This window comes from Alosa sapidissima, chromosome 18, assembly GCF_018492685.1.
Source record: "Alosa sapidissima isolate fAloSap1 chromosome 18, fAloSap1.pri, whole genome shotgun sequence".
NCBI classification, from domain to species: Eukaryota; Metazoa; Chordata; class Actinopteri; order Clupeiformes; family Clupeidae; genus Alosa; species Alosa sapidissima.
The window spans coordinates 15,401,852-15,690,209 of NC_055974.1; the positions used below are offsets into that span (position 1 = coordinate 15,401,852).

Here is a 288,358-nt window from a genome sequence, read left to right on the forward strand (position 1 = left end):
AAGTCAAATGTAAAAAATACCTAATAGCTTTCTTCCTGTGTGCAAGATTTGTTTATCGTGACAATGCATTTCAGGCATGCAGCCTGAAATGCACACGCGTTGTCACGACTACATAAACAAATGGTTATGCACATATGCACAGTCTTGGGTGACGTTAAAGTTGTTAGCCTAGGCTATAAGGTCGTCTCGTTCAACTGGATGAGGATTTCCTCACCAATTAACATCGATGCTGCATATCAGTGACAGAGGCACTGTAGTTTCAAAGACTGTTGCAGTTCATTTCACGACTTTCCGTCAATGGTAAGACAAGAATTCTATTTCAATAGGCTATGCTTGCTTGGGCCTCTTGTGTTAATGTGTGCTGTGTGTGACCTGCGTGCGTGCACGCTCATCTGATTCTGTAGACAATGTGTTGTGTGTTCCATTTAATGGGCTAAAAAGACAGGCTATCCACAAACGTGAACGTTTAATCACTAGCATGGGAATAACTGAGGCATCATCTGCGTCGGGCTCGGGTCGGGTTCGGACATAAAAATGAAAATGCCTGTCAGGTTCGGTTCGGGTTCGGACGCAACTCTGTCGGACGCGGGCCGGGTTCGGACAGAAATTTGCGTGTACACAACCGCTTGGAGCTCCAGTGGAATTTTAATTTCATGACGAGAATTCTCGATTTAACAGTTCATGTGCCGTTGAAACGGCGTACATAGTAGGCCTGTAACGATGCACCAACCTCACGATTCGGTTGGTATCACGATTTTTGACCCACGGTTCAATACGAACCTCGATTTTTCTTTTTTTGGGGGGGGGGGGGTCTAGGCGTTTTATTAAATAACATTTTAACCAGAGGATTAGATTGTAATATAGTATAATATATCTATTATTTTATATCCTGATATAAAAAGATTTTACTGAATGTCTGATATTTATGACCGCACACTGTATGCAGATTAACCTATACCCTAGGCCTACTATTTTTATTACAACTCTACCGCTTTAATTCAGCTGTCTGGTTGAAGCCTGGAAATATTGTACACAAAGTAGCAGAGCATAGTTAGCTAGCTTATCATAGTCAACTGATTGGACGGTTCAGTTTCCCCATGTGTGTTTAAGTTTCAAGGTAATAGGCTACTTGTTCTCCTTGGGACAGGCCCTTTTGGGAAACGTACTGAGATGATCAGTCAACTTGAATGCAAGAGTTTTACAAATATGTGCAGCATGCTAATGATGCTAAGCGGATTTAATAGTAATTTAGCTAGTCGTCTAATATGCGTCCTTGCTTTCACGATTGTGAATGTTTTATTTGGATTGTGTTTGCCGAGCTGCACGTGTTCATTGAGCAGGAGGGAGAGTGAGAGGGAGGGAGACACCCTGTACTATAATAAGTGCGTAAAACTTGCACATATAGCAAAAGGTGTGCACACATGGACGGATTATCAGCCAGTGGGCCCCTAGGCACAGATGTGAAAAGGGCCCCCCTGGCCACTTCAAAAGGTTGGTAACTCAGCTTAGTTAGGGTGGTCTGGGGGCATGCTCCCCCAGAAGACATTTTAAAAAATAAGCCCTTAAATATAGACTTTTGGTGAGGTTTTTGGAAAGAAGCATTAACCCTTTGAGACCTTGAATTTGTCGTTGTATCTACAGTATCCATCCATACATACATTTTTGTTTATTTTTCAGGACTGTCTGGGATTTGTACCCATCTTGCATAGCTATGTCTCTTATGTCAGCCTTTATCAAAGGGAAACCATTTGTGTTTTTATGTCACCAGGAAGCATGTCAGTAAAAATAACTTTTCATATTTAGGTGGGAAAGATTGGAATCTTGAAATATAATAATCTTGATGGTGGGATATGCTATGGCTCACCAATTTACGAGATATATGTACTGAGTGAGACAAATAGTTTATTTATTAAGCTAATTGCTTTATTCACTTGAGTAGTCTATTGTCACTGAACCATTGGACCAAGAATGTGCATGCCAAGACCAACTTTTTATTTTCTGTTTTTATAAGGACAGCAAGTTCATTATTTTGGGCTGCTATTGGGCAATTCCAGAATTACAGAAAATTCCAGGCATTACAGAAAATTGACTTTTTGTCACATCCATAACGCCAGTGAAATGCCTTGGCATTTGTATGATGTGAATGATAACATTCATTTTTTGTGCATTTTTTTCTCATTTACATTCTTCAGCCAAAAATAGCAAATGCTCAAATTTCCTGTAATCATTCACATCATACCATCACATTTTATTGGCGTTATGGATGTTACAAAACATGTAGTTTTCCATGGAAATGCCCTATTACATTATGATGGTTGGCAGCTCATTGTCTGCAGCAGTCCTGTATTTTTAGAAAAAAATGTATGTGTAGCATACTCGCTCAAATTGATAACACTCATTGATAATAAACTAATTTTCATTCATTGTTGACATGGTCCATGGAAGCTCAGACGGGTGTCTGATTGAACACGCCGCTAAAAAGCACAAACGAGTGCGTAAGTTGCAGCCGTGACTACAGGGAAAGTGCAGGCAGCCACGAGAGTGATTGGTCGTATAAAATGAACGTTGCTGATGTCTGGGTTAGGCTACACAAAGCTACAACAACACAATCATTATGTTTTCTTAATGACCGACAGTTTAGTTTATAAATAAAACACACTGTTAAAGTGCCATAGGCTGGTTTACTAAATGACAGACAGTTGAATGTCTAAATAATAATAATTTTGGTGCAGTTTTGAAATCTTAAACGTGTAACCCCACATAAGCGCACAAGCATAACGTGGTTGCAGGGAGGGGATGCCCTATTTTGGAATTTTACCCAGATACAACACACTATTTTTTTTTTTTTTATTTGATGTCGGTGGCTATTTTTATTTTATTTATTTGGCTGGTGAGTGGTGCGCTAGTTCTGAACCCTGCGAGAAATCCTCTGGTATCCTTGCGCCTCTAATAATTATGCAGATACCTTGACATCCCTAGTAATATTTCTGCGTGAGATGCAAGGTGTGCATGTGAGTGTGTGAACTTGTTGAATTGCGTGTGTCTCACGCCCTTTGCGTGAGACTTGAGAACCCTGGCAACGAGAGGTATGAAGTTATTATTTATTTATTTTTGGACAACATAGACTACCGGTAAGTAAAGCGGGGGATGTGTGTTGCTTATACAGCCGCGTAAGCTGCAAAGCACTGCGTGAAACACTAGAAAGGGTGTTTCGCGGTTCTGCCTTTTCACACCGCGACACCGTATCGAGTGTCGCGATTTCGGTTTCGAATCGCATTTTGTTACAGCCCTAGTAAATAGGTGACCCATCAGGCCAGCACTAGAACTCCGAGCATGGTATTTCAGGCAGTAAATGTTCCCGTTAAGAACCAAACCAGATTTTGTTCAAATCTACACACCTATGGCTACTGAAAAATGTAAGGTTCATTTAGCAAATGTTATTTTGAAGTGTTAAACATTGTTGTTTTAGAATTTCTGAACAAAAGTGGTGATAATTGGCGGTGTTACGATAGATAACTAACGTTAGCATAGTTGGCTAACCGGTGCTAATGTCTCATCAGAAAAGCATAGGGCTGTGCACAGTAGTGTAACATTTATCATAAATTACTAAAGTTGAAGTCGCTATGCAATGTATGTTTCCGTTTATTTGCAATACTGTATGTTCCTTACATGATGTGACCTGGTGTCGTTGTAATATGCATGCAAGTCTATCTAGCACAGCTAGCTACAGTGGGGAGTGCTTCGACTTGGCCAGCTTCACTCGCGGTCCGCGCCTGGGGTCACGCAACTTTAATTTGTATTTTCCCGCTGCAACAACCCAAACAACCGGTAGATGGCTCAAGTGAGCAGGGTGTCTCGTAAAAAGAAATGCAGCCTGGAAAACCCTACAGACTTCACTACAGACTTTAGCAGACTGGTTTAGAAATAATTTAATAGCCAGAAATATGCCTGCCCTGCCCTAATAAAGAAATATTTGGTTAACGGCGAGTGAATCCCGTTTGCAGCCGTAGAAGAAACGCAGGACAAATTAAACATTTTGGTTTTCTCTGAGTGCAACGATGATAGACAGACATCATTTGGACAAAATATAGAGCATATTAACCTCCGTTGCTCAGCCAAATGCCTTCCTGTTACGTCCTGTTATCAAGGAGTTACAGGCAATAAACGATTTTTGATGTTTACTTCATTAGTGTTTATTTTTTTGATTATTAAAGAGTGTTTTTCATTTAAAGGCTTGACTTTGTGCTTATTCAGTAGAGCATTTAGTGCTCTCCCTAATCCCAGACGTTCACATTGCATGTTTGTTTGTAATGGATGCAACCGCGAGATACGCTTGTCATAGGCGCCGATACCGGTTTTGTTCAGAGCTATACATGCAACTGTATTTGACAAAGGACAGATGTATGTTGCTAGTGACAAAATATTAACTTTCAGTTTTTTTATTGTAAATTACGTTTAATTAAAAAGTGTTTCATTCGTCCCGGTTCTCCCCTATGCTCTGACTCATAGGCGCAGATACCGGAAAACATCGAGCACCCACATGTGCCAGCTTACAGTCCCGGCTAAATTTACATTCATTTAAAATCAAACATCGCAGTTAATGTTAAATTCAGCATCTCTCATAATGTGATTGGCTATGTTGCTGTCAATCCCCTACTCCATATACTAACCACCAATGAGAGCGTCTCTCGTATGAAAATTCCTGTCACTTCCCACCTGAAGAATTAAAGCAAGGCTTTGTCGGGTCTTCAGCCCCGAATGTTTAAAATGTATATAGCCCTGAATATCATTTTAAAAGTAGTCTGACAAAGGGCAATTCCATGCAAAGGTCATCCTTACCATGGAAAAAAAAGCTGCAAATCATATCAAAGCTGATTTATATCAATGTAAAGTGTGATGACCAAATTGTGCCCCTTTCTTACGTGGATGTGACGTTATGGATGTTACATAATGTGAATTTACAAGACTGGGGACTTTATTATACCTCAAAGCCGATAAAACGTCTGTTCTGGTGGCATGTCAGTTTCAACGCATTTCAACTTAGTGTTTACAATTGACATTTCAAAGATTATTAGGATGATCAAAACCTCAGGGAGGCCTTGCCTAACCATTAGCAAAACAAACATAATATTAAAATACCTCCAGTGATTAGCCTAGCCATAGCCTATTTTCAAGTGGCCTAATAACGAAAATCTGAGCGATTATCTTCCTGTAACTGTCATACTGTTGTTGTACAGTAACTGGATTATCGTGTTAGCTGGTGAAGATGGCTGACTTTGCAGCTGGAGTTAACATAGCAACCTCCTTCTGTTGCAGATCTGTTCAGCCTGCCGTTCACATCTGCATAACACAGTTTAATTTTAAATGTGACACGATATGACCTGAAGTGTCAGATCCTCTGTAGCTAATACCCACAGAGTAACATGAGTAAGGGCAGCAATAAACTAGATGTACCACATAGCGGTACAAAATATGACCGCGCCTCAGTCCTCCATATTCTCTTTGCAAAAATAAATCACGCTTGTCAATTTGTCTCCATCTCCTACTCCTGCAACTCATGTGCATGTAAATGAGTGTGTGCTGTGAGTTTGCTTTTGTTTATAAGAGTGTGTCTGTGTGTGTGTGTGTGTGTCTGTGTGTGTGAATGTGCGTATGCGTGGCTGTGTTTGTGTGTTTGTGTGTATGTCTGTGTGTTTGCATGCGCACATGCGTATGCGTAGCTGTGTTTGTGTGTTTATGTGTCTGCATTCATGTGGGTGGGTGTTTGTGCATGTGTGTGTTTGTGTCTGCATTCTTGTGGGTGGGTGTTTGTGCGTGTGTGTGTGCACTTGCTTGCCTGTCTGTATGTGTGTGTGTGTGTGTGTGTGTGTGTGTGCTTGCCTGTCTGTATGTGTGTGTGTGTGTGTGTGTGTGTGTGTGCATGTACTTTATGTGTGCAAATCACAAATGAGTGGGTATGGGTTAGGTTGATGCGGGCTCTTGAGACTAACATACCATAAATATTTTGTTATCTTGGGTGCAACGGTTGAGGTAGGGCTAGTTATTTAGGGGAGTGGCCACCAAGTTTCATGTTCCCTGGTGTTTCAGTAACCCGGGAATCACTGACCAAAATTGATGACTGTAAAAGAAAAAAAGAAATTTCTATATATAAATATAAATGTTATATTTTAAATGACTTGTTGTCCTGATTCTTCCTGTGGATCTTAGTGGGCACTGAGGAAGCAATAATTTCATCGCTAGTTTTTCATGATTACTATTTCAATTGTTTCATATCAAAATTCACTACTTAAGTATGTGTTTTATGTAGATTGTCGAGGACTGGTTCAGACACGTCACATCCATAACGTGAAACACTTTTTGTGTTCATTCAAGTCTCCTTCATGCTACATATATCATAGTTTCGCCAGTTTCCTTCACAATTCACAGAGTTTGTAGAAAACCTGTAATCTCTCACAAAAGTGTGTCCATTTCATGTCACATCTATAACGCTCATAAAATGCCTTGTATTCTTAGGATGAAATTGATTATATGAAATTTGAGGATTTCTCAGTATTCAGAGGACAGAGGTTACATTAAAAGTTATGCAAATTAATTCACTGATACTAATTTTGCCCCCACTCTAAGGCATTTTGTTTACCAATATGAGTCCAATTGTCACATCCATAACGCTGGAACTGCCCCAAAGCTTATTGTTTGTGTCGCAGCTAAACACTGGTACCTCATAGAACGTCTATAACATAGCCTAGGTGGTCGCAACTCACAAAAGTAAAGCAGATAGAAAGAACTCACGCAAATCTAGCCTACAACACGCAGACAGCTTTATGCGCAGTGGAGAGAGAGTGCGCGCACAGGTGCTTTATGATTGTTGGCTTCTGATGGCATCTTGCTAATTCACTGAACTGCATTAGGTGACACAAATGGTATTGCCTTTATCTTATATTCTTATATTCTCTTGTCTGAGCGACTACTAGGCCTATGGTTTTGAAAAGTCAGATGTTCCCTGACAAAGACATTTCGAAAATTAAGAATGTTTATTGACTTGAAAAATACGCTAATTTTTGCAAACTCCCTACATTCAACCCTTGAAGACATCGCGGTCTGGTGGGCTATGTATATCGTTTCTCGTACCATTTAATTTCTCGGAATTTAGGTCTACTATGCCTACAATAACGTCATCACCAAATACATCTTTTATTTTTAGTTGATCAACCACAAAGAGTAGAATAGGCCTACTGTGCACAGTGCACTGACGACTGTAGCAGCCCAAGGTAACGAGTTGTTGTAGATGAAGGGCAACCACTTGTTTCAGATAGCCTGGACAACATGTTACCTGGGTGTTGCCTACGTTATTAATTGATGGTAGCCTACAATAGTTAATTGTATCGCGTAACACATTAGTTGGCTCAAAGAGTAGGGAATCAGGATGGAGAGAGTCACGCGTGTGTTGCTTTTGCGGGATTGAATCCAGTTTTTTGCTAGTTTTCAAAACACATATTTTTTTAAATGTCTTTTGTCCGAGTGGCTGTAATGTAGCCGAGCACTAATGGCATATGAAAAGCGACTTCAAACCGCCTAAAACAGCTTGTTTGTGAATGTCTGACAACTGCTGCAGCGCATGCACACGCAAGGAAACCAGTAGGTGGAGAAACCAGAAGGCACACAACACCGGAACGATTTAAGGCTATTTTGCATAGGCTACTCAATGGTGCTATTTCACACGCATTATAGCGACCCCCACTCACCGGGGTTAGGTGGAAGGTGTTAATAGACGATTGGCGTAGCCTACAGTGGACTAGGGCTGTCAAAATTGCTCAAAAATGACGTTCGAATATCCCCTCTAAAATAAACACATGTATTCAAATATATTGGAATATCTAGGCCATATTATTTGTGCATTATGTCAGTGACGCGCATCATGTCATCTGTTTTTAACTTTTTGTATGGTTATTGCTTGACAGGGGGGGGTCCCAAGCAGCTTTCAGCCATAAGGCTACTTTGAGAACATTTTCCTAATTCACCCGACACAGTTTCAACATTTTGAATATCAATTTCGGCATAGCCTATAAGCAGTTTAATTAAATGTAATGTTCGTTGTAAACAAACGGGCTACTTGGTGAGGCTTGGCCTCACAGATGCGCTCGTGCCTTAAATGGCAATACAAATCTTCACGATATAGGCCTATTAACTGACTGCCCGATTCACGTTGACTGGGGGGCAGGGGGGGCCATCAGACATTTGTTCCCAAGTGTCTATGAATTGTTAATCCGGTCCTGCCCCCAACGAACACAACTTACCACCTCTGACAGCTTAAAAGAAGTCTAGAGGACTCCTAACTCACTAAGACCTACTTACTGTAGGCTGCGCAAACCACAGACCTTTTTTTTTGGGCAAGCCTGCATTCGAGGCAGGCCTTCTGTTGAAGAAATGTATATAAATCCTGCGCTAATAGTAATCCTCCTACCCCCCCGCTACCACAGCTGTGGATAGTGTGGCATGCTCACGCTTTATGTCTCCTTCTTGCAAACTAGTCCTATAGCCCAACCATTTAAGTCTTCAAAAAATAACAACTTGCCAGATATGACTTCATATCTTTGCGCTTCATTCAGCATTTTGTTCTTCCACTGGAAATTACTCTTCTACATTTGCTGCCTGCTGCATACTTTCTGTTTGTATTGTTTAGAAAACGTTTGACGTCTTGAGTTAATGCATTAAACATTGTTTGCTGGTAACCAGCCACAAATAGCCTACAGATTCTTGCGTGCGTACATTCTCTATTCTCTCCAAAATGTTCCCGCTCTATAGGCTGGCCAAGTGCGCAATTCTGCGGCATAAAGGAGATGTATTTGTTTATTGTACAGAAAAATAAAAATAACCTGTCAAGCAGTCAATTGACTACATTGCAGTCAAGTAGGGCAAATTAATATATACGAAACCAAAATGTGGGTCATAGTTGTCTAAGCCTCTGCTGTGAGGCCAAACCCATGAACAAAGACTCATTGATATCTGCAATAGTTTTTTTTTTTTTTTTTTTTTTTTTTTTTTGGCGAGACCATCTGGACAAAGTCATCAACAGAGTCATAGCACTGAAGGGAGGGGCAACTGGCATGTGATCTCCCCACAGGCCAATGGATGTACAAGTTTTCTCCTGTGCCTACGATATTTAATCCAGTGTTTTGTCAAGTTGCAAAATGCTATTCGTTTTAACGAATTGTTATGATGGTATGAAGTACTTTTTGTATAGGCTACTATCTTAATTGCTTTATACTCAATACTTGATGGCTATTGCATCTGTCTATTGAAAGTGAGAATGTGACGAGTGATCTACTGTATAGGCTTCATAAAATAAAATAAACAGATTGCTAATGGCCTACAAGCTAATCTGGGGTGCGTTTCCCGTACAACTACGGAGGTTAGCTTTTTACTAACAGGATGCATCGTTCAACTAACCAACATGTAAGTTACGACTGTTTCCCAAAACTGTCGTACTTACATAATACTTTGTAAGTTTGGATCATGATAGTTTCCAAACTTCAGTAGTCTGGACTAAGGTGGTTAATGACATTTAGTAGCACGTGAACGGGCACCTGCACATAATTCTGTGGCGCATTGCGTTAAGGCCGGCAGATGACAGCCACTGTTGCGCAGCAGTTATCAGTCCCCTGTCCAAGAGTTCGAATCTTGGTTAAGATTGACAACAATATTCACATCGTTGTTTACCTAAGTTTATCTTTTGTGCAGATCATATTATCAAAATCAGAATCAGCCTTCTTGGCCTGGTTTGCGTAAACTAACAAGGACCCCCCCCCCCCCCCCCCCACGAAAATCAAAGGCTACATATTCTCAACTGACTCGTCAAAAAGTGCGCACCACCTTATTATTATCTGCAGGTGTGTGACTTTTACTTACGTGCACATGGCTGCAAATTTACTTAATTTATGTATTTTCTGCCTTGGGCATTTTAAAATATGGATGTATGGTGGTGAGAAGTGTAAATATCAATTAGAAACCTAAATATATTTATAATTATTAATTTGCAAACAAATAACTGGCGTCAGTGACTTCTTTGACATGAAGATCCCCAGAACTATGCCTCTACTAGCATTCTACCACAGGTCGAGAGGTGTAGTACACAACTTTACGATAGTGGTTGTGAACGTTCGTTGCTACTATGGTTTTGGGAAACACTAACGTAGTGTAACGATGCATTGGACTATATAAGTTCCAAATATGAATGTAATTCTGTGGCATAAAGCAGATGTATTTGTTTATTGTACAGAAAAATAAAAATGACATGTCAAGCAGTCAATTGACTACATTGCAGTCAAGAAGTAGGGCAAATTAATTTACGAAACCAAAACGTGGGTCAGTTGTCTAAGCCTCTATAGCGTCGCTATGTTTTCCATCAATAGACGACGTTGTGGCAACTGCAAACTGCTTTACACTCGTCGAGAACGTTTACAATGTCAAAACAGCTTGTTACATCGGGATAGTTGCAGCAGATCTAACTCCGTTTTGCTACTTTGTAAACTGACATTGAAATTAGACGCATGAAAATAGATTATTGACGTAATGTTTTACAACCCTGTCAGTCAAAACGATGGACAATGAGAACGTCTAGTGCAACCTCAAAAAAGAGCCAAAAGCGCAATCTCTGAAAATGAGTGTTGTGTGAAACAGCAGATGATTAATGTTAATAAAATGGTGTTTAATAAATTGTTCAGATCTGACATGGTGGACCAGAACGAGTTAATTAAGTGATTCAAGTTACTGATTATTATGCTGTTTATTATGTAGAATGGGAAAAGAACTTGAATTTGGGACACTGGTGGTTAAGTCCGGACAGTGCCAAGTAGAATTCGGGACAGCTTCGGGACACTGAGAAAAAAAGTTAATTTCGAGCCCTGACGTCACCAAACAAACACACATACTCCCCAATTAAAGCAGAAAGCTGAACAGATTGCTCCAGAGACAGATGCTCGAGCAAGTAATCCAGGCTAGCCAATGTTTCAGAATTCCTGAGTCTACCCCGTAGCCTGGTCTCATCAGGTGCAGACACCCCATCGTCATCCTGCACAGCCAGACTGCTAGACACATAACCCCTCACTGTATCTGCCATCAGCACTGGGTTTGCAGTCTGCTGCTGAGCACTCCCTCCCCCTACGTAGAGACGTTTCATTTTAACCTGGGAGGAGGACAGCTTCTCCTTAGCCATCTCAACAGCCACAACCAGCCGATGCCGGAAACCGTTGACATAATTCACCAGATACTGTGGAGGTTCAGACACAGTTACAGAGTCACAAAGCACATCCAGGGGCCCACGCACATTATGCCCGAACACCAACTGATTAGGGCTAAAATCAGTGCTTTCTTGAACAACCTGTCTAGCCGCTAACAACAACCAAGGTAAGCCTTCCTCCCATTCCTGCTGAAGCTGAACACAATAGCTGCGCAACATCGCCTTCAAGATCTGATGAAACCTCTCCAGGGCCCCTTGACTTTGTGCGTGATACGCAGAAGCCTGGTTATGTTTCACTCGGAGCTGCTTCAACACCTGAGAAAACATGCGTGATGGAAAAATTGGAGCCGCGATCACTCTGTATGTTTTTTGGAATCCCAAAAATGGAAATAAATTGTATAAGTGCCTTAACCACTGACCTGGTAGAAATAACACTGAGTGGATACGCAGAAGGGTATCTAGTGCATTGACACATCATGGTTAACATGTACTTGCACTCCGACTTGGACAGAGGCAAGGGACCAACACAATCATGAATCATGAGATGTTCAAAAGGCTGGGCTAACACAGGAATAGGAGCGAGGGGAGCTGGCTTAATGACCTGATTAGGCTTCCCTGTAACCTGACATGTGTGACATGGTTTGATATACTTAGATTCATCCCGTTTCAACTTTGGCCAAAAGAAATACCTGAGAATGTACTCCTAAGTTTTCATGATACCAAGATGTCCTAGTTGATCATGTGATGTACTCAGTACTTCTTGACGAAACTTACATGGTAACACAATCTGGAAAACAGGATCCCCCACAAAATTCTCTCCAAGCAGAGCCCATTTCCTCACCAACAGCTCACCTTGCAAAACATATCCCTTGACAGCACTCTTACCATCAACCGCCGACAGCACTTGATCAAACCGCTCACCAAGGGTAGAATCGGCACGCTGCTCTGCTGCTAATTCACTGCGTGAGACAGACAGGAGAGACTCTGGCACAGACACAGCAAAATCCACATCCTCGTTAACACAATCCTGCTTTGGCTTTGAGTCAGCCTGCACACGACTCATAGCACGGGTAACTGCACACTCACATCAGGAAAATTCTGTGAGTTGGCATCAAGCATGTTCAAAACGGGAGAAGCGGTTACAATGGGAGATGGTAACTCAGCCCAAACGCGACTTCCTGCCAAACAATTGCCCAAAAGGATATGCACCCCTTCGATAGGCAGTGCCAGTCGGACACCCATAGACACTTCACCCTGAAGAAAGCCACAGTCAAGTACAAACTTGTGTACAGGAACAGACAACACATTCAGACCCATGCCACCCATCAAAATCATGTCCCCTGTATCAGGACACTGAGAAAATGGCAACACAGAGCTTACCACAAATGAATCAAATGAGCCCGTATCTCGTAAAATTTTGACTGCTACCCTCGTATCACTTCCCACTAGTGACACGTAACCATCAGACAGAAATGCTGAGAAGTCTGGCCGCTCACAGACACCATCAAAAACTTGCTCCTGCTGACAAGGAAAAACAGAGGGGAACACAGGCCGAACACAAGAAACATCAGCATCTAGAGTGTTAATAGATGTAGTTCCAACTGGAACAGCTAAGGCATTAGGTTTTACTTGTCCAAAAACATGATTCCTAGCAGATAACTTAACTGGCCACTCAGCTTTCCAATGTCCCCTACCTTTACAGTAGTTACATATTTTGCTTGAATCAAATGGTGGTGGACCATTAGCAGCACTGTTGAAGTTACCCTGATGAGACTTCATACCTCCATCCCAACGCTTACCTGGCTGGAATTTATGGAAGCCATCACCATTACCATTGTGGGCTCTGCGCACGCTCACGATGTGTCAACACATACTCGTCAACGAGGGAGGCAGCCTCAGCAGCAGTCTTCACCTTGTGTTCACTCAAATAAGTTGCTATGTGACTTGGAACTGAGTTTTTAAATTGCTCCAAAAGAATTAAGTCACACAGTGCCTCATGTGTGTTGACATCAAGAGAAGAACACCACCGGTTAAAGTGCGTTGTTAAATCCCTGGCGAATTCCATTTGCGTCTGCCTACTTGTTTTCTCCCAAGTTCTAAATTTCAAACGATAGGCTTCAGGCACTAACTCGAATGCTTTTAACACCGCTGACTTAACAGATGCATAAACACGACTTTCAGCAACAGTGAGAGCAGAATATGCTTCCTGAGCTCTCCCAGTCAACATACACTGCAATAGCAACGTGCGCTCAGAATCGGACCAACGCCGGTCATCTGCTACACGCTCAAACAGAGTGAAAAAAGTACCTGGGTCACGTTCAGAAAACGGCGGAACTAAGCACAAATTAGTTCAAATATCAAAAGTACGTGCTGAAGTATCACGTCCACCATTACCAAGCTGATACACACTGCGCTCCAGTTCTAGCCTTCTCACCTCTTGCTGTCTCATTTCAAGTTCCATTTCCAACAATTGTCTACGTTGCTCAAACGTTAAACCGGTGTTTTCTGCAGATGGACTCACAGGCACACTCGTAGCAGCAGCCTCTAACGCACCAGAGACAGATTGCACTAACGTTTCAACTTTAAGGACTCCTGTTTCAAACAGCTTCTCTTTTAAGATAAGTTTCATGTTATCTTTCATACGCTTATCACCGACATCAATTTCATAATGCGTTGCTAATTCAACTATTTCCTCACGTGAAAGCAACTCTAACAACGCCACAGACTGAGTTCTCAGAAACTCCTGCACAGATGCCATAATTAACATCAACAAAAATATACAGACCTGCCCAAACTTGAAGACTAATACAAAACACGGAACACACGCTGAAATTAATGATAAAGGCCTAGCAAACCGACTGCAACTAAAGCTCCAATAGCTCGTCTACAGTCAAATATCACAGTCCTGTCCCTCTACCTAACCAGAAAAAATAACTACCGGTAACTTACCCTTAGCTCTTCAGGCGCTCGGCGGTGGGTCCTAACACCAAATACCCCCCCCCCCCCCCCCCCCCCCCCGCAGCCTCGGCTGTGCTCCCGAGTAATAACTCAAACCACCGATAACGCCACATCACAGCCACCCCTCAGGACTAACTCCAAAGGGAATTCGCCCCTACACCTGACAGGGACCAGACAGTGATGAAGAGTAACTGCACACAAGCCCTGGAACCCAGTTACAAACAGATAGGCCTATCGCCAAACAACTAGCAATACCAAATGCTACATAATACCAGATAATATAACAACCAGATGGTAGCCTTCCAGATAATATACAGACTAAGCATACCAGATAACAGTAACCAGATAACAATAACATTACAGAAAACTTTTACTTACCCTCTCGATAAAGTCTCCCCAAACAAACCAGCTACGCGTGTATACCCGAACAACGCTACAGCTGACCAGCTACTACTACGTGATGACGTCACACAGCCTACTCATTCATAAATTTAGGAACCACCAGAGCCTTAGAAAAACTATGACAAACGATCAAACAGGCCGAGTTCTACTCTACGAGCCCCCACTTTGTCACGATCTGGCTCAAGACCATGGCAAATATGGAGACAACTCGAGGGGTTAGCGTTAATAAGATAATTAATTATTTACAAAAAAGGCCTTTACAAAAAAGAAAGTAACAAAACAAAAGCAGAAGACGCCTCAGCCATCACTTGGGCCTGCTGCAGTCAAGCCACCCAGACAGCTCACAGGTGAAGTGAGCGGGGAAGAGGGAAGAGATCGGACACTCCCACAGGCTAGCCTATAAAGCATAGGTTCTCAAAGTGCGGCCCGTTCTCAATGGCGGCCCGTGGAAACATTTCTGGCGGCCCGCGATAACATCTGTAAAACTGTACTGTGTGCTTTGAAAAGAATGAATCTCCGTTTAGTGGCCGTCAGGTTTTCCTGTGGTGCTTTGGTAGCTGGAATTGGCCCTGAATAAGGCCTATGCTGATAATAAGCAAGGCCCACTGAGACTGTTTGTTCTAAATAAGCTTGTACTTGAAATGGACTGCACACAGGACTGTTATATCCCACATTTGTCTGTTGAGGGTAGAGATTGTGTGTGCAAAAGATTTTCACAAGTATTGCCAGGTTTAGCCTCAGTTATGAATTAAAATGTGTTTAATGCAATAAATATAAACTCTATAAAATCTCCCCCCCCCCCCCCCCCCCCCCACCCCCACCCCCACCCCCACGGCTGCCCTCAGTTCAATGTTGGGTTCCTGATTTGGCCCTCATCATTAAAACCTTTGAGAACCCCTGCTATAAAGGTACACCCGGGCCCAGGTGTAACAATCAGGAAGCCTGTAAGACACACAAGACAAGATAGGGACACCTAGTGCCCCGGTGGACCCCTGCAGTAAGACAGGCCAATGGCCATGGCACAGGCACCCATGGTAGAGGGGCCGTGACAATAAACATACAGCCTTAACTAAAAATAGCTGTTAGGCTTATCATTTTGATCTGTAAATTTTGATCTGACTAAATTCTGCTCACTGCACATGTATTAAAGGCTAATGTATATTAATATAATATTAAATATTAAATATAGCCTCAAGCGGCAATGGTGGGCCTGAGCACCTGCGGGCCGCAACCCGTGACATTTCGGAATCCAACAAAGCACCGACGTGGTCCGTTTGTGAAATGTACATATTTGATGTGTGTACTATTTGTTTTTGTATTTTATTTTCTGGCACATTTGCTTGCTTGGCCAGGTGGGGGCGCAATGCAAGGCAGGCCCATTGGGTGTCATCATAATCATAATATATATGAACCTGAGAAATTTCAGACCATTCATTTTGAGCAAAGAACATTTCTGATGGCCAGATGGTGGCGCTATGTTAGGCATGGAAATTACACATGTGAATATCATCAAAACTAGATGTACCGCATAGCGGTACAAAATATGACTGCCGCTCAGTCCTGTACATCCGTTCCGCGAAAATAAATCACACTTTTGTGTATGCTTGTTTGGCATGCCTGAGTGTGTGTGTGTGCGGCTGCACAGAAAGTAGCCTACTGGTGCTGAAAAGGTGAATAGATTGTAGAATAGCCAAAGAAGATGTAGCATTGTTATAAAACCTTTAAAATCTCTAAACAATCACAAGTAGGGCAGTTCATCACTAGCCTAGAAATCTAGACGCGCCCCTAGCGGCCGCAAATTACATTTGCTGCCAGGGCTAGTCTAGCAACTCTTTTTTTTTTTTTTTTTTTTTTTTTTTTTTTTTATATATATATATATATATATATTTATTTATTTATTTATTTATTTATTTATTTATTTATTTATGTATTTATAAACAAAAACATCTCTGTCAGTTCCATGCCGTTTTCAACAGCTATCAAAAACAAAGGTAATTTTTGGATGGATGGATTTTTTGTGAATTTCTTCTTCTACATAAGATTTTAGTCATCTTTAGTTCATGTAATACTTTATTGTCAATGCACAAATTAAGTAACAGTAGTCTGAAACGTTATTGTTAATGCACAAATTAAGTAACAGTAGTCTGAAACGAAATGCTGTTTTACATCTAACTAGTGGTGCAAATAACTGACATGTCCAAATGGGCCTTGATGAAATGTGTCGCTAGACTGTTCATACACATTTTAACGGGCCAAAGTTGAAGAGCTGTTGTCCGTTATTGTTCGTGCAAATATAGGCTGATTCATGTTCCCTTGCATTGTGTAACTGAGGTCCATGGCTAGTCTGGCTTTCACCAAACCAAGCTCAATCTTTTAAGAAATCAAAAAATAAATAGCGGGCAGATCAGGCTGGGTTCACCCAGCCTAGTCCATAGGCACCCGATATTGTTTAATTTACCGATTTGAGATATCCACGCCCTGGCTATTCTAAATGCAAAAATGCATCAGGGAGTTATGACAAAACTGTAACTACCAAACTAGATCCTAATAGAAAGCTGTTAGCTTCCCTAAGCTACAGGTAGGCTTATAAGGTAGGCCTATTTACAACATAAATTGTCAATAGGCTATGCTGGCGACACAAATAAAATCTCCTTTGGAAACCAATGGCTTACGCCTTACAGTATCAAGCGGACTTAAACTGCCATATCGTGGCAAAGTTGTAATAATTCACGCAGCTCCATGAGTCAAGGAAAGCGCGAATGAAGTAGCCACTTCTAAATGGGACCCACTACACAGTAGCTTAAGTTGTGTTGCTAAAGCAGCCATAATGAAATGAAGGTGTCATTGTTTGGATACTTCACACACACGTGCTTTTTAATTTCACAGACTACAACTACCAAGCTGGAATCAAAGCACATCGATTCCCCTCTCACACCCTGCACGCACTTAAAACAAAATAAACAGGCGTCTCAGTCTCACGCATGTATAGGCAAAACTGTATTAGACCGGTGTAACGTTGGTAAATCTTCCATTGCACAGAATGATTTTTGTAGCACGTGCAACAAATGACAGTCGAAAGATACAATTACAGTGCTGCTATCAATTTGCTTGGTATAACCGCATTTATAGTTTTCTACAAATGCAATCAATCAAATTGGCCTCCATCACTCAACCAACGCTAACGGTAACATTACCTAGGTCCCCGGGGCCGAAACAAAATTTTTCCGTAAAAGTCTAGTGGGGCTACATACCCACCAAATTGCATGTGCCCCGGTGGTTCGGTGTCCGGAGAGAAAAAAAAAAAAAACTTTGACAATCCCTATATGACCGCTTCGCTAGCGGCGGTCATAATAATGATATTTAATTAAAATTTTGTAAATAAATTCCAAAAACTATTCTGACTTTGGCCAGCTGATGGTGACAGGCATATTGGGTGTTTGGATGTCATATACACCTAATCTGATTAATTTGATGCATCTGATTGTGATATCCAACAGACTTGGAAAAAACACATTCCTTCTCTTGCCAATTGGTGGCGCTATGCAAGGAATGTTAATAGGACATATGAATATCATAATCATCATATCTAATTTTGTGTAAAATTTCAGATCAACCAGTCAAAGTATTGAACATTTTTGGCACATTTCCTGATTGGCCAGATGGTGGCGCTATGCTAGGCATGTGAATGTCACCACAATCGTGATATCCAATATTTTGTGAAGTTTCAGATCAATCCATCAAAGCCTTGAACATTTTTGCCACATTTCCTGCTTGGCCAGATGGTGGCACTATGCTAGGCATGTGAATTACACATGTGAATATCGTCACAATAATGATATCTAATATTTTGGAAAGTTTCAGATCAATCAATAAAGGCATTACCAATTTCTGGCACATGTTTCTGCTTGGCCAGGTGGTAGCGCTATAATGCACTGTGATTCAATGCACTGTGATTTATGACATTTCCTGTTTATGTGGTAAAATATTAAAATCATATCAAATATATTACAACATATCAAAAATCCCTTCACAATTTAACATCAGCGACATCTTGGCATAATGTTTGCTTGGCACATTTCAAATGAATCTGACAAACCGTCTAGGAGGAGTATGTTCAAATTGATCATGTGACATCAGTATAATTGCCATTCTTTCTGTTGCCAGTTGGTGGCGCTATGCCAAACATGCATTATGGGCATGTGAATATTATCATTAACATGGTCTTCAATGACCTGTGAAATTTAAAACATTTCAAGCCATGCATGGTGAATTATGATACATTTATTGTTTATGTGGAAGAGTATTCAAATTAATAATTTCGCCATTTCGTCAAATTACAACATCAAAAAAAAGCTTAACAATTTATAATCAGGAACATCTCGGGGTCATGTATACCAAGTTTGACATGAATCGGATCAACCGTCTAGGAGGAGTATGTTAAAATTGATCATGTCCACAACTCACAAAATCTCAATTACCTCACTGCCTGTAGGCGTGGCTAATGGCATGTTAATACAAAAGTTGTTTGTTTTTGGGAGTTACACCCACCAAATTTGGTGTGTGTATCTAAAACTATATGCCAACCACAAGTCACAGTGACCTAAGGGGGTGCTATGGAGTTCCTGGGCCATGCCCAGTGCCTAAATCAGGGGTCTCAAACACCCGGCCCGCGTCCGTCCCAATTCCGGCCCGCGACGTATGTCAAAATAATAATGTAATCCGGCCCTTGAGACGTTTTAATTGCGACAAACAACGATACTGATTAAAATAGACGATAGTTCCAAGTACGGTGACGCATCTCATTTGTATTCTGCTCCACTATGTGCTAGACATCCAGAGCTTCATTCAAACCCAAAATCGCTGCGCAAAGTTTTCAGGAAATACTTGTATTACACGCGAGAAACACAAAGACGCGCATTTGTAATGACTCGGAAGCGATGCAGGCCATAGTGTTGCATAAATTGAAGCAGAAATTAAGCAGAAATAGGCCTACACCAAATGTTGAAAAATGTTTACGTGTGATGAAGTCTTAGGTAGGCTATGTTATTCACCTATTTTAAATCTGAAGGAGAATATCCTTTAGGAGATTATGATCAATCGTCTATTGAATGGAGGTGCGTCTGCGTGTATACGACGGTGTCCACTAAGCATACCATGCTTATTTCGACCCTCTGCCCAACATAGCTTGGAGGTTGCAGTGGTAATCGTGATGATGGTGTCCGTAATGGACGTGGTACAGACAGCAGGGCTAGTAGAAACAGGGCTCTAAAGAACTACAAAGTCACCCGCAATATGATGCGAACTTCTGGGTACTCAGATTACCCGCGATAGGAACTGATTTGACCAGAATACTTTATTGTAGGCCTTGTGGTTTAGAAACCATATACATCTTAGGTGTTTTCCTGTTAATTTGTTATGTGGGTAATATGAAAAAAGGAAAGTAAACCTGCTCAAATATGTTCATCCAGTATTTACTGAAAGGTGCATAATTTGAGGTGCTTGCCATCCAGTGGCAAATTAGATGGGTAAATGTACCCCCTTTATAAACTTTTGTTTTACTCAAAGATTTTTACATTTACAGTAGGACTTTATCTCTGACCACTTTCAAGCCATGGCCTTTTGAAATTTTAATATAAAAATCCAATGGTGTTGCTTTCTTAACCCTGACGCCTATAGTTTGCCAGGTTTAAAAAAGTTATGAGGAAAATATTTTTATTTGGTGTGAAACACACACATACCTGTTTTTATGCTTTTCATTTGTTTTATAATTTGCATTAATATCTATGTTATTATTTTATTTATAAGCTAAGGTTGCAAGCACAGGTGTCTAAAACTAGATAAAAACACTTGCACTTTCTGTTTGCAGTGGTTTCTGTTTTGTGTGGTATTTGAAAAAAAGAACATAGCATTTTCAGAAATAGCCGGCCCTCCAATCAGATGACGTTGGCAGAATTGGCCCCCAGCTCATTTGAGTTTGAGACCCCTGGCCTAAATGGTTGATCCGATTCATGTCAAAGTTGGTATATGATGCCAAGAGGCTGCTGATTCTAAATTGCAAAGCTTTTTTATTATGTTGTAATTTGATGAAATGGCGAAACTATGCATTTTAATACCCTTCCACATAAACAATAAATGTGTCATAGTTCACCATGCATTGCTTGAAATGTTTTAAATTTCACAGGTCTTTGAATACCATGGTAATGATGATATTCACATGCCCATAATGCATATTTGGCATAGCCCCACGACCTGGCAACAGAAAGAATGGCAATTACACTGATGTCACATGATCAATTTTAACATACTCCTCCTAGACAGTTTGTCAGATTCATGTGAAATTTGGCAAATATGATGCCAAGATGTCGCTGATGTTAAATTGCGAAGGGATTTTTTATTTGTTGTAATATGTCATGATTTGAATAACTCACCATATAAACAGGAAATGTGTCAGTCACAGTACATTGAATGAATGATCTGAAACTTCTCAGGTTAACAGATATTATAATTATGATGATATCCAGACACCCAATGGGCCTGCCTGGTATAGCGCCACCATCTAGCCAAGCAGGAAAATGTGCCAGAAATTGGCAATGCCATTATTGTTTGTTCTGAAACTTTACAAAATATTGGATTTCATGATTGTGATGATATTCACATGTGTAATTCACATGCCTAGCATAGCGCCACCATCAGGAAATGTGCCAAAAATGTTCAATATTTTGACTAATGCATCACATTAATCAGATTAGGTGTATATGACATCCAAACACCCAATATGCCTGTCTGGTGTAGCACCACCAGCTGGCCAAGGTCAGAATAGTTTTTGGAATTTATTAACAAAATATTAGATAATATAAATCTGATATCCACATCCCCAACCTGGTCTTTTATTTTGGATGTGTCAGATTCATGTAAACTTACTGTGTCCTGACTTCTCACATCTACACTGGAACACACACACACACACACACACACACATACACTGAGAATCACACACACACACACACAGAGAGAGAGAGAGACACACACACACACACACACACACACAGAGAGAGACAGACAGACACACACACACACATCACATATGTACATTTCACAAATGCACCACGTCGGTGCTTTGTTTGCTTCCGAAATGTCACAAGTTGCGACCCGCAGGTGCTCGGGCCCCACCATTGCCGCTTGCGGCTATATTTTTGTTATTTAATTCATAGGCAACAATTATGTTTAAAGGTAGCCTTCTGCTTTTTCAGAAGGGGCGGCAATGTGGTTATCACAGAACAAAGACCTTTTTATTATTCTTTCTATTCTAGCCACTCATAAATCACTTATAAATTAGCCAAGAAATAAATTACTGTATATGAAGAGCCTTTCATTAGGAATCTAGATAGTTAGGCCTATTCAATTATGCATAATGCCCCACGTTGATTATGGGAGAACATTTTTACATCGTGTTTGTTAAAAATGACTATCGACATATCGGTTATCAGTTTTTGGAAAAACTCATATCAAAATCGGTAGGTTATCAGCCTTCAAAATCCCATATTGGTCAGGCTCTATAGGAGATGGAGACAAATTGACATACGCACGCATGCACACCCACACACACACACACACACGCAAGCACACAGGCACACAGGCACACAGGCAGACACACAACCATACACAAAAATTGCAAGAGAAGGGGGTGGAGTAAGAGAGAGACAAATTGACAGGTGTGACAAGCGGGAGAGGATGTACAGGACTGAGAGGCGGTCATATTTTGTACCGCTATGCGTATTCCATGTGACAGAGCAACTGAAAGACCTGCCCGAAAATACTTCTTTCTTATCATAAACACTTCACCTGTGCATGCTATCGTAACACCCCCAATTATCACCATCATCGGAAATTCTAAAACAACTATGTTTTTTTAACACTTCACAATAACATTTGCTAAATGAACCTTACATTTTTCAGTAGCCATAGGTGTGTAGATTTGAACAAAATCCGGTTTGGTTCTTAACAGGAGCATTTACTGCCTGAAATATCCGATTTTGTTTACCATGCTCGGAATTATAATGCTGGCCTTATGGGTCGCCTATTTACGCCGTTTCAATGGCACATGAACGGTTAGACCGAGAATTCTCGTCATGAAATAAAAATTCCACTGGAGCTCCAAACGGATGTGTACACGCAGCCTTATAACACTGTTCACAGCTCTTTGAGTCACGGTAAAATGTCATTTTAGGTACATGGCTAATTTAGATACACCTATGGTGTGGGTGCTTGCGTTTCTTTAGGAATCCGCCGTCTTGGTTTGTATAGAAATGGATATTAAGTGACACATACACGAAAGACGGCGGACATACGGAACTGACGGTAATAGGGGGAGTTCCGATACATGATCTAATTTGATGCGGCCATAACACAATCCTTGTTGAGTTCCCATTGATATCTGGTGCATGATGGGAAATAATTTAAAGGAATCTAGTTGCAGTCTTGTATAGTGGCCACACAAGATTTCTAGTCGTTGCGAAATCATAGTCTGTAATCTGACTAAAATCTGTGACTTTGTCTTTAGATGTGGGAGGGTTTTATGGCCTACTGTAGACTTGTAGACAAAAATCTTTTCAAAGTCTTCTGACAGTCAGTTTTCATCATAGTGTTCTCATATTTGCATTGCCAAATTTTATACCAAACCAAACAGTGGAGTTAAAAGCAATTGTGTGTTCTCAGTATTCATGGGTCTCATCAGGTCCCTTTTCACAGGTGTATAAAATCAAGCACCTAGATTATGAATGCAGACTGCATGGTGATGATTAATACACCTGTGGAAAGGGACCTGATGAAACCCATGAATAACTGGTAGTATGATAGCATGCAGTTCACAAATTATCCTTGTTATTGTAGTCAGGACGGTAATGACCCTGGAGGAGTGCCTTGCTCAGTTTGTCCTCGGAGGGCTTGTAAATCCTGTCTGACCTGCACGGCCTCTTTCTGTCTGGACCATGTGAAGCAGCACTACACAGCTCCAGCACTGCAAAAACACAATCTGGTGGAGGCCACTAAAGATCTAGAGGTAAGGCACTGGCAGCAGCACAACAGAGAGGAAGATTCAGGGGCAATGGCATGGCTCGCCATGGCTGTTATTCAGCTATAGGCACAGGCTATCACAGCCATGCCAATATCTGCCATAAATGCCATGGTCACAAGTGGCATATTACTTTTATACAACAGTTCTACAACCAATCCAGTTTAAAGACAGCACATTGTGTTTTATATTTTTATTTTTGTTTGTTCATCCTCCGCCCACAAAAAAAATGACAACCTTACCTTGCCTTCTCCCGTTTCCAAGCAAAGCAACCCTTCACTCGAGAGCCAAGTTCAGTGAGCGAGGCTATGATGTGCTTGTGCACACAGTCATTTGTATAGCTTTCTTACATGTGATACATGTCATGTTAAGTTGAACTGTCACCCTACATGTGTGTTTGATTTGATATCGCTCACTGAGTGAATGGAAATGTTTTGTGTCACACATCAATGCAAAGTGTGGAGCGATTGCTAGCTGTAAAGCACCACAGTGGGGATGTCCTGAGATATTGGCACTCTTAATGACTCATGGAATGTCTCTCCTCCGATCAGTAATTGATTGACTGGACCAAACTTGTAAAAAATATCTGTCTTCCCCAAATACAAATCTACGGTAGCCTGGCGAGCCAGACCCACATTAAAATGTAGGGTCTGGGCATTCACCGTTCGCAGTGCTCAGTCCGAGGGGCGGGATAATCAGTTGTCTTTCAAATTCCCTCTGCACGCAATAGGACGCAATAGGATATTTGTTTTCAAGTAGCAGGGAATTTAAGCCAAACCGTTGCAACTCTGCCATCAATCATTATGTTAAGCCCACCAAACGACTATACACGATTTCAATGCCTGATTAAGTTTCCATTTCTGGAGCTCATAAGCCAACGGAGAGTTGCTAGACTAGCCCTGGCAGCAAATGTAATTTGCTGCCGCTAGGGGCGCGTCTAGATTTCTAGGCTAATCCTACGGCTCTGACTTAAAAAATTTGGTTAGTCCTTAGCCAGCCTCAGACCATTCTCAATTGGCTCATCTCAAAAATGCAACGTTTCATTCAGTCATATAAATCATTCAAGCCTAGTAATCGTCATGAAAACAAAACATCAGCTTAATATTTTTCAGGTGTTTAACAGTAAAAGACGCACTGTTCTTAGCAGTGATGCTGACAGCAGTGAGAACATTGCATCCTCTACAGTCACTCTGTTTGGAACATTTCGCCGTTCAGGTTACAAGATTGATAAGATTCAGTTAATGCGTATGGATCATCTAAAAGTTTGGGACAACCAAAACAGCAGTGCAATGTATTTAGAGTGTTGTGAGCAAATCCTTGCAAAGGTTGCCATAACTGTGTTTTTCACAAATCACAACATAAGCTCATTGGTGTATTTTTTTTTTTTTTTTTTTCTTTCCCTTTTTCGCGTTGGGTAGTGAAGTTATAATGCGCATAAGGTATGTTCACCTAGTTTGAGCCAGATCTGGCTGCTCTAAAGGTATTTCTGTCCCTCCCAAACTGTTAAAATAGTGAGTTTAGTAGCCAGAATTGTGAACTGTGACTGAAATCGCTCCAAAAACTTACATATTATTATTTATATTATGGTGTAAGGCCGGCATGAGCTATAACGCTATTCTTAAACTTTTTGGGTACAAAAAAATATTTAACTATGTGATCTTGTGGCTTCTATGTGGGGATGTGAAATATGACTATTTACTGTACTTTTATTACCAGAGATCTCAGATGAAGAAATATGGATTGACTGCACAGGAAGGTAAGTTTTATGGCAACAACATTTGGCTTTGTAATGTGTAGAATAGTTGAGCATACATATACAGTATGTTACAGAGCCTGCGAGTTGTCAATGCAAGAACAAAATATATTCATTCATAAAATAAAATATTTAATGTTGGAAACATTTTCACTGGCCACAAGGTCCATTCTTCATTAAATCTGGTACAAATCATCTTCAGACCAAGCCTCACGAAACATTGAAGCAAAAAAAGCAGTCTTTTTTTGTGCAATTAATATTAGCATTTCCCACCATTTAAGAATTCAGAGGCTGTTTAAGTTCTGGTTTTTAGTGGACAATTCGGTTGTAACATTTCAATAGCAATCACCAACACCACCCTAACTTATGAAGAAGTCTTTTATAGCTATTGCACATCTGAAATCTCTCCACGATTAAGACAAATAAGGTTTTGTTTTTCGCCAGATAATGCACAGTCCTATTGCATGGCATGCATGCCACAACATTTTCAGCACTATTGCTACACCAGTAGGCTACGGACGAGAAAGGGCCAGTGAGCTAAAGCAATTGTTTTTCAGTCCTTGAACAATCATGCATGAACCATATGGGACTAACACGGAATAGCCTCAGAACTTTTGCATAGATCTGCTTCCATTGGGTACACCAGACGAGCAAGCTTTTTTTTTATTATTACTGTCTATGCGTGCAAACAGCATGTATGGGCTCTGCTTCCATTGTTGTTTAAAGATTGAATGGGAAAGGGATTCGGAGCCAAAGGCTAAAAATTGTAAGGTACAATTTGTAAGGTATCACCAATATCAAGTTAATGTTACAGATGTATGGTCTATACCTTATTTTGGGTGGGCCCCCAAAACATGTCCGTGGTATATAGCATCTGGCCTGCACAGGGGTACGTCACCGTCAAACTATAACTTCCTTAATTTCCCCCTTTCAAACTCTATGGTGAGTCTTAACAGTACACATGTAATACCTTTTTTGTCCACTGGTAGTTGTTTTGCTGCTGTTTCACATTTGCCAATAAAAACTGAATGAAATGTAGGCCTACCTGCAAACAATGTAATATAGGCCTATGCTGACTGCATCAGTGCTCAAAGTTTTCTAAAAGTTTATCAATTATCAAATTAATTGTTAATAGGCCTCATTTCTATTCAAGTCATATTTATGGGACTTTCTGGGATAATTATTTCTATTTTGTATTCACCAGTGTGGGGATTTCAATTTTACTCAGTTTTTAAACTAAGTTAGGCGTTAGTTGTTGTGGTAAACAGTTCGCGAAAAAAAAAATGCCCAACTTCAATTTGATCATATTACATTCTGTGTCTCTATCTCCCTACCCATTCATCTCGGTGGAATACTTCACAAACCTCTCAACACATGACAAACCATATATCAGAATAAACAGCAGACCTTACGGAACACAAAGGTGTAAAGCATTCCCTTGTACAGTTAGCCATTCCAGAGTAATCCAGTTTTTAAATGTGTCTATATGCATGTCTCCTACTTTGGGGTTTAGGTTTTACAATGTGTTTAAATTGTTCAATACATGATTTCATTACAGGCCAAATACAAAATAAATGTTAGAAATATTGCCTAGATATCTGTAAACAAGCATTCATATATGCATATATGTTATGTTATATGTATGAGGCTGTGTACATCCTGCATGGAATGTAACAATGATATGTGTGAAAAAAGAATATCCTTATAGGACAATAAAGACTCTATACTACTAAATATTAAAATCAGAGGATATACAGCTGACTAAGAGTTTGTCAAAGTAGCCTTAAAGGGGAAATCCGTCCATTTTTAACCCCAAAATCATTTTCCTTGGTCACCCCGTGTTGAGGGAAGCAAAAAAACCCGAAAAAAAGTTTATTCGACCAAGCTGGAGATCAGCCCTGGCTGCCAGCGCTTCGAAATTAGCTATAACACTGGCTATGGGGGCAAGCGATTTAACCGCGTTTGGGGCCTCAACACACTCAGAAAACCATTCCAAGACCTATGGAACACAAGTTGCTTCCTTACAAGACACCACAGTGCTCGTTTAACTCAAATAGTGTGGCAAAACATTATAAACTTTGTGTTTTTGCGTGGAGTCACTCACCTCAGATTAGGCTACCCCGTTGACATATCCAGCCCATTGCAGAGTCGACGCGCTCCCAGCCATAGCCACTGAAGAACATGAGTTCTACTTTGCATCTTGGCTAGTCTAACTTTTCGTGCGCCCTTGAATTTGATAGAAGCGACTAGCAAGTGACAAACTTAAGGTAAAGCAACGTGAAAACGTTGATGGGAGGTGTAATTTTTATGCTGCATTAGCCACGAGATTCTATGGTTTGCACCAGTAATGTTTCTCGATGTTGCGGTGTATGTTGTAGACAAACATTAACATGGTCATTCCCAACAGTGCGGCTAAATTGTTTTTGCACTCGCACGCCATCATTTTTACTTGAAAAGTGAAATAGGCGCACTGTAGAGCCCTGCAGAAAGCCTCTCTTTTTAGTTGCTGTTTGTCTATATTCCCTACTTTTCGGTGGTGTTTGACCTGTTCTATCCCTATGAACCTCAGAGTTGAGAGTGGGTGTACTAATTGGTTAAAATGAACAGCCAAGGGACTCTTCATTTTTGTTTCTGATGTTGCTTCTGTGTTCACTTATCCTTGTCTTCAGAGCCCGGCGTGGTTTTCCTACATAGGCACAGATGTATCTTCAGACCATAGATAATAAATAAGTATTGAGTATAAGTCGCATTAGTCAAAAAATGCGTCATGAACAGGAAAAAAACATATATAAGTCGCATTTATTTAGAAATGTATTTCACAAAATCCAAAAACGGAGACTATGTAATTGGACTATTGAGGCCAAAAAGATTAATGTTAATGAAAACGAAGGAGGAGTGAAGGCAGCCAAGAAGAGGGCCGGATAAGCCTAATTGTAAAGCAAAAGATTCACTAAAAGAAAATGCCATGTGGTACACCAAAATTTAGCTAAAATGTGGAATACAATGCAATCAAGCATTTTGGGCGATGTGGAGTCACAAGCTGGCAGCAGATTAAATGCTTAGGAGAGAGAAAAAAACGGTTTTAAAAGGACGTGACCAAAGCGCAAGCCAGGCTATCGGCCTATAGGCCCGACAGTAATTGTAAAGCAATTTACAAAAGATTCACTGAACAAAAATGTTGATGTGGTACATGAAAATGTAGCTAAAAATGTGGAGAATGCAATGCAATCAAGCATTTTGGGCGATGTGGAGTGACAAGCCGGCAGCAGATTAAATGCCCACGAGAGAGAAAAAGATGCGTTTTAAAAAGACCGTACAGACCGGTTTTAATAGGACGTGCAGACCAAAGCTGCAGCAAGCAGGTGATGCTTAGAAATTTATTTCACAAAATACAAGACCAAGAACAGACAGATGTAACTGGACACATAGAGGCCAAAGATATTGAGAATTCTACAGGGAATGTTAATGAAGATGAAGGAGTGAATAGCAAGCCGAAGGCTGCTGACGAGTGCCCGCGCTAATTGTGAAGCAATTTACAAAAGATTCACTAAACAAAAATGCTGATGTGGTACATGAAAATTTAGCTAAAAATGTGGAGAATGCAATGCAATCAAGCATTTTGGACGATATTTTGGCACAAACTGGTAGCAGAACAATTGCTCGGCTGGCCACCTCCGAGAGAGCGCGAGAAAAAAACATGCGCATTTAAAACCAGGGCCTAAATTTCAGCGCAGGATTGCGGGTATTACGCATAAGTTATTAAGTCTTGAGCATAATAATACAAGTTCCACAACTCTATCATAATGAGAGAAATTCCCACACATGTTACAGTGCTCTCTGATAACATTAATCTAATAATGGAGCAGCCTGAATGCGGGACTGTTGACTGGACCGACCAACTCTGACTTCAATTGAACCCGATGCAGAGACACACACGCGCGCATGGACCACTTTGCGGTTGTCTCTCTCTCTTCCTCTCTCATCGCTGAAGTCAAATTATAGCCTAGGAGGTGCTTCTACATCAATCGCGATCGACAGGAAAGGAAACCAAACCTTTAGCGATCAGGAACCGTCAGGAATTTTGTAAACACAGAAGCATGACAGCTTATAACGCGAGAGAACATGGATGTGTTCTGTATTTGAGGAACGTTATAACAGAGAGGGTTAAAGCGGAGCGAGAGGCACAAACGTTCGACAATTTCCGCGTTCGATTATTGCAAGGGGGAGGGGGGAAAATCCCCCTTTATGCAGACCAGAGTAAACCCTCGCTGCACTAATGTCAATGGAGACTTGTGGAATTTTACCAATAAATTGGTCATTATGTCTTTCTGGATTTGTTGAGGGTTTTTTGGAAAATTTTGTCATAATCTGTAAGTGTTTGGGATCATTTCAAGCCTAAAAGTGTAATTTTTTTTTAGCGTTCGGATTTCTAATAAAATAACTTAATATCAGACCATGCTGCTGCCAGTTTACTGTCCGGTTGTTAGCATGCTAGCTAGCCTCTTAGCTAAGGTAACATTTTAAACGGAGAAGTGTAATTTCTTTGAAATGACAACTAGCTGAATAACATTACTGACATTAGTTAAAGTGGATAGTTTATACTCAAGTGAATTTGGAACAGTATATTAAGTTTAAGCGAAGTCCTTCAACTACTAGTCACTTGTTAGCGCATAGCTGTATTGCCATAGCTACTCCCATCCACTTGTATAGCATTTTAAGCTAGCGTTAGCTAGCTAGCTAGCTAGCTAGCTCAGTTCACCTGACTAATTAAATTATTCATATCATGTCCTAAAGAATGATTAATTGGTATCATACATGATTTATAGACAATAATACTGTGAACACAATTATGTTTATCTGTTCTTATTGCTTATTAAGAGAGAAAGTTTATTTAGTGACGTAAGGTGACACTCCCAATTATGCAGACCGGAACTGTCCCGTTTTGCTCCCATAGTAACGAATTACGTTGCTCTATCTTGCTAGTAATCAAGGATCTTTGGTTATAATCGATTGCGGACGTGAACAGACAGATAGACACATAGGCCTACTTTCACTTTCTAGTGTGCATATTCAGTACGTGAAAGATAATTAGTAGCAAAACGGCGATCAAATATTAGCCTACATGGCAGTGAGTTTTGTTTTCAAATGTTTTCATGCATGTCTAGATAACGGGTGAGGAATGTTTAGGAGACAGACTATCGTAAATCTTCAAATTATCGCTGGGGTCTTTTTATTAGGCTGCGCAAAGCACAGCACCTTCATTTGGGGCATGGCTTACTGTTTGATTATATTGCTAAATATCGGGACTGATGACCACTGAAATCTGTGGGGTATTTGATGGTTCACTATTAAGTTTCATGTAAGGGTGTTGGGATTTCCATCCGCTTATTGCAAGATAAGGCATCCGCTTTCATTTATTCATGGAACGTGTGTTGTGCTAAATGGAAACCTTATTCAGCCTACATTTACCGTAGTTATTTTTTAATCATGCATGATTTACTTTTTTATAAAATTCGTAGGCTGATTCCTGGCAGCAACAATTGTGTTTAAATGTAGGTTACTGCTTCAGCCTCTGGCAAGCTCAGAAGGGGGCGGCATGCAACTGATGGCTTGAGAGCAATTGAGGGCAATGTTGGAGACGTGTAAGACAATGACTTTTCATTGGCAACAATATTAAACCAACCAACAATATAAAATATTAAGAAGAGCTCTTTTATGAGTTAAATTGAAACAAAATTATTATTGGCCTTTATTTGTCCAAATCTGAGGCCCAAACAGAATGTAATTTGAGGATTTAGTATGCACGTGTGTTTCAGGCATAGTGCAACCACTAATCTCTGACTGAAAGTGCACAGAACTTGTGCATTTGAGAGCGCTCTCTCGCGGCTAGACAGTAATGTTTCATGTAGGGTTCATGTCAGTTAATATGAATTAACATTTAAAAACATGTTCGATTATATAAACATGTATTCATATATAAGTCACACCTGACTATAAGTCGCAGGGCCAGCCAAACTATGAAAAAAAAGTGTGACTTATAGTCCGGAAAATACGGTACTCACTTTAGATTGGAGGGCTGCAAAACAACTAGAAGCACGTAATACATATGTTAGTAACCCATCTCACTTTCTTATACACCCAGTGGTGTTTTCCCCCGGAAGCCTAGGGAAGCCAGGCTTCCCCTATCTCATCTGACAATTACCGTTATTGTAAATAAAAGTTTATTTAATCGTTTTTTGGTTTTGTTTATTCTTCTGTGCTGCGCTGTCATCTGTCCCGTTTTCAATTAGTATTTTACAATGAGGGAAACAGTGCCCCCATAAATAGCATGTAGTGAATGTGGTGAACTCCCATCATCTTCAAGTGACACCCAGCCTGAGTTGGAATTACTAAGCTGGGTGAAAAAGAAGGATGCTCAACCTGTCAAATTGGTTATAGCAAAGGAGGCTTCTATAAGACTACAGGTGAAGCAGTGCTTCACCAAAAAAAAGTAAAAAACAAAACACAAAATAAATCTTACAAAAATCCCAAATTTGGTCCTTTGAAGCAGAAATAGTCACTAACACAAGCTGTTTTCCTGAAATATAAATTGTGTAACTCATTCACATAATTTGTTTTACATTCATTTTGTAAGGTACATCGGATTATTTTCTGTGAAGGGGAGAACATCAAATTAAATCTGACGGCAGACCATAGCCTACATTGCTGTGACATTGTGTTAGATAGGCTACATAGGCTACGTAGGCTATACTTGTGGTGGCCAATTATGCAGTTTTGGTGGAGAGAGGGAGATGGAGAGAGACTGAAGTCCTTAGTACAGTTGACATGGGTTGTAGGCTACAGTATGTTGTGCCCCTCTTGACCCCCCCACCCATAAATAAGCATCCGTTTTTCTGTCTCATCGGGCTTCCTCTTAAATTTTCCCCATGCCTCACCACTCTATACACCATTTACTATGATTTATTTGTTATTTTGGGTTTTTGACAACTATACTGGCTCAAGGCTTCCATGAAAGGAATACGCCACCCCTAGGTGAAATTGGGTCACTCCCCGCAGTCCCTAGAGTTGGATGAGTGAGCCAAAGCGTTTTATAGCCGACCCAGCCATTGTCCTAATCTAGAAACGGCCGGTTAGCTTTAATTTAGCGTAGTCGCTGTAATCCGGAGATTCCAGCTAGCATGTCGTTGCAAAAGTGAATCAAAGAACTCAAGATTTTTTATAATTATTTCTCGTAACCTCTACATTCACATCGAGTACAAATATCAATGCAAATTAACACGAAGGGATTTACTAGACCAATTTAGATTTGGAACTATTTTCAGGCATAGCACCGGCAAAGCACCGCTGCCAGGCGCAAAGACATCACGCAGCATCTGTAAACCCTCAACTTCCGGCAATACACCAGCGTGACTACCAAGTTCTCTACTACTAGGCTGACACTGACAGGTGGGCTTTCTCTAAGAGTTCTAATGGCGATGAATATGGAAGATTACACAATAGACGAAGATGATTACTTCGACTACCAAGATCCAAGACCCTACCTTTTCGAACCTTTTCGAGTTCACTGAAGAGGAGTTGCGAGCTTTGGATCTGGGAAGAGAGGACGTTGCGACTAGTCAAGGCAAGTCGGATGAGAGAACGAGAGCAAACACGAACTGGTGGTGTGAGTGTGGAGTGTGCCAACCCATGCCGACTAAAATGGAGTGTTTATGCTGTGCAGAGTGGGATAAAATACTGCCATCGATGGTAGGCAACGCTCCCGAAGAGGAGCGTGACCGGACTTGTCACTGCTACTGACGACTTCTCAGCAATGATCCATCCTGCAGTCCTCAGTTTTTTTTCCACACTCCACACTCACACCACCAGTTCATGTTTGCTCTCTCATCCGACTCGCCTTGACTAGTCGCAACGTCCTCTCTTTCCAGATCCAAAGCTCGCAACTCCTCTTCAGTAGCCTGACGAGCCAGACCCACATTAAAATGTAGGGTCTGGGCACTCACCGTTCGCAGTGCTGAGTCCGAGGGGCAGAATAATCAGTTGTCTTTCAAATTTCCTCTGCACGCAATAGGACAGCGCTGCCGCACTAAGGCAAAAGGTCGTAACTTTGATTTTGGCAAAAATGTGTTTTTGTCATTATTAGGACAATAAACATAAGTTTTATCATGTAGACAAAAATCAAGTTTCATGTTTTGCAGTGCTTGCTTTTTGTTAGATTGATGGCTTTGAAACGTAGCCTAGCCTAAATGCCAAGATCAAGGAATGACATTATGCTGGTGCATTAAAGATAGGCTAGGCTATCAAGATTAGTCTAACTTAAAAGCCTAAACTCAACAACATAGGCTATTCAGTAACAAGCGGTGCATTAGAGTAGAGTAGCCTAGGATATCTTAATTCACATCACAGCCCGTAATACAAGGCTACATGTCAACTGGATTTTTTTTTTTTTTTTTATCATATTATGCTAGCTCTCGCCTGCAAATGATAGTCATTGACTGAAAACTACGCGAGTTTGGTTGGAGCCGCAACGATACACCTTCCACACACACACCAGCAGCAGGAATGTAGTAATTTAGAGCCTTTTGTTGAACCCTTGTTAAAATCCATACCAACCCAGATAGCAAAAGGGCGTTGAATCAACCTCCGCCGCTTCAAACAAACGTGGATTCAACGCCCCTTTGCTATCTGGGAAACAACCAACGAGAAAGCAAATACATTAAATCTGCCACGAGTTTTTAAAACTTGCTGCCGGCTAGTCAAAACTCCCAAGTTGTTACAGGCTGTCAATTCTATCAATGCAAGCCTAAAGTTTAGTATAGCTGCGGGTTAGTGGGGAAATTAAAGCTAGTCCCAAAGCAGGCAGCTTTACATTGCAGTAATATAAAATGACCAAATAAAGGCAACCAATCACATCCTAATCTACCTAATTTGTGTGGGAGAACTTTGTTTTATCATCTGCATTTGGTTAAGTTTCCATTCTATTCAGGAAAATGTATAGGCCTACAGTGCTGGCTAATCATAATAAGACCTACACACATCATGTATTCCTGATTCCATGATAATAATGCAAATACTCCAAGTAAAATCCCAAGAAATATTAATTCCTATGTTTTCACTTTTAGGCAGACATTAAGATGCTACAGTGGGATGATTCTGAAATATTTTTGCTGTTCTAGGCTGGTTATCGAAATAAATAAGCCATTGAGTCTAAATTAGTGCCTCATATCCAAACAGAAAAATATGCTTTATATATTAAAACATCAAAACACTCTCATTCTTAATTCTGACATATCAATGACTGTCTGTGTGGTAGAATGAGTTTGAAATACAGAAAAAAATGAAAAAACTATCATTTTCATATGATGATGAAATGTGAAGCCATTTTATCATAGTGAGTCCAATAGGGTTAATATTGCTTACATTTTAAGTGAAAGTTATCATAACATTGTGCTATAAAATAGAAGTTAAGGTATTTTGCCTTAGTATGACCGATTGTCATTTTGTGGGCAATACTAAGGCAGAATACAGTAACTTCCAAAAAAGAGTCAAGGGTCAAATTTGAGTTAATTTTTTTTGTAGATAGATTAATACAGGTATTCACTACAAAATGTGAAAATTACAATATTATACCTATTACTCAATTGTCAGGACATTAAGATAACTTTAAAGTCATTTTTCTCAGTTTCACACTCTGGTGAGTTAAGGTCTTTTGCCTTAGTAGGGCAGCGCGGGAGCGCTATGAGTCCCATGCGTTTCCCACCAGCGGAGCTAGTTGGCTAGTTCAAACGTTTGCCAACTTAATAAAAGCTTAACTCGTGTCACACTGTTCGCCAGCAGCAACATCCATCTTATTTGTTTTCAAGTAGCAGGGAATTCAAGCCAAACCGTTGCAACTCTGCCATCAATCATTATGTTAAGCCCACCTAACGACTCTATACACGATTTCATTGGCCTGATTGAGGTTCGATTTCTGGAGCTCACAAGCCAACGGAGAGTTGCTAGACTATCCCTGGCAGCAAATGTAATTTGCTAGGGGCGCGTCTAGATTTCTAGGCTACCTCTTCAGTGAACTCCGGTTCGAAAAGGTGGGGTCTTGGATCTTGATAGTCGAAGTCATCATCTTCGTCTATCGTGTAATCTTCCATATTCATCGCCATTAGAACTCTTAGGGAAAGCCCACCTGTCAGTCTAGTAGCAGAGAACCTGGTAGTCACGCTGGTGAATTGCCGGAAGTTGAGTGTTTACAGATGCTGCGTGATGTCTTTGCACCAGGCAGCGGTGAGGTGCGCAGTTTTGAAAACGAACGTTAATGGACATGTTTGAGTAGCCTACAGTATGCCTGCTGGCAGCCACTCTGACTAGTCAAAGGCGATTCAAAACTAGTCAGAAAGGTCGAGACAGGACCAATCGTCAAAATTTCGGTGTCCACCACTCTAGTTCATCCAAAACAAACCAGAAAAGGGACTCAAAGTGCTAAATACCGGAATTTTCCTTTAACTGAATTACACAGTGAATACAATGTGTTTTGAGTATCTTATAAACTACTTGTAAGTAATCTATTAGTGTTATTTGATGGCTACTGAATGTATAACTAACTATTTAGTAATTTAGTATTAATGCTATCTAATGATCATAAAGAGTTAACTCACATTTAGTAATACCTTGTAAATTATTTTTTAATGCACTTTATTATAAGACCTTACCTAATAAAGCTCTATTTATGTACAGAATATGCTGTAAAATTGCATGTGTTTTTCTCTACAGGAGTAAAGAGGAGTGAATCAGTGTAAGTATAAGGATTACCTACAGTATGCACAGAAACATTTAATTTCATGTCATGCATAACAATGCAAAAGTTAATGATTTTAACTCTTCACATTAATCGTCTGTCTTTTAATGTTTATATAATCATCAAAAATGATGATACATCTTAGAGCTTACTTTTAAGCTTCATCAACATTTTAAGGTTTAATGCAGAAAATCCAGTTAAACTGTCTTCACATTTCCCAGGGAGACTATTGTGAATATGGCTTCTCTACTGTCAAAGGGATCACCAGAGATATACACACTTATCACAGAAAAGACATGTGTAGATCACGATGAACATATAAAGAGGTGGACATTTGGGAAGAAAGACAACAGCAAAAAGATGGTCACCATCCTATTGGTCGGGGAAACAAGAACTGGGAAAACCACTCTCATCAACAGCTTGATCAATTACATCCTGGGGGTGAAGAAGGAAAACTATGTCTGGTTTGAGATTTCTGGGCTTTATGAGGAGGACCAGACGGTATCTAAAACAACTGACATCACTCTTTATGAGATCTATTCGAAAGCATCCCCCATTTCCTGGTCCATCATTGACACCCCTGGATATGGACACACTCGAGGGTTACACTATGACAAGATGATCGCTGAGAGGCTTCACACTTTGCTCAAATCTTATAATGGAATCAGCTCGATTGATGCAATAGGCCTGGTAGTAACTGCATCCCAAAATTGCCTTCATGACCGACAGATCTACATCTTTGATACAATTCAGTCCTTACTTGGCATGGATGTTAAGAACAATATAGTAGTATTCATCACACATGCTGATGACCGGATTCATCAAAATGTTTTCAAGGCCATAGAGGAAGCAGGAGTTCATGTTGCCAAAACAGACAATATGCCTGTCCATTTTCTGTATGACAACTTTCGGTCTAAAAAACAGGAAGCAAGTGAGAATCTCTACGCTGCAAAGTGGGAAATGGGACGGAAAAGCACAGAAAAATTAACTGACTTTTTGATCAACGTTGAAAAACAAAATCTGAAAATGACTCAAGATGTTCTGGAAGGTCGTCTACTGCTTAGAACCTCTGTCAGGGACTTGGAGAATCTGACTGAACAGAAAGAAAAGGAACTGGCCTTGGCCTTGAAAATTAAGTTTGTGGTTAATCAAACTAGCAAAGAAATGGTCCCCATCACCGATAGAAAATGGAATGCAAAAGAAGCAACATGTTGCAAAGTATGTAAGGAGAACTGTCACCATCCAGGCTGCTGGTGGGCTGCAGACCTTAAGTGGTGTAGTGTCATGACAAATAGCATGTGCACCAAATGTCCAGGAAAATGTCCCACTACAGACCATGTCAAAGGAACGAAATGGTATGTTGAAAGAACAACAGAAGTCCCAATGACCTATATGGAACTGCAGCAGTATGAAAGTCAGCATGGAAAAAAGGTTGACTTAAAACCAGATGATGTAACACAACTGGCTAAAATAACAAAATTAGAAACAGAACTGGAGGAAGCAAAGCATGAAAAGGAAAAACTACTTAATGATGCTTATCAGGCTATTATTGACCTGGAAAAAATAGCTTTGAAAAGCAACACACTTTCTACTCAGGTCCATTTGGATTTCCTCATTGAAAAGATGCGAGAAATAGGAAACACTGAGAGGATTAAGAAACTTCAGGGGATGAAGGATGGTGATGATGCTAGACAAAATGCCCTATCATATATGAGAAGGGTTGAACAGAAAGAAGGAAAAAAGTGATAATTCCGTAATTTAATTTGTTAGTAGATTGAGTGATTTACCCTCTTATTCATTATATTGGCAAGGGGCACTGATATGGCGCCAATACCACACTCGGGTCTACATGCCCACTGGGACCTGGGTTTGAGTCCAACCCAGGTAATTTCCCTATCCCACCCCATCTCTCTCTCTCCCAGTCATTTCCTGTCACTCTCTTCACTGTCCTATGAGATTAAAGGCATAAAAGCCTCCCCTCTTCTACTCACCTTGGTGAAATACGTGTGTATTTTCATGGCAACATGAAAACACGCTGGACCCCTGTTACTCCCCATTTAAAGATGGCTATCTATCTCCGGGGCTTTCAGCAAGTCCGACCACATGCTGCCATCCCTCTACTTCAAAAATATAAACGACGGCTGAGGCAGGACGTTACGGCTTTGAATGAGGTCAGACGGTAGCCTGACAAGCCAGACCCACATCAAGATGTAGGGTCTGGGAACTTGCCATTCGCAGTGCTCAATCCGAGGGGCGGGATAAACGATTGCCTTTCAAATTCCCTCTGCATGCAATAGGATAGCGCTACAACTCATGAGTCCCATGCGTTTTCCCACCAGCAGAGCTAGTTGGCTAGTCAAACTTTAGCCAACTTAAAAAAAGCTTAACTCGTGTTGCACTGTTCACCAGCAGCAGCATCCATCTTGTTTGTTTTCAAGTAGCAGGGAATTCACGTGGAACCATCGCAACTCTGCCATCATTATGTTAAGCCCGCACACCGACTCTATACACGATGTGATTGGCCTGATCGAAGTTTAATTTTTCCAGCTCGCAAGCCAAGCGTTGCTAGACTACCCTTGCTACAAATGACATTTGCTGCCGCTAGGGTGCGTCTAGATTTCTAGGCTAGTTAGACGGTGAACCGACCAATCAAAGGCCATGCTGCAGAACGTGCTAACTGACGTAGACTGGGACATGTTCAGGATGAGCTCTAACATTTTGTAGCTGACCAATGATATCGTCCCTATGGTAACCTTTAAGGTGTACCCAAATTCAAAACCATGGGTTGATGGATCAATCCGGGAGGCTCTAAATGTATGAACTGGATACAGCAATGGACTTTCATCTGATGTCATTGTACAAAGTGGTGTCCTACCAACTCCGAAAAGTGGTGAAAACCGCAAAGAGGTGTTACAGAGATGTAGTGGAGGCACATTTATGCAAGCACTGCAGCAGAAGTGCCTGACAGGGACTGAAGATAACAGAGCACAGAGGACGCTCACTCGCCTCGGTGAATGATTTGAACTTATTCTATGGACTCTTTGAGGTCAGTGACGAACACAACAATTCCAACGCTGTTAGTACTGCAGTCAGTTTTAACAACGGTTTAACAGTAACATGCTATCTGACCAATGATCAGTCACACTCCGTTTCTGAGCATGACCTGAGAAGTGCGCTTAAAGAAGTGAACAGTTGGAAGGTTGCTGGCCCAGACAGCATTCCTGGGCAGTTGTTAAAATCATGTGCTGATCAGCTTGAACCAGTGTGTACAACCATCTTCAATTTATCCCTAGCTCACTCTGTAGTCCCTGGGGCTGTATTACAGAAACGTCCTATCTTAAGTCTTAAAGGAGCATTTCACCGCTGGGAAGATGAATGTGTATTTAAATTGGGTAATTTATGTAGTAGAAATGTGGAGTATCATTGAAAGCAATGGAGGCTAGATAATTACTGCTTGCAGTTATATTTGGTATAGTTTTTTTTTTCCAGTAAGATAATTTTTACTCAATTTAATGGCAGACTCTATTATGCATTATCAAGATACATTTGCTTAATGCACTCCCAACCAAATTTGCTTGTTTTAAGTATGCTTAGATTTGTAATTGGTTTTGGAGGGCTAGTTTTGCAGTACAATGCCTACACATCAGCTAAATGTAGCTGTCAGATATGTTTGACTTCCATCCATGAAGTAGCCACTCAAGCCCAGGTGTATTAAGAAATTACCACCTGTTTCGGATGTTAATGCTGCCTTCATGCCATATCGGATATTCAGAAATTCTGACCTCCGACTGAGATTGCATAAATCTTAGGTAATGTCATGTATGAAAACTAGTATTACCAAGCGATACGATAATGAATGTCAGGTCGAGTGCAGCTGGTTTAAGGGTCAGAGGTAATGGGTGGGCTACAGTGGGCGTTGCTTTCAAATGGCCACTTCAGTCGCGCATTACGCAGTGTGAAGCTGCGTGAAGCTTTAGTACTACTTTCAGCCACTATGCATCGCTCTGCCACTGTACATCGCTCTGTCAGTAGCCTGCAGGCCGCCCCTTCTGAAAAAGCAGGAGGCTACCGTTAAACATAATTGTTGCCGAGAGGAATCCGTGCCTGGGTAGATGACAAATAGCAGAATTCAGACTGTCCATGTGTCACACACTTATAAAAAATGGCAATTGTTAAGAATTGATATGGAAATGTTGTAGGTCTGGTAGGTTCAAGTTCTGTCATATTAAATTTATTGGATTTGTATTTCACTTTTGACTTAAAATAATCATCCAAACATAAAAAATGTCATATGGTGTGACTGTCCACCATGTGTGCGAACTTCCTAAAAAGAGTGTATATCCATAAAAAGTATAATTACTTTAAAGTTTTACCATGCATATAAAATAATTGGATGTTTTTTACAACCACAGAAAGTTTTGATGTTTATGCATGCTGTCCAACTAAGTTATAATCAAATATATTTTGTCCATAAAATGGTTGTCATATGGCGTGACACTATATTGTATATTTTGACTGGGCATTCATTTGGACATTATTATTGTGAAGAGGACCCTGCTTAATCAGGAAGTAACAATAGAATGTCAGGAGTAATTGGCATGGTCAAGAGGTGAGTTCTGCTTTTTAGATTTTTATATAAAAAGCTTTGAATTGGACATCATCAATCGTGGCCAAATTTTAGTGTCTTATGGTGTGACATCATTTGCCTAAAAAGTAGCTATTTTCCACAAATATTCTTCATGAATTCTTAAAAAGCACTGCTGCCATGTGGTCAGTTGCATGCTAAATAATAGTTAGCTGTATTTAACTGTCTAGAAAATTAGCTTAACTGTTAAAATGTCATATAGTGTGACGCTGCATCATATGGTGTGACAGCTTTTTTCAAGTCACACTATATGACATTTCTGTCACACCCTATGACCAAATTGCATTTTTACATAAAAGTTCTTGTAAAAACATGTTTGAAATTCAGATATTATATGTTTTTTTGTTAAATCTGTGATTATTGGGAAAAAATGTATCTGTACAATTCATATTTCTCATACTTTTTTCTTTTATGTTACCATGCCATGTAAGTTTAAAAAATAAATACTAAACTTTCATCTATTTTGCTGTTACACGCATACACCATTCATACAGTGACTTCAAAATTCATTGTTAATGATTTTATTGTCATTAAAAACCCTGTTTTGCTCTGACACATGGTGGAGTGGTGCAGTTCATCATATGGCGTGACACCATGTCATTTGGTGTGACATTAAATAATGTCACAAAAAAGACTTTATAATTGAAAAATCATTAAAACATCAATAGCACACAAAGGAAATGGTATCTGCAAGAACCTCACGAATTTTGAGTGAGTTCTTACAAGAAATATCAGAATTAAGCTAAAATATCTGGTTACACTTAGGAGCATTCTCCACCTTGACAAAATAACTTGTTAAATTTTAGGTTTTTCTTCTAAATATTCACATGGAAATGTTGCAAATCAAAGCAAACGTGATTAAAATGTACAGTGACATAAATTAAAGTAGAAAAAAGTATCTAATTTTCATTTTATTTCAAATTATTTTCACGTCACACCATATGACAATTTTAGGCACTAACATGACAAATTGACATATAAATATATATTTCACTTTTTAAAAAAAAAAAAAATGTATATTAGTCAAGTTTAGAGATACAGCAACACATATAAACACTTTTTAGGGATGATATTTGAAGTTTTTTTAAATTCCTTTTTTCAGGCTTATTTGTCATCCACCCGCCTACAAATTCAATAACAAAATAAATCATGCATAATTAAACATTACCTCGATTTAGGCTACTTGGGTATGGCTTAAGGCTTGACTACACGGTGGTAACGAAAATCGAAATCTGCTTTTGATGGCCTACCGGTGCCACAAAACGAAAAAATATCTTAATTTGCTGTCTACGTTATTGTCAGTGTTGGGGGTAACGCAACTATGCAAATCAAAACAGTGTCTTGTGTGATAATTGAGCCAGTACTAACTGTTCAGAATTAATCTGTAGCCTTGGGTAGGCTTCTGCAGAAAACAATGTTGTTGGCGATTTAATACTATCTAGCTACGTTTTTAACAGGCTACGCAATAGAGGCTTAGACAACTATGACCCACGTTTTGGTTTTGTAGATGAATTTGCCCTACTTCTTGACTACAATGTAGTCAATTGACTGCTTGACATGTCATTTTTATTTTTCTGTACAATAAACAAATACATCTGCTTTATGCCGCAGAATTACATTCATATTTGGCTGACTTCTGCAGACGCGCAAAAAAACCCAGATTCGAACTCTTGGACAGGGGACTGATAACTGCTGCCAACGGTGGCTGTCATCAGCCGGCTTTAACGCACTGCGCCACAGACCATGACACAGACCATTTTCCAATTCAAAAGGGAAAGCACTGCTCATTGCAAAATGCAGAATGCAGAACCTTTCAAGGTAAACAGGCCTATAACTTGACTAAAACCGGCCTATAACTTGACTAAAACCGTGCAAAACTGGAGGTACACCTGTTATCTGAGCAGTCTCATGTATGTCCTCATTTTGCGAATTCGAGGACGATATGAGCCTGTTGCATTTCGTTAGATGTCCGAGTCACGCATAATGTTTGAAAACCACTGGCAATAATTTAACACACGACAGTTGGATACTTCATCATGTTCCCATGCCTACATTTTGGTGAGAAGCATAGAGATCGTTAAAAACAAGTATGGCTCTCCGTTTGGGACATCGAAAACTTATATTTTTAATAGGGTAGACTACCGTCAGAGATGCTGACTTGCAAAGGCCTCGGGATAACACGTTATCTCCACTATCATCAGTCAATGCCCCCTTGATCAAAGTGGGGAATGAAAGAAAAAGTTTGAGAACCACTGGCTTAAAAAGTTACCTGCAGTCCAGAACACACAGAATGTTGCAACAGAAAGTTGCCTTTATACTGTAATCGACTACTATTTGTTCCAACAGCATTTAAACAAAGCCTTTATAAAAGTGAAAAAAAAATATATTCCATAAGAAGTCAAATAAAATACTGTTACTGTAGTAACTGTACCACATTATCCCAAGCTTCAAAGAGCTCCCCACGTCTGTGACAGGCAGACGTGACACCGCTAAATTCTCAGCTTGTTTATACCCCACACTGAACGCGTAAGACCGCTAGGCCCATCACTGTGAGGTGCGGTAGCCTAGGCTACTCTCTGGGATTTAAGTCAAGCAATATAACCATACAAATGTGGCCTGCTCACTCATTGTTTCAAAAGGAGTGATTTCGGCTTGGTCTGAACTGGCCATTGTAGGCTACGTAAAAATAAACAAGTAGGCCTATCCCCCATCCAATGATATCGGCAAATGTTTGTTTTCCAAAGTAAGAATTTCACTTCACCATGCACCTTCGACAATGAATAGCTCATTACACTTTACGCTCATTATATGTTACTGTTAAACTGGTATCATTACAAACATTATTCTGTGTCCTAAAACTGGCATATTTTATGGCATTGTGTCATGTAAGTTCGTTGCAAAATCTAGAGAAATGTGTGAGGTGGTCAGCGGGGGACAATTGAGACACACATTGGATTGTGTTATTACTTGAACATTCCACACTATCCACAGCTGTGGTATCAGGGGCAGGAGGATTACTGTTAGCGCAGGCTTTATATAAAATTCTTCAACAGAAGGCCTGCCTCGAATGCAGGCTTGCCCAAAATAAAGGCCTGTGGTTTGCGCAGCCTACAGTAAGTAGGTTAAATAACAGACCCGCCACAATGTGCGGTATGGTGATTTTTTACGAGCAAGATGTTTTTGGTGCCCTACGCGCACTGCATGTTAAATAACAATGATCATCAGTAATATTCAACCATTATTTTGTGTAAATCGGCTATGCATTGGGTTAGACACCAGGGGCCATATTCACAAAGCCTTTTATCTTACCACTAGGAGTAGGCTACTCCTAAATAGCAATAAAAGATTTTAGCTAAGCTTTTAGCTTTAGCGGAGCGCTCTAGAATCTTTGACTAAGAGTGAGTGAGTGAGTCTTCGTTGCTATGGATGACGTTATTACTCATGCACGAGCTTGACTGAAGTGACCACCTTGATTGGCTGATGATTGTAACACGGGAATGATTCCAAACACCTCCCTTACGATGATGAGTGACAGGTGACAGGTCTGAGAATGTGTGCGCTACACAAGGTGTGTACACAAGGACGGAAGATGATGAATAACTGAATAAAAAGGCTAAATTAATCAAGAGTAAGGCAAAACAAATAGCCTAGTAGCCTAATGAAACATACGGATTGATGTAGTATCTTTGTAACATTATTAAATTAATCTGTTACTATGCCTACGTTTGCAAAAGAGAACATTTTAATTTGATTCACAATAATGTTACATTTAATTTACATGTTGACAATGAGTAGCCTAGTTTTAGTTGTTGTTGGTGGCGTTATTGCATGTTAGTTATGCCTACAATGCAAAATTGCTTCCTCACGATTGGAAGCTCCTGTAGCCGCATAGGATTTCAAAACATGGCGAAATGCCACAAAAAACGTTTTGTGAATAGGTCTGTGAGTTAGGAGTCCTCTCGACTTCTTTTAAGCTGTCACAGAGATGGGAAGGTGTGATTTGTTGGGGGCAGGGCCGGATTAACTGGGCACAAATGTCTGATGGCGCCCCCTGCCCCCCAGCCAACGTAAATCGGGCGGTCAGTTAATAGGCCTATATTGTGAAAAATGTTCTTGCCATCTAAGGCACGAGCGCATCTGCCTCACCAAGTAGCCCGTTTCTTTACAACTAACATTACATTTAATTAAACTGCTTGTAGGCTATGCCGAAAATAGTTTTCAACATTTTGAATATTAGTGTCGGGTGAATTAGGAAATGTTCTCAAAGTAGCCTTATGGCTGAAAGCTGCTTGGGATCCCCCCCTGCTAAGCAATATAACCATACAAACGCGCAACCTGCACTCATTGTTTCAAAAGGAGTAATTTCGGCTTTGTCGGAACCTGAAGAGCTGTGGACGGCAGGGCAGGGCAGGGCAGGGCATGCCCAATGAAAATAAATTAACGCAACACAACACAGACCCCGCTTCTCTCGCGTCAGTCACTGAAATGAACGCAACACAGAACCCGCTTCTCTCGCGGCAGTCACTGACAGTAGCCTAGAATAAATGCATGGGGAAAAACACTTTCCCATGACAAAGACATTGTAAAACACTGAAAGTTAATATTTTACCATAGTGCACATTTTATCAATAGTTTGAATGTCGTGTGTTTCTGCTCATTGACAAATAGCGTTCAGCACAATGATTCATGCCCAATTAATTCCCCAGTGTTCGCCTTTGTTACACTAGTTTGATTTCGTGATGTAGCCTATGATAAACACCATATGGCCAAATATATGAATCAGCTAATGTTGGGCTATACAATTTCCCCTCTTAAAGACAAACTGGTGTAGCTTATCTACAATTAAAATGCACCGACGGTAGCCTAGGCACCAGGCTATCGCATGATTTCATGCACTTAAGTGAAAAGGGCCTCGCATCTGTCAAGTTCGCACAGGGCCTCGCACCCCCTTGTGACGGCCCTGCAGCTCCTCCTAAGACAGCGGGGAAAAAGTTAAAATATGCGATAAACCCGGGAAAAGTTGACAGGTTTGTTTCGGTCCCGGTGATTATTTGTGAAATTGTGCAAACGACAGCCTTTCCAAGGCTTTTCAAGGAAGGAGTCATAGCATGCAAGCTCCCAAATTGAGTACAGAAGGGATCAATAAATTGTTGGGACTGGGGAGGGTCATGCGTTTTTTCTCATTCACTTTGGAGGGTCATAGAAAAATGTCTTGCTGGCGAGGGAGGGTCACGTCTTTTTTGACCAACGCTCCCAAAACTCCTCCGGTAGCCCCTTAAATAAATAATGAACAGTCCCTTAATAATCAAAAAAATAAACCGCTAATGAAGTAAAAAATTGTTTATCGCCTCTAACGCTGTGAACAGGACATAACAGGAAAGCATTTGGCTGAGCAACGGAGGTTAATATGCTCTATATTTTGTCCAAATGATGTCTGTCTATCATTGTTGCACTCGGAGAAAAACGGAATGTTTCATTTGTCCTGCATTTCTTCTACGGCTGCAAACGGGATTCACTCAGTTAACCAAATATTTCTTTATTAGGGCGGGGCAGGCATATTTCTGGCTATTAAATTATTTCTAAACCAGTCTGCTAAAGTCTGTAGTGAAGTCTGTGTAGGGTTTTCCAGGCTCCATTTCTTTTTACAAGACACCCTGCTCACAAGAGACATCTGCCGGTTGTTGCAGCGTCGTTGCAGCGTCACTGGAAAAATACAAATTAAAGTCGGGTGATACCGCGTGATCCCGCACATGGACCGCAAGGGAAGCTGGCCAAATCGAAGCAATGCCCATTGTATGTTGTCATTGAAAATGCCGTTTGGCCAGTGAAAACACAGGCCCAATCCCAAAGTCTTGACTCACAGACTTTGTTGCACATTCGCGTCCCAATGTCGTCCCAATGTCGCATTTCAAAGGGCGTAAGGTTTTAGTACACACTTACCGATCCCTTTCCGTGAGTCTGCATCAGTGCAGACATCACCAAAGGGAATTACCCACAGTTCAAAGCATTGTGACGTTTACTGCGGTGACCATATGGAAATCCGGAAATTACAAAGCTAAACAACAGCATGACCACGGAACAGAACAGGCAAGTATCACCAACATCTTTGTTATAAAAGAGTGCGGCGCAGGACATGTTTTGAAAGCTCTATGCGGGAGCGGGCAGGATTAGAGAGGTGCGTTTGCGGGTGCGGGACAAAAAGATTGATTCACTGCACTCCCGCAAATTAAATATATGCGTAAAATAATTATTATTAAAGAAATTATTAAAGTACTGTATAGAATTATAGATGAGCTGGATATTGTATAGTCAGCATTAAAAAACGGAGTTTAAGCAGCCTAACTGATGGATATTGTCATTTAGGCCAAAGTCCTTTTAGGCAAGTCCCTCTACTCGGCGGCCATATACCAACGTTTTATGGGCACTCATCAGGCACAGTCTTTGGGTCGAACTGCGCATGCGCAAGGCTTCACGACACCAATCTTGCTCCAGCGGCGAGATCACAACACATGATTGGCACGATGTCTTCACAACACACCATATGATTGGCTCAATGTATTCACATGTCGACGGTTTGCCGAGGAAGGGGTGGGATATGTGTAGACAACGGCCATATTGGCGTGACAAACTAGCCCCATGCATTTCTATGGAGTATTTTTTGAGTGCTGTGTCTCCTCATTAGAAAGTTTCTGTTTAGGCCTACGTGGGTTCAATTCTTTTCTAATGCACCTTTGTTGAAACTCGAAATTGATAGCATGACGGAGGAAGAGGACACAACTAGGCTACTTCAGATGTTTGTGCCTTTTTAAAGAACGGTTGCCAGCTAGCTAGCTGTGTTCCAGTAGCTCCTTTTGTGAGACAGAAGGCAAGAGACTAGACCTGTTGACGATTACAAACTGACAGTTATATAATGTTGAAGAGACCATTTCTGTCAGATTGTGCAACATTTCTTTTCTTTTCAAGTTATTGTTTGCCATTCTCCATTTCTGTCTATGTAAATTACGTTGAACTGAAATGCGCTATATGAATAAAACTGCCTCGTCTTGCTTCATTCAGCTCAGATTCTAGTCATGCCCAATACTCGTTCTGCAATATATTTGCTTTAATGTTTTTCACTTCACATGTAACCCTGTACCTATTATGTCCCTTCCAATCACTTTGCATTCTCATAAATGGTTATATATATATATATATATATATATATATATATTACATAGTATGCAGTGTCTCTTGATACAGTATGTACCATATTATTATAATGTGCTGTACATACAGTAGCTTAACATACATTTGTAAAATAGTATTATTGATCTGTCTGATATGATTGATTTGTATATAATTTATGTTGAACTATGGCAACTGTGAAACAATATTTGTTTCTAGTGTTTAGTGACAGCCAAAGAAATAAAATGTGTCATCATTAAAGAACGTGTGTGTGTGTGTGTGTGTGTGGGGGGGGGGGGGGTTGTTGTTAACCTTTAAGCTGCCAAACTACAGCCACAGTAATATAACACCATTTAAGGTACAGTGCAGCGACTACAGCTAGGAATTACCATGGCATCGGTCAATACTAGTACTAGAGGATAGGAGGGCCTGCATTTTACATACTAATCAAAGTATGGTAGGAGGAGAAATGGAGAGGAAGGAGGGAAGAGAGTGGTAAGTGCGTATTAGGTCAGTGTGGTTGTCAGAAGCACTAGGAGAGGAGGTATTCTTGGAAGAGTTAGGTTTTCAAGAGGCACCCTCTGTTTTACTTGTTTTTCCTATTATTATTGGGGGCCTAGCAGCGAAGCTGCGAAGGCACCCATTGAGTTACTAGCTTTTCCTATTATTATTCTGCCATTGGAGCAAAGATCCTTGATTACTAGCAAAATAGAGCAACGTAATTCGTTACTATGGGAGCAAAACGGGACAGTTCCGGTCTGCATAAGTGGGAGTGTCACCTTACGTCACTAAATAAACTTTCTCTCTTAACCCTTTAGCCGCCAGGTTTTAAAAAATATAAATTGGATTTTTACATCAAAATTTCAAAAGGCCATGGCTTGCAAGTGGTCAGAGATAAAGTCCTACTGTAAATGTGAAAATCATTGAGTATGACCAGAAGTTTATGAAGGGGGTAAATTTACTCATCTAATTTGCATATTTTGACGTCACTGGATGGCAACCACCGTGAATTATGTACATTTCAGTAAATACTAGATGTTGAACATATTTGAGCAGTTTTACTTTCTTTTTTTGTGATTTCACAGACATAACAAATGAACAGGAAAACAGTCACATGTAAACCAACAATAGTAAACTATTACTATAATCACAAACCCTATGCTACTGTACAATAAAGTAGCCTGGTCAAATCAGTTCCATATCGCGGGTGACTTTGAAGTTCTTCAGAGCCCTATTTTTACAACCCCTGCTGTCTATACCACGTCCATTACGGACACTATCATCACTACTGTCACTGGCACCTCCAGCTATGTTGGGCAGAGGGTCGAAATAAGCATGGTATGCTTAGTGGACACTGTCGAAAAAGACGCACCTCCATTCACAGACGCTCCGTGACTATCAGTCAATAGACGATCGATCATATTCTCCAAAAGGCAGATATTCTCCTTCAGAATCAGAATAGGTGAATAACAGACCCAAGACTTCATCACACGTGAATTTTTTTTTCAACATTTGGTGTATTTCTGCTTCAATTTGTGCAAAACTAAGGCCCGCATCGCTTCCGCGTTATGGAGGAAATGCACGTCGTCTTCGTGTGTTTCTCGCGTGTTTACACGAACTTCCTGAAAACTTTGAAAAAAAAGGTTGAGCTTGAATCGAAGCTCTGGGTGTCTGCCAACTAGTGGTCAAGAGTACAAATTAGATTTTACACTGTACTCGCGTCTATCGTCTGTTTTATTCAGTAATGACGCTTGTCGCAATATTGCGACATGGGCGGTTAGAGGGTTAATAAGCAATAAGAACAGATAAACATAATTGTGTTCACAGTATTATTGTCCATAAGCATGTATGATACCAATGAATCATTCTTTAGGACATGATATGAATAATTGTGAACCGAATTGTGAACCGAGCTAGCTAGCTAGCTAATGCTAGCTTAAAATGCTATACAAGTAGATGGGAGTAGCTATGGCAATAGACCTATGCGCTAACAAGTGACTAGTAGTTGAAGGACTTCGCTTAAACTTAATATACTGTTGCAAATTCACTTGAGTATAAACTATCCACTTTAACTAATGTCAGTAATGCTATTCAGCTAGTTGTCATTTCAAAGAAATTACACTTCTCCGTTTAAAATGTTACCTTAGCTAAGAGGCTAGCTAGCATGCTAACAACCGGACAGTAACTGGCAGCAGCATGGTCTGATATTAAGTTATTTTATTACAAATCCGAACACTAAAAAATTACACTTTTAGGCTTGAAATGATCCCAAACACTTACAGATTATGACAATTTTTTTCCAAAAAACCCTCAACAAATCCAAAAAGACATAATGACACAAGTCTCCATTGACATTAGTGCAGCGAGGGTTTACTCTGGTCTGCATAAAGGAGGATTCCCCCCCCCCCCCCCCCCTTGCAATAATCGAACGTGGAAATTGTCTAACGTTTGCGGATCTCTAAACCCAGTGGTCTAGCGCCACCAACGGGTCAGAATTTGGCCGAAAATGTAACTGCTGGGTCGAAAGTTATGAAATTCAGCGGTCACAAATTTCATCCGATTTTCACGAAACTTGGTGAAGATTATCGTCAGACCGAGCCGCACAAACGATACTTGCCAGATTTTTCAATTTCAAGTTTGATTGCCCATGAATCAAATATGGCGACGAAGCGGCCAAACAGGAAGTAGACTAACATCTCGGTGACGCTTTGAGTGATACCATTAGTCAGGACACTGTCCCAATCACTCAGAGTAATTTTTATGCATATACATTGGACACACTAGCGCCATCACCACCACCTTGATTCCTTTCTCTGATTTTCACAACTGAGGTAGCTTCTGAATCCTTGGACCATCCCGAATTCATCGACCCCAAACGCGCCACTTTCCGCCATATTGGATTTAGTACAAACTCTACGAAAAGTTTCAGCGGTTACAAATTTCATTTGTTGTGTGTTTACCAATTGTTGTGTGTTTACCAACAAGTTTTTCTTGTGTGTTTACCAATACACATTTTCACTATGTGAATATGACTTGCCACGTGTAGAATTGTCAGTGGCTCAGTGGGATAATGCCTTGTATTGGTGTTTCTTAGGTTGAGAGTTCGAATCCCCGCTAGAGCTTTATGATCAAGCTGCACATGCTATTGGTCATTTAAGATTCACATCACTGAACAGCACCTGAATGACATCAGGCAATCAACATTCACACTCATTAGTTACCAAGAATTGCTGAGACACAGTATGGCATTAAGGGGAACTTCTTTGTTAACCATTTTTCCTTCATAATTAACTCTGCCACATTTATATTTCTTCCAGAGTATTATTAAAAATGTTACATTTACAAGTATGCAAATTCATTTGTTTACAGGAAATTAGGTTTTACTGTATTGTTTTGTTATAAAGATATGTAAGGCATTCTGGGCCATGTAATAGACAAAAAGGGGTCGGCAGCGTTTAACTTCATTTCCATACGTATTAATATGAATAGGTGTTTCTGTAAACCTAGGGACAATAAATAGCCATCTCTGTTACAGAGCCGTTTCAAGGAATTTGGGGGCCCCAAGCAAAATGGAAATGGACATGGAGGCCCCCACCCACCCACCGCACGCAAAGCCTACAGGAACCACAGCATAGCCATACAGTTTAAATTCACCCACACTTTATATAAATAAAAAATGTTGACAGTGCAAATACTGCTGTTGCATATATATGCTGTGCATTAGTTTTAAACATTTTGAACATTTGCAAAAACACCACCGTACCATAAAATCCAATGTCAGCTTCTTCCTCATGAATGGAGGATGAAGTTGATGGTGTAATAATTGAAGTAATTGAAAAAAATCTGAGATTACCTGTGAAGTACGTTTGACCATTTCAATGTTAGCATATTGGAAATGGTCATTAACAGCTCAGCGAGAGAAATTCACTCTACCTTCATCAGTGGAGGTATCCTTAGGAAGAGCCTGAGGGCTGAGAAATTTAAGCAAAGCACCTTGAGGGAGAAAGAAAAGATATGTTAGCATTTCCATATTTGGATATTTAGAAGGGATGCAGCTGCTTTCACAACTACCAATGCTTGATCGCTAATCGCTTTGGCGCCCCCAAGGTTCTGCGCCCCTATGCGCTGCATATAGCGCATACCCACTTTTTGCGCCACTGCCTATGCCAACATTTGCAAAGAGGAGAATCTTTTAATTTGATTCACAATGAAACGTTACATTTAATGTACATGTAAACAATGAGTAGGCTAGTTTTTGTTGTTGGTGGTGGTGTTACTGCATCCCTTAGTTATGCCTACAATGCAAAATTGTTCCCTCGTGATTGTTAGACGGATTTCAAAACATCGCAACGTGAAATGCCACCACAAAACATTGTTTGTGAATCGGTCTTATTCAGAGTCCTCGCTTAAGTTGTCACAGACTCAGGCGCTACTTTTAGGGCTAAAATCCTTCCTGAATTACTTTTATTAAAAAGGAGTCCTAAAGTTATGAGTGACGAAGTTACGAGTACAAGCATCTCATATCAAATGACCATGGCATTACACTAAGCAACATAAATCCCATAACGTTACAGCAACATCTCCTCCCTATGACATAGCTAGCTAGCTTCTAGCCACACAAGAAATGAATGATGTTAAATCTCCGCTTAGCATTCTAATAACAGAAGGAGCAGATTTGTGTGGACCACTACAACATGACTCATTATGTCTGTAACTCTATAAAACACTTACTTTCATAAAGGAAGCACACCATCCAGCACATACACATGGAAACCGATATTTTATGTACTTGGCCACGAAGCTCTGTTCTAGAATCTTTGCTCTGAAGTCTGTCCCCGTTGCTAGGCAACATCAAATAAACAAAATGATAGTCTGATAACGAACCGCATTCACCCCGCAAGGCAATAGTTGAATAGAGCTTTTGACTTGTTTGGCCACGCTAATGTTGTAAAATCCAACGAACCGCATTCACCCCGCATGTCAATAGTTGAATAGCCCTCTCCTCGAGCTTTTCAGATATTGCCACTGCTCCAACACTGAAAGGCACTGTTAGAATGCTTGGATCAAGCAAGGTTCAGCATAGCGTATGCCACTGTCTGCTCACGTTGCTGACCGGACCAGGGCAAGCACACTTTCGCAGTTCCCGCCGGAAATGCAGTCTAGTTATGTCTGTAACTCTATAAAACACTTACTTTCATAAAGGAAGCACACTATCCAGCACATACACATGGAAACCGATATTTTAGGTACTTGGCCACAAACTCAAAACGTGTCTCTCTGAAGCTCTGTTCTAGAATATTTGCCATGAAGTCTGTTCCAGTTGCTAGGCAACATCAAATAAACAAAATGAGAGTCTTTTCAAGGTATTAAAAGTGTACGTGTGATTACGAATGGATGTGTGTGGTTTGCAATTAGAATAAACAAGAAATAACATTTCCAATAATTTCCCATGATAAATTACATAATATTTGTTGCACCTTCCTTACTTGTGAAGCTCACACCGTATTTCAAGTACACTAGTGAAATGTAATAAAACGTTGCCACCTAGCGTTCAGATGTAGGCTATTTAACATTAACGTGACATTGCTTGCTTATTCTTTTGTCAACTCCATGCTTTTAGGGAAACAATCTTTTTATCATAGTTCCCTCTTCAATGAGAGATTACCAGCTCGTTTTTGTAACAGAGATAGCTGTTTATTGTCCCTAGGTTTACAGAAACACCTATTCATATTAATAATAGCCTATGGAGTGCTGCCGACCACTGTTCATTACGGCCCAGAATGCCTTGCATGTCTTTACAACAAAACAACACAGTAAAACCTAAATGCCCGTAAACATATGCATTTGCATACTTGTAACATTTTTAATAATACTCTCCAATCATGATATTTAACAATACCGTGAATACCGTGAATGTGAAAATAACTGTACTACGTCAGCAATAAATAGCTAATGTTCTCCTTACCATTTCAGTTCGTAAGTCCATACTATCCCATGGCAGAGCAAGGATTTTATGATTGGGCAAGGTTGCCCGGAGACATTGTGGCTGCCCAGAGACATTGTTCCATACTGAGAAGGCATTGTGATAGATGTACCCGAACAACTGCAAATGTGGAAAGTGATAGTTACCAAATATGGGTGGGTGTTTTGCCAAATGGTGGAAACTTTTGGAATGTTTTCTTTTTTTTTTTTAGCTTATGCACCCTCACATTGGAGTCCCGAGTTCAAACAAAAAATTTGGTATCGATATGTGACAGTGTTCCTGAGATATGGACGACTTCCTGTTTCGGAGCTTTGCTGCCAATTTCGTTTGGCTGTGACGGGCAAACGCTTTCGAAAATCAAAAATCCTTCTGGTAACTTTTGTGAGGCTTGGTCCAAGGATAATGTACGTCAAGTTTCGTGGCGTTCGGACCAAATTTGTGACCTGTGAAAATTTAGTTCCGCCATCTTCGCGACCAACTTACACCGGTACTGACCGGACATTTTATTGTTGTTACATATTAACAGAGTGTGAATAGCTCAGCTGTGTAATCACTCTGAATAAGGTATGCTGTTTGCATCAATGTACAGTTAGAAGTGGATGCTATTCGTACCCAGGTGTTTATAGTACTGCATGCTATTTACACCCTGGTGCATGAACTAGCTAATTGTTGCAATCAAAACTTCCGTTTGAGAAACGATTTCTTATTCAAATTGCGCGCCTTCTCTCCAGAGACGTTGGTACACATGCACACTCACTCCGCCAAAACACATCACACTGGAATCAAACAGCACTATTAAAAAGCAAAAGAGCTTGATCAGCTGGAGACTTCGCTCACTGCCATGCACAACTGAAAGGCTGAGGAAGTCATTTGTCCCCAGGGTCATTGAACTGTTCAATGCTTCACTAAAGGGAAGAGGATAGATAGACTTCTCTGCTTAGTCTGTCTGACTCTCCACCCTCTCCATGTTTGAGTACTGACTGCCCACCACTGCTTTACTACTGTTTTACTACCATTTTACTAATGTACACAGCCTAATGTTTTCATTACTGTTTTACTGCTACACTGTTTTTCATGCTATATTAGCACACATGATCAATGGCTTCTGCTACAATACTGAATGGCTGTAACCCTATACCTCAACCTATTCTTGCACTGACATAGTTTTTAATAGTTTTTTATATTACCTTGTCTACATTATACTTTACTCTCCTATTTGTCCATATTATTTATGCTGGTCTCTAGACCTTATTATTGCACTGTTGCACTAATGTTGACTAATGACTACTTTTTGCACCTTCACCATGACACTCACTCTCTTGAGCACCTTACCATACACACAGAACTACAGGACTGTTGGACTACTTTTGCACCTTCACCATGACACTCACTCTCTTGAGCACCTCACCATGCACACAGAACTACAGGCCGGCCCTGTCACTACAAGCGTCTCATGCTTGATCACCCTCAAGCACACTGGATTTTTTACATTTAATTTATATAGTATATTTAGTATTTAGCTTTGTTAGTTTTTCTTATCTCCTACTGTCTCTATTGTACAATGGAGTTTTGTTATATGTTTATACTTATACTTACCATTTCTGCTGTAAGTGCATGTTGTGTGTGATGTCTGTATGCTACTGAGACCCCCTGAATTTCCCCTTGGAGATCAATAAAGTATCTATCTATCTATCTATCTATCTATCTATCTTTCTTTTGGCCACGTTATATTCAAATTTGACTATACAATACTCAGTGCTATACAGTGTATTATACAGTCTCTGCTCTGTTTCTATGGAAAATCCAAAAATCAACGTTGTTCTATTAAGTGTCGTTAAACAATTAAAAAGCATTCAACAGGTTGAAGCGGAGCTTTGATACCAGCGTTATCGATTAGTTTCAGTTTCTCTCGCGCAGACGACTGCATTGAATGAACGCTCATAGCCTACCACCACTTTATTGTATGGCTCCATGTTTAATGACATCGATAGCAGAAACTTTTGTTTTCTTTTTTGTCGGTCCGCGGTATCTTGATCAACTGCGCAGCAAATTATCAGCACCGGGCCTAATTTTACTCCACGACTCCGCGCACCAGCAGTCTCCACGTTGCGGACCCACATCAAAACAAAACGATTTCGTGATTGGTGGAGAAATCCTATTTTCTGATTGGCCGATAGGTTAGTAATTGAACAGCAGCTCTCTGAACTGAATGAGCGCACAGACAGCAACGTTGTGTGACACGTTTGTAAAATATAGCCCTTAAGACATTTCTGTGCGGGCAAGTTAATCATTTTTCGGAGTGAGAAATGCCATGTGTGGCGTGTGAGTGTGTGAAGTCATTGAAATGCGTATGTCTCACGCTCAATGCGTGAGACTTGAGGTCTGGTCTACAGTGTCTGGTCAACGTCAACGATAAGTACAGTAAGTTAGGCTAACGTAAACGTTAGCTATTTGCTGTTGTCATATACTTTACGTGATACTTGAGAGTCTGAATCAGAATTACCTTAGCTCTCAGTAAGTTACAGTTTATTATAGTCATGTGATTTACATAAAGTAGTAAACAACAGTAATGTTAAACGTGTCAACAAGTTAGATTCTACCCCACAAGCCACAATTGGGAACGTTCAAGTTAGCGTTAGCACATCTACAAACCTATTAATGTTAGTAGCTAACATGCTAAGCATGCGTTAGCAATAGCCACTGCTTTTTTTGAGCTGACAAGCGTTAAAAATGCGTGGAAATGCGTTAAAAACGTAATCAGCCAAATTGACTCACTTCTTAAGACCCTTGGTATGGTATGGTGTTACAATGATGTGGAGTCAAAATGTAAATTGTTAGTAACGTTATGGTTTTAATGTAGACCAACCGCGATTTTGCAATGAAGTGAATGGAGTCATTTTAGGTACTACTTTCACGAGGTCTGTAGTTCTGTCAAAATTGATCTTATCTTTGAACAGACTACATGGTTATCTTCCTTAGACTTCGTAGATGTAGTTACTACAATTTGGAGGCGAAATTCGAAGTGTAAATATGGTTTTAATGTGTAAACAGGACAACCGCGATGTTGCGAGCTAGAAAAAAGGAAGTGAATGAATGAATAGTTACTGCTTTTCTGAGGGCTGGCGTTCTCATAAAATCGACGTAATCTTTGAAAAGACTACCTGGTTATCTTCCTTAGACTTCGTAGATGTAGTTACTACAATTTGGACTCGAAATTCGAAGTGCAAATATGGTTTAAATGTGTAAACAAGACGCCTGATGTTTAAAATGTTAATGAATGGGCACAATATTATTGTGTACAGTAATGGGCTATCAGTAGTATGTAAACAGTTCATGTGTTATGTGATTTACATAAACTAGTAAACAACAGAAATGTTAAAAGCTGGTATTGTGTTTCCTGAATTCTTATATTCAGGCATTCAAATAAAATGTAATTAAATAGCATATACTCTATCAGTGTATGATGCTTGCATGAGGGAAACATCCCAAAACAACGGCACCCATATAATTGCTGTTGTTTTGAGAAGTATTTCTCATGCAAGCATCATGCAACAATGCAAAAACAATGAAACTATTGTAGGCCTAATTATATTTTACATTAGTAAAGCAGTACTCTGATGTGCATGCTTTCACAAACTTTTGTGAACAATCTTAGCACTTTAAACATTGACTGTTTTGAAGTGCATGTATAGCAATATAGTATAAAAATAATAATAATTGTGATATCATTACAATTTGATGGGGGGTGGGAGGAGGGGGTGGGTTCATGTAGGTGGGCCCTATGACCCCAAAGTATGCCTTGACTGGGCCTCAGGTCAAAGAAGTTTGAGAAAGGCTGATGTAGATGACAAAGCAGCAAGGAGGCGTCGTGTGATCATTTAAACAAGTTTTATGACAAAGTCGATGAGGGTGGGAAAAATCGTACATTTCTGTGCAAACTTTGCCCGCACTTCAGTCACATTCAGTCACATTGTCTTTTAAGAAAATGCAGTCCATTTTTCGGTTCCAGCAGCCAACAACCTCAGAAATGACCCTTCAGGCCTCTCAGGAGGCGCTGGCCTTCTAACCTAGTGACCACCATAGCAACCAGCATGATTGCCCTAGCAACCAGCATAGCAACCACAATATTTATGCGTTTTAGCTTATTGGATGTTGCGTTAATGCAGATAACTTTTGATCCGTATGCCGATTTTCATAAATGAGATACCGTTGGAATCCTTGGATGAGGCCGAGTTCCATGCCCCTGATCAAACCCACTCTTGCAGTTCCTCGGAACCGCAATTCTAGTTTATTATTCCTTTTCACCCACTTTTTGTACGAACCACCGTTTCCTCGGAAGTTCCTCGGAACCGCAATTCTAGTTATTGTTGCATTTATGCACTGTATCATCAATTATATGTATTCTCCTGAACTACAGTATCTTTCAATTACCAATGAGGAGACCCAAGGTCTATCTAGGACCAGGGAGCAGGATCGGAGCACACCAAGCTTGTAGTGAATTTTATTAGTACAAAACATTTCGACGCCCATGCGTCTTCTTCAGGTTTGACTTCTACTGGGCGTCGAAACGTTAGTCACAACGTTTAAGGTACGATAAGTAAGATAAATAAACCTAAGGGGCCCTATTTTGGCGATCAGATATAGATGGTCAGAGGCATAAAGTTTATAGACATTACAGGCGTGGCCAGTCCACAATCACTAATGGCGTGATTTTGTGACCAGGTTTTTCTTGGTCAGTGACGTAAGGATTTTTAGAGTGTGTAAGATAGCGAATTTTGTATCATGCACCAGACCACACCTTATGTCATTAATTGCCACACCCCTGGGTGCAAGGTTGATTAGAAGAGGAGCGCATGTCGAAAGCAATCTTATTTTATTGAATCTAAGATAAGAATAAGCCTTGCTTTACGCCTTGTGCCACCTTGCACCAAGTGCACAATAAGGTGGACCAGAGGACCACACAGAGGACCACAGGCTCAGTCCCTGCTTCAGTCATTGCAAGCGCACCTGATTGATTAATCACCCACTATGTGGATACTGTTTTCTAGAATTTATTTAGATTGTTTTATTTTGTATAATTTGTATTTTAGTATATTCTTTATCTTCTACAGTCCTTATTGATTAGTTGTGTTTTTTTTATATTATATACTTTTAATTACTTTTTCTGCTGTTAGTGAATGTGTGTGTGTATGTTGTCTGTATGCTACTGTGACCTTGAATTTCCCCTAGGGATTAATAAAGTATCTATCTATCTATCTTATAAATCTCTTTATTCAGTGATGTATCTTCTCAACAAGAGGAGGTTGCATGGAGCAGTGTTAACTGTTAACATTGTGTTGGTCAAAAACATTATCTAACTGATTTTTAAGTGTCACGAGAGTGATATTTCTCATTGAAGGATTTCATATTAACACATGGAGAAAGGTGGTGGGTTGGTCTAACAGACTCTGAGAAGGAGGGCACCTGGTTCTGGGTGGACAACACACCCTTTACTAAAGAGGGGTGAGAAAATATTTCTCTTTAGACTCTGTTTTATACGGTTGCCAAAACTTCAAACATTGTTTTATTATACAGGCTGCAGGTTGTAGTATATGGCAAAGCTAGACATATAAATATTCATTATTTACATTTAACACTCTTAACGTAATATTTCAGTGGCTTGCTTTTTAAATTTAGTTACATATCCACATAGATTCCCAATTTTTGTTGTTGAATCTGATGCCTTGCATTTATCGCCTGACTGACATGTCTTGCAGGTCTGTGCCGTGGGCACACAAGCAGCCAGATAACCACTTAGGCCCAGGGGGAGATCCAGTGAATGGCGAGGACTGTGGTTTACTGCAGTCGTCTGGGCTGAATGACGTGGCGTGCCGTAAAACGTTTAAAAGCACCTGTCAGAGTCAGAGCTGGTGTGATACTGGCACTCGCCATATCTTTGAGAAATAAACCAAAATATTGAGAATCACATGATTGTACATTCAGTAAATGGGTACTGTATACTCTTGTAGGCTAATAAGCCTGAGCTTTTATGCTGGAGAGGTCAAGATGAAGATGCCCGAGAAGCTTTAATACACAGTAACAAGTCAAGTCAAGTTTATTCATGTAGCGCATTTCATACACATCCAGTTGTGTGAACATCCAGTTGTATGTCCTCAACACCTTCAAAGTTTATTGCAGGAGTCACCCAGTATGTTTATCAGAAGGGTTGACCTTTGCACATACAGTGTTTTCAGACACTGGGACCTGGTGACCTTCTCAAACAGGGCCGGCCAGAGGCATAAGCGAACTAAGCGGCTGCTTGGGGCCCCCAATCGAGTTTCTTTTTTTTTTTTTTTTACATAATAAATAACGTAAACAAGTGACATCAATGAATGAATAAATGAAAATGGAAGGTAAGCGTTAGTTCTGTCAGGAAGACTTAATTGGTCACACATCATTCATTACTTCCGTCCAAACACCTGTCTGCATCAGTCTTTATAATGACATGACTTTGCACCTGCATGTTGATTTCAGGTGCCGATTTTCGATGTTCCGTATCCATGCATGGGTAGCTAGTCATTCACTTCAAAACTTTAACTTGTGATTCAGTCACAGATCTTACCTTACGTTCGCTTTCAACTGTTTTGGATGCATCACCAAAGTCTCGGGGTTCCATTAATGTAGGAGGATATATCTCTCGTAGCCTAAACGTCAGAGAGTAGGTAGGGCGAATTGTTGCCACTTGTTTGGGTTGAACGCTTGGTCTTATCAACGGAAAGAAACAGCTTTTGAAGGTTTCTCTTTTTTACCCTAGTCTCGTTAAGATCCTAGTTGCTTAATGATATTTACATTCCTATCGCTAACAATGCAATTGGTCGCTAAACCTTTATCTGGTACGTGGAGACATCACCAATGAGACTACAGATGCCATAGTAAACACCACGGACTTTAACAACTTCGATTCAGGTACAAATGAGGATCGGATAATATGGATAATAAATTGAAGTCAATAATATTTAATCATTATACAACATACATTGCATTTGTGATTGTGTGGTCTGCTCTATTCACAGCTGTTTGTAAGAGCATACTTTCTGTGGCGGGACCAAAAGTCAAAAAAGCTCTGAAATCTGGTAAGCACTTGTTGTATTGATCTTTGGATAAATTGGCTTCATCTTAATAGCAGCACGTTGCACTTGCTTGATCACATAAGAGAGAGGTAACAGGAGATCTGCTGGTGTCCCTGAATCCACCATTGCTCTTGGAGGAAAAATAGTAATTAAGAAAGAAATGGAAATATACATCCAAATATGGAATAAAGAAAAATTCCGAACTGCTGGATGACTTGCTGGATAGATATTCACCTTGTATGAATCCTGTCTGTGCCTGCCACTGACCTAAGTACTCATATAGATACCTACCAAATATAGCATGGAACCCAGAGCAATGAAATTGAATGAGAGAAGTAACAATACAATGAGATCCTTGACAATTAGTTTACCTTTATGCAGCTCAGGTCAACAGAGGTAAGATCTTCACATCACAGCCTGGCAAGTTCCCCTGCAAGGCCATCATGCATGTGTGTGGAGAAAATGACCCAGAGTTGGTTCAGGATCTGACCAGGGACATCCTCCTCCATTGTGAGAGCAAAGGATACCAATCAGTTGCCATTCCTGCTATATGTGCTGGTGAGGATAGGAACAGTCTGCTAGACTATTTGTATTTGAATATTTGTTTACATTTGCTGAGTTGGTTGAGTAATAGAATGTGAGTGCAGAATGTCTTTCAACTATTTCACTATTTCTATTATACTAATTCCAAAGACATTGGCATAACTTATACTTCCTCTGCTGAGCTAATGGAAGCATTGGGCTGTGTGTGTGTGTGTGTGTGTGTGTGTGTGTGTGTCTGTGTGTCTGTGTATGTGGCAACATTTAAAAAAACTGATTAAAGCAGAATGGGTTGTTAATATAAGTCTTTAGTTACATTATTGTGCAGCTATGATATATCACTTTGGTCCATCTTACTCTACTCTGGGTCCATAATACACCGGCAACAACTAGAGGAATAAAACTAAAGCAGAAGCTCTGTGTTTACTGAGATGTCATCGCTTGTCTGTCTCTGCAGCTGCGGGAGTGGACCCATGTATAGTGGCAGATGCAATCTTCAGTGGGATAGTGGCCGCAGTATCCAGTTGCTCCTTCCAGCACCTTGTAACTGTCCGCCTCGTTCTGTTCAGCATGCCGGTCTTCCAGCAGTTTCAAGCCGCTGCTGACACCATGTTTTGGACACCCATTAGACTAAAAAGTGATTTCTCAAGTCAATGAATTGTCATGTAATGAGTCAGTGGAAGACTATCCTTCCCACTTGTGTGTTCTCACCAACCTGAAACACGATGTATTTCACATACATAAAAAGCAAGGCACTGGTCGCACTTTGTTCTGTAACATTCAGTCAGTATCAAAAATTTTTAAATTTCATGACTTCCTTTGATAATGCTAAGTCTAGTCTAGTTCAGTAACATGTTATACACACTTCCAGCATGTGATGATACAGAATCCTTATCATCTTGTGTATCTCTACAGCCACTACTCCACTAAGAGCATCCACAGCTCCAGCTCAAACGACTCAACCTGGGTCACTGTACCCAGACCTGAGCTCCCTACTGCCTTCATCCCTCATCCCAGCTGTCCCTCCTTCAGCCACCTTTATAATCTTAGGCACATCTGTGCAGGATGTGTCCAGTGTCTGTGCTGGTCTGCAGCAGGCCTACACATCCCACTGCTCCCAGCAAACCCTGGCCCCAGAGGAGCTGGCTGGGCTCTCCCATGCAGAGCTGCAGGATCTGGTCGGCAGAGTGAACAGCCTCGGGGTGCAGCTGGAGCCGTCTGGGCCTGGCAGTGGGGCAGGGGTGGTGGTGAGGGGGCTGAATGAGGGGGTGAATGAGGTGATGTACGTCATGCAGGGGGCATTACGCCGACAGGTGGTGGAGAGGGACCAGAGGGAGCTGTTCAACAATGTGGTGTGGTGCATCATGGGACAGCGAGGAGATTGGGAGAGGTTCCCTAAAGAGGCCAATCAGAAGCTGGAGAAGGGTGTCACTGGAGGGGTGATGGATGCTCATGGATGCTGTTGGAATGTAGATCTCCGGAGGAAGCAGGCGACTGCTGTGGGTTCAGGTTATGTGACCCTAGTCAAGCGACTACAAAACCTGCCAGGTATTTAGATAATGATTTAGTAATGATTTAACCATTATCAACAATGAATAATTACTAAAAATCTGACCATATCCTTTGGCATATTTTAAAGAGTCATCAGTCACTGTGACAAGAGGAAGAGTGCTGTGTGTGCTTTTAATCATGTCTTAGTGCAGCATTTGACACTGTTGATCACAATATTTTACTACACAGACTAGAACACTGGGTTGGATTTACAGGCATAGTTATCAGCTGGCTAAAATCATATCTACAAGAAAGGAGCTTCTTTGTTGCCATCGGAAACTGTACCTCAACACCAACGTCCTTGACCTGTGGTGTTCCCCAGGGGTCGATCTTGGGGCCACTATTATTCAACCTCTATATGCTCCCACTTGGACAAATCATTCAAAATAATTTGATTTCATATCATAGCTATGCAGATGACACACAAATTTACTTAGCTCTATCACCAAACAACTATGGTCCTCTTGAATCTATGTGTCAGTGTATAGAACAAATCAACACCTGGATGTCTCAAAATTTTCTTCAGCTGAACAAAGAAAAAACTGAAGTAATTATATTTGGTAAAAATGAGGAAAGACTTAGGGTTGCCACTCTCCTTGACACAAAAGGGTTGAAGGCAAAGGATACTGTTAAAAACCTTGGTGTATTAATTGACAGTGATCTAAATTTCAACAGCCACATGAAAGCGATAACTAAATCAGCTTTTTACCACCTCAAAAATATTGTCAAACTCAGAGGGCTGATGTCAAAACATGACTTAGAAAAACTCATTCATGCATTTATCTCCAGCAGGGTTGATTACTGCAATGGACTGTTCACAGGCCTTCCTAAAAAGACTATTAAACAGCTTCAGGTGATACAAAATGCAGCAGCTAGGACTCTAACAAAAACTAAAAGAACTGACCACATTACTCCAATTCTTAAGTCCTTGCACTGGCTTCCAGTAAGTCACAGAATTGACTTTAAAGCACTATTGCTTGTTTATAAATCAGTAAATGGAGCAGGACCTAAATACTTGTCAGACATGCTTCAGCAGTACACACCTTCTCGTCCTCTCAGGTCCCAGGTGAAAAACCTGCTAGTAAAACCTACAGTTAGAACTAAACATGGTGAAGCAGCTTTTAGCTGCTATGCGGCTCAGCTGTGGAACCAACTTTCGGATGACATTAAAAAGGCCCCAACTGTAGCCAGTTTTAAATCTAGACTTAAGACCAAACTGTTCTCAGACGCTTTCTGCTAACTGTGCCGAGTTACAAATTCTGAATCTGCCTCGATAATTATTCTACTTTGTCTTTTATTACTTTTTTTACTACTTTTGCCTTTGTTTTTGCTTACTAATTATTCTTTATTTTTAAATGATTTTACCTTGTGTTTTATGTTTTCCTTTTATTATGATCTTTACCTTTTAACTATTCTTTGACTATATTGCCCTTCTATGCTTTTATTTGTTATTATCGTTTGGTTTTGTTTATGTAAAGCACATTGAATGACCTCTGTGTATGAAATGTGCTATATAAATAAACTTGACTTGACTTGACTTGACATGTAGTTCTTCAAATCAGAGAAAAACATGACTAATCGGTGGAGGATTTTAGAGATGATCTATGCTTGTTGCAGATTTTAAAGTCCCTCTGTACTGGGATAGTCTGGTTCCCACTGAGGCCCTACAGGTGATCCCACTCATCCCCCTCTGTGCCGAGTTTGAGCGTGTGAAGGCAGATTTCAGGACCTGCATGAGAACAATACTCAAGGTACTCTACCTCACAGGAGGACTTCTATCCTATAAATACAACTTCTATCTACGGTAATTGTTTCACATATTACTCTCGATGTAGTAACTAACCTTGATGTATCTGTGTGTGTTTTGTGTAGCCTCATTCGATTATGGTCATATTAATCATGCTGTGTGTTTATTCTATGTCTGCCCTCTCAGATTGAGCGTGTGCAGAACGTGCACCTGCGTCGGGCGTTTGAGGTTCAGCGGCAGCAGCTGGAGGATAAGAACGGTGCACCTGTAGGGGCCGGGGAGAAGATGCTCTACCACGGCACCACAACCCAGGCCTGCCAGTCCATCATGAAGACCGGCTTCAACCGTGGCTTTGCAGGCCAGAATGGTATGTTCTTATCTCTTTGCTGTGTGCCTACTCAGTTAGCAAAGCATCTTTCAAGTGAAGTATGAATGAAATGACGTGTCGGATAAATCATCAAATTATTCTTGTTTTGCACGCCAGAACAGTACAGAAAATGAAATGTACAATTTGTAAAAACACTCACTTGGTGAACAGGTGTATTCCTATTTAATGTAGGCTATGCCTTTTAGTGTACACTGTATGCTTCTTAGATATAGGCCTATATGTACATCACTGCAAAAGTTGCAAGTGCTGATCAGTAGGTGGGAATACATGATTCTGATTAAACGATAGAAGGATAGAAGTCCTCCTGTGAGGTAGAGTACCTTGGGCAGCCATGGCCCACTGGTTAGTACTCTGGACTTGTAACCGCAGGGTTGCCGGTTCGAGCCCCGACCAGTGGGCCGTGACTGAAGTGCCCTTGAGCAAGGCACCTAACCCCTCACTGCTCCCAGAGCGCCGCCGTTGAAGCAGGCAGCTCACTGCGCCGGGATTAGTGTGTGCTTCACCTCACTGTGTGTTCACTGTGTGCTGTTTGTGTTTCACTAATTCACCGATTGGGTTAAATGCAGAGACCAAATTTCCCTCACGGGATCAAAAAAGTATATATACTTATACTATACTTATACTATTCTGAATTAAAAACAAAAAAAAATCACTTTTTCTCACTTACTCTTACACTCAATTTGTTTGTTTTTTCCTTTTCTTTGTATCTGGCTGTGTTTGTAAGTGTCTCTCCACTGTCTTCCATTCTCATCTTTCTCATCTATTCATATTTTCCCTTTTTTTCAGCCACTGTATATGGTCTAGGAACCTACTTTGCTGTGAGTGCAAGCTACTCAGCCAACCCCTTGTGCTCCCGGCCAGAAGCAGACGGCACTCAGTGTATGTTTGTCGCTCGAGTTCTGGCAGGTTTCTACACGTTGGGTAAGAGCCTCATGAGGGTTCCCCCACCTGTCTCTCCTCAACAGCCTGACATCCGCTTCGACAGCCTTGTGGATAACCAGCAGAACCCCAGCATGTTTGTGGTGTTCCACGACAGCCAAGCCTACCCAGACTATCTCATCACATTCAAATGAGTGTGGAACACATATTGTACATGTCCCTCCCTTCACACTAAATTTGAATGACACTGTTTTTTTTTTGTTTGTTTTTTTTAATTCAGCAACATTTTAAAGTAATCAACAAAGATGGACATTTAAAGCTGATTGGATACATTTTTAAACAAATACTGGTTAGATATGACTGAAAGATGTTGCTACTAAAATTATGCAACAAGGATCAAAAGTTAAAAAACGTAATGTTTTATAAATCACCTAAGATTGTATTAATTTAAAGGAACTATATGCAACATCCCTGGAAGTGTGGGCTTATGTCCATGACAATACCCTTCCTTGCTTTGCCTTGCTGTTTTCTGTACAGTGACTCACCGGTGCCTCTTGTTGTACAAAGTGGCTCAATGCGAGTACACAGCTGAGCTTGCTGGTTAGCATGCTACTTCATTATCTGTGCAACAGCTTACACATTATAAAAAAAGGTTATTTCTTCACTTCATGCTACTATTTCTACATAATTGTGTTATGTTATGTATCATTTCGTCATGTTTTATGTTACAATTCTTACATAATTGTCTGTAAAGATAATACAGTGCTGCTTGAAAGTTTGTGAACCGTCAGACATGGTCATTTGTTTTTTTACAAAAAACAAAAATCAAAATAACCTTATTTAATGCACATTTAAACCCCAATTTGTAAGGCTGGCTTTTCAAATAATAGATAGAAACAAAATAAAGTTATATAGTTTCATTATATATTCACAAAAGTGGTTTAGTTCACAAAAACTCTAGCCTGACGAGCCAGACCCACATTAAAATGTAGGGTCTGGACACTCACCGTTCGCAGTGCTCAGTCCGAGGGCCGGGATAATCAGTTGTCTTTCAAATTCCCTCTGCACGCAATAGGACAGCAGCAGCGCTATGAGTCCCATGCGTTTCCCACCAGCGGAGCTAGTTGGCTAGTTCAAACGTTTGCCTACTTAATAAAAGCTTAACTCGTGTCACACTGTTTGCCAGCAGCAACATCCATCTTATTTGTTTTCAAGTAGCAGGGAATTCAAGCCAAACCGTTGCAACTCTGCCATCAATCATTATGTTAAGCCCACCTAACGACTCTATACACGATTTCATTGGCCTGATTAAGTTTCGATTTCTGGAGCTCACAAGCCAACGGAGAGTTGCTAGACTAGCCCTGGCAGCAAATGTAATTTGCGGCCGCTAGGGGCGCGTCTAGATTTCTAGGCTACAAAAACTCTGCAAAAGTATGTGAAATGTAGTTAATTTCTTGTAGCACCTCCTTTTGCAAACAAACGTCTTCTGTTCCCATTAACCAGTGTCTCACATCTGGTTCTGCATTTTTTGCCTACTCCTCCTTGCAGAACTCAGCCAGTTGAGATACATTTGTGGGACAACTGGCATGTACTGCCCACTTCAGATCTAGCCAAAACAATTCTAGTGAATTATCTGAACTTTGACTAGGCCAATTCAGAATATGAATTGTCTTTATCTTAAGCCATTCCTTGGTAATTTTGCTTGAATGGTTGTAGGGTCATTATCCTGTTGTAAAATCTATTTCCTCCCTAGCTTCATCTCCGTCACTGACATGAGGTTCAGATCAAGAATTTGCTGATAGACCTGAGAATTCATGGTTTCCTGGATGATATGATATTGTCCAGGCATAACAACAAATCCACATTTCCACCACCATGCTTCACGCTTCATGCTGTTGAGAGTGGGGGTCTTTTCTTAAAGTGTTAGCTTTCCTCTAAACATGATGATTTGGATTGTGACAGATAATTCTATTTTGGATACACCTGTCCAGAGAATAGACTTCCACAAGGGCTCTGAAAGTTGAATCGGGAGAGCAGAGCCAGAGGCTTCCTTCTAGCAACCCTCTCATGAAAGTCGTGTCTGTTCCAGTTTCGTCTAATTGTAGATGCATGTAAATTTATTCCAGATGCTGCCATCAAGGTCTGTAACTCTTCAGAGGTGATGTGTGGGTTGGTTTTTATCCAATTTATTATCTTTCTGATGCATCTTGGTCATACTTTTGATGCATCCACTTCTAGGAAATGTTGCTGTGATGCTGAATGCCCTCAATTTGCAAATAATTTGTCTTAAATGGAGTTTGTGGATACTGTACTGATTCCAGTTTCATTTACTACGGTCTTTTAGAGAGGGTCTTGCAGCTTTCCCCAGACTGATGGGCTGTCACTACTTTCTTCTTTATGTTCTCGGATTATACCTTTCTCCTTGTCATTGTTGATCCCTGTGGGTATGTCTTGGCACTACAGTGGTTTAGTGGATTTCCTCTCTCTTTTAATCATGGCTGCTGAAACCCTTTACAAAGGAAGTCTGTTTGATAAGTAGGCATTCTTATTTAAAAACTGATGATGATAAAATAAGAAAATCCTGATAAAACGACATAAAACTCCAAACTGTTCAATGGGTTCGCGTACTTTCAAGCAGCACTGTATTGATCTTTAGCTTTTGAACTAACTGTTATGTGAAATAGAGCTGCATTCGCATTCTTTATGTACAAATGCTTGTCTTTAAAAAGAAAAATACATTATTACATCAACATTCAGATTTACTATATTTCTGTAACCATTTAGCTTTAAAATGCAATACATATGTATTAGCAATATGTATTAGCATAGCAATACATATGTCATAGACATTATACTCCAATTAGAGTGAATATTTATCTAAGTCTGTAATCATGTGTGTTAAAAACTTTTGCCAAGAAAATATCACATTATTGCAAGTCAACATGTGATGGTATTATGAAGAAAGAAACAAACCAGTGTTGGTTTAGTTGTAAAGCCATAGCTATTCGGATTTATCAGTTCAATGGTGCTGTACAAGCTGAATATATTACAAAACCACTGTGGATCTTCAGTGGTTCAGAATTCCTGATCAGAATTCCTAACCTTAACCCTACATATTTTTAATATCTTATATCAATGCTAGAAGTTGCCTGGAAGGTCAGCCTTGCAGCAATAAGCACATTGAAGTGGACCCACAGCACGTAGGATGGAAGGGAAGGGAGCCTGCTTGGTTGGTCAAGTGGAGCTATGTGCATAGGGAAGCCGAGGGTTCTTGAATGGACACACCATTAATGAGATCTGGCTCAAAATGCAAGAGCATAATGCAAGAGGTCAGGATGTTAGATTGATTTGAGTTTCCTCTGGTTCCTGTCAGCCTCTCCCAAGAGGTGTTCTCCTATTTACTCATGCATTAGAGCGTTTGCACACCATAGTACATTTTAGTACACCATAGTAATACTGTACACCTAGGAGTACTGAAAATATTTAGTAAATCAAGATATGCAGGTGTCATTGTAACATAATCACTGCAGGACAGGTCCCAGCCATTCAGACCTCTCAAATCACAGACATGTTTAAAAGGCCTATGAGCAGAATTTGAATGGTCTTGAATGCATCATAACATCTGCGATAGCATTCTTCCAGTGACTTATGTGGCATAATACAGCACCTCTTGAGGTACAAAGTGGTACAATAAGAGAGGTTGTGGGTCTTGCTGGTTAGCATGCTAACTTCACTGTATATCTGGGCCACACTGAGGACAGGTGATATGACCTTACATCAAAACAGTTATTTATTTACATTTAAAAAAAAAAATATATATATATGTATATATTTTGAAAATAAAATTCTAACCTGTTCCTTATAGGAGCTAGCTGAGGGATTACTTTTGATGTAGATGGAGGTAGACTGTGACACTCCTGTAGCCTATAAGTCTCTGCCATCTTTATTAAGAATTGGAATTCAATCTCAAGTTTAAGTTCAGGTCAAGGATAATCAGAGTAGTCTATTCCAGTGCAAACCATAATTGAAGTCCATTACTGTCTTTGTCTAGTTTGATGAAATGTTTGAATGAATGTGGAGTTAAATTTGATGCTGATATAAAATATTTGACACATATAAGTTAGAAATTAGTATGTTTAGTACAAAACTGGTAAGATATGAAAGACTTTGCTATTAGAATAATTTACCAAAGATTAAAAGGTAAAATAGTCATATAGTGCTGATAGTTATACTGTGGTATACGCAGGATAATGGTCTCCAAGGCTGGTGATTATCAGGATATTTTACCACCTCAAAGTGCATTACCTTCTGACCATTGTATTATGAGTCAAATGTGATCATTGTAATTACACAAATAACAGGGTTGTGTCCATGTTATCCACAAAAGTGAGTCTGTATGGAACATTTTGTATCCTATAAAGAAATCACACATACACACACACACACACACACACACACACACACACACACACACACACTGTTTAGAAACACTGGTGGGTTTTTGTCTGTTTACTGATGTAGAGAAGGTTGAACATCTGTGCAGTAGAGGATGAACAGGAAGGATACAGCTGCTCAGCCTCCAGAGTAAAAGGCACAGAGTCTCAGTGTCAATAAAACACACACACACACACACACACACACTGTTTATTTAAAAACACTGGTGGGTTTTTGTCTGTTTACTGATGTAGAGAAGGTTGAACATCTGTGCAGTAGAGGATGAACAGGAAGGATACAGCTGCTCAGCCTCCAGAGTAAAAGGCACAGAGTCTCAGTGTCAATAAACACACACACACACATACACATACACATGTATACACACCCATATACACACACACACTTACATACACACACACACACACACACACACACACACACACTCACACATAAACACACATGAACTTTGCTGAGAGCATGAAAACAAATGACAATGTGTTTCAAAAACGTTGTATTTGTGTGAGCGTGTTCTAGAGAGTTCTTCTACAGTATGTGTGTGGGTGTGTCTGTCTGTCTGAGTCTGTAATGTGAATGGTTGGTTGGCACAGCAATATTTTTGATATAATGCCTCTTCATCAGGCAGCCATCAGAGGTGTTTCCAGACATAAAGGTAGGCTGCACTGCCATGAGAGCAGAATCCCTCACCTTTCACCTCAACACAAATGCTTAGCCTTCTGTGTCAATGACGCATTCAGCTGATGGGAACTCTGAATCAGGCAACTCACAGAATAGGGAACTGAAGACTGGACAAATTTACACTTGGTTAAACAATCTCACTTGACTTTTTTGGTCACTGTCACTTTTTTTGTAGTATATTTTTTCCCCCGGGGCTTTTACATTTATGTGGATACGAGAGTTGAAAGTGAAGGGTAGCAAGCGGGAATATAGAGATGGGGTGGGACCTGGAAATGACTGTGGGTCTGAACCAAAGGTGGACCCACGGACCCTTGGACCCATAGGTGGTCAGGATACTGACCATTACATGCCACTGCTACACCCTGGTAACCGTCCCTTTAACAGAATGTTGGGGTTTGCTGTTGAGCATATGTTGCAGACACATATTTCCAAGTGTAGAACAAAAGCAAAATGTGAAACAGAGTGTGTTTTTACTAAAGTGTGTATTTTATATTAATAATGTACTAATAATAATAATTGTTTAAGCACTTATGTGTTATGGTTTATATAATGTTGTTTTATTTTAATTGGGCTGTTAATTAATTTGACATTATTGTTTATTATTGATATTCTCCTTAATGTAGTCTTAGCATGTCATTGTTTTTATATTATTGATTGAATTGACATTATTGTTTTATTATTGCCTTTCCCCTTTTTTACATTGCTTTTTATTAGGCTATTGCTTGAATTGATATTATTGTGTACTACAACTATTCTCCTTACTATATTTGACCTACATTTTAATCTATTCCCTGTTCAATTTTAAATATTATTATGTTGTTTTGTATTTATGTGTCGCTTTGGACAAAGGCGTCTGCTAAATCCATAACCATAACCATAATAATGTACTAAACAAATTGGCCAAACAGTTATTGTCCACAGTTATTGTTCTCATGGGGTCACGCTATTTCATTTTGCACAGTCTCTCAGAGAGCATTAAGGTGCATCGGAGCGGAGAGAGGTCCACACACTTTTCTTTTCATTTTGCATAGTGTATAAAGAGGAAGTTTCTTGGATGGGTAGATCAGTAAATCACACCGCTTCAGCCTTCATGCACCACCATCGTGCTGGAAACACTTACCAGAGAATGGCCATCGACGCCGTGTACTCCAATGTGAACCTAAAGGCAAAGAAAAAGTCCAAGTCTGCATTTGGTGGAGGTGAGTGTGTGTGAGAGACATGCCATTTTTGGTTTGTTGTGACTGTTTGTATTTGCATATGTGAGTATGTGTGTGTGGCTGTTCGTGTGTCTGTTTGTGTGTCCGCGTGTGCCCGAGTGTGAGTGAGTGTGTATGTGTATGTGTGTGTGTGTGTGTGTGTGTGTAGGTATGTGTGTGTGTATGTGTCTGTCTGTTGTACCTTCTTTGATGTAAGTGTCATAGGTCTTTTTATTCCCTTCCCAAGCAGACGATGACAGTGATGATGTTGACTACACATTAATAGACTTCACCAACTCAGGGAACAAGCAGAGAAGGCCAAACGGTGAGTGTGAACTGCAGCATAGTAGATACAAATACCTTCTTTTTTATGCCACGCACTTTCTGGATTTCCGACAGACTGTCACCCGTGTTGTAGCAGCTGTTGTTTCAGGGTTCGTGTTTACACAGACCTGGTTGGGTGTTGCACCTAGTGAATGGGCACGTTAAGATGCTGAAGGGTTTGTGTCAAAGTTGGATAAAGAGTCACCCTGTTGGGCATAAACAAGATACTTAATGTCAGAGTAAACACAAAAGTAACAGAATATAACAAGATGCCGTTACATTGACACTTCACCAGAAATATATTGCTGTCTGAAGAGCCTTTTATGGCATATAGTTGATTATTCAATGTGGTTTCTGTCCATAATTAGTAGTGGAAAAGGTGCATGTGGTGACGTCTCTGTTATTGTGCCTTGGAGCTAGTGGATCTTGGACTGCTCTGCCATCTGGTGGTGTTGTTCTATTGAAGAAGGTGCCCACTGAACCATTCAGTGAAATGTTATGAAGAAGTTTCTAGAATGTTGTTTTCAGTATGGTGTGGTGCATACTGATGTGCTATAACCAGAGGTGGGAAGTAAATAAGTACAAATACTTAAGTAAGTAGCATTTTCAGGTACCTGTACTTTACTGGAGTATTTATTTTTCCAACAACGTTTTAGAACTCTCTTCAAAACTCATGTTATACTTTTGTCTGAATGCATTTGAGCAGTGCCGGTTCAAACCTCCATATGGGACTCTAAGCAAAAACCTGCTAAGGGGCCATCCTACCTGAACTCTGAGGGCCAAAAACCTGCTAAGGGGCCATCCTACCTGAACTCTGAGGGCCAAAATTGAACCATTTTTTTTACAGTATCATCAGTCGGGTAAACTTGTGTTCGTTCCATGGTTTGATGTCAACATACATCTCTCCAGTGCGTGTTGCTGGCCTAGCCTAGACCTACCTAATGGAACGTTTTTGAACGCAGGCGACAGAAATGCAGCATCTCCGCTTTGCGTTGGGCCGTTTTACCATCTAGAACATGTATTAACTTTGTATAGTCGAACGGCGTGTCGTCCATTATGCCTTACATACACCATTAGGCCACAGTCCGCTTCTTTTAACAGAAACAACTGGTAAAATAGTCCTTCCAAAAGGCTTGGATACTTTTTACTTTTATACTTTAAGTACATTTCCGTACATTTAAGATTACTTTCTTAATTTTACGTGAGTGAAGAAGTTGAATCACTACTTATACTTTTACTAGTCTTTTTTACAGATGTATCTGTATGTCTACTTGAGTATGGCAAGTGTGTGCTTTTACCATCTCTGGCTATAATGCATAGGATAAGTTATTGGGTAAGATTACTTGTATGTGACAATGAGAGGTATGGTCTTTGTCTGCAACAAATAGCATGATGAATAACATCATCTCCTGTGTATGTCTGCGTATGAAAAAGGATGGGACTTTATAGGACTCCTGTTCTTTTCTTTGCATTAGCTGTGGACAGTGAAGCTGTCACATACTCTGCAGTCAAAATCCCCCAACCAGGTGTCAGCAAAGAACCAATCCACAGAGATGGTGAGTGACAGCTGTGTTAAGCCTGGACACATAATTTTCTGTAAATGGGAACTCTGTAAATATCTCCAAACTACTCACTCTCATTTTATGGTTTTTTTTTTTTTTTTTACATTTCTGGCTAAAAGGGGCAGAGGGTGATGATGTAATCTACTACAAGATCACCCAGCCACATAGAGGTTTGCTTGAGAGGTTTACTTCCTGTTTAAGGCCAGTTTGCCAGCTGAAGTACTTTGCTTTCTTTTAGTGTTATTCTGCCATCAACAGGTCATTCTATTACTCTTATTCTCTCTCTCATTCTCTGACTGTGTGTGTGTGTGTGTGTGTGGTTTTGGGTGTGTTTGTGTTGAATTTAACCTTCTGTTTTTTTCGCAAAAAATCCAGCTACAGCACATGAATATTGCTTGCATGTTGTCCTTCCCTAAGTCAAAGACTGCCACTACTCTCTATCTCTCTCTCTTATCTGTAGATGGTCTTTCTAGCCAGTCTTCAGCACAGCACAATGAACCGCTTCCAACACAAAGTGGACATACACCTGCGGCCTTCCTGGCCCAGAGTGACCCATTCCCCATGACAATGATGCTGAGGGAGACCCAGCAAAGGTTCTTTCAGAGACCCACGTTTCTGCTGTTTCTATGCGTTCTCTTTTTCACACTGACGGTAATTCTGGGAGTGCTCTGTAAGTATCACAAAGTAGCAGCTGACTGCCACACAATATACACATTTCCATCCATAGCTAATGATGCCATTTAAGAATGAATGTATTGATGCTGTGTGTTGTGTTTGTGTCCCTACAGATTTATTGGAGGAAAATGCCCATGCAGGTATTTATTATAAAATAAATTATAGAAATGCACTGTCTGGCTAGATAGATACAGCAGATAGATACTTGTTTTATTCATCCCCAGAGGCACTGTAAATTGTGGTTTTGCAATAGTAATGCACACATGTACATGTAACAATGCTGACCAACATGTTTTTCTTCCTTTCTGTATCATCACACTGGTTTCATAAAGATTCCATGGGCAAATATGAATCTCTCCAGTCTGTGCACAGGGTAGTCCAGAACAAATACACTGTGTGCAAAATTATTAGGCAAGTTGTATTCCTGAGGATTTATTGTATCGTTGAACAAATACAGTTTTCCCAGTCAATCAAAAATGTTAATACACCTCAAATCTGAATATTTAACAGAGAAAAAGTGAGTTTTGGCTTCATCAGGAAAATATCTATGTGTGCAGAATTATTAGGCAACTATTAGTGTGCAGAATTGTTATGCAACTAAATGAAAAGCTAAAATGTTCCCATCTCACTTGTTTATTTTCATTTCTCAGAGTAAGAATAATACATAAATAACTCAGTATGTACAAATACACACAAAAAATATTCAGTGACCAATATAGCCACCCTTCTTTTCAATAACAGTCATGAGCCTTCCATCCATGGAGTCTTTTGTTTTCTTATCTGTTGATGATCAACTTTTTGCGCAGCATCAACCACAGCCTCCCAAATGTTGTTCAGAGAGGTGTATTGTCTTCCCTCACTGTAAATCTCACGTTTAAGAAGTTCCCACAGGTTCTCAATGGGGTTTAGGTCAAGTGAAGAAGGGGACCACGTCATTATTCTGTCATCTTTAAGGCCTTTGCTGGCTAGCCATGCAGTGGAGTACTTGGATGCATGTGATGGAGCATTGTCCTGCATAAAAATCATGGCTTTCTTGAAGGATATAGACTTTTTCCTGTACCACTGCTTGAAGAAAGTATCTTCTAAAAACTGGCAGTAGTTTTGGGAGTTGATTTTAAGTCCATTTTCAACTCTAAAAGGTCCAACTAGCTCATCCTTAATAATAGCAGCCCATACCAGTACCCCACCTCCACCTTGCTGGCGTCCGACTCGGAAGTGGAGCTCTGTGCCCATTAGTGATCCAGCCACGGGCCCATCCATCTGGTCCATCAAGAGTCACTCTCATTTCATCTGTCCATAAAACCTTTGAAAAATCTGTCTTCAGATATTTCTTGGCCCAGGCTTGACGTTTCAACTTATGAGTCTTGTTAAGTGGTGGTCGTGTTTTAGCCTTTCTTACCTGGGCCATGTCTCTGAGCACTGAACACCTTGTACTTCTGGACACTCCAGGGAGGTTGCATTTCTGGAATATGGCAGCACTGGAGGTTAATGGGTTCCTGGTAACTTCACGTTTAATTCTTCTCAAGTCTCTAGCAGTTAATCTGCGCCTTTTTTCCTCCACACGTTTCTTGCGACCCTGTTGACTATTTGCAACGAAACGTTTGATTGTTCGGTGATCACGCCTCAGTATCTTTGCTACTTCAAGAGTGCTGCATCCCTCTGAAAGGCATTTTACTATTTTTGACTTTTCAGAGTCTGTTAAATCTCTTTTTTGTCTGAGGTAAAGAAGCTGCCTAATAATTATGCACACCTTGCTATAGGGTGTTGATCACTATAGACCACTCCCTCCCTCATTGCACAAATACACATCACCTGATAATGCTTAAATCCAATTAGCATTCAAGTTTATATAGCTTGGAGTTGGAAAATATGCATGAAAATGGCAATTACATTACATTACATTACATTACATTACATTACATTACATTTGGCTGACGCTTTTTAACCAAAGCGACTAACAACATGGTAAACAGTAAGTTTTAGAACAATTCTCACAATTTTAGGACAGTTTAAAAAAACATTAGAGTACAGTAAGAATAAGTGCGTCGGTGAGTGCTGTTTTTAACAGTTAATTGTCAGTTTAAAACGGCTGGTGAGTAGCAACGGCTGGCAATAAGGTCAAAATACTCACTTGCCTAATAATTTTGCACACAGTGTACTCCCAGAGTCGTAGGGATCCGTCAGGTCAGTCCTTGTCCCTCTAGAAATGTAAACAATATTTAACACATACCAAAAAATAGACAATGGAGTGTCAGGTATAGATGGTTTACTTTGGTGATAGTAATGCCTCGTTAATTGCATTTAATTCAATTAGTACTATAGGCTCTTTGGCTTATCAATTATTATGAATACTGTAGCGCAGAGCAATCATTAAGGTTTTGGCAAAAATAAATGTTGTTAGTAATTTTTTGGTTGACCACTCCGAGGGCAGTGGAACACTTGGGCACGTGCAACTTAGTGGGCATAGCACCATTAGGCTGATAAGGAATAGAAGCTTTTGGTCCCCACTATGGGATGCATCTAGTTTAAGTCTTTCCCTCACAAAATGAAAGCTGTAGTTAGAACTTTGCCTTTGTGGTGAAAAACTAAACCAAATTGCAGTTACTAATTTGATACTCAAACTTAAAAAGGATCCACAAACACAATTTAACAAAACAGGTGCCCAAACAAAATGTCAACACTTTCTCTGAAACTCATTTGTTATGTCTTAACTGAAAAGACTCTTACAGTTAAAACTTTCCCCACAACAGAGGCTCTCGAGAGTCTGAAGGTTCTCAACATCAGCCATGGAAAACTGTCTGGAGAGAAAGTATCCTTGCTGAGACAAATCGATGGTAAGGCAGTAGTGAAATTTCAGCACAAAAGCAGCACTGAGATTCAAGATCACAATTGATATACTGTATACTCAGGATTAGGTAAGCAGTTCTGCTTATGTACCCTAACAAAATTTGTAAAATGAAAACACCAGTGATCAGGCAAAACACATTTTGTAAGGTGCAATGGTTCTCTACTTGCGGTGGCTAGCGGTGGTCATAATAAGATTATCTTTATTCAAACGCTTACATACCCATAGTTCTTAAATGAGAACTTAAGCCCTGTTAAAAAATTGAAGGAATCGGTGCTACCTAATGCGAGTTAGCCTGCTAGCAACTAATGCAGCAAAGCAGCTAAGTTATGCTATGGGGGCATCACTTAAACTTTGACTTAGTGCATCTTTACAGACTCCTCAGCATGTCTTTACAAGTGCTGTGCAACATGAACATGGTCCTTACTGTAATTGCGAAGAAACAGTATAAATCCAGTGTTTGTACAGGCAGTCACATACCTCTGTTTCTGTCACTTTCTGTACCCTAAAGTCCATATGAAAGTCACATTTTCCCATTTCCACAGAAACCAGATTGTGAAGTTTCCAAAAAAAAATATATAATTGAGCATTGCAATGGTTATGTATTAAAAGAGCTCTAAGCGATGTTGGGTAACGTTACTTCTGTTGACGTTCAAACGTAACATCGCTTAGAGCACCTTTAATAGTCATAACTGTAACAACATGGAAACGGTCCAAATGAGAGCTGAGCAGGCACAGCACTAATGTTACTGAATGGAGGATGAAGGACCAAAGATTACCTTAGGATAAATAAATAAATGCAGAAAGAAATTATGAGATGTATGAATAAATAAATGTATCCTCCTGCTATTGCCAACATCCACCACAACACAAAAAAGAACTAAAGATTAATAGATATATTTCTCCTAGTATATAATATATACCAAGTATAACAATGTACAAGAATAATAATAATGATAAAAAAACAAAAAAAAAACAATTTGTAATGTCGGCCACATGATGGATTTGCCCATTTGTGTCCACTGTTGTGTTTTATTGGAAAGGGTTTTATTCTGTCATCCATACATACATTGATGTTTCTCTTCTCCACCCTTTGTGGAACTGACAGAGCTCGATGGAGAGAAGACATCCATTCAAAGTCAACTGAATGGTGAGCCTGAGATAGGACAACACACCATTTAGGATCTGAACAGATTTTCAAAATATAAGGGATCTAGATCAATGATGCCTACACTAAGAATACACTTTGAGAACAACACCCCGAGATTTCTTTTTCATATTATTTGATCTTATTTCATATATACAGTCTAATATATAATTGTATTATTTTGCATCAATTCATATTATTCTATTATTTTGAACAACAAAGTATGTTAGATTACAGATCTTGTCAACTCATTAAGTGATGAAATTGTGGCAGCTGCACTTACATGCTTCTCTTTTGACAGCTGTAAACAAGAGTTTGCAATTTGAGATGGACACAAATAGAAAACTTTCTTTGGAAAAAAAGACAAGAGAGTGGAATCTTACAAGTAAGTGTCAAAACTCAGTTTACAGGATTCCACAAGTACATTTGCTGTGCAAAATTGCGTATTTCAATGTTTATAGTTTTTGTTGTTGTTTTTCTTGTATTCAACAGTGGATATCTATCCGTTTATGTTTTTGTCACTCTTAGCCAACAACTTGTGAAAGCTGCAGCAATATACCCATCATTGTCTCTCTTTTCACAGGTGTGACCAGGGATTTGGAAAAGGAGAAACAACAAAACAAACAGCTTACAAGTGACAAAGAAACAAAAGAAAAAAAACTCTCAGGTGAGTGGCATGACCCAGTTTGCTTGATTGGAGCTTTTTGGAAAAAGATGGAGTTTGATTGTTCCACACATTTGTACATCTTTTCCAAACAGATTTGAGGACTGAAAAAGAGAATGCAGAGAGATTGAGAGATCAATATAACACTTCACTCTCTGGTGAGGAAAAGCTGACACATAAGAGATGCTTCTGTTCCTTTTGGTTCTGATACATATTCCCACCAGGTTAACATGTGTCATGTTTTAACAAATGTAAAAATGGTTAAACAGGTAGAGGAATTCATAGATTGGATTGGTTAACTAGACAATACACTATATTTACTAGTGTTAACTACTTATACACAGAGATAGACATAGTCAATATAACTGTTGGTGATAGAAATAGATATACAGTATGGATACCCATTGCATTGTATATGCATTTGTTTTTTGTTTGTCATTGTTGAACAGATACACAGAAGAGACTTGATGAGCAGAAGATAAGCAATGCTTTTCTCTCCCACATCAAGGACAGTATTGAGGTAGAGCTGAAAAGTAAGGGACATTTTCCTACACAATTAGTCCTTTTAATTAGTTTGCCCCAAGAACCATGTTTCCCACAGATGTAAGACTGAACTTTTGACTTTTTAGATTTTCAGAAAATGTCCATTACATTAACCTACTGCATGTTCACTTACAGTATAGTATGTGGATTATATTTGTACAGAATATCGAGAAACATTTCATAAAACCAGAGATGATGAACAAAAAAAGATGTTGAACAGCGTGCTACAAGGTTAGTCATTATGCTGCCTTTAGTGGATAGCCTAGAACATGTGCCCACATAAAATGATGTGGAAGGAGAAACAATTCACCACAGTTCCATGCTTGAGGCACTATTACCATGTTCTGAGATAAAACGAATGACAATCCATTACCATAATATCCCGTCTATTAACCAAGGTTTACACATTCATTTTGCAGTTCTCACTATTATGCTAATCGATAAGGACTTTTTTTTGTGTGAATTAATTGGAATCAGTCAATACCGTAAACCTAAGAGTAGCAGGTCCACAAAAAGTGACGGATAGTTTGACAGCAGTGACCACATGAATTGTAGTTTTATTTGTGACACAATAAAGAAATGTTCAATACATGGGAGCGGTCAATATGTATTTTGTATTTTTAATTGGCATAAAACACTGTTATGCAGTTTAATACACAGTGCATCTATAAGCGGGAAATTACTGTACCTGTACATGTTGTGACAGTGATTTCAGTTCTGCTTCGTAACTGAAGTTCATGAAGTGCCTGCTGTGTGTGTCATTATAAGTATATGTATAGTATAGTATATTGTATATACTATTTATATATAGTGTATATAGTATAAGTATAGTATTATATAGACATGTTCTGTTTCTTCACTTAACAGCTTTAGAGATGGGCTGTGCCCTTGGATGGAAAAACTTCACAGGAAAGTGCTACTTCTTCTCCTCTGAAAGTGATACCTGGAATCAGAGCAGAGATGCCTGCCAGGCCAAGGGGGGACATTTGGTTGTCATAGACTCAGAAGGGGAATGGGTAAGACAATATAACTGATGGATCATTTGAATTTCCCTGTGTATATGTCCTTGCATGTAGTCCTACTGGAATACACACTGAACCAGACTTATCTTGCTTTAGGAATTACTTATGAAAAAGAGACCAGGAGTTACAAAGACCTCTTACTGGATCGGCCTAACTGATGCAGAGGAGGAGGCGACATGGTGCTGGGTGGACAACACAGTCCTTGGTGAAAGGTAAAGATGTATTGTATGTACAGTATATCTTTGTGTGTGTATGTTTAATAACTGGGTGATGTTTCTTTTGAATTAATCTTGCATTAATTACGATAAAAAAGAGCGGTAACACTTTGGTAAGGGTACATGAATTATCATGGATTCATATATGAATTAATACCTGATTTATGCATTACTTCATTCCTTAATATATTATGAACATCGGAGACCCTGAAATGACTGTTTGCACAGCAAATTAGGAGTAAAGTAAGTGGAGGTAACTCCTGTTCCTCACTGATCGTGGTTCCTGATGTCTGTTCAAAGGATATTTTCCCAAGTATAGAGTGTCCTAGTGACGCCACTTCCATTTGCCTCCATGGGACCTATCTTTCAAAACATTTTGAACGCCAGTCTATGGCGAAAAAGAAATGATTTTATGGTCCCAGTTGACTTGTGCCTTGAATTACCCATATGATGTTTGTCAATTTTAAAGACAATTTTTCATGTAAAGACATTTGCAGTTTGTTTCGTAACTATTGAATTACAACATTGTGAAAGATCGTAATTCCAACGACTACAAACCCATCAGTTGCGCTAGTGACGTTAACGTTAGCTCATTCACAGCCACACTAGATTGTACAAGCATACCAGCAACAGGTCTTAATTGGGCTTTCCTTGCCGATGAAAATACCATGAGTCAGAGGATTAAACATGACATAGCAGGCAGCAAGATGCAACCGTTAACTAGCATAACAGCTAATCTTATAGTTTCATTACGTTGGTGACGTAGCCTACATCGTTCGAGACGAGAGATGTAGTCCACTGAGCGGATTCGCACAAAACCAACATAACTTTTGATATACATTTGACAACATATCTTTTAAATTCACACACATCATATGTGAAATTTGTGGCACAATTCAAACTGGACCAAAAAATAATTGTTATCTCTCCATTAACTCCCGTTCATATTTTTTTGAAAGACAGGTCCCTTGTAGCGGAAGTAAAACGGAAGTCACTGGGACACTCTATAGATGTCTCCAGAATAAGTCCCGCCTCCATACAAAGTAAAAAAAGGTGGTGGGCAGATTGGCCTACACACTTCTGTTATCTAGTTTCCACTGGATTTTTTGATTTTCGGTGCCGTTTAAGTACTTAACCAGCTTAAGTGCCCACCAGATTTTTCTACTTTGTCACCTACAGAGTTTGACAGGTACGATCTTTCAAAACGCCATGTTATTTCCCATAGACATTTGATGACCGAAGGTTGGATGGATACGGAAGTTAGGACTTATTCTGGAGAGGTCTATTAATAGCTCAGGCTACTTCGGCCAATCGGTTACGTTTGCTAAGCAATAGGCCTAAGCAAAGCCTAGTTCAGACCTACAATAAAACCAATATCTAAAATAGGCACTGCATTCTACGTTTTTTATTCTAACTTAAAATAGCTTTATGGATTATTATTTTTACTAATTAGATCTACATTTACGTGTTAAAATTAGTTATATGGTGCAGCCTCTGAAGAATTATTCTTGCGAGTAGGCCTAGCATATTTTAACGTGCGTTTTTTGATTGTCATTATTATGCGATCACGTTCATTTTGAGAGCACTGATATACAGTAGCCCATGTTTACATTTACAGGTCATTTGTGTTCCACCTGTCATATGCGCCCCATACTTGTACTGGGTTGATGCCACCGAAAAATCTCACAGGCACACCTTAATTATAATTTCTGGCTACGCCCTTATTTTGTTTGTTTTAATTAGCCTAGTTGCCTGCTGTAGTGTTAGTGGTCACCTTGCTATTTTAAAGTTGTATATAGCTTAGTTGACTTTACATTCTCCTATGTGGGCCTAACACTTCAGCCATTTGGAATAGAAGAACACACCAGAATAGGCCTGTTTAGTAGGCCTAAACAGGATTTGATGGCTGCATTCCTATACTTATAAAATGCAATTCAATGCGGAAGTAATCTAAGTATTCAGAATACGTTACTCAGATTGAGTAACGTAACGGAATACGTTACAGATTACATTTTTGGGCATGTATTCTGTATTCTGTAACGGAATACGTTTTGAAAGTAACCCTCCCAACACCGATTATGAATCATCAGGAATTTACATGAGTTCAAAGTCTCTCATTCAAGACCTCATGCATAAACAACACATCAACTAAAGCATTATGTACGGTGGGTACATCATTATGATTTATGATTTCTTAAGCATGATCATCATGATTACAAGCATTTAAGGTTAATTACTCATGAGTTCATCATGTTTGTGGCCCCTCAACTAAAGTTGGCAGGTGTTTAGAGAACTGCACAAGTTGTGTTCAAATCAGAATTTGAGAAGTGATGACCACATTTTTGGCAGAAAAAGAAATCATCATGATCAATTTTTAAAAATCATAAATCATAATGATGTGATCACCATACTTAATGCTTTAGTTAATGTGTTGTTTATGTATGAGGTCACACATGACAGATTATAAACTCATGTAAATTCCCAATGATTCATGAGATATTAAGGAATGAAGTAATACATAAATCATGAATTAATTCATGCATAAACTCATGATAATTCATGTACCCTTTCCGTAAAATGTTACCAAAAGAGCAATAGAAAATTGACTCTGAGTAAGCACATATTACGCTTACCGTGTTTACTTTGTCACCCGTAAGCTAGTCAATGGACAGATATTTCTCACCGCAAATAGGTTATGCAATTAATTCAGATGAATTAATCACATAGTTTGTAGTTGAAAGTGTTTGTGTGTGTGTGTGTGTGTGTGTTTATGATGCCATATTTTTCTGTAGCTACAGACACTGGATGAACAAAGAGCCTGATAACTGGACAGACAAGAAGAAGAAACCAGAGGGAGAAGACTGTGCCAGAACAAATGACATGGAAGGAAGCTGGATGGATGCATTCTGTGACAAGAAGTATCATTATATTTGTGAAGCTACAGCTGCTGTGAAGCCATGAATCAAGTATTATATTGTCAAGTTCTATATTTTCCTGTCATTTTTTCAACAGTTTATTACAAAATGATGTATGTATCAGATAATAAAAGCTTACTTTATCTTGTCTATAGCAGGTAACTTGACAGAACCATGCACATATAAAAAATGAAACTTTATGCTTTAGAAGTCACATTAAAGCTGTGAGGTCATTCCCTGCTGCCAAATGCAGTTTAAATACAGACTTCTGTGTCTACCAGTTCTGTGATGATGTTATGATTGATCTCTCCAAATGCTAAATAAAGACAAGTGTGCGTCAGTGTGGGCTCCCTCATCGTTTTTTTTTTTTTAGTTTCTTTTTGGGCTTTTTTAGAGAGAGAGAGAGAGAGAGAGAGAACTGATCAGAATGGACCCTGGGTCTCTGTGGGTGATCGAACACAAATGCGCCATAGTTTATGTCACAGATTGTGTCACAGATTGTGTCTCGTATCAAATTACCTCCCACTATTTGGGGTAACATCCCCAAGCAAAGGATCAGATGAGAAGTGTTTACCCGAGTTGTCTCTAGTCAGTACAAGGGCGTAGGCTTGGTCTGAGCTTTGGTGGGGACACTGCCCATGTATCATATTTTTTCTGTTTTCATTCATTTCAGCAAACGTTTATAGCATTACTTAGTTAAAAGCATGGCTTTCCTTTCCTTAGTAACTGTTGTCATGGTACACAAATCTGCTAGCTGACCTTGCTGGTATTTGGTTGATTCCAATGTCCATTTAATAGGCTATACACATAGCACTGTCAACTAAATTTGTACCAAAAAACAAAGTTTCTAGCATTTCCATGCCTTGAACTAGCACATAATATTATGACTTACACTTTGTTTCTTGAAATAGTTTCTGATGTTCTCCACCTTTCTTTTCTTGCCTGACAAGCAAAGATTAGAGATCAGGGGCCTATTGCACAAAACTAGGATAAGGGATTAAAGGATCAAGGATATCTTGGTTATCCTGGCTCAATTTATCCGTGATCCAGTTGCACAAAAGCGGGATAGGGGGCAGCAGGATATGTTATGGTATAAATCACCATGGCGATTTATTCTGTGAAGTTCCAGGATCTATTTAATCTCATCCCTTATCTCAGTCAGCAGTCACCACAAACAGAAACCATTAGTTATTCCACTGCCCACTACACATTGTTATCACATATAACTAGACCCACTGTCATTATTTAAACGTTTGTGATCATTAATTAACTTTTACATACTCGCCATTCCCGACCTATCATGCAACAATGTTACGTCACGGGAGTGCCTAACCATTTCGCGTGTGGTGGTCGCGGCACTAGTTGCAATATTCTCCTAAACAGAAGTGTTGCTGTTTGTTCTGTTGTGAAAGGGCTATCGCTACCTACTTCACACCGTAGAAGAAGCAATGAAGCCGCTCTAGTTGCCATGGTGAATCAGTGAATCTGTGATCGGTGGGAGGGTCTATTTGAGGGAGCCGTGAGCGCGCACTTATCCAGGATAGGTTTCACCTGGCTTGATGAATCTGTGTCTGCTCATCCTGGCTTGCTCGTTGTGCAACCAATTAAGCCTGTACGCTCTTGTTTTGGATTCATTGAGCGCAGCCAAAGTCCTTTTAGGCAAGTCCCTCCACTCGGCGGCCATATACCAACGTTTTATGGGCACTCATCGGGCACAGTCTTTGGGTCGAACTGCGCGTGCGCAAGGCTTCACGACACCAATCTTGCTCCAGCGGCGAGATCACAACAGATGATTGGCACGATGTCTTCACAACACATCATATGATTGGCTCAATGTATTCACATCACACCACATGATTGGCTCAATGTATTCACATGTCGACGTTTTGCCGAGGAAGGGGTGGGATATGTGTAGACAACGGCCATATTGGCGTGACAAACTAGCCCCATGCATTTCTATGGAGTATTTTTTGAGTGCTGTGTCTCCACATTAGAAAGTCTCTGGCGCAGCTCAGTAACTTATCCCGGATGTCTTAATTCTGCTTTTGTGCACAGGCCCCAGATCTTGCAGCCAAGTGTGCCAAAACTTTGAATTGACAGCATACAGGGAGCTAAGCCAATCAAAAAACAGACCTGTCTCAAAGACGTATTTTGGGAGGCGGTAGGCCTACTGAAGTGGGAAATTATTTAACCCTTTTAATCGTCATTTGACATTGGTGTGCACACATCCTTCCGTCCCCACACAAATCTATGCCCATGAGTCAGTACACCAAATAAGAAAGGCCTATAGATAGAAATAATGAGCATAAAATATGTATTTTTGTAGTATGTTGCCTTGGTAAATATCCATCTAGTATAGGCAATGCTAAAGTCACTGTTACAAACATTTTTTTTTATACTCCTTCGTGTAGTCTGATGTGAAATGGGTCTTAAATGCCCCCTTTTTGTGGACACTCTGCCTCCACCCACGCTCCTGTTCCTAGATACACTGAACTGATTAATTAAAGGATAATTCCGGTATTTAGCACTTTTGAGTATTGAGTCCCTTTTCTGGTTTGTTTTTGATGAACTAGAGTGGTGGACACCGAAATTTTGATGATGGGTCCGGTCTCGACTTTCTGAAAAAGTCGAGAAGTCTATCTCTCTAGAAGTCTATCTCTTTCTAGAAGTCTATCTCTCCTCTTCCCTTAACCCTTTAGCCGCCAGGGTTTAAAAAATATAAATTGGATTTTTACATCAAAATTTCAAAAGGCCATGGCTTGCAAGTGGTCAGAGATAAAGTCCTACTGTAAATGTGAAAATCATTGAGTATGACCAGAAGTTTATGAAGGGGGTAGATTTACTCATCTAATTTGCATATTATGACGTCACTGGATGGCAACCACCGTGAATTATGCACATTTCAGTAAATACTAGATGTTGAACATATTTGAGCAGTTTTACTTTCTTTTTTTTGTGATTTCACCGACATAACAAATGAACAGGAACACAGTCACATGTAAACCAACAATAGTAAACTATTACTATAATCACAAACCCTATGCTACTATACAATAAAGTAGCCTGGTCAAATCAGTTCCATATCGCGGGTGACTTTGAAGTTCTTCAGAGCCCTATTTTTACAACCCCTGCTGTCTATACCACGTCCATTACGGACACTATCATCACTATTGTCACTGGCACCTCCATCCTGTGCAATCATTCGTATTTGATGACACATTTTAAAATCAGACATCTGTAAAGAGCACAAACAGAAGAAATACATACTTATCCAAACTTCGTTCTAATGTAATGTCATAATTCTGGTACTATCTGTTGCTACTGCCAGTCATCATGCCAGTCATCTGGTATTTTATTGTTGAATTTTACTGAAAATAGATTACATTTCAACTGGAATTAAAAGTAATGGTCTCAAACTATGTCTCCGACTCTGAAATCCAGCACGTACAGTACAGAACTCTGCTTGGCCAAGTGTGCCAAGAACAACTGAGCTGCTCCACTGCCTTAACTTACTATAATACACTGGATGAAATGAAATATGTGGTAACCCATTTATCATCCCCACTATCCATCTATCCAGGTTATGCACAGTGTAGACCTGTGATCTGGGATGAAACACTCTGCTACAATTTAAGAAAAAGTACAGACTCCTCATTTCAAAGCATGACATCGGCAATTATCACTTGATGACAAACCTTTTTCATAGCCAACTTTCGCTGTTGGTGATTTAAATATAACATTCATTCAGTTTTTTCTTTTGGGGAAATAGGTTTATGAATGTGCCATTTCGCATGTGTGTTACTAGTACTACCAAAGACTGTCTAATGAGGAGACACAGCACTCAAAAAATCCTCCATAGAAATGCATGGGGTTAATTTGTAGCGCCAATATGGCAGTTGTATACACATATGCCACCCCTTCCGCGGCAAAACGTCGAAATGTGAATACATTGAGCCAAGCATGTGTTGTGAATACATTGAGCCAATCATGTGGTGTATTGTGAAGACATCGTGCCAATCATGTGTTGTGATCTCGCGCTGGAGCAAGATTGGTGTCGTGAAGCCTTATGCACGTGCATTTCTGCCAAAATAGATGCCCGATAAGTGCCCAAAAAGCATTGCAATATGGCCGCCGAGTGGAGGGACTTTCCTAAAAGGACTTTGATACTACTAGTAGTTCTTTGTTTGTTTTTTAGGAGGTGCCAGTGAACAAAGAGAACAACATGCAAATGACATCCATATCTGAATGTGCTTCGCTAACAGTTACCCCATAACATAGAAATGCCTCTACCATAGCATAAAATAATAGACTTCCATGACAGTACTCAAGGTCATGTGGTCAAAGGTCATCATAGATAGATAGATAGATACTTTATTGATCCCCAGGGGAAATTCAAGGTCTCAGTAGCATACAGACATCACACACACATTCACTAACAGCAGAAAAAAGTAATTAAAAGTATATAATATAGAAAAACACAACTAAGCAATAAGGACAGTAGAAGATAAAGAATATACTAAATATACTAAAATACAAATTATACTAAATAACACTTAATCTAAATCAATTCTAAAAACAGTATCCACATAGTGGGTGATTAATCAAGAGGCACTTGTAATGACTGAGGCAGGGACTGAGACTGTGATTCTCTGTGCATAGTAAGGTAAGGTAAGGTGCTCTGTGTGAGTGAGTGTCATGGTGATGGTGCAAATGAGTAAGTCCAACAGTGCAAGAACAATGTCTAGAGACCAGCATACAATAAATATGGACATATCAGCGAGTAGGCAAGGTAATATAAAAAAACTATAGAAAAAACTATATCTATCTATCTATCTATCTATATATATATATATATAACTATATTAAGAAAAGGTATAAGTGTGGCCACAATTCGGCTGTGGCATGGAGGGAGGGGTTATGCATATGTGCTAATATAGCATGCAAACAGTGAGGCAGTGAAGACAGTGGTAAAAAGTGGCTAGTGGACAGACAGTATCCAAACATGGAGGGGGTGAAGAGGCAGACAGACTATGCTGAGAAGTCTATCTCTCCTCTTCCCTTAACCCTTTAGCCGCCAGGGTTTAAAAAATATAAATTGGATTTTTACATCAAAATTTCAAAAGGCCATGGCTTGCAAGTGGTCAGAGATAAAGTCCTACTGTAAATGTGAAAATCATTGAGTATGACCAGAAGTTTATGAAGGGGGTAGATTTACTCATCTAATTTGCATATTATGACGTCACTTGTTGGCAACCACCGTGAATTAGGCACATTTCAGTAAATACTAGATGTTGAACATATTTGAGCAGTTTTACTTTTTTTCGTGATTTCACCTACATAACAAATGAACAGGAACACAGTCACATGTAAACCAACAATAGTAAACTATTACTATAATCACAAACCCTATGCTACTATACAATAAAGTAGCCTGGTCAAATCAGTTCCATATCGCGGGTGACTTTGAAGTTCTTCAGAGCCCTATTTTTACAACCCCTGCTGTCTATACCACGTCCATTACGGACACTATCATCACTATTGTCACTGGCACCTCCAGCTATGTTGGGCAGAGGGTCGAAATAAGCATGGTATGCTTAGTGAACACTGTCTTCAATTTGTGCAAAACTAAGGCCCGCATCGCTTCCGCGTTATGGAGGAAATGCACGTCTTCTTCGTGTATTTCTCGCGTGTTTTCGCGAGCTTCCTGAAAAATTCCTGAATTCAGTAATGACGCTTGTCGCAATATTGCGACATGGGCGCTTAGAGGGTTAAGTGAAGCATTGAACAGTTCAATGGCCCTGGGGACAAATGACTTCCTCAGTCTGTCTGTTGTGCAAGGCAGTGAGCGAAGTCTCCAGCTGATCAGGTTCTTCTGCTTTACAAAAGTGCTGTGGAGTGGATGACACTCATTGTCCAAGATGTTGATCAGTTTGTTCAGGGTCCTTTTGTCAGATATTGAAGTGATGCACTCCAGTTCAGCTCCCACTACAGAGCCAGCTTTCCTTACCAGCCTGTCAAGTCGCCCCGCATCCTTCTTCTTTGTGCTTCCTCCCCAGCATACCACTGCATAGAAGAGGACGCTGGCAACAACAGACTGGTAGAACATCCTGAGGAGCTTGCTGCACACATTGAAGGAGGGCAGCCTCCTCAGGAAGTACAGCCTGCTCTGCCCTTTCTTGTAGAGTGCGTCAGTGTTGGCTGACCAGTCCAGTTTATTGTCCAGGTGGAGACCCAGATACTTGTAGGTGCTTACCACCTCCACATTGACCCCATCAATGAAGACTGGTAGCAGAGTGGGCTTAGACCTGCGGAAATCCACCACCATCTCCTTGGTCTTTGAAGTGTTGAGTTGAAGGTGATTGAGTTTGCACCATTGCACAAAGTCCTCCACCAGGCTCCTGTACTACTCCTGCTCATTTCTGATACACACCACAATTGCAGTATCGTCAGAAAACTTCTGCATGTGGCATGACTCTGTGTTGTAGCAGTCAGATGTGTACAGGGTGAACAGGACTGGAGAGAGCACAGTTCCCTGTGGCGCTCCGGTGCTGCTGATCACATTGTCAGAGAGACAGTTCTTCAGTCTGACAAACTATGGTCGCTCAGTCAGGTAATCTGTAATCCAGGTTACCAGGTGAGCGTCCACACCCATCTGCAAGAGCTTGTCTCCCAGTCTGAGGGGTTGGATGGTGTTAAAAGCACTTGAGAAATCAAAGAACATGACTCTCACAGCACTTTTCCCCTTGTCTTGGTGAGAATGTGTCCTGTGTAGAAGATAAGTGATGGCATCGTCCACGCCCACTTTCTCCTGGTATGCAAACTGTAACATCTAGTGCATGGCATACCTGGGGTCTGAGCATACCTAAGAACAGTCGCTCCATTGTCTTCATCACATGTGATGTTAGAGCGACAGGTCTGTAGTCATTAAGCTCACTAGGGTGTGGCTTCTTAGGGACGGTGGTGAGACATGATGTCTTCCACAGTGTTGGAACTTGTCCGAGGCGTAGACTCAAGTTGAAGATGTGCTTCAGTGGCTCCCCCAGTTCAGCAGCACAGGCCTTGAGTAGCCTTGGCCACAGTCTGTCAGGCCCCGCTGCCTTATCGGGGTGAAGTTTCTTTAGTTGAGCTCTTACTTGATCTGCTGTGATGATGGGGGGTGTTAGGGGAGGGGAGGGGGAGGGGTGCATTTGGGATCAGTAAACGTCCCAGATTGCACAGAACTTCGTGAACATACACAGGTAACTCTTCAGCGTTTGCTTTTGCATTTGTCAGCGTCTGCTCTATCGTTTGCTGTCGTGTCTCCACTATTCACTCCCACTTAGTATTTAATTAACCACCTGTGCCTTGGAGGTGCACGTTTCTCGTGTTACGTTGCGGACTGAACACAATGGGAGGAGATTTGATTGATTGCTTCAGCCGATTCCTCTCCGCTAACCTGACTGAAAGTGAAATCACCACTGTTTTCTCTTTTTCCCCATGCAGCTTCCCATTATTCTTCCCATTATTCCCAAACTATAACCTAAATAGAGTTTGACTTCACAGTATTTTGAAGGAAGCAACCAGTTCTGTATGCATTATTGTAACAGATGGGCTAGGGTATTGATAAAGTGGTTGATTAGCACGCTACACATGCACACACACATACATGCACACACATGACATGCACAAACACGCACACGCACACGCACACAAACACATAAACACACATACACACACACACCCTCACACACATGCACCCACACATACAAACACACCTACATACACAAACACACACACACACACAAACACACACACACACAAAAACACACACACACAAACACACACACAAAAAAACTGACATGCAGGCACACACACTCAATAAACACACAAAGAAGCACACATATACACAAAAACAACCACACACTCTGCACACACTCAATTACAAACACAAAAAAGGAAAAAAAGTAGGAAATTAACACTTGTCATGGTTATAGGTAGTATATTTAAAAGAGAAAAAAATGACAGATTTGAAATACTCTAAATACAATCCCTCAAAGTATTTTGTTACAAACTACATTAGATTTGTTCCAATCCTGCAAAATAGAAATGACAAAATACACTAAAATAATTAAATACATATTTAAAATGCATATAATTAAAATACTGCCCATGTCTAAGCCTGGCCATGAATGTGCACAGACAGAGAGAGGGGGCAGGAGGATGAAATTATCTAATGAATAAAAAAAAAAACATACAAAGTGCTGCTATGGGCTACATCTGGATTTTGTAAAACCCTACCACATGTTTCTTTGTGACATCATAATACTGAGCTAACATTCTATTCACATATTTTAGATCACTTCCCAGAGATCAGCCAAAGCTTATCATTTGTGAGCATACTCCTCACAAGGTGGTGGTAAGACATTCAAAATATCAGAAGTGCAGCTGTTGAATTATGTTATTATGGTCTGAGTGTTACTAGCCTATTCATTCCAGAGAGCTGGCCTGTTTGTCAATCTTTGGTTGCAGTAGCTTACATCATCTATAAATCGTCATCGCATCACATTATCTTCAAGGATGCTACTACGAAAGTGACTGAACTTTGGGAATTAACAACAGGAGAGGAGAGAGGGGGAGTGGTAGGGGAGTCTGCTTGTCTAGGTGGAGGGGATTTGAAAGGGAGGTAGGCTGCTAGGTAGGCTGCTTCGAAATTGAACACGACTTTGCTATAGGCTATTTGAACTACACTTATTTCACTGAGAGACCAAGTGTCCTGGCTTTCTAGATTTTCTTTGGTGTTTTCTGGAAAGACAAGTATATATGGTATATATGTGGGAACACCTCAAAGATGTCGTCTCATCACAAGAAGGAGCACATCCCAAAACATGTATTTGTGTATAACCACGATGTAGGTGAGTTTTTCTTTAAATGGTTGGCCTTTTTGGTTATAGTTTGTCAGAATTAGCCTAATGTTAGACGACAGCAATATGCTACTGCAAAACTTAGAGTGATGTCAACATACAGTCGCCCTATAAGCTTTTTGCAGACAGTATGCTACATTACAATAACACATGCTTCTGTGTAGGTTTGGCCTTCCTCACCTAATTCAATTGTCTTTATTATATGAAAAATAGAAGAGATCCCTTTGCACAGCCAACTTAAAAAGGTGCTGGTGGATTGCAGGTTTTAAAGTTCATATATAAAAAGAGGTGGCCACCGCACACTGTTATATTTCTTAGTGATTTTTATTGAGCAACGCGTTTCGCCAGTTGCTTCATCAGGCTCAATTCAAAACTAAGCAAGTGAGATAAAATAAGGTCCCATCCCAACAGGTGATAGGCCACTGATACATCACATGACTCAAGTCATCACATCAATTAGTCACATAGTCCATTGACTCAGGTCATCAATTAGTCAATTAGTAAATCTATCACACAGCTCAACTAGTCATCTTCCCTACTAGAGGCAATCCAGAAATCTTTTTCTATTACTAGTCAAATATTTCACAATCAACATTTCACAATTTTAGTATCACATTCTGATATTAGAGTCCATTACATTGTTTACAGTATTTAAATGTCCATATTTGTGTACATATCCACAATCACATGAATCCACAAAAACGCCAATGTTCACAGCAAATACATATTCAATAAACAGTTACACTTTTAAGCAACATTTAGACAATTCATTACAGTTAACCTTTCTATTAAAAATGTGCCCAAAATGTGTTCCATACACAAATGTCAGAATTCATATACTGGTTAACTTTCAATTAAAAATGTAGTATATTTTAAAGTGCTTCAGTGCTTTCAAGTACAATTACACCATACAAAATAATAGTAATTTCCCATCTTCATAGCAGAGTACAAGTTACCAATAGACCTTCCTATAAAACTCCACCTATTAATTAAAGTGCAAGTGCTTGATTACTCATATTTTCTGTCAGTGTTAAGGTTCAAATTTTCAAAAGACCACAACTTTACAAAAACATACTTAGATCTAGTAGTTCATTCAAACCAGCAGGCTCTACAGTATTTAATTCATGGATCCAAAATGCTTCCCTTCTTAGGAGTTGATTAGTCAGATTGCCCTCCCTCGGATGAGGCTTAACTCTTTCAATACCCATGAATTTCAGAGTGGAAGGCGATCCATGATTTTTTTCTTTATAATGTCGAGCAATTGCATAGTCCATATTTCCATTTCTAATTGCGGCTTTATGTTCAGCAATTCTTAATTTGAGATTCTGTTTTGTTTGACCCACATACATTCAACCACATGGACATTTTAACACATACACTACATGTGTGGACAAGCAATTAATAAATTCTTTTATATGGTATTTTTTGCCTGAATGTGGGTGGTAGAATATTTTAGTATCACTAGTATTCGAACAATGAGCACACTTTCCACATCTGTAATTTCCATAAACAGTTTGGGTAAGCCAATTTGTCTGCATAGGTTCTCTGTACATAGAACTCACAACCATATCCCTCACGTTTTTGCTTCTTTTAAAACAGAATTGTGGTTTTACCGACGACAAATGATTTAAATTGGGATCACAATCCAGTAAGGCCCAATGTTTGTTTATTATTCGCTTGACCTGTCTAGAGACTGTGGAGTGCTCAGACACAAATGTAAGCCTACTATTGTTTTGAACCCCCTTATTGGAAGGGTTTAACACTTCTCTGTCTCTTTTACTCACTTTATCCAGAGATTGGCTAATGCATTTGTCATTGTACCCCCTTTGTCTGAATCGTTGTGCCATTTCTTGGGCTTTATTTTGGTAGTTGTCTTCATTACTGCATATTCTATACGGATTGGGATAAATGCAGAGACCAAATTTCCCTCACGGGATCAAAAGAGTATATATACTTATACTACTTATACTATATACAGTTTCTGGGTGTCCACATCTCTAAGGACCTCTCTTGGACCATCAACACCTCTACCCTGATCAAGAAGGCTCAACAGCGTCTCTTCTTTCTGAGGAGACTAAAGAAAGTCCACCTGTCTCCTCAGATCCTGGTGAACTTCTACCGCTGCACCATCGAGAACATCCTCACCAGCTGTGTCACAGTTTGGTATGGCAACTGCTCTGCTTGCGACCAAAAAGCACTGCAGAGGGTGGCGAAAACATCGAGGCCATCCAGGGCAAGTGATGATTGCGTAAGGCACGCAGCATCATTAGAGATTGTTCTCACCACTCCCCTCCAGGAGGTGTTACAGGTCTATCCGCACCCGAACCTGCAGATTCAGAGGAAGCTTCTTTCCTGCGGCTGTCACCCTTCTGAACTCTAGCTCTGCACCCCGGTGACAACCAACCAAGCCCCCCACCGCCCCTGCCAGATGTCTTCTTGCTTGTGCTTGTTGCGGTGTCCACAACCATGGCAACCTTGACAGGGACATTTGCACTACCCTATCCTATCATAGTGTTCTATCTATTTATTTAAAAATGTACATACTGTAATTGCACTTACATATAGCCATTTTCTACTGCTCTTCATACTATTCATCATCATTCATAATTTTACTCTTTCTGGACTACAATGATACTGTTACCAGTTACCACAATGCACATAGCTGTGCATTCTGTACATATACATCTATATTTTTCTGAATGTCTGTATTTATTCTGTTTTCTTATATTATATTATGTTAATACACTGCATCTATATTATTCTTACTACTATTATAATGTTACTGCTCCTACATTGCACATATATGTATGTTGTTCATACATTGTTCATAATTAAAAGGCAAATCTATTCTGCTCTTATAAGGTAGCTGCTAATACACTGGACATATTTATATTTCATTTATATTACTCTAAACCACCTTCCGTAAATCAACTGTATATTACTATCTACACTGCACTATATTTCTTGACATGTCTATGCACCATGCCTATACTTTGTATATCACATTGCACTTTTCTGCGCTTCTGGTAGATACATTTTGTTGTCTTTGTACTTGTACTCTGCACAATGACAATAAAGTTGAACCTAATCTAATCTAAAAAATCATTAGCCCTATTTGCTGACTTATTTTTGCAGACAGACTGCTACATTACAATAACACATATGATACTGTGTAGGTTAGGCCTTCCTCATCTATCAATTGTCTTTAATTTACTGTTTTTGGAGAAATTACAATTAGTTGAAGATGAAGAGAGAACACATACACATGTACAGTACGTGTAAGACAGTGTATTTGAAAATGATTCCCTGTACCCCTATTGCAGGTATTGTTATGACAACAAAAAAAAGCCATGGAGAGAAAATATATGCATTCAGAATAAGTCATCCAAGGCCTTTAAAAAATCCAGAAATCAATAGCTAAATTAAATACACTGTCTGCAATTGTTGTGAAAGCCTGTTGATAATTTACTTCATATGTATGTGTTGTATAGCTCGGTCCAAGCTTGAAGCAAGAACTGGAGCAATTAGCCAATTTCACAAGATATTGCCACCGTAAAAAACAATTTCTGCTGAAATATCAAACATATCGCTATGTGGTCTGCTGTGAACAAACATTTCTTTTTCAAAACAACTTTGTTGAGGTTTAGGTTTGAATATGTAGAAAGTCACAGGATGATGCTTTACCCTCCCAAGGCATCATCAACATCATTAACCTCAGTTAAATGAACCTGGAAACTGTGAAATAAGCTTAGATGAATTTGACACAAAGTTTGTTGAATCGTGGACTGCAACCTTAATATTCTCTTTGAGCAATATTCTATATTTCACTGTGAAGTTACACTAATCAGAAAATAAATAATGAATACTGTATTTATCCTTGTTTTTTTGTTGTTGACTCTAGCAGCAGGCCCTGACGATGTCATACATGACACATGTGACATTAACATCGATCTAGAAAGTGGAAACAACGAATCTGTTCCCATAGGTGAGTTTTGATTTTGATTGGGGTTTGAAATTTATATTCCAGTGCTTCATTTACATTATAGGTCTACTACTGCTTGGCCTACTCACAGTATACCCAGCAAACACATGACATTGCAGCAACATTGTCAGAAAGTGGTCATTTGATTACCGTGACATTACCTCATGGTCATGTCTTTTCAGCGATGGAGCAATGTTGTACAGAGTTGTTGTCATTTGGTACCACAAGTAACATGGCAGTGACATGGTAGCCTGGTCACCTATAATGTAGCCAGCTGTTAGTCTACCATGAATAACATTACCACAAAGTCGTGTTAGGTTCAGCTGGCACCGTGAATAATGGGCCAATCCCAAAATCCAGACTCAAGAACTCACAGACTTTGATGCGTGTTCTCGCGAAATTCGTAAGGGCTTAGGTCCCAATGTCAAAGGGCGTGAGGGTTTGAGTACACACTTACCGAGCCCTTTCCGTGAGTCTGCATCGGTGCAGACTTCACCAAAGGGAATTACCCACAGTTCAAAACGTTGTGACATTTACTGGTGACCATAGGGAAATCCGGAAATTACAAATGTAAATAACAGCACAACACACGTGCATGGTGCACGTGTCAGCAACGTCTTTGTTATTAAACATCATGAAGTGCTGTCCCAATCCCATTTATACCTATCTGAGCCCATGTGGCCTCACACACTCACTCCCTCAGCACCTGAGATCAATTAAGTCTGTGAGTCTTTAGTCCTTAGTCCTCAGGGCCCATGCTATGGTCACGTGCAAAAGTGTTCCTTTAGTGCCATGATTAAAATTGCCACGATGTCCCTACCTGCTCACCTATTACGTAGCCACATTAAATTAGCCTATATCTGTCTAATTAAGGCTACGTGAGCTTGCATAAATTACCATGGACAACTTTATATCAGTTTGAAAAACAAGTAAATCTATTCACTCAATGTATAAAATCTTGTAGCCTACTGTGCTTCACTGGCATCCGTGTACCTTCCGGTCGCCCCTGAATGACAGCTGAGTTTTGTTCAACAACAAACATTTTAAACTGCTGTTGAGTGAGCGTTCCCAGAATTCTGTGTGTGTATGTGTCATTGTGAATGAATAATGTGCAATTGTCGGTTATTTTAGTTATATTTGTCATTATATTTCTATCTCATGTTGCAGGCATCAAACATTTTCAGGTGTGAGCTTGATTACTAATTGTGAAACAAGCTGTACATGTTGAGCGTTGTTGTGGCGCGAAGCTAATCATTGTTCTATCTGCTCTGCACTGACTTGTTGAGCATAACTACAATCAATGAGTGCACTCTGGAGAATATGAAGTCTTCAAGTTAGGCTGAATATGTACTTGTACATTGTGAAAATAAAGATGGGCATGACCTTAATAAATATAAAAATAAAAATATAGCTGCAAGCGAGCACGCCCGGGCCCGCAACCCGTGACATTTCGGAATCCAACAATGCACCAACGTGATGCGTTTGGGAAATGTACATATTTGATGCGTGTGCTATTCGTTTTTGCATTTTATTTTCTGGCACATTTACTTGCTTGGCCAGGTGGGGGCACAATGCAAAGCATGCCCATTGGGTGTCATCATAATCATAATATATATTAACCTGAGAAATTTCAGACCATTCATTTTAAGCAAAGAGCATTTCTGATACACTGTTTGGTTGGCCAGATGGTGGCGCTATGTCAGGCATGGAAATTACACATGTGAATATCATCGAAACAATGATATTTAATTAATATTTTGTTAATAAATTCCAAAAACTATTCTGACTTTGGCCAGCTGGTGGCGCTAAGCCAGACAGGCATATTGGGTGTTTGGATTTCATACACATAATCTGATTAATCTAATGCATCTGATTGTGATATACAACCATCCATCCAAGTGGAAAGAACACATTCCTTCTCTTGCCAATTGGTGGCGCTATGCAAGGCATGGTAAAGACATATGAATATCATCATCATCATGATATCTAATTTTGTGTAAAATTTCAGACCAATCAGTCAAAGAATTGAGCATTTTTGGCACATTTCCTGATTGGCCAGATGGTGGAACTATGCTAGGCATTTCAATCCCATATGTGAATGTCATCACAATCATGATATGCACTATTTTGTAAAGTTTCAGATCAATCCGTCAAAGCCTTGAACATTTTTGGCACATTTCCTGCTTAGCAAGATGGTGGCGCTCTGCTAGGCATGTGAATTACACATGTGAATATCATCACAATAATGATATCCAATATTTTAAGTTTCAGATCAATCACGTAAGGCGTAAGGCTTGCGCCCTTCAGTGCTCGGGCCCTAATTATGAAAGCTATAGATGACGCTCAGAGGATGTTATAGTAATGTCATTGACATCACCAGAAGGTCCTCTGCATATAATTTTAGGTCACAGGAATGGACCAGAAATGTACCTACCACGTCATCCAACTACGTTGCGGCGACCTATGCGGTAGCCTATGTGCTCACAATGTTGCTACAATGTAACTGTGTTAGCTGGGTAGGCCTTTTAGTTATATTGGCTACACAACTATTAAATCAGCTTTAAATCAAAATTAATTTCAAATGTAAACATGAAAATATTGGAATGGGATATGATATGACTGAGGGTTTTTTTCCCCACTCAGCTGATACTGTTGTGAGCCATTCTTCTGTTTGACTGCACTATCTTTTCTGGGCGGCCAGGGCCGGACCGAGGCAGTCCCACGGAGGTGGCAGCTGGTGCAGAGACGAACGCCGGTGCCTGTGTCAAACTGAGCTATACCACTGTGCTGCATTGTGTGGTTGTTCTCATGTTGACAGTGGCTGTTGCCTTGGCAGTCCTCTGTGAGTATGAATTTTGGAATGAGATTTGGTTATCCAAATGTGGGACTTGAATTGTCTGAACTGAAGCATCCCAACCAATAATCACCTGGGAAACTTTCTGAACTGTCTCATTAGTGGGTTTGATCCAGCAAGACCACAGCAAAAGCCATGCTGTGGTATTGTTCTTCTTAAGTTTTCTTATTATTAGTGGGTTTGATCCAGCAAGACCACGGCATGGCTTCGCCCACTATTGTTCTTGTTGAGCAAGCCCACTATTGTTCTTCTTAAGTTTTCTTATTATTATATCTTCCTATTCACCCACTTTTCTTATTATTAGTGGGTTTGATCCAGCAAGCCCACTATTGTTCTTCTTAAGTTTTCTTATTTATTAGTGGGTTTGATCCAGCAAGCCCACTATTGTTCTTCTTAAGTTTTCTTATTATTAGTGGGTTTGATCCAGCAAGACCACGGCATGGCTTCGCCCACTATTGTTCTTGTTGAGCAAGCCCACTATTGTTCTTCTTAAGTTTACTTATTAGTGGGTTTGATCCAGCAAGCCCACAGCAAGCTGGCTTCCTATTCACCCACTTTTTGTACTCACTACTCCTCCTAGACCGTTTGAGCTATCGACGCGGTTCAAACTCCAAAAATTCAGTCCCGAACCGGTGTAGTGCGCGTGTTACTTTCGTGTCGCTGGTCCTTGTCGTTTTCGCGTTATTCCCATTTTTCGGCATTTTTTGGGCCCATTGAAATGAATGGCGGAATGCTGGGCCTCTATGACATCACAGTACCTCATTACTTGGACCTGGTAGAGCTCTGCTGCTAGAGTTGATTACTTGCACCTGGCAGAGTTCTAAGCCATCTGGCAATGTCTAATGGGCTGGGCTGGGCTGTCTGTGTATATGAAGGTGTGTGCATGTAACCTTTGACCTGTATGTCCGATTTTCATGAATGAGGTACTGTTGGAATCCTCGAATGAAGCCCAGTTCAATGCCTTGCCAGCACCAAGTGTAAAGGTCATGTAAAAAAAGTCTACATCTTTTTTTGAAGTCTCACGCTCTGCCATCTTTTTTTTTTAAAGTGAATCCATGTTCATACAGGTCATTTAAAAATATATATATTTTCCAAATCCATTCAGCCCAGTTCAATGCCTTGCCAGCACCAAATCATGTAAAATCACTTTTTTTTAAAGTGAATCCATGTTCATTACAGGTCATTTAAAAAAAATAATAATTCCCAATCCATTAAGCCCCGTTCAATGCCCAGCTAGCTCCATTCAAACTTAGTCATGTAAACAGTTGTATAGATTATAATATTGTGAAATACACATTCACACAGATTTTACGCACATTCACGCAACACTACTATTCAAGTTAAGTTACTTATCATTGCCCGGCAAGAAGTCCACAATCAATTCAATTGTCTTGCCACGATCTGTGGAGCTTACAGACAATGTTAAATTACTATCGGTTCTGTATGCTTTTCAAAGCCGACCTAACGATGAGTCCCTTCATGACGGTGTGTTGCAATGCATTCTGGGTGCTGTGCTGTGATTCGATGCTTGAACTAAACGTAGTAAAAATAAATCGCTATCAAGGCTCCAAATAGCAACACACTTACACCGTAGCATAATGAGGGTATCTACATGTAAACCGAAGCATTGAGAACTGTGTAAGTCTACAGCAGGGCTCTCAAGTTTTGAAGTTTGCAAGGAGTGAGACTTTGTTTCTCAGGGGGAGGGGGCGTGGCACTGTGCTAATGCCACGCCCCCTCCCCCTGATCGAAGTACATGAAAGTCCTACGTCTGCTTGAACTACTCGTGGCGCCACGCCCCCTCCCCCCGATCAACAGAGACCCACCCTCCCCATGTCCCATAGACCCAGCTTCATGAGAGAGCACAAATTCCATTATTTCAAACACACTGTGAGGAAAGTTGCACCCACAGTTAATGCAGGGAGGAAGTGGAACCCAGAGCAGGCAGTTAAGCAAGCTCAATCAGCATTGAAGCATAGGGATATAATGGGCCATGTGCATGTGCTGTGTAAGATCAGATTTATGTTAGGTGCTACATATGATGTGCTCCCATCTCCCAAGAATTTAAGTCAATGGTTTGGTGAGGATGATAAATGCATACTTTGCTCATGTGTGGGCAGTCTCCACCATATCCTATCAGGGTGCAAGGTAAGTCTCACCCAGGGGCGGTATACGTGGCGTCATAACCAGGTATTGAAATGTGTGGCAGCGGCAATAGAGGATAAAAGGAGAGAAGTCAATTCATTAGCAGCTAGTAAAGGGGTAAGGCAAATTAACTTTGTACGTCAGGGGGATAAACCTTGTTCCGCGAAGGCCAGGTGTAAAACCGGCCAGTTGAAAAATGGGGCGGGCTGGGAAATGAAGGTTGATCTTGGCCAGCAGATTTACCACAGAGGGATTGTTTCTGATTTCGCACCTGAAAGTGTTGATAGTGTATTACTGTTCTATAATACTGTATGTGACATAGTGGTAAGTCTGATAGCAACAGGCTAATAAGCCCAGGATCCCAGTCCCAACCCACTGACTAGCGCGACTCTGGGCATCGGTAAGCTTCATAGGCAAAGATGGAACAGTATGTGCGCTCTGCTCTAAGATCTTTGGAGAGAGATGGTAGTGTTTGAGAACATATACCATGTTGGGTGGGGAGACTTCTGTGATGAAAATATACTTAAATTTGATTAAGATAGTGGTAAGTGATGTAGCGGTGCTACCCTAATATTTAGGCTGCAGTAGATCACCATGTTAAGCGTTCACCATACTGCAATTAAGTATATATACTAGGGGTGGGCGATATGGACAAAAAATAATATCTCAATATTTTTTGTGATTTTGACGATAACGATAATTAGTCGATATCCTTTAAAAGAAATTTGTAAAAGTCTGAGTTACTTTACAGCTCATTATTTATGAATAGCATCATTACAATAATAACCAATAACCTATCCTGTGATTTTTTAACCAAATCAACCAATGCATTGTCACTCTATGACACATTTCCAATTCTGCCCCCACTTAATGTGACAATGACATGGTCTAGCCAGCTACATTAGAGAAGATGAATGAACAGTTTCCCAAGAGAAAGTATGAAGCTGAAGTTCATTTCAAACCTTTACATAGGATTCACTGTAAAACTAAGCAGACCAACAGAGTACATCTCAGTTATTTCCTTCGATATTTTGTTTAAGAGCAATCATGTAGGTTAGCATTCCAAGTTACAGAATAGAAACTAATGCGTTAGCTTATGGCTAATGTATATAAGAAATCCCTTAGAGATGCTAACGGTTAGCATAATTGGTAAACGTAGATACTTAGAGCTATCTTCAGTCCATTTACAAAAGAGTTCCATGAGAATAGTTCTTTTGTTTACAACTGACTATTAAAATACTAAAAGGTAAATGTCTCATCAATGCTACTTGAACAGAAGTATCCGCATAAAATCCCAAGTAGGCTAATCTAGCTGCACAAAATAAACATTAGGCGTGTGTGTGACAACTTTGTGACCCACTAGTGATCACGTGACACTTGCTCTGCTGCAGCCAGGGGCTTCTCCAGCATACACCTCCTGGGAATGTATGAGTCTTCAATGCGTGATTGAGTGTTTTTTCCCCATAAGTAATTTAAATACTCGATAATGTCAATTTGCACATAGTTAAAACAACAATCACGATATTATCGCAGACGATATATATCGCCCACCCCTAATATATACTCTTTTGATTATGCCTCATTTGCCAATAGAATATGAATTGTTACATGTGGAATTGCTTGTTGATGAGTGTAAGTAATGATAGCAAAATAAACTCATTCTGCTCGATCAACTATGCAATATTTTTTTTTCAGAGACACTGTTGAAGTACTTTGGAGCACATCTCTACCTCTACCTAACTCTACTTCATCAAGTGTCTGCCTCCATGGCTGATGACAACAGAAGGTGAGGTTTTCTTGATGGCAAATGGTTTCATAGCCTGTTAATATGACATGACACATTTAACATAGTTTTTTTTTTTTTCATTTATTTATGTATTTATTTAATCATTGCAGGTTCGTCCACTGCAGAGTTGCAGATGCCTGAAAGCCAGGAACGAAGTAGGAATCTATTTTTTGGGATATTTTATTTTTGATTATTAATGTTTGTCTATTTTGGTTTTATTTTGTAGTTGAAGATTGCTCATTTAATGCACATTTGCGGATTTGTTCTGCAAATTTGTTGAAAAACAATTCATTAAACTGATGTACTTGTTTACAACAAATACAAATGCTGTTGTATTTTGTTATTTGTCAATTCAACTTCAGTAAACCAACCTTAGTGCTTCACTTTGAATATGAATGTTTCAAATAAATCTGTGATTTTAGTACCCTCTAAGATTAAAAGGTGACAGCAACAACTATATTAATACATTGGTTTACCAAGCACATGGGGCCAGAAGTCTAGAGCGGAGCCCCAAAACATTTTTGGCATGTGAGCAAGGATGGATTACTGAATGAGCCTACCGAGCCCAAGAGGTCAAGGGACCCTGAACCCCAAGTAGTTGTGTGAAGTCACTAACTATATAAGTCAAAATGCAAAAGGCTATGAATCTGAACAAATTTAGGTACTGCCCTTCTCCAGCTGACCATCCCAAAAATGCACCAGAATACAGGAAATCACATCAACAAATAATGCCAACTATTTAACTAGCTACATCTGATGATGCAAAGTTAGCTTATCAAGCTAGTTAGGCTTTATTTTGGTTTGGTTATCATGGTTTCGGGGTTTACAGGGAGGGAAGCATCTATCATGGTTTCGGGGTTTACAGGGAGGGAAGCATCTATGACCTACGCCATCTAGGGTAACGGAGTAAACTACGGTAAATAATTCCCATCTCCTTCGATTCCCGCATGTGAACGGAGAAGTCCAGTCCAATGTTCTAGCCGAGTTATAGAAGCTCAGCTAATCTGCATGTAACCGTACTGTGTGTATCAGTGTGTGATTGCACAAGTAAAATGTACTGTGCCTATCAGAAAACAATCATGTCAGCAGAGGGCAGTGTAGTGTTGTACAAATGTGTTGAAGCACATAAATTCACTTACCATTCACACCATGGCAAGTAGGTGCATTGTATCAAGTGGTAAATGAGTCCTTTTTGTTTCACTTGATAAGTACTTGATCATGTATGGTAGCATTGGAGGATTTGTACTATTTCATAAAGACATAATTTAAAACACAAAACAAAAGGAAATATGTCCTTCTGATGGAAGTAAATCTAATTCTCCTTTCTAATAGAAGGAATTAGACTGATTCTCTTTTTCTGTTTGTGTGTGTGTGTGTGTGTGTGTGTGTGTGTTGTGCGTGTCGTGTGTGTGTGTTTGTGTGTTTGTGTGTGTGTGAGTGTTTGTATTAACATTTGCTAAATGAATAAATGTGAACGTACATGACTATGGGATGCTTAGCATGGACAATGAAGAGGAACAGGTATGATGCATCCCTTTTTCAGACAAGTACAATATTGGTTTTGGTGTCAGATGTTTTGAGACCAACCATATATACTGAATGCGTAAAAAATGTCACAAAAGTCAATATGCATTGCCTATACTTTTTTAGGACATCTTACACATATAACCATATTAAACAAAAAGTGCACCCTTAGCATAACATCGAGAGCTTTAACTTAAAGGTTGTATCAGCGATTTCAGGCCCAAAAATAAATGATCACATTCATCTAATCTTTCCTAACGATCCGCTAGCTGTCTGCCCCATAAGAAGGCCGTCAAGATCTGTACACAAAACCAATTGCTAATTGGCAACCCACTCAAAAGCAAAATAAAGTGTTTCAACCAATAACCGACGAGATGCGTGTTTAGGAGAGTTTTAATTGCATGGGAGGGAGGGGAAGGGAGTAGCGAACTAGCTCTCTGTTTTGTTTGAACATCAACAGAAGTGATGTATCCCCGCTATCGCTGATACAACCTTTAACACATTTGCACATTTAGGCCCCTAATTTGCACCCTGGCGCATGGCATAAAACTCATTTTCAACCCAGCGCAAAGTTTATTTTCTTATTTTGCATGTCTATTTTTTAAACAATGCGCCCAGGGATGTGGTAATTAACAACCTAGGGAGTGGCCTAGCGCATTGTCTGAAAATTGCTATTGTACACCACCTAAAACGCATTATGCCACTGACCAACAGAAACCTGGTCAGAAGTCTATGGCGAATTGTTTATGTTATTTTAAAAGTGCATTGGCGGGTGCACAATGCACCATCCTTCTATCCTCCATGAACGCGCACCAGCGCACATCCATGCAAAACATTAGAAATTACACGATTAGGCTACAATGGGAAACATAATTAGAATAAAGATATTACAAAACACATCTCACAATGTATTGGCAAATTGGTAATGATGGTTAAAAGTGATTAGGAGAGAGCAAAGCTCAAGACTCACTATCACGAGATATAAGCAACGCCTCTGCAGGATAAACGTTGTTTTATTCAGTCATTCGAAAAATATTAGGGTAAGTGTTGCGTTTTTAGCTTTTTTTTTTTAAATTACGAAACTAAACATTCTAACACACCTTATATGTGATTTTGGGAACTCTGTGATGAATGGAAATTAAATATATGACGATCGAAAACTCATAAAAACGCACAATCTGGACATTTTTTATCATAACTCGGCACGTCAGGTCAAAACCAGGCCATTTTCGTGGGTCTATCACTAGGTGGCAGTCTCGCCAGGTCTCGCTGATCCCTTCCCGGAAAGTTTACACAAGTAAGTAACAGGCAACACTTCATATTTCATGAAAGACGTTATATCTCCATTTCTAGAAAAAACCCCAGCGATTTTGATAAACTAGCCACTGTTTATCTTGGGATTTCTCAGGAACAGAGGCGTGTAGAAATACACGGTTTGCACCCACCGAGAGCTTAAAGTCTCACCTTTTAATCGAGCCATTGTATGTGTTCATAACTATAACACAGAATATGCTGTGGCTGTACAAAAATCATCAACAATGGTCTAGATTGCTGGCACTCTAGGACAAAGCTCCCGAAAACAGCTTGGCATTCAATGAGTTAAACTAACCAATTTATTAGTCTAACCAACTTTGCACGTATATTTTAAAATGCAAATGCCAATATGAAAATGTCCTCTGTGGTCATGTGTCAACAACGTTTTATTGTTGTTTACACAAAACACACATGGGTTCAGGGGCGGACTGGGACAAAAAAAAATAAAAAATCAGCCCTGGCATTGTGGACCAGACCGGCCCACAACATTCGATAACCTTTTCAGTCTTTGTGTGCTTTTCCTTCATTTCTGTACACTGTCCCTAACCGCCCTACATAAAAACTGCCCAACACATTTTTCCAGGGCCAAAAAGTAGCCTTAGGCTAGCCTATACTCACCCCACAAACAATATAGTCTAATGAAATTAGTATGCTGCCTGCTGACTTAAAATGGTGGTTTTAAAAAAGTGTTCTCACTGTCGCCACCACCACCATTGCCATTAGCCACGGGAGCTGATGAAGGCCCTGCCGTGGCAAACATGTCTGTATTTTTGCCACATTTGGCAGCGTTTGCTTGAAGAGCAAGTTTCTTTTTTTCTAGCAGTTTCTCTGTGCCTCCTTTGCGTTTTCTCTCCATCCAAGAAGATCCTAACAGGTAACGTTACGTTCATCCTACGTTACACTGCACACACCGGGTCACTGAGCCAAAGGGAGGAGGTGTTTCATGATATGATCGGGACAGCCCAGTGTCAATCGGACTGTCCCTGCATGGGTTACTTCCCTATCACCTTCACAAACATCCTCTTCTGAGAATCTTGCTGTTTATTTATGCTATCAGGCATGGGACTAACTAAACTAAATTTACTAAATAATGTGTTTACTATTAGCCAAAATCTGAGTATATCCTAACTGTATGACATATTTAACTATTCTGATAGTTTAGATAATCATGTGAAGGCAGACAGTTAATCTGAGACTGAGCTTATTCTGGGGAAAAGTATTCCTCCTGCTTGTTCTGTTAGAATTGTCCATTTGTGTCCACCAAAATCCTATAAGCAAGTCCCTCCATTCAGCAGCCATCTTGCAACACACAATGGCAGTTATCAGGCAGCTATTTTCCTATTCAAGTGAATGGGGAGGCATACAGGAACGGGTAGGATATGTGTAGAGACTACTGCCATATTGGCATTACGAACTAACCCCATGCTTTTCTATGGATGATTCTTTGAGTGCTGTGTGTCCTCATTAGAGAGTCTCTGTCCACTTCTTTGACACACACACACACACACACACACACACACACACACACACACACACACACATCACGGACATAAGGTGCAATTAAAATATTGCAAACCTTCATTTTGTCTTTTCCCATTTTGAATGACAGTTTACATAATCAGAGGCAAAATCACATATGGAAAGTTTCAGTGCATACAATGTACATACAATGCACACAATCAACTTGATATTGATCAACATAATATTTGAGGTTTAGAAAGATATGGTTCCTATTTCCAGAACTGATCATCGATAGGGTCTTTTCCACCCGCAGGAGGAGCTGTGCAGCACAGGCTCTCCCCCAACTTGAAGCGCGGTGGATTTTTTATATTTCTCACATCACATTGTATTATCTATGTATGTTGCACCTATGTCAAACACCTATTAGGTGGACAGTGCCGTTTAAGAGAATGCCAACCACACTTCAACCAAACTAGGCTAGTTGATTGGCAGATCTAGCGTCAACTAGACACAGTCTATTTAAGGGCGTTTCGCCTCTTTGATTGTTTGCACTGATGGTCTGAATGGGACCGAAAACGTTTTGCACTTTGGGAGTACTTTGTACTTTTCACAGGCTGGATTAAAAATTGCATCGGCAACATTGGTGTGTGAGTTCTTTCTAGACTGAAGGACTGATACTCTATTGGAACTAACGCACCCACCAGGCCTGGAGTCGTTGGCGCGGTACCCTGTTTGCCCCATACCAGAACTGATGGAGACAACATGCTGTCTATAAAAGGCACAAACAAACAAATAGTCTACTCTGTACCTAGTAAAGATTTTCTTAGAGTTTTGGGTAGACTAGCATATCAGATAAAACCCCTGGTAGTGTTCTCAACTAATGTAGGAGTAGTGGTTTGACAACTTTCACACACACAGTATGACACAGTTAGGCCCATGTCTATCCAATATCTACAGGAAATGTTTAAAGAGAAGTGGCTGAGCCATTGTCTGCTCTAAAAAACGCCAGTTCCATTTGAGGAACTTCCATCACTTCTGCTGACCTGTGAGCATATGAGAGAGGGATGGTAGGGCAACTTTCACATAAATGCAAATCATTTTCTTTGACAGCTGAACTTCCTATGCTAAAGAAGCAGGAGAAAACAACAGATCACAGTCACCTCTAGACAAGAAAACAAAACCCTCTCAAATTCAGTCCATCGAAGTAGACCCACCACAGCTAACTCTAAACCAGGTGAGCTATATCTGTATGTGCATACAGCCTTTCAAACATTTGTATAAGGTAGTGTGAGAAATAGATTTTTATAGATTATGCATCATATGGGTTATAAGATGACTCTAACCATACTTAACATCTTCCTTTCTTTTTCTGCTCATATTTTTGTAGTTGTAGTTGTTTTTCATTTAATCTTTATACCTGTCTACTTGAGCAGGAACATTAGCTTCTGCTTCTGAAAAAAAATGTATTGCCTTTGAAGTGTATATAACACAATCATCTACCATGGTACCATAACAAATCTTACTTCCCCTTGATATTGATAGTGTTTTGTCAGCTACAGTAGTTCTGCTCATTTGGATTGTCTCATAGTAGGTTGAAATATATATTGGATTGGATTGTAAGTTGAAACATGTACTTCTCTAAAATACAACAAATGACATGTTTGACATTTGGCAATCCTAGACAATAGATGCACCACTCACAATACCACAATAAAGAGGAAGAAACTCATGGGCAGGTGGTCTTATATTATGTTATTGTCATACTTGAAATTTCTTTGGATTCAATTTCAGTAAATGGTGATCACTGTTTCTCTTTGATTCAGTCAATTGTCGCAAGTTCCCAGACAGTTTGATCATGAACATATATGGTTTGATCTTATCACCAGTGCTGGTAGTTGGTAGCTCGTAATTCACACTCAGCCTAACTCTGAGCTTGTGAGTACTTAATTACCCCACCTTTTAAGAAGTAACTGTAAGAACTGTGTCCATGAGCAATAGAAGAGATAGGCAATACAACGTTGATTTGAAACTTCCCATTTGCATTTTTGGTTGATATCAGGCATGGAGACAGATGAGGTGACATACTCTGACATCACCATCATCAAAACAGAAAATGCCAACCAGAACGGAAACCACAGTGGTGAGCAATCATCTGTATTAACCCTTAAAGGTGTAGGTTTTTGAACATTCTAAGTTCCGCAACAATTGAAGGTTCTAAAATTCTATGTTGAATTCAATGAACCCAGATATTCTTTAGAATGTTCATTTCCCAACATTCCCGTCACACCGGTGTGACGGTACTCCTTTAAGGGTTAAAGGCAGCAGTTTGATAATGGAAACAGGGGTCTTATAAAGTTTACTATTCTAATTCTATACTAATATGTTTAAGTATTGCAGAATTTCTGAGAGGAAACATACCCTGTATGACCTATTTGTGTGACCTTTATTTTGCTACATCAAAGTGTAGAACAAAAATTGCTTTACTAAAATTACCAGTGATGGTATTCTCAACTCTCTGTTGACATTCTCTATGCATAACTGAACTGAAGATGAAGAGGGAGCAAATGTCATCTACTCGCAAGTCAATGTGCTGAAAAATGGTATGTATTAAACATAACACATACCCTGACACACATGCATTAAACATACAACACATGCTGTATGAGAATTAACGCCAAATGTGGATTTGAAAAAAAATAAAAAAATGTTTGTCCTTTTGAGTCCCAGCGAATGATCTGGACCCTGCATCTGACTCTGGTGACTTTTCTGAGCCGGCCAAACACGATCCTTCTAACTCCTCAGCAAAGTCATATTCAGAGAAAGAGAGCCCTGCATGCACATCTCCTAGAAGCACAGCACTGCTACTGTCTATTTGTGTTGTCCTGTTGGCCGTTGCTGTTACAATGGGAGGACTCTGTGAGTATGAAAATCAAATCATGGGGGCAGCCGTGGCCTACTGGTTAGCGCTTCGGACTTGTAACTGGAGGGTTGCCGATTCGAACCCCGACTAGTAGGCACGGCTTAAGTGCCCTTGAGCAAGGCACCTAACCCCTCACTACTCCCCGAGCGCCGCTGTTGTTGCAGGCAGCTCACTAAATGCAGAGACCAAATTGGATAAAAAGAGTATATATACTTACACTTAAGTCTTTAACTTTTTAGCCTTAGCATAGAAATATGAACAATTTAACAAATCAAATGTAACAATTGAAACAAAAACAAAAACATTAAATGAGTTTATCAGTGTGCATGGATGATATTGCCAATTAGTATGGTGCTGATCCTGTTCTTTTTGTAGATATTATGAAAGAGGAGAAGTACTCAGGTGAGTGAGTGTGAAAATGAGACACTAAGAGTTAGTAGGTATGTGGGCAAGTGGAGGAGAGAGAATAGAGTGAATGTGGAATAATGAGGTGGACATCCCGGTTCCAGAGAGTAAAAGTCTGCCATATTCTTTCTACCTGTGCACTTAACACAGGTGATATCACTAATTATCTGATCTACCTGGCAGCTAATTAGGATGAGCTGGTTTACTTAATGGTTGGATCAAATACTTGGCAGGACTTTTACTTTCTGAACCCGGGATGTCCACCTCTTGTACCAACACAGGATCACATAATAGATAGACTTGATATTAAATTATATTAAGCTACAAATACAATGTTTTCATGTACAAGCTGAGTAGACATTAACAACCATCTGGTCTGATTTCTGCAACAGGTATGAAACAAAATTTGGAAACACTAAATGTGCAATATAAAAATATTAGCAATGAGAAAAGGGATGTGGAGACACGACACGACAGTTATGGCACCAAGTGTAGAATTGTCTGGAAAACAATGCCCTTTGCCCTTTCCAACTTTTACATAACCGTATTGGACAGCCGTAGACACATTGAAAGAATAGGGTTGAGGCAGATGTGTTCAGTTGGTTGCAGTATGCAATATCACCCTTAGATGGCACTAAATCCTAACTAAACTTCAACTAACTTTGATTCTAACCCCATATAACTTTTCTAACATATTTCCCTTTAGTGATACAAGTACAACAGACAATTTGACACATCCCTTGTACTTTAACAGGTGTTAAAGAGCAGTTAGACACACTGAGGATGGAGCACACTAATGTGACTTTGGCTTTGAATGCTACTCAGGCTGACATGTCAGGTGGGGAAGAATACACAAGCACTACATTTCTATAGACATGTATATCATGGATTATTATCTTAAAAGATCATCTGAAAATTAAATTAGATAACTATGAATTAGATAATTTACCATCACTAAAATGTTTATTTTAGTGATGGTATATTGTATATTCACATAGGCCTACTGTAGCTGTATCAAACACTAATGATCAACCACCTATCAGATTTTCTACTGACCCTTACTAATGTGAAACTAACACTTATCAATCATAAACCCAGCACTAAGAATCATTCTCTCTCTCTCTCTCTCTCTCTCTCTCTCATGCCTGACTTCAGCTGAATTGTCATTTAGTCATTTATGTTTCCCTTTTGGGTTCTTTAGCCTAAAGCAAGAACAAACCTCTGGGAAGTTGCTGCTATTAGAATACTGAATATTTTTCATGCACATGGATTCATTCATCATGGCCATCTTGTTAATGCAACACTGTTGATTTATTTTTCTTAACAGAAACTGAAAGGATGTTAGCTGATCAGAAAAACAAAAATGATAATCTCACCAAGGAAATCACAAAACTAACAACTGAGCTTCAAGGTTAGATTTATTCTGTTTAATGTCAAGCTTTCTGTTTCTGATGCATGTAGTGGATGAATGAGCATTGATCTTTCTCTATTAGTATTTGCCAATGTAACAAGAGGATACTTAATATAACGACCTTTCTTTCTGTTAAAATGACAATATATAAAAGAATTAAGACAAACAATATATGAGTTTTGATGGTCATCATTTAGTGCATAATGAACAAATATACAAATTATTTTAAAAGGAGTGAGGAGGTGTGCAGAGGACTGGGAGTACCACGATGGATCATTTTACCACTTCTCCTCTGATAAGAAGAACTGGACAGATAGCAAAGATGCCTGTGTGACCATGGGGGGACACCTGGTCATCATAAACAGTGCAACAGAAATGGTATGAAAAATCACTTCCTCAAAAATGTTTTATGTCTCACTATGCGACTTTGATAACCGTTACATAGAAATTAAATATCTTCATTTAGCTGTAGAAATCAGTTGAGTAATGTGTAGTGTTTCTTCTGAGTGACTTCCTTGGTTGTGACCTGACCTACTAGTACTTGTGCATAACAAGGTGTAAGTTGCTTTGGATGAAATGAATAAATGTTCATGTAAATGGTGTTGCGTGGTATTCAATTAGCATAATATTTTGGCCAGTTCATTGAAATACCATTTGTTTGTGCAGGTCAGTATTAATGCTATTGCAGTGCGCAATCTGCACATTGAATATTAAACAAATTAGAGTCCCATGTCATGTAGAAAACATGAGGTTTATTGAAAATTTACATTAAGCAATTCCTTTTCTTCCATTGATGACATGGCTAAGGATAAAACGTTACCTCCACAAGAAGGTCATGTTTTCAGTTTGGTTTCACTGTTTGTCTGTCTGTTTGTATGCAGGATTACACCAAAAATACTGACACAATTTTTCATGACACTTGGTGGAAAAGACTAGCATAGCATGGCCAAAAGACAAGAACATAACATTTTGGATCAGATCCCCCTCCGGGGTCAACAAATAGCTTTCTCTACTGTTACATCATACGGCATTGGCATACATGCCTGGCTCTCTGGTGTTCTCATGGCATGCACGAGTGGCTTAAAGCAGAGACTTTGGGTGCAGATTATATTGCTACTTGCATGCGTACTCTCTACTTGGTGCTCAGTACTCCAGCTCGTGCCTCGTTCAAAGCTTGACGTCATGAAGGATGTCACATTTGTTAAACTGCTACCAGAGTAATAAGGAACGAGGGGAGAGGACCCTTACACGTGGGTTAGTGCTAGATCAGCTCCATCAGACAGACAATGGGTCAGGTGTTCCATAGTACACAGGTGTGATTAGTGCCTTTGCTGTGAGGCAACAGATGATGTGAGGGGCTTCGATCTAACCATGTCCTTAACGCCTACAGTCTCTGCCTCATGCAAATCTCCAGTAAAACGGCTATTTTAAGTTACAGTTTTTCTTGATTTCTTTGACCTGCTTAAAGAAACTGGGATCCACTTGGTCTTTATGAACACCTTCTTTGTACAGCAGAAGTAAACTCTTGCGAATGTGTTCACGTTTTCATTGGGTTCACACAGTTCTCACACCCTTTTGCAAAGCAGGTCAAAGCAATTGAGAAAAACTGTAAAAAAGTTCAACTTCTCACATGGTGGTTTCCTAGAAGAAAATTGCCTAAATTATGTCGTCATATTACAGTTACAATTCATAATTGCAGGTCAAAACTGCAATGTTTGGAACTATTTGTAATTTGACATCATCTGTGCCTTTTGGTATTTGGATTTGGCAACACCCCTGATCTAAATGCACACCCACGCAAACCTAAAAAGCCACTTGCAGTTTATGCTGCTGTACTGACTACCCTGGTGGCAGAAGCTTTTCCAGACTATGACACTCAAGCAAAAATCTTTGAAGTTTTTAGGTGTTTTGTGACTGGATTGGGCTCATCACTCCAGCTCAAAATCTATGAGCATGGAACTTTGACACTGGAGGCTGCTCTTAAAGTTGCAACACAGTGTGAAAGAGGTCAGCTAGTTCTTAGCATAGCCTCTCCCTCTTCAGTCATGCCAGTGACTATTGATCACACCACCTCATCCAGTCTTGCTTCAGCACTTTTGCTGAATTAACAGCTGCTATTGCTGAGCTTGAAGCCTTATGTCACTTTCAAGACATCAGATGACAGATTGGATCAACTTTCACAGCAGTTCTTTAGCCATCGTCAGGAGGTGTCAGGGATTCTGCATCCACAACATCACGCATGTGCAACTGCTGATTACACCACCTGACACACCAGTCACAACCAATCAGTTGATGTCCACCTTCAGCGCTGCTGATTGGACTGCTGTGTTCCATCCTGCACATCACCAAACGTCCCACATCCTGAGATGACCACTCTCTTCCTCGATGCCATTCTCCAGGATGATGGGATGGCCTCCTGTGATGATGCCTACAGTACTTCCATTGTCTTAGCCACTCTCCCTCCTACTACTGTACATGTGTGAGTGTGCCCATGGCCACACTCCTTTCATTGCCCACTACACATCCCCAAAGGCCTACCACACTGATTCTCCTAGCCACTCTTTCTTGGGTGCATCTGTAGTGTCTCACCCTGTAGATTGCTTCTCCCATGCTACTCATAATACATAACCCTATTAGCCCCCACTCACTTTCCCCTCACTTCAAACAAACTACATGCTCAGATGTAACACTGTAATATGTTGTAGAACTGTAATGTGTTGATGACATGTTGGACAGACTGTCAGGAGCTTGTACCAGTTCCACATGATGCCAATGGGCCTTTCCAATGCCCTTTCAGTGCTTGATGGAACTTGTTCTGCATGGATTACATTGGAGCATTCAGCTTGATTTATTTAGACATCATAGTCTTTGGTGAGAACTTCAAACATCACCCACCAGGGGCGTCGGACTGGGGGTAAAACCACTACTGATTATATAGGCCCAAGGGGAGAGAGGGTCCTTGAAAAGTCTGGAATTGTCATGAGCTCTCTCTCTGCCTGGTAACACGTGCTGATTGAAGTCTGATGACCTCCACCTGTTCCTGCTCTGCTCTGCCTCACCCTCGTTACCTACCAGCTGCACTGCATTCACCACTCATCATGCCCTCTATATAAAGCCTTGCTTTTCAGTCCACACTTGTCAGATCGTCTGCAACCAGCACCAGTTACCTGCCTGTTTTTGAAAACGCCTCTGACTCTTTGCCTGTGATCCCGGACCCGCTCGACTACTTCTGTGTTCTCCAGCCCCGGTAATCTTGACCTGCCTTCCGTCCCTCTTCTACGAATACCGCCTAGTCCTTGACTGTACTGCTGCTTCGTTTCAATTGCTGTTGTGTGTGTGTTTCCCCCAGGACTTCCCGGATCATCCAGCTCCTGCCATCGCTGTTCGGCTACTGGGGGAACACACACACGCAGACTCTTGGAACTCCTGTACCCCCCCCGGAACCCCTGAAACCCCCAACCCTTAAATAAACTTTTGAACGTGACGCTTTTGTGGTCCTCGTCCTGTTTGGTGTCTGACAGGAATATATTTTATTTTACCTGGGTTGAGGAACATGAGGGCCCAGGACTGCCTATTCGGGGGCCCAGGATCTAAAACTACAATCCTCTAAATGTCACCTTTCTCCTTCTTCAGTCACAATCCTTGGTCATAGGGTTTCCAGAAGTGATGTCGAGCCTGACCCAACAAACACAAAAAAGGTCTAAGATCTCTATGATTGGTGCATAGTGCATCGTGATGGTGACAACATATAAATGCTGATGCTATGTCTTGAAAGGAGCATGCCTATGTTTCCACAGCCCTATGTTTCCACAGCTCTATGTTCCCACAGCTCTATGTTCCCAGACACTAACCCTAACCTAGAAATGTGGGAACATTGGGCTGTGAGAACACAGAGCTGACACGGTCTCGCAGGCCTCCTCATGAGCCCGTTGAAAGTCTTAGCCCCTCAATACATTCATCAATGATTCTGCACAGCAGTGCATCACACCCTCTCACAAACACCTGCCACCTCTGTCCAATCTCGAAGGGTTTCTACCATGTTGCCAGCCACACCAACAATTTCTCAACAACCCCCTGTACATCCAACCACACCAGTACCCTATCAACTCCCTCATCACAACCCTACTGATTATTCAGCCCCTGTTGCAATCATCCATGCCCAATCCCTACGTTTGCCTGTTCATCATTTATACAAGCCAATGCTACATGTGCTGTTGGTTTTTCATGCTCTGTGTTGATCTTGTTTTTTTTTTTTTGTTTTTTTGGCCGCTCACCTGCCTTAAAAGGGCCTGGGAGTATTATGTAGCACTGAAAATGTGCAAGGACTTTCGTTTTGATATGGTTTATACACTTTGGGCAAAATTGGCCCATTCACACTTGAATCCCTTTTCAGCTATGCGCATTCTCGCTTCTGTCACACCCACAGCAGGTTCGATATCAAGGTGGCCTTATGAAAGACGCATGATTTATTTTAAATTGAACCAGACTGATCCACCACCATGTTTATTTAGATTGATATGAAAACATGTTGTCGACGAAATATTTTAATGCAAATTTGTGTCTTTAATAATATTGTTAAGAGACACATGGATTATGAAGATAGCCTACAAGTTTGAACTGAAGATGAACAACAGGCTATCACACATTATGTATAATGCAGTCCCCACTTTTACTTTTATTTCAATGAAATCAAGTGTGGGGTCCACTGATTATAGGTTACTTTTTATATATAATTTTTAATCTAGAAGTAGGATAATCTGACATGCTGAAACAACCACTCTGTGTTATTATTGAGTTGTTACGTAACTTATTAAAATTATATTTCTCACATTAGGAATTCCTCAAGGACGAGATAAACAGCAACACAAAAAAATTCTGGATTGGTCTAACTCAGGATCCTCCAGAGGGCAGATGGCATTGGTTGGATAATACAACCTTCCCAAACATGTTGGTACAATCCAGACATTTATCCTGGTCTTTAAAGGTGCTCTAAGCGATGCTGGGTAACGTCACTTCTGTTGACTTTCAAACAAAACAGAGAGCTAGCTCGCTACTTCCTCCTGTGTTTTTTCCTGCGATTGAAACTCTCCTAAACGCGCATCTCGTCTGTGATTTGCTGGAACAGTTTGTTATGTTTTTATGGGCTAGGTTTGCCCAGGTTGTTTTTGTTGCCGTTTTTGGAGCATTTTTTTACAGTGTATTCAGGACACAGACAGCTAGCGGTTGGTTAGGTGATGTTTGCAGTAAGTGACATAAAATGTTTTAGCTTAAAAAACACGTGGCATCGCTTAGAGCATCTTTAATCAATAGAATGAATAGCTTTCATTAGTTACATTTATGCAGACGAAACAAAGAACAGAAGTGTTGTCCATAACGCTGTATGGCTATGTTCACATTACAAGCCTCATTCTTGAAATCAGATTTTTTTGCTCAAATTTATCTTGACAGTTCACATTTAGAATTTTAAATTACCTGTATTTAACTCTACTGAGAAGGCATCTATGTTCCAAATTGATATGCTTTGGAGTTGGTCAGATGTTGCATCACAACAACTAGATTATCAATTAAAATCGAAGTTAAATCCTTAAAGTTGCTAATTTTGCTAATTGCAAAAAAGTAGCTAATCTATGTATTGACGTACATTTCACTCCAGAGGATGGGAAACAGCTCATGTCAGCTGTATCTCACAAGATCTAAGGCAACTAAATTGTGCCATTTCAACAGGGTTCATAGGGAGAGCTGATGCAACAGGATACTATACCTTTCGGGAAAGAAGCATGCATAGATTAATTCTGTAATTTGTGGTGCATTGCCAGCTAATATATCCAATCAAGAACCAAATGTGCAAATGAATTAAATCTGATTAGAAAAGATCAGATTCAGATCAGATCTGTGTCACATCAAGGAAAAAATAACATATGAGTAATTTCAGCCTGGTAATGTGAATATAGCCTGACTGAATAGTGACCATCACAAGGTTTTAATCTGAATGATGCCATCCTCCTACTTTTCTCTAAACCATTATAACAACAAAGTCATGTGACAGACCTTTGGAGGCTAGACCCATGGGCTGTGGCAGTTAGCGTATCTGGGGTCATGCCTCTTCCTCTTGCCTGGAACACTTCATTTCGTTCCAAGTGACGTCACCAAGAGATGGTGATGGTCATTGTTGGTGTCATAACACATAACTTAGACCTCACTCTGACGTTACCACGGTCTTACTCTGGATGAGTAATAACATAAATGTTACAAGAAAAGGTGGATTCCCCCTCACTAATCCCAAAGCCCTAACCAGTAGGCCACGACTGCCCCAACGCAAATTGCTTAACTAACTATAACAAAAATTGCTTGCTTGTCCACTCAAGCCATGGCAGAGTTTGGTAAAGGGATGCCTTCTAGTTGACAAAGTGCCCATGTGGTCATCCTGGGTGTGGGATCATGGTGACCGTGTGTGGGATCATACTACAGTACATGGAATGGAATGAAACATTCTCCCCGGCTCCATAGACATGTTGGCAACCTTCTGCTGAATATTCTCAGAGAGGGCTGTGTAAGCCAGCCAGATCTGCCTGTGTCAACATAGTCATATCCATGCTAATGCCATGGGTCCGCTGAGAGTGAGTAATCAGGGCAGTATCTATCAAGTTCTTGGTGTCCTGGTCCACTCTCTGAGTCAAATCAGAATAGTGAGATGATTAATTTTGGTTGGTCGGTTTCATCATATTGCCTCTGTGGGCACCTTGGGTCAGTGGTCACCATGAGTGGTCCAAGAAAGGTTAAAGTTGCCGTTTCCCTATCTATTGGTGTCATATCAGTTTAACCTCTAGTGGGTATTGTGCTACACCTGGCCGAAAGAGACGGACGCAACTCTGTCATGTCAGCCTACTGAAGCCTTACTTTGAGCGTAAATGCGTGATTGCCGAACATTAATTGTCTACTGCAACTGTTAATACTGTTTTGTGCTCTGCCCCTAGCCTTTTGGTGGCAGCAACGGGTGAAGGCAGTGCTGAGTGTCCCTCCAATTGTCCTGCAGCGTCCGCCCTTCCCCATTCAGTGGTGGCAGCGCTGGATGAGGTGGACGTGAGCGAGCCCGATAATGCGGTCTTATTAGGAAGACTTAAAAATACGGAATCGTTGGCTAATTTCCCGCTAATTTTGAGTCATCTAACCCCAGACCAGGCACCTGAGTTGGGAACTCTTATAAAAGAATTCCCAACATTGGGTGCACATGTCCAAAAACAAACTCATGACATAGACGTTGGGGATTCTTTCCCCATTCGCCAGCACTGTTAGAGAGTCTCGGGTGAGAGGCAGAAACTTTTGGAGACAGAAGTGCAATATTTATTAAATGATTGCTGATTGCTGAACAATCGTTTTCTAGCTGGGCTTCGCCTTGCCTGCTAGCTGAACTTGCACCGACTACCGAAAATTGAACAGTATCACTAAACCAGATTCATTCCCCTTGCCGTGCATTGAAGATTGCGTGGATCAAGTGGGGTCAGCTAAATTTGTCAGTAAATTTGATTTAAGTATAAGTATATATACTTTTTTGATCCCGTGAGGGAAATTTGGTCTCTGCATTCAACCCAATCGGTGAATTAGTGAAACACAAACAGCACACAGTGAACACACAGTGAGGTGAAGCACACACTAATCCCGGCGCAGTGAGCTGCCTGCATCAACAGCGGCGCTCGGGGAGCAGTGAGGGGTTAGGTGCCTTGCTCAAGGGCACTTCAGCCTCGGCAACCCTCCGGTTACAAGTCCAGAGTGCTAACCAGTGGGCCACGGTTTGTTGAAGGGATATTGGCAAATTCCCTTAACAAAGCGCGTGTGGGAGGTTTCAGCGTTCATTACACCGAGTGGCCTGTATGCGTACAACGTCATGAGCTTTGGGTTACGTAACGCTCCCGGTACGTTTCAACGCCTACAAAAAAGCTGCCATCTTTGAGATCCGGTATCTGGCAATTTTTCCTATGGTGAATTATCGCACCTGTTAAACTCAAGGGAAAAAAGTCTGAAATAAAGTAAAGGGAAAAAAGTCTGAAATAAAGACGTTTTGCTGAGCACACTTTTGTCCTCTTCCTTCGAGTGGGTACTGTGATCTATGGTACGTTAAGATGGCAAACTTAAGATTTTTGCTACCCCACAGCTAAATTGCTAACTAGCTAACTTAACTTAATGGCTAGTTACATTGCAAGTTAGCTCTGGGGTAGCAAAAATCAAAGTGTGCCATCATCTCGTACTGGAGATCACAGTATCAACTCGAAGGCAGAGGACAAAAGTGTCAATGTGGAAACACCTACAAGTATCTGGGCTTACACCTGGACAATAAACTGAACTGGTCAACCAATACTAAAGCACTCTACAAGAAAGGGCAGAGCAGCCTGTACTTTCTGAGGAGGCTGCGGTCCTTCAATGTCTGCAGTAAGTTGTTTTACCAGTTTGTTGTTGCCAGCGTCCTCTTCTATGCTGTGGTATGCTGGGGAGGAAGCACAAAGAAGAAGGATGCTGGGCGACTAGACAGGCTGGTAAGGAAAGCTGGCTCTGTCATTAGAGCCGAAGTGGAGTGCATCACTTCAATATCAGACAAAAGGACCCTGAACAAACTGATCAACATCTTGGACAATGAAGGTCATCCACTCCACAGCACTATTACAAAGCAGAAGAGCTTGATCAGCTGGACACTTCGCTCACTGCACATATGCATATCCCCTCCTTCCCTTCCACCAGGCTTGTGCAAAATTCCAGAATTGAATTGAAACTGGCTCTTAAATTCCAATTCAATTCTTGAATTTCACTTGCATTTCAATTGAAGTAACAAACAGGAAGCAGAATTGCAATTTGAATTGTGCACAACCCTGCCTCCGACAGCCTGGATTGTGGCCGTACTTAATACTTTTTATTTAATACTTGACCAATGGCTGTAACCCTATTACTTACAACCTATTCTTGCACTGATAAAGTTTTTATATTACTTGTCTACATTATTCTCTTATATGTCCATATTTACTAGCCTAGAAATCTAGACGCGCCCCTAGCGGCAGCAAATTACATTTGCTGGCAGGGCTAGTCTAGCAACTCTCCGTTGGCTTGTGAGCTCCAGAAATCAAAACTCAATCAGGCCAATGAAATCGTGTATAGAGTCGTTAGGTGGGCTTAACATAATGATTGATGGCAGAGTTGCAACGGTTTGGCTTGAATTCCCTGCTACTTCAAAACAAATAAGATGGATGTTGCTGTTGGCGAACAGTGTGACACGAGTTAAGCTTTTATTAAGTTGGCAAACTAGCCAACTAGCTCCGCTGGTGGGAAACGCATGGGACTCATAGCGGTGCCGCTGTCCTATTGCGTGCAGAGAGAATTTGAAAGACAACTGATTATCCCGCCCCTCGGACTGAGAACTGCGAACGGTGAGTGCCCAGACCCTACATTTTAATGTGGGTCTGGCTCACAAGCCAACGGAGAGTTGCTAGACTAGCCCTGGCAGCAAATTTAATTTACTTTCTAATTCACTTTCTATCTATCTGAAAGTGTGTAGAGTAAAACATTTGCATTTCCGATTTCGTTGTCCCCACAAGACTTTAACAGGTATTTTAAACTTCTCAGATCATGTTGCCTCAGTCGCCCGATCATGCCGTTTCGCACTCTACAACATACGGAAAATCAGGACTTACTTGACTCAAGATGCTACCCAACTTCTGGTTCAGGCAATAGTCATCTCACGACTCGACTACTGCAATGCCCTCCTGACAGGTCTCCCAGCCTGCGCAGTGAAACCACTTCAGATGATCCAGAACGCGGCGGCGCGCCTGGTCTACAACCAACCCAAAAGGGCACATGTTACCCCGCTGCTCATCCAGCTACACTGGCTACCTATGGCGGCCCGCATCAAATTCAAGGCTCTAACGCTTGCCTACAAAGTAGTCTCCGGTTCTGCTCCCACCTACTTGAATGCCCTCATACAGACATACGCTACCTCCAGACCGCTGCGCTCCTCAGACGAACGACGTCTAGCTCTACCACCGGTACGCTCAAGCCAATCCAAACTTTTTTCATCTGTCGTTCCTCGTTGGTGGAACACACTGCCAGTTCCTACAAGGGCAGGGACATCCTTCTCCATTTTCAAAAAACTCCTGAAGACCCAGCTCTTTAGAGAACATCTCCTCTCATAGCAACACTTACAACAAGTCTTACTGATCCTAGCACTCACCAGCCGTCTTAAACTGACAAGTAACTGTTAAAAACAGCACTCACTGATGCACTTATTCTTACTGTACTTTAATGTTTTTAAATTGTCCTAAAATTGTTGAGAATTGTTCTAAAACTTAAACTGTTTACCATGTTGTTAGTCGCTTTGGCTAAAAAAGCGTCAGCCAAATGTAAAGTAATGTAATGTAATGTAATTTTCTCATAGGAAAAATCTCAAGATACCGTATCTCCTTATCACTCTCAAAAAGGATGTGTGGAAATAACACATTGATGTGTTTAGGTAAGGACAACACAGTTTGTGTTGTTTCCATATGTGCAAAGATGTAGCCAAACTTCAGAGGTCTATTTGTGCTTTTCTTACTGATGTGTGATAATGTAGCCTCGTGGTGCAGGAGAAGCAGACAGGTTTAGGTGTAAAATTGGCGGATATAATCCGAAAACACCCGTGAAAAGTAACCACTATTAATTACAAAAAAACAAAGATGCATAGACTAGATAAAATACAAAAAAAAAAAAACGCAGTCACACATTGGACTATAACTAGATGTACCGCAGAGCGGTACAAAATATGACCGCCACCCAGTCCAGCACATTTTTTCCACAAAAATAAATCACGCTGACAGGCCTATATGATTCTAACTGTCTCACTAAATTGCATTATCCACACTCAATTCTCACTGGTATCTGCTAGACAACAAGTATCAAAACATGATTAGTTCATAGATTTCACATGTAAAATTCATTTTACACAACCCCACCCCCATCTTGCCTGTTCATAATTCTGAGAAATTCTTGAAATGTGTGCGTGTACACGTTTATGTGTGTGGGTGTGTGTGCGTGCTTGTGTGTTTGCCTGCGTATGTGTGTTTGTGCATGTGCATGCATGCGTACATATGTCTACTGTGTGAGTATGTGTCATACGTATGATTTACTGTGAATGTATGTGTGTGCGTGTGTATCTGTTTATGCACATGTGTGCACATGGAATGGGTTAACATGACCCCTGGAGGCAAACATACGGAAAAAATTGGTCATCCTAGGCCCTAGGGTTCTCAAGATATTCACAGAAAACTATGTCTTCCCTACCCTCCTTTCGGGGGGTCCAGTAGAGCGGGGGGGGGGGGGCTACAGATCAAAACGAAAAACGATGGTTCCATGCTATCCATGTGGGATTACATGCCCACCAAGTTTCGTGTGTCAGTGTCCCTGGAATCCTTGTTGGTGTACGGTCACTAAATGTACACATAAATTATTTTATTGTAAGGCCCCCCCCATGAATGAAAGTTCATAAAACTTGGCATGCATTCGGAGGGTGTCATAATGATCCTACACTTTTCGTGCAGTTTTGACCATGTCAGCCAGAGATATTGTGATGAAAACACCTAATTTTTTGCTTTTTAATTTTTAACTAGGTGGCGCTATACATGAAATAAGTGGTAATGGGATGGGTTGACATGCCCCCTTAAGACCAACATACAAAAAAAAGGTGGACCTCCTAGGCCCTACGGTTCTCGAGATATTCACAGAAAACTGTCTCCGGCCACCTACAGGCCAGTTGGTGTATAGTAACATAAATTAATTTATTGTGTGGCCCCCCATTAACGGAATTCCACGAAACTCGGCGTGTATTCAGAGGGTGTCATAATGATCCTACACTTCCAATTTCGTGCAGTTTTGACTATGTTAGGTCACAGATACCTGCGATTACAACACCTCATTTTTACTTTTTTGTGTTTAACTAGGTGGCGCTATACATGAAATGAGTGGTTATGGAATGGGTTAACATGGCCCCTTGAGATCAACATACAAAAAAAAATGGTCCTCCTAAACCTTACGGTTCTCGAGATATTCACAGAAAACTGTGTCTGCCCTACGCTCCTTTCGGGGGGTGCAGTCCAGTCCTAACCACTCACAGCAGTGTCAGGTACACACAACATGTGCAATTTTAGAGGCCCTTACCTTCTCCCTCCACAGGGATTTAAAGTGATCAGGTGACCTCCCCTAATTGAAAAAAACAGGCCTACTCCTTATTAGGCTAATCAGCCAATTTGGGTACCCAGGGGCACATGCCCCTTCTTGCGCCTCCAGCGCAACTACACAAACTAAATCAAAGAACCTGCAGTTGAAATCATAACACTGGCAGAAAAATAACAGTAACAGAATTAGCCCATTTCACAAGATGGGGCCGCTGTGTAAATCAACTTCCTGTGGAAGAGCACTGTCCCATAGACAGCAAAAGAAAAGTCCACAGGAAAGACAGAAACAGGACACATTTTACCCTGCCAATTAAGGTATCATTAACATCAGTGAGGCCGGACACCTGGACACTGTGAAATTGGTCTATCTGTGCACTCTGCCAAAGGAACATACCACCTACAATGAAAAAACATGCCAAAAACATAATTAACTATAAACATAGTGTCAGTGTGGGTCACTCTGTCACATGATGAATATGCATTAATGGGAGGGCAAGGGAAAAGTGGGAGTATCGCGCAAACACATGGGAGGACAAGTGCTTATAGCGATTGATTAGGTATCCGCCATATGTATGAAAACAGCGCACGCCTATTTTGTGGTTAAAATCTTCCTCCTGTTAAAAGCAGGTGTAATCCAAATTGGGGCTAAATGCGTCTATTACAGAAACTTTCAGAGACAGCTGAATCAGTATTCAGAGCATCAGTTGTCTTCATTGTATGTCAGAAGCAACCTTAACTTTTGTTTGCCTTTCTAATATTGTATTTTCACTTTCATGACATCCACTTTCCAATCTGCTAGACTAGTCATAGCCCTAGTCTACATGTAGTAAATTGTTTAAGGTTTTTTTTAAGTGGATTAGTAGAACTACTAGGCCTACTCGGTACATCGCTTCTTGTTGACATCTTATTATCATGTATGATCGCTAAACTTGGATTCTTTTTATTGTCGCAATCGGTTAACTCCATTCAACTGTGCTTTGGGTTTAGCTGTGAGCACTTTTAATATAATAAAAGTGTATATAGTGCGGCCTCTCTCCTACTTTACTCAGCTGTGAGCACGCGATTTGCGGGAACGGGCTGTGACGAGCGCGGTATACATAATTAAGTGACAGCTTAGTAAATTCCATGCAACATGGCAAAGCACAGTGTTTGCTTTCTGCACACAGAAAAAACTTGTTAGTAGCGCTTTCTTTGAAAATCCGGCCCTCAGTATTGCACATGTTACATAGGCGACAAGGAGAAATAACCACATACAGGGGTTAAGGGATACCTTATTCCAACAGAGGAATTCATTGTATGAAATTAGTTGCATAGATGCTCCACTCGCAGACACAGAGGGGAAATAAAGAATAGCCCATATGGTAAAGACTATGCAAAGGGGAAATACTGGACCATACAATTCTGTTATGGGTGGGTTCATACATACATTCCCCTCAAACGCTCACTTACAAGAGTGGTGCTAATTAAATTAAATTAGCCTAGAAACGGCATTCTTGTATGCGAATGTATGAGGTACAGAGGAATAGACAGACGTGTTTCAACTAAAATTCACTTCTCAATACAGTATAGTATCCTTCTCACCTGAACCACAAGGACTACGGAGAATAGGCACAGGTGTTATCCATTAACCTATCTGTATTTTTTAAAAAGACAAAAAAAAAAAACACAGGACAAACCTGACTCTGATAACTTTTCATCTGAGACCTTTTCGTCTGACTCCGCTTTTCCTGAGACCTGATGCCTTTTTATCTGATGTCTGACAGCTGAGAATGTCCTAAAATGTATACTGTACCCTAGTCACTAGTAACAATAAAGCAACAAAACCAGTTAGCAATCCTCAAAGAATACAAGGTGCCTGCACAATACTTTGGCGGATTACTGGCTTCTCAAAATGCACAAAATACGAGAAAGGCAAAGAGTAAGGGGCATGACCCCCAGATTTGCTATGGGCTCAGCCTCCAGAGGTCAGTCACATGGCTTGTTATAATGTTATAATGATCACGAGTTAGATAGGAGGATGGCATTATTTAGAGTAAAACCCTGGTGACGGGCAGAGTGAGGTCAAGATACATCTGGGATATGGAATATGATGTGATTTTCATTATCTAATTCTAATCACAGACCATGGTTTTCATTGATCATATCTATGTGTTCTGTTTACTCTTCATCCAGGTTTTGGGGTGACCACCAGCCCAATAACTGGCCAGGATATGACCCAGTTAATTTGGAAGACTGTGGCATGATTAAGAAAGGAACATGTTATGATGCTGCATGTAGTTTCCCAATTCCCAGGATCTGTGAGAGCAAAAGCTGTAGGGCCTGAGTTTAAACGAATATTACCACATTTATTTACTGACTTAGATTAAAGAAGCACTATGCAACAATTTTAGCAAAAATTACCTTACTTATGCAGGTGGTTCTACAACACTTTGGGGCAGCTGTGGCCCACTGGTTAGCACTCTGGACTTGTAACCGGAGGGTTGCCGGTTCGAGCCCCGACCAGTGGGCCGCGGCTGAAGTGCCCTTGAGCAAGGCACCTAACCCCTCACTGCTCCCAGAGCGCCGCCGTTGTAGCAGGCAGCTCACTGCACCGGGATTAGTGTGTGCTTCACCTCACTGTGTGTTCACTGTGTGCTGTTTGTGTTTCACTAATTCACCGATTGGGTTAAATGCAGAGACCAAATTTCCCCTCACGGGATCAAAAAAGTATACATACACTTATACTTACTTATACTTTCCGGGTCGTTTGGTGGGTGCTTCGTCTCCCCCTATCGCTTCTCAGCGGAAAAAAGGAATATGCAACTTTCTGTTCCCGGTCCGAAGAAAACCGGATGTGACTTAGCGGAAGTATCCAATCGCGCTTCGGAAATTTTGTCAGATTGTAGTTTCGAAGAAGACTGCAAAACGGACGCCGACTTGGCTTTGTTGCTGTTGAAATTGTAAGCAGCCTACCCTTGGGTGAACTTCGTTTTTGTAATTTGGTTTGATAGTCTCTTGAACAATGTGTTTGCTCGACCGTTTTATTGTGAGCCCTGTAAGTGTTTAGCTTGGTTTCTTGATAGCTCGCTAGTTAGTAGGGGTTTAGAGAGTCCAGAATGAATTTAATCAAGCCAGTACCTTTCCGGAAATGTTGCTGCCGCAGCTGGCATCTTTAGGGTAAAGTCCGTAACGTAAGTGTAATGTTGTTTGGAACTGTAGAAGATGTATAAAAATAGCGTTTTGTAGCGGCAAAATGACATGCCCTTGTCACTTCCAGGCTAACGAGTTTTGACTAAAAACGGTAAAATGGAACTTTCTCAAAACACATTCGAATGACATGATTTTGATGTCAAATCATGTACTCCCAATCATCCGTAAATTAATCTAAAGTGCATTTTACTCCGGATAATTCCTTTAAGGATCAGTACAAGGTATAATACTTTAACACCTCTGTACCGAAAGTGTAGCAGGTAACTCTTTCGTGTTTCCCCTGATAGAGGGAGAGCAGCTTCACAGAAGATAACTTCTGACGGCAAATTTGAGGAAAAGTTGGTAAACCACCCTTCTTACCTAATTTGAGGGTGCTGATTCTGAATATTTTGTTTACCAAGCCAAATTCTGAGTTCTAAGCCACATAATCAGCATTTTAACATAAAATTGCGATTTTCTTTGCTTATTGTTCCCTAAATTGGGTTGATTTCAAAAGTAAATCACTAAAGCCAAATAAAAGTGTTCTCTAAATACATGTTTGAGCATTAAAGAAACCATACTATAGTTTATTAATGTATTTAATGGGAACATGATTACAGTTAACATGTAATAAAATCGGAAATTCTAATCAAAACACAACCATATTTTTATTGCTAGCATAGTGAGTCACTCATGTGGTGTTTAATGCATTTCATCACAATAACAAGTTGCACAGATAACCTTCAACTCAGAATATATCCCACAGTATGGGGTTCACTCTTTATTACGACATCCCGTTATTACGACAACCCTCTATTACGACATACCGTTATTACGACATGCCTCTATTTAGACATGCCCCTACTCCGATTTTTTTTAGTACCGCTATTCCGTCATTAGTCTACCAATCCTCATTTTCAATTTATCTCTGCAGTTCCTGTACCCTATCAAATTCCAACATCCTAGATGCATGTGTAGCAAAGTGTTTGGTTGCAGTATATAAACTACCAGAGCAGGCTATTTAAGTAAATGAACATAGAGGCTGTCCTAGTCAATAAATAGTTTATTTGTTTTTAGTCCTTGTCTTATCGTTTTTTTTAGAAAGTTTCTTATTTTCTTTAAAAGGGGAGAGCGTACATGATACACATAACAATAACAAAGGAAAATACATACAACCAAAATAAAGACAAAATACCATGAAAAGACAAATGCCCCCAACTCTTAAGTAATATGGGCCCACACCCACCCACTACATCTCAGTCAGACCGCAACCTCTATAGAATCAAACTGGGAAGAGATGGACTAAGCTATAATTCACACAAAGTTACTTCGAAATACACACCATTCCACCTAAGGAAGTAATTTCATCACACGAGGATACACAGAGATTGTCAACCCACACTAACAAGTGCTCACACAAAGCAGGCTACTACACAGGTTTGGCTGACTAGGTGAAGTTCAGTAGGCCGCAGGCCATAGATGGACAAAGAGAGGAGAAAGGGGCAAAATATGAAAAATTAAGAAAAACTTAAACAAACAGACAAAGCGCCTGTCCGTATGAAGACGCACGCGCACACCCGTACACACAGACAAACGATATCAACAACCCCAAACTAAAGGAAAAAACATGACTGGCTACGATACTAAAACTCAAACAAAACACGGAGAAAACAGTGGTCAGAACCCCTTGCCCACAATTCGAAGGCCTGTAGGGGGAAAACATGTTTAGTTTTAAAAGGCTTCAATAAACCATCACGCTATAATAAGTCACCGTGACACTTGCACATCACGGACAACATGTATACATAGGCCTACCATAAAAACTCAATGACCGGTCATCACAAGAGGTGAGCCGAGGTAGGAGGGGGGACAGGCTTTCGGCATTCTCTAGTGAAACAAACTAATGTTAACAAACAGTCATGATCTTTACTATGTCGGAGCTCGCTGCAGCATTGAGTTATTATAAACAAGGGAGACACCATTACCTTGCACAGCTGGCGATGAACGCTAACACTACTGGCTGCCACCCAGAGTTTGTCTGAATTGATTCACTAAAAAAAACCAACAAGCATGCATGACTTAAAAATGCCAGCAACATGGTCCCTTCGTAGTTGATAACCACATGCAGCATAACAATAGCTAGGGATGTGACGCTCGAAGCTGACGTTTCAAAACAGTGTCGAGCTTCCGAAACGCAAGTGTTTCAAACAGTGTTTCGAAGTGTGGTTCAAAACGCCCATGTCACGTGACCATGGCTTAGTGAGGCTTCGTGGTGTTTCAATTTGGTTTGGACAGGTGGCACACTTGCCGCGCGAGCCAATTGACCGATCCCAAGCCCCGCCCCCTTTTGCTATGTCACAATGAGGACTTCGGAGGACCTCGGTCAACCTCGGTCAATTTTGAATTTTCTAGTGGCCATTCGGTATGACAATACGCCAGTTATGCGAATGCTATAATGCTTCTTTTGCGAGTAGCTTAAGTAACTAAATAACTAAAGAGCTCAAAAAGGTTCAAAGATAAGCCTGGGATACTTGTAGAAGTGACATCCGATATCCTGACCGTGTGAAACGTTAACACACATAGGCCTAACTTTGCATAACTTTGGATAGGCTGCTACTTTTCAGTAAAGAAATCTGAGTGTGTACGAAAATGTTCCCTTTATTTGTGTTCATAACTAGGCTACACACAAAAACATAACTAAATCTGGTTTCCACTGATGAAACGACAACATAAGCCTACGCAAAAAATTATACCTACCTTGCAGGAACTGAACTCGCATATTCATACGATTGGAAGACGCGCAAAAGAATACACCTTCAATCACGTATCGCCTTACACACAACAAGAATACTTTCAGCTTTGCTACCTTGCCATGTTTAACTTGGGATAGAAGACTGTTCACAGAAATAAGCTAATGATCATTTTTTCAACAAACGCAATAATAGCCTATACTGCGATGCATTATTGATGGCTGAACGAGAGATAGCCAATGTCTTCTAAAGATCGAATCATGTGCAGATTCAAAACTATGCAGTCTCGAAATCGCCCATATTAGACAAAGGCTACTACATTGCCCACGTTTAAATTAATTATAGCATAAGCGGGCAAGTCTAGTGCAAGACAAATCACGTCTGCAAACTGCAGATATGTCAAACGTGATGGGTTTGAACTCGGAGTGGTTTTCTTTTCAATACACTTGTATCATGTTTATTTGAACTCTTCCTTCTAAAGCAGCCATTCAAAATAATAAGTAGGCTATCGGCCTACCGAAGAGAAGCTATCTCTCCACCTCCCCAACATGAGCTGCTTGGCTATAGTCACTCTCCCAAGTTGCGTGGGAACTTGGATCTGCTACACTTGGTCCCGTCTTCTATTAATCCTCGAAATATGGTTAGATTTTGTTATGGACACGTCAACACCATATTTTTGCACAGACCTGTTTATTGAATCAGTCACATCTGCAGCAAATAAGGTAAACTACCTGCTCGTGATAACGTGCTAATTGTTTATCCCCAGTTAACATGCATCCCATTAAGATCCACGACACCGGATTTGTTTGTCCTCAATTTGTGGTGTTCCACCTCGTTGATAACAGCAGACATTGTGAATGTGTCCATCTGCATACTGAAGGCCTTTCTGGCCTCTGTTTTTTGAATATATCAAGATTACTTGACGCCCAGAAATCCAGCATACACTGTTGCACTCGGCTAAATGGGGGTGCTGCGTCCCCATGTTGAACACGCGTTCTCGCACACTTTCCTGCAAACTTGTCCGACTTAGCAACAGTAACTATGGGACTGACAATGGGAGGAGGGGCTTGGGATCGGTCAATTACCCGAGTAAACACCTGTTTGATCTAAATTACAAAGTCCCAGAATGCTTAAAAGTCATTCAAACACATCCTATCTTTGTGGTTTTTTTGTGAGGAGAGAGATTTTAAGAGATATAGCGACATAGAGACATATAGAGATATAGCGATTTATAGTGCATTCTTGTGATTGATAGGTTAGTGATATAGATTAATTGACAGGCTAGAGACAGACAGTAAGCGATAGTTTAGATAGATATAGTCTAGTGACGTTAATATTTAGATAGTAGCAGAAGTAAAAAAAATATATGACGGATGCCTTTATTTCAAGAACAGCTGACCCTTTGAAATACTGGCAGGAGAGGAGAGTGGTTTATCCAAACCTAACTGTGATGGCAAAAAAATATTTGTGCATGCCAGCAACAAGTGTGCCTTGTGAAAGATTTTTTTCCAAGGCTGGGGAGGTTTATTCAAAAACAAGAAACAGATTAAATGCCAAGATGGCAGAACAACTGTTATTCCTAAATAAAAATGTATGTTGACATACAAAAAATGTGTTGTTTATTTTTCCCATGTTGTACCTGATTAGTCTAACCTGCTTCACATGTATCCTTTATTTCCCTACAACATGTTCCCAAAAAAAACCCTGGGCCATAAGCATAGCCTACATTTTAAAACCATTGTAGCATTTTCCTCTCCAGCATATTCCAAAGGATAATGTACTATGAAACTGAAATAACAAAACATCTAACTGGCAGATATAAAAATGTTCTAATTACTGAACGCATATACTAGTCTGAAATTTCTAAGCACCAGCAGGGAGTCGAACACCGGCCGCTCCGGCCGAATGCAAGTGTGTTAACCACTGAACCACGTGGCTGTGGACGAAATCTTGCATTCCATGTTGGCTATTTATATTCTTCGTCTGAAGCAGTTGTGCTTCACAGTCAAAATGTGATGTTAGCAAAACTGGCCACTAGATGTCACCATGGAGTTACGTGTGTCGGATTGTTTCGAAACCTCGACACATTCCGGCGCAATTGCTTCGAACGTTTCGTTGTTTCACAAAGCCTCGTTCTGCCCATCCCTAACAATAGCCTTTACATACCGCTCAACGAACGATGTACCGCTAACAATTCCAGCCTTCCGACGCCGGCAACACGTTACAAACAAAGGACACCGGAAGACGTGTTTTTTTTAAACAGGAAGACATTTGTTGCTCATTATCAGTCCCGCCCCCATATGCACACAATCTAGCCTGACGTAGTCATACTCAATTCTAGTCAGAATTTGAGTCTGATACTGCTCTATAGAGTGGTGAAGTCCCGCCCCTTCTTCTTCCGGTCCATGGGACCTATCTTTCAAAAAATTATGAACGGGAGTTAATGGAGAGATAACAATTATTTTTTGGTCCAGTTTGAATTGTGCCACAAATTTCACATATGATGTGTGTGAATTTAAAAGATAATTTTTCACGTCAAGAAAGTACTGTTGTTCGATAGACTTCAAAAGTTATGTTGGTTTTGTGCGAATCCACTCAGTGGACTACATCTCTTGTCTCGAACGATGTACGTCACCAACGTAATGAAACGATAAGAGCTGTTATGCTAGTTAACGGTTGCATCTTGCTGCCTGCTATGTCACTTAACAGTATGTAATATACAGTCTATGGACGAATACAACTTACCTGTGTTTAATCCTCTGACTCATGGTATTTTCTTCGGCAAGGAAAGCCCAATTAAGACCGGTCCGTGTAACGCTTTGCAGTGCTATGTTCTATTTGCAGAATTCACATGAAAAAATATAAAAATAGGCTTAAAAATCCGTTATCCATTCTTTAGGACGGCACAGTAAATGGGTTATTGTTGCTTATTTTGATTTTCAATTGAGCACAGTTACGGTTTTCTGTTCAGAAGTTAAAAATTGAAATGATGCGTCAATTTTCTAATTTTCCTTTTTTGCCCTTGTGATTGGACTGAACCACGAACACCGGGGGGAGAACACCATCTAGCTGGGCCAGGCTAGATGGTGGAAGGGAGCGCCGCCTGAAGTTGTTTGTGATTTTGACTCATTACTTTAGAGATTAATGACAAACTTTTTGGGAGAAGGCACGTTAAACATAACTTTCAGCCTATGTTGAACATATCTACAGTAGCCTATATTTGAATACCATAGCCATGCCATAGCAAATAATTCCCCAAAGCAGAATGTCATCGACGTCAGTCTTGGCTATACCGGGCTATACAGGCTACCCCGAGCACTGTTTGACATGGTATTTTTGCTTATTTAACGCTTTACGCTAGACTAGGTTTCATTAGGCTAAACGAAGACACAACGGTGAGCCTAATTTATCCGTTTATCCATTTATTAATTTCAACAGCAAATAGCCTACATTGGCCTGTAGGCTACTAGGGCTCACGTAGGCCTACTCATAAGTGTCAGGACGCAGCAATGTCTCCCTCTGCATCTGATGTTCTGATCTCGAGCTGACATTATCAATCGCTTGGCACCTTGATGCAAGCGGAACAGTGTTTGATAGCCCTCCATCTCTACATCTATTTTTTACAGTCTATGCTCTACATCCGCTGATAAAATGTGATCACCAACACCGCGCGCCGCGTGGTTCAGCCCAACAAAAACAGTAAAAAAAAAAAAGGGGCCAAAATCCAATATTAACTGAATTTTACTTTTGTTTCCAATCCAGTTTCTGTTTTCTTTATCTTGCGTGACTAATGACACATTTAGAAAATAGCAGCAATTATCTATTTGCTGACCAGTTAAAACAAATTGAAAATTGGATTATTGAACACATTTTTTATTTGGACCCGATGGATGGAACAAATAGAACAAAGCACTGCAAAGCGTTACACGGACCAAGACCTGTTGCTGGTATGCTTGTACAATCTAGTATGGCTGTGAATGAGCTAACGTCACTAGCACGACTGATGGGTTTGTAGTCGTTGGAATTACGATCTTTCACAATGTTGTAATTCAATAGTTACGAAACAAACTGCAAATGTCTTTACATGAAAAATTGTCTTTAAAATTGACAAACATCATATGGGTAATTCAAGGCACAAGTCAACCGGGACCAGAAAATAATCTCTTTTTCGCCATAGACTGCCGTTCAATTTTTTTTGAAAGATGGAGGCAAACGGAAGGGGCGGGACTTCACCACTCTATTGAGCTGTGATTATAGGGCGTGTTTCAAACGAACCAGGGAAAAAAATGCCTCTGCACTCAATTGGATAGACCTACAACCAATCAGAGCAACGGAGTGTGTGACGTATGTTAAGCGACGCATAGTTGATGTCAACAGAACTTAACTGCACGCTGGAAGAAGTAGAAGAAGATGATGAGTGTGAGCGATTTTCGCAGGTGTTGTAAAAAGGATACACGGAGTTCTTCAACACACGAACGTCATTTTTGAGAGAAACAGTAAAGGTGAATGCATATACGATCAAGTTATCCGTTTAGGATTACAGCTCCACAACACGGCAAACAAATCGCATCGCATTTGTCGGTCCTGTCAGAACTTTATAACACGGTTGGAACGCGACATGCCCGTGTTGGGCAAAAATGGACAGACGACGAAGGAGAGCAGCCTGAAGAACCGTGTTCATCTGAGGCATCAGAGAAAAGAGACCGGTAGCCTACTCCTTCCAAGACGCCCCGGACTCTGAAGAAGTTCTGCCCCAATCCGTCAACTCCAACCGGTACAAAAACGCGAAGAAGCATTACAGAGGTAAGCTTGTTAATACATTTCTACTTCTTATGATATGACTATCAGAATAACCTCGATTGCCACGTTTCACATGAGTTAATAGTGAGTCGTGATTATTGTCCAATGTGATAAACACTGCATTCCCACACCTCATTTCCGTGAAATCTATCTATGATTAAATCATCTAGTCATATTTTGACATGCCTAGTATTCTGGAAGCCAGCCCGAATTTCAGTGTAGTGTGAGCAAATGTTACCAGGATAAACTTGTACCTGATGTGTAAGTTGGCCTCTGTCACTTTGTCAATATGTAGAAACGTCATTTTGTAATGGACTAGCATGTTATCCAACCCCTACTTCTGTGCTCTGCACCTTTGTGGGGGGTGGGCAGTGTTTCTCTGACCTGCTCAGCAATTGCATCTGGTGTCACCATATTTAACAGTCTGTATTTTCCAATGTATTGTCAATGCACGTTAAACTTATTAGGCTATACTGTAATTCTTCACACTGATGTTTCAGGTTGTCACCCATTTTCCATCCACTTGACCTCCACCTGGAACACCTAAACAATTTTCTCAAATCATTTATGAGAGGATTGGGACCAAAACATGTCAGAAATGTCAGCAGCCAGAATCAGTAGGTCCATTGGCATCGTCAAAGAGCTAATGGACAAAACGGACACAGAGCTGGAGCTGACAAGGCCGGCTGGCATTCATCATGTGGCCCGAGAACAGGAGGACGTTTTAACACGTTTTCAGGGAGACACAACTTTCCCAACAAAAATCACCCAGGCAGGCAGTATCATGCAATCCCGAATTTCAAGAGAAACTTCTTGGCAAAGCTGAATTACCAGGAGATGTGGATGAAGTCCAAAATAATGGACTGGCAAAATGTGCCTATTTAAATAATGAAGTAAATGTGAACTGTAAATGGTGATGGTAATTGGTAATTTGTAAATATTGTTTTCATAAATGACAATGTAAATAATTGTTTTCATATAATAGTTTAGTAGTATCCACATTCTTGAAACTAATTTTGTGTGTTTTCTTATTGGTTGTATGTTCAAAGTTCAGCGTATATCTTCAAACATTACCTATTATGTGTAGATATTAAAAATCTTTATTGACATGTCTTATTGTTTGTCTTTTAAATGCAAAAACATCACCAACCAGTAGAGAAGTATAAACCATTTTAATTTTATTCAAAAATATTAATGTAACAGAGGTAAAAAAAAGGCATTTGCACAACAAGACCCTGAAGCTGAAGCTACAAATTTGAGCCTGAATTTGAAGCTAGTCTAAGATCTTCAACATTGACAAGCCTGATTCCAAGTTACTTGGTGATGATTGGTTACTTTGATGATGAGGATGATAAGATACAGTGTAATCCATGTCAACCTGAACACGGTCATCCTGAACAACACTGTCATCAAACAAATTAGTTTGACTCTGTTCGATGTCATCAAAAACCTCATGCATAATTCATAGTATCTCTTTTGCATGTTCCAGTTTGTATGTAGGGAAATTATGGATAATGAAGTCCAGGTCAAATATCTGTGTGCACTGTTCTAAAACCGATCAATGAGTTAGCCTGCACTGGTTTTGGAGATTGTGTCGACTGTGTAAAGTGGTATGTTTGTATGGTCCTGAAGTAAACTACTCCTGTAAGTTTGTAACAGTTCCCTGATCAAAAGTGTGCCTTCAGGTGTGACTATTCTGTGTTTGTGGTGTGATGAAACCTCCCCTTGAAAGTGTTCATATTTGGGGATTAGCTCCCCACAACCTTCAGGTTCACAAGAACAAACAGAATGGCAGTGAGTGCAGCACAGATGTCCTAGATCAACAGATGTGGTGTGTTCCTCAAAATGGCAGTACAAAGCTTTCCGCAGACAACTAGTGACTCCATTATAAAGTACCGTCTTAACTGCTGGGTCAAGCTTTGTACTAACATCCCTCACAATCCAGTGTAGGCACTCCAGTGTATGGCCAGGTACTTTAATCAGACCCAGTCTGATGTTTGTTCTGTTTGGGCTCAGAGCCAAAATGATTGGATTGTCCATCTGAAGCTGTTTCATAACCCTGGCTCTGGATTCCCGATCAGCAGAAGCGGTCAATGCCAGCACAGGTGTATCTGAAATATATAGCAGTACAAAAAGCAACCAATAAGTAACAGTAAAAATAAGAAATTATGAGTAGTATCATTTATTAACGTGGTGAATTACACTAAGTGTTGAAAACATCGAAGACTGAACATGCAGGAAGTCTGTTTTGTACATACTTAGCAGCTTTAACTAAGGATCTAAGGTTAGCGCCCAACTTGGCGAAGCTGTCGCGAAATGGCGTCTGCCCTTTTGCAGCCTGACCACTGATAGAAACTAGATGTACCGCATAGCGGTACAAAATATGACCGCCGCTCAGTCCTGTACATCCATTCCGCGAAAATAAATCACACTTCAATTTGTCTCCATCTTTTACTCCATCCCCCACTCTTGAAACTTTTGTGTATGCTTGTTTGGCATGCCTGAGTGTGTGTGTGCGGCTGCACAGAAAGTAGCCTACTTGTGCTGAAAAGGTGAATAGATTGTAGAATAGCCAAAGAAGATGTAGCATTGTTATAAAACCTTTAAAATCTCTAAACAATCACAAGTAGGGCAGGTCATCACAGTTCATCCATTGAAACTGGATTGATGAAAGGTCACTTACACCTGTAGGCTACATTGTATTTGGGAAAAGCAAAAGGTATCAGCATAATGTTATTTATTTATTTATTTATTTTTTATGTATTTATAAACAAAAACATCTCTGTCAGTTCCATGCCGTTTTCAACAGCTATCAAAAACAAAGGTCATTTTTGGATGGATGGATTTTTTGTGAATATTTCTTCTTCTACATAAGATTTTAGTCATCTTTAGTTCATGTAATACTTTATTGTCAATGCACAAATTAAGTAACAGTAGTCTGAAACGTTATTGTTAATGCACAAATTAAGTAACAGTAGTCTGAAATGAAATGCTGTTTTACATCTAACCAGTGGTGCAAATAACTGACATGTCCAAATGGGCCTTGATGAAATGCGTCGCTAGACTGTTCATACACATTTTAACGGGCCAAAGTTGAAGAGCTTTTGTCCGTTATTGTTCGTGCAAATATAGGCTGATTCATGTTCCCTTGCATTGTGTAACTGAGGTCCATGGCTAGTCTGGCTTTCATCAGACCAAGCTCAATCTTTTAAGAAATCAAAAAATAAATAGCGGGCAGATCAGGCTGGGTTCACCCAGCCTAGTCCATAGGCACCCGATATTGTTTAATTTTCAGATTGAGATATACACGCTCTGGCTATTCTAAATGCAAAAATGCATTAGGGAGTTATGACAAAACTGTAACTAACAAACTAGATCCTAATAGAAAGCGGTTAGCTTCCCTAAGCTACAGGTAGGATTATAAGGTAGGCCTATTTACAACATACATTGTCAATAGGCTATGCTGGCGACACAAATAAAATCTCCTTTGGAAACCAATGGCTTACGACTTACAGTATCAAGCGGACTTAAACTGCCATATCGTGGCGAAAAGTTGTAATAACATTCACGCAGTTCCATGAGTCAAGGAAAGCGCGAATGAAGTAGCCACTTCTAAATGGGACCCACTACACAGTAGCTTAAGGTGTGTTGCTAAAGCAGCCATAATGAAATGAAGGTGTCATTGTTTGGATACTTCACACACACGTGCTTTTTAATTTCACAGACTACAACTACCAAGCTGGAATCAAAGCACATCGATTCCCCTCTCACACCCTGCACGCACTTAAAACAAAATAAACAGGCGTCTCAGTCTCACGCATGTATAGGCAAAACTGTATCAGACCGGTGTAACGTTGGTAAATCTTCCATTGCACAGAATGATTTTGTAGCACGTGCAATAAATGACAGTCGAAAGATACAAACAGTGCTGCTATCAATTTGCTTGGTATAACCGCATTTATAGTTTTCTACAAATGCAATCAATCAAATGGGCCTCCATCACTCAACCAACGCTAACGGTAACATTACCTAGGTCCTTATTGATATTACAAGATTAACGTACCTGCAGTTAAAACCAAGCATGTCCGATAAACATCCTCACTTCATCCTCACTTACACTTCATGTGAACATCGTCCTGTCCTTATTAGATGTTCGCTGCGGTAAATTACAGTCCTTGTAGGAAGTGTCCATTATTTTTTCAACCCACTTTTAACTTCCAAAGGGGGGGGGGGGGGCAAATCACAAATGAGTGATTATGAGCCAGGTTGATGTGGGCCCTTGAGACCAACATACCATAAAAGATTCACAGAGAACTGTGTCTGCCCTACCCTCCTTTCGGGGGGTCCAGTCCAGCGGGGGGGCTGCAGATCAAAACGAAAAACGATGGTTCCATGCTATCCATGTGGGGTTACATGCCCACCAAGTTTTGTGTACCCTGGTCTTTCAGTGTCCCAGGAATCCTTGTTGGTGTACGTCACTAAATGTACACATAAATTATTTTATTGTAAGGCCCCCCATGAACGAAAGTACACAAAACTTGGCATGCATTCAGAGGGTGTCATAATGATCCTACACTTTTAATTTCGTGCAGTTTTGACCTTGTCAGCCAGAGATATTGAGATGAAAACACCTAATTTTTTGCTTTTTAATTTTTAACTAGGTGGCGCTATACATGAAATAAGTGGTAATGGGATGGGTTGACATGCCCCCTTAAGACCAACATACAAAAAAAAGGTGGACCTCCTCGGCCCTACGGTTCTCAAGATATTCACAGAAAACTGTCTCCGGCCACCTACAGGCCAGTTGGTGTATAGTAACATAAATTAATTTATTGTGTGGCCCCCCATGAACGGAATTCCACAAAACTTGGCGTGCATACAGAGGGTGTCATAATGATCCTACACTTCCAATTTCGTGCAGTTTTGACTATGTTAGGTCACAGATACCTTCAATTACACCACCTCATTTTTACTTTTTTGTGTTTAACTAGGTGGCGCTATACATGAAATGAGTGGTTATGGAATGGGTTGACATGGCCCCTTGAGATCAACATACAAAAAAAAAATGGTCCTCCTAAACCCTACGGTTTTCGAGATATTCACAGAAAACTGTGTCTGCCCTACCCTCCTTTCGGGGGGTCCAATTCAGCGGGGGGGCTACAGATCAAAACGAAAAACGATGGTTCCATGCTATCCATGTGGGGTTACATGTCCACCAAGTTTCGTGTACCCCGGTCTTTAAGTGTCCCGGGAATCATTGACGGAAATTTGGGCATGCGAAAAAGAAAAAAAAAAAAAAAAAAAAAAAAAAAAAAAAAAATCGGACTAAACCTATATGACCGCCGCTTCGCTGCGCGGCGGTCATAATAAAACAGTAACCTACATTAGAATGTTTTAACAGCTAGTTCGCTACAATCACACTAATGATTGTACCAAGTCTGAGTTAGCGAACGTACAACGATACCTATGTTTACAACATGGGATTCATATCACGACATTGGGAGTTATTTACTAAGTCAGACAGTTAGATTCTCTTACCATTTGTGAGTTAGATGAACTTCGTCCACGACGATACCCATTACGTTGGCTTGAAAAACATCGGAGCCTAGCATGTCCCTCCACTTGTTGTTCAGCAGCCAGGATTCCGGGCTTCAAAAAAGGATCTGGCAACGACCGCTGGCTATATCCACCTCGTCGTGCACACCGGGTTGAATCGCCGTGATGCCGATTTCAGTTGATTCGGCAAAAACATATTTGTTATCAACAAATGCCTTAATCCCGTTACTCTGTTCCTCTTACTCGCTGTCGATATCTTCTAGAACAGACCTGATAGCAGAATCTACACATCTCAATTCCAGTGGTGGAATGTAACGAAGTACAAATACTTCGTTACTGTACTTAAGTAAATTTTCCACGTATTTGTACTTTACTTAAGTAAAATTTATAGTGCATACTTTTGACTTTTACTTCGTTACATTTTACAGCAATTATCTGTACTTTTACTCCGCTACATTTCTACAACACCATCGTTCCTTTTTACGATACATTTTATGATCAGTTTTTTTTTTCAAACACGTTTGTTTACCGAGGGGTTGCTAACAAAGATTCTGGAGCGCTACGTGCATTCTTAGAAACATAAGCTTCTAGGCTAGACCAGGCAAAGCGTGAGCTTGTAGCCATCTGCATTCGGTAGGCTATATTCACCAGACCCATGGCTACACTGTACATGCAACTGTGTTCTGTGCCTTTCTCTGTCTGTTATCTGCAGCGTTAGGGCCTCCTCTCCGATGAGATTGCTATCCGCGGATCAGCGAAGTTACAGGCTATGCCCATGCTTCTGTCACACGTCTGATCATTTGCGGCAAATGAATGGTAGACTATTAATGAACCGGTGGCCGGAAAAAACGTAACATTTTCCAGATTAGGAAATATTCCTTAATTTTGTGTGATTAAATAAAGATGCATAGCCTACAATTGGGGGGTAGTAACGTGAGCGCTCATTCAATGTCTATGCGTCTGCGCAAGTGAAACTGAACTTAATCATAAAGACACCTTTCTCAGCAACTTTTCTGTTCAATCAGCATAATTGGTATTACGATCCACCCGACGTTTCCCTTGTCTACCCCGTTAAACTTCAGGCTCTCGTGTTTTGCTGAATGATATTACTCAGCAGATCACCCTAGTAGATAACCAGAATTACAGTCTCTAGCATTGTAGGTCAGAATGTAAACTGGGCCACAGATGGTAAGCACAACTGCATTAACTTAAAACTATCTAGTCGAGTATAACCTAAAACTAGCTTAATTAAAATGCCACAGCCCATACTGATTTTTCCTTTTAGAATATAGATATTAAGAGAATAAATCATTATGCAAATACTTTTACTTTTAATACTTAAAGTACATTTAAAAGCAGGTACTTTTTACTTTTACTTAAGTAGGGTTGTCATTGTGGTACTTTTACTTTTACTAAAGTAAATATTTCTCTGTGTATTTGTACTTTTACTTAAGTACTGAGGTTCAGTACTTCCTCCACCACTGCTCAATTCTCCAGCGGCAGCCATCGTTGTTGTAAACGAATTCAACCCAAACGCTCTTTGGTGACGTGGTTGATTACGTTACTGTTGAGCATCTGTCCATCATCGTATAAAGCCCGCCCTGACAATTTCATAGATTGTTAAGGCGGAGCAAGATATTTCATCAGGAGCCACTTCCGGGAACCCGGATTGCACGAGGGGGGGGGGGGGGGTCAAAATCCCCCTTTATGCAGAGCAGAGGCAGCGACTGCTCCATTGAAGTCTATGGGCATAGCTCAGAATTTCACCACATATGCTAAGGTCTTGGTTCTTTAGAGTTAGGAATGTGAATTTCGGGCACATTTTCATGATCCTCAAACCCTTCTGAACATTTCAGGTACATTTTTAGTATTTTTGAGCAATCCAGTCTGGAGAAAATCAACCTTATATCAGGTGTGCGCCGGTTATTTATGCCGCTGCGCCTTAACAATCTTTGAGCATACTCAATGCCAGACCGAACTTCCCGACCTCAAACGTTGTGGGCGGGACTAAGTTCGGAATGGCACCCAGGCTACGTAGGCTATGGAAAATTGGTCAAATCTAGCAAGTAGGCAAGTTTAAGTGAAAGACGTGAAAGTGAAAGTAAGACATTCGAAAGGCCAACGAAAGTTAAGGTTGCTTTTGATAGTACAAATAATTACAAAACTGGTGCTCTATATAGCGATTCTGTTGTCTTTGAAAGGTTCTCTTATTGACGCATTGAACTGCAATTTGGATTAACACCTGTTTTTACAAGGCGGAAGTATTTAGGCGCAGAATAGACGTGCGCTTTCAGGAGCAGTCTTTGTACATACCACGGAACACATAATTAGGCGCTCTTTACGCTTCCCCTCCCATGCTTACGCTAAACTCCCACTTTCCCCTGGATCCTCCCATGAATGTATATGACACGAAAAACCATTAGCCATTTTCAGCTCCCGCGACAGGCAGTTTGCGCTTTTACATCATTGCGGCCTGTTTGTACATACCTTGCAATGATTTTACACGCATGTTGCGAAACAAATACGCCTGAAGTGGGCGCAAAAGCATTAGTAGATCTGGCCCTGAGTGTAGATAACTGATTACACTAATATTTTTCACATCAGGATTTCCTGTGGAACAAGGTACAGGGAACGGATAATTGGATTGGTCTAACTCAGGTTCAGCCAGAGGGCAGCTGGCATTGGGTGGACAACACACTCCTCACAAACCCAAAGTTGGTATTGTTCAAATGTTTACCCTAGTCTCTACCATAGATATTAGAAAGCTAGCCCCATATGACTGGGGGCAAACACCTTATTATTTATGGGCAACACTTGCCAGCAATCAGAGACAGCTGTTGCCCCATTTAATCGTTGCCCCCACCATGATGTCGGTGCTATTATACGTTCTGGAGCCCAATGCAGTATCTAGCTTTCTATATATCTCTGGTCTCTACACTTCTAGATTAATCTACTAGTGGTGTCTACTGGCATTTTCTCTTACACTATTAAAGTGTAACTTTAAATACTTTCTAATGTAATATTACAGGCTATGATTAACATGCATCACATTTATTAGCTTTCTGGACTGTTTTCTCTTCATCCAGATTTTGGGGTATAAACCAGCCAGATGACAGCAAAGGAACAGATCCAGTAAATGGAGAAGACTGTGTCATGATTACTCATTGGAAAAAAACGTGGAATGATTTAACCTGTGGTAAATCTTTGAAAAGAATTTGTGAAAGTAAAAGCTGCAGGGGCTGAATTCAAACTAATGAAACCACAACACCCATTCATTCACGGCATTAATACTGACTTTTGTATTGCATGTAAAGTTAAAGATATTAAGACATGTTAATGGCTTTTATGGTAATGGTCGCACTTTAATTATGTTTCATCTGATTCATCATGAATTAAGACTTTAGGCAAGGTGTTGAACTAGATTTCAGGCACGAGAATTGCTTCTTTGATATTTTTTCTTTTATGTGAGGTCAAAAGTTTGGCTGAAAACTGTTATCCAAGAATTCATATTCTTCACTGTTCATATTATTTCACTCATGTCATCTTAGAATTTGTGCCATTTCCAGAACACTTTCTGTTAATGTACTTGTCATATTTGGATTTTAAATATTTTTATTCACAGCCTTACAAATGTAAATGAAACTGGAATTAACCTTGCAGGGTTTTTTGCAAAGATAGTTCTTGACTTGCTGCCTATAAGAACCTGTCCTGCTGTTTTTTACTGTTTTAAATTTCATCTGTTACTATATTGTCAAGGCACTGTCTAGATAATACACAAATTGATGTTAAAATCTCTGTCAGTTGTACCCTTTTGCTTGCCCATAGAATATGCATAATGTATGGGAGAATATATGAATACAGCGGATTTGATTTAATAATTTGTTTGTTTGTTTGTTTGTTTGTTTATGCTCACACATAACCAAAGTCTCAGCTTGACTCAGCTCAACTCCTGTTGTCACGATACCACCAATTATTGTTTCAATACCAATAGCAAGTGAAGAATCTCCAAAAATTCGATTTGGTTTGTGTGATTTGTGTGATCATTAACATCAGTGGCAATCATAGAATTTGATTGACCCTCCACACACACACACACACACACACATAGAAAGTGATGGTTGTTGATGGCTGATACGTTTCTAGCCTACTGTATTTCATATTTTGGAATAAACTTTATATTGCCAATTATTTATAGTATTTTTATGATCTGCATAATTACTAACAGCTAAACATATTTAGTAATTTGAATACATCATATTGATATTTAAATTATTAGGCCACACTTGTCTTTAATATCATCACATTTGTGGTGTGTAGGCCTAAATCTAATTAAGTGCCTGTCACTTAAGGACAATTTCGAGGGTATTTTACACTTAAAGCCCTGTTGAACAGTTAAGATTGAAATTTGGACATATGCTGCTGGTCTGAGAGTTTTCGGTTTCTGTGGTAGGGCCCCCCCCCCCCCCCCCCCCCCCCCCCCCCCCCCACAATGGCTGCATAGGTGCACTGGAACAATCCTTCGTAAAACGCCTTAAGGGCCGTATTTTGGGCTCCAGCGCATGGCGTAAAGCTTGTTATTCACCCGCAAAGCTTAATTCGGTATTTTGCACGTTTATTTTTTAAACATTGCGACCAGGGGTGTGGCAATTAACAACCTAGGGAGGGGCCTGGCGCTTTGTCTAAAAATCGCTATCATACACCACCTAAACCTGGTCAGAAGTCAATGGCGAGTTGTTCATATGCTATTTTAAGAGCGCATGTCAACAGTCAAATTGGCAGGTGCACGCACCATCCTTCTATCATTCATGAACGCACACCAGTGCACGTCCATGCAAATCATTACAAATTGCACGATTACAATGGGAAACATAATTAGAATAAAGATATTACAAAATACTGTACATCTCATGATGAGTTATTCACCATCATTTGCAAATTGGTAATGACGGTTAAAAGTGATTAGGGGAGAGGCGAGAGACACGTATGGAGCACAGCTGAAGACGCACTGTCACGAGATATAAGCAACTCCTCTGCAGAATAAATGTTGTTTTATTCAGTCATTTGAGCAATATTAGGGTAAGTGTTGCTTTTTCCAGCCTATGTTTTCGATGGTAACCCATTGTCAGTCAATAGTGAAAGTAACTGCATAACTGTCTTCGTTGACTGACACCTTGGTGAAGTTACAGTAGTTTCACTTTGCCAATGAGTTCAAATAATAGACGAGTGCAAATGTGTGAAGGCTATGCTAGGTTTTAGTAATGCATGGTTTAAGAATTACTATTTCATACAGCCTCCTTCAAATGCGCCGTTGAATGCCAAAATACCAGTGCATTTATTGACTTTCCGCCGGAAATGCCAGATGTCATTCTCATTGGTTTAAAATTATGTTACGCCCCAAACACACCCATATGACTGATTAAAAAACCTAGGAACACCTTGTTGCGCCATGCGCTCCACTTTTGATAACGAACCCCCTCCCAATGTGAACTGGACATCCTACTAAATTTGAATAGACTTTTGAAGAGTGACGATGCACTTTAGAATGTCATGATAGGGCCTATACTTTCGTTTACAAAGACGTAAAACTCACCGAGTGGTCAGGGGTGTTCACTGATATGCTCACACAAAAATTGCTGCAAAAGCCAGCTAGACTTTCCGTAAAAGTCTAGTGGGGCTACATACCCACCAAATTTCATGTACCCCGGTGGTTCGGTGTCCCAGGTATCAATGACCAAAAAGTAGATGACGGGAAAAAATCTTGAATTGTGTGCATGTGTGCGTGTTTATGTTTATGTGTGTGGGTGTGTGTGTGTGTGTGTATGTGCGTGCTTGTGTGTTTGCCTGCGTATGTGTGTTTGTGCATGTGCATGCATGCGTACATATGTCTACTGTGTGAGCATGTGTCATACGTATGATTACTGTAAATGTATGTGTGTGCGTGTGTATCTGTTTATGCACATGTGTGCACATGGAATGGGTTAACATGACCCCTGGAGGCAAACATACGGAAAAAATTGGTCATCCTAGGCCCTACAGTTCTCAAGATATTCACAGAGAACTGTGTCTGCCCTACCCTCCTTTCGGGGGGTCCAGTCCAGCGGGGGGGGGGGCTACAGATCAAAACGAAGAATGACGGTTCCATGCTATCCATGTGGGGGTACATGCCCACCAAGTTTTGTGTACCCCGGTCTTTCAGTGTCCCGGGAATCCTTGTTGGTGTACGTCACTAAATGTACACATAAATTATTTTATTGTAAGGCCCCCCATGAACGAAAGTACACAAAACTTGGCATGCATTCGGAGGGTGTCATAATGATCCTACACTTTTAATTTCGTGCAGTTTTGACCTTGTCAGCCAGAGATATTGTGATGAAAACACCTAATTTTTTGCTTTTTAATTTTTAATTAGGTGGCGCTATACATGAAATAAGTGGTAATGGGATGGGTTGACATGCCCCCTTAAGACCAACATACATAAAAAAGGTGGACCTCCTAGGCCCTACGGTTCTCGAGATATTCACAGAAAACTGTCTCCGGCCACCTACAGGCCAGTTGGTGTATAGTAACATAAATTAATTTATTGTGTGGCCCCCCATGAACGGAATTCCACAAAACTTGGCATGCATACAGAGGGTGTCATAATGATCCTACACTTCCAATTTCGTGCAGTTTTGACTATGTTAGGTCACAGATACCTTCAATTACAACACCTCATTTTTACTTTTTTGTGTTTAACTAGGTGGCGCTATACATGAAATGAGTGGTTATGGAATGGGTTGACATGGCCCCTTGAGATCAACATACAAAAAAAAATGGTCCTCCTAAACCCTACGGTTTTCGAGATATTCACAGAAAACTGTGTCTGCCCTACCCTCCTTTCGGGGGGTCCAGTCCAGCGGGGGGGCTACAGATCAAAACGAAAAACGATTGTTCCATGCTATCCATGTGGGGTTACATGCCCACCAAGTTTCGTGTACCCCGGTCTTTCAGTGTCCCGGGAATCATTGACGGAAATTTGGGCAAAAAAAAAAAAAATCTGACTAAACCTATATGACCGCCGCTTCGCTCCACAAATAAAAGGCGAACTATAACATTAATTACCCCTTGCGTTATGTATAGGGATGAGCGTATTCTCTCTTTTACAAAGTAGCCTATGCACAGCTGTTCACAAAGACGATTGTTTTCGTCACTTACCAAGGCACTCGCAATTTTGTCCAAACACCGCAACTTTTTCGCAAATTTGACCAATCATCGTAGTTTCACCGTGAAATTTCACCTACCACAACAGTCCCTCGCGCAGAATATTGAGCCAGATGGCACACTTACTTCTGCACCTTCTCCCATTGGCAAACGTTTACCTGGATATGTCCTTTTAGCTTATGTCATGTTTGCTAGCTTGTAGGCTTAGTTTGAGTAGTGCTACCAAAATCATAGAAATTAATAAAATTGCAAGACATTTACAGTACCTCTTCTATGATCCAAGAATGATTTCATTCGAGTTGTTTTTTTTTAACATTTATTTTAACTAATGACATAGAAGACAAGACATTCCCAATTAGGGGTTTGCACGGTGTGTCATCAGATCTGGACATCGCCATATTGGAGATACTCGCCTCATTAGAAAGCATTAGGCACTGAAGTAAATCCCTAACATCGTCAAGGAAAATGGTTAATTATTGCTGTGTTTTAGGTTGTACCAATAGGTCAGACTGAGATAAACATCTGGTGTAGGTATCGACTTCCAAACGTTATTAAAAAACCAGGGAGAAGGGACAATAATGCCAGAAGTTATCAGAGGAAGGGGGGCGCTTGTGGTTGAACTTGGTACTTCGTCTCCCTCACCCAACTCATATGGATCTGCGCTGCCAATAATCCGTAATTTCTCGAAATATCGCGCCTTTTCTTGTGGTCCAAGTCCTGCCATATATACCTTTGCATCTTAGACACATTTTGATGAGCTTCTCTGTTGTTTAGACACGCTACAATCACGTAAGATATCCAAGGTGCATAATACTCCATTGTACTTCATTCACTGAGTATCGCCAATATGGCCGCGCATGCTGGGTTACCATAGTTACCGGCCAAAACGTGACGTCGGTGCAAACCCCTAATTGCATCCACATATCGTAATGCACTATGCAAAAAGTGATTTACACTCGTAGCCGAACACAGTGAGATGCAAGCCTTCCAATCCACTCAGAAATGTAATTAGGCTACTCTCTCGTCCTTAAAGGTGCCATGTGTAAGAATTGAGGTAAGAATATCCAAAAAAAAGAGCTACACACATCAAAAGAATGAGAAGAAATAAGGGTGATTATGTCATTAAAAAAATTAGAAGGTATAGTGCTGCAGAGATATCAACCTGAATTAGCATGCTAAATTACTAGCCACAGCCCAACAGGTGTCATAATACCAGTTTCGGCCATGGGAGGCGGTATGCAGGCAACATAACCGCAAGCCAAACTGCAATACACGTTTCTTGGTTGTTACTCCTAGGGTAGACCAACTCACTTTCTGGAGGTATACTGCCCCCATCTTTTATGGAATGTGGAGTATGAATTGATTTTTGGCGGACATTACACATGGCACCTTTAAAGGGGCAGGCAGTCAATTAGACGTACACCACCAATGTTATGACATTAAACAGGAGGGACTGATTTTCTACCTATCCCTTACTGCCACTGGGGGGGGGGGGGGGAAAGAAAAAAAAAATTCCCTACCGACCCATGGCCTCAACTGACAACCAACAGGAACCAAACCTTTTTTTTTATGCCTTGTCCTTTATTCAACCTTAATCTATGCACAGGTCAAACGTATGGCATTTATAAGGGGTGGAAGTAAAGGGTTTTTTCTTGTAGTGAACACCACTTGCAGTGGTGAAAGGTTACATACATGCTAACTTGTGTCTTTGCTCATTTCATTGCAATGTTATTCTGTCAAAGCTGAATAGTAGGTGTCTTTATCTCTCTTTCACCTGATTATATATCGATTCTTTATGAATCTGAAGATGTTACCAATAATTGAAGAAAAGAAAATTGTAGATTTCTAATCAGTATTTTTTTTCTTTTATCAATAGGCCTAAGTTCTATAAATCACCCATTGAGTCAGCCAACTTACTAGCCAGCCTACTGCTGACGTGTTTCTGAAATATATTTGACAAAAATGATCAAATGGAACAAACCATGCCCTTTTGTTGGACCTTCAGTGGATGTAATTACTGACACATTTATATAGAGGGTAGCAGATAGAGTTGACAATATGATGGACAAAATGGTAACAAAGAAATGGAAATTATTAATAACAGCAAAACAGAACATGAGTGTTCAGCATGTGTGTTACTCTCACTGCACCATTTTGCTGTACATGTGACACACAGCTGCCAGTCTGAAAATGAAGTCCTCTGTGGTCATGTGTTAACATTGTTTTTCTTTTTTTTTAAGGGAACACACATTGGTTACTTCCTTAACACCTTCACAAACATCCTCTTCTGCTAATCTTGCTGTTTATTAATGCTATCAGGCATGGGAACTAACTAAACTAAACTAACTAACTAAACTAACTAATTGATGTTTTTACTAGTCAAGTTTATTTATATAGCGCATTTCATACACAGAGGTCACTCAATGTGCTTTACATAAACAAAAGCAAACAGTAATAGCAAATAAAAGCATAATTTAAAAGGTAAAGATCATAATAAAAAAAGAAAACATAAAACGCACAAGGTGAAATCATTTAAAAATAAAGAATGATTAAAAACACAAAATGAAAACAGACACAAGGTAGAATAATTTACAGGCAGATTCAGAATTTGTAACTCAGTGCAGCAGATAGCCTGGTCCTACCAGACTCTCGTACATTTCATAATGTACAGAGAGTCTGGCCAATTTCCATTGCCAAGCATTAACTTACTTGAAGGTGAGTACTCTGTTGAAGTTTAAAACTATTGGATCTGCCCAGAGCCACTCTGGATCTGCCATAACCAATCTCTATTTCAATTCAATTCAATTCAAAAAACTTTATTTATACCCGAGGGGCAATTTTCTCTATGCAGGCATAGTGACATATAAGACAGGACAGACAAAGAAAGAATAGGACAGACAGGAGTGGGGGGGGGGGGCTCAAAAGTAAAGGTGGCCTTCCTCCTGTTAGTCCTAGCCAGAGGACAGCGCAGACGCCTGCCAGAGGGCAGCCATTCAAAAACCCTGTGTAGGACATGGGTAGAGTCTTCTAGGATGCAGTTGGCTTTCCTTAATGTTGCCTTGTCGTGCAATGATGTCAGAGACTGAAGAGGGTGGGCAATGATTTTAGAACATGGTTCACAATGCTCAGTTTCTTATTTTTGACTGAGAGGGAGTGAAACCAGCACATGGATGAAAAGGTCAGAATACTTTCAATAAAGGAGGTGATCTTCCTGTTCACTCCAAAGGAGTAAAGCTTCCTCAAGAAATACTGCCTCTGTTGACATTTTTTCATAATCACCTCTGTATTAGAGTCAAAACGCAGTTTATCATCAATGATAGTTAGCCCAGGTATTTATATTCATGTACAACTTCCACTGGTTCCCCATGGATTGTAGTTGCAGTCCTGCTTCCTCCACGCTTAGTGAAGTCAATGAACATCTCCTTGGTCTTTGTAACATTTAGCTCCAAAAATGAGCTATCACACCATTCCAACTACTGCCATATTGGCATTACGAACTAACCCCATGCATTTCTATGGAGGATTCTTTGAGTGCTCTCTCTTCATTAGAGAGTCTCTGTATTCATTTCTTTGATCATGCTTCATCTATACCCTGAACTCAGAATACCCACACACACACTAACAACAATGGGCATAAGGTGGATGTAAAATATGGCAAACCTACTGTACATCTTGTCCTTTCTCATTTTGAATGACCGTTCACATATTTATTCAGAGGCAGTTACAAGGTTGAAAATTACAGATATAGGGAAAGGTTTCAGTGCATACATTTGTAATAATGCACAAAACCAACTTGATATTGATCAACATGATATTTGAGGTTTAGAAAGAAGAAACATTATTGTAAGAGTACAGATGGACACAACATTCTGTCTATAAAAGCCACACACATACAAATAGTCTACTGTGTACCTTGTAAAGATTTTCTGGAGGTTTTGGGTAGACTAACATATCAGATAAAACCCCTGGTAGTGTTCTCATAGAATGTAGAAATAGTGGTTTAACAACTTTCAGACACAGTTAGGCCCAGATATGCAATATCTACAGGAAATGTCTAAAGAGAAGTGGCTTAGCCATTTACTGCTCTAAAAAAAACTTTAGTTCCATTTGAGGAACTGCCATCACTTCTGCTGGCCTGTGAGCATATGAGAGAGGCAACTCTCCCACATATGCAAATAATTTTCTTTGACAGCTGAACTTCCTATGTTAAAGAGGCAGGAGAAAACAACAGCTTACAGTTACCTCTAGAAAGAAGACAAAACCGTCTCAAATTCAGTCCATTGAAGTAGACCCTCCACAGGTAACTTCAAACCAGGTGAGCTATATCTGTATTTGAATTCAGTCTTTCAAACATTTGTATTAGATAGTGTGAGGAATAGATTTTTTTATAGATTATGCATTATGGTTTGTAAGCCGACACTAACCATATTTAACATCTTGTTTCTTTATCTGCTCATATTTTTGTTGTTGTTTTGTTTAGTTGTGTTTTCATTTAATCTTTATACCTATCTGTTATTTTACTTGAGCAGGACCATTAGCTTCTGCTTCTGAAAAAAATGTATTGCCTTTGAAGTGTATATAACCCAATTATCTACCATGCTACCGTAACGGTATCAACGGTACTTCCCCTTGATATCGATTGATTGATATTTGGATTGTCTCATCATAGTCCTGGGCGGATTATGAACTTTCCGGCCCCTGGGCCCAGATGTATTAAGGGCCCCCCAGTAATTGTTGTATATGTGGGAGGGGGGGTTTGGGGGTCCTCCCCCAGAAAAAAAATGATTTGTTTGATGTGATTTCCTGTATTCTGGTGCATTTTGGGGATGGCCAATACTAAATTCAATCAGATTCATAGCCTACATCCTGATTTGTTGATATTGAGGCAATGATTCCATGCAAAGGCTTGGGCTTCAGGGCCCCCTGGGCCTGGGCCCGGTAGGCCCGTGCAGTAATCCATCCCTGATCATAGTAAGTTGAAACATGTATACATCTCTAAAAAGATGACATGTTTGACCTTTGACAATCCTACACCACTCATGATATCACAATAAAGAGGATTTAGGCTACTTGGGTATGGCTTAAGGCTTGACTACACGGTGGTAACGAAAATCGAAATCGAAATTTGCTGTCTACATTATTGTCAGTGTTGGGGTAACACAACTACGCAAATCAAAACAGTGGTGTGATAATTGAGCCAGTAGAGAAATAACTGTTCAGAATTAATCTGTAGCCTTTGGTAGGCTTCTGCGACGTTTTTAACAGGCTACGCTATAGAGCAGGGGTTCCCAACCCATTTTGGCTTGTGACCCCATTTTGACCTCACAATTTTTTGGCGACCCCATTGACATTATAATTTATATATATTTTTTTTAAATTAATGTTTGATGTTTTTATATGGTATACTGTGTTGGAAATACAGCGTAACCAGTTTAGTGCACACTTTTATTTTATTTAGTTCACATTTTATTTTCAATCAAATAGCCTACTAGGCAACATTTCAACAACAACAAAAATGACTTGACAAAGTGTCTCTCCACTCACCACATCTAATGAGATATCTGAGCCCTCACACTTCTCTGCAGCCTTTCAAAGTCCGGTTCTGTGGTAGAGAGGGCGCATCTCATCTCTGACGTAACATCCAAGCGTGAACGGTACTTAGATTTCATACAGACAAGAGCACTAAATCCAGCTTTACAGAGGTAAGTGCTCCCGAAGGGAACCAATAGTTTCAAAGCACACAGTGCGATCTCGGTGTACTCCTCTCTGGCTCCAAACTAGAATTCCTCCACTGTCATGCGTGAATGTGCTTGCTGCTGCATTTTGTCACGAGACATGTCAATCAGCTGTTCAATCGCGGTGGCAGGAATATCCACTGCGCGCACATCACAGTGAAATGGATTTCTCACCCAGTCAAACGTTGACATATCCACATCTGGGAAGTATGTAGCGAAGTGCTCCTCAAGACGTTCCAGGTGGCTGCACATCTCCTTTGTGGAACACTTGTCGATGCTGTTGTCTTCTAGAAACTGACTTAACTGGGGAAAATGGGTGACGTTTCCCTTTCCAAGACTTTCTCTCCAGTCTGCGATTTTGGCCCTGAATCCATCAATCCAATCACTCATATGCATGACGTTCGTATTTTTCCCCTGCATGCTTAAAGTTTGTATGCCCCTTCCAAACTGCGTTAAAAGGGTATATTTAACAGCAAGAATTTCGAAAACACCCCCGAACCCCCCGTAATATGATCAGCACCACCTCTCACAAAATACTATCAACGTCCCTGCTACCGGTCCGTCAGAAATATGACAACTGTTGTCCGGTCCGTTAAGTGAAAAATGTAGCTGTAGACTGTTTGGACAGCAAAGAGAGATTACAGCCTAATAATAAAAACAGCTGCTGGAATTCATTTCTGTGTGGGCCTGAGTTATAATATATGACATAATGTACTACATTTTCATTGTGTGAAATTGTGCACCAGCCTGCATAGCGACAGCAAAGAGAAAAGCGCTGGCTGCACGTGCACGTCACTTGCACGCGCATGCGCAAACGCGCCCGTCGCGGTCAGGGGGAGGGGGGGCCTTTTTTGATATTGTGCACAGGGGCCCATATTTGTTTAATCCGTCCCTGGTCCGTGGCATATGCAAGGAGGCACATTTTCTGCTGGTCACACAGAAAGTCCACGAAATCAGTTTTTTTCGCGTCCATTGAAAACGCCAGCAGTTCGTTTCTCAGCTTGAAAAAACGCTCCAAAGTGTTGCCTCTCGACAACCAACGAGCATCTGTGTGAAAAACTAAATCTTCATATTCAGCGCCCATGTCAGCACATAACTGTGCGAACAGACGTGCTCGCGGGGGATGTGGCTTGATGTAGTTCACCATGGCTACAACTTTCTGCAGTATGTCTGCGATGGGCGCGCTCAGTTTTTTAGATGCCAGTTGTTCACGATGAATCATGCAATGATTCCAAAGCGCAGATGGTGCTCGCTGAATGACAAGTGTACGCAAACCATTTCGCCGGCCGGCCATGGACGGAGCCCCCGTCTGTGCAAAATCCCACCATATTCTCCCACGGAATTCTGTGTGTGTCCATGTATTCCCCAAGAACATCGTACATTGCCTTAGCAGTCTCATGCTCAGGAAGAGGCAGACAGTATAAAATGTCCTCCTGAATGGCAGTCTCTGCTAAGAAGCGAACAAATGTCAAAGCATGGTAATTCTTGCCTTCAGCGCTAACATCCATTTGAAGAGCATAGGCTGGGGAACTGCGAGGTTTCTCTGCTAGCGTGCTCTCCTGATCAGCGGCAATAGCATCAATTCTTCACTTAACTGTATTATCAGACAGAGGTATCACTTTTAATTTTTTGGCCTCTTCTTCCCCATACATCGCTTTTGCCATTTTCATAGCAGCGGGCATAATTAGTATCTCTCCAATTGTATGCGGGGTCTTGGTTTTAGCAATGAGGTAACTAACTTCAAAAGAAGCATTCAGTGCCGCATCACTCACTGTCGCAGCCTTTTTGAAGTACACTCGCTGCTCAGTGTTGCCAACTCTCGCGAGACAAATAAGCAACTCTCACCTCAAAAAGAAGCCCAAAAGAAGCCCAATGCCTAAAAAGGTGCCCCAAAGTCGCTGTAACCTGCCACAGCCTAAACAGCATAGACTATTTGTATAATGAGTGAAACAATTACTTTTCCAAAGCCAAAACGTACTTTATTTTTCAAGTTTTACAAAACAGAAATCTAAAAATCATTGTACAAGACACACATTTGTGTGTGTGTGTGTGTGTGTATGTGGAGAGAGAGACAGAGAGAGAGAGAGAGAGAGAGAGAGAGAGAGAGAGAGGTATGTGTGTGGGGGGGGCAGAGAGAGACAGAGGTTTTTAAAGATAAAATATAAAAATTAAATATAAAAATAAAGCATATTTTAATAATAATAAAGAGAGAGGTTTTTATAAATAAAATAAATAACATATACAAATAAAATATAAAAATAAAGCAAAGCAATATTATAATAATATCAAAGCAATATTCTGCCACAAAATGTGTGCACAGCATGTGTGTGCCTGACAGCATGACGTGTGGGCCTGACAGCATGACACAGGGGTGGATGTCCCCCTATAAAAGCAGTCATTGATCAAATCATGGCATCACAGCTGACCACAAAACATATATTAAAACTTTTAGAGATCTATATATCTAGAGAGAGAGAGAGAGTGAGTGAGTGAGTGAGAGAGAGAGAGAGAGATGTTCCTGTCCGGTTTATTATGCCAAAAACAGTCAGCAACAAGCAGTTAAATTTGCAGTGGATGCAAATACCTTTAGATGAAGGCCTGGTTAGGTTACAAGTAATTCGTTTTGAAACTGAAAACATATGGATTGCCTAGAATATTAGCATAAAGATCAGGCATAGGCTACTTATATCAAATTATGCTTCATTAACAGCATCCATGTAAAGAATTATAAAAACTTTAACAGCATCCATCCACATGAGAATTAACAGAATATATCCAAAGAAATAAACAGCATCCATCCAAAGAATGATGAGAACCATGAGAATGCTTTAAATCTTGAACCAATGTTTGGGTGCACACAGCCATCTCTGGAACACTAGCCTGCTGCACAACTGTTCAAAGGATCCTTAATCCTGTCCTCTATCCATCTCTGACTGCAGTATACAATATGGCCTTAAGAGAAGAAGGCAAGGACAGTACTGAGTGATACCCTAACATACAGGACCACTTATTTCTCAATCTCTTAAATATAGTTTAATATGGCCTAAATGCACCCGAAAAACAATGCCTCCATTTAGCCTACCTTAAAGAAGGAAATCACTCGCTTCATCTGCTTCACTCGTCCCCAGAGTCTGCTCTCCATCTCTATACATTCCTACATTGAACTTCTGAAGCATCTCCGCTGTTGGGGCGAAGCCTTTGCAGCATATTCCCACTCGTCCAGGCCGTAGCGAATGCTAAGTATGCTACTCAATGTTTTCTGACCCATGCGGTTTCTGAGTTTGGATTTAACGTGATTCATTTGGGAAAAAACCCTTTCCACGTCGGCGTTACTGAGGGGCATTGCGAGGAGTGAAAGTGCAAATAGTGCAAGGGCTTTGAAACATTGCTCCCCGCTGCTGTCCCTATAATTTAGAACGTCGGCCCAGAACTCTTCCGCTTGGTGGTCTTCTTTTGTGTCCCACTCATGGAAGTGCACAGCCTGATATTGGGAGTCCAGCTTCCCAAGATCTCCAGTATACAGTTTTAAAACTGCGACGGTGGATAGCGGTGGCTTGGTCTGAGATAGCATCACTGATGGGCTGAACACTGCCATGGACCTCCACAGGTTCATGTTGGCTGGCAGCCTGTTCTGAACCTGTCTCGCAGCCTCGAAAATAAAATCCCGGCATCTGGTCTTCATTCCCATCTCTAAAGCACTATCAACATTGGCCTCTCCAAGGGCGATGGTGAATTGCACCCCAAAGTTCACTGCGCACAGGGGCATATGATTGCGTGTGTCATCCAAATCAACATTAATCAGATGTGAATCGGACGGCGGGATGGCGTTGGGAGTCAGGATTTTTGACACCAAGGAACGAAAAAAAGTTTGCAGACAGTCGAGCATTTTGAAGGCGTTTCCGATCTCCAGCTGGAAAAGTTTGTTTACTCTTGAGAACTCCTGCAAGATAGGCATGAGGAACTGCAAATACAGCTTATTGATAGGGTCGCAGTACATCTGGTATAGGAGCTCGGCGTCGTAGCAGCGTTTCGCGTCCTTGCACAATTGAAAATGCAACTTCAGCTCATCCCACTGACCCAACAATCGCACACAACAGTCGTAGATGGATAGCCACCTTGTGCCAGAGAGCTGCGCAAGTTTAAGTGGTGTTTCTCCGGGGTTAATGGTTTCGTATACTATGGCAAACTCTCGTAGTCTCTGCGCACTGTGAGAAAACCACCTGTGCGACTGAGAAATCAGGAACTCCAGATTTCTGGGCAGTGTTTCCACAGCTTTGCTTGCGCAGAGCTGGATTGAGTGACAGACACACTTAACTAGTTGAAGCTTCTCATTTTTTGCACGGAGGTGTGTGTACACGGAGTTATTCTTCCCGACCATTACACTGCAGCCGTCGGTTCCTAGGCCTACACAGCGCATGAAATCCAGTCCCACGCTTTCTAGGAACGTAGTCAGAGTGGAAGCTATGGCCACGGCATTTTCTCCCTTCAAATCTATTAAACCTAAATAGGTGGAGACAATCTTCTTCAGAGAAGTGCTGAAGTACCTGATGACAGCACACAGCTGCTTAACACTACTGATGTCAGTGCTTTCATCTATGATGAGAGAGTAGCGAGACTCCCCGATATCTTTCAGTAGTTCGTTGAACATACACGGGGCAATGACATTTTTAATTAGTGCTGTACATTTTGTTCGGTGAATGCTCACGTCCATGTCACAATCTGTGCCAATTATTTCCCCCAAGCAATCAATACAGCGTATAGACGTGTGACATGCCACATAGGTTGCGAGCCGAAGCTCTGTCATTTGGCTTTTGGTTGATGATTTTACTACTGTGAATCCAATATCCGTTAATCTTGATGATGAGAATGGTTTAGCATTCCTTCTATGCTTTTCTGTGCGAGCATGCTGCATAAGGTCTGCATGGTGTGCTCTTATTTCTGCCTTACAGAACCTGCAAAGAGCCTTACTGTTATCCCCTGTAACGGGATGAATCCAATCCTTGAGCTCTTTCTGCCTCTCCCAGTCAGGATTGTATTTTTTCCCATACTTCGACCACTTTGTGGACATTATGCCACAACCACTACGAACCAGTAGGCCTACTACTATCGCAAAAACTTCGTAACTTGCACTAGCCAGATCGACTTTGTTGTTGAGATTTACCCGCGTGACGTTAGAGGTATGATGCACGAATGAGCTTGCGTGCGCAGTAGGCCTAGTGCGCGAATGAGAAGAACTGATTGGACAAACAGATAGATAGATAGATAGATAGATAGATAGGCTACTTTATTGATCGCCAAGGGATTAAATCTTAACTTAATAAATATGCCTACTGTTGACCAGCCTACAAAAACGTGAAGCACAGAGTCGCGTATTATTTTTGGCATTAAGCAACCAAGTTTCTAAAAATAAGCCCAAAAAACCGCAACCCGCGACTCCACATTTTTCCAAGCGACTTCTCGTAAATACAAGCCCAAAGTCGCGTATTATAAGCGGACTTGGCAACTATGTCGCTGCTTATTCAGCTCAGCACATTTCTTTTCAAAAAAACTTTTGGGTTTACCGACATGATCTTTATGTACTGTCTCAAAGTGCCTTTTGAGCTTGTTCGGTTTGAGACCCTCGGCAGACAGCACGTTCCCACACAGCAGACACTTCGGCTTTTCCTCGTTTCTTTCCATGACGCTTGTAAATACATACTGAAGGAAACTTTCGTCGTATTTCCGCTGTCTTTTTGGTGTCTGTTCATCGGGTATGGCTTGTCTGTTCTTTGAGGTGTCAGGCGGGCGAAGAAATCTTTCCATTTTGTGTCGTTTTCAGTTGTTACTGCACTCGCAAGGTAGATGTGATGTCAGCGGCCCTGTGTGTTGGTAGTTCAAGCTACCGTTCCATTTTGGTGCTAGACAAGCGCATTATCCTTGTGGCATCATCGGTTTTATTAAACGAATTTATAAAAATCCTATCGATAATGTATGTTACTTATGGGTGTATGTGGTGCTTTAGTCATAATAATACTTTTGATAGCATTATAATTCTTTTTTTTTTTTTTCAAAACTATTTTTTCCTTCCACTTGGATATTTCAAGCGACCCCATTAAAATTTCAGGCGACCCCACATGGGGTCGCGACCACAATGTTGAAAACTCCTGCTATAGAGGCTTAGACAACTACAGTATGACCCACGTTTTGGTTTCGTAAATTAATTTGCCCTACTTCTTGACTGCGATGTAGTCAATTGACTGTTTGACATGTCATTTTTATTTTTCTGTACAATAAACAAATACATCTGCTTTATGCCGCAGAATTACATTCATATTTGGAACTTACATAGTCCAATGCATCGTTACACTACGTTAGTGTTTCCCAAAACCATAGTAGCAACGAACGTTCGCAACCACTATCGTAAAGTTGTGTAGTTACAACTACACCTCTCGACCTGTGGTAGAATGCTAGTAGAAGCATAGTTCCAGGGATCTTCATGTCAAAGACGTCACTGACGCCAGTTATTTGTTTGCAAATTAATAATTATAAATATATTTAGGTTTCTAATTGATATTTACACTTCTAACCACCATACATCCATATTTTAAAATGCCCAAGGCAGAAAATACATAAATTAAAAGTCAATTTGCAGCCATGTGCACGTAAGTAAAAGTCACACACCTGCAGATAATAATAAGGTGGTGCGCACTTTTTGACGAGTCAGCTGAGAATAGCCTGGTAACTGCTGTGCAACGGCGGCTGTCATCTGCCGGCCTCAACGCAATGCACCACAGAAGTATGTGCAGGTGCCCGTTCACGTGCTACTAAACGTCATTAACTACCTTAGTCCAGACTACTGAAGTTTGGAAACTATTATGGTCCAAACTTACAGTACTATGTAAGTACGACAGTTTTGGGAAACAGTCGTAACTTACATGTTGGTTAGTTGAACGATGCATCCTGTTAGTAAAAAGCTAACCTCCGTAGTTGTACGGGAAACACACCCCAGATCAGCTTGTAGGCCATTAGCAATCTGTTTATTTTATTTTATTTTATGAAGCCTACACAGTAGATCACATGCCACATTTTCACTTTCAATAGACAGATGCAATAGCCATTGGTCAAGTATTGAGTATAAAGCAATTAAGATAGTAGGGTACTATCATAAAAATTTGTTAAAACGAATAGCATTTTGCAACTTGACAAAACACTGGATTAAATATCGTAGGCACAGGAGAAAACTTCCATTGGCCCGTGGGGAGATCACATGCCAGTTGCCTCTCCCATCAGTGCTATGACTCGTTCGGCTGTGAGCTTGTTTCGCCAAAAAAAAACTCTATTGCAGATATCAATGCGTCTTTGTTCATGGGTTTGACCTCACAGCAGAGGCTTAGACAACTATGACCTGTATACTGTATACAATAAACAAATACATCTGCTTTATGCCGCAGAATTAGGCACTTGGCCAGCCTATAGAACGTGCATATTTTGGAGAGAATAGAGAATGCACGCATGCAAGAATCTGGTGGCTGGTTACCAGCAAACAATGTTTAATGCATTAACTCAAGACGTCAACATTTTCTAAACAATACAAACAGAAAGGATGCAGCAGGCAGCAAATGTAGAAGAGTCATTTCCAGTGGAAGAACAAAATGCTGAATGAAGCCCAAAGATATGAAGGCATATCTGGCAAGTTGTTATTTTTTGAAGACGTAAATGGTTGGGCTATAGGCCTATTTTGCAAGAAGGAGACATAAAGCGTGAGCATGCCACACTATCCACAGCTGTGGTAGCGGGGGTAGGAGGATTACTGTTAGCGCAGGATTTATATAAAATTCTTCAACAGAAGGCCTGCCTCGATTGCAGGCTTGCCCAAAAAAAAAGGCCTGTGGTTTGCGCAGCCTACAGGCTTCTACATACCTGACGCACCCGACCGGTAGCGCGACAATGTGACGTCAAAATGACGTAGATCTCTCTGGCGCGCCAGGGTTTTGGCCGTGTAGCGCGAGGTAGCGCACCACTCATTTTTTTTCAGACGAGCGCGACAAGGCGGAAACAGGAAGATGGACTAGTTCGAGGGCAAGCGAGTTGCAGTGCTTTGTTACAGTCGTGAATTTTTAATAGTTTGCTGGACAAGTTAACAAAGTTACCAGTGAGAGTTGCAACACATGGAATTAAGAGGAAAGAATAGAAACGATTTATTTTCAAACAAAGGATATCTATTAAGGCCTGAACAAAATCTCTTTCCACTTCAGGAAATTACACAAACTCAGCCAGCTGCTAGCTAGCTAGCTAACTAAACTGTTTAAATTATTAAAATTTCCCTCGGGATGACTAAAGTACCTATCTATATATCCATCTATCTATCTATCTATCTACCTGTGCACACACCTTGGAAACTACATGATAATGATGATGGTAGTTGTGAATAGTAGCAACCAAAGTCTGAAGTACCATCACAGAGGCTAGCTACTGGTGTTTCTTACTGCAGCTTCTTCTGCTGTGTAAGTAGTTAATGTTAGTCTTTTCACAACAGCGACACCTCTGTTCAGGAGAATATTGCAACTAGTGTTGCGACCACCACGCGCGAATATAAATGGTTACGGCGCTTCTGTGACGTCACATTGTCGCGCTACTGGTCGGGTGCGTCGAGTATGTGGGACGTTTTAGTAGGTCTTAGTGAGTTAGGAGTCCTCTAGACTTCTTTTAAGCTGTCTCAGAGGTGGAAAGTTGCGTTCGTTGGGGGCAGGGCCGGATTAACAATTCATAGACCCTTGGGAACAAATGTCTGATGGCACCCCCTGCCCCCCAGCCAACGTGAATCAGGCGGTCAGTTAATAGGCCCATTTAAGGCACAAGCGCATCTGTGAGGCCAAGCCTCACCAAGTAGCCCGTTTGTTTACAACTAACATTACATTTAATTAAACTGCTTATAGGCTATGCCGAAATAGTTTCAACATTTTGAATATCAGTGTCAGGTGAATTAGGAAATGCCTTATGGCTGAAAGCTGCTTGGGATCCCCCGTCAAGCAATAACCATACAAAAAACAGTACCATACATTAAAAACAGATGACATGATGCGCGTCACTGACATAATGCGCAAATAATAAATATAGCCTAGATATTCCAATATATTCAAATACATGTGTTTATTTTAGAGGGGATATTCGAACGTCATTTTGAGCAATTTTGACAGCCCTAGTCCACTGTAGGCTACGCCAATCGTCTATTAACACCTTCCACCTAACCCCGGTGAGTGGGGGTCGCTATAATGCGTGTGAAATATAGCACCATTGAGTAGCCTATGCGAAATAGTCTCAAAATCGTTCCGGTGTTGTGTGCTTTCTGGTTTCTCCACCTACTGGTTTCCTTGCGCATGCATGCGCTGCAGCATGCGCATGCATGCAACATTCACAAACAAGTTGTTTTGGGCGGTTTGAAGTCGCTTTTCATACGCCATGAGCGCTCGGCTACATTACAGCCACTCGGACAAAAGACATGTAAAAAAATATATGTTTTGAAAACTAGCATTAAACTGGATTCGATCCCGCAAAAGCAACGCGTGACTCTCTCCATCCTGATTCTACTCTTTGAGCCCACTAATATGTTACGCGAATCAATTAACTATTGTAGGCTACCATTAATTAATAACGTAGGCACCCAGGTAACATGTTGTCCAGGCTATGTGAAACAAGGGGTTGCCTCTCATCTACAACAACTGGTTACTTTGGGCTGCTACAGTCGTCAGTGCACTGTGCACAGTAGGCCTATGCTACTCTTTGTGGTTGATCAACTAAAAATAAAAGATGTATTTGGTGATGACGTTATTGTAGGCCTTGTAGACCTAAATTCTGAGAAATTAAATGGTACGAGAAACGATCTACATAGCGCATCAGACCGCGATGTCTTCAAGGGTTGAATGAAGGGAGTTTGCAAAAATTTGTGTATTTTTCAAGTCAATAAACATTCTTAATTTTCGAATGTCTTTGTCAGGGAACATCTGACTGGTAGTCGCTCAGACAAGGAGTTATAAGATAAAGGCAATACGATTTGTGTCACCTAATGCAGTTCAGTGAATTAGCAAGATACCATCAGAAGCCAACAATCATAAAGCACCTGTGTGCGCGCACACTCTCTCCCCTGCGCATGAAGCTGTCTGCAGGTGGGAAGTGTCAGGAATTTTCATACGAGAGACACTCTCATTGGTGGTTAGTATATGGAGTAGGGAATTGACAGCAACATATCCAATCACATTATGAGAGATGCTGAATTTAACATAAACGGCAACGTTTGATTTTAAATTAATGTAAATTTAGCCGGGACTGTAAGCTGGCACACGTGGGTGCCCGATGTTTTCAGTGGGTGCCCACGGTATCGGCGCCTATGACAAGCGTATCTCGCGGTTGCATCCATTACAAACAAACATGCAATGTGAATGTCTGGGATTGGGGAGAGCACTAAATGCTCTTCTGAATAAGCACGAAGTCAAGCCTTTAAATGAAAAACACTCTTTAATAATCAAAAAAATAAACACTAATGAAGTAAACTTGTGACCATCAAAAATCGTTTATCGCCTGTAACTCCGTGATAAAAGGACGTAACAGGAAGGCATTTGGCTGAGCAACGGAGGTTAATATGCTCTATATTTTGTCCAAATGATGTCTGTCTATCATCGTTGCACTCAGAGAAAACCAAAATGTTTAATTTGTCCTGCGTTTCTTCTACGGCTGCAAACGGGATTCACTCGCCGTTGACCAAATATTTCTTTATTAGGGCCGGGTAGGCATATTTCTGGCTATTAAATTATTTCTAAACCAGTCTGCTAAAGTCTGTAGTGAAGTCTGTGTAGGGTTTTCCAGCTCCATTTCTTTTTATGAGACACACTGCTCACTTGAGACCTCTGTCGGTTGTTGCAGCGTCGTTGCAGCGTCACTGGAAAAATACAAATTAAAGTCGCGTGATGCCGAGGGAAGCTGGCCAAGTCCAAGCACTGCCCACTGTATGTGTAACTGATTTAAGCCTTTCTGCTTGTTCGCAGAACCACACACACACAAGCACGCACAGACACACAAAGATGCCAATTGTGTTCCACGCACATCTTTGACTGAAAGAATAAAGAAGTGATTTGAAGATATATGGCCAGCATTCTGACCGGTGCTCACTCAGTGGTTGTAATATAGTAAAGCCAGCACTAATAGCCCAATACACTGTGTCATACTTAAAATGTCTTTGGATTAAATGTCAGTATATGATGACCACGGGGCCTACTGTTTCTCCTTGATTCAGTCACAAGTTCCCAGACAGTTTGATCATTAACATATATGGTTTGATCTTATCACCAGTGCTGGTAGTAATTCACACTCAGCCTAACTCTGAGCTTGTGTCTGAGTACACCTTGCTAGTAAGAACTGTGGCCATGAGCAATAGAAGAGATAAGGCAATACAAAGTTGATTTGAAACTTCCCATTTGCATTTTTGGTTGATATCAGGCATGGAGACAGATGAGGTGACATACTCTGACATCACCATCATCAAAACAGAAAATGCCAACCAGAAAGGAAACAACAGGGGTGAGCAATCATCTGTATTAACCCTTAAAGGTGTAGGTTTTTGAACATTCTAAGTTCCGCAACAATTGAAGGTTCTAAAATTCTATGTTGAATTCAATGAACCCAGATATTCTTTAGAACTTTCATTTCCCAACATTCCCGTCACACCGGTGTGACGGTACTCCTTTAAGGGTTAAAGGCAGTAGTTTGATAAAACAGGGGTCTTATAAAGTTTACTATTCTAATTCTATACTAATATGTTTAAGTATTGCAGAATTTCTGAGAGGAAACATACCCTGTATGACCTATTTGTGTGAGCTTTATTTTGCTAAAGTACATCACGATATGTTGAACAAAAAATTGCTTTACTAAACCAGTGATGGTATTCTCAACTCTCTGTTGACATGCATTCTGAACTGAAGATGAAGAGGGAGCAAATGTCATCTACTCGCAAGTCAATGTGCTGAAAAATGGTATGTATTAAACATAACACATACCCTGACAAACATGCATTCAACATACAACACATGCTGTATGTGAATTAACACCAAATGTGGATTTGAATAAGAATGAGGAAAAAAAATGTCTGTCCTTTTGAGTCCCAGCAAATGATCTGGACCCTGCATCTGACTCCAAACATGACCCTGCTAACTCCTCAAAGTCATATTCAGAAAAAGAGAGCCCTGCATGCACATCTCCTAGAAGCACAGCACTGCTACTGTCTATTTGTGTTCTCCTGTTGGCCGTTGCTGTTACGATGGGAGGGCTCTGTGAGTATGACAATCAAATCTTAGCCTTAACTTTTTAGCCTTAGCATTGAAATATGAACAATTTAACAAATCAAATGTAACAATTGAAACAAAAAAAAATCAATGAGTTTATCAGTTTTTGAGGATAATATTGCTAATTAGTATGTTGCTGATCCTGTTCTTTTTGTAGATATTATGAAAGAGGAGAAGTACTCAGGTGAGTGAGTGTGAGAATGAGACACAGAGTATGTGGGCAAGTGGAGGAGAGAGAATAGAGTGAATGTGGAATGGTGGACATCCCAGTTCCAGAAAGTAAAAGTCCTGCCATATATTCTTTCTACCTGTGCACTTAACTTGAAACGTCTGCTCCTGCTCCCAAAATTAAATGGACAAACTCTTTCTGTAGACTTTGTATAAGTCTTTTTTTTTTTTAATTAAATTATTTCAGTGTGCGAACTACTCCTCTCTCTCTGGATCAAATACTTGGCAGGACTTTTACTTTCTGAACCCGGGATGTCCACCTCTTGTACCAACACAGGATCACATAATAGATACACTTGATATTAAATGATATTAAGCTACAAATACAATGTTTTCATGTAAAAACTGAGCAGATATTAACAACCATCTGGTCTGACTTCTGCAACAGGTATGAAACAAAATTTGGAAACACTAAATATGCAATATAAAAATATTAGCAATGAGAAAAAGGATGTGGAGACACGACTTTCAGGTAAGAAACATGAACATTCATTAGACACTAATGGCGCAGAGTGCAAATCTAGAATTGTCTAGAAAACAGTATTTTGCCCTTTCCAACTTTCACATAACAATATTGGATAGACACTGTCTTTTGCCCTAGAAACTTTGAAAGAATAGGGGTGAGGCAGAGGTGTTTAGTTGGTTGCAGTATGAAATATCACCACTGGATGGCACTAAATCCTAACTAACCTTCAACTAACCTTGACTAACCCCCAATAACATTTTCTAACATATTTCCCTTTCGTGATACAAGTAGAAAAGACAATTTGACACATCCATTGTACTTTAACATATTTGACACATCCATTTACATTAACAGGTGTTAAAGAGCAGTTAGACACACTGAGGATGGAGCACACTAATGTAATTTTGGCTTTGAATGCTACTCAGGCTAACATGTCAGGTGGGGGAGAATACACAAGCACTACATTTCTATAGAAATGTTTATCATGGATTCTTTGCTTAAAAGATCATCTGAAAATTAAATTAGATAACCATAAATTAGATAATTTACCATCACTAAAATATTTATTTTTGTATTTGCTCAAAGAAATTACAGAGATAATGGAAATGCTGCAGGAGCAGTATGTTAATGCTACTAGTATGACAAGCTCTTTGCAGGCTAACCTTACAGGTAGAGTCACACAATCTACAAAAAGTCAGTCACATACAGTAGCTGTATCAAACACTAATGATCAACCACATATCATATTTACTGATCCTGACTAATGTTAAACTAACCAAGACTTACAGTATAAATCATAAACCAGTACTAAGCATAATCTCTCTCTCTCTCTCTCTCTCTGAATTGTCATTTAGTCATTTATGTTTCCCTTTTGTTTTTTTTTGGTATAAAGCAAGGACAAACCTCTCCCTTGACTGGAAAGTTCACTGTTATTAGAATATTGAATATTTCTCATGCACATGGATTCATTCATCCTGGCCATCTTGTCAATGCAACACTGTTGATTTATTTTTCTCAACAGAAACTAAAAGGATGTTAGCTGATCAGAAAAACAAAAATGATAATCTCACCAAGGAAATCACAAAACTAATGGCTGAGCTTCCAGGTGAGATTTATTTGTGAGAAATCTGTTTAATTTCAAGCTTTCTGTTTCTGATGCATAGTAAATGAATGAGCATTAGGTCTTTCTCTATTAGGATTTGACAATGCACCAAGAGGATACTTAATAAAACTACCTTTCTTTCTGTCAAAATGACAAGATGTAAAATCAAACAAATATATGCGTTTTGATGGTCATTACTGAGTGGATAATGAACAAATATTTAAATTATTTCAAAACGAGTGAGGTGTGCAGATGACTGGGAGTACCATAATGGATCATGTTACTACTTCTCCTCTGATATGAAGAACTGGACAGATAGCAAAGATGCCTGTGTGACCATGGGGGGACACCTGGTCATCATAAACAGTGCAACAGAAATGGTATGAAAAATCACTTCCTCAAAAATGTTTTATGTCTCACTATACGACTTTGATAACCATTACATTAAAATGAAATATCTTCATTTAGCTGTAGAAATCAGTTGAGAAATTTGTAGCAATTTACAAAAAGCAATTTACAAAAGATGCACTGAACAAAAATGCTGATGTGGTAAAAATGTAGCTAGAAATGTGGAGAATGCAATGCAATCAAACATTTTGGACGATATATTGTCACAAGCTGGCAGAATAGGCAACAGTCCGATGTGCGTTTTATTTGGAGACTGTTTTGCGAGACAGAGACTGAGTTTGCTGCTATTCTGGGGATAGGCTACAACATAGCCAATGTACGACTTTAGCCTTTTAATATATTTGCTGCATTAGATCAGTCTTTCTAGAACAGGCAAGGGCTTTCTAGCCTCACGTCAGCAGTGCTGCATCACCCATATAGGCCTACATTAAAACAACCAGCGGATGGTGGGCGGGTGCGGTTTTGAAAATTGGTCAAAAAACTTTGGTGCTGATGGATGATAAGTTTTGCTATGCAGTTATGGTTGAAATAATAGCCCATCAGCGCATCTCTAGTGTGTGTGCCTCTCTCGCTCAGAGGGGAGGGTGAGGCTGAGGGGTCGATCAAACATGGATTCTAAACTCTGTGGTGGATAGGATCTACAATTAGGTGTTAATTAATATTACTAAGCTAGGTCGAAGTACTCCCAGTGCTATTGCGCCACACATTGTAGTTCTCCTGTTTATTACCTTGGAAAATCGCCACGTTTCATGTTGTGTGACCGTAGACATTTTTATCAACTACTCGTGCAACTGTAAGTCGGGAAAACGTGGATGTTTTTGATTACTTCTACGTCTGGCTACGTCTGAGCCCGCTAGCATAGCAACATGCTAACACAGTCGCGCCGCGCACTAGAGCATTTGAGTGCACGTACCGACACGGGAGAGGTATGACTCAACTCGTGAAAGTTAAGGTAAGAACATATATTACTACTGACATTGGGTGGCGTGTTCCTTTAAAGGGACACCAGGCAAGCCTGATGCTTTTTCTCTACGAAACTCCCCCTCGCTCGGTCTGAAGCTCTTTTCCTTTTCTTTGCGTCTTCCGTCAAGGGTTTTCGCTGCTTCTTCGCCGGCTCTGTCATTATACACACGTTTGCAACAATTTCTAGCGTCTTGTTAGCCTGCCTCTGTGCTGTAAACTGATCCTGCTTCGGTCGGCGGGTAGGATACACCGAACTTGCAAGTGGGATATTCTTTCTACAGGCAGTAGGGGCGGGCAAGGGAGCCTTCATTCGCCCCGTAATGAGTCATTTAACCATATACCGACTTACGAAGATGATTAATTAACACGAAAACGTTGCCTGGTGTCCCTTTAAATTAGCCAGTTCATTAAAATACCACTTGTTTGTGCAGATCAGTATTAATGCTTTTGCAGTGCACATTGCATGTTAAACAAATTAAGAGGCCCATGTCATGTGTTAAACATGAGGTTGATTGAAAATAGTCATTAACCAATTCCTGTTCTTCCATTGATGACATGGCTAAGGAACAAAATTTACCTCCACAATAAGGTCATGTTTTCAGTTTGGTTTCTCAGTTTGTCTGTCTGTTTGTGTGTAGGATTACACAAAAAATACTGACACAATTTTCATGAAACTGGTTGGAAAGGACTGGCATAGCCAGCATATCATCTGTTTGTGATAAACAGAAGCAGCAACATTGAAAAAATGCAGAAATGTATTTACAGCAAAGGTAGACCTACATAGATTGTTTCCTGACTGTTGATGCTGTTTATTGTCAGTTTGTAACATCTAGGAGAAGTAGGAAGTTACATTAGGAATCTCTGATCAGTGTAATTGGTAGGGCTGGACCAGTGATTTCAAAGTTAGTGCCCTTCACAATTAAAGTGTTGGAAACGTTTCCCAATTGAGAATCACCAGACTATTCACTTCGTGAATGAGTTAGGATTTTTCGGTAACACTTTACAGCTGGGATGGGCAACTTTGATGATAGGGAGGGCCACAAATAGTTCTTGTCACTGTCAGAGGGCCAAATGTGCACATCCACTACTGGCATAAGTAGGACGTCAGGAATCAGGAGAATTAAATATATATTATGTCTGTAAATTTATTTAACCAACATCCATTCATTTCATGTTTTTTTATACTCAAATGCCATTTTAATATTGCTTCTATTCATTAATGAACTTTTAACATAAACAAAACATATCACACATTCATAACAAACCTTTTTTTCCACTGTAATGGGTAAAAGTGTCTCTGGTAAAAAGTCTTTGTTGTTGGTGTAGTTCCCACTCAAAGTCAAATGTAGGCTAAAATTCCATGACTTTTCCCTCACCAAAATCCTGAATTTCCTTGACCATTTGGGAAATGAAAAGAAATGGCCAAAAACAGGTAGGGCTAACCACAACCACTCAAGCATGTAGTGATGCAAAAAGATAATAACCCAATAAACACCAATGCTGCATGTAAATAAATACTAATGTATTTTGCAGATATCCCAAGTCTTCCGGAAATTCCGGGAGTCTCCCGCATATTGATAATGGCTCCCTGATACCCGCAAATTGACACAATTTCATAATGTACAGAGAGTCTGGCCACTTTCCATTGCCAAGCGTTAACTTCTTTGAAGGCTATTCAAGTTTAAAACTATTGGATCTGCCCAGAGCCACTCTGGATCTGCCATAACCAATCGCTAACGGTTATGACGTATGTCTGGCTCAAACTAGCGCACAACCTCAATGTCATCGTTCTCAGTAGGGTTGGGTATCGTTTGGGTTTTATCCGATACCGGTGCTAAATCGATACTTTTAAAATGGTGCCTGTGCCGAAACGGTGCCTGAACCGGTACTTTGTTTTTAAATTAAAATGGTCTAAAGCATGAATTGCTTTTTTTTTTATTGATAAGACAAATTTGAACATGAAATTGAACTGTTATATTCAGTTTACTATCAATATCTCATTGCTCCTACGCATAATACATTTAAATGTTAAAACAGCTTGCCATGGATGCACACACAATGGTCAGGCATGAAAACGGGTCAGGGGTGAAAAAGGTGAGAAGGGCGCGCATAGAGGGAAATGGCTGTTTCATAGCAAAACAAGCGCGAGTGACATTGTTGCCAATAGTGCATAGCTTCCATGGAGTATGAAGTTGCCTAAAACCAGAGATTTATAAGGAAAACAAACTACAAAATGACTAATTTTTACAAAAAAATACCTTTATTTCTTCTTTTTGGCTTGGGCCATTATTCACATTAGTCTTTGCTATACTGATAAAGTATGCCAATTTGCTTCACCTTTTGTCGACTAGATGGCTCAAACTGCACGTATTCTTCATCAAATTAACTCGCTATGTCTATATTTCTGTCCAATATTGCTAACTTTCACAGCCTATGCTACGTTGCTACACCAATCTCAACGTCTTTTTCTGACAGAATTTGATAGTTTCAACTAGCCCACCTGTGACATCAATAAGCATCTCTCCTCGCCAGGCTCACATTCCAGCTGACATTTCAGATATCTGTAGTCACACAGAGAGGGAGGCTATTCCAGCGCAAGCGTTCTGTTCGCGTTGCATCCGTGGCAAAAAATTTGCTTCCACTGTTTAATAGGCTAAATGCATAGGGGCAAGTTTTTAATTGGGCTCTTGATGCGTTCTTGCTCCCCCCACACACATACACACACACAATATTTTCTTATCGGATCTGCGTGAACCACAGAAGTCCCCTATTTTGGATTCAAAACGGCGAATTTCGCCAAAAGGTGAGGAGTTTTCATGCCTGAATGGGAAGCTCTGCTTTCAAGTTTACCCAGTGTAAGCGGTTTGCCATAAGGTATGTTAAAACCGCTTGCCATAGAACTTCCAGGTCATGCACAACGGCATTTGCAAGCAAGCTAATCTAACAGGGACTCTACTTTCCAGTTAATTCAGTGTGTTCCCAAATGCTTCAAGAAATTTCATGTCTTCCCCCATAACACGCAATAGTTTTGAACATATTAAAGTTCGCTATTACACTTAAAGTACACTTAAGTACACTTAAAGCCCTGTTTTCAGATTGTTTATGATTAAATAGAACGTTTAAGATTGAAATTTGGACACATGCTGCTGTCCTGAGAATTTTCGGTTTCTGTGGTAGCACCCCCCCACCTCCACAACGCTGCATAGGTGCACTGGAACAATCTTTCTAAAATGCATTAAACTTTCGTTTACAAAGACGTGAAACTCACCGAGTGGTCAGGGGTGTTCACTGATATGTTCACACAAAAATTGCTGCAAAAGATGCTTTCCAACAGGTGTTTTACCATTCGTTGTAAAACTGTGGAGCAATTTTTCCAAACGCCTCACACCCATTCTTCCGTTGAGAGCTTGAATAATAGAAACTCCAGCCCAGTTGGTGGCGATAATGCTCCTTACACCGTACACTTGTCAATTACAAGCAAACCACTGGCCTTTCATTAAATACACAGAAGTAGCAGAAGATCGCTGTCTTGAAGTATTTTGCAGCAGACAGCTAAAAATGGGGCGATTTTGTGCAGTTCCGAATTGCGGGAAAATTTGTGGCAAAAAAGTGGTCACAGACTTCCGATCCAGAAAGGCTAAAGTTGTGGCTGGAGTTGCTGGGGTTGGATGTGAGCACATCTGTTGAGGATCTGCAGAAAGCTGATCACCGTGTCTCTGCGGTCAGCATTTTACTGAACTTCGCTGGAGGTCGAAAGAAATTGCCCAAAAAGCTCTTTCGCCTGAGAAATACAGCGGTTCCCACATTACATCTTGGGGCGACAGAGTTGGAAGAACTTGACATTTTGTAACATAACGTTTGTAACAGGCGGAAAATGAACTTATTTGTTATGTCCATAACCTGTCATGTTCACATCATAAGCCTAACACTAACCCTAGCCTACATGAATAATTTGGCTACATGATTTGGTACATTTACTATTTTTTTGGCTGTGGAACTTTCATAATGAAAACGTAATGATTCACGTAGGCTATCATTCACATCGTGCAAGTTCCAAGACATTTTAGCATTAACCATGGACGTGACAATAATTTGGATAGCGTAGCCTACGATACCGCGACTGCATAAGACTACAGAAAGAATACAAACAACCCCATATCCGTTTTCGGCGTACCTCACAGCACATCCAATACAAGTCAATGGAGTTAAAAAACTACGATAAAACCTGTTGGAAAGAATCTTTTGCAGCGATTTTTGTGTGAGCATATCAGTGAACACCCTTGACCACTCGGTGAGTTTCGCGTCTTTGTAAACGAAAGTTTAATGCGTTTTAGAAAGATTGTTCCGAGGTCACGTGATGCATTCGGAGTGAGCGGTCGCCTTCAATCGGCCTCCCGCCTTACAGTCAACTATTTATTTTATTGACTCATCAAACCATACATTTTTGTATATATCTCCTTAAGAAGCATGTCCGGAACAGATACTCAGCTTTCCCAACGACATACGTGGAGAGGTCGTCGTCCAGCTGAACTCAAGAAAACACCTGCTGCTGCTAGCTCGGAGATGGGTAAAGATGGCGATGGGCCCGAGGAGAGCCTGGCTAACGCTATTGCCCAAAATGTCATAGAGAAGATTAGCGCCCTTATGGAGCTGAAATTCACCGAGCTTCAGACTGCTTTAAACGGTCTGACTAGTCGCATAGATGATAATAGCAGAAGGATAACTGAGGCGGAGAATCGCGTCTCCAAGAGTGAAGAGAGGACACATTCCCTGGAGAGCAAAGTTGCCACTCTTCAAGTGCAGTCCTTGACCGACCGTGCGGCGGACGCTGAAAACCGAAGTCGCAGAGACTACATTCGGATTATTGGTCTGAAAGAAGGGGTTGAGGGGAAACAGGTTGTGAGATTTTTTGAAACCTGGCTTCATGACACACTGGGGCTGGAGACTAAACGTGGGTCCATTAAGATCGACAGGGCTCACAGAGCTCTTGGACGGCGTCTGCCAAACTACAACAGACCATTAATTATCAAACTCCACAACTACAGCGACAAGCAGAGAATTCTCACAGCGGCTAAGGAGAAGGGCGATATCATCTACCAGGACAGCAAGGTCTACATCTGCCAGAACCTATCTGCAGCAGTCAGGGAAGCAAGACGCCAATTCAACGATACATGCGTGAAGCTCCTCAGGAAAAAGATGCGATTTCAGATGCGTTACCCGGCTATGCTCTCCATCACGGTTCGAGGAGAAGAACATTCCTTTAAGACTCCCCAGGAAGCTGAGGAGTTTTTGAGCAGGTGTGATTCTCCAACTGAAGTAACGGACTGATCTCTTTACTGAGGTATCCTTATTTGTAGTTGGCCTTTTGGCCTATGTTTCTTTTAAAATGGGCTACTGTTTCCTAAGTCAAAATCTGAATAGGCTAATTGTTTTTAGTGAATGGTCTTTTCCTAGTAGTCCTTGATGCCATCCTAGCTGCGTTTTTTTATTGGACAGTGCCGAGATAACATTCCATCCGCTGATGCTTTACTTAAAAATTCAGCTAGCTAACAGTTGTATCCAAAACAAAGAAAATGGCGAAGAGAAAAAAAGATGACGACTACAGATCCTTTCAGCATGAATGGACGGAAGAGTTTGCGTTTGTGGAGCTAGCTGGCATGACATCTAATCTCCTTCAGTCATTCAAAGCACGTTTTGGAGATTTTCGTGAGCACAGTGGTCTTTTCCGATTCATCACTTATCCACACGAGTGCGCACTGGACGCAGCAGAGCTGAGTTACATTCCTGGTGTGTCTATCGGAGAGTTCGAGCTTGAGGTTGCTGATCTGAAGGCCTCAGACATGTGGGTGAATAAGTTCAAGTCCCTGACAGAAGATTTGGAAAAACTTGCACGACAACAAGCAGATCTGGCCAGCCAACACAAGTGGACAGAAATGAAAAATCTTCCACACGCAGACGAGCTGATTGTCAAAACATGGAACGTGCTTCCAGTCACATACCGCACACTGCAGCGAGTGAGCATTGCTGTATTGACGATGTTTGAATCTACGTATACATGTGAGCAGTCCTTCTCTCATCTAAAACGCATCAAGACCAACCTAAGATCACGTCTGACTGATGACAGCTTCAACGCTTGCATGAAGCTTAACCTCACCGCGTATCAATCAGAAGCTATTAAGAAACTGCAAGGTGGGAAAGCACCCGGCCCAGACTGCTTTGGCCCAGATTTTTATAAAACTTTCAGCAAAATTCTTCTGGGCCCCCTCACAAATATGTACTTAGACTGCTTTGATAAACCTTGCACACATTTCTGTTATTCTGAAGAAAGGAAAGCCCCCTGATGTTTGCGGATCTTACAGGCCAATCAGTCTGATATCTGTTGACAGTAAAGTACTTTCAAAGCTTTTAGCAAAACGCCTTGAAAACCTGCTTCCAATTCTTATAAACCCAGACCAAACAGGATTTATTCATGGACGCTACTCTTCCGGCAATGTTAGGAGGCTTTTGAATATTGTACAATCTACATTACAGTACAAACAGAAAGCTTCCTTGTCTTCCTTGATGCCGAAAAGGCCTTCGACAGAGTCAAATGGCCCTATTTGTTTGACATAATGGAAAGATTTGGGCTGGGGGGAGACTTTTTAAAATGGACCCAAACTATATATCAAGCGCCCAGGGCCATTGTTATAACTAATGGTCGCCGCTCTGACCCATTCCCAGTGGCCAGGGGCGTCCGCCAGGCATGCCCATTAAGCCCTCTCCTCTTCGCCTTGAGGTTAGAACAGTTGGCAGAGGTAATTCGCATACACACTGAAATAAGTGTCTTTTTGGGGGGCAAGGAGCACAAAATTGCGTTATGCGGATGACATTCTTCTGTTTGTTTCATCTCCTGCTCTATCTATTCCTGCTGTTATGGACACCTTTAATGAGTTCAGTATTTTATCTGGCTATAAAATCAATTTGAATAAATCTGAGGCTATGCCACTTGGCCGCTTGGTTAAATCTGATATCTCATCTGACTTCCCATTTACATGGTCGGCTTCTGGGTTCACTTACTTGGGAGTCAAGATTCCCCCCGTTCTGAAGGACCTTTGGAAATTAAACTTTGCCCCCATCCTTGTTGCAGTTAAAAAAGACCTTGAGCGTTGGCACAATCTTCCTATATCGTTATTTGGGCGAATTAGTCTCATCAAAATGAATCCACTTCCCCGGCTGCTTTATCCCTTACAGATGCTCTGACTGACTGGGGGCGAACCTGGACACTTTGAGGCCCAAGGCAAAGGATCCCGAGGCCCCTCCGAGCACAGGGCTTTTTTTTAACGATTTCAACTCGCTCTGCATCTCTTACGGTGTCTGGCCATAACGCAGGGTCGTCACTGATAACTGTAGTGCTAGGTATCGTGTTAGGGCTACTCACGTTACTGATTTCGTTTGCACCCAAAGTTGCTGCTACTGAAATGGTGTCCGTAGCAGCACCACCAGCACCAGTGCGGACTTCGGCAGTGACAGTGACTTGTCCCTCACAACTGTTTCACTTAGATCAACATCATAATCATCATCATCAGTGGAAGAATATGTAGTGCAAGTTTGAGTTGCCGGTGGTGGTGCATCGCTGCTGCTGCAGCTAGCATTAGCTACACCACCCAGCTCAGCAGATGTTGTTGCATCACTATCCAAATTACTTTCTTCTGTGGAAGAATTCTTCGACTGGAAGAAGTTGGTTAATTTATGCAATTTCTTTCTAAATTCTTCCTCCTCCCTTTTTCTTTTATCACTTCCACTCTGGAAACGTTTCATGGCTGCTGTCAATCGCTCAACTCCACACCTCACCAAGACCTCGTTCAGACCAGCTAGTTGCTGTTATGGTGACAGGAAGCGGACCTGCAGTCATTTGATTTTATGATGAGTTTATGAGCAATCATGAGGCAATTTTTTTTTTTTTAAATCCTTATTATGGATTAGAATATATTGTTTGGATGCGGTGATCATTTATAAAAAATGGCCGAGGCCCCAGGCAATTTCCTGACCATGCCTAATGGCAGGTCCGCCCCTGGTGACAGTAATATCATTCAGACCAAGACTATTAGAATTTTCCCTAACAACAAAACATGGATAACTAGTGATTTAAAAGTATGCATAAACGAGAAAAAAATGTGCGTTTGCACAGGGACATGCAGATCTTGTAAGGGAAAAAAGATGTGAACTAAGGGCCAAACTACAGAAAGCAAGGTTGGACTATAAAAATAAGGTGGAGAGGCGTTTTTGCACTGGCAATGCCAAAGCTGCTTGGGTTGGGTTAAATCAGATGATGGGTAGAGAAACCAAGCAAAGGAGTGCTCCCACAGGTCTGTCCCCTTCCCTATCATTTGCTGAGAGGGATGAAGTGTGTAACTCTCTCCCAACATATAGTCCAATCATCCTGACAGAACATGAAGTTGTTGCAAGTCTGGCCCGCATTAAACCTAATAAAGCTGCTGGTCCTGATGGCTTGAGGGTCAAGGTGCTTAAATTCTGTTCTCACCAGTTAAAGGGGATGTTAAGTTTATTCCAAGTACTGCTCCAGACATCTACAGTTCCCAATACATGGAAGCTGTCAAACATTGTACCCATCCCTAAAAAACCTGGTGCAACAGAACTGAATGATTTTAGACCTATTGCACTCACCTCCATTTTATGCAAATGTATGGAAAGGGTGGTGAGCAGGCACATAACAACCACTGTATCCAACACATTAGATCACCTACAGTTTGCATATAAATCCCAAAGGGGCACAGATGATGCTACTGTAACACTGTTTAACACCCTTGCCAAACATTTATAAGTTTCATCTCATTATGCAAGAGTATTGTTCATAGACTTTACATCTGCTTTTAATTCTATGCAAATTCATATTCTACTGCAGAGGCTTGTGTACCTGGGGGTTAATGGTGGGATAATTCAGTGGGTTAGACACTTTCTATCTGACCGCCCCCAAAGAGTTATCCTTGGAAATGTCATGTCAGACTTGAGCACACTGAATACTGGGGCACCTCAGGGTACCATATTGTCACCCTTGCTTTTCTCTATTTACACTAATGAGTTTAGGATACATGGGGAATATTTTAGACTGTTTAAATATGCAAACGACATGGCTCTGATTGGTCTATTAAGAAGGGGAGACTTGGAGAGAGAACAAGCCTATATCCACCATGCAACATCTCTTCAACATTGGTGCCAGAGTAGCTTTTTAGAAATAAATGTCACAAAGACAAAAGAACTCATTCTGCAAAATGATAAGGGCCAGCCACTTCCAGTTATCATAAAGGGGCAAGCAGTTGAATGTGTGTCTGATTTTAAATATCTGGGGACTTTTATAGAGAGGAAATTGACGTTTAGGGAAAACACTGAGTTTATTTTTAAAAAGTGCTCCCAGCGCCTTTACCTAATTCGGAGGCTTAATAACTTTGGTGTCAATAAGGACATCCTCCAAATAGTCTATAAAAAACTAGTTGAGAGCATTTTGTCCTTTAATATGATTATGTGGTATGGTAACCTAAATGCCAAGTGGAGAAGCAAACTTCAGAAAATGGTGAACATGGCCTCAAAGATTATAGGGAAGCCACAAAAGCAACTGAGCATAATCTACGAAGAGAACACCTTAAGTAAAGTCAGAAAAATCATCAGTGACCCCTCCCATCCATTATACAGTGAATTTGAACTTCTCCCCTCAGGCAGGCGCTATACGGTGCCTAACGCCAGTACGAATATCTTTAGAAATTATTTTGTCCCCAATGGTATCAGGGCAATAAACAGTGCAGGGACTCTTACTGGAAGTACTTCAGTTATTTTTAGTCATTTATTTATTATATTTATTAGCTAGCCTAGCATGCATATGTTCTTAGGCCTACTTATTTATTGACTGGTATTTATTGACTGGCCAGGCTTGTCTGTATTTTATATGATATGCAGTGCTTATGAAACTGAATGTGTGATGCTTGTCTGTCCTGTGTGCTGTATGGTAAAACTAAAGACGAATTTCCACTTTGTGGATAATAATGTTTTCGTATTACAGTTAGAATTCATCACTATCTCAACTGCAGATCAAATCTCTGAATAATTTTGGCAATGTTCGGAAGTATTTGTAATTTGTCAATATTTATGCGTTTCTGAATGCTGTATTCACCCCTAATCTCAATGCACGCCCACGCAAACCTAAAGAACCACTTTAAGTTTATGCTGCTGATCTGACTTCACTGGTGGCATTTTCTGACTGGATTAGACTCATCGCTCCAGCTCAAAATCTATGAGCATGGCACTTTGACTCTGGAGGCTGCTCTTAAAGTTACAACACAGTGTGAAAGAGATCAGTTAGTTCTTAGCATAGCCTCTCCCTCTTCAGTCATGCCAGTGACTATTGATCACACCACCTCATCAAGTCTTGCTTCAGCACTTTTGCTAAATGAACAGAGCTATTGCTGAGCTTCAAGCTGATTTCAAGGCCTTACGTTACATTCAAGACATCCAATGACAGACTGGATCAACTTTCACGGCAGTTCTCTAGTCTTCGTCAAGAGGTGTCAGGGATTCTGCATCCACAACATCACGCCTGTGCAACTGATTACACCACCCGACACGCCAGTCGCAACCCACCAAGTGATGTCCACTTTCAACGCTGCTCATCAGACATCTTTCTATCCTGCACATCACCAAAATGTCCCATATCCTGTGTCCTCCTCCTCGATGCCATTCTGCAGGATAATGGAAGAGCCGTTCTGCCTGCTGATGATGCCTACTCCCATTGTCTTAGCCACTCTCTTGCCTACTACATGTGTGAGTGTGCCCATGGCCACACTTCTTTCACTACACGACCCCAAATGCCTACCACACTGATTCTCCTAGCCACTCTCTTTCATGGGAACATCTGTCCCGCCCTGTAGATCGCTCCTCCCATGCTAATCATACTGTACCACATAGCCACATAGCCCCCTTTCACTCTCCCCTCACTACAAACAAACTACATGCTCAGATTCTCATCCACCTCCACTTCCTTATAGCCATTCCCAACAATACCATAGGTCTCCCACCTGGTGTGTTCACTTCTCCACAGACACAAATGATCAGGGAAACTACTAGACAAATACTTCCCTTTCATCAAGGGTCCACATTAATGCACAATACCCCCCCCCCCCCCCCCTACAGAACCACATGCATTGGTAGACACAAGCTCTGGCCTCTCTTCGATTACAGATGACTGCCATAAATCCATATAAGCCTTATCCACTTAGCCCATAAGTAATTAAATTACCTTCAGTCACTGGATGTTTACTAGACATCTAGTCTCTGCATCTGTACACACAATCACTGCATCTGTACATACAGTATGAGTGATGTCACATTGCCCCATATTTTTCATGTTTTTCGCACAGGTATTTATCCGGTAATTTTGGGATGGGACTTTCTCACAAAATACCATGTGACAATGAATCTGCCCCAGGGATGCCTACAACACAGAGGTCCCCTATCACAACTTCATTCTCTTCAGGTTGCAGCTTTAACCGTCTCCTCTGTAACTGTCCCACTTAAATGGCATTGCCCATCTCTGTGACAGGCAGTGCTGTCCCTGTCATTCACTCAGACACATATATATGTATTTTAGAACCATAAACCCACAGGGAATTTGCCTGTTGCTAGAACATTAACCTCCATCAAGGGTGGTGTCATTGTTGTTGTCCTATTAGTTAGCACATCTTCAACGCACGTGTAGTGTTTAATAAACATATACTTTACTTGTAATGACCAAGTTAGGTGAAATAGGAATTCTTAGTACACTACAATAAATAAGCATTTGTTTGCACAACTGGCAATTCCTATTCCAAATTAGTCTGTTATTTCAAGGGCTAAATAAGAGGTTTAAGTGTAGGGACCCTTAGCAAGCTGCTGGTTTGGTGCTCTTTTGAACAAAATTACTGGTTAAAAAATGCTATTTGGGAAGCGTTTCGCTCATGACCCTTAGCTAATCCACCGTTTGTGATTTGGGGCTATAGCGTATACCGGAGCACGCTCTGTAGTGGTTGATCAATGTTTTAATGCAGAAAAACACCCTGTGGTCAATTTTCGCTGGAGTTACACTTTAAGCAACATTAACAAACTAACTTTACAGTGTAGCACAATCTTCAGCAATTCAAGTATAGTTTACTTGATTGTTTACTTTTCCACCTCAAAATTAAGTAACACTCATTTTAGGCAAGTAATCTCAACAAAAGACAAAAACCTAATTTTGCGTGACTGACTGGGGCACCTGCACTGTACGTCGGCAACCCGAGTTCGATTCCCACCCTGTGGTCCTTTCCGGATCCCATCTCTCTTCCACTCACTTCTTGTCACTCTGCACTCTATCTCATTAAAGGCATAAAAAAACAAAAAATACATATACTTTAACTTAAATCTCAAAAATAATTTCAAGTTTTTGCCTGAAATTGCACTGTGCCTATTTACAAGGGCATTGTTCCCACCCCTCCATCAAATGTTGGACCGCTATAGAAAGCTGAGAACCTCTAGCTTTTGTAGGAAACAGTCAAAATAAATGTGTGATGTACTCACAAAGAGTTACAGAGGCTAGAATATAGTTTTTTCTTTCTGCCGGATTACAAGCATCTCTGAACTGACCACATTTCAGCCCTCTAGGTCACTTGATATCACTTAGAAATACAACTGAGCCCTAGCACCAGGTCTTGTGAAGTTGTGTGCAAAAGTAGATCAATATAGAATGAAAATATGAGTGCTTTAGACTATTATTTGCCAAGGTATGCTCATGCGTTTTGTAAAATGTCTATGGAAACTCCCTATAGGACTTTTTGTTATCCAAAAGGCATACTGACAATCAAATGCTTACTGCACATGAACCCCTTTGTGTAGAAGCATAATCCTGGTCTCAAATGAAAGGTAACACTTTGAGGTTTCTTGTAAAACTACTTAGAACTTTGAACTATTTAGATTGTATGTCAGGTGTTCTGATATAGACTGACTACACAAAATATGGAATAATTCTCTATTTAATTTTTTTAGACTTTTAATAAAAGTCTCTATTTTTGCATGCAACATGAAGATTCAATTTCTATGGATTCTTGTGAATATTTCGGTACCCAATTTGTTGCATCTACTTACAGTATTGTGGCAGAAGTCAGGGTAGCACCAAAAGTGGAGGGGGGGCATTTTGGATCAAATTTAATTGAGACATAATACGATTAATCTGAGAATGTAAAGCACTATACAGATTGTACATGCAAAAAGTTGTCATTTTTGGATTCCCAAGAGTCAAAGCTTTGAAATGGTGTAGAACATTACTATGCTACATAGCAATATGGTGCATACAATTGATTTAGAATGTTGGGGGGAGGTGGGGGAGGGGGGTAACCGTCCTGCCGGCAGGACACTGAATTATACTTACTAGAAAATTTTAAGTACAGAAAGCTATTATGTTTTACAGTAAATGTCATATACCCAGCCTGCGCAGTGAAACCACTTCAGATGATCCAGAACGCGGCGGCGCGCCTGGTCTACAACCAACCCAAAAGGGCACATGTTACCCCGCTGCTCATCCAGCTACACTGGCTACCTATGGCAGCCCGCATCAAATTCAAGTCTCTAACGCTTGCCTACAAAGTAGTCTCCGGTTCTGCTCCCACCTACTTGAATGCCCTCATACAGACTTACACTACCTCCAGACCGCTGCGCTCCTCTGACGAACGACGTCTAGCTCTACCACCGGTACGCTCAAGCCAATCCAAACTTTTCTCATCTGTTGTTCCTCGTTGGTGGAACACACTGCCAGTTCCTACAAGGGCAGGGACATCCTTTTCCACTTTCAAAAAACTCCTGAAGACCCAGCTCTTTAGAGAACATCTACTCTCATAGCAACACTTACAACAAGTCTTACTGATCCTAGCACTCACCAGCCGTTTTAAACTGACAAGTAACTGTTAAAAACAGCACTCACCGACGCACTTATTCTTACTGTACTCTAATGTTTTTTTTTAACTGTCCTAAAATTGTGAGAATTGTTCTAAAACTTACTGTTTACCATGTTGTTAGTCGCTTTGGTTAAAAAGCGTCAGCCAAATGTAATGTAATGTAATGTAATATACAGGCCCGTATTACAGTTTTTTTCTGCAATACGGCCTTAAGCAATTTTTTTGTAACTATTGGCTATTTTTGCAAAACTCTACACACAAATAGGAAAACCTTTCACCAAATCAGCAAAACATTGTAGTTCTTTTGCAAAAGCTAACACACCTTGCTTAACTCTTCACACCTTCGTAAAAATTGTGTTTTCTTATCAAACAGTAAGCACAAGCCATCACAATAATAAGCACACAATGTGCCATCTACACACTGATGGTATGAATAAAAAACACATCTGGCTTTTGCTTTCTCTGTGCACAAGGTAGGCTATGTCAGTTTGAGGTCTAATTTTGTCATAGTTCTGTAAACATACAGGGATCCAAACTTCAAGTATTGGTGTTTATTTACACACATCAAAACAAACACAAGTGTTTTTCCAAGTCAAAACACAAAATAGCAATTTCACTGAGAGAAAAAAAAAATCAGTTTACATCGTGTCGTCTCTCAAAATTTTGTCTACTGTACATCACTTGCAATGTCCTCTAGTCCAAGGCACCGGGGAAAATATATTCTGGAATGCCGTATCCAGGCCTGGCATGATGCCTGGTCAATATCCCCACATGTAGACTGATTTTTTTGCCTGTAAAAGGGCTATTTCTTCCTCTTCTTACCCTTCCTCTTCTCCTTCCTCTTGCTCCTCCTTGTCCTCTTCCTCTAACTTCACCTCCTTGTCCTTGTCATCCTCTCCCTCTCGCTTCTTCACCTCTGCGTCCTCTTCCTCCTACTTCTTCACCTCCACGTCCTCTTCCTAGGCCTCCTCTAATTCTCACTCTTCCTACTCCCTCCATTGTACTCCACACGGACAGCTTACCTGTGGCTTATTTACACTGCTTAGGCTGATTGCAAAGTGAACTAATTATAAAAAAGTTTTCATGATGTGACAGTGTGCCAGACAGTTGGCAAAATAGTGTAAATAATAGGCATACATGTGTATAGTTTTGCTAGGAGTGTTGATAATTTGGAAATTGAGTGTAAAGCAGTGAGTTGTGTTCACAGTTCTGCAAATATAGTGCTGTGCAGTGGATTGTAACCTACCTACAGTTTTGCTACAAGTTTGTGTTACAAAATTGCAAACTGAGTCCAAAGCAGTGTTTGTGCTTTTAGTTTGGCAAACTCAGTGAGTGGTTTTGCTATACAAATTAATAGTTTTAGAAATTATGTTAGAAGAATCACGGTTAGGGTTTAAGCATTCAGAAAAAACTGTAAGACAACGTGGTGCCCCTGGGCACTATACCTCAAAGTGCACTATATTCAGATGTCTCAATTCAAAATGTTGAATTCGAAAAAGCTACATAATATACTGTAGGCTTAAATGTCACTCGGACAGACCGACAGAATATCGCCTGCTGTAGTTTTAGTGGTCACCTTGCTATTTTAAAATTGTATCAGGTAGCTTAGTTGACTTTACATTCTCCTATGTGGGTTTAACACTTCAGCCATTTGGAACAGAAGAACAAACCAGAATAGGCCTGTTTAGTAGGCCTAAGCAGGATTTGATGGCCGCATTCCTACACTTATAAAATGCAATTCAATGTGGAAGTAATCTAAGTATTCAGAATACGTTACTCAGATTGAGTAACGTAACGGAATACGTTACAAATTACATTTTTGGGCATGTATTCTGTAACGTAATACGTTTTGAAAGTAACCCTCCCAACACTGCATACGAAACGCCGGTACATGTATTCCGTTACTCCCGAACACTGTCTGTGTGTAAGAGTTGCTTGAAAGGGAATTAGTTTACATTCTCAGTTCCTGATTGGTTGATGAAGAAGAAGCAGGCATGTCAATGTTACTTCTCTCTTGCTAGCCAAATAAAATCAAGGAAGAGGCAAAACCTACACTGTCAACAATTTTAGTAGTGGCAGAGGAAAACTCAGATTCAGTCAGATTGTAAGACAGAAGATAAGACAGAATATGCACTTTTTGGGACCATTCGGTGACAACAGCTTCAGACTTTGTGGTCCCAGCTTTTAAAATATCTGCAGCAGGGCTTCACCGGCAGGGCAGGCTTGTCACTGGTCAATGGACCGTTTGGGTTGAGGGATTTGAAGAATGAAAGAGATTTGAGCAAGGAGCTGGGCATTTTTCTTATGTTTCTCACATTTATTTTGAAAATAAATGAGCAAATGTACACCTCAGCATTTTGAGAGTTTTTTTTTCTTAAATCCATATTGCCCTGATCAGATCATGATGGAATAGCCACTGTGTTTCCTCATTAAGTGTGAAGATAACTAATTAGACTGATATTTTTCACATCAGGATATCCTAAGGAATAAGGGAGAGTTTTGGATTGGTCTAAGTCAGGCTCAGCCAGGGGGCGGATGGTATTGGGTGGACAACACAAACCTCATAACCTCAAGGTTGGTACAGTCAAAATGTTTACCCTTGTCTTTTGACTATTTTATTGAAAGTGTCATTTAATTGGTTAGATTCTTACAGATTTATAAACAAAGCAACAAACTTAATATCTAACATGATGACTCTTGTTTTGATATAGTAATATTACAGGCTATGATTTCCATTTATCACGTTTATTAGCTCTCTGGACTGTTTTCTCTTCATCCAGATTTTGGCATGCAAACCAGCCAGATAACGGTGGAGCAGATATTGGAGTTTATGGAGAAGAATGTGCCATGGTTTTTTTGCGAGGGGGATGGAATGATAACAGATGTAATAGACCTTTGAAAAGAATTTGTGAAAGTAAAAGCTGTAGGGGCTGAATTGAAATTAATACAACCACATTCATTCACTACATCAATACCGGTTTTAAAGGAAAATTCTGGCAATTTTTCACATAGATCTGTGTTTCGCGAGGTCATGAGTACTGTCGAGCTGAAACTCAGTTTTCCCCCTGTACCGACAGTACTTGGTGACCTCGCAAAACAGATATCTGTGTGAAAAATGGCTGGAATTCTCCTTTAATTGTGTGGCGTGTAAAGTCAAAGCAACACAGTCAAAGATATAAAGACATGTTAAAGATACGGTATTTGGATTATGTCAGTGATTCTTAAACTAGGGGTCGCGACCCCAAATGGGGTCGCCAAAAACTTTATTATTATTTTCTGTATTCAGTCTGAAATTATTATTATTAGGTGAAACAAAGGGAAATATTTGCCTTTTCTGCCTTTTTCTTATTTACACGCAGTTAAGAGAAGAGAGAGAAATGTTTTCGTCTTTCAACGAGATCTGGTTCAGCCTATGGGCTACTGGTCCGCTGATAGAAACAATCTGCTCCCACAATGCAAACTCAACTTGTTCCTGCTATTTTAAGTAAAACAAAACAAAAAACATAGGTAGCCTACTAGCCAAAATGGACAGGTGGCTGCTTAAACTACTCCGTGATCCTCAGATGGGACAAGTCTACAGGCCGGTGAGAATAAAAAAGAACAAATGGCGCGTCGGCTTTATCAGAAAGAATTTTTGAAATATGCATTCACTTGCCAAGTTAAAGATAACCTCGACCACCCACAATGTGTGATTTGCGGCGATGTTCTGGCGAATGAGAGCTTAAAACCTGTCAAAATGAAACGACATCTCAAAATACAGATGTCGGCTCAGCACCGTGGAGGAAAATCTCTGTGTCGCCATATGCAGCATTCCTCCTAGAATTAACTTGCTATGTTCATGGAAGCATGCCCACCCTTCCCATTGAAATTGTTAAAGATAGTAAACCAGAAAAGGGAAATAAAAAAAATACTGTTATTGTTATCGCCATAAATATAATTAATGTAATGTTGTAGGCCTAATGCTGGTATGTGTGTGTGCGTGCTTGTGTGTGCGCGCGCGCTACGCACATAGCGCTCTGATCTGATATGGCGGCAGCCTACACTTGTTTAATCGTGATTGTTTGGTTTTCTCGGTTCTTGTTCATATGGAGTAAATAAAACAAATGACTTTGCTTTCTAGTTTTTGCTTGATTTAGTTGTTAACGTTTGAGGGGGGTATTTGAGTAAGGACTTAGAATGGGTTTGGGGAAAGTGGGGTCGCCAGACCTCGCCATACTTTTTTGTGGGGTCGCCAGACAAAAAGTTTAAGAACCACTGGATTATGTTAATGTTTTTTTTTTGGGGGGGGGGGGGGGGTGAGATGTATTTGCAGCTCTTTTAAGGTAGAAGCTACCAATGTTGTGTAATGATCAAGGGATGTCAGTGAACAACTTAAAAGAATCTGTGACAATCTAAGATGAAGGGTCAGAGTATAATATCAGATGAGGTTGAAATGGTGGTAGGAGAGTCTACATGGGCTTGGGGATTCAGTGGCATTGACCTGATGTCTGGACACAAAAGGAATAATGACAGACATGAATTAAGACTTTGGGCAAGGTGGTGAACTAGATTTTAGGCACAAGAATTGCTTCTTTGATATCTTGTCCCTTAAAGGTCCCATGATATGCTACTTTTTGGATGGTTTTATATAGGCCTTAGTGGTCCCCTAATACTGTATCTGAAGTCTCTTTTCCAAAATTCAGCCTTGGTGCAGAATTACAGCCACTATGAGCCAGTCCCACAATGAGCTTTCCTTAGGACGTGCCGTTTCGTCTAAGGAGGAGGAGAGAGGCGGGGCAAGGTGGGGCGTGGGTGTGGGCAGGCCAAATTCTCTGGGCGGGCAAAGCAGAGAAAGGGGTGGTAACCTTTCCCCTTATGACGACATACGGGGAAAATTCCAGATTGGGCCATCTGGGCTTTCGTCTTCTCAAAGGCGGAGCAGGATACCCAGGGCTTGGTTTTACACTTATCGTCATTTCTAGCCACTGGGGGACAATAGGCAGGTTAGGGGAACTCGTATTAATGTTAAAAAAAACGTATAAAGTGAACATTTCATGCCATGGGACCTTTAAATGGGAAGTCAAAGCTTTGGCTGAAAACTGTCAAGAACTCAGGTTTTGTGCCATTCCCAGGACATTTTCTCTTAATGCACTTCTCCTATTTGGATTTGTTTTTATTTTTATTGATAGCCTTACAAATGTAAATAAAACTGGAATTATCTTTGCAGGGTTTTGCAAAGATAGCTATTGCCTTGCTGCCTATAAAAACTTAAACCACTGTTATTTTATGTCCATTTTAACTGCCTCTGTTCTTGTATTGTCCAAGGCATTGTCAAGATAATACACAAATTGATATTACAGTCTCTTTCAGTTGTATGGTTATGCTTGTCCATTTAATATGTATGCAATAATGTATTGAGAAATATTATGAATAAAGCTGTTTTGATTTAATTCCAAAATGCCCAAACTCCATATTTCAGTGGTGAATTAGCAGTATAAAGCTATATCTACATGCCCCCTCACATACATATATCTAATTCAATGAATGGAATCAATCCATTGCATCAGGGATACATACTGTACAAAATTGGCTCAGACAAATGCAATAGGCCTACATCTGAACTACCTACATTAAATACACTGGCAGGACAAATACTTATAGTCATACAGTTCACATTAAATTCTGAACTGAAACATAAACTTCACAAAGATGTCAGAAAACATAATCTATTCAAATTTAGTGTCAATGAACATATTGACAGAGACTACTACAGGTAACATGGTTTTGAATATAACCTCGGTTCTCTGAAGGAGAACACTTAAGGGATAACGGCCGCCGAGGTGTCCTGTTATACGGAATTAATGGACGGGGGCGAGAGGCCCCTTGCCTCCGCCCAAGTCCATTAATTCCGTATTACAGGACATCTCGAAGGCCGTTATCTCGCTTATCACCCGGTTGCCACTATAGGCAATAGTCATGCCTTTAACACGCAAAGGAAACAAGCAGTTCCATTTAAAAAGAAGCAGACTTGTAGAACTTTCATGGACAGTTAGCTTGTTTACAGTTGATTCCATTGTTGCTAAGCCTGCTTTTAGGCTCAACCGTCGTCCTAGTTACCATTCATAAGCATTGATATGGAACGGTGATTAAACTGTTTTACCAGAACAGAACTGTTATTCAGAATTATACAACAATTGGGTTCTATGGAACTATTTATTTGTTTTTGATTGGCCGAGAGACGTTCCATGAGTTGGAATATCCCTGGACATTTCAACTCAGACTCAGCGATACAATGCGAAGATTTGACCCAGCTCTCCACTATTTCAAGAAATGGGTTACTCCTTAGCAAACCATAACGAAACAGTGCTTCACCACATCTGTGGATGAAGCCACACAGTCAACTCAATGTAAGTAAGATAAACGAGGATGCTAATTGTTCTCAGCATTGCCAGCATTGTGTATAATATGATTGTCACTTGGAGGAGACTTGTAAATAACTAACATTAGCATAATTAGCTAACCGCTGCTAACGTGCTAGCATCGTCACGTCAGGCTGTGCACAGTAGTGTAACATTTATTCACTATACATTAATAAAGGTGACTGGTTCTGCAATGTAGACTATGTTTCCGTTTTTTTTGCAGTACCATGTCCCTTACATGACATGGCCCAGTGTCCTTGTAACATGCATGCAGCAAACCTAGATATGAATGTGATTTCATCATTTCTTTCAAGAAGACATGTAAACCACAAAGACCCATAACGAGGGGGGCTGGAATGTTGGTTACCTAGCAACCAAGACGCTGTCTATTGAAAAGGGAACTATTTTTTGATGCGTAAGAATGTTGTCGAAATTAAAAATTTTAAACAATAATGGGGTGTTTTCAGATTATTTATTTTTTGTTCGTGGGATTTGTTCGTGGGATTGGTCATGGATATTCCCACGGCTGTTGTTGCCTGCGCCACTCGGCCTTCGGCCTCGTGGCTACGGCCGAACAACACCCGTGGGAATATCCATGACCAACCCCACTCTCACTCGTGCTATATTGCTTAATTAATAGCCGCACCAGCCAATCAGACATCATCGATCTGAACCAGTCTGCATTCAGCCATCTCAAGGTTTTTTTCGCAGGCTGCTTCCTATATAGACGCTATGCTAGAAACCAGTGGGAACCCAGTGCATTACTGGATAAGCATTCACTGAGATCTCACTGCTGAGGTGCTGTGCACACACGGCTGATGGTCATAAAATAAGCCAACAACACAATACAAGCAGAGCAATGTTTTGCCAACTCCTAATGTCCAACTGAAGTATGGTACAGCATCACTAGGGCACCGGAGGGGTAGGCTACTCACAGGTATCCTTGATACTGGTTGGAGTAGAGCCTATGCTTTGATTGTGTTCAACCTCCTGTCTGGGCCCCACAACAATCAAACAGCAGCTCGGTGTTGTGCGATGGGTGCGTTTGTTCAGTGTTGTTATCAGCCAGGGACGTGCACAGGGCAGGGCTAAAGTTGCCTGGGCCGGGCAACTGCCCATCTGCCCTCTTTGACTGAGATGCCCCTTCCAAAAATAAAAATATTTTTCAGGGATTAAAGTTATCCGTTGCTTCGACAAATATAAGTCAAAATGTGCCTTATGCAAAAAATGAACTATCGCTTTTATTCTGAAACTTGTCTTCACGGTTCTCCTGCCTCTGTCACTCACACCATTCTCTTTAGGGGGGTTTACATTGTACGCGGCATAAGCTGCGCTTGCTGCTAAAATATTTTTGTTGTGGTTGCTGCTGGGCTCAGATAGCCTAGAAATCTAGACGCGCCCCTAGCGGCAGCAAATTACATTTGCTGCCAGGGCTAGTCTAGCAACTCTCCATTGGCTTGTGAGCTCCAGAAATCGAAACTCAATCAGGCCAATGAAATCGTGTATAGAGTCGTTAGGTGGGCTTAAAGGGACACCAGGCAAGCCTGATGCTTTTTCTCTACGAAACTCCCCCTCGCTCGGTCTGAAGCTCTTTTCCTTTTCTTTGCATCTTCCGTCAAGGGTTTTCGCTGCTTCTTCGCCGGCTCTGCCATTATACACACGTTTGCAACAATCGCTAGCGTTTCGTTAGCCTCCCTCTGTGCTGTGGATGCAGGATGGAAACTGAAACTGCTTCAGTCGCCGGGTACGATACACTGAACTTGCAAGCGGGATATTCTTCCTACAGGCAGTAGGGGCGGGCGAGAGAGTCTTCATTCGCCCTGTAATGAGTCATTTAACCATATACCGACTTACGAAGATGAGTAATTAACACGAAAACGTTGCCTGGTGTCCCTTTAACATAATGATTGATGGCAGAGTTGCGGTTTGGCTTGAATTCCCTGCTACTTGAAAACAAATAAGATGGATGTTGCTGTTGGCGAACAGTGTGACACGAGTTAAGCTTTTATTAAGTTGGCAAACGTTTGAACTAGCCAACTAGCTCCGCTGGTGGGAAACGCATGGGACTCATAGCGCTACCGCTGTCCTATTGCGTGCAGAGGGAATTTGAAAGACAACTGATTATCCCGCCCCTTGGACTGAGCACTGCGAACGGTGAGTGCCCAGACCCTACATTTTAATGTGGGTCTGGCTCGTCAGGCTAGGGCTCAGCGCAAAAGACCTATGATTTACAGCATGCCGCAGTCAAAGTTCAACATGGTTCAACTTTGACCACGGCACGCACAAGAGCAGCTAAGCGGCAAAATGCTGCTTGTGCTGCGCTTTGCTCAGCGCAGCGGCAGTCCAGTTCTTGCGTCTGCAAGCCATTGACAGTAATGGGTTTCATACCGCAGCACTGCGGCTTGCGTGTACAATGTGAACCCCCCCCCCCCCCCCCCTTTAGAAAGCGATAGTAGCCTCTGCTATGCCAGAGGCAGATAGGTGCGTCCAAAATGTCGCCTGGAATAGTGATGTGAGTCAACGAGCAGAGATGTCTAGGGATGTCTAGGGCTAGATGAAACTTTGAGAATTCAAAATTCAAACTCTGTTAGAAAAAAACGATGACAAGCCTCTATTAGTGCAGCTATGTAGCCTAGTAGAATCTTCTTCCAATGTTGTTAACGTGAGCGATATTACTATAACGAGTCTATTTGATGGAGAAGTCCAGTTTGAATCATTAAGATGGGCAAAATGTGAATTAAATAGGCAGACTATCAGCTATCATTATAGTAGGTCTAATGAATCAAATAGGCAGACTAGGCAGCTATCATTATAGGGCCTAGGCCTAACCTGAAGGCTAATGAATAACTTTAGACAACAGGTGCTCCTAAACTGGCAGTATGGGGCGTTCAGAAACAAAAGCTATGATTGACATGATGCTGCTGCTGCTGTCTTAAAAAATAATAAATAAATAAAATAACTTTCTAAATAGCCTCATCTGGAGTATCCCTACAGGGCACAGTTAAACATGTAGGCTAATGTGAACACTTCCCAGAACATTAGCCTGTTTGTTTAGACATACTAAACATCAGCAAATGTACAGTATAACCTAAGGGTGCAGATTACTGTAACACATTTGAAATCCACTTTGCACATGCAAACCAAGTGTATGTTGAATTTAATAATGAAATTGTTTGAAATATTGTTTGTCTCAAACAAGTTTATTTGTGGTTTGGTTTCAGGAAAGAGCAATGGCCCCTTAAAATGTCTGTGCCTGTCAACAAACACTTGCCACTTCAAAGAGTAGAGTAGAGAGACCATGTCAAAAGCACAATGTATTGTTCTGAAGAACTCCCTCTCTGAGTTAATCTCAACTTATCCTTCTCCACATAGGCAGATCTGCATGTTGAACAATGTATTGTTACATCTGGTAAAAAGTAGGATATGCTGTATTACTAAAACTAATACCTAAGACCCATAGGGGGCAGTGATGAGGTGCCTTATTCAGCTCACAATCTAAGATTTTACTTGCATGAAGGCTGATGTTTCTTCCGATGAGGATATAAAAGAGCAATTGTAAGGCAGCTCTCACACAAAGGCAAATAACTGTTTGACAGCTGACAGCAATTCCTATGAGGGGACAGGAGACAGACTTCTCACAACCTCTTGAGTGAAACTTAGTCACAAGGATGCCAGAAGACAATATCTACTTTAATACAATGTCAAAGGGCTCATCAAAGGAGACTACTCCAGGTAACTGAAAACCATGTGACCTTTTACTTGATGTTCTTTCAATATTTTTAACAATCATATTGGAGGCTATGAGCAATATATTTTTATGCCTACACACATAACTCCTTTGTAAAAAAGAGATCTCAAATGATACTCACCTGGTAAAATAAATAAATAAATAACATGTGTATGTAAAAAATATCATGCTAGCAAATCCTAACTCAATACTTCCCTTTGATATTGATAACTTTTTAGAGACATTCTGTAAATATTTAGGAACTGAGGAGACCATTTGCTAGAGTTTTGAAAATGACGTGTGGTCCCATTACTTCCTAATTTCAGCTGCTCAACAGTCTGGGGACTTCTTAATCATGTTTTTCATTCCATGATGCACTCAATTAGACAGGTCTGGACTGCAGACAGCATGGGCGGACTGGCCATCTGGCATACCGGGCATTTTCCCGGTGGGCCGACGCACTTTTTGGGCCGATAGAATAGGCCATATATATAATTTAATCATTTTGGCCAACGATCGGCCCAAAGGAAGGACAATCAGCGGCCCATTGGTTACATTTCCATATTGACACTTGACTGATCCAATAACAACTCACGTCAGGCCCCACCCCTCGCATTTTGGGGCCTGACGTGAGTTGATTCTGTGAGCGCATCAAAAGTTAGTCGAAGTTGCCTACACGAAATTGCGGCGGGTGCCGGTAGTGATAATAGTGCAATATTGCAAGTAGGCTAGCATATGTCAACAACATGTTGAAGTTCGTTGAGTTTGAACGAGGATGTAAGCAAGCATACAGAGCAGAGGGACAGTGAGTGAGCAGGTGGTGGAGCCTATTTGAGGGTACATGATAAGAACTCAGTGGTGGAGCAGGTAGGCTACGTGTGACATGCCATGCTGACGATGATGATTATGATGACTTTTTAATTGCGATAATGTAATGATATGGTAATGGTAACGTAAGGCCGTGCTGTGATTATAATAACAAATAGCGCAACTTAAATGTTCTAAATGAATGATTTGCAAACCCGGATAGCAAAACAGTGTCAAATCGATGTTAATTGTTGGTCAGATTGATCAGTTTCCGTCAGACGCCCAAATTTCAACATCGATGGCATGAGTGGTGGTTGGTCTCTCAAAGTAGAGCGTTGAAAGGGTTCTATCTTGGAAGGGTTATCATGGTAAAGATGGGCTAAAAGACTGTAGACTGACGGAAATGTAGGCTACAAAACATCAAGTCATATTCATGCACAAGCCAACTAAGCTATACAGCGGAGAAAATAAGTATTGAACACGTCAACATTTTTTTCAGTAAGTATACTTCCAGAGAGGCTATTCGCATAACATTGTCTACAGACATTAGTATTAACTTCGGTAATCCACACATAGTGGAATGGCACAGGGAAAAAGTATTGAACACACTAAGAAAAAACAGTACACAAAGGCAAGGAATGGCAAGGAACGAGCTGGAATCTATACATAGTTAAAGAGTAATTATCCCTCCTATCTGTGCAAATTAATGTAAGCTGGGTTAGTACATTGATGAGCTATAAAAAGGTTTTTCGTTACCAAGTTGTCACACAAGAAACATGTCATGATGGGTAAAAGCAAAGAGCTCTTCCAAGACCTTTGCAACATTATTGTTGCAAAACATATCAATGGAACTGGTTACAGATGCATTTAAAAACTTCAGAATCATCCAGTAAGCAGTATTGGAGCCATTATCTGCAAGTGGAAGGAACATCACTGCATCATCAATCGGCCATGCACAGGATCTCCTCACAAGATTTCTGACTAGGAAGTCAGAAGGATAGTCAGAAGTGTAGCCTAAGTGCCAAGGACCACTCCAGAAAGACTTGGCAGCAGGTTCAATTGTTACAGAGAAAATCATAGGTAATGCACTCCACCGCCATGGCCTCTATGCACGCTCACCCCACATGACTCTATTACTGAAGAAAAACATGTCGGAGCTCATTGAAAGTTTGCTACACAACATTTGGACAAGCCTATGAAATACTAAGAGAATGTATTCTGGTCAGGTGAGAGCAGGGGCGTAGATTTGCGTGGGGACCGAAGGACGTGTCCACACCAATGTCAAATTACGACTGAAATGTCCCCACCAATATTCAGGTTGAAATGTGGGGGAAAGCGCCAAATGCGCTACACAAAGAGTTAAATAATTTCTCACTTCAGTGCTGCGGATTATCTCGTACAGATCTTGTGATGTGCAGTAGCCAATAAGGGTAAATCGCGCTGATTTGAAGTTACCTATAATAACTACCAGTCAGCCGCAATCTCCTGCGCAGCATGCATGGCACAGCGCTTCAGCTTCACTTCACAAGGCATATGAAGTGCGTCCAAATTCACCTATTCTTCTCTGTTGAACTCCTCGAGAAGTAGGTTACTCATCACACATGTGTCACATGAAATAGCCTTTTCTCAGCTTTTAAACGGTGCTGGCTAGCCACTATTTGCTGTGATACACAGTTCACGAGAAAAATAACTTCAACATATTATGTAATAATTATTCTCTGCGCCCATCTCCACATCAATTCGTCTCGGTGGAATATCGTAGGCCTACACACTCTTCACGCAACACATGACAAACCATATATCAGAATAAACAGCAGAGCTTACCGAACACAAAGGTGTAATGCATTCCCGTATAGTTAGCTGTTCCAGAGTAATCCGGTTTTGAAATAAATTGTAGCAAAATTCAACATTGTCTTTCGGCTTTAAGCATTTCTTAAAACTGAGCTGTGCTTACATCGCCTAGATATCTGTAAATATTAGAATCAGAGAATATATAGGCAGCTCACGGTTAAGAGTTTGTCAATGTAGCCTTAATGATTTCTTTTAACAAAATGCTAAGCATGCATGTATTTAAGTTTCTTAAAACTGAGCTGTGCTTAAATGGGTCAATGCATGATTTCATAACAGACCAAATAGAAAATAAATGTTAAATGTTAAATATAGCCTGCATATCTGTACATATTAAAATCAGATTATGTAGGCTAGATCAAGTTGGACAGTAACACATTTCAATCATGGATAGTAGTTGGACACATAATGTTAATCATTTTATATATCTATAGTGGCTGGTGAAAGAGTTGAGTGCCTTTTTTTTGGGGGGGGGGGGTTAGTGGGTAGTGTCCCCACCAAAGCTCAGACTAAACCTACGCCCTTGGGTGAGAGCAAAATTTAACTCTTTGGATGTCATACTACACACCATATTTGGAGGAGAAATGGCACTGTGCATCACCCTAAAAATACCATACCAACAGTGAAGTTTGGAGGTGGAGGCATCACGGTGTGGGGCTGTTTTTCATCTCATGGTACTGGCAGACTTTACACAGTTGAAGAAATGATGAATGGAGCCATTTTTTCTGGGAGAATCTTGCCATCCACCAGAACAATGATTATGAGACATGGCTAGACCTTCCAGCAGGACAATGATCCAAAGCATTCAGCAAAGGAAACTCTCAATTGGTTTCAGAGAAAGGAAATTCAGGCCCTGACTTAAATCCAATTGAACAGTTTTGGAAGTTACCTAAAGATCAGGATTTAAAAGAGGGACCCCTGGATTCTTCAATATTAAAAGACTATCTGTTTAAAAGAATGGGCCAAAATCACACCTGAATACTGCGACTTATTAGTTTCGTCATAGAGGAAATGCCTTGAAGCTCTCATTACAAATAAAGGGTTTTCCACAAAGTATTTAAGAAATTTCAGTAGGCGTGTTCAATACTTTTTTCCTGTGGCATTCCACTTTTTTACTCATAACTTATGAACATTAATGTTTGGATTTTTTATATGTGTGCATTACCAAAGTTAATACTAATGTCTGGTGAAAATTTCATGCAAATAGCCTCACTGGAAGTATACTTACTGAAAAAAATGTTGACGTGTTCAATATTTATTTTCCCCGCTGTATATACAGTAACCTATACGATAGGCTACTGGAAGACATTAAAGATAATTAGTTAACGTAGCTATAATGTTCCAAAATGTACCAGCAATGTAGGTAGGTAGTATAGCCTACAGGAATAAAATATTTCCAGCAACAGCCCTGTTTATTTCGTGTTGTTTCAGTTGTCCTACAGTGATTAACGTCTATGACAATCTAGGTAATTTAGCTCTTTACACATAGGCTTCAGTAACTGTTTGGTGCTGCTGTCAGTCGAGCATTGTATAGTTTAAATGTAGCCTATGGAATAATTTGAAATTATAATTTGAATTCAAGCAGAAACTCTTCTTTAATAATTGCTTGTATAGCCTAGGCTACTTGAATATGGAGATCATGTGCTCCATGGCTACCTCTGATCAGTCAGATCAGCCAATGAGGCCTACATCACCATGACAGTTGGAAATATATGCATATTTAAGGGTAATGCAAAGATTTTGTATTTAATTAGGTGTGCCCGACCGATTTGAGGGCCGCTTGGGCCAAATATGCCAGGGCCGATTTTTGGTCCCAGTCTGCCCCTGGCAGTCTAGCCCATTTTAGCACCTGAACTCTTTCTGGAGAAATACTGTTTTTAAACATTTAAATCAACTGTTTTTAAACATTTAAAAATAGGTGCATAATTAATTTTGCCATTGTTTTCTCGAAATATTTGAGAATATTTCTGAAGTGCAAGAATAAAGTCTATATATCTATATATCTATATATATAACTATATTAAGAAAAGGTATAAGTGTGGCCACAGTTCGGCTGTGGCATGGAGGGAGGGGTTATGCATATGTGCTAATATTGCACGCAAAGAGTGAGGCAGAAAGACAGTGGTAAAACATATGAATACCAAAATATGAAATAGAAACCTATGACAACCATCACTTTCTGTGTGTGTGTGTGGTTTGGGTGTGTATGTGTGTGTGTGTGTGGAGGGTCAATCAAATTCTATGATTGCCACTGCTCTAATTCATCCCAATGGTGTTCTATAGGGTTGAGGTCAGGACTCTGTGCAGGCCAGTCAAGTTCATTCACACCAAACTCTGCCACCCATGTCTTTATGGACCTTGCTTTGTGCACTGGAACAGGAAGGGGCCATCCCGAAACTGTTCCCACAAAGTTGGGAGCATGGAATTGTCCAAGATGCCTTGGTATGCTGAAGCATTCAGAGTTCCTTTCACTGGAACTAAGGGACCAAGCCCAGCTCTTGAAAAACAACCCCACACCATAATCCCCCATCCACCAAACTTTACACTTGGCACAATGCAGTCAGACAAGTACGGAAGGGTAGGAGTCTACCATTCCTAATGTTTATATCAATATAGGCTAAAAACTAAAATTCAAGCAAAACCAAAATTCAAGCAGATAACTTATTGTTAGATATTGATAACACTCAGACAGATTTGTCAATGTAGAACTCTTTCTCTATTATCTTCTCAGATAGATAGATAGATAGATAGATAGATACTTTATTGATCCCCAAGGGTGATATTGCAGTGATTGAAAACTGGCCTGAATCATATACAAAATACCTCTTAAAGAAACCTATACAGAGTAGCAGGAGGTCAATTTTGAAGTATGTGTTCTTACTGTTTTATCCTTTTATTTTTTTATAATTTCCTACTATTATCAGCTTTGAATGACACCTCTCCATCTCTCTTTGCCTCTCTGCTACCCTCTACAGGTATAGATGTGTCAGTAAAGATGTCCAGTGGAGATCAGGAAAAAGGGAACGGTAAGTTCCATATGCTTTAAAATTTGAGATTGTATTTTTTACGTTGTCAAATACATCACAGAAAGACACCAACTATGATGATGCTTATAAGGATTAGTGGCAGATATGTTGCTAGCCAGAACATGAGGTGCACTTCATCTGCCCTTCACATGACTATTACACATACAAACAAAGCTGTGGAAGTGTTAATTTCCTGAAAACTGTTGTTGCTTTGATCGTAGAGTAATGTCAGTCAAGTGCAACTGTTGTAGTTGATTTATACATACATTATATTGCAGGCCACTCATTCATTACAAACTCATTTATAGGTCTTCAGTCTCAGAGTTCCCAACATACAAATGGATGCCAGTTAACCGTGGATGAGGTGGGTCTCCCTAAACTGAAGTTGACCATCCTGTCTGTCCTCTGTGTCATCCTTGGAACTTTTGTTGTTGCTTTTGAAGTGCAATGTAAGTGTGTTTTTTTATGTAAGGGTTTAATCATTTAATTACATTTAATTACATGTTTACATGATTTTTCAAAGGTTACTGTAGGTTTATTACTAACAAGTGATACAGTCTGTTCCAGGCTGGAAAATCACTAAATTATGTGGAGTGGAGTAACACGCTCTGGAAATCCTCCATCTCCATACAACTTCATTTCAATTTCGAAAGAAATACTGGACTATGGTTTTTTTTTTTTTTTTAAAAATGGCGACGAAATTGTGAATTTCCAGAGCGTGTTACTCCACACTCAGCAATCGACTCCTACGGACTTTCCCCTGAAGTTGGCAGCAAAGATGGCAACATTTCCGGAAAGGTACTGGCTTGATGAAATTCATTCTGGACTCTCTATCCGACCACATAAAGACCTCGGCATACTTCGGTTTGGCTTTAGGGACCCTCTACTCACTACCACGTAAGTGTAATGTTGTTTGGAACTGTAGAAGAGGTATAAAAATAGCATTTTGTAGCGGCTAACGAGTTTTGACTAAAAACGGTAAAATCAAACTTTCTCAAAACACATCCGAATGACATGATTTGGATGTCAACTCAATGTATGTACTCCCAATCATCCGTAAATTGATCTAAAGTGCATTTTACTCCGGATAATTCCTTTAACACAAAATATAAATTCATGCACTTTTAATTATCCCTTATAAACCCTTGTTTTCCCCCACAAACATGCACGTGTAACATTTATAAATGATTGAGTGATTGATGTGTATGTGTGTCGAGGTGGATAGGTTGTAAACTTCTGGATTTTATTATCTTAGATCCCATTTTAAGTAGTAGCTGTCTATGTATTTCAGATTGCTAATATTTCAGATGTACATGTCTTGTCCATTTACTAAATAGTAAACAGACTAAATATATATATCCCACTGTTGATAAATGGCTGTGGTGGGATCATCATGGTTGTGTTAATACAGGCCAGTTTTAGGTTATTGTCTTAAAAGGAATAATTTCTGTAACATGCTTTATTTCACGTTAGTGTGTAATTGTAATTATGTACCACATACTGTGTGAGTTGTAATTATAAGGTTAATGATTGTATAATGACAGAGAAAGGAGAAGGAGAAAGACAGGAGAAAGACATATTATATTATTTTATTATTGTATCATTTCCTAAATTAAACTGTAGTAAGTATGTTAAAACAAGTTATATATTGTGTTTGCTTCTACAGTATCTAAGGTTTCAGCTTTCTGCAGAACGTGTCCCTGCATGAGAGTATTATGTCTGATGAAATCCTACCTCTAGTGTCAGGAATTGGTATTGCAGTCTAATACCCAATCCTGAGAAATTCATACAAAAGCTCAGGACATATTTTAAGCACAAATAAGGATTTTCTGACAGGGCTTTCCATGGCACAAGTGAAGAGAAAAGATGCAGATTTAGAACATGCACTTCAAAATGTTGCTTATTGATAAATATTAATCAGAGCTTTAAATTACATCCATTTATATTGAATGTGTAAACGCATAAATTACATGCATCAATGACACACATTTAAATTATATTAAAGAACACCTATGAAACAAAACTAAATACTCAGTAATACATTTCACCAATTCACAAAACATTCACACTTAATTTACGTCACTTTTCTGTCATACTTTTTGATAACAGTCATATAATTTAGCCATCAGATGAACATTTGTACTCTCACAGACTTATCCACATCTTGTTTGACAGATGGCAACAGTTTATTTTTGAGTGGCAGGAAATTACAGACGTATTAGGAATCTGGGGAAGATTGAAAAAGGGATGAAATACAGCCATCAATGTTTTTCTTACATTAATAAATTGACTAAGTTAAGTCTGAGCCTCCTCTCAAAGGATATTTGGGTGATGTAATGCAGGATTCCTCCTTGACATTAGACTTGGGGCACATTCATTTATCCACATCCACCCCTTACTTGTTCTAACATACAACCTGAACTTGTCAATGTCACAGAAAAGACACAGAAAACAATATCATGTCTGGTGACTTTTTAAGAATGTTTTTCCCTTTTATTAATCACCAACAGTGGCTTAAACATCCACTGTAACCATAGTATCTCCCCTTTCCAAATAGTAAGTACATTTAATAGCACATTTACATCCAAATAAAGGAAAGACAGAGTTTAAAAGGTGGTTCCAACACCAACAACAACTGATACCTCCAGACAAAGAACAAAAAGTACCTCCAGACAGAGACAGATATACAGACATAATACAACTAAGATCCCATCCACAGTTTTCCAGGCTCAATGGCTATTGAACGCAAGTCACGAGACGAGATGAGTTTTTAGCAAGGATTTATGCTGATTTAAGGTCATGTAGTAGACTGTTTCAAAGGTGTGGTGCATGGACACTGAAGGCACCATGAGGGACATTGAGCTTTGTAACAGATTCAAATTGCCAACAGCAAAAACAGGATTTCAAACTCATAAAAGTATGCATATCATCAAAACAACATCATATGATGGTATTTTTGAATATGAATGGGACTCCTCCCTGTTTGTCTTTTTGAACATTCTAAGTTCCGCAACAATCGAAGGTTCTAAAATTCTATGTTGAATTCAATGAACTCAGATATTCTTTAGAATGTTAATTTCCCAACATTCCCGTCACACCGGTGTGACGGTACTCCTTTATGGTTATGGTTATGGTTATGGATTTAGCAGACGCCTTTGTCCAAAGCGACACATAAATACAAAACAACATAATCATATTTAAAATTGAACAGGGAACAGATTAAAATGTAGGTCAAATATAGTAAGGAGAATAGTTGTAGTACACAATAATATCAATTCAAGCAATAGCCTAATAAAAAGCAATGTAAAAAAGGGGAAAGGCAATAATAAAACAATAATGTCAATTCAATCAATAATATAAAAACAATGACATGCTAAGACTACATTAAGGAGAATATCAATAATAAACAATAATGTCAAATTAATAATGTCTTTAAGGGTTAATTCACAGAAGTCATCACTTCACCACAGTCTGTCAGGCTATAGCTTTACACTCACATATATGTCTGTTTTTAGAGTCACAGTTTGTGGTTAGCCAGGCGGAAAAACTAGTCTTCATACACCTGTTGTTATATGTGTCACTCTTCCATGTCCCTGGCTTCCAATATCTGAAAGTATTCAAAATGATGCCACGTGAGAGATATTAACATGTGAAGGTTGTTGTAGTACTGAAGACAAAGATATTTGTGAGGTTTAATAAAACACATTATTTTACAGTTAGAATGATAATAATGAATTATGTTTGAGGACAATTAGGACAGTTTTCAGCAATTTCACTATCAGTGTTAGACTGCTGAAGTGCAGATTTGGACTTGAAACTTTCCACAGAATCCAAAAACATTTTTAATTTCAATGCGATGAGTAGACTGGGTAAACCCATCTATGCACCATACCTATAACCAATAAGCATGTTGTTTCAGAAGTGAAAGAATGGCTTTTGTTGTGTATTTGCTTTTCACCTTGACACAAGCAGAAGCTACTCAGGAGCTCCATGGCGAGCTTGCGATGTTTTGGACTGTCTGCGCAGCTAATTGCATTTAAATATGCTACATCTATACACCAAATCTATAGTAGGCTATGCCTAGGCTACGCACAGAACATAGTTTTTCAGAAGTGAAAAAAGTAGGCTACTCCAGCCAGGGGGTCAAGAGCGTGCAGATTAGCTTCGGCATGTTAGCACGCCATTTTCAAGTATGGCGACGCATGGAGCATTTGGAACCAGCTCGGTGCACGGAATTCTGTGTTGAGATACATTGCCCGAGGCACCTCCATCTAAAAACTGTTGGTAGCATTAACTAACTAGCGCCAGATTTCTGAGTGCAGGGGACAAGCCGAGATGAGCTATGAGACATACATTCACACTCGGTATCATGTTTCAACACACCTTAAGTCAATATCACACCGGAATTCTCCTTTAAGCACACTATGTGGATATTTGATTTAGTTTATATAATATATTTAGTATTTTAGTATCATGTTTATCTTCTACTCCCTATTGTACAGTGGAGTTTTTTATATGTATATTACTTTTTCTGCTGTAAGTGCATGTTGTGTGTCATGTCTGTATGCTACTGAGACCCTGAATTTCATGGACATGGACATTTGTCCATGCGTCATTTCAAGCTTTGGAACTTGGCGCATGGTCAGAGCCGACTGGCGCCGGATCCGAGCCCCAGTGTTCAATATGGCGTTCAATATGGCGCAAAAAGTGGGTATGCGCTATATGCGGCGCATAGGGACGCAGAACCATGGGGGCGCCAAAGCGATGGTAAAAATAATAATAATAATAATAATAATAATAATATATTTGGTGTATTCTATATGTAGCTACTGTTGTACATTTCTAAATCATTTCTGCATTTCCTCAATGTTAAAAAACATTTTAGAGGACTAACAGGCTATCTCATAAGATTCTATCATAGAATTTTGACATAGAAGAGGGAGTGGGGGCGCCGTGAGCGCTGAGTGAGCAGGTACGAGTAGTGAGTTTTCGTCTATGGAAAAAGATGGATAAAGCAAAAAAGCTGTCAGGGGCTAAAATGGAAAAAGAAAGGGAAAATGAGATGGCATGTCAAGGGATGCGACCGTAGTAGAATAAGTGGATGGTGAAAAGCAACAGGTAGGATTTAAAGTGTGACGTCTGTGCTTGGAAGCACACGTTTCATGTTCATGTTATTCATGTTACCAGACTAACTAGCGTTTGCTAAGCATATGCCGAAGCAGCCATTCCATTCAGATAGCTATGTGGCTACCATGCTCATACTGCACTTTTAATGGCAAACTGCAAACAGAAATGTCACACTAGCAACAACTCATTACATGATTCCATTTCCTAACAATGAAGACTCCTTGTAATAACGTAATATTGTGCTGTCAATGTGGCGCAAACAAAGGCTAGAGTTGGATCAGCCTTATCCTTTGTAAGCAACAGCTGAAAAAAAGGACGTTATGAGAACCGTTTAGACTCTCTTAAAGTGACAATGCGACATTTAACAATACTTCAAGTTCAAATCGGCAGAATTTCTTAAAAAATAATAATATGTAATACATTATTGGCCTTTTGTTTTACTTTAGTTGTTTGTGTTTTTTTTTTTTTTTTTTTTTGGGGGGGGGGCTACGTGCAGAACGTTGTATGTTATTTCAGAAGTGAAAGAATGGCTTTTGTTTTGGATAATGCTTTACTCGACTTCACTTGCTTTACAGATCCACTCATGAACGTAGCCGGCAGACACGCTACTGACTGACTGACTCGAGCACTGAAGAGGTCATGAGTCCCATGGTGTGCAATGTTTCTGGCTCTGCGGGAAGTTAACCTGTTATATCGAACTGTCTGCTCACTCAGTCGCTTGAGCTGACTTGGGGAGTTGACGTTGCCTACGAAATTGTAAGTTACATTTTGGCTAGGACTAGTAGTAGCTAATGTTGCAAGAAGTTTGTGTGTGGCGCTGTTTATCGTTTTAGATTGAATTGTAGTAGGACTCAACTGATCTGAGTTAATGATACTAGAGACTCGTGATTCATAGGTTAATTTAGGGCGTTTTCACACATACCATCATTTGGTCCGGACCTTCAGACTTTTCAGTTTGGTCCAAACCAAAATTGTAGGTGAAAAAGGTGCCACGGACCACGGTCCGGATCAAAAGACCAAAATTTGATCCAAACTAAAGAGGTGGTCTCGGTCCGGATCAAACTGAACCATGGTTCGGTTCGTTTGCATTATAAAAACACTTTTTGGATGGTTTGGACTTTCAGACCAATTACAGGAAGTTGAGGTAGCTAGCTATCAAATAATAGATAATAAATAGCCTAAAATGAGCCACAAATGCATACGGGGAGAGGAGAAGATCATATAGCCTAGCCCAGTGGTTTTCAAGTGGGGGCCGCGAGCGGGTGCCAGGGGGGCCTCAGCAAGTTGGAAGGAAAAATAAAAGAAACAAATAAATACATTTGAAAAATGTAAAATATACCGATTACTATGAGGGTTGTTATTCAATGCCATTAGAATAATTTGTCGCATATCTGAACATTATATTTTTCATGATAATGACTGGGAATAATAGTAAAGTGATAGCTCTTATAAAGCAGAAAGCCCCAAATGCAATTTTTACACACTGTGTGCTCCATCGCGAAGTGCTTGTGGCTAAAATAATTATTAGGATTAGCTTAATGTATTTTTACATTTGCCGTAGTATTGTCGATGGGTTTAATAACACATCAAGGGGGTCCTTGGCCAGAACCTAGTGGTATTTGGGGGGCCTTGTCGTGGAAAAGTTTGGGAACCCCTGGCCTAGCCTATTTAATTGGAATTTGAATTAGAAGTCTGACAATTTGGTCTAAAAGTCAATTAGAAAATAGTAGGAGTCGATTGCCAAGTGTGCTCTGGAAATTCACAATTTCGTCGCCGTTTAAAAAAAAAACAAAAAAAAAAACATAGTCCAGTATTTCTTTTGAAATTGAAATGAAGTTGTATGGACTGTGTAGTGTATAGAGATACACTAATAAGTAAACGGTGTATTTAAAGTTAAAGGTATTTGTTATGTGACCCTTGACCCCATGTGTTATTGGAGACTGCCGTTGCATAAAGGTAAGCGCGCCACTCTGGTGCGCTCTCTGGAGAAAAGACCAAGCGAGAGGTCAAGGTTATGAGCTCTAGTGTCTGCTGTAGCTATCCATGTTACCTCAGTTAGCAAATAAAGAGGAAGATCCAAAGAACACATATCGTTGTATATTGGAGTCCTTTTGTAGATACACGACAGACTGTACTATGTTTTTTTTTTTTAAACGGCGACGAAATTGTGAATTTCCAGAGCACACTTGGCAATCGACTCCTACGGACTTTCCCCTGAAGATGGCAGCAAAGATGGCAACATTTCCGGAAAGGTACTGGCTTGATGAAATTCATTCTGGACTCTCTATCCGACCACATAAAGACCTCGGGATACTTCGGTTTGGCTTTAGGGACCCTCTACTCACTATCACGTAAGTGTAATGCTGTTTGGAACTGTAGAAGAGGTATAAAAAATAGCGTTTTGTAGCAGCGAAATAATATGCCCTTCTCACTTCCACGCTTACGAGTTTTGACTAAAAACGGTAAAATCGAACTTTCTCAAAACACATCCGAATGACATGATTTTGATGTCAACTCAACGTATGTACTCCCAATCATCCGTAATTTGATCTAAAGTGCATTTTACTCTGGATAATTCCATTAAAGACACGGGTGAAGAGTCACGACTTAAACAGGTTTAGTGTGTAATTGTAAGAGTAGAATGAGAGGGTGTGTACAATGTGAGTGCAACCAGTGTAAAAGTGATGTTGAAGTTAAGAATACAACAACCAGTTTGCCATAAGACTCATTTTCTATCATTCAACAAAACCAGACTATAAGATGAGAGTACCATCACTAATTTGTATGTATACAATGTTTGCACAATGCAATGTATACTGGTAACATACACCAACTAATACTAACTTTAACCTGCAAGGTGGATGTTACATTATATTACAGGGAACAACTTAAGAATATGAAGAAAATAATACAAACATGGGTTTTGTTTTGTCCATCCAGAGCCATCCAGCATAGTAGTTCAAACGGTGTAGTCCTATCCAGTAATATCTTGTACAATGGGACTCTATGTATGTCTACAATTAAATGAAAAAAGTACTCACACACACACACACACACACACACACACACACACACACACACACAAACAAACACAAACAAACACACACACACACACACACAGAGATACAGAGCAGAGAGAGAGAGAGAGAGAGAGTGGTTTCTGGTTTCTCTCTGAATGAAAGTTACCATTGTGATTTTAATACAAGGAATTATCTTACCTGCTCCCCTTCATTCTCTATGATGACCAGGTGTCCTCCCAATGTCACACAGTCATCTCTACTCACAGCCCAGGTCTTCTCATCAGTAGAGAAGAAGTAGCACTTCCCACTGAAATAATCCCAGCCATCTGCACACTTCTTTCTTCTTTCGATCTCCAAAACTGGGAGGGTAAATGTTGTTTTGTTTAGAATTATGGCAACAATAACATCAGCTCCAACCATTGTCAGTATCAATAGTAATTTATATCCCATTGTATATTATATTACTTTACTTTAGGGGTAGCGCTTGAGACTTTCCATATGTCTGTAGCTATACTGTAAACTCAAACAGTTCTATAACTTATAAGTATTGTCGGTGTTGCACTTAAAACCTGGTATTTAGTTAACCCAGAAAGTTTAGAGTTCTCTTAGTGAATAGTGAAGTTTTAATTGTATTCAAATATATGTTTTTGAGTAAACATTGTCCATTACATCTTCATTTTTGGGTAACCAGTCATAAGTGTGACGTCTGACGTCACCAATGTTATCAACGTCTTCGTAAAAATCAAGATGTCTACCGTTAGGTGAATATGACAGATATTTGTGCAAAATGCGTAACGTATTTAATTGTTTATGCAAGCACTTACAGGCATTTCCAGCAAATCAGCCAAAAATGTTTCCAGTGTAGTGTTGCTGTTTCTAATGTGTCCTTATCTGAGTGTACTATTTCACTTCTTAACACTTCAAAGACCAAGGAGATGGTGGTGGATTTCCGCAGATCTAAACCCGCTCTGCTACCAGTCTCCATTGATGGGGTCAATGTGGAGGTGGTAAATACCTATCTGGGTTTACAACTGGACAATAAACTGGACTGGTCAGCAAATACTGAAGCACTCTACAAGACAGGCTAGTAAGGAAAGCTGGCTCTGTCGTGGGAGCTGAACTGGAGTGCATCACTTCAATATCAGATAAAAGGACCTCTTGGACAATGAATGTCATTTACTTGTATATATATATATATGTTTTAGTCAGCTTTAGAAGAGGAGCCAATAATTCTGTTGGGTACTGTAGTCTATTTCATCTTTGTAGATAGATAGATAGATAGATAGATAGATACTTTATTGATCCCCAGGGGAAATTCAAGGTAAATTGAATTGGTAAAATTGTATGTAATAAGTTTATGATAACTCACGTGTAAGTTGATGCAACAGCAATGTGTTCTCTTCAGATGAATTTCTAAGTGCACTTTGTGACTGCACCAGTGTGTTGTTCATCTCTGTTCAGTGGTTAAAAGGTAAAAAAATCAAAGTCATCTTTATAGAATAACCAAGTTGTGTTAGTGTTGATTTCACATCAAAGTCCCTACCACAGATCCCAGAATTAAGTGGCTGATGGATGTTCGATTGCCAGGTTTTGAACAATGAAACTGTGTCATATTGAGAGCAAAAAGTGTACATTTATCTATTGTATGACCAAGAACTAAAATGTGTATGTTGATGTGTTTAGCTTTAGCAGAGGTGCCAATAATTCTGTTGGGTACTGTAGTCTATTTCATCTTTGTATGTAATAAGTTTATGATAACTCACGTGTAAGTTGATGCAACAGCAATGTGTTCTCTTCAGATGAATTTCTAAGTGCACTTTGTGACTGCACCAGTGTGTTGTTCATCTCTGTTCAGTGGTTAAAAGGTGAAAATCAAAGTCATCTTTATAGAATAACCAAGTTGTGTTAGTATTGATTTCACATCAAAGTCCCTACCACAGATATCAGAATTAAGTGGCTGATGGATGTTTGGTTGCCAGGTTTTGAACAATGAAACTGTGTCATATTGAGAGCAAAAAGTGTACATTTATCTATTGTATGACCAACAACTACAATGTGTATGTTGATGTGTTTGTTTTCTTTCCTGCAGAAAGTCATTATGAGTCATTATGAAAGAACTTTACCCAAGAGTTCTGTATGCAGATGTACAGCATAGTCTGTTGCCATGCATCTGCATGTTGATATAGCAAAAAGAAATATTGAGATGTCTTAAACTGAATATAATTTGTGACCCTGATAAGATATCCTCCTTAAAATTGAGTGAGAAATCTGGTCTGATAAAAATCTGAAAACAAGAGATTAAAGTCCAAGTGCCCTAATTTAAGTGATGGGCAAAGTCTTACATCTGACTAAAGCTATTTAAAATGAGATTGCTAATTTAAAGCTATGGACAGACCTTAATCACAAACACTGATGAGTCAGCTCAACGCTCCCATTATAACAATACATCATGCACAAGATCACTTTAAATCTTGTTGTATAGGGGAAAGTTTTTTTTTTTCTGAGAAAAGTGTTGTGTGAAATGTTTATACTCACCATTGTTGTTCTTCTCAAGAGCATACAGTCTCTTTGTACATGAGATTTTACTTAAAGCATCTGAAGACATCATTGAGCAAAAAGTGAATTCACCATGCCACCACACTACCATCATGAACACTATTAAAGCATACACAATGTGTGATTTGCCTAGATTCACATATATGACACAGATAAAGTGCTATCCACACGCTAGAGATATATAATATATATACAGTAAACATGCTTACACAATGACTTTGTAACCATATTAACCTGATATTTGGGGTAAGTATTTACATTTTCCCCCTATTAAACAACTTTATTTTCCTCTACTTACAGAATGCACTGAGTGTAAAGATCACAATAAGCAGGAGAGCCGAGAGGAAAAGCAGGAGGACTGTGGGTTTTAGAAGGACTCTCCAGAGGGACCTGTCCACTGGTGCTGTCCTTGGAGAGGGGTCATCAGGGTCAGATGCCTCAGTGGGCTGAGCATCATCTGACCATGGTGCATAACATAAAGATAAACATTAAGGTGTTTGAAAATGAAGAAAACATGATAATGACTTCCTCCAATGCCCTGTTGTGCTAGTAAACTCAGATAGGTGATCTGGATTGACAGATCATTGGCATACAAGTGGCAAAATAATTGCAGACTAGCAACATATGTACAGTAGCCAACCATAGGAGGCACCGCAGGACATCAATTCCTAATAACAAAGGGCACAGACCACTTAAAACATTATGCCATTTTAGCATTATAATGCCAATCCAAGTTAATATTGTACCAATGACCAAGAAATGGTATAAAAACACAGACAAAACAACATACCCTGATTGGGGAGACTGACTTTGGTGTAGATAACACAGTCACTTCCTGCAGCATGAAATAATAATGATAAAAAAAGTTAATACCAAGATAGAAACTGTAGTTGTAGCAGAAGCCTAATTTGACATCCTTTGATTTATTGTTAAATCCTTATACCCTTGAAACAAGAAACAAAAACTAATTTCAAAATGAATTGAACATAATTGCAACTAAAAATAAAATGCAGGCTACATTTGTGGCAGACATTTACAGGAACAGAGAGCAGACTTTCAAGTGAAGCATGCAAAATATTTCCTGGAGCTTGAGCTTCACGCCAAGTGAGCAGACACTTGAGTGCCATTATGTCAAGACCTTTTTTTACTGTCAAACCTCTATCTCCTTTCTGTTGGGCAGATCTTCCAGGTACAGAAATATGGATATTTGAGTAGGTAGCATCATCATCATCAGTGGTTTCTGGAGTAGAGTTTGTGAAATAGTAAGACACTTTAAAATTGCAGTTCAGATAGCATGGCTAAAGTATCTGCCTAGCTATTTCAACCAATTTCTCAGTAATATGAGTTATAATAGACACATGAAAGAGTCCTCAACCAGCTCTAAAACAAACTTCAAGGGAAGCATTGAAAGAAAAAAAAGTGAATGAACAAGACAAGAGTTACTACAAGACTGGCACACAGAGGGCCAGATGTACGTACATTTCCAAATGTAGCGTTATCAGCACCATAGACAAAAGCCCATGCAGAAAAATGATAGTGACCATGACGGCCCCCATGAAGTCTCATTCCAACAAATCTGGCCCATGTGAGTTTGACACCCCTGAACTAGTTAATGTAGTTGCGCCTTCTGGGCTGCTGGTATTTTCCCATTAAAATTAAGTGTCCCACTCCAGCCCTGCACTGATGATACTGTTGATGACCATTACAACCACGTTTAGTGATGACCATTACAACCACGTTTAGTGTTACTGTTAACCATTAAAACCATGTTTAGTGTTGACCATTACAACCACGTTTAGTGTTGACCATTACAACCACGTTTAGTGATGACCATTACAACCACATTTAGTGATGACCATTACAACCACATTTAGTGATGACCATTACAACCACATTTCAACACATACAATCTAAATCGGCAAATAGGAAGTCAAAACAATTATGCACGATAGCAACAATATGGCATACAATATGGCATACAATATGGCATACAATATGGCATACTTACCTGAGCTTGTTTTACCTGATGTGTGTTTTTGGTGGTGGTTTATAACCGCATAAAGTGGATGTTCGGACATCTTCATAAATAGACAACCTCTATTTTACAAGGGAAGAAATGGACTATACTTCTCTCTCTCTGTCTCTCTCTTGCATCCACACCCTCCCCAACCACACGCTTGCGTGCACACGTACAATTGTATTGTACACCACCCACACATTTCCTGACTGTTTCTGACACTAACAGGCTACTTTTTCTTGTCTCAAAGACACTTTACATCACCACTTCACCATCACACTTTACATTAGAGCATCACCACTTCACCATGACACTTCACACAACAGCATCACCACTTTACAGCCACTTCTGACAACAGCTATTTTAGCCGGGACAGAGCCAGTAGATGTTTTTCTAGCTCGTCCATCATTATTGACTAAGAATAAGCATGAATAAGCAATACGCTTATTGTCTAGCTGTCCATAGTTCTGGGATGACAACATTGGATGTTGCTCCTTAGCAATGTCTGCTGACAACCCCTATGGATTAAGGGTGATATGATTTTAGAGCAACTAGTGAAATGGGGGAGAATGGGGAGTGATGCTCAGTTAAGGAGGATATAAATCCCTTAGAAGCCAAAGAGCAGGGATGGATTACTGCACGGGCCTACCGGGCCCAGGCCCAGGGGCCCAAGGGGTCAGGGGGCCCTGAAGCCCAAGCCTTTGCATGGAATCATTGCCTCAATATCAACAAATCAGGATGTAGGCTATGCATCTGATTGAATTTAGTATTGGCCATCCCTAAAATGCACCAAAATACAGGAAATCACATCAAACAAATTAAAAATGTTCTGGGGGAGGACCCCACAACCCCCCCCCCCCCCACATATACGACAATAAGTGGGGGGCCCTTAACTCATTGAGTGCCAAAAACATAATATTACGTTTTTCCTTCCCATGCGTTGAGTGCCAAAAACGTAATATTACGTTTTTACCTTTTTTTTAAATTACGAAACTAGATACTCTAACACACCTTATATGTGATTTTGGGAACTCTGTGATGAATGGAAATGAAATATATGACGATCGAAAACTCATAAAATCGCACATCTGGACATTTTATCATAACTCGTTTGCTGCTTTGGGTCGAATCAGTGATGCATCCACGTTAGTTCAAAACCAGGCCATTTTCGTGGGTCTATCACTAGGTGGCAGTCTCGCCAGGTATCGCTGATCACTTCCCAGAAAGTTTAGGAGTTCGAACGAAATATGACACCCTATTTGACTAAATCGGCCGTTTTATTCAGTACCGCATCTTGTCAAGTAAACTCGACCGTGGCGCCTAGAGGGTTAAACGAGCCATTGTATGTGTTCATAGCTATAACACAGAATATGCTGTGGCTGTACAAAAATCATCAACAATGATCTAGATTGCTGGCACTCTAGGACAAAGCTTCCGAAAACAGCTTGTCATTCAATGAGTTAATACATCTGGGCCCAGGGGCCCGAAAGTTCATAATCCGCCCATGCCAAAGAGGGGTGATTGATGGCTGTCAGTCATCTGGTGGTCTATATCTGAACTTTGTTTAGAAAACAAACATCATTAATATGTCTGTTGCAACTCTACACCTTAGCCCAGAAATGTATGCTGGCTACAAAGCACCCAAGACACCTCAGTTCTCTCTCAGCTCAATTCAACTGGTAAGTAACACCCCAACAGGTGTGATAGACAATTGAGTGATCTTTACAAAACCGTGCCCAACAAATTATGATCAGAGCCATTGTTCTGGACGTGGATCTTCACACAAAGTAACTCTGTGTTTAAATCTGCCTCTTACAGTAATACATTTACATTGTTGTTTTCTTTTTCTGTTTTGCAAAATTACATTGACATTTCTTTTTTTTAATTACAAGCACAAAGTATTTCCCTCTGAAGTACATCTCACCATCAGCAACTGTTTTAGTTGACCACATACTGTACATTGTACAACAAACAAACAACCACAAGCAGGATATTTTTTGTTGCACTCTGAGTCTCCAGTCAGATACTTTCAGTCAGATACTTTTAGAAAGTATTGTAACGTCGGTGTCTTTTGGACTGAGTGCTAGCCTCCCAGAATGCAATTTGTGTGAATGCTGGTTTGTGTAATGTGGTTTTAGTGAGTGTAATTGCGTTTACCTTGTCATGTACATATGTGTTAGCTTGTGTAGTCTTTCTTTATGTTGTACCTTATGTGATTTACGCGGTGTATTGAATGTGACTACCCTGCTTGTGTATCGTGCTTGTTTTCTTGACTTCCCTTGTGTTTCCTATGTAATGGTGTCTTGGTCTTGATATGTGTGTGATTCCCACTTCTGCGAATAAACCTTTGATTGGACAACTGTGTGTCACTATCAAATCGTTACAGTATATTATGCAGCTAAATGGTGAACCTTTGGTCTTTTCTTATAATGGCTGTACTCTGGATAAATAAATAATTGTAAGGCAACAGAGTGGCTATTTGAGCACTCAATGTCTTTTTTGTGATGAGTGAAATCAGTTTACTTTGGTGAGAACTCTTCAGTATTATTTACAAAAGCTTGAACATATAAAAATGATGTACAGGTTACCAGAGGTAGGAAATGAATTACTTTTTGTACAAGTGACAGTGGATAAATAGAATGACAGTGGATAACACCAGAATGCATCAAAACCCCAACTTATGTTGCTCTCTGCCCTCTGCCCTTTAACATTCACGATGACCCATAATTCTGTGTAATACACATTCCTATCGTCCATAGTCACTGAGTGATCTGCTCATACAATCAGTCTGCTGCTTTGCTTTCACAGACTCTTTTATACTGTTCTTTACACAAGACATCATCCCAGTTTTTATTGGTCCACGTCATGATAACACAGTCCTCTTCCTCATTCAATTTGTCATCAGAATCTTCATCATCCTCTGGCTGACTCTCTTCCCAGAATCTGTGTGCAAAAGAAGAGAGCACTGTTAAAAGCCAAGGCCATAGTATGTGCACTTTTAATCTCTTTAAAGGTGCTATGTGAAGGTTTTTTGTTTAGTTTAAAGGGGTCAGAAATAAAAAATAAAACATTAAAAAAGAACCTAGAAATAGCAACAGAATGGGAATAAACAACCGGTTTGACATCATGTCAAAAACGGCCCTTCTCTATATTGTCCAGATATCCACTGATATTAGCTTGCAAACCAGCTCTCTTGTAATATCAAACTGTAACACTCTATTAAATGCAATGCAAGTCAATGCAGGAGTGGCTGCGTTCTAAACTAGAGAACTAAAATCCTAGAATTCCACATACAGTAGCTCCTCCTGAGTCACCTGCATTCACATGCTTTTCCATGTTCAAGCAACATTTTTTATAATGTATTTTACATCAGAAGAATATGATATGTGACACTCACTTTGGGGTTCTGAGGGCTGTGTTGTCCATCCAGCGCCAATCACCCTCTTTTAAAGAGTAACTCAGGCCAATCCAGTAACCTCCACCAGCCTTACTCAAGAACACCTGATAAGGCAGACAGACATACAGGCTTACATCTGATTTCAAACACAGAGACACTCAGACATACACACACACAAACCTTCAGACATTTTGTATTATTTTTATTTATTTATTATTATTTTTTGCAGCTGCCCATACTTTTCATACTGCCCATATGAGAAACCACCCCTGTGTGTGTTTGTGTTTGTGTGTGTGTGTGTGTGTGTGTGTGTGTGTGTGTGTCTGTGTGTGTATGTGTGTGTTCATGTTACTGATCAAGGCATGTGTTATAAACACAAATTGAGACTACACTGAGCTGTACCTGTTCCTCCTCGGTCTCTATGATGACCAGGTGTCCTCCCAAAGACACACATGCATCCCTGCTCTGAGTCCAGTTCAGCCAATCATAGGAGAAGAAGTAGCACTTCCCACTGAAGTACTCCCAGCCATCTGCACAGCTTTTGTTCTTTTCAACCTGTAGAACTGGTAGTGGAGGTCAGAGTGTATACATTAATGTCAAGTTAGTGTGACTTTAAAATTATTTTGATTTTCAAATGAATGTTATTTTAGCCAATGATATGCCACTACAATATTGATTAAACTAAGCTCATAGTCTATATTAAAAGCAGTTTACAGAACTAAATTCAAATATATTTCAAGACTCACCGTGAAGTTCTGTCTGGATTTTGGACTTCTCTTTCTGGAGAGCCGAGTATAGGTTTTGTACATCCTCCCAGTTTGACTGGGTTACTGTCCATATAAATTAAATATTCATATATTAGAAATATTTATATGATAAATATGTATTTGCATTAGTTTTACTAAACTGTGTGCCTATTGTACTAAATTTGGCACTTGTGTTATTAAATGGTGCTCTCATTTGACTAGATTATGCTCAATTTAGGAAATTGTGTGCTTGAGCACACTAGTATGTGTATACACTAGCACAAATTAAATTATGCACACAATCTAGGAAAATTAGAGCATCATTTAGTAAAATGAGCGTACAATTGAATAAAATAAGCACATGATTTAGTAAAACGAGCTCATGTTCTCTTGATGTACAAAAAACAATCTTGCAATGACACCTCCTGGGCTCTGTAGAAAGTCAGATGCCTTTATGCATGTGTGCGTTTTATGGTGCAAGTTTACCAAGGATTGTTACTCATCTATCTTGAACTTACGATTTAACTGATGCTCAAGTTCTGTCTTTTCTTCAGAGAGAGTTTCATGTTTACTCTTCAAGTCTTCCAGCTCCTTCTCAGCCTCTGTTCAAGAAAGACAAATTGTAGTTGAAGCTGACTCTGTCACCATGTACTGTAAGTGAATTGACCTGAAATGCACAGGTGCTGTTGCATAATTCTTTCTCATTTCCCTTTTCTATGAAGGTTGATGGAAGAGGAAATGAAAAAGATATTGTACTTTACTGTAGTGTAGTCCACCAAATGGTGGCTGATCCCCCTTGAGAACCAATGAAAAATATGCCATCTTGCGAGGTTAGACAGATAATCCTCTCAAGCCATTGATTGCAGTGATCTTTTTAAACCTTGACCAAAACTCCTAAAGCACCATTATCTTCAGTGCAATAGGTATAGGTATATCACAGCTAGGGTGCCTTTAAATAAATACATTGTAAACTTCACCCCTGCTGACCAATGAGTGCCTTGTATAGATAGGAAATAACAATTAATTTCAGTTTTCTTTCAGTAACAATATTCTAGTTGAATTAGAGGAAGACAAACTCACGATGGAGCTCAACCTGGATGTTTGTCTTTTCGTGAGAGACAGATGTGTATTCACTCTTCAAGTCCTCCCAGTCCATTCGAATCTCTGTGAAAAGAAAAAAATGGTTTAACCTCGGCTAGTTGGCTAGATTGTTTTTCTTTCTCATTTATGATGTAATCAGAGGTGTTACGACCCTGTTGATTCTTTTTGGGGCTCCGCCCCTTTATTCTATATGCTGCCTGTCTCCTGTAAGTGTTAAGTACAGGGGTGGCGCCACATGTAGGACTTAATGGGAAATACAAATGGCATGAGTTATTGAAGTTGTATAAACACAGGTCTCAATTTGCAGTTCATTGGGACTATTCACTCTAAGTTAAGTTCTTGGAAGATGATGTTTTCTGTCCAGGACCTCAACACAAAAAGTACAAATATATGCACATATTCATTGTAATAGTGCATTCATTTATTGGATTGTTTATTTCAGTGTTATCTTAGTTATTGAAAAACTATCCTGGAAAGTGGCACTGAAACTCACGATCGAGTTGATTCTGCAGGACTTTCTTTTCTCCAGACAGAGAGATGTGGTCACTCATTAATTCTTCACATTTGTTCTTGGTCACTGTTTGAAAGAGGGAAGAGCATTTGAAATTAGTTGTCTCTATAGTCAGTCACTGTAATAGTTATGTAAATGTCTCTAAATCTAACAAAATTATTTTAAGTAAATGAAAATGTTTAAATGTAATATAAATGTGTAGACCTGAGTAATGTCAAATATAATCTGATATACTACAAAATATGCTTTATAAAGTTCAATTTATGTGACTGATCACCATGTGGCAGTAGCCATACTAGTGGACTCTAATGTGCTCACATCTTCATTGACAAGTAAAGGAAAATAATTTAACCAACATCTAAAGAACTTTGAAATGGTATCTAACGCTATAACAAGGACTTATACAGTTATTGTATCAGAGGCACAATAAATACATTAGGAGACCATCACAGGTGCTCTGCCATGTTCTTAGGGAGAGTTGTTTATAAGCTTATACTGTAAGCTCAAGGAACCTTGAGAGATTCTATTCAGAATCAGAATTACTATATCAAACCTTAAATGACACTTCAAAGCAATACCATAAGGATTCTCAAAAGTGATTGGATGCTGGTGGATGTTCTGGACAACATCTTTTTAAAGCATTAAAGAAATGCAGTGCAGTTCTTTGACCTTAAAATAACAGCTTTAAACTCACTCAGATACAACACTGACCTATAATACGGATCTTTATGTATACTGTGGCGTGGCCAAAGCTGACCTGTGTCCAACACCCCAGCCAGCAGGACCCAGGCCAACAGGTCCACTGACCATTCTCCTCAACAGATTATGTGTGAGTCTTTTAGTCCCTTCTGGTCTGCAAGTCCTGCTAAATCTCAAATCGGATCTGTTGTTTTAGCTTAGTCGCTGATATTCAACTGTAAAAACTTTAGATTTGATTTTTGTCCTTGGATGCAAAACTATCCCATGGAACATTTGCAAGTAAACAAGAAAAGTAATTTCTGATATGCAATTATTTTTACTAGATACATTTGAACATGCACAATTCAGCGAGTCAGCCGAATGAATGTCTGACCTAACACCAAAAGTAATAGTGATTCAGCATTTATCCTAATGAACAAAATAAATCAAACAAACAAAAATACAAAATAAAGAAAGGTATTTGTTCATAGCCCATGGTGTCCTTTAACGGGAGGATAGCACTCACAGAGAAGCTCAATCTGGAAGTCAGTCTTTTGTCTGAAGAGATTAGTATATTCAGTATGAAGATCCTTCCAGTTTAACTTCATCTCTGTTCAAACAAGTGGAATTCAATCAAGAGTAAATATAGATTATGAATAATGTTGGATGCCTGTAATTCTTTAAATTGTTTATGGACGCTGTAATTCATGTGTAAATTATCCTGATGGTTCATCTTGGGTGGTGGTATTGGATTCAGCACTCACGATCAAGTTGCTTCTGCAGTTCTGTATTTTCGTCAGACAGAGATGTGCGATCTTTCAGTAAGTTTTCCAGTTTCCTCTTGGCCTCTGTTCAAGAAATGGAAGTGGAGTGGAGTTTTTTTTACACCTTGACCAGGCAGTTCATCTCATGTTTTGATGGTGAAGATCTTTTTTGTGTCAGGATTCAGGAACATGCTCCATTTCTGTGTGTTATCTTCACCTTCACATAGTTGCCTAAATAATTGCCTGTAGCCTTATTTTTATGTGTACCTGGAGTATTGATGACCTTGTACAGTAAGTGGAGAAGTTATCTATTACCCAGTGCAACAGTCCGGCAACACCTGTCAATATTTCTATTACGATATGTAATTGCTGTAATTATCTATTACTGTTATATACAGAACAGTGATAACGGAATCAAACATGGGTGTACAAGAATGGCCCTTGAGCACAAAATGATAATACATCAGGCTTCAGAAGCTGCCTCGTAAAAGGATGACCGCTTTTGAGATTTACAGAGTTTTTGAGGCTATTGACTAGACACAGGTTTTATGTCAAAATGCATAATTGTGCATAAATGGTGTTGCGTGAAATCTCATTTGAGATAGTGTTTATAGACAATGAGTCTTGTAAAGTGAACTCAATGTCTGTGACTAAAAATGTGTGTTGTCGGAAGGGAACAATTCTAGACGACAGATATCTAATAATTCAGACCATGTTGAAAATAAAAGCTGGAATTGTTCTACAAACTTTTCACCTGGTTGCTCAAGAACAATAGATTCCACTGGTGCAGCTACCATCATCTGGTGGTCATAGAACCACAATAACATCTCTATCCAGCATATTAGCAAATCTATATTTTGGATGACTAAACATCCTGGAATACAATTGAGTTCCCTAATATGTCTGCATGCAGCATGTCTCTTGAATGATATGTTTGAAAATAAAGTTAATAAAACAAAACAAAAAAGAGAATAATCTTGAATATATTTTACCCTCCAGTTCCTTCAAAAGTGTCCTAAATTCTTCCCGTGCATCTGCAGAGGAGGGGAGAGAAATTGAAAGCTTATGATTCAAGAAATTTACATCTAAACTCTGAGAGAGTTGAATATAATTTAAGACACCTGAGTGAAGTACTGCATCACAATCATAATTACTTAATATATATATATATATATAATAATAACAATATGGATACTTATATAACATTTTGAGATCATCCAATCAGAATGCTAGCGAGAAATCACATGACCATCTGTGAGCTTCTGAGATGTTTAACAAAGATGGCGGCATCACGATGGTAAAGTGAGGAAAAAGAGAGGCTTCTTGTATATTTTTTGAATCCGGGTCCCGTGAGCATGTGAACCTGATTATGGTACGAGCGATGTAACCAGTTGTGCCACAGCAGCCTGAGCTATAGAGTTGTTGCCAGTCTGTTGTCCTGATTAGTTGCTCTGTGTCTCTGGTTGCCCGTTGCCGGCAACATTGCTCATAAAGTTGCCCGGTGTATCATCATCAGCTTATGGGGGAATTGTAGCATTTTATTTGAATTTGCTTACCATCAAGTTCCTTCTGTAACTGTATGGATTGTCCATCGATATCAGCTAGAGAAAGAACCAGATGGATAAAGTTATAGGAATGTTAAATGTTGATGCATGAATGAATTGCCATAGTATCTTGTTGGAACGCTAATACTGTAGTTGCCCCCCCCCCCCCCCCCCACCCCCTAAAAAAAAAAAGTTGGTGACCACTTACCAGTATTATTTCCAACACCAGACAGTAAATCCTTTTGACATTTTTCATGTAAAATATCTATAGGAGAGTGAAAAAAAAACTTGATAATTGATATCAATAATATAAGAAGTAAAATAGGGTTTTACAGTACCACTGTTGTTATCAGTATACTGTATGAGCAGTGGCATTTATCACTCAGAAAAAGAGAAAATGCTGTAACAAAACTTCCATAATGCTCCATTATTTTCAGACATATAGATAATTAAAAAAACAAAAACAAATCATGTGTAAAATTTCTTTACAATTGACTTTTCATAAATGCCGAATTTAAACAAATCTAACAAAACATTTTGTTGAGCATTCAAGACACTACAACAGAGACCCGTGTACTAAGATGTTGGAGTGAAGCATAACAACTCAAAGCGAGTCCTGGAGAGTGTTGGGGAGGCAGTAGCCGTGTCCCATACTTACAGAGCACCCCCATGATGAGAGCCATGAGGAGCAAAGCAACACAGGGGGAGAGCAAAAGTTTGATTAGTTTCACACAAAGTCTCTTTGAGGCTCTCTCCTTGGGTTCTGCCTTTGCAAAGTGGTTTTCACCGTCAGCTGTAGAATCGGGTGGACCGTCATCTAGCCACAGCAAAAAGACATGAAGGCAATGATTTACTTTACTTTAATGTTTCATCGCAGCAATTTGACAGTTGTAAGTGACAGACATACTGCATGTACTGTATAAACACGTTAAAACTATAGGGGAAAGCATAGTAATGTAGAAAGATGGCAAAATGCAATATTGCTATGAACAAAAATCATGATTTCAGTCATGATTTTAGTGTATCAATATCACACACACACACACACACACACACACACACACACACACACACACACACACACACACACACACACACACATTGTACAACATTTTAGACAGATACATATTTGTTAGCTGCATTTATTAGCAATGTTGAAATCATTTTTGATTTTAAATCAACATGGTCATTGTTTAAAACAAGACTCACCACATGCGTTAAAATGACACTTTGAAGCGTTTTGATGTGGATAACTCTGTCACCAAATTTAATTTGATCTGTGATAGACATTTACACTACAGCCAATGACAATGTTCATCTGTAGACACTGGGCAAATATGTGCATGTCTGCATATCAAACTCTTGAAGTCAACTATGTTCACACAGATCTAAATTCAACACAAGTAGTGCTGCGATGAACACTAGGATAGTGTTGGTGTCAATCAGAGTTAACACAGCAAAATGCCCAGTGTTCAAAACAGGCAGAGTATTCAGCAGTACTTTTACTGCCTTATTGCACAATTCACAACACTGGGTGATCATCTGTCTCCCATGGAGTATTCTGCAAACATTTTAAACAATAAAAAATCAGAACAGATGATGACCCCAGGGGGTGTTAATTAAATCTTATGATAAATCTTATGTGGGTGGGCAGTCAGTATGGAGCAGCGGCACTGAGTGTTGATTCTAACTCAGGATACCACATGCTACACTGTGACGCACAGAAGGGCTAAAATAAACAGTATTATATTGTAATATTCTGTAAAACAAGGTATCACAGAATATAACAATACAACTACTATTAAAAAAACTAAATCCATTTATCAAATATCTCTGAGCAGTTGGATGGATTGGGATGTACATAGCTAAAAAAAAACTCTGTAGTCAGTCTGAAGATACTCACAGTTTGAGGCCAACTCGGATACCAGTGTTAATTCCCATACTTTCATATTAAAGCAAAGCAAAACAAGACAAAATAATAATATTCAGAACCGGTCCTTACCACCCGGTCTGATCTGATGTGTGTTATGCCATTTACTATTAGGAAAGGGTTTTGTTTCTTTTAAGATCTAAATAAAAAGCTAATTGTTAATTAGAAGAAAACAACATTGCTTCTCTGCACAAGTTTGACTAGAAATTCACTGCAGTTCATCTCACATTAATGGCTAATGCAGTTAAGACGATCCTCAGGTTCCGATAATACTGTCACAATATGATTAAGAATTAATGAATGTGATTAACAAATTGTGTTCTGTATTAGTCAGGACTGCATGCATCAGGTGTTTCCTAAATGCATGTTAGGCCAACTGCTAAATCTTATCCATTAATACATTTTCCATAGACCAAAAGTACAAAAAATCAGACCGTTATCCCAGTTATCAGAATAAAATTAACTTTACATTACCTTCCAGACTTTTCTGTTGTTTTGGAGAGAGCTCTTTCATCCCTACCGGAGGAGATCTAAACCATTTTCAATTAAGAGCCGAGTCATTCAAGATCACAGCTTTGTTGAGCAGGGTTGTCTCAGGATAATCTGAGATTAACTGTAATTAAAGGTTGATAGCTTGATACTCAAAGGAATTGTGTCTCTGCCGATAACGACACCTCTGTATAACAGTCCTTTACCTATAACAAAGGACAAAATACGTCAGTTGAGTGTATCACTACTAAAATCATCAGTAGAAATAGAATCTCTGTATAATTTTTTTTTTTTATGTTACCTATGAACCAGTAATGGCATTTTATGGGGTTATCTTTTTTATATTTAACTTAATTCTTCAAAAACCCTAAATTCAAGTTTCAGGTTTGTGGGTAAAAAAAAGGTTTCTCCCCAAAACAAATAATAACAAACAAAAAAAAAACAGTAACTACATGTTCAGGTCGATGTTCTTAATAAGCAGTAGGAAGATCAAGTGAGAGACGAAATGTTACCGATCTATCGCAAGTCGAGTGTTCCAAAAAGAAAATACACATGTTGACAATTCAGATGGTCAACAGCAGTCAACAGCAGTGAACATTCACTTTGCAAAGGTACATTTCCAGACGTCTGTTGCAGAAGTTCTAGGTGTCCTTGATGGAGTCAGTAACTTTGAAACTGTGAAATATCTATTTCACCGGCAAAAACACTGTATTTTCTATACAGTCAGCATTAGAAGAACACCAAGTATTGAACCAGATCCCCCACAAACTAAATCCAATCAAAATGCAGTTCTCCAGGTGACATTTAAGAATGCCTCCACACCAATCAGAGTCTAAGGATACATGACAGAGATCCACATTAGCAGACAGAGGAGGGGAGGGAGCTTCTGGGGCCAATGCCTTGGGGTCTTGCCAGGGATATCAGAGATACCAGGCTGACTAGGGCACTGCCTGAGCCGAACAGCCGATCATGCTCTCTGACCTGCCCTGACTGTAAGGTGTGAAATTGAAGCTGAAGACCGGAAAACATGTTTGTTTGGTTGTTTAGTCTTTTTGTTTTACAATTGATTATTTTACAGAATGCTGTTCGCTATTTACATATCGCTGCTCTCGGGTGGAAACCTTGTATTTCCAAATCCATTAGTGTTCAGGAAATAAAAAAAAAAAACTTGTATTGTGAAAATATTTCAACATTGCGTTGTCAAAAAAACAGCAAAAATAACATATAATAGCAATGTCCTGTGTGAGTTTCTGTCATTATGAATGTTGTTCTATATTAGATTACATCTTCTATCCTGTCTTAAGTTGACTCAGATATTCAAATATTTTTTTCCCAAAATGTCTTCAAATGTTTCACACGTTGCTGAGCTACTGTACAACAAATCAGTTGCTCTATAGTCAGAATAGAGGAGCGTATTCGGGCATGACGGGCAGGCAAAATTGCCAAAGTAACCAGCCTGGGTGTGGGCAGTTTGTCTGGAGGATTACATGCAGAATCCCTGCGGACATCACCTCCAGACCTCATTAATGACAGGAGGAGGGAGGTGATAGGCCAGGACCTGAGATGCTGGGACTGTCGGAGCAGTGAATGTGGACAACAGGGGGGGAGTAGTGAACACGTAACGGCTTAGGGGAATGGTGAAGGCTAAAGGGTGTTTACGTAAACAGAGAAATTTTCCTCCAAATTTTACAGGGGATTTTGATGAAGTACAGCAAATGTGCTGCCTATAGTTGCACACACACACACACACACACACACACACACACACACACACACACACATTCGGTTCCTCTGAATTCTGCATCACTGATTGACAGCCTGTTGTAAAGCCCCTGCAGGAAGCCACAATGCAAAAGAACATCTGTGCAGCAACACCCAAGGTACAGCTGGGGTGAGTGGAAAGTTTTGCCATCACATGACATATTTCCATGTCAGTGTTATTAGTATCATCACTATTATTAGTAACTAATATTTGTGTTCAGTATGTGACCTGGTATACCTAGCTATTACTATCCTGTTAAGTACGTAGCCCCTATATTTTGCTTACAGGTATATCTTTTTCTAATTTCTCTTCGATTTTTTAGATTTCAAATCCTCCTTGGCTGTGTATCTCTTTGTTGAAAGAGTTGGTAAATGGTTGTGGTGATAGTGGATTGTAACATCCAACCCTGCTTTTTTATCTTGTGGTAGCAGCCATTTTTATTTGCACTGTTTTAAATACTATGTCTGATATCTGTGTGTTTTCCTGTTTACACAAAGTCACTGTATACATAGAAGTCACTATTAGAAATCCCATAATCTCATTTGACCCCTCATTCCCATCCAGTGGTATAAGGTAACACACAGAGTGGAGGATCACGGCCAAGGGTAAAGCATACCAACAGCAAGTGGAGGAAGGTAGGACCAGGTAAAGCACAAGATCAGGTTCAAGTTCTAGCCAATTACACCAGCAAATATAGCCTGAGGGGTCCTTAACATGGCCGTATACGCACACAGACCTGTGCTAATCTATTTAAGCACCCACTTTAAAGTAGCCTATCTGAGTGGGTTCAGTGGTGCAGGGTCAGCTCTTTGCTCCCATAAGGTCCCTCACTGACCAGACAAATATGGACCAACTCCAACAAACACCAACAGGATCAGTGTGCGCTGTCATTTGGTGTTTTTTAATGGAACTTTTTTTTTATTATTTGGCATGTCCAATCAGATAACAAAAGTCTTGTTTTGTCAGTTGCTACCTGGGCAGTGTGTAACTGTCAGTGGGTCTGAACATTCTAAAGACTGCAACCACCTGCAGTCCACTTAAGAATGCTGGGCTTAGCTGGGCATTGTCTGGGCAGCATGCAAGCACCTTTACACAGCAGCAGAGCTAATCCCAACAAGTGACCCTGTCGTCCGGTCACTCAATCCCCTCACCCTGAGGTCCTCACCTCAGTGCAGTCGCCCAACAGCTATACTACAAAGCAAGGTTACTATCTTACCCAGGGAACTTCGGTCTAGATGAAGGAATTAAATGGCTGTTTGGCTTTCTTTTCTTCTTTAATAATTTATAAAAGTTGTTAAATGTACAAATTAGTAAAACTAAATAAATAAAAATCATAGAAAGTATATATTATAATAAAGTATAATATTCTAATGATGACCATACTGTATCCTGAATGTTATTATGTCCTTTGTAGTCTCACTACATTCATCATTGCTGACCACTCGTCATGTGTCCCAGTGTGTAATAGACTGTGTCAGCCTGGTTTGTTTCTGTTTCTGTCTGTGTCCTGGCTCTTGCTGTATCATATACTGTTACAGTTGTGTCCTCCTGGGGGCGCTGTCCTTCCAGTGGTTTTGTCGCCGTGGTGTATATTGTCCTGTCTGTGTCCTCTGTAGGGTTCTGCGTCTCCAGTGGTTTTGTTGCGGTGGAGTATATGGTAATATCATTGTCCACCAGAGGTCGCTGTTTCCCTTTTTTTCTCTGCTGGCGCTGGGATCTATGCTCTTCTTCTGTATTTTGGGGCCTGTATGTCTGAAGAAAATGACAGTGCACAATATTTTCATGAAATGTACTTGGATATGAAAAAGACACTTAAAAAGGTAAACATATACAGTCAATGTATATTCACTGGGGGGGGGGGGCACATTTAGTGGTTCAGAGTGATAGCTGTCATTCTCTTTTTGTGTATGTTTAGTACCTTATTTTGTGATGTGGTTGTTTTCTTAGCTGAATGGTCCACAACAGAGCATTTGGCAGCCTTGTTGATGACACTGTAGATGGACATGCCGGGTTCATCGGCATCACTTCCTGTGACAATGACTGTTGGTATGTCGTTGCGCTAAAAAATAGAGAGATGTGGATTTGATTTACTTGAATGTTATTTCAACCACAGTATTTGCATTCTAAAGAAATAGGCAGTGTGGAACTAGAGCACAAGTTTAAATGTAAAATAGTGTGTGTGTGAGTGGGGAGGGGGGGGGGCAATGAGAAATAAATAGAAAGCGAAAGGGAGAGGTGAGGGAGAGAGAGAGATAGAGAGGTGGGTTACCTTGTTAGGTGTTTCCTCAGCTTTCGAGTTGCGACACTTTTTCCATATGAGAGTACCACACACAAGCAACAGCAGTGCAGCGCAAATGATGGCACTTATTGTGAGGATCACATCTCGATGAAGATCGAGGTTGTGCCGTGAGTCCATTGTGGTGACTTTACCACCTAGAATTTCAGCATAAAATCAATCAGTCAATCAATCAATCAATCAACCTACCAATCAATATTAAATCAGGTTAAGCAGAGGAGCAGGTCAGCAGAAGACTACAGTGATGACTTAAGGCCCTCCTCGTGATAAGCAAAAAGGGTGGTTCATATTTTTGGTAACACCATGCTTGAACCTCATCCATAATGGCCGTGCTGTACTGAGTGTGTCATTTATGAAAATAGTTTTAATATATATAACTTTCTTCCCCTTGTTTGCCTCTACCATGTTACATATTCAACTGTTATGGTCAATCATAACTTACAATCCTTAGGAAACTGTTGAGAACTCATCTCTGTGCTGACAGGATTGCTGGCGTTGCACTTGACATGTCCGTTGGCACTGGTGATGTTGATGTTGTCTTTGGCTGACAGGGATGACTGCAGATATGTACACCCATTCTCATCACAGCTGTATGAAGCCCACGATTTGGAAGAGGAGCAGTTTACATTGAAGCTGCAGTTCTGTCCTGATGTGTTGTCCAGGGGCTGAATGGGGGATATCTTTATGACTGGTGTGGACACAGCGTCTGTAAGAGAAGGGAGAGATGAGGTTAAGAAATGAAGTGTGTCACTGGCAGGGGAATTGTCTGCAGTGAGACATCCAGGAAATGTTTGTCATAAAACCTATGGCTCCACAATGATGACATCCCCTTCCGAAATTACCCGCAGTGGCAAGGCTACGCTACTTTCAGTTCTCTGAATAAACAGTAAACACAACAAGTGGTAAAGCATGTGAACCTAATTCATGTAACTCAGCAAAATTATTCCAGTAATACTGTAGTAGTGTACTGTATCTAGCCAAATCACTGTTGAGTTTAAATATTGGTGAATTTATTTTTGTCTTATGAATTATTATATTGACATTCCCACTAAAACGTTGTGTCATCCAAGGTTCCAAGGAAGATCACTTGTTACTTATACTGTCACCACATTTAGCTGCCAGTTAGTGATTATTCCCAAATTCCTGTCCTCTCTTGGCATCTGTGATATCCAACAATATGACTTAAATTGCTGCTACACAGAGGAATCAAGTTCTCTGGGAAATACAGTATAGGGAAGAAATCTTAATATTTGGCTAAATTAGCACAGCACCCCTCAACACAGATAGTGTTAGTACAATGTAGATGTATTGAATAACTGTAGATTGCAGATGTATTGAATAACTGCATATGAAAATACTCTATTAATTCTCTTATTATCACCATTATGATTGTTATTAATATTAGTCTATTATTTTAATGCTAATGAAATGTTTATTGTTATTGTTGTAAAGTGTCTGCTAAGAAACATAAACATCTACATATTAAGAGAGCAGAGATGCAGCATTTCTTATGAGAAAAACAAAAAAGAGTTGAAGAGTGATAAGTTGATGAGAGACAGAGACAAAGGTGTTATCTTAAATGGTCTCAAATGGCGTGAAACATGAGCTTGTAGAAGAGTAACAGTGAACCTTTGCACTCTGCACTTTTCATAAAACCGTGTACTAGATATTCTCCTGTTTAGGGTGGGTTAAAACAACCATACAGCCCTCCTGTATTGTATTTATATGAATCAATGTCTAAAGGTGTAGTTCAGGTTCTGATAACATGCCCTTTTTGTGAGATTCAGCACGATGCTCATGGATTTCTCTGTATATTCTGAATAAAACCGACATTGTCAAATGCCACTACAGCTCTGTTAATGGGAAACAAACAAAGTGGCTTTGACTGATACTATACTATATACTATACTGATTTCTATGCTATTCCAGCGATTCAACACATTTCTTGAGGAGCATGGAAGGCAGGGGGTAATTCGGTTTGCTGTTTAACTCAGAAATCAAAACGTTTGCCTGAATCACAAACTGGACCTGTAATGTATAAATTGTAAAAACGACACGGCTCATCTGTGACGAAGGTAGGGTATTCAAATCTGAGGTTGATACACAAGCTGCATAATGGAGGAATTTACTCACCCTGGATTACTAATTTGTAGGAGACTACAGCAACCTCCGTCCATTGGTCCTCGTGTTTATAGCCAATGTAAACTCCACTGTCATTGTCAGTCAGATTGTTCAATTGGATGGAAAGGTTCCCCTTAAAGAATGCCACTCTATGCTTAAACGGAAATGTTACGCTGTTGTTTTGGACCATTCTTTTCATGTGGTTCCCAATTGTCTGCATCCATGTGGCATGGGGGTTTTGCTCAGGTTGTGCTGGAAAGTTCATCTGAATAAAGTGCCCTTTTCTTCCATGTATTTCCGTAGATACCCCACTGCTGCAGGAGACTGTGAGAGAGGGGAAGAGGAATACACTTGGTAAGTTGAAACCTTTAAAATCATTGAAAGGATTAGCATGTCTATCAATCATTTTACATTAATCTCTGATGTTGATTGTTTCAGGAGTTATAAAAACAATTAGTGCATAAAACCAATTCAAGTATATTGACACTGAATATTCAGTTCTATTAATTTCATTTAAAACAGATGTGATAAGATGGAAAAGTCTGAGCTAGTGGGCACCCTTGATGGAATCTTTTTTTTTTTTTTTGCCTTAGGTTGTTAGACTGAAGTTGAAACAGGTGTTAGAAAGTGGGTTATGGATGTTATCTATTTCATGAGTCATTCACATTCATTCACACAGCATGTCATCTGATAGTAATAACAGTTATTATTAATATATTAAATACATTTAACACGAAATACCTCTTTAAATAGTAACAACCACATGGCAACATATGGGGTACCAACCGGTGTGATAGTCAATACATACATGATAGTCAACAATTTCCTTTTACTATCTGTATTAGAGAATGTTTTCAGATCACTATCAGTAGTAATATCTAATTGATATTAAAATGTCTATTCAAATGTTCTCTTTTCGTTTTTATTGGTTGAACAATAAAAACGCTTGTCAAAAATAAACATCTGCCGTCTTACCTGTCACTGCTGCTGAAGTGAGCCAGAACAGAAGTGCAGTGGAACACATTGTACACATCACTGAGAGGATGACACTAAGCCTTCCTGTACGAAACACTTAAGCAGAACAAGCAGGAAGCAACTATGAGGTCGCCTTTATAAACCCACGCTTCCTACCTGAAACTCCGCCTACTGTTTTTCTATCACTATCAGGAAAGTTTGAGTGATTTCCAGGCTGTCTTGAGAGGGACTTGTGCTTGTGGTGTGTGTGTGTGTGTGTTCGTTCCCATGGAGTTGTGTGACTAACATTGTGTGTGTGTGTGTGTATGTGTATGTGTTCGTTCCCATGGGGTTGTGTGACTAACATTTGTTGTCGGAAATGCAGTGTGTGCCTTGTGTTCCTGGATTCATAGACATTAAATGCTAAATATTACCTGTGGGGTCATCTGACGATGACACGTGATGAGAGAGGAGTCATGATACTGTGTGTGTGAGTGTGTGTGTGTGTGTGTGTGTGTGTGTGTGTGTGTGTGTGTGTGTGTGTGTGTGTGTGTGTGTGTGTTCGTTCCCATGGGGTTGTGTGACTTAACATTTGTTGTCAGAAATGCAGTGTGTGCTTTGTCTTCCTGAATTCATAGACATTAAATGCTAAATATAACCTCCTTTGCAATTATTCAACTGTGGGACACGTGATGAGAGAGGAGTCATGATACTGCGTGTGAGTGTTTGTGTGTGTGTGTGTGTGTGTGTGTGTGTGTGTGGCTTGTTGGTCTTTTGGGCCCCCACCGTTGGCTTCAAGGCAGTGCTGCCATAGCCTAACCTTAACCGTAACCTTAACAGGGAAGCTACACCAGGCGCGTAACTGAAGCGTTCCGTTCGCGACACAAAAAATCCATTTTAGATGAATGGTCTATTTTGTCTGAACGTACGCGCCACTATCACTACTGGTGTAGCTACTTCCATTGATTATAGTGGAAGCTAATTGTTGCAGCAGACACAACGCAAACGGAACGCTTCAGTTACGTGCCTGGTGTAGCTCAGCCTAACCCTAACCCAAGCCTAACCCTAGTGCTTTCCAGGCAGTGCTGAAGTTGATGGTGGGGGGCCAAAAGGCCATACAGTATATTGTGTGTGTGTGTGTGTGTGTGCGTGTGCAGGTGCGTGTGCAGGTCAGGCATACCGTTGACCTGATGTCAGAATAAACACTTTAGGCCTGTCATTATCCATGGGGAATAGAGACATGACAGTTGGGGCACGACAAACGTCAGGAAATTTGTATATCTTTACTATCTTAACTTTACTATCTTTGTCTATCTTTACTCATGCATTTCTTTATTTTTATTCATTTTTATTTAAATGCATTTTACCGTTTTACTTTTATGTATTTCATTTTTCATTTTTCTGATTTGTCTTACCCATATTAATGTTTATCCTTCCTTTTTGATTCATGTTATCTGTTTGATCACTATTACTATATATTAATGGCTATTTTTGTGTTGCTGTTATTTCATCTTTCATTCTTAATGATTTGTTTTATCTAATTTATTTTACTACATGTACCTTATTTATTGTTTTTTATGTTTGCTCTTATCACACACAAACTAAGGAGTCATTTATACATATGAATCAGTGCTGTCAAAATGAATCATCCACACACTTAACAGAGGTGTTGTGAAACATAGACCACCCAAACAAACATGCCTACTCAGCAGATGTGTGTGTGTGTGTGTGTGTGTGTGTGTGAGATGTGTGGTAGTTATTGTACAACCATTTTAGCGGGTGGACCCCTGGACCCCTGAACCCAGTCAGGGAATTAGACTTATTAGTATTATTATTATTATTATTATTATTATTATTATTATTGAGATATAGGACAGTAAAGAAAGTGACAGGAAGTGAGTGAGAGAGAGAGAGAGAGAGAGAGAGAGAGAGAGAGAGAGAGAGAGATGGGGTGGCACAGAACCTAATGTGGTATGGACTATGTAGCCAGTTGTGCCTCAGTGCCCCCTAACAAATACAGGTTTTGATTGCTTAATTAAGCAATAAGCCCCGAGAGTCCATAGGTTACACTGATTTTACAACAGCTATTTATTTATTATTTATTTTTTGAGTTTTACCCTCTTATACCCGTATAATGAGATGTAATAAAGACTTGAATCTTGAAACAACTAGATGTACCGCATAGCGGTACAAAATATGACCGCCGCTCAGTCCTGTACATCCGTTCCGCGAAAATAAATCACACTTCAATTTGTCTCCATATTTTACTCCATCCCCCACTCTTGAAACTTTTGTGTATGCTTGTTTGGCATGCCTGAGTGTGTGTGTGCGGCTGCACAGAAAGTAGCCTACTGGTGCTGAAAAGGTGAATAGATTGTAGAATAGCCAAAGAAGATGTAGCATTGTTATAAAACCTTTAAAATCTCTAAACAATCACAAGTAGGGCAGTTCATCACAGTTCATCCATTGCAACTGGATTGATGAAAGGTCACTTACACCTGTAGGCTACATTGTATTTGGGAAAAGCAAAAGGTATCAGCATAATGTTATTTATTTATTTATTTTTATGTATTTATAAACAAAAACATCTCTGTCAGTTCCATGCCGTTTTCAACAGCTATCAAAAACAAAGGTCATTTTTGGATGGATGGATTTTTTGTGAATGTTTCTTCTTCTACATAAGATTTTAGTCATCTTTAGTTCATGTAATACTTTATTGTCAATGCACAAATTAAGTAACAGTAGTCTGAAACGTTATTGTTAATGCACAAATTAAGTAACAGTAGCCTAGTCTGAAACGAAATGCTGTTTTACATCTAACCAGTGGTGCAAATAACCGACATGTCCAAATGGGCCTTGATGAAATGCGTCGCTAGACTGTTCATACACATTTTAACGGGCCAAAGTTGAAGAGCTTTTGTCCGTTATTGTTCGTGCAAATATAGGCTGATTCATGTTCCCTTGCATTGTGTAACTGAGGTCCATGGCTAGTCTGGCTTTCATCAGACCAAGCTCAATCTTTTAAGAAATCAAAAAATAAATAGCGGGCAGATCAGGCTGGGTTCACCCAGCCTAGTCCATAGGCACCCGATATTGTTTAATTTTCCGATTGAGATATACACGCTCTGGCTATTCTAAATGCAAAAATGCATCAGGGAGTTATGACAAAACGGTAACTAACAAACTAGATCCTAATAGAAAGCTGTTAGCTTCCCTAAGCTACAGGTAGGATTATAAGGTAGGCCTATTTACAACATAAATTGTCAATAGGCTATGCTGGCGACACAAATAAAATCTCCTTTGGAAACCAATGGTTTACGCCTTACAGTATCAAGCGGACTTAAACTGTCATATCGTGGCGAAAAGTTGTAATAACATTCACGCAGCTCCATGAGTCAAGGAAAGCGCGAATGAAGTAGCCACTTCTAAATGGGACCCACTACACAGTAGCTTAAGGTATGTTGCTAAAGCAGCCATAATGAAATGAAGGTGTCATTGTTTGGATACTTCACACACACGTGCTTTTTAATTTCACAGACTACAACTACCAAGCTGGAATCAAAGCACATCGATTCCCCTCTCACACCCTGCACGCACTTAAAACAAAATAAACAGGCGTCTCAGTCTCACGCATGTATAGGCAAAACTGTATCAGACCGGTGTAACGTTGGTAAATCTTCCATTGCACAGAATGATTTTGTAGCACGTGCAATAAATGACAGTCGAAAGATACAAACAGTGCTGCTATCAATTTGCTTGGTATAACCGCATTTATAGTTTTCTACAAATGCATCCATCAAATGCCTCCATCACTCAACCAACGCTAACGGTAACATTACCTAGGTCCTTATTGATATTACAAGATTAACGTACCTGCAGTAAAAACCAAGCATGTCCGATAAACATCCTCAGATTTATTGCGGCTTCAAGAAGAAATGGGAATTGCCCTTCATGTGAACATCGTCCTATCCTTATTAGATATTCGCTGCGGTAAATTACAGTCCTTGTAGGAAGCGTCCATTGTTTTTTCCAACCCACTTTTAACTTCCAACAAAATTACGTCTCATTGCAACGATGCGCCATCTAGTGGACAAACGACTACTTATCGCCAATACTGAAAATGCAGCCATGATGATGATGATGAATATTTATTTTGGCTTTCTTTTAATTTAATCCTACTGAATTTGTAATTATGTATCGGCCGTTCTAATACAGATAGTATGTGGGTGCCTGTGTGTGTGCATGTGTATATGTGTGCACCGCCATTTACAGGCCAATGAGTGTACAGTCACTAAATGTACACATAACCTAATTTTTTAGACCCCCCCATGGATGAAATTCTATGAAACTTGGCATACCCCCAGAGAATGCCAGGTCAATCATACACATACAATTTGGTGCAGTTCTGAACATCTTAACTGAAGATAGGGGCGATTAAAGCAGAATAATATTGCATTTTCATTTTTTACCGGGGGGTGGGGGTGCAAATCACAAATGAGTGATTATGAGCCAGGTTGATGTGGGCCCTTGAGACCAACATACCATAAAATATTCTTCATCCTCAGTGCCACGGTTCAGGTAGTTATTTAGGAAAAACTGTTTTTTTTTTGCGGTTCGGGGGGCCCAGCATGGGGGGGCTGGTGGTGGTCCCCGGGGACGAAATGAAATTTTTCCGTAAAAGTCTAGTGGGGCTACATACCCACCAAATTTCATGTACCCCGGTGGTTCGGTGTCCCGGGTATCAATGACCAAAAATTCAGGGAGTAGATGACGGGAAAAATTCTTGAATTGTGTGCATGTGTGCGTGTACAAATTTATGTTTATGTGTGTGGGTGTGTGTGTGTGTGTGTATGTGCGTGCTTGTGTGTTTGCCTGCGTATATGTGTTTGTGCATGTGCATGCATGCGTACATATGTCTACTGTGTGAGTATGTGTCATACGTATGATTACTGTAAATGTATGTGTGTGCGTGTGTATCTGTTTATGCACATGTGTGCACATGGAATGGGTTAACATGACCCCTGGAGGCAAACATACGGAAAAAATTGGTCATCCTAGGCCCTACAGTTCTCAAGATATTCACAGAGAACTGTGTCTGCCCTACCCTCCTTTCAGGGGGTCCAGTCCAGCGGGGGGGGGGGGGCTACAGATCAAAACGAAGAATGACGGTTCCATGCTATCCATGTGGGGGTACATGCCCACCAAGTTTTGTGTACCCCGGTCTTTCAGTGTCCCGGGAATCCTTGTTGGTGTACGTCACTAAATGTACACATAAATTATTTTATTGTAAGGCCCCCCATGAACGAAAGTACACAAAACAAAACTGGCATGCATTCGGAGGGTGTCATAATGATCCTACACTTTTAATTTCGTGCAGTTTTGACCTTGTCAGCCAGAGATATTGTGATGAAAACACCTAATTTTTTGCTTTTTAATTTTTAACTAGGTGGCGCTATACATGAAATAAGTGGTAATGGGATGGGTTGACATGCCCCCTTAAGACCAACATACATAAAAAAGGTGGACCTCCTAGGCCCTACGGTTCTCGAGATATTCACAGAAAACTGTCTCCGGCCACCTACAGGCCAGTTGGTGTATAGTAACATAAATTAATTTATTGTGTGGCCCCCCATGAACGGAATTCCACAAAACTTGGCGTGCATACAGAGGGTGTCATAATGATCCTACACTTCCAATTCCGTGCAGTTTTGACTATGTTAGGTCACAGATACCTTCAATTACAACACCTCATTTTTACTTTTTTGTGTTTAACTAGGTGGCGCTATACATGAAATGAGTGGTTATGGAATGGGTTGACATGGCCCCTTGAGATCAACATACAAAAAAAAAAATGGTCCTCCTAAACCCTACGGTTTTCGAGATATTCACAGAAAACTGTGTCTGCCCTACCCTCCTTTCGGGGGGTCCAGTCCAGCGGGGGGGCTACAGATCAAAACGAAAAACGATGGTTCCATGCTATCCATGTGGGGTTACATGCCCACCAAGTTTCGTGTACCCCGGTCTTTCAGTGTCCCGGGAATCATTGACGGAAATTTGGGCATGCGAAAAAGAAAAAAAAAAAAAAAATCTGACTAAACCTATATGACCGCCGCTTCGCTGCGCGGCGGTCATAATTACTAGCAGAAGCACACTTCCCAACATGACTAATGCTCACAAAGCAAAAAAAAAAAATCTTATTTCCTGGAAAGACATGACTTGGTGCCCTATCACACACCAAGAGCATTGTGGCACCAGGGGCAATGCAAGTCTCATTGCTAGCTTACTCTCGACTCAATGATCATTATTCCGCCAGGCACATGATTTGCTGTTACTGTTGCTAATATGGAAAAAAGCCATATTGGATGTTTACTTCCTTCTTCGTCATGCATCACATATTCATGTGGGACTGGGTGTGTGTGTGTGTGTGTATGTGTGTGTGTGTGTGTGTGTGTGTGTGTGCGTGTGCGTGTGCTTGTGCCTGTGCGTGTGGTGTGCATGTGCATTTTTTGTGAACTTCTGTTTTGTTTTCTCTAGATCAAGATAGCGTCCACTCAAACTTGCCCCAGAATGTACACTGTACAATTTCCAGCATGTAATATTAATACCTTAGGTGCTTTTCACACCTCTTTGAATATCATATCATGTGACGTCTGGACAAGATCAAGTCAACACAGGTGGTGGTGCATGTATTTTTGGGTGTGAGGGTAATCATGGCCTGCCATCTGCTGAGGTTTCAACTTCCCCCAACTTCAATGCATTTTGCACGCATTGGGCTGAGGCATCATCTTTAACACAGATTGCAGGGGTTACTGAAACTCCTACTTTAGAGGCGCCTTGCACATACTCTACTTCTTCCAGCTTCTCCCTTCTGAACAATGCTGCAGGTCCACACCAACCCAAATGACCCTGCAGTCACCAGCAGTGTAAATGGACCTAATTGTACTTTATTATACGGCTCTTCAGAGTGTTGCGTGCTGCAGAGACTCCCATTCAAATGAATGGGCCTTCTCAACGTTTGGAGGTCTGTTAAATCTGAATAATGACCGCTGCAAATATGATGACCGGTGTCAGTGGCAACAGGTTTTGTGCTTCTGATTCACGTCTTTCATATCATTTTGTGAGTAGGCTAGTTGGTTTGCTAGTAATGCGTTGCCCGCATGCAAAACCTGAAACTTTCAAGTTCAATTTGTGGGGCGAACTATTCGCTTTCTCAGTGGACCGATAATGACCAGTGGACAATACATTATCCCTTACGTATGCAATACATTACCCCTTACTGTACTCTCATGGTCTAATGGTTGCTATGGTGCTGTAATCATTGCACTTCTGCTGCTAAGATGCTCACTTACTGCAGACTCAGATTCATGTGTTTCTTCTGTGTGTGTGTGTGTGTGTGTGTGTATGTGTGTGTGTGTGTGTTATTCTTTTTTGTGTTATAACTGTGCTACCATCACGCTGTACTATAAGCATCACCCCCAAACAATATTGCGTGGCCATAACAAAGTGCCTATCTACAGTACTTTCTGAGGACATGCTTGAGCGGGTTTGCAAAAGTGTCAAGGCATCAAATTAATGCAAACAATGCCTGCAAAGGCCTGCTCCCAAGGCAACAAGCAAAAGTGATGCTGTCAGTGAAGCTTACACTCTCTGCTTGCTGAAACATTTTTTCCCCTGCCCCTGTCTTTTTTTTTTATAAACACCCACTCTTTCACAGTTTCACATACCCCATGATCACACAACACATGCTTCCACACACACACCTACTGTGTGTGTGTGATGTGGTTCTGATCTCGAAAACAGGATGTGTGTGTGTGTGTGTGTGTGTGTGTGGTGTGTGGTGTGTATGTGTAGGGAGGCCATGTCCAGGTAAATGTTTCAATGTTAATGCATGTACTCCTACATGAAAATGTGAATGTTGTAAGTTTAGCTGCAGAGCATGACTTAGCATCTCTCTCTCTCTGTCTTTCTCACTCTTTGTGTTTGACTGCCTCTCTATCTCTCTGTGTGTGTGTGTGTGTGTGTGTGTGTGTGTGTGTGTGTGTGTGTGTGTGTGTGTGTGTGTTTTGTGCATGCAAGATTCATGCACACCTACATCAGAGAACATGCACGCCTGGCTGTGTGAAAAAAAAAAAACATGATTTCCTCCAAACAGTTTATTTCCAAAATAGGCACTTGATATAATTAGCTGTTAAGAAAAAAAAAAATGTAATTCCAGTTGTTTTTTAAAGGGAACTCTACGGGATAACATCACATACAATTCCATACTCTTACATGAAGCAAAACATTTCATCTCATATATTACCATACTGTTACATGAAGCAAAACATTTCATCTCAGACCAGTTCACCAAGCCCACAAAATTAACACTTTGCCAAATCATATTCACATATATTCATCACATGTACCATTACAAACATACATTTCTTTTGTCAAAAAATGTTAAAAAAATAAAATTATGATTTTGAGTTGTAAACTGGCAGGAAGAATGGTGGCAGCCTGTACCTGTACGGAGGTTATGCAGTTAGGCATTTGGGAATATGAACTATATTTTACTTTATTATACTTAACTTTAGTCATAAGTTCAGTCATAACATGGCTGATGGAATATTTTGTCAAGACTTTTGAATTCCGTGTCTTGTCAACGCTATGATGGTTGTAGAGATTGTAGGACAGTGAGGAACCATTTTCTGAATTTGACACAGCGTTTATGGAACACAAGTCTGCACTCAGTCTACTGTATTGATCCAGGGATACCCTTAACACATGTTTTTATCAGGCTTGCGCAAAATTCAGAATTTAAGAATTGAATTTGAATTGAATTGGCTCCGCCCAACAGGAAGTTGGATTTGAGTTGGAATTGGAATTGGAATGACAGGAAGTGGAATTCAATTCATGGCAATTCAAAGAAATTCCACATAGTCACATAACAGAAAGAATGTGTTGAATCTCACATACATTCAGTGTTGGGAAGCTTACCTTGGAAATGTAATTGGTTACTGTTACCCATTATAAATGTAGTTTGAATTACTTTATTTGGACTGTAATCCTTCATTGTTAAACACTACACTTAAATCATGCATATGCATTTCTTTGAATCTCATTGAATTGCAATTCTACTTCCTTTAATTCACATTCAAATTGTAATTCCAGATCCTATTTTTGACCTCAATTCAAATTCAAGAATTGGACTTATTCTCAATTAAATTCTGAATTTTGCAGAACCCTGGTTTCTATGAGGGTGGTACAGTTCCTCAGTCAGTCAGAATAAAAAGTGAGAATGTACTATATTTATTTATTGTGCCGTTTTACTCAGGAGGGAGGGTGGTCATACCTACATACAAACAACCATCCGTGTACAAACAAACAAATAGGCACTCTTACAGTAAGCAAACACATTCACACAATACACACACGCACACACACACACACACACACACACACACACACGCACACACAATCACACACAAAGGGAGAGAGAAGGCAGCTATGCCACAGCAGGTTAGTCCCACCTCACACATAATGCATGTTAAAGTTCCCTTTCTTCAATGAGTTAAAGTGCTTTTAGTACTGTTAACATACAACAAAATCCCACCCAGTCAACCCAGTTCCCACTATAAGCAGGCCTAGCCTAGAAGTAGAAGAACTATATCTACACACGGGTGAGAACTCTTTCAACTGGCACTGTTAGATACAAATAAAGATATACAGTATAACACATAGATTCCGACACAGATCCTTCAAGATATGAGGCTTACAGTAACAACCAGGCTCCAGTATTTCAGTGCCAGATGTACACAACACGTAGAGTACCTTTGCAAAAGTCATCGGCTACAGTCTACAGTGGTTAACAACTGATTTTTCTTGTTTTTTTTTGTCATATTCATATCCAAATTGATCAGTCGACAAGCCACAAACTGGCATTTTCAGTCCCCACAGAATTACATATTTCTTGTGAGAGTAGACAAAAATACAGATAAATTCTGAAACATTTACAAGATCGGAGTCCTTCAGAAGCCAACTCGCTCTGGCAAAGATTCCGTGACAATCTCCACAGCTTCCAGTGAGTGACCATAGATTCATTCATATCCCGTCAATGTGTAAATGCAAAGGGTTGTGTATTGTATGTGTGTGTGTCTGTGTGTGTGTGTGCCAGTATATGTCTACATATGTGTACCTGTGAGTGTTATATAAAGCAGCTGAACTTTAATGACAAAGTACATGTAACCTTTGATTCGCTTCTTGTTTATGTCTAAGTTCACCCACGCTTTTTCCACTCTTTCATTCACTCTGTAAGTCCCTCTTTCTCTCACTTTTTTTCTTTCACTATTTATCACTCTTTCTCTCTCACCCTTCATCCTGAGACTACTGTAGATGTTTTTATATTCAGTTTTAGTCATCTCATCGAAAGACACCCAACCACCTTCTCTTTTTTCCGCCTTTGGACTCTCGTTTCTCTCATGCTACAGTGTACCTCTTAGGGCTTATTCAGACTGCCGACGTGGCGTGTGCGTTGCGTGTTTGTTCCATGGCTGCTGCGTCGTGTTTTATATGTGCATTCATACCAGAAACGTCTCTGATGCGGGGCTGCTGCAGCCATGTTGCCTATTACAACATCTCTTCACTGTCTCTTTAGAATGGAAACGCTTCCGACACGCTCGTATGTCGCGTGGAAAACATTTCTGGCACACACACGTTTTCAGCGTGGCTCGAGCTGCGCCTGAGACGTGGCGTGTCACGCAGGCAGCGTGCACGCTCTAACCTGTTAACATGGGCAGCGAAATGAAAACGGACAGGTCACGCAGCTGACACGCAGCTGCCACGTTTGCGGTCTGAATGGGGCCTTAGTCTCTTTCTCTCTCTCTCTCTCTCTGTCTCTCTCTCTCTTTCTCTCTCTCTCTCTCTCTCTCTACACATTGCTGATGCGAACGTTGAGAGGACTGCTGTCTCGCACTCGTCCACTCCTCTCCCTCCCCCGCTCCCTGTCCTCCCGGTAGCTCTCCTCCAGGCGCATCTTCTCCGGGTCACCCCCCTCGTCCACCCCCGTCCTCCCGAGGCCAGTGCTGCTGTGGCGCGGCGACCGAGGGCTGGACTGTGGCGCCGGCGGCGGCGGCGGGGCCTGTTTGAAGACGGGCGGCGCCTTGGTCTTGGCCACCTTGTCGAAGAAGGCGAAGTCGGCGACGTACTTGCCCGAGGGCGAGAGGGAGACGACGGGCGGGAACTCGTAGCCCCACAGGATCTCGTCGGGCAGGTAGGAGGTGCGCACCTGGCAGGTGGCCGACGTGGGCTCCACCGTGGCGCTCAGGATCACCAGCAGCTCGAAGTCGGCGAGCTCGGGGTCCGTCCAGCCGCCGCCTGGAGAAGAGAGAGGGAGAGAGAGAGAGAGAGGAGAGAGAGAGAGGAGAGAGAGGGAAAGAGAGAGAGAGGCGAACATGGAGGAGGGATTGAGAGAGAGTAGGGAGCATTTGGAGAGAAACAGAAGAGGTGGAGAGAGAGAGAGGAGAGAGGGAAAGAGGGAGAGAGAGGGAAAGAGAGAGAGAGGAGAGAGAGGCGAACATGGAGGAGGGATTGAGAGAGAAACAGAAGAGGTGGAGAAGGAAAAGAAGGAGAGCGATGGAAAAGGGGAGGAAAGGAAAGGAAGAGATGGAGAGAGAGAGATGAGGGAGGCAAACAAGGAGGAGGGTGGGGGAGAGAGAGGGAACAGAAGTGGAGGAGAGAGAGCAGGAAGAGAAGGAGAGAGAAGAAGGGAGGAGAGTGAAGAGGGAGGAGAGAGATAGAGAAGAGCAGAATGAGAAAGAGATTAGAGGTGAGTTCTGACTGGAAATGCCCAAAATTGTATCAAACATTCCATCAAAAATGGAAAGAAATTCTGGAAGTGGTGAAAAACACATGTGCTTTTTATTCAAATACTGTATACCCCTCACTTCCCCTCATTCAGGTGAAACCATTGTGACTGTTAATTCAGCCACAGTCTCAGCCTCAAACAGCGCCTCTCGGTGGCATATTCCCAGAAGTGCAGAGGATGGGTCTGTCCCTTTCCTATCCCAACCCCTCCTCACACACACTCCACTCCATCCCACAGAGTGGACACATGTTCACAGCTGAATCAGACAACAGACAGCAACCTTTGGAAAGCCCGATACTCTCTGAGTGGCTGAAAGAGGAACTTGGAGTTACTGTAATTTCCGATATATGATCTTGCTGACACAAATATGATCAGCATAACAGATATTACCAAGATAAATCCTCATAATATACTGTATGATGACATGGTTATTTTGTCTTACCTCCCCTCCTAAATGATTATCTGATTCTCTCTCTCTCTCTCTCTCTGTGTGTGTGTGTGTGTGTGTGTGTGTGTGTGGTGTGTGGTGTGTGTGTGTGTGTGTGTGTGTGGCAGGGCCGTAGTCACCATAGACATTGAGGGGGACGTGTCCCCCCCAATATTCAAATATGACCAAAATGTCCCCCCCAATATCCGGACATAGAAAAATAAAGAAAGAAAAAAACGCTACAGGAAACCAACACGCACCACCATCTGAAATGTAATCAAACGTAAATAACGCACAAATTAGTGACCTACTGCAGAGTAGCCCTGAGTGGTTTGACCTGGTGGTTTTCCATTTTTCTAGGGTGACCTGATTGTATCCTCTTTTTGGTTTGTGAAAAAGAGGACATATCAAAAGGCTATTTTGAACTAATTTGTGAACGACAGAGAGAAACGCAATGCAAATTCGCTGTAAACATGTTTGAGGCTCTAGAATAACAAAATTCTGGACGATTTTTAAGGTCTCAAAGAGGGCATGTCCTGGAAAAAAGAGCACATCTGGTCACCCTAGTTTTTTGTTAGTGGTGTGCACTATCAAAAGCTTCCATTTACTGCACCCTACCTTGATTACTTGCTTTAACCCTCTCTGACCCTACTGCGGTGAGGTAGGGCTGGCAACAATATCGCAAAAGCTACCGGTACAATTCTCACAAAACTTGTTGGAAAGGTGTAGCACAGACTCAAAGGGAATTTTGAAACATTTTCCATATTGTAACCTATTCTCGCAATGATAGCGAAAGTGAAATGTTTTATTTTAAATGCTGAATTTGTGCAAGTCTGTGTCATTCATTTATTTTACATGTCTTACAACATAAATACAACATATTCATATGCTAGTACTAATGCCAAGAATTACCCTCTTTATAGGCCTCTTAGAAATGGTTGTTGCATCTTGCATATTATTTAGATAATACTGAATCGCGCAACCATGCAGGCAAAACATAAGAATCAAATGTGGCGATGGCACACAAGTTGGAAAAAAACGTTAACAATGCGGTGATAGACAGAAGTCATCATTTAAAGGGTCATTTTTTTTAACAAATCTTCCGTGGTAGAATGCCTTAGGACCCCTCTATCTGGAGGGGGGGGGGGGGGGGGGCATCTGTGCCCAGGGGTTCATAATCCATCCATGCCATGCCTATGTCCGTCAAAAGTACATTTTATACTTTTGCATGGTAGGAAATGTATTGAAATTCTGTTTGGAGGTTCCTCAGACCCCATCACAGATTTGGTCCCTCCCAATGTTTGACATCATGACTACGGCCTTGGTGTGTGGTGTGTGTGTGTGGGGGGGGAGGTGCTATATAATTATAAAAAAGATAATAAATAAAAACATTGGTAACACTTTATAATAACTACACACAATTCATCACTTATTAAGCCTTTGTTACTTATTAGTTAATGGTTTGTTCATCATTAGTAATTTCTTGTTCATACATAATTCATTATCAGTAAAGCATTTGTTCACACAATTATACATGGTTTGTTCATAGTAAATAAGCCTATCCAAAAAATATGTTTGTAAGTACATGATTTATACTTAATAAGTAATGAAACAACCACTTATAATGAAATCATTTTCTTATTATAAACCAGTTGCAAACTATTACAAAATGCTTTGTTCATCATTTGTAAAGCATTGTTCCTATGTTAATTCTCATAAATAAAGTATAGACACAGTTATAAATGGTTTGTTCATAGTAAATAAGCCTATATCTAAAATATGTTTATGAATTATTGTTAATACTTAATCAATTATGCAATATACACATGCACTAATGATTAGTTAGGGTGAGGATACATATTTTATAAACCACTTCCTAATACTATAATTCATGATTAACTCAGGGGTTACAAGTGGTTAGTTAATGATATTTTGTGAGTTTATCTAAAGTGAGTACTTTCTATGCCTTGCAACACATTTTCAAATGAGTTGTAAAGATTACATTCACATTCATTCATTTAGCAGACAAGAGACGTACACATGTCAATTAAATTGAAGGCCATTGACATAACAGTGAAAGCCGGGAATTGAACCCCCAACTTTTCAGGCTACTGCATGCTAGTCCAGCTCCTTATCCACTACACTACCTTGGCCCAGATAGAAAGCCCTACAACTATGCAAGAGTTTCTGTTTTCTTCTACTTAACACTGTTATTAAACATCTGTAAACTATTATTAAATGCTGTATTCTTCATTTGTAAAGCATTATTCCTACATTAATTCTCATCTGTAAATCATGTTTACACACAGTTAAAAATGGTTTGTTCATAGTAAACACGCATATATTTTTGAATTGACTGTTGTAATAGCACTGGGCAGAGGTAGTGTAGTGGATAGGGAGCCGGGTTAACATGCAGTAACCCATAAAATTGGGGGTTCAAACCCCAGCCTCCACCAATGTGGCCTTGCCCTTTAATTTCATTGACGTGTGTAAGTCGCTTTGGGTGAAAGTGTCGGCTAAATGAATAAATGCAAGTATAAACTTTATTTACTATATTTATATGTGTTGCAAGGCATAAAACGTCCTCACTTTAGATGAGCTCACAAAATATCATTCACTAACCATTTGTAACTCCTGAGTTAATTATTAATTATAGTATTAAGAAGTGGTTTATAAAATATGTATCCTCACCCTAACTAATCATTAGTGCATGTGTATGTAACAACTGTTAAATAATGGAAATATTACTTAATCAAAAACATACTATTGCATCATTTATTAAGTATTAACAATAATGTATAAACATATTTAAGATATAGGCTTATTTACTATGAACAAACTATTTATAACTGTGTGAACAAATGCTTTACTGATGATAAATTAGAAATTACTAATGATGAATAAACCATTAATAATAAGTAACAAAGGCTTAATAAATGATGAATTGTGTGTAGTTATTATAAAGTGTTACCAAAACATTAAATTTGAGGGTAGGGGAAAATGGGGAATCTATGACACCAGTTACACTAATACTGCTTATTAAAGAGCATTCAAGTACACAAAGACGAAAAGTCAGCATTTACTGGAAGGGCAGTCAGCCCCTGGACTATCCCAAGCATGATGAGCAGTATTAATCATAGAAAATTATTCTATAAATTCAAACAGCTTGATTTGTGAGTCATTTACGTGGAACTATCCACACAGAACTCTACTGGTGACACAAGGGAACTGCCGAACCTTTCCTGGATCTGAAGTATCAAGTGACAAGTATATGAACTTGGAAATGAAATATGAGACAGAATTAGGAAGAAGGGGAATTGCTGAGGGTAGAGATGACCAGATACTGCCCTGAATAACCACTGTGCTCAAAACTATAGCTTTAATAACAGTAACAGTTCATATAACAGTTCACAAACATTTGTGCTTTATGCTTATGTGCTTTATTGGTTATACTGTACCATTTTATAAAGCATAGTATTTTACTATGTATACACTTTACTATGTATACACTTTACTGTGCTCTATACTATTTCAATCTCTTACACTGGTTGTATTAAATACTTTTGCACCAATTTTGCAAAATCTACTAATTTTGTAGAGCTAAGCTTGAGGATAAGATATTGGTTAGGGTTGGATTCAAGTGGGCTGTTATGGATATTTGTGTCTTCATGTGAGCCATTGTGTATTATGTATTTCAATATGCAAATAAGTATCTGACTTTCTGCTGGACTTCACGTCTTGGGACCCATAGCTATAACTGAGTACTTGTGTTACCCGGCATTCATGTCATTCCGGACTGTGACATCATGAGGAAGTGGCAGAGCAAAGAATCTGTTGACTCACCATTGCGTTAAATATGGGGAACTCTCTGATTCCTGAATATCTCCAACAATGACATAGTTTTTTCAGTATACGATGCCCTACCACTTGCTGTTTCACATATGTACACACACACACGTGTATGTAAACACACACACACTCTCTCTCTCTCTCTCTCTCACACACACACACACACACACACACACACACACACACACACACACACACACACACACAGTCATAAATACATACACACATGGACCTACACACGTAAATACACAGTCTAATACATATACACTCTTACACATCGCACATACACACATAAACACACACACATACACACACACACACACACACACACACACACACACACACACACTCATCACTCATGTACACACTCATTCACACACACCTGCATCAACATTCATCTGAGAGGAGAGCGGACTTGTCATCTGTCTAAACAGTCCTTCCCATAACCTAGACCCAGTTTCTTTTCTCTCGGAGTTACAAACAGTGTTTCATAACTGATTGCTGCTTGTAAAGCCCTCTCAGTTCCTCATTTTCATTCACACATATCTACTATGACACAAAAAAACTACTATATACTCTCTCTCTCTCCCCCACACGGTATGTCCCTGTTTCTTTCTCGCTTTCTATGTCTCTTCCCATCTTTCCCCTCCCCATATTTTCCTCTCTCTCTCTCTCTCTCTCTCTCTCTCTCTCTCTCTCTCTCTCTCTCTCTCTCTCTCTCTCTCTCTCTCTCTCTCTCTCTGCTTGTATTTGGCATTTGTGATGCTAGGAAATGGATTAGTTAGATTTTGGTTGTTCTCTTGGTTATGTCCTTTCTTTTTTCATATATTTATGAACACGTGCTTACACACACACACACACACACGCACACACACGCACGCAAGCGCATACGCACACGCGCGCGCGCGCACACGCACGCAAGCGCATACGCACACGCGCGCGCGCGCACACACACACACACACTCACACACATGTCTGTAGTAATTTGAATGGTGATATACTGCGACGAGTCTTGGTTGAATGAATTCTTCTCTGCATGTCCCTTTTCTTTCCCTGCCTCTCTCTCTCTCACACACACACTGAACACACACACACACACACACACACACACCATACACACACACACCATACACACACACACACACACACACACACACACACACACACACACTGAACACACACACACACTGAACACACACACACACACAGAACACACACACACACACACACACACACACACACACACACACACACACACACACACACACACACTGTCTCCTTGCATTATCATGCTCCTGATCTAGTTCAGTGATTTGAACTGTGCTATACTGAGACATCTTTCGGCATCTCCAGCACCCCGGATCCTCTTGCCTCATGTCCTTTCACAAGCACAATGTAGCTTTCAATGGGGACTTAGGCACGGAGGCAGCCTCCTTTTCAATGTCACACACTTGGACATCGGTAACTAGGCTTCTGAGCTTCACACACTAACACACACACACACACACACACACACACACACACACAAAATCTATACCATTAGTAATACTAGCACTATAAATCGTACTGCAAGTATTTCCATCAACATTAGAATAACATAAACTGATATGTGCTGAAACACATTCTTTGTTCTTTTTTTCTCTTTATTGAATACACAATGGGTTATAATAACTATAAAACCAGAGGCTAGTTGGCATGTTGTTGCGGATTAAGTATCATTAGACCCCCCTATCAAGTAGAACACAAAACCATATAATCTGAGCAAGTCAATTAAACTCACTTAATCTGGCCCTGACACTGAGACAGGAATCTTGAAGGGGGAAAGAGAGGAAGGAGGGATGAAGAAATGGGAAGAAAAAGAAAAGAGAAGAGAGCAAGAGAGGGAGGAAGAGAGAGAGAGAGAGAGGGAGGGAGAGGAGGACGAGAAGACAGGTTTCAAAGAAGCATGATGAATTTATCCTCTCAAATTTAAGTCAAAGTGCATCAGAATAATAATTCTGAAAAAATATGTTTGTTGAATTTACTACATGGATGTAGAGGAGCATGGCAATATCTTGAACCCGTTTCTCTCATCTTTCAAGCAATACATTTCAATACACATCTACATAATAATACATGTGTTATCTGCCTTGCAAGATTGACAACACTAAACTACAGTATATTGAGTTGTTTTTCAACTAGCCAACATATACACTTTATTCATTCAGATATTCCAGGGGAGAAGGAGAAGAGGAAAACAGAAGAAAAGACAGAACAAAGGAGAAAAAAGGAGAAACAGGAGAAAAAGGAGAAACAGGAGAAAAAGGAGAAACAGGGGGTTAAAGAGGCAGCTGCACATCTCTGCACCCCCACCATAGCTGGACTCGTACAAGTTTAGAGACTTGGCCATGTCGCATCTGTGTGAGGACTCTGGGCACAAGTTTAGGGACATGGCTCTGTTGGATTTGTGTGAGGAGTCTGGGCAAAAGTTTAGAGGCTTGGCCGTGTTTGGCCTGGTCCATTGCTGAGTGCCAGGTAGGGCAGTCCGGCACCTTTGGGAGAGTTCCACCTGGTCCATTAAAGGCAGACAAGCCTGAGGGCTGCCTGTAACAGAGGCCAATGCGTGCAAGGCCGAGACAAGGCTGTCTTGTTTCCTGCTTACAGCTGAGTGTGCAGGAGACTGGAGGAGGTTACATTGAGGCTTCCTAATATTACTTCACATCATAACTCACAAACAACTTTTGAGTTTTAGCTCCAGCAACTTACATATGAAATGCTAATGTTAGTTAAAGAACCAATCTTACTTGGCAGACATTTGCTGTAGGCTACTGCTGTAGGTTCAACCGTGTTAGATATTTATCTTCAGTTGCTATTATTAGAATTATTATTATTATTATTATTATTATCAATATTTTTGCAGTGATGTGGCTAAATATTTTCAGCATTGTTTCAAACACCTAAAACAGCACTGCACAGTAGGCTATATGTGAAAATATGATCAAACTGCTAAATTTAGCTTTAACTTTGCAGAGCAATAATAGCATACAGGTCGAGTCAGGTTGCAGAAATGTTGCAAACGGTTCAGGCCTTCCTTCTGCCCACAAATGAACCACAGAACTATGTCGTTTCCTGTTCAGTTTTTTGTTCCTGTTGCTACTGTGAGCTCCCTTGCAAAGTGTGGTTTAGTTGGCACTAGCTGTAGACATATTTTATTAGATATTTTCACGTTTTATATTTTGCTAGGGTATTTTCACAGATGTGCTTGGGAAATAGGAGTGTTGTTACTTTCCCCCTGTTTGGCAATCCAGCTTGCATGTGGGACGTTTTGGTGCAGTATTCAAATCCAATTTTACTTACACCTAATAACACCTATAAGCAAAGAAGGCAAACATCCTAGGCTTAGGTCCTAGTTCCTAGTCCCCCCACTCTCTCTCTCTCTCTCTCTCTCTCTCTCTCTCTCTCTCTCACACACACACAGACACACACACTCACACACAAACACACACACACACACACACACACACACACACACACACACACACACTATTACACAAACAGACACACTACTGTAGGGTCCACTTAACCTCCATTCGAATGATGAATGCCACCTCGTCATATCTGGCTGGAGCTCTTTGGCATGAGAGCACTGGAGCACTGAGGCCAAGGTCGGGTGATCACAGAAAGAGCCCTCTGAGGTCTCTCAGACCGTCCATCTCAGACTGCCCATCTCAGCAATGAAGTGGACACATTCATAATACCCCCTGCAAACGGTGACAGTAGAGTCCTGTTCTGAGCTACTACACAGATCAAATAGAGTCAGATGAGCGGTCACTGAAACGCAGTAAAGCAGATACAGTAAGGGGAACACGCGAAACCTCCGGATAGCCGGCCCATTATGAACGAGATGTGGCACGTTTTCATTTTTCAGCATCCGGCTCAAGTAGTTTTATCGATATTGCCGTTACAATGCCCAATCAATAGACAATGCTAAAAAGGCCTTCAATATATTACGTGTGTGTATACATCTACTTTATATCTCTTTATGTATATTTATCTAACTCCCCCTAATTTTCCAATTCCCCAATGTGATCAGGAGGCATTCATTGACACAGAATGACCCCAGGAGGTTATTTAGGGATGCAGCCAGGGGAGCCATCAGCCCCCCCGGGGTGTCTGTGTCTGGAAATAATGTCTATGGGGGTTTTCTTCGAGCACAAGGTGCACACAGTCGTTTCATTTCATGCCTTGCAGGAATATACCGAGTACTCTCAATACCTATGTCATGTCACACAATCGCTTTCATATTCACAAATAGATCACAAGCCACAAGAAAACATGCTTCTCTCTCTCTGGACAAGTCAAACAGGTTTTACTGGTGTCATAACAGGCTACATCAACATGGGCAGACTGACATAAACAATAAACACCAACAACAAACATGTGAAAATACATGAATTGTTTTAAATGAGCTTAATCATCGAGGAGTTAAGAAATCACACAACTACAGACAGAACAACTGTTTACATATCTAGCATATCAAGTGTTCACCTAATATTGGTTTACGTGGAAGTTTTATCACAGTTAGGAAAGGAATCTGTCTGCAACCTTGCCAAATGGCAAGCGACAGTGAGAGTAGCCAAGCCATCTGGTCTGGAGTCCTTGCATACTGTCCCACACCTTTGTGAGTCTTATATGCTGCGTGATGCCAAGGTGATTCTGCTTAAGAATTGCCATGGAATTACCGTGTGGAAATCACCGACAGGTCCATAGAGCAAGGAGTGGCACTGGGAGATTGAGCAATCATTCAAGACCTCTGGGTGATAAAGGGACTCAAAGACGACGACCACTACACTAAAAAGATATCTTCTAATCTCCACTGCTCATTTCATCCAGCATTTAATTCCAAGTCCTTTGCTGAGTCAATCTTGCAACTGCAACTAACTCCACAGCAAAACTAGAGCTCTCTAACAACACAGTATTAAACTACATTTGCTCATCAGTTGCACCATTTAATTAAAAACAAAACCAATGGCCTTTTCCTTTTTAGTTTTCACATCTGTGACACTCGCAAGTTGGTGTTTTCAGATACATGGGGATATAGAATCATCTCACATACCACTTGAGAGAGACAGATGACAGGTGTACGGTGGTGGTGTGTCCCTGACTTTTTGCAGATGGATATGTCTGGTATCGGTTCCCCCATATGAGTGCTAAAATTGTCTAAATGTACATTTTGGCATATTTTCACAGCATACTGTCTACATTTTTCATATTGAAAAGAAAAACATTTTGCTGTACACGCTTTTCTTATAATGTGAAGGAATTTAGCAGAATTGTATACTGTATGGCTTTTTTAAATGCTGCATCTTTCCTTATGGGAAAGCCATTAACTAAATGGAAACATAATTTATCACTAATCAAGAAGACATAGTAGTGTATACCTACCAGGGATTGTCTTGCTTTCCATTGTTTACAAATGACAATTTCTGTCTATCTGTCTGTTTCACTGCAGATGAATGTAACAGGAAATGGTGGACCAAAATTGTTTAGTGAAAGGGGTCTGTGATCGGCAGTGGTCTAGGGTCTCACATGGGGGGTGTGGGTGGGCCACGGGAGATGTGGGTGGGCGGTCGCTGATTTCATCATATGGTGGAACTGATACCAGACACAGTACACCTGCCATCTATCTCTTATGTGGTACGTGAGATGATTAGTCACAGACACACAGACACAGACACACAGTCACACACACACACACACACACACACACATACACACAGTGGTGTAGTCTAGTTAGCTGTAGTAGGTATACTGTGATCAACCCCAAATGTTAATATGTATTCTGTGGGTATACTGAGATGGTGCTTTTTAAGTGGGTATACAGCATAGTCCTGCGTATCACGTAGAGTACACCACTGCGCGCGCACACACACACACACACACACACACCACATTACCTACACTGACTACTACTACTGCTACTGCTAACTACCTCAACACCATAACCCTGTGGTATAAATGATGGTAGTTTGGGCACAACTTTTTTAGACACTGAGCTGCAGTGTTTCAAATAAAGTAATTTAACACATGCGTCATTGTTCACTTTTTTGTCAGGACATTGCAGTGGTACATTATATAGTGTGCCTGTATAATGCCCTCTTGATGAAGGGTTCACGTTAGGTGTTACCAGGAGAACTAGTTAGATAATTAAGTGCTGAATTACTGTAACAACCCCAGTGAAATGCTCATGAAGACATCCCACAAGTATCAGTATGATGGTCCTGATATGATGTGTTATGATGATACATGGGCCAGGTTGTTGGGTAAGATCACTTGCATGTGACACAAAGATTTGGCCTCTTTTTTGGAGCTGGAAAGTCCCAAAAAATAAGATGTTTCTCGTCTTAAACTGATAGCTGTAACTACTCATTTCACAGAGTTAGGTATTGCATGTTAGCTGCTGTAACTGGAGTCCTGTAGAAGCCTAATGTTTTGCAAAGAGCAAGGGAGAGAAACAGACAGAGCAAGGGAGAAACAGAATGAGGAAGAGAGGAGTAATTGATAAGACAGAAAAACAGATAGACTGGCAAACAGTCAGACATAGGGTGCATCCGATTACCCATCCTAGCGTACAATATACTGTAGTAGGCGAGACGCAGTACGTCACAATTGTAGTAGGGCTGAATACTGAGTAGTCATCGACTAGTAAGCGAAAAGCACCCGGATGGCCTACTACCTCCACAGTATTCAAGGGTAGCTCACTACGCTATCCCACAATTCAGCAGGAGCCCGAAAACTGTAGAAGAAGACGAGTCAACACCGGGAAAATCAGAAACAAACAGACAGACCGAGAGAGATAAAGAGAAAAACAGAGAGAGATTGAGCAAGTGGAAAAGGAAAGAGAGCAGTCAGGCACCCCACCATACCCACCCACCCGGGTCTCTGCATCAACAAAGAAGCCAGGCTCATTGGTATGGCAGTCAGAGCACACGTGCAATGGTTACAGCCTTCATCACAGAGAGTAAAAAAAAAAAACAACAGAGCCGGGGAACACATCAGACGAACAGAGGCAGCAAAGGAGGAAGGAAGGAAGGAAAGGAGAGAGGTAATGATAAAAGAGAAGGAGTGAGCGAGAGAATGAGTGAGGGAGCGAGAGAGCAAAAGATAGACAGACAGAGAGAGAGAGAGAGAGAGAGAGAGAGAGGGTGGGGGCAGTGAAAGTGTGGGACAACAGGAGACAGAGGCTCTAATGGCTTCGTCTGTCGTTAGTCAGACCAAGAGTCCCCTGAAATTCAGTATACCCCTCTCTCTCTCACACACACACACACACACACACACAGAGAGAGACATACACAGACTACATTCACACATTGACACACACACACGTACACATACAGTACACACACACACATAGATCGAGCGAGGGTAACTCTCCAGTAACTGGATCTGTGGTCTACGTGTCAGCACCATGAACTGTACTGCTTTGTGTTCTAATGAGTTGATCTGGCACTCACACATACACATTCCAGTCCAGAGAGAGAGAGAGAGAGAGAGAGAGAGAGAAAGGGAGAGAGAGAGAAGAGGAAAGAGAGAGTGGGATAGAGGAGGAAGGAGAAGAAAGAGAGAGTGGGAAAAGATGAAAATTAGATTACAAAAATGGGCGGATAGAGAGAGCGAGAGTGAGAGAGAAACAATAAGAATGAATGAGAGCAAAAATTGAGCGTGTGATAGAGAACTAGAGAGGGATTAAAAAAAAAGAGAAAAAAATCTATCTGTTTGTGCCAGCACCTACTCCTCACTCAGTCCCCCCCCCCCCCCCCTGAAACCCCTTCCTCATCCCCTCTCACTACCCCCCCCCCCCCCCCCCCCCCTGCATCACCAGACAGATAAGCCCCCTACGTTCCAGTAAACACGACACCCCCAGCCTGTGCCTCCTCCTCTTTCAAAAACACGTAACCTCTCAGACAACAAGCCTCTCTTTCCATCACAACTTAGACCTCATGCACTCTGACCCCTTCCCAATTAGATTACCCTCTCCCCTCTGTCCCTCAACCGCCACCCACCCACCCCCCACCCCAAACACCCCACACCTGGCCACTTCCACCTCCAACCAACCCTGTGCTGCTGGACCATCATCACCAGCCCCTCCAAACCTCAAGGGGGCAGCACCCGCCTCTCCTGCACACTGCTCTGCTGCTATACTGTACTTTTGCATCTATAACTGTTTGAATCATGTGTGTTTCTGAGTTTCGCAGGGTGCAGGATTTGTTGTCTTTCTTTGTTGCTTGCATTGTTTTGGCATATTCCTTCATCATAAATAACAGGAGGAAGAGAAAAGGCATGACAGTACTGCTTTAAGTATAAAACTCTGTGCCCTAAACATCAGCAGTGTTTGTGGGTCCCCTTCCTGATCCATGTCCCTTAGTAGCCTATCCATATATTTCCTTAAATAATTGAGCCAACAACTGTACACATTAATCTCTAGTGGTTATTACTGAAGTCAATAATGAACTGTTAATACCCCCTTTAGTGGCCTGCCCTAAGAAATGATAATCTATGACATGTACTTATGTCAGCTGAACTCAGACCACACCTCAACCCTCCTTTCTCAAGACACTGTTGCCTACAGTTAGTTACCTACGGTGAAATAAGGTTAGTTTTGAGTATTACACTTTTAAGACAACACTATTTTCTTCCTGTTTATTCAAATAGCTATCCCCTTTTTATGCCTTTAACAGGACAGCAGTGACAGGAAGCGAGTGGGAGAGAGAGAGATGGGGTGGGATCGGGTTATGACCCAGGCCGGACTCGAAGCCAGGTCCCCATGGGCAAATGGACTCGAATATAGCATGGGCGCTGCAACCAGTTAAGATTATACATATGCAGAGCAAGATAGTTCATCGTAGTTCATAGCCTGGGTTTTCCCATGCTGCCTTACGCGTGCAATTTTATTCATGCTGCTAGGCAGCCTGGATTCTATGGACTTCGTTTTCACGTCAACGAAGGAACCAATCACTGAACGGAGGGAGGGCAGCAAGACGATGACGACACACCGAAGCCGTTATGAGCTATATACAGACGCATTTGATAGACATTCGGAGCGCCCAATAAACGGCTCTGGGCAAGCCAGGAATTAAGAGATTGTTTCCATCCTGTTACAAACTGGGGACCTTTTGTGTGTGAGGTGAACGTGACAAACACTCCACTATGGAATCTTGTGGTGACACAATTTCAACAGTGGCAACACTGGTTAGCACTCTGGACTTGTAACCGGAGGGTTGCCGGTTCGAGCCCCGACCAGTGGGCCACGGCTGAAGTGCCCTTGAGCAAGGCACCTAACCCCTCACTGCTCCCCGAGCGCCGCCGTTGAAGCAGGCAGCTCACTGCGCCGGGATTAGTGTGTGCTTCACCTCACTGTGTGTTCACTGTGTGCTGTTTGTGTTTCACTAATTCACCGATTGGGTTAAATGCAGAGACCAAATTTCCCTCACGGGATCAAAAAAGTATATATACTTATATATATATAACACAATTTAGCATAGTTAATGGAAATGGTTTTAATGTAGCCAATGTCACTAACTCAAGAGGCTAAACTGTTGTGTTCTGTTCACCTTTTTAAGTGAGAAATTAGTGAACAGCCAGTTGGCAGCTTTCTCAAAAGTAAAAATGACTGTTACTGCGTTACTGAATTTTGTGCTCCAGGATTGACTGTTGCTTAATTTGACTATATGCATTGGAGAGCATTCCAGTGTGGGGCAAAATAAACCATGCTGTGCCTTTTCTGGAGTGACCTAAAAAAGCTTCCCTCCACTATTTTTGCATGTAACTTAAAGGTGCAGTCAGGGATTTCGCAGGAAGTTTGTTGCGTTTGTTTTATTTATTTTTATGTTTAAATTTATTAGTAAATGCTTTTGTGCAAAAAACATACACTATATTTTAACCAAGGACCAAACGAAACACGCCAGAGAGGTAGCCTATGCCTACCTTCAGTATTGCCAGAGAAATTCCAGGCAGGGTTTTAGTTTTGTTTGGGGGACAGGCCCACTTTGTTTGTTTCCAGTTTTCGGAGCCTGGGCTGCCTACAAAGACTGGGCTTTTTTACAGTGTAATCCCGGAATGGGCAGCTAGTGGTCGTGAGGAGATGATTGCTGAATGTGGCAAAAAAAAAATTATGGGCTAAATGATTGTTACTGGTCCATGTACAGGACCTCTCCAAAATAGACTGATCATGTTCCACAAGTGGTACTAGCAGTTTTTGCAGTCTTCAGTTCCTAACTGGGATCTTGACTACCTCACCCTCTAAAAAGATGTGATGAAAAAAGATGAAAAAGAGTCCGCAAACACTTTTTTGTGTTTATATTTTAACTTTTTGTATTCATCTTGTTGTGCATCTGGGTTATGCACACGTATCGAATGTGTACCTTATCATTTTTTCTCATTTCATTCTCATCCTCCTTAATCGAATGAATTGATCTACACCCCCCCACCCCCATCCCCAACAACCATTCACGACACTAACCTGACTCTCAAGCTCTCAACCCAGGATGCACCTGTGCTCTGCATACCTTTGGCAGCCCAGGCCCTGAGTGGGCTGCTGTCATCGATGATGTGGTAGAAGGTGAGAGGGAGGATGAGGAAGGGGCTGTCGCTGGACGTGTCCACCTTGAAAGCCACGTTCCTCTGGTCCAGACGCACCGTCTCCCCCTCCTTGGTCAGGGAGGTCTGGAGCAGCTTGCCAGTCACCTGGAGTCCCAGGAGTTTAAAAAACGAGAACAGTTGGCCAAACTTTTGGTAATTTACTTGCATATCAGCAATTATGTGGGAATAAAGTGTATGTCATGTTCACAGTAAATCATTATGGGATGCAATGTACATATTTTTTTCCGACATTTTAGAGATTAGGCATATTTCTTCTTGGGTGCAATGCAAAATCGACTACTTTCTCAATTAGCATTGATCTGCCCCCTTGGCGGTGTCACAAAGTTGGGCACTCAATGCTTATTGCATTATGTGTCTGCAGGGTCGCTGCTGGAGAATTTGAGCCCTATAACGGACAGTGATTGTGGGCCCCCCAATAATATATAGTATTATTGGGGAGGGGACTCTCTGGGGGGCCCCCTGTCAGTGCTGGGCCCTTAGAATTGTCCTCACTCCCCAGCAGGATGGATTTGATCTTCACCTTATAAAGTGAAGATTCTTGGACCCCTTATTAAAGCTGTAGCAACTGGACTATTAGTAAAAAGGATGTTAATATTCACAACGTCACTGCACAACTAAGGTTGTGTACATTTGTTCCCACTTCCAGCACAAACAATACTTTAACCCCTTTGCAGACTGAATGTCATCAGTACTGGGGTACTAAAATCAGAGCATGCAGTCTGCAAAAGGTTAAGCTTATTGCACAGGATTGAGGTGTTGTGGATGATCATCTACTTGATGGTTTGTGGCACCAATAAACAATTACATGACAACATGACAACAACAGCTATCAGTTGTTTGCATAGAGTATGACTGTCTTATTATATCAGGGGATCTAAACTTGCATGTGGATAATCCTGAAAACAATTATGCCAAGGAATTCATTGCACTAATCGATACTTTCTCCCTAACACAGCATGTACAGGGGCCAACACACTCTCTCGGCCATACCCTCGACCTTGTTATCACAAAGGGTCTCGATGTCTCTACAGCTGTTAAAGACCTGGCCTTATCTGATCATTTTTGCGTGTTCTTTGATGTGTCTATGTCCCCACACACTCAAAACACAGCTATGATGGTAAAAAGGAGAATCATAAATGATCAGACAAGTGCTCTCTTTGAGCAAGCACTTTCACTAAAGTCAAGTCAACTGTCAGACTCTGAAGACTTATTTGATCACTTTAATGCAAAAATGGCAAACATTATGGATGACATTGCTCCATTACAATTCAAGAAAGTTAAGGACAAACAGAAAGCACCATGGAGGCAAAATCCAGCAGTTAAACTTCTAAAAAGAGAGTGTAGGAAGACTGAAAGAAAATGGCGTAAATACAAACTTCAGATCCACTATGAAATCCATAAAGAGATGCTCCGCACATATAACTCTGAAATATGCAAAGCAAGACAGTCTTTCTTTTCTAACATTATCAATAGAAGTTCAAATAACACTCGTATTCTATTTTCAACTGTTGATAAGTTAACAAATCCCCCCTCACAATTAGCGCCTGAACTTCTCTCAACTAATAAATGCAATGAGTTTTCATCTTTTTTTAAAGGTAAAATTGACAAAATCAGACTCAACATATCTGCTCAATTACAAATTCAACAACCTGAACTTCCAGCAACAAACAGAGGGAAACTAAACTTGATGTCAGAGTTCAGCTTGATAGACTACGAAACACTTGAAAAAACGGTACAGAATCTCAGCCCTTCCACATGTGTCTTAGACACTCTGCCTACCAATTTCTTCAAAACTGTTTTTCACCTCATAGCGGCGGATGTCCTTCAAATTGTAAATGTATCATTGCTGTCTGGCACTTTTCCTAAGTCACTGAAAACAGCTGTTGTAAAGCCACTTCTCAAGAAGAATAACCTGGATGCCTCCATGCTAAACAATTACAGGCCCATATCCAATCTACCTTTTATTGGCAAAATTATTGAAAAAGTAGTCTTTAATCAATTAACCACCTTCCTAACATCAAATGGGTATTTTGATTACTTTCAGTCTGGTTTTCGGGCAAATCACAGCACTGAAACAGCTCTCATTAAAGTTTCCAATGACATACGCCTCAACACAGATTCAGGTAAAACATCAGTCCTAGTGCTACTGGACCTTAGTGCAGCATTTGACACTGTTGATCACAATATTTTACTACACAGACTAGAACACTGGGTTGGATTTACAGGCATAGTTATCAGCTGGCTAAAATCATATCTACAAGAAAGGAGCTTCTTTGTTGCCATCGGAAACTGTACCTCAACACCAACGTCCTTGACCTGTGGTGTTCCCCAGGGGTCGATCTTGGGGCCACTATTATTCGACCTCTATATGCTCCCACTTGGACAAATCATTCAAAATAATTTGATTTCATATCATAGCTATGCAGATGACACACAAATTTACTTAGCTCTATCACCAAACAACTATGGTCCTCTTGAATCTATGTGTCAGTGTATAGAACAAATCAACACCTGGATGTCTCAAAATTTTCTTCAGCTGAACAAAGAAAAAACTGAAGTAATTATATTTGGTAAAAATGAGGAAAGACTTAGGGTTGCCACTCTCCTTGACACAAAAGGGTTGAAGGCAAAGGATACTGTTAAAAACCTTGGTGTATTAATTGACAGTGATCTAAATTTCAACAGCCACATGAAAGCGATAACTAAATCAGCTTTTTACCACCTCAAAAATATTGTCAAACTCAGAGGGCTGATGTCAAAACATGACTTAGAAAAACTCATTCATGCATTTATCTCCAGCAGGGTTGATTACTGCAATGGACTGTTCACAGGCCTTCCTAAAAAGACTATTAAACAGCTTCAGGTGATACAAAATGCAGCAGCTAGGACTCTAACAAAAACTAAAAGAACTGACCACATTACTCCAATTCTTAAGTCCTTGCACTGGCTTCCAGTAAGTCACAGAATTGACTTTAAAGCACTATTGCTTGTTTATAAATCAGTAAATGGAGCAGGACCTAAATACTTGTCAGACATGCTTCAGCAGTACACACCTTCTCGTCCTCTCAGGTCCCAGGTGAAAAACCTGCTAGTAAAACCTACAGTTAGAACTAAACATGGTGAAGCAGCTTTTAGCTGCTATGCGGCTCAGCTGTGGAACCAACTTTCGGATGACATTAAAAAGGCCCCAACTGTAGCCAGTTTTAAATCTAGACTTAAGACCAAACTGTTCTCAGACGCTTTCTGCTAACTGTGCCGAGTTACAAATTCTGAATCTGCCTCGATAATTATTCTACTTTGTCTTTTACTTTTTTTACTACTTTTGCCTTTGTTTTTGCTTACTAATTATTCTTTATTTTTAAATGATTTTACCTTGTGTTTTATGTTTTCCTTTTATTATGATCTTTACCTTTTAACTATTCTTTGACTATATCGCCCTTCTATGCTTTTATTTGTTATTATCGTTTGGTTTTGTTTATGTAAAGCACATTGAATGACCTCTGTGTATGAAATGTGCTATATAAATAAACTTGACTTGACTTGACTTGACTTAACAGTATAGCCTTTAGTGTCACTGTCACTTAGTATTTCTTTTAAGATAACATTTCAGTAAGACTTTTTATGTGGTATATTTAAGAATATGTTGACTGGGGTTGTGGCATTCTGGGAACAAACTTCCGCTGCTACAGTAGGGTTTAACTGCAGTGCAACCATGATATGTGCTCTCCATACTGACATCTATAGCTGAAGCCTTGTTAGTTCAGTAGGTACTGTGTCAGTTTTGTAATGGTTGTAAGTTCAATCCTCACATGGGGAACAATGCTTTTTTATCAACTATAGTGATAAACCATGGTTATCATTGGTTATGGCTATCATGGTTATGGTCATGGTTACCCAAAAAAACATAAAAACCATGGTTAATCCATGGTTAATTTTCGTTAAGGGCAGCCAATAATTTTGTAAGACAAATTAAGCCACCATCTGATAAACTTTGGCTGAGCCAGCTAGAACTAGTTGCATCACATAGAGATATACACACACGAAAAATAAACAATAAACAACATCAATTTCCCACTTGATTCACCACAGCACAGTCTTGTTCTCGTAGACAGGACTCACAGATAATTGACGACCAATTGAAATTTTCATGTTTTCTGTACAGAAGAAGCAATGCATTTTTTACTTGCTTAAATGACAGAAAGAAGCCAAAAAGGGAATTTTGATCTCACTTCTCACATACGTTCATAATTCCTACGTAGGCCTACACAAACTTTTGTTAGATCTTCAGGGCCCGGTTGCACAAACACCTGAACCAAAGATTGATGATATGAACCAAATATTCTGGAACGGAGGGATTTACTAACCTGACCCTAGCCAAATGAATTTCGTTCCGCTTAGCTCCGCCTAGCTTCACTCACATCCATCTGGGACCTCTTCCATTGAGAGTGATTTCTGCAACTGACTTTATGGTTCAGCCAATCAGGACGCAGGGCGGGAGTTTCATAGATGTGACATAGCGTAGAAGCGACTGTGAGACTGTTATTAGCGTCACGGGTTGGCTTCGAAGTGAGTGGTTGAAGTAGCACGTGAATAGATGACGGACAAGTGGCTTATTCAATCATATGCAAGCATTTTTTGATTAGGCCCAGCCTTCTGAAGCAACACTTCAATGGATCGTTTTCAGATGGATGAGTGGAGCTAGGCGGAGCGAAATTCATCTGGCTAGGGTCAGGTTAGGGATTTACAGCATTGAACGTGATATTACTCCAGTAACATTCCACCGTTTCCAAAGATTGCTGCGTTGCTAGTTCACGACGAATGCTTCCGTGTGCTAATATTAACTATAAAGTTGAATAGCGAATTACATGTCATAAATATATGCATAACGTTACTCTGTTAAATTTGACAAGTGTGCATCTATTCTTGCACAGCAGTAGGGACTTTATTAGGCTACTTGAAAATGTTTAGTAGCCTACAACTAACAAAATAAATACATAATTTGTGAAAGTAAAATCGTGTTTTTTTTAATAAAATTGTATTGCATTTTGTAGTGTATTTTGTAAGCCATGCATTGCTTGGAAATATTGAGATCTAGTAAATCAATATAACAGACATCTGTATATGAAGTGGCAGCTTTAGCCATTTGTAGCTATAAAAATGTTGGCGGCTGCAGTAGCCATTTATGTTTTGGCTGAGCCGGCTAGCCAGCCAATAACTTCATCAGCCAGCCATTATTCTCAAAACAAATGGCTTCGGGGTCTACTCACACATACATACTCTACTCACACGCGCACGCGCACACACACACACACGCACGCAGGGGGCAGCCGTGGCCTACTGGTTAGCGCTTCGGACTTGTAACCGGAGGGTTGCCGGATCGAACCCCGACCAGTAGGCACGGCTGAAGTGCCCTTGAGCAAGGCACCTAACCCCTCACTGCTCCCCGAGCGCCGCTGTTGTTGCAGACAGCTCACTGCGCCGGGATTAGTGTGTGCTTCACCTCGCTGAGTGTGTTTCACTAAATCACGGATTGGGATAAATGCAGAGACCAAATTTCACAGGATCAAAAGAGTATATATACTTACTATACTTATACTTAAACACACAGAGCACAAACTCATACACACACACACACACCTGGCAGCCCAGCAGCAGGCTCTTGCGCATGTTGGCCACACGGATCATGAGGCAGGGCCGTCCCTCATGATTGGCCACCACAGCATGCTGGCTGAATTTTACCGTTTCGCCCCGCTTCTTTGGCCGAGCCACCTGTGGGCAGGAGAGAGATCAGCAGTGTTGCACGCACGCACGCACGCACGCACGCACGCACACACACACACACACACACACAGAGAGAGAGAGAGAGAGAGAGAGAGAGACAGACTCTCACACTCACACACTGATTCTGCCATGTCAGCCCACATTGACTCTGAATCATACCGAGATGGACTCATTATTTCTCATTATCTCATTATTTAGGGAAGTGGTACATTAGAGACCACAGCCCAATAGCACCATAACAACATAACATTAACATGAGTTACAAGTACACAAAACATATATCCATAATACTGCACACATAAAGCCACATGCATGCAAAAACTTGACCAAAACTTTTTTCTGTTGATTATTTGATTTGTACACTCAGATTGACTTTACCCTGCCGATATCTTACCCTGAAGAGAGACCATCCTCAGTGCAGCAAGAGACACAGAAAGGAAAGAGAGGAGAATTATACGTAATATGGCAAGGAACTTAATTAAAGGTAAAATCAAATATCCATCCACCCATCCATCTCCAGAGGGAGGTGGTTTGACACAACAGATACAGAAAAGAAGGAAAAGTTACAGGAAGTACACAGGGAAGGAGTGACAGGATAAGAGTCAGCAGAAAGGATGAAGATCAAACTAAAAATAAAGAGAGAATGACAGAGACGGAAGAGAGGTACAGTTCATTTTGGCATTCCAGAACATTCTGCCTGCCGACGCCTCACCTTGGCGAGGAAGGTGCCGGTGATGAAGATCTCCATCACCATGGTGATGACGAGCTGCAAGATGAGGAGGATGATGGCGGCCGGGCACTCCTCTGTGATGCAGCGGAAGCCGTAGCCGATGGTGGTCTGCGACTCCAGCGAGAAGAGGAACGCCCCGGTCAGTGTCTGGACCTGCATCACGCAGGGTGTGTGGTTCGAGGGGGGGTCGAACTCTGCAAAGGGGTGGGAGTGCTTTAGGTGTGACACAAACCATGCTCCCAACATCCCCCTCATTCACTACATACTGCACTCTATAGTGAGTTACTGGTTATTCACTAGTGCACTACATTTATTCCCTACATGCACTATGTACTTAATGGGGTGGTGGTAGTATAGTGGTTAAGGAGCTGGGCTAGCATGCAGTAGACTTGAAAAGTTTTGGGTTCAATTCCCAGCTTCCACCATTGTGCCCTTGAGCATGGCATTTAAGCCCAAGTTGCTCCAGGGACAATGAAGTCCCTTGAAATATAATTGACAAGTGTAAGTCACTTTGGATGAGAAGTGTCTGCTAAATGAATACATGTAAATGGGTGGATGTTTCAAACACAAGTAAAGACTCCTCATAATGGCTCCACATGAAATACAATTTTAGCAAATTTTATTTCATTTCTCATATATCTTAATTTTAAGACCCCTCAAGACGACTGATCTGTTTTTTCACTTTCTTCACCACTGCAAGGAACTTATTTTTCACAGGAGTGAACTATTGTTTGAGGTGCCCCTATAGTTTCTTCTATATTTATTTTTCTCAATCGTCTTTTCTATGTCCCTAATTCCCTCTCAATCTGGCTCTCCCGCTCATTTCAGCCTCCTCTCCTATCTCCATTTATCGTCACACAAATGTGCACCCAACAGGCAGGCAGGCTTCCAGTGTCTGTCTCTCACCCAGCAGATCCCCGTGCACCAGCGCCACCAGGTACCACAGCAGCCCGAACAGGAACCAGGTGCCGGCGAAGGTGGCGGAGAACAGGAAGAGCTTGTAGCGCCACTGCATGTCCAGGAAGGTCGTCCAGAGGTCGCGCAGGTAGAGAGCGCTGCGGCCACTTACGTGCTCGATGCGCACATTGCTGCGGCCGTCCTTGGAGAGGACACGGCGACGCCGCCTCAGCGCGGCGGGACTCATACCCCCGCCGCCTGCTCCCCCTGCGCTAGCCCCGAGTAGCGGCTTCAGCACGTCCGTCTGCGTCTGGGAGTGGCACACCTTCTGTGGGGAGGGGCTGTGTGAGGAGGGGGGCGTGGCAGTTGTCATGGTCGCTAGAAAAGGAAACGCAGACGCACAGACACACACATACAAACACACAGATGGAGAGAGAAAGGTAAAGAGAAATGTAAGCTAGAGCAACAGCAAAATGGAGAGTAGACAGTGAGTAAGACAAAATAAATGGAGGGGAGAATCTTTATCTAAAGAGTCCATCAAACACACCACTCTCTTCAGTGCTTCTGAAACAACATTGTTGATTAGTTGAAAAAATACATTTCCCAGGCCATGTCCACACGTAGCCAAGTATTTTTAAAAACAGATATTTTCCTCCTTTTTGTTTTAAAATAATTTTGTCTACACAGATTTGTGATGTGCTTGCCACAGGGCTCAGCACAACATAACTATGATTTACAGTGTGGCACAATCCAGGGATGGGCAGTATGTATTTGTACATACTGTATTTAAAATACGTATTTCAAATACAAAATAGTATTTTGAAATTTCTATTTTATTGGGTTGAAGAAAATGACTTTGTATTTTGTAGTTTAAAAATAATTGAGATTCAGGAAGATGATCCAGTGCAAGATGAGTAACATGTAGGTTGCTCACACATACACTACACCCCCTCTCTCACACCAACCTCAAGTGTTTTGAGAACTTTAATTATCATTTTTTTCTTGAGAACTTTAACCATCGGAACACATGGAACCGGTTATGTGGTTCCCCTGCAACATTGCTCAAAAATGGCATCAATATAACCTCATATAGAGCTTACGCGGTATTTGTAGTTAAAAACCAACTAAAAGGGTCATGATCCTACCTGATCAACAGCTTTACACAGTGCAATATCAAGCATTCTAGGCACGCAGTGTCTGTATTACATACCAGTGTACCATGAGTTTGAATTAAGGTTATTTTAAGGTTATACAACTGCATTTGGTTGTTGCATTGGGTTGCTGCATTGGGTTGCTCCATTAAAATAGATTAAATAGACAAATATGGTTGGCAAAGTGATTCCATGCTCCCTTTAGAGAGTATTTTAGTGTTTTAAAAATACAAACATATGGTACTTTATTTTGTAACACTTAAAATTATGGTATTTGCTATTTTATTTTAAAATACATTTTGATGTATTTTTGCTCATCCCTGGCGCAATCAAAGTTCAACATATTCTAACTTACACCTTGGCACGCACAAGAGTGGCAGAGCAGCGAAATGAAAACATAAGTCTCATGAGAGTATCTTACGTCATGCATTTTCCTTTCCAACAAAGTGTCACATTGTTTAAAGCTGTTAATGGTGTGTAAAAATAATGTTGAAATGTTTTACTGTTTATCTCAGAACCAGATAAACACATTTGGTCTTAATTCTAGACATAACTTGTCCTTGTCCTCCTTCTCAGAGTCAGGTAAGTGGTTACCTTATTTCTGCTACTTTATAGTACACATGTAGGCTAGCTTCAACCTCCCCTTTTGACCCCAAGCAGGACACTTACCCCCAAGGTATACTATTAGAGTACACGTTTACATTGTGTTTGTTAAAAATGAATATCAGCTGATTTATCGTTTAATGGTTTTTGAAATTCTCAAATATTGAAATCGGTATTGTTTTCTAAAATCACATAAATCAACCTGGAGGGTTGCAAGGACAAAGTCAAACAAAATGACAAAGGTACAGACCCATGTAAAGAGAGACAAGGCGGATACAGTGAATTTGGCAAAAAGAGACTAAAGATGGACAGACCGAGAGAGAAAGAGAGAGGGAGGGGGTGGCGATGAGGAAAAGAGTGTAGGGTGGCCGTGTAAAAATGTTTAGATGGAGATAAAGAGGATAGGGGGGAAAAAAACACTGGGAGGAGTGATGAACAGCACAAGAAGGAAAAACACAGAATGCGTGACAAGGTTGAGGGGGAAAAATAGAGTGCGCATCAATGCCATTATCAAGTGTCCTCTTTTATTTAGATCTAAAAAGCTCCATAACAAGGACCAGTGTTATACGGGCGGCCTAAATCTTGAGAAAAGGACGCAAAGAATGACTCAGGGAGAGGACTCACTGTCATTCAGAGTGAAAGGAGAGGACTGCTGAATAGGACAGGGACACTAAGAAAAGATTTTAGTGGAGGGGAAAAAAACAAATCTAGTGGAGAAAAAAAGGAAACAGGATATTACTGTATATCAGAGACACATGACCACGTCTTGATTTTTTTTTTCTGTGCTGTTTCTGTCCTTCGCTCTCGCTCACTAATGCTTGGCTCCCTGAAGAGTGGACTTTATGGCCACTGTCCACTGGTCCATTAAGGGAAGTCTCCCATTCACACTGACCAGCTGCCCCTGTCACATTAAAAGCCTCCATTCAGGCAAGACAAGCAGCTGCCCTTTCAAAATAAAAGCCTCTCAAATGCTGACCAAAGCATCTGTCGCTTTGCATTAAAAGTCTCTCAAATGCAGTTGGAAGGTAGTGTGCCCTTTCACAGTAAAGGAACTCTTTAATGCTGACTTTTGCTCTGGTCACAGTTTCTTGGCCAGGCTTAACAGACACAGGGATGACTTCTATAAAAGGAGAGAGGGGGCCTTCATCTCAAAGATGTGGTGATCAGCATCTTCACACAAGGACTTCACTCACTTTCATGCCTCTTTCATCTTTATATAACATTCAATGGACACATGGAGATTTCATACATGTGAGCCAATGGCCGGTCTGTCCACACGTGTGAAATCATCACATGGTTCAAAGTTATACTCAAGGAACTATTTGATTAAGTTTGTATAGTATTGAGCTTTAGAATGTTCCTCAGTATATCTTTATATTTTTACAGCTGAGATACAGAGAGATATGACTATTTATTGTGTTGTCATTCCACCTAATTTGTGAGATGCCTGGCTGTAATTTCTACTAATGTACATAATACACATAATATATTGTACATAATATATTCTATTCATAACATTTTTCAAGGGGTGTAAAAAAACTAAATGACACAACTCTATCATTATAAAGCAAATTATGTCTGAATTGTGGTCTATATACAGTTTGCCAAAGGGTGAAGCTGATGCCTTCTTCTGCTGTGGTATTAATTGTCAATTTTACTGCTTTTGTTCACTGTAATTGTATGCTGCATCAAAGAAAACATTTCATTTTACTGTGCTGTTTCCATCAAGTGTCCCAGTCCTGTAGAGCTCTACCATAATCAATCATCATCAGCACTGGGTTCAATCGAAGCTAGGGAAATATTTTGTAAAAATCAAACAAACAAATGTGTGTGTTATGAACGGGTCAGGGTTAGTTGGCTAAGCAGAGCAAGTATATCTCGGTGTCCTTTTGTCTCAGGAAAAAAATCACCCAACTGAGTCCACGTGTGAAGCCCAGAGGAATAGATCCCTGCCACCCTGACTGGGCTGTCGTCACCCTCACCCTCTCTGTCTCCTCGCTGGACACGGCTTGGTGTCCGTCCCCCTTACACACACACGCAAACACACACACACACACACACACATGCAGACAAACACACAGACACACACACACATACACACTTCCCTAAAGCTCCTTCCTCTCTTGGGGCCTGGGTGAGCTCACAGAATGGTTCAGCTTCTTCACATTTGAGTGCATAATCTCTTCACAGGCAGGCAACTGTGCACGATGCCTTCACTTTGTTAGTGAGAGGCCACACAGACCCATGTGGTGGTCCATTTTCCCTGGCTTACCATAGGCCCAATAGGATTTTCTCTTACCCTCTTTCACAGACTGGGAAAGGAGATTAGCGGCTAGATGTGACACTTTTTTTACAATTTTTTTAATTCCTATGTGGCTGGTCATGGGCATAGGAGAGAACTGTTACATTATATCTTATGAGGTCTGCACATGTACCTGTTGTGCTGATGGTGTAATGAATGGATATGGAAACTATAGATTGTTGTATATAATGATTACTCAATGTATGCCTGTAGATGTAATCACACTAACACCACTAAGCTGATCGGTGACTGCAAACAGGAGAATTATACACTACTGTAGGTATCAAATGATTATTCTTTTTTTTACCAAGGTATTCCTAAAATTTGATCAGCCAACCAGGTGAAGCACATACACACACACACACACACAAACACACAACATAGCTCATTGTAATGAACAATCCAGCATTTAGGGACCCTGTCTGTCTTCCTTCATGGATAAGAAAGGAGGACAAGTTAACAGCAGTTTAGAATGGCAGGATAAACAGCCTGCACTTCTGTAGTCTGTTAAACACTTTTCAGTGTGTGTGTGTGTGTGTGTGTGGGGTGTGTGTGTGTGTGTGTGTGCCCTGACATACAGTATGTAGGTGTATGTGTTAGAGAAGAGTTTCCTTTTCAGGGTGAATCCTTGTTTGAATCCAAACATTTTTCCTCTCCTCCTCTCTCTCTCCATTCTGTCCTTTGCTCTCTGTCTCTTTCAAGCTTCCTTTTTTCTCCCGCTCTGATTCTCCCTCGTGCACGAATGTCTAAATACTGGCCTTTGTTTTTTCCTCTGTTGCCTTTCCGGACCCAATAAAATAAATAAATAAAACAAAAGAGAGAGGACCGAGGAGATCTGATACAAATCGCTCCTCTCTGACCTCTCTCTCCCTACTCTCTCTCTCTCTCTCTCTCTCCCTCCCTCCTCCTCTATCTCTCTCTCTCTCTCTCTGTGTGGTGGGGTAGCTCATACTGTGGGCATGAATAGGTATCTGTCTGTGTCTCTGTGCTCTGAATACTAACTGAGAGAGAGAGAGAGAGAGAGAGAGAGAGAGGGCGGAAGAGAGAGAGGGAAGGGCTTGAAAAAGAGCACGTGTGATAGGCCAAGTGTACACACAGCTGACCCTTAACCTCAACTGAGTACCCTCCCACACTTACACACACACACACACACACACACATTCATACACACACAAACACAATCACACACAAGTAGGAACACATTCTCGTTGACTGGCATTTTGTTCAAAAAATAATATTGTATTATCTATAAATGCACTTCTCTGCTTGGCATGTGGATACAGTATATCACACACTTCTTCTGCTCTCTCCTCTGTCGCACTGTGTAACTACCCCTACCCACTGTCTCTCTTTCCCTTTCTCCCCCTCACTCTCTCTCTCCTCTCTCTCTTCTTTCTCCCTGTCCAGTATGCACAAGAATCCTTTGTTTGGAGAAGAGATGAAAGGGACAAAAGCCACCATTGAAAAATACGACTGCGTATGTGTATGTGCGTGTGTGTATGTGTGTGTGTGTGTGACAGAGAGAGAGAGAGAGAGAGATATGTGCTTGCTCGAGTGTATTTGTGTGTGTGGCCGTAGTACACAGAGACAGTGAAATCGAGAAGGAGAGAGAGAGAGAGTGAACGGGAAGACAGTAACAGAATAAATGGATCTGTGACGCTAACTGGTATTCCTAATGTGTACATTGACTTCACAGATCAGCACAGATGGCTAATATGACAGAAGTATAGCAATAGGGAAAACTCCTTAGGCCAGCTTCAACTGAATCACTGAGGAACTCTCTGGACAAGTCTTACTAAATCCTCCACCCCCAGAGGTCCACTTTACAACCCCCCCCCACGAAACAATCCACAGTCCCAGCAGTGTACACTACACCCACAATCCTGCATAATGCGCCCCACGCGCGGGACCGCCGGACCTCGAGTGAGCGGTGGCCTCCGTGGCCTAGAAGACCCGTTTCTTCCACATCAGCAAAATGCTTCTTTTCCTCGTTATTCTCATATTTCAGATGTTGGCTCTTACACCAAAGAGGTCAGAAGTGTGCACTCCAAATGACAATACAAGAACATACATGTGCTCATATGGTATCATTCAAGGAAGTAAAAAACTGTCTGAGACTTACCAACCAGCAACCTCACCGCACACACCAACATACAGCATACAGGCTTGCTGGCATGCTAACTTGCTGGCATGCTAACTTGCTGGCATGCTAACTTTTTTTTCCATTTTTGCAGGGTGGTCCAACTCATGGAACTATGTCATACAGTACTTAGCATCTTGTTGAAATGACAGATATGTTTCTCTGTCCATCATGAAAATGAATTGCCTTCAAAAACGTGTTTAAAGAAACTGCAGATTAATCGGTGAGCTGATATTATCGGCTGATATTAGGTATTTGCTGAACTATCGGTACAGAAAGGAAGCAGCATGCGCTGCAGTCGCTGCTAGCTTGCACTGGGTTGAGCGAATAGCCCAAAAAATTGTGTTGTGATTGCCACAGGGCTCAGCTCAAAATAGCTTTGATTTACAGTGCGGCAGAGTCCACATGGTTGAACTTCAACCACAACACATGCAAGAGCTAGCCTGGTTAGTACCTTATCTCAATTGAAATTGATACCTGTATGAGAGTATCTTGCATTATTACACGGCTCTTCACAAGGCAAGTAGAACGCTCTATTGACTTGAATGGGATTTCCCAAAGTTCTAGCGGTCATTATTTTCGAGGAAAGGACCGCTAAAAAAAATAATGACCGCTGTCAATGGCAACGGAGTTTGTGCTTCTAATTAAGTTCTTTCATATCACTACGCAAGGACTGGAACTTCATTCAAAAGTGAAAGCAGACAGTTGATCAGCTGTGTTCTAAAGAATGTTTGATTCAAGTTCAGCATGTGTTGTTGCGAACTATTTGTTTCTCAGCAAATGCCACAATGAACGGTAACAAATAGGCTAGGCTATGTAAGTTAAAGTTATATCGTGGGGAGTTTATTATTTCCTTTTGGCAAGTAGCCGTGTAATAAGCGGGATAATGTATAGAATGCCGGTTATTATTGGGAAAATAAGTCCCTTCAGGGCGGAACAAGACCCCTCCGCTGCGCGTCGTCTTGTTTCACCCTGAAGGGAGTTATTTTCCCAATAATAACCGGCGTTCCATACATTATCCTTACTTATGCGTATGTGTTAACGTTAGGCATATGTATTCATAGGTCTATACTAAGGCAATGATTGGATGGTGTTCAGTAAAGTAATGAGCGTTTACATGAGTGATGAAAGACAGTGAAGCACTGGTGAATAAGTGTGGCATTTTCATGAGTCAAAGGCTGAGAATTAGTGTATGGTTTTGCAGATGTGGTGGTATGGGGTTAGGGTGTGAGTGACATGTTTCAAAAATTGTGTGATGTGCATAGATTTTGTGTGTAAACAGTTGAATACTGTTTTTGCAAAACAGTGTCTCTTCCTCCTCCTCTTCCTCTCAGTGGTACCTTTTCTGAACCACTGTCACCAATTTCTGTTGTTGACAATGGTTCACCTGTTGCCAAGTATTTAGGACTGATATTTGCGTTTACAGTTATGCACCTAAATGTCTTTACACCCGATAATTGTGTTTGATCAATAGACTAGGTGCACGAAAAGCTTTTCCTGCGTTCATGCTTTTCTGGTCAAGCGTTAACTGTGTTGTAACAACATCTTATGTTATATTCTGCTCCTTACATCTTCACTGACACTGATTATCTTGTTTGCCCAATAATAACAATATTAACACAGGCATAAATCCTTTTTATCATAATATGCTGATGTTTTGCTACATGAGTGTAAGGCTTCGCTAACTGTGGAATACTTTTTATGACTATCAACTGGTCTTTCCAATGTGTTTCTGCACAGAACCGCTCGTGTTAAGTGGAAAAATACAGGTAGTATAAAAATAATATAAAAAAACAATTCCGTGGAAATGCATGGATTCCAGTTTCTTCCAGTAGCAGCAACTGGAATCCATGCATTTCCACTGAATTATTTTTGGAATCTGATCCCTTATCATACCTGTTCATTCTTACTCGTCGCTTGACTTATCGTGACTAAATTCAAGATGGCTGCAAACGCTAAACTTTGTGAAGATACTGTCTGCATAAATCGTCTTGTAAGTAAACTACCAGTGCTTTTTCAAAGTTCTCAATGTCTCGTTTTAAATGTCAGGGCCCTCGGAAGTCTACCAATGAAGTGTGGAGATACATTGAGCCTCGTAAATGGTGTAAAACAGTGATTTATTTGCATGGCTAGCCCGATGCCGAAGCACCACCATTGAAAAAGCTGTTGGTAGCATCGGCTAACTAGCGCCAGATTTTGGAGTGCAGGGGACAAGCCGAGATGGGCTATGAGACATACGTTCACACTCGGTATCATGTTTCAACACACTTTAGGTCAATATCACACCAGAATTCTCCTTTAATTTTGCAATTTTGTGGTCAGATTATTTGAAATTTGTGTGAAAACATTGTATTGGTGTTAAAGCAGGACTCAATCTCACACATGCATGAATGTTACAACAATCAACACGCTTTTGGACAAAGGGATTACTTTCCTGCATTATTCTGTATCCTGTTCTATCTGGCAAGCCCCTTAACTCCTAAATCTCATTGGCTACCCCTATTCAGATAGCCCAGCTCATTGGACAACTTCAGCTTTGTTTCCTCTCGTATTGGACAGCTCCCCACCGGTTGTGTTGCCAAACTACCAAACTGGCAAATCATCTCCCAACACTATTGTTCCAGAAAACTTCAACAACATACATCCTCATACAAGAGGTAGGCACAAATACATCAAAAACTATTTTGTTACAAACTACAAATACTGGCTCATAAAATGTAACAAAATAAAATACAAAATACTGTGAAAAATGTAAGTAATTAGTCATTTGAAAATACAAAAATACCCACACAATAATCTTGGTATACCAACTTTTAAAAGAAACTACAAGGCATATTATTGAAAACGTATCTCCAAGAGACAAGAAATACTATTTTTGGGGTCCCTATGAAGTAGATCTGGTAAAACAAATTTAGGCTAATCCCATCCCAATTTAGGCGTCCAATATCAATGTAAAGAATGATTGAACTTACAAGAAGCAGACTTTGCCACAGTGGAATCAACTGCAAACTACCTCTATCATTTCCGTATCCAATGAATTTAGCACAACAAATTTAACAGGTCGACCTCTTTTTAAACTTCCCTTTTTGTGCTATAAATGCATGACTATTCGATTTATTCACCTGGCGGCCAGAACGAGGCTAAAGGGTACACTTGCCATTACACCTCAGTCCAGCAGATGGTGGTGGTAATGTACTCTGTTTGCAAACAGCCAAAAAAAAAAAACTCACTGAAGAAGAACAGGCCAGTGAACCCTTCTGCTTTTTCGATGAGCTTTTTTTTGGCAGTTTGCAAATGGAGTGCATTACCACCACCATCTGCTGGACTTAGGTGTAATGGCTAGTGTACCCTTTAGCCTCGTTCTGGCCGCCGGGTGAATAAGGCGAATTGCCCACATACATGACTTGCAACATGGGGGACAAACAGAATTACATCCTGCAAGGTGTCCCGATATACAGAATTAATGAACTTGGTGGAGAAAACTCTTTACGCATCGGGGAGGTCTTTGCTTCCGTCTCCTCCATTATTTCATACCTCAGCGGATGTTATCCCCTGGCATAAATCCTCATGTCAAATCCATTAAGAGGTTTTAATGCTGTTCTGTAGTGAGAGTGAACATCAGCTATTAGGTATTCAAGGTCATGGGTCATCATATGGGGTCCTAATGTTCTCCCTCAGTATCTTATCTGTATCGTTTTCTAATTTTTGTCTTGAAGCACTTAACACACCTGACAATTCAAGCTCCTGAAGTTAGCTACTTTTTAATATTTTTCCACTTTCAATGTTCTAAGGGGGTGATGAAACATAAAAGAATAATGCTTTTAAGTTGTCTACAGGGTGACATAAAATGGCGGCACAAACAAAAAAAATGGGTTTACAACCCATGTTGACCATTTTGGCTCCCTCAGTTGACTTTTCTTTTCATTTTTTCCAACTTCAGACATGTCCAGAGGGCATCGTAAAAGAGAAAAGTTGGATCTAACACTTAAGTTGTTCACAATGTGGCATACTATTGCAAGAAAAAGGAAAAATTGGTTTACATTTCATGCTGTCCTTCCAAAAGGATAATGAAATTACTATTGTTATGGACAAATCGCTATAGGTCAACTTGAGAGATGAATATAGGGAATTGCCCAAGGGATATAAAAGGGCACCCACCCTATTCTTATGGGGTAACCCCTAGGCAACAAGAAACAGCAAAGTAAAAAAAAAATCTTTAACCAAGAAAACCAGGTTCACCAAGATTCTGGCCTTTGGCTCCCGGAATATGATAAGCATAGCTTATTGTCATGATTATAGGTATTATATTTAATTGAGTGGTGACATTTTGGCTTATTAGAGGAAAAATGACTAAGTATTTAAGTATTTGAAATAGGCTACTCTAAATACAATCCCTCAAAGTATTTTGTTACAAACTACATTATATTTGTTTCAGTCCTGCAAAATACAAATTGCAAAATACACTAAAGTAATTAAACACATATTTAAAATACATATGATTAAAATACTGCCCATGTCTGCCTCATACAAACATATCTCTCTTTTATATTACAGTAATTCTGCATTGAATAATTAACTGCAGACTACAGTGATATTGGAGGATCGGCCTTCTCTTTTCATACGTCCCTTAGTCAGATCACAGCCAGATTTGTGTTGGCTGTGGAGTTGCTGCAGTATCGCATCTGATCTGGGATCTGGGATCGGCTCGCCTAAGAGGAAGTGCCAATGCAAATGTGCCTCCCTCTGCCAGCTCCAGTGTAGTGCCCTGACCCAGTCAAGCTCTGTACGCCAGGCACCTGTGGCTCTGGACTCAGGGTTTTGTGTGTGTGCCCCAGTCTCAAAGGGGGAAAAGCCTTCACTTAGTACTCTAGCTCTGTCTTATAACAGGAGAGGGGGTGGGGTGGGGGGTGGCATTGCCTGGGGTGTGTTTCCCAAAACCATAGTTGCTAACCTGTTAGTTGGTTGGCAATGGGAAATTGCATTGCAACCAACAAAGTTGCTAACTTATGGTTTTGGGAAACGCACCCCTGTGTGTTTATATTGTTTTAAGATCAACAAATCCACATGTACTGTCCGTCCTCATACATTTGTGCTAATGCATTCTCATGCACACAAATGCACAAACATTTGACTTTCCCATGATTAACGTACTGTAAGTAGGGACATAATGATGAGCATGAAAGTCACTGTGTACATGCAGATACGCAGATGTACGAGACATAAACAAAGAATTGTGAAACAGCCCGTTTCTTGCCAAAGACATTACTGTTTTTAGACTAGGCCTATGCATTTTTTGCTTTGTTTCCCAAAACTATAAAGTAAACTGGATAAATGTGTCCAGCTGCACCAAAAAGGTTATTGCGTGGTCGCTGTGGCTCACTGACCACTCACCTGTTGCATGGCTCACACGAGAGAGACAGGCTGAACTGTGAACTGTGATCACAATGTAGCATGCAGGTGATTCTGTAAAATGCTTGCTGATGTATGCACTGTGACCTGACCTTTTAATTTAAGTTATCTATGCAGATTAGCAAATGCACTGAGCTTCACAACGGTAGGCTATGAGCTAACTTTAGACGCAGATATTGTTTAATTAACAGTCACCTGAGCCCGCATAATTACTGATTTGGGTTTGATCAAGACCTTCAATGCACTTACAGTAAACAGGTGCAGCAGCAGGTGCGTTGGCTAAAACGGACTGTGGCCAATCAGATGAAATTACTCATAGATTATGTTTATTTCATAATTTTGTAGACATTCACTTCATCGTCTGTAGTGATGATTACTTAACTATGGTGGGCTAATTTCAACAAGACTTCATTAATTATTTCCTCACGCTCATAACCATTCACAGAAAATTACTTACCGCTTAGCTGGTTTTGCAAGTTGCGGTCTAGGGGTTGTTCGTTTAACTTTGTTGCTCCAGCTGATTGACTTTCAAGGAACCATTAGCTGGGTCAAAAAATGCAGATATCGGGTGAAAACACGACACAGATCCGCGCGCTATTGTTGACACATCTGTCCCTCGCATGTTCACGCGAGTCACAATTCACTTTTTCGTTTAGATTTAGCCTATTTCTTTCAGACTTGACTCATTGTTTCAATCCAAGTCAACAATGTGTTACTATTCTAGATTGGATAGACTGAGAGGTTTCGATCAAATGTCTTGAATATTAATCAAAGTTCACAGCGAATTGAAGAAGAATATGTCAATGGTTTCCCGTCAGACGTTGAGTGTCAGTCGGTACCGGTCGGTGCCGCTCGGATGTTACCGATTTATTATGTAATGAGTTCAACAGAAACATCTAAAACAACTAACTTTAAATGCTAGGACTTTTTCCGTCTCGATAAGGAGGGCATAATGTGAAGCCCTCTCGATTTCACTCGCCCTCTCATTATGGAAAAAGTATTCAGTCAGTCTTTCTCGCTCTCCGGACCTTTTAATTCATTAATTCAAATCTCCACCCCGAACCTCCACCCACCCTCTGTCTCTCTCTCTCTCTCACCCTTCGTCCCTACACTGCTCACTGTCCTGATAATAGGTCCCTTGTTTAGATTTCTTAGACTGTTCAGTCTGTCAAGTCTGTACAAGGCCTTCTGTAAAACTGAGAAGACCTGTCATTTTGATAAACGATAAAGACCTTAGGTTACACAAATAGTTGTTCACGTCTGCCAAAATGTTGTTCGATGCTTGATATAGCCTAAGTTATGAACTAAAGCCAACTGTAACAGGCTACTGTAGCAAATGCAAACATAATATGTTCTGGATGGATAAGCGCATTATTATGAATATAGCCTACTATTATGCTAAAAGGAAAAGTTTCAGTGTCAGGAATGATTAAATCATGTTCAATCAATCACAAATTTTGTAAGTAGGCTATCTCGTGGCAACACAGAAGGGTCGTGTATGGCCATGGAATTTCATTTACTCTCGAGCCAGCTAGGCTACTACAGTGTGTCCTTAGAAACACCGACCTGAAAAGAAATAGAGGGACTTTCATTAAAACCCCCAATTAAAAGTAGCACTTATTCAGTCGGCTGTCAGCTGCATCCTATCTTGATTTATATTTACTAGGTGAGATGAAAGGAGGTTGCAACCAGACTCCTCACGTGCAGCTTGTTTTGGCGGACGGCGAATTTACAGCAAGTCCTGGATGCGCTACTTGGATAGCATGCAGATGCATGAATTAAACCCGGCGGACGCGAGCATAATGACGTCGCGCTGCGCGGCATTTAGAGGGTCCTCTTTCACACGCCCATCTATCAGAGAGCACCTCCCTACTGCCAGTGCGCGTTGTTGTTCATGTAGAGATCCGGACCCGCTGTGCAGGAGTTCCCTCATCCGGGCGCGGGGCCGCGGAAGGGTGTTTTGTCTGTTTGGAGAAATTTCATTCAAGGTGAAGGTCACACCGGAGTAAACGATTGTTCCCTCAGCTACCACACTCACACCAGGAGAGAATACAAAGATCCAGCATATGGTGGTATTGTCTGTATTGTCTAGTATTTTTTCACCTGTTAGGCCTACAGTAATTGGTGAATTAAACGTGCACTATAGTGTTGGACAATATACATATAAAAAAAGAGTTGTTTTTTCCTGGGTTTATCCCATATTTCAAGCCAGGTCATCTCCTGGCGCCCTCCCGTTTTGTTATTTATATCAGATTCCAAAAAAAATTCAGGGGAAATGCATGGATTCCAGTTTCTTCCAGTAGCAGCAACTGGAATCCATGCATTTCCACGGAATTATTTTTGGAATCTGATCCCTTATCATACCTGTTCATTCTTACTCGTCGCTCGACTTATTGTGACTAAATTCAAGATGGCTGCAAACGCTAAACTTTGTGAAGATACTGTCTGCATAAATCGTCTTGTAAGTAAACTACCAGTGCTTTTTTCAAAGTTCTCAATGTCTCGTTTTAAATGTCAGGGCCCTCGGAAGTCTACCAATGAAGTGTGGAGATACATTGAGCCTCGTAAATGGTGTAAAACAGTGATTTATTTGCATGGCTAGCCCGATGCCGAAGCACCACCATTGAAAAAGCTGTTGTAGCATCGGCTAACTAGCGTCAGATTTTGGAGTGCAGGGGACAAACCGAGATGGGCTATGAGACATACGTTCACACTCGGTATCATGTTTCAACACACTTTAGGTCAATATCACACCGGAATTCTCCTTTAACATAATGATTGATGGCAGAGTTGCAACAGTTCGGCGTGAATTCCCTGCTTTTTGAAAACAAGGAAGATGGATGTTGCTGTTGGCGAACAGCGTGACACGAGTTAAGCTTTTTTTAAAGAGGCCCTATGCAACAATTTTAGCAAAAATGACCTTAATTATGCAGGTTGAGTCGTTCTGATGGTTCTACAACACTTTTTGGGTCGTTTGGTGGGTGCTTCGTCTCCCCCTAGTGCTTCTCCGCGAAAAAAACGAATATGCAACTTTCTGTTCGCGGTCCGAACACATCCGGATGTAACTCGGCGGAAATACTCAAAAATGTAGTCAGATTGTAGTTTCTAAGAAGACTGCAAAACGGACTCCGACTTGGCTTTGTTGCTGTTGAAATTGTAAGTAGCCTACCCTTGAGTGAACTTCGTTTTTGTAAAGTGATTTGATAGTCTCTTGAGCAATTTGTTTGCTCGACCGTTTTATTGTGAGCCCTATGTGTTTAGCTTGGTTTATTGATGGCTAGCTCACTAGCTAGTGGGGGTTTAGCGTAGCATTCACTTGCTACTGAAGCTGCAGGGGGAGCTATGTCGTGAAAAATGTGAGCCCAAATCAGGCGAAAACCCAGAAACAGCGAAGGAATAACCAGACCTGCATAGGGCTTCTTTAAGTTAGCAAAAGTTTGAACTAGCCAACTAGCTCCGCTGGTGGGAAAACGCATGGGACTTGTAGCGCTATCCTTTTGCGTGCAGTAAAAGACAACCGATTGTCCCGCCCCTTGGACTGAGCACTGCGAACGGTGAGTCCCCAGTCCCTACATTTTAATGTGGGTCTGGCTCGTCAGGCTACCCTACACATAGCCTACATAATTACTTATGCCGATATCCATTTAGCTCGGACTGCTCGAGCTGTATGCACAAACGTGATGTAATTGCCTGGCTTGTAGCACTTTAGCGTTCCAGTTTGTCTTTGTGGGAAAGAACATGGACGCCACCAGGGCAGCAGCTTCCTCGGTAGTGCTGGGCGCTAGCCTAGAACACGAGAGCAAGCTTGTGGCTCATCTAAACAAGCTACAGGATGATTTACACTTGCATTCAAGCTTCATCACGCTTACAATTTTAATTTCAACAAGTGCTGTTGCGTTTTTCTCGAGCCATGAGGGGCAGTCGGCGGCTAGCAGTTGTTATTGTTAGCCTTTTTAGCAAACCAGCTCGAAAACAAAACGTTACATTGTATTGCACGCACAGCAAGACTGCAGCGCATTTAAATGGTGACCGGATTAAAGCAGTAATGTAATCAAGTGTGTAAGAGCATTTAAAATAAACATTAATTCGACCAACATAGTACTAATACAAAGAAAATACATGGGCGCAGCCATCTTTGTTTTCAACTCGCACGTTCAGCTTGGTGCACCCTTAGGAGCCCTGGGGTGGAGAGTCGGAATTTCGACCAAAAGAGGGTGTGTCTCGGTGAAATAGCTGGGAGATTGGCTTGGCTTGAACAAGTTCGCTATTGGTAAGTGTTTGTGCTTTGTAGATATTTAGAATTGATGAAGCCAATAACGTGATTAACGTTAGCTATCGTTACCTTTCGATATGTGCAACAACCATGCAAAATTACATGATTACAATTTTTGCCCCTTGCTTGAACACTATAGACATATGCTTAGACCAAAGTAACAAAACTTGAAGCTTTTTTATGGCAGTTATAGACAGTTACTGGGGTTGTGACCAAAACGTCATGGTTATATTTGGATTTCCAGTGTGATAATTATGACCGCCGTGCAGTGAAGCTAGGTCTGACTAGACCTAGACCTAGGACTAGACCTAGGTCTGACTAGGTTTTTTTTTCGTTTTTTTTCCGCATGTCCAAATTTCTGTCAAGGATTCCCAAGACACTGTAAGACCGGGGTACACGAAACTTGGTGGGCATGTAACCCCACATGGATAGCATGGAACCTCCTTTTTTCGTTTTGATCTGTAGCCCCCCGCTGGACTGGACCCCCCGAAAGGAGGGTAGGGCAGACACAGTTTTCTGTGAATATCTCGAGAACTGTAGGGTTTAGGAGGACCATTTTTTTTGTATGTTGATCTCAAAGGGCCATGTCAACCCATTCCATAACCACTCATTTCATGTATAGCACCACCTAGTTAAACACAAAAAAGTAAAAATGAGGTATTGTAATCGCAGGTATCTGTGACCTAACATAGTCAAAACTGCACGATATTGGAGGTGTAGGATCATTATGACACCCTCTGAATGCACGCCAAGTTTCATGGAATTCCGTTCATGGGGGGCCACACAATAAATTAATTTATGTTACTATACACCAACTGGCCTGTAGGTGGCCGGAGACAGTTTTCTGTGAATATCTCGAGAACCGTAGGGCCTAGGAGGTCCACCTTTTTTTTGTATGTTGGTCTTAAGGGGGCATGTTAACCTATCCCATTACCACTTATTTCATGTATAGCGCCACCTAGTTAAAAATTAAAAAGCAAAACATTGAAAGTGTAGGATCATTATGACACCCTCTGAATGCACGCCAAGTTTCGTGGAATTCCGTTCATGGGGGGCCTTACAATAAAATAATTTATGTGTACATTTAGTGACCGTACACCAACAAGGATTCCCATGACACTGAAAGACCGGGGTACACGAAACTTGGTGGGCATGTAACCCCACATGGATAGCATGGAACCATCGTTTTTCGTTTTGATCTGTAGCCCCCCCGCTGGACTGGACTCCCCGAAAGGAGGGTAGGGCAGACACAGTTTTCTGTGAATATCTTGAGAACCGTAGGGCCTAGGATGACCAATTTTTTGCGTATGTTTGCCTCCAGGGGTCATGTAATCCCATTACATGTGCATAAACAGATACACACGCACATACATACATTCACAGTAATCCTACGTATGACACATACTCACACAGTAGACATATATACGCATGCATGCACATGCACACACACAGGCACATACACAGGCAAACACACAAGCACATGCACGCACACACACCCACCCACCCAGTAGCGGAGATTTGGGGGGGGCTGCGGCGCGAACAACCCTGGTCGGATTAAAAAATAAATAAAAATGTATATATTTTTTTTTAATACAGTTTATTGACCACATATCCATTCGGAATTGTTTACTACTTAATTGTTCAATACAAATATATGTAGGCTGGGTTAGGCATAGTTTTTGTCTGTTTAACATTTTGTTTATATAATGCGTCATTTCCCTCCAGAACATAAACCTACCGTCTTTGGTTCAAAGCTATGGTTCAGCTGCAAGCAACGTTCAAATATGATTAGGAAGTTTAAATCCGGTGCTTGTAAGCGGAGGGAAAGATTGGAGGTGCAGCAGAGGAGACTGTCTGTCACATCAAGCTGTGCCCCACTGACAAGGTACTTTTGCCAGGCTCAGGCCGAACATGAGGCCGACACGTCGCCTTAGCGCACGTCGACTTAGCGCTCCTCTGTATCGAGAGAGACATTGAGGTCAATAAGGATATTATTGACAGGTTTGCAAACATGAAGGAGAGAATGCTGAAACTCAAAATAGATTAAATGTTTTTTGCAGTGCATGTCCTTTTAGGCCTGTAAAGCTACGTGTCTGTTTTCACAATTCAAGAATTTCTCAGAATTATGAACAGGCAAGATGGGGGTGGGGTTGTATAAAATGTATTTTACATGTGAAATCTATGAACTAATCATGTTTTGGTACTTGTTGTCTAGCAGATACCAGTGAGAATTGAGTGTGCATAATGCAATTCAGTGAGATAGTTAGAATCATACAGTATATGCCTTTCAGCGTGACTTATTTTTGTGGAAAACATGTGCTGGACTGGGCGGCGGTCATATTTTGTACCACTCTGCCTAGGCTAAACTGGTTGGTGTGAGTGTTTTTCACCACACTATTATTCATTCTCCCTGGTTTAAGCCAAGGGTAAATAGGAAACAAAATGTTTTAACAGAATAAAAGCTAAAAACGGGATATTGTGTGTATATTCAGGTAGGCCTATAGACTCATTCATTATAATGAACAACGTAATCTCTTTCTCACGGAAATCGCACCTATGTTATGTTATTTATGAAGGCCTATTTCTTTAACTCGCTCGCCCGTTATTTTCTTAGAGACCCCCACAAAGATCAGATCATAATTCAGAATATGTTTGTGTTCTTTTTTCTGCCGGTCCAAATTGTGCACCAAATTATCAGACGAGTGTCAGAAGCACTGGAAATGATTTGTCACGGCTCCGTGGACCAGCAGTCTCCTCTTTCATAGTTTGAGAAATGCTATGCTGCGTCCCAGCAACGGTTCTAGAAGCCCAGTGCAGCTGCTAAAAGGAGAATAAATGCGCGTCTGGCTTGAGGCTACGCAGGGAGGCTGGAGAGTTGAGGGTGCTGAAAAAAATCAGCGTAGGCTATAGACAAGATGCCTGATGCAGAAGTTTAGGTTATCTTTCAAGCTCATTATTAGCTAACTGAAATAAACACCACACACATACACACATGTTGGGTCGGACGCAATTGATAAATCTCAAATAATGGGCTGTGCATTTTTGCATTGCTTAAACAAAACATGCATAGGCTATACTGTGTTAGCATTGGCACACACACACACACACACAGACTTTTGGATTCCACACTCTTTTCTAAGACTGTGTTGCAGTGTGTGATGCAGCTGCAGATGACGCTCTCGATCACCCCCAGTAAAAGTGTTGAGGATGGGATAGGGGTAGGCTGGCTTTCTTCAGCCAATGTCACTATAGGTCATGTGAACAGTTTCTGAGTATGATGTATGTGACATCTGTCAGGCAACGTATGTGAAAGGAAGACTTGCTGTTGAAGTAACTGATTGTGGTTGCGGATGAAACAGCGACATGCAAAAACCAGAAGCATAGGCCTACGTGACATTTATCAGACAGCCAGAAACAGAGAGGCGGTGGGGACCAGTAGGCTATGGACCTGATAACAGTGTATCAGGATTCAAGATTCAAGTTTGATTAATCACAGTTAATGTCTTTCGTATGAGCTTCTTGTGATGGATAGGCCTAATTGTAAAATAATGGAACTACATCAGGGGTCTCAAACTCCGGCCCGCACCCGGCCCAATTCCGGCCCGCGACCTAATGTCAAAATAATATGTAATTCAGCCCTTGAGGGTATTTTTAATTGCGACAAATAACAACACTGGTTAAAATAGACGATAGATCAGGGGTGGGCAAACTGCGGCCCGCGGGCCGGATCCGGCCCGCCAAGCACTTTCATCCGGCCCGCCGAGCATTTCATTTAGTTATCAGGCTGCTCGCTATTTTTTTCCTGTGATAGAGACGACGTTGGTTAGCTTTACTGCAAACTGCTTTTCACTCTCCTTAGATAACGTTTACAATGTCAATGTCAAAACATCATGTTAAATAGAGATAACATCATGTTAAACTAAGTTAACTCTTAGTTATCTCCTTTGCAGCAGATCTAACGTGAGCATTATGCAATCCATTTAATTGGGAACGCGTCTGCACTCACGAGAGGGAGAGAGAGCCGCAGGTTTCAGCTGGCTTGTGATTGTTGATAATTGATATCTCCTTCTTCTAAGAAAGTTTTAAAAGGAAATCATGAAGGCAACAGTAGTTCCCACTACTGACCATTTAAAAACTGTGAGAGGGCCCAGCCGTAGGTACAGCACTAGCCATAGCGGAGCAGGCAGAAGATCATTGAGAAATAAATGTGAATTAAAGCGACTGTCTTAAAGCGACAGTGCACAATTTATACATTTGTTAAACAGCATAAAATTAGCAGTATTTTTAAAACAAATTAGCAGTATTTTAAAACAAATACTTTTCATACTAAATTATAGGCTATACATTTTTTTATGCGTGTAGGGGGTTTGTTGTGCGGCCCGCCGGCCAATTGCCCACCCCTGCGATACATCCAAGACGGTGACAAATCCCATTTGTACTCTCCTCCACTAGTTGCTAGACATCCAAGTTTTCAGGAAATTTTGTATTAGCCTACACACGAGAAACACGAAGACATGCATTTGTTTGTAATGACGTGGAAGCGATGCAGGCCATAATTTTGCACAATTTGAAGCAGAAAATACCATTGTTGGTTTACATCTTAGGCCTACTGTTTTCCTGGTAATTTGTTATATGGGTAATATGACAAAAAAGAAAGTAAACCTGCTCAAATATGTTCAACATCCAGTATTTACTGAAAGGTGCAAAATTTGAGGTGCTTGCTATCCAGTGGCAAATTAGATGGGTCAATTTACCCCCTTCATAAACTTTTGTTTATATAGATTTTTATATTCACAGTAGGACTTTATCTCTGACCATTTTCAAACCTTTTGAAATTTTGATGTCAAAATCCAATGGTGTTGTTTTCTTAACCCTGGCGCCTAAAGTTTACCATGCAGGTTTAAATAAGTTATGAGAGGATTTTATTTGGTGTGAAACACACACTTACAGTACCTGTTTTTATGCTTTTTGTTTGTTTTAGAATTTGTATTAATATGTTTTTTATCATTATTATTATTTATAAGCTAAGGTTGCTAGCACAGGTGTCTAAAAAGAGATAAAAACACTTGCAATTTCTGTTTGCAGTTTTGTGTGGTATTTGAAAAAAAAAATTGCATTTTCAGAAATAGCCAGCCCTCCAATCAGATGACGTTGGCAGAAGTGGCCACCAACTCATTTGAGTTTGAGACCCCTGAGCTACATCATAAAAAACAAGGAACAAACAGGCTAGTCTACTCTGGATGCCAGACAGGGCATTTAAAATCCGGACTGTCCGGCCTAAATCCCGACGCACTGTATGGCCACCCTAAATGATGGTGGGATACTCTATGGCAGGGATTCCCAAACTGTGGTACGTGTACCACCGGTGGTACGCGAGCTGCTTCTAGGGGGTACGCGAGATGAAAAGGGCTATGTCGGAAAAGTGTTAAAAATGAACTTTTTAAAGCTTATGTAATTAATTAATAAATATATAAATAATTTTGACTTCGCAGAGAGTCTGGCCTAGATCCATAGGCGTTCGTTTATTTCCGGGTGGGAGGGCACAGTTTGAGGTTTAAAATCATTGGAGTTCCTTTGAACCAATCACTAACAACCGGCGTTTCGTCATACAGAGAAGTTTCTCTGCAGCACGCCCATAACAAGCACGGGTGCATCTTATCAGCAAACAATCACACGTTTCATCTGCGTAACTCTCGCCAAAATGCATCATATAGTGTTTTGTGAATGTACCCAAGTCAAACTTTCATATAAATGCATAAGTACGTCCAAAGCGCCACTTTTAAGCTTGTATGCGTTGTCGTTTTCGGGTGAAACGACCTTTTGAATGGGATTCCTATAGGGCTACTACTTTTTTGATACAATCGCGTCAAAATCGCTATTTTTCAAATACTATGAAGGCTCGATACAACATGAAACTTTGATCGAAGTATCATCAGTGTCTCTACACATGAACTCGAGCATTGAGAACATTGTTGGTGTACACAGAGTTTACTAAAAGAGAGGTTTTGAACAACTCACTTGTTTTTTCTGCTCGCTGCCATCTTGCAAGGAGTGAGTTGTCCAAAATCTTTCTTTTTAGCAAACTATGTGTACACGAACAATGTTCTTCTACAAATAACAATGTTCTTCTACAAATGCTCGAGTTCATATGTAGCGACACTGATGATGCTTCGATCAAAGTTTCAAGTTATGTCGAGACTTCTTGGTGTTTGAAAAATAGTGATTTTGACCCGACCATGTAGCCTACTAAACTACAGTTTGACTACGTTCGTAGCCTGTTTCAAGTGACAAAATCTATGACTAAAGTTTAGCTGACGATATAACATCCTACTCCACTGTGACTTCGTTCATGACACTCCTGTTAATAGGCTATTATTTATTAAAACTATTATTTACATTTGCTCAAAGATTTCATAAGTATAAGTCCTTTTCGCTCCCTACGTTGATGTATTCCAAGCGATCTGCTTCAGGGGCGGGGACGTAGTAATTGAAACACCATCCCTGGGTACGTAATCGCTCTCAGGGACGCCCTCTGTTCGCTGGTTGGTCGGCTGCCCAACTGCCGAAGTAAACAGGCGTGAATCAACCTATTCCAGACGGAGTACTGTAGGGAAAAGAAATCGACCGGAAGTACGTAGACAGGCCAAGGTCAGGCTAATGGAAACATGAAATGAAAGGAAATCATTTGTAAACTCTAGGCTATGTTTTCATTAAAAAGGGCAGCTTATTAAACGTCCCCCCACCATCTGACACATTAAAAAGTAACACATTCTATTACATCATGCCTGGAATGCGTCAATAGAATGTGTTACTTTTTAATGTGTCAGATGGTGAGGGTACGTGGGCTGAGTCAGGATGTAGAAGGTGGTCCGTGGGGAAAAAAGTTTGGGAACCGCTGCTCTATGGCAAAGCAATTTACAAAAATGTATGTACTGACATAGTTTACCTTAGATTATGTAATAATTACGGCCCAAAGTTAGAGACTATGCATACATTTGTTGCAATTTCAAAAACGGATTACTCGTGAACCGCTTATTCTACGGATTCATTCTTTACTGTATATTCCCATATTTGGTATGATCTGCTGTTTATTGTGATATATGGTTTGCATTGTGTTGAGTGACAAATTTGTGAGATATTTCACCGAGAGCAATGGGTGTGTATAACAGTGTTCAGAATGCAAATATGATTAAATTTTATTTAAATTCAATGTTAATTTCCTCGCAAACCATTTATCACATTGACTTGGCACTAACATAAGCTTAAATCCCACTCGTTCACGTGATATGTTGTGTGATATCGGTGTGACGAGAACTGAAGAAATGAAGGCTAGTTGAACCTGGACTTGAGATTTTACTGGGGCACAATGAATTGAATATTTTGGCTATCCGAGGGATAGGGTGTTCCGTGGTCCACATCACAGAAAAATGTGTATGCCTATTGAGGTCAGAACGCTTTCCATCCCATTGAATTGTGTGTGTGTGTGTGAATTGACTAGCCTGGCGGGCCATCCTATATCATTGAA

General features: G+C 40.5%; 9 protein-coding genes and 1 long non-coding RNA gene across 17 annotated transcripts in view; 6 read left to right on the plus strand and 4 right to left on the minus strand.

Annotated features, from left to right (window-relative positions):
- Positions 1-38,506, plus strand: part of LOC121690128 — a 55,285-nt gene extending 16,779 nt beyond the window's left edge. For all 4 annotated transcript variants that reach the window (XM_042070518.1, XM_042070521.1, XM_042070520.1 and 1 more), the window contains 4 exons: positions 23,486-23,654; positions 25,383-25,422; positions 36,181-36,202; positions 36,427-38,506. In XM_042070518.1, coding sequence (XP_041926452.1) covers positions 23,486-23,654; positions 25,383-25,422; positions 36,181-36,202; positions 36,427-37,951 — 1,756 coding nt within the window. In that variant the 3' untranslated portion in view covers positions 37,952-38,506. The remainder of the gene's footprint in view (positions 1-23,485; positions 23,655-25,382; positions 25,423-36,180; positions 36,203-36,426) is intronic.
- A 20,719-nt stretch (positions 38,507-59,225) lies between these two features.
- Positions 59,226-66,488, plus strand: LOC121690137 (protein mono-ADP-ribosyltransferase PARP14-like). Its single transcript, XM_042070541.1, has 9 exons — positions 59,226-59,499; positions 59,754-60,942; positions 61,050-61,109; positions 61,488-61,664; positions 62,104-62,283; positions 62,562-63,194; positions 64,815-64,948; positions 65,131-65,311; positions 66,119-66,488. The coding sequence occupies exons 4-9, from the start codon at positions 61,550-61,552 to the stop codon at positions 66,403-66,405; spliced, it is 1,530 nt and encodes a 509-aa protein (XP_041926475.1). The 5' UTR covers positions 59,226-59,499; positions 59,754-60,942; positions 61,050-61,109; positions 61,488-61,549; the 3' UTR covers positions 66,406-66,488.
- Positions 66,489-68,634: 2,146 nt separating this feature from the next.
- On the plus strand, positions 68,635-68,961 carry LOC121690179. The gene is made up of 2 exons (XR_006025013.1): positions 68,635-68,676; positions 68,731-68,961. It is a non-coding gene; the product is annotated as an uncharacterized LOC121690179 (long non-coding RNA).
- A 3,473-nt stretch (positions 68,962-72,434) lies between these two features.
- On the plus strand, positions 72,435-84,731 carry LOC121690140 (C-type lectin domain family 10 member A-like). Of its 2 annotated transcripts, XM_042070548.1 has the most exons (16): positions 72,435-72,540; positions 72,788-72,862; positions 74,337-74,417; positions 74,543-74,593; positions 74,884-75,093; positions 75,212-75,238; positions 77,849-77,932; positions 79,052-79,093; positions 79,392-79,475; positions 79,674-79,757; positions 79,850-79,912; positions 80,204-80,287; positions 80,460-80,528; positions 81,165-81,313; positions 81,416-81,531; positions 84,327-84,731. In XM_042070548.1, exons 1-16 carry the CDS (start codon positions 72,468-72,470, stop codon positions 84,493-84,495), a joined length of 1,461 nt encoding a protein of 486 aa, XP_041926482.1. In that variant the 5' UTR covers positions 72,435-72,467; the 3' UTR covers positions 84,496-84,731. The 2 variants fall into 2 exon arrangements, with proteins under 2 accessions (XP_041926482.1, XP_041926483.1); XM_042070549.1 differs by lacking the exon at positions 74,543-74,593.
- An 8,071-nt stretch (positions 84,732-92,802) lies between these two features.
- Positions 92,803-144,813, plus strand: LOC121690151 (C-type lectin domain family 4 member F-like). The gene is made up of 11 exons (XM_042070569.1): positions 92,803-93,340; positions 109,526-109,649; positions 110,475-110,555; positions 110,965-111,015; positions 111,137-111,331; positions 111,711-111,737; positions 112,495-112,578; positions 113,068-113,151; positions 113,384-113,529; positions 144,215-144,328; positions 144,697-144,813. Exons 3-11 carry the CDS (start codon positions 110,477-110,479, stop codon positions 144,721-144,723), a joined length of 807 nt encoding a protein of 268 aa, XP_041926503.1. The 5' UTR covers positions 92,803-93,340; positions 109,526-109,649; positions 110,475-110,476; the 3' UTR covers positions 144,724-144,813.
- Positions 110,085-189,409, plus strand: LOC121690147 (C-type lectin domain family 4 member F-like). Its single transcript, XM_042070565.1, has 13 exons — positions 110,085-110,151; positions 153,003-153,125; positions 166,015-166,095; positions 166,497-166,547; positions 166,674-166,844; positions 167,014-167,040; positions 167,473-167,556; positions 167,905-167,988; positions 168,136-168,219; positions 168,572-168,655; positions 168,893-169,032; positions 186,446-186,546; positions 186,753-189,409. The coding sequence occupies exons 3-13, from the start codon at positions 166,017-166,019 to the stop codon at positions 186,904-186,906; spliced, it is 1,059 nt and encodes a 352-aa protein (XP_041926499.1). The 5' UTR covers positions 110,085-110,151; positions 153,003-153,125; positions 166,015-166,016; the 3' UTR covers positions 186,907-189,409.
- A 12,836-nt stretch (positions 189,410-202,245) lies between these two features.
- On the minus strand, positions 202,246-212,645 carry LOC121690411 (C-type lectin domain family 6 member A-like). Of its 4 annotated transcripts, XM_042070941.1 has the most exons (11): positions 212,490-212,645; positions 211,638-211,721; positions 211,272-211,316; positions 210,780-210,938; positions 210,461-210,520; positions 209,689-209,772; positions 209,295-209,378; positions 208,124-208,284; positions 207,822-207,919; positions 203,218-203,385; positions 202,246-202,772 (listed from the first exon to the last, which is right to left on the minus strand). In XM_042070941.1, exons 1-10 carry the CDS (start codon positions 212,563-212,565, stop codon positions 203,253-203,255), a joined length of 984 nt encoding a protein of 327 aa, XP_041926875.1. In that variant the 5' UTR covers positions 212,566-212,645; the 3' UTR covers positions 202,246-202,772; positions 203,218-203,252. The 4 variants fall into 4 exon arrangements, with proteins under 4 accessions (XP_041926875.1, XP_041926877.1, XP_041926876.1 ...); XM_042070943.1 differs by lacking the exon at positions 209,295-209,378; XM_042070942.1 differs by lacking the exon at positions 202,246-202,772 and having other exon boundaries at positions 203,155-203,385.
- Positions 212,646-214,974: 2,329 nt separating this feature from the next.
- Positions 214,975-223,683, minus strand: LOC121690225 (C-type lectin domain family 4 member F-like). Its single transcript, XM_042070657.1, has 13 exons — positions 223,644-223,683; positions 221,898-222,056; positions 221,252-221,296; positions 220,688-220,729; positions 219,696-219,779; positions 219,458-219,541; positions 218,236-218,319; positions 217,722-217,805; positions 217,160-217,243; positions 216,642-216,725; positions 216,298-216,458; positions 215,896-215,999; positions 214,975-215,441 (listed from the first exon to the last, which is right to left on the minus strand). The coding sequence occupies exons 1-13, from the start codon at positions 223,681-223,683 to the stop codon at positions 215,282-215,284; spliced, it is 1,215 nt and encodes a 404-aa protein (XP_041926591.1). The 3' UTR covers positions 214,975-215,281.
- Positions 223,684-226,693: 3,010 nt separating this feature from the next.
- On the minus strand, positions 226,694-230,924 carry si:ch1073-220m6.1. Its single transcript, XM_042070990.1, has 6 exons — positions 230,813-230,924; positions 229,850-230,161; positions 228,159-228,422; positions 227,690-227,853; positions 227,339-227,479; positions 226,694-227,172 (listed from the first exon to the last, which is right to left on the minus strand). The coding sequence occupies exons 1-6, from the start codon at positions 230,868-230,870 to the stop codon at positions 226,849-226,851; spliced, it is 1,263 nt and encodes a 420-aa protein (XP_041926924.1). The 5' UTR covers positions 230,871-230,924; the 3' UTR covers positions 226,694-226,848.
- An 8,014-nt stretch (positions 230,925-238,938) lies between these two features.
- On the minus strand, positions 238,939-277,579 carry kcnj10a (potassium inwardly rectifying channel subfamily J member 10a). The gene is made up of 6 exons (XM_042070924.1): positions 277,018-277,579; positions 264,965-265,333; positions 264,041-264,252; positions 263,185-263,316; positions 257,454-257,631; positions 238,939-242,143 (listed from the first exon to the last, which is right to left on the minus strand). Exons 2-6 carry the CDS (start codon positions 265,326-265,328, stop codon positions 241,698-241,700), a joined length of 1,332 nt encoding a protein of 443 aa, XP_041926858.1. The 5' UTR covers positions 265,329-265,333; positions 277,018-277,579; the 3' UTR covers positions 238,939-241,697.
- Between the last annotated feature and the right edge of the window lie 10,779 nt (positions 277,580-288,358).

What these genes read in the sequence shown, in the direction of transcription:
- LOC121690137 (XM_042070541.1), top strand. Translation starts at nt 61,550, where the DNA reads ATGCATGTGTGTGGAGAAAATGACCCAGAGTTGGTTCAGGATCTGACC. An exon ending in CATTCCTGCTATATGTGCTG is followed by an intron (nt 61,665 to 62,103) that starts GTGAGGATAGGA and finishes CTGTCTCTGCAG; the next exon opens with CTGCGGGAGTGGACCCATGT. An exon ending in GCATGAGAACAATACTCAAG is followed by an intron (nt 64,949 to 65,130) that starts GTACTCTACCTC and finishes CTGCCCTCTCAG; the next exon opens with ATTGAGCGTGTGCAGAACGT.
- LOC121690140 (XM_042070548.1), top strand. Translation starts at nt 72,468, where the DNA reads ATGGCCATCGACGCCGTGTACTCCAATGTGAACCTAAAGGCAAAGAAA. An exon ending in CAAGTCTGCATTTGGTGGAG is followed by an intron (nt 72,541 to 72,787) that starts GTGAGTGTGTGT and finishes CTTCCCAAGCAG; the next exon opens with ACGATGACAGTGATGATGTT. An exon ending in CTTGCTGAGACAAATCGATG is followed by an intron (nt 77,933 to 79,051) that starts GTAAGGCAGTAG and finishes TGGAACTGACAG; the next exon opens with AGCTCGATGGAGAGAAGACA.
- LOC121690151 (XM_042070569.1), top strand. Translation starts at nt 110,477, where the DNA reads ATGGAGACAGATGAGGTGACATACTCTGACATCACCATCATCAAAACA. An exon ending in CCAGAACGGAAACCACAGTG is followed by an intron (nt 110,556 to 110,964) that starts GTGAGCAATCAT and finishes ACTGAACTGAAG; the next exon opens with ATGAAGAGGGAGCAAATGTC. An exon ending in TAAACAGTGCAACAGAAATG is followed by an intron (nt 113,530 to 144,214) that starts GTATGAAAAATC and finishes TTTTCACATCAG; the next exon opens with GATTTCCTGTGGAACAAGGT.
- LOC121690147 (XM_042070565.1), top strand. Translation starts at nt 166,017, where the DNA reads ATGGAGACAGATGAGGTGACATACTCTGACATCACCATCATCAAAACA. An exon ending in TACTCAGGCTAACATGTCAG is followed by an intron (nt 167,989 to 168,135) that starts GTGGGGGAGAAT and finishes ATTTGCTCAAAG; the next exon opens with AAATTACAGAGATAATGGAA. An exon ending in TTTGCAGGCTAACCTTACAG is followed by an intron (nt 168,220 to 168,571) that starts GTAGAGTCACAC and finishes TTTTCTCAACAG; the next exon opens with AAACTAAAAGGATGTTAGCT.
- LOC121690411 (XM_042070941.1), bottom strand. Translation starts at nt 212,565, where the DNA reads ATGAAGATGTCCGAACATCCACTTTATGCGGTTATAAACCACCACCAA. An exon ending in ATCAGGTAAAACAAGCTCAG is followed by an intron (nt 211,722 to 212,489) that starts GTAAGTATGCCA and finishes ACTCTACTCCAG; the next exon opens with AAACCACTGATGATGATGAT. An exon ending in AGTCAGTCTCCCCAATCAGG is followed by an intron (nt 210,939 to 211,271) that starts GTATGTTGTTTT and finishes CACCATGGTCAG; the next exon opens with ATGATGCTCAGCCCACTGAG.
- LOC121690225 (XM_042070657.1), bottom strand. Translation starts at nt 223,683, where the DNA reads ATGAAAGAGCTCTCTCCAAAACAACAGAAAAGTCTGGAAG. An exon ending in TCTCATCATGGGGGTGCTCT is followed by an intron (nt 221,297 to 221,897) that starts GTAAGTATGGGA and finishes TTCTTTCTCTAG; the next exon opens with CTGATATCGATGGACAATCC. An exon ending in GTTACAGAAGGAACTTGATG is followed by an intron (nt 220,730 to 221,251) that starts GTAAGCAAATTC and finishes CCTCCTCTGCAG; the next exon opens with ATGCACGGGAAGAATTTAGG.
- si:ch1073-220m6.1 (XM_042070990.1), bottom strand. Translation starts at nt 230,870, where the DNA reads ATGTGTACAATGTGTTCCACTGCACTTCTGTTCTGGCTCACTTCAGCA. An exon ending in CTACAAATTAGTAATCCAGG is followed by an intron (nt 228,423 to 229,849) that starts GTGAGTAAATTC and finishes CTTCTCTTACAG; the next exon opens with ACGCTGTGTCCACACCAGTC. An exon ending in CAACCACATCACAAAATAAG is followed by an intron (nt 227,173 to 227,338) that starts GTACTAAACATA and finishes CATTTTCTTCAG; the next exon opens with ACATACAGGCCCCAAAATAC.
- kcnj10a (XM_042070924.1), bottom strand. Translation starts at nt 265,328, where the DNA reads ATGACAACTGCCACGCCCCCCTCCTCACACAGCCCCTCCCCACAGAAG. An exon ending in GGTGCACGGGGATCTGCTGG is followed by an intron (nt 264,253 to 264,964) that starts GTGAGAGACAGA and finishes ACCCCTTTGCAG; the next exon opens with AGTTCGACCCCCCCTCGAAC. An exon ending in CAGGGCCTGGGCTGCCAAAG is followed by an intron (nt 242,144 to 257,453) that starts GTATGCAGAGCA and finishes TCTCTTCTCCAG; the next exon opens with GCGGCGGCTGGACGGACCCC.